The sequence below is a fragment of the Microplitis mediator genome, chromosome 10, assembly GCF_029852145.1.
Source record: "Microplitis mediator isolate UGA2020A chromosome 10, iyMicMedi2.1, whole genome shotgun sequence".
Lineage (NCBI taxonomy): Eukaryota > Metazoa > Arthropoda > Insecta > Hymenoptera > Braconidae > Microplitis > Microplitis mediator.
Genome location: NC_079978.1, coordinates 17024677 through 17271256, shown reverse-complemented (window position 1 = coordinate 17271256; position 246580 = coordinate 17024677). Strand labels below are relative to the sequence as shown.

Below are 246580 nucleotides of genomic sequence, written 5' to 3'. Positions count from 1 at the left end.
GAATTAAATAAATAAACAGTCATCCACTCCGCATTCACTCCGGATTTACTCCGCTAATTTTTTACAGTGTAAGTTTATTTTTATTAATGTCAATAAATAAAAATAATTTTCAATGACAATATATATTTTTCAGTTAAAAGGAAAATTTTTTAAGGGTAATTGTTTAGAAGTGGGGCTCACCTATGTTTAAATTAGCAAAAATCCAAAAATAGGCAAATTGCCAAAAGACCTGTTTCATTCTCTGGCATTTTTCGACGGATTGACGATATATTTGCTTAAATTGAGTATGAAATAAGCGTCAATATTCGAGTATTTGTAACAAAGCTATAAACATGATATAATTGATATCTTTTGCTATTTTTCAATGTTCCGTGCTATATTGCACTATTTGACATAATTTTCTTATTATTTTATATATTGATATTTAAGTCAACCACCAAACTTAAGGTATATGCCACAATGTTATCATATGTGTAGTTTCGTCCTAAGTACGTTAACGTACTCTTGCCTTAGACTACGTCTCATACTAGTACGCGCCGGCGTAAAACAGTGTTGTGGGCTTCAGCCAGACACTATACTAGCTAAGGGAGGCGGATACCGTCCAAACTACTTGCAGCAAAATGTTAGGTGAGCTGTTATACACCGTTAAAGTATTGAAATAACAGAAATATGTCAATTTTCACTATTACAAGAGTCCAAAAAATCTTTGTAGCTCTTAGTTATACCTTTCTATCGCCGCCGTCCTTCTTATGGTATTATATAAAATTATTTATATTTATTAGAAAAAGTTATTTTTGAAAATTACCATGATTTTATGTTATTTTTATCAATTTTGCAAACTTTAGCCACAAGGTTCGGATAGATATCTAGTGTTAGAGACATAAACACACACAGAAAATTTAATCCGCCGTGTAGCAGAACACGTAGAAAAAATTTAATTATAGATCTTTAAGGTGTAAGCACTTGGAACATTGAAAAATGTAGTGAGCCTAAATATAGACAATTGCCTTTTTAAGTAATGAGGAATTTTCGAGACAAAAATCATCCATAAACTTAATTTTTTAATCAACAATATTTTTTATTGAAAGTATTTTTTTCTCAATGTATACCTTTACAGTAAATTGTCAGTAAATATATTTTTGCGTCAATAGTTTCCTTGGTCGTTCCACACTTTAATATACTAACACTCTCTACATATATGTCATATATATGTACTACTCTGGAAATGGACCGCCAGAAATCCACCAGCATCAGAAGTCCAGCTGTAGCAGAAAATAACTGCAGGAAATATATATAAATATATATGTGTGTGTGTGTGTGTATAGCTACACATATACATTGGGGGTGACATACGAGGGTGTGCCTGACAATGACAGGTCACCGACGATGCTTCTGGTGGTCACTCTTATACACGTATCCTATCGCACCCTTGGTTCTCTTCATTCGTAACGCGTTCTCGAGCCCACCATTATCATATTTATTAACTGCCGTGCCCTGCTTATATCTACACCTATTCCGGCTGGCATTGCTGTATAATATAATACATGCTGGTGACAGCAGCACGTGGCACACTACCCATAACCCACGGCTTCGAGTACTTTAGATTTGTCGTCGTTTGATACGATTATCTTTTTTCCCACCTCTTTTTATATCTATATATACATTTACCACATTTATATATAAATATATATTTTTTCAATTTTTTTTTCCAACTGACCCATACTCTTCTCACGATTCTTCGCAAATTTTACTAAAAAAACATGAATGCTTTTATATTAATAGTTGTAGTGAACAATAAATATGAGAGATGTCATAATAAAATTTGAAAAGAAAAAAAATTTTTAATAAATCAATGGGTAGATTGTTTTAGAGTATTGTAGAGGACTAACTTCTCTCAGCATTTTCATCTTGAACGTCATCATTGTAAATTCATAGAGGGTGAGAAACAACTTAGACACGCACCCTTGCCTTACATCCATGAATACGCAAGACGAAATTATGGGGTTGTTCTGATGTTGAACGATCTAAGATGCTAGTCAGAAGGAGGTTCAGAATAGAAACCCATAGAGAATTTCTTCATGAGTAGTTTATACTTGTGCACGAATGCTAATGTTTGCGACCCTAAATGATGTATACAATAACATAACTTTTTGACTTCGTGTACGTTAATTTTAAAAAGCAGCATTTTTATTATGCTGTCGATCAAACTTGAAACAGGAAATTGAGTCACCAAAAAATTATTAAGCTACACTACAAAAAATATTATACCTTTAAAACTTATTGATAAATTGTAATGAATGTCAATTGTCTGAGTTAGGAATTATAGTAGAAAATAAAAAATTTTTAGAGGCTCAGAATAATAATTATAGTGCCCCGGGTCAAAAACAAAACTTGATTCAGGCTCGCTTCAGCTTATTTTCTTTTGAAGTTATCGATCCTCTGATAAGATCTCGACTTGAATTGAATTTTTGTCAACGATTAGAGCTTTTTTCATCTTAGTTTGAACTTATTCGTCTTTACTTTGAACACGACAGTCATTCATCTTACTTTTGATTTGCTGAACCAAATCAAAAGTAAGCTGTATTTTTTGACTTTTTCACCTTATAATTTAAATTGAATAAGTCTACACTAAGTAAATTTCGACTTGATTTTGACTTTTTCGACTTAAATCGTAACTAAGGAAACCAGTTAAGTCTAAACCAAGGCAAATGCTCAGTGTATTTCATACCCTCTTAAAATGAATCAGTGAAAAGTGCTGCAAATCAGTGAATATTCACTGATTTTCAGCACTTTTCACTGATTCATTGTAAGAGAGTATGTCCGTAAAAAAAAAGTCGAGTTTGTCTTATGGAAAACGGCTCTAAATCTCGACTTGGTAAACCAGATCTAAATCAAATTTTATTTTTGCCCCAAGTTAAAACAGGAAGTTGAGTCATCCCCGAAAAATTGTCATGCTGCACTAAAATAGTATATTGTGTGACAAGAGATGAAACAAGACGATTTCAGATTCGGATGAGGTTGGCTGCCCGAGCCGCAAGGGAAGGCTGACATTACCCGCAGTCTGAAATCGTGTTTTATCCTGAGTCACAAACTATATTTTTTATGATTACCTGCATCGGAACTTCAAGTTTCAGTGTCAGCAGCCAGTAAGAAACAAGTCAATTTCAAGCCGATGATGCGGAGAACTGTTAGAGAATGAGAAATATGTGATTTACAGTCACTTATTAAATAGTAAATAAGACAAAAATATTATTTTGACTAACTTTTTATTAATTTTATTTGGTTAATTAAAGCTGTCACTTAAAAAATGAAATGAGTAAGCCCTGATTAAACAACTGAATTCGATCGAATTAAACAGAATTAAATCTTTAATTCTATTTAATTCAGATAAATTCTGTTAATTCGGTACCTAACTTAAAAATTAATTCTGTCTAATTCGGCAGGAAAACCAGAATTTGTCCAAATTAAAACGAATTTAAATAATTCTATTCGGTTTAATTCTGATTAATTCGAAAAGAATTCTCCAATTTCTGGTTCTGAATCCGAATTAAACTGAATTAAAACGAATTTGAAATTTTTAAATCGGTTTTATTCTGTTTAATTCAAATTCAAATGTTCAATTCAGTTGAATTCTGTTTTGCAGAATTCGACAGAATATAACAGAACTAAAATTTTTAATTCGGTCGAATTCAGTTGTTTAATCAGAGAACTGAAGTGACAAGTAAACAAATGAAAGTAATAAGGCTGCAAATGAACATTAAATATAACTGACACCGGGCAGAAACAATTTTGTTTCTTCCCTGTGGAAAAAACACGATTGTTACTGCCCGCTATGTGAAGGTATTTTCGAATTACGAATTCGCTAGCAGTTGTTTGCAGCATCGGCTTGAAATTGGCTTGTTTCAACGGGCTATAGAAACACTCAAACTTCAAGTTTCGATGCTGGTATCATGAAAAAAATATTATAAACTTGAAAATTACTGATAAATTGTAATGAAAATTATTTGTCTACATTAGGAATTATAGTAGAGGACAAAAAAATTTTAAAGGCTCACAATAATAATTATAGTTCAGTATAATAATTTTTTGACGACTCAACTTTCTGTTCAAGTTTGGTCGACAACATATAATAAAAATTTGCTTTCTAAACATGAATTAGTGAAGATAAGTGATTATTCACTAATTCACAGTGCAAATCGAACCACTAATTCCAAAAAGTGGTTCGATTGTCACTCTAAATTTGTGGATATTCACTTCTGTCACTAATTCGTGTGTACATTTTTTGTCCCCATTTTTTCCGTGTGTTAAAAATATAAATATAACACCGGCACACAAAAAAAATTAAGTAGAATGTGCATTTGACCGGACCTACCTACGGGTACGTATTTTGGTCCGCTGAATCCGAATTCGAGGTCAGTTTGACCCCTACACCCTCGAAATTTCGAAAAAACTTCAAAAAACCGTAAAAATGATGAAAATTGGCAGTTTTAATGATAAAAAAATGTTTTGGAACTAAACTAAGCGTGATTTTCATGTATTTCGATCCGCTGAATATGAATCGAAACTTTATTGAGACCACGAGCCATTTAAAAATTTTTTTTTCATTAAAACTGCCGATTTTCATAATTTTTACGGTTTTTTGAAGTTTTCTCGAAATTTCGCGGGTGTAGGGGTCAAACTGACCTCGAATTCGGATTCAGCGGACCAAAATACGTACCCGTAGGTAGGTCCGGTCAAATGCACATTCTACTTAATTTTTTTTGTGTGCCGGTGTACACTGTTAGAAGTATTTATTTGATCCAAATAAATATTTGTTAATAGTTAATAAATGATTTATTAAATGAGATTTATTTGGGCCAAATAAGCCATTTCTTAATAGTTAATAAATGGCTTATTTGAATAGAAAGAAATGACACGTGATGTTAATTAAGTAAGGTTATGACAGATATTTTATAGGACTGTTTAATTTTATTTTTTTAAAGAAAATAATACACACAATTAATGTTAATTGAAGATAAAAATTATTATACAAAAGATATAAAAAAAATGAAATTTTATAATAAATTTTTACTAACAATCACACTCATTCCATTCAAAGTTATAACCTGAACTTCATGTGTCATTTCTTTCTATTCAAATAAGCCATTTATTAACTATTAAGAAATGGCTTATTTGGCTCAAATAAATCTCATTTAATAAATCATTTATTAACTATTAATAAATCTTATTTGGCTCAAATAAATACTTCTAACAGTGTAATTTTTAATTGTCATTACATATGTAAAATGTATATCGTATTCGAGATCTATACATATTAGTATATATGTAAGGCAGAAACACAAAATTGCCAGGAAAATGAAACAAGATGCGAGTACAAGCCTCTTCTAAGCATCAAAAGCATTCCAATTGGGATAATAGAACGAGATATTGACACTTGACTATTCGCGCAGTAATTGCAATGTGGCACCCCTTGGTACAAATCAACAGAATATATGTATATATCCATGCTACGGGAATATTCATTGCTCACGTTGTAAGAAGAGAGTTTCCATGCACCTGTTTGTGTCCTTACCCTTGTTGCAGCTATTTTAACGTCACCCCACGTAACCATGACGACCTACGTCGCTCCATACCTGCATCTTAACGTATAGCGATTACGTTAAGAAATCTTACGCCGTTTTATAATGTAATTTAAGCCCTATTAGAATTTTAAATTCATCATAAAATATCAGGTTTTAATAATAACGTCAAATATATTTATTTACTGTCTATATAGAATTTATTATTTTTACAAGCTATAAATTATTTGTTCTACTGAATGGAAACGTTGCTTTTATGAGATTAAAAAATCGTAAGCGCAGGCTCAGATTCATTCGATTTATACTTTAGCGCGGAAGTCGTACCAACGTGTGAGTCTCGATGGTGGCATCATTGCACGCTTTTACTCTGTAATTTACGAACAACGGGACCCCAATTTTTTATGTGTTTATATATGTAAACATGTGTGTGTGTGTGCGTGTGTGCGTGTATGTGCACATAGTATACATGTATTATATAGAGAGAGAAAGAGAATGAGAGAGAGAAAGATCGGAAGTCAATGGTGGGAAGCGAACTCCGCCTATTCTTGCTCCTGGTACAAACAAGACCGCGCCCAAACTGCTCCACCTTTGTGACTCCCCGCTTTTGCTGACTTTACTCCTTCCACGAGATCCGCTGCCCGTTGATGCGCGAACGCGTCGGTAACCCTGTTAAGTAAATTGCTTCGAGGGTGGCATCCAGGCAGGCAGACATAGACAGAGTTGCGTACTTGCTTGCTCTAACTGCCACAAGCCAACTTAAATATTTCTGGCTATCGTGTCATCATCAAATTGTCGGTCCGCTGACCGGAATCTATTGAATTTTAATCAATAGCAAATAATAAAATACCAGTCAATATAAAATATAATATACTTATCATCAATTGTAAATACAGTAACTATTATTTTATTGAAACAGAGTTTTGGATGAAATATTTATTTGTGAAAATTGTTATGAAATATTATCAATATTCCTGGGTCAAAAATATAACTTGATTTTGACTTGCTTTTGACTTAATCAACTTGATTTTGGCTACATTTTTTTTTTTTAACATCAATATGACTTTTTTAACTTAAAAATATAAGTAAAATTGAAGTCACATTGACATGGATTTGACAAATTTAAGTCCACTGAGTCAAATCCAAGACAATGTGACTAAGGGAGGAAGCTGGTCTGAGATACAAAAAAAGAGGATATTTTTGTGATTTTTTTTTCATAGTACCTTCTTTATTAAAATTCTTAAAATGTGTGACTTTATTAAGCATCATTCCAAAAATATTCTGCTAGATTTTCATTAAAAAATATTGAAAAATGTGCCAGTGGTAAGAAGAACCGAGTCACCTTTAAAAAAAGTCTTCGTGGGGTATAGGCAGGATAACTCATGACTGCCGCATCTGAAATCACAAAACGATAAAGAATTCTTTAATCCATACACAGTCCGCGTCACTTGGATTCTTGGATAGCCTCAACTATTTTTTTTAATATCTGATTCTCAATCAAAATTTTTTCTTCCTTCCGTTAATCATAAAAGTAATAGTTACATCCATCAGGTCCATCCAACTAAAATTTTATTTCATCTGAAAAATTACTTGTAGCCATTTATTTATCCAACTCATATGGTCTTTTTGATTCAAAGCCGATTTTTTCTTCAATTTCATTATCTTTATAGATGCTTTGACCGTCTTATTACTCTTGTTACAGTTGAAATAGATGCTGCTGGTCCAACTTCTGCCGCTATTTGTCTCACAGTCTTAATGGAATTAGATGCCACGCGAATTATCATTCAACGTTCCCTTGGCATTGTCGCGAATTTCGTTCGACTATAATTTTTTCCGTAGTTTTCATTGTTTTTCACGAAATTATTAATAACTTTAGCACTTCTATTTACTCTTCTAGCGATTTCATGATGAGATAAATTTTGATTAAGTAAAAAATTAATTTTATTAATTTCTTCAATACTTAACATTTTATTGCACCCCATTTTGTACAGTAACCAATTTCGGTGTTTTGAATCGATTTTAATTTATTCACCACGCTGTAAAATTGCAACATAATAATACGAAAATGAAACGTATTAGTTTCTATGCGCAATAAATTTGACTGAGGCTATCCATGTGACGAATTGCCGACCAGTGGCATGTCCCCCTCACGATATCCTCACTTTGTTTATCGAACACTAACAACATATCTTGTTCTGTCTTAAATAAGTAACATAAAATATACAGATAATTTTTTATCTCAGCAAGTAAAGAATCAGTTACTGAAAAAAAATAGGTGAAGCTATCCAAGTGATGCGGACTGTGAGTTTATCTTAGATTTGAACGAAGGATTTTTTTTTTCAATCACTAATTATTTTTTAATTAAGCAAAAGTAACAATTTTTGGTAAAAATCAGAGTTTTTTGATTGCACCTTTACCAAAAATTCAAAAATTAATATTTTGTTTATTCCTTCGTTCAAATCCAAGATAAACTTATGTACTAAAGAAATCTTTTTAGTTTTTTGATTTCAGGTGAGGCAGTCATGAGTTATTTTGCCTACGGCATATGGAGACTTTTTTTTTGAGGTGACTCGGCTCTCCCCACTACCACTGGCTTATTTTTCAATATTTTTTTTTGAAAATTTTGCAGAATATTTTTAGAATGATGCTTAATAATGTCGCAAATTTTGAGAATTTTAATAAAGAAGATACTCTAAAAAAAACATCACAAAAATATCTTCTTTTTTTTGTATCTCAGACCCTTTTCCCCTTAATTTGACTTAGTCGGCGTAAATCGATACTAAGTAAGACAATTCAGTCAAAAGCTACTCGAAACCAAATCTGTGTTTATACTTCAAAATATATTTTTCATTCATTAAAAAAAGAATCTAAATTTGTCTTTCCTTATTTTCGTTTTTCAAAATTATTCCAAAATCGTTATTTTTTGACCCAGGTTATTATGAAGATTTAATTTAATAATTATAATATATAAGTCATGTCATTAAAATATATAATATATATTGATTTATTAGCATTGTTCTGAAACAATGACGTTAAATAACAATAGCTTGAACCAATTGATATCAAGTACTTAACTGAATGTTGAGGAACGACGGTTATAAATTTAAAAAAATTTAATAAAACCTTCGCACAGTAGTTCATACATCCATATATATTATATATATGTCTCTATAACGGTGGGACCGCCAAGTACTTGTAAATCCATTGACGCGTACTCGATGGCACATTGTTTAATACTTACGTGGAAGGTGTAGAGGTCTAAAATATTCGTGCCCAGGGCTTTTGTACAATCCATGCTACTTGACGTAGATAAAGCGCAAAAGCAAATCTTTAACGTACTCTGCATGTAGTTCTGTATGACGGTATGGTACAAAGTATAGTACATATATGTGGCTGTTATACTGTAGAGTATACTAACACGGTCATTCAACATGTCAAGATCGGCTTAAGCCACACTTGAGATTCTTAAATCCCAATTGGTTCCCACACACGGTGTTGCCACCAAGGGTGCGCGAATTTAAAATTTTGTGTATTACCAGAGCACGAGAGAAATCCCTTGTTTCGGTATTCAGAGTTTGCTATTTTTTCCAGACGAGAGTATCGATATTTCCGCGAGACTGGACAGTAGAGTAAAGAGAGTCAAGAAGTCGACGTCAACTCAATAGGGGGCACCAGACTGTGCATGGGGGGCCGTGTGTTCTTCAACTCTCGACATGAACACCCATGAGACCCTCTGGGTTTGTAAGGTGAAAGGACATTATCGACAAGCGGGTGATCTGCGCGGGAAAAATCCCGGGGGGTCGCTCTCTTCACCTTATTCTTGTGACAATGCTACTAGTTCCTATGTGCTACACATATATTCATATAGATCTTTCTTTTATTTTATTTTACCACATCGAATCCGAAAGGAATCATTTGTACTTGTTCATTTCAGCAAAGATCAAAATGTTAAATTTTCATTATTACTTTTTTTATGTCAGGTCTGTTAGTCTAATACTTGAAAGCTGAGATTTCAATCCAATCAAGTGAAAAGATGATCAAGGAGAATAAGAGACAACTACTAACGCTACTCTCTTGAAAATCAGCTGAACAAGAGTTTGTAAATTAGAGAACAATTAACACTAACTTAAATTACACTTTGGTATCTATTCTATTTACTATCAATTTTTATTTTATTTTGTTATCTTTTAAAAATTAACTTGTATATTTATTGCAACCACCGTAAAAAATTATGGTGTTAAAATGGAATCAATTTTAACATCCGTGGATTTTTTTTTTTACTCATACTTAATCACGTTCTGTAGAACAGGGTGGGGTAAGTTGATCAGCCCGGACTGTATGGCTGATTTAAAATTGTAAGTAGAAAAAATATCCCAACGGTTTGTTATCTTCATTATTTTACTTGGAATTGAAAAAAGTTTACTGTGAGGTGAAATGGGCCACGATTGTATTAAAAAAGTTTTTTACTAAAAATTCTAAAACTGGCAGCACTATCCAGGATGATCAACTCACCCCATTCTTTTCTACAAACCGTAACTGAGGATTACAACAAAAAATTTTTTTGCCTCAAAATTAATATTTCATTTTACCCCAAGTTCCCCTGATTAGTAAATTGTCTTTGTTCAGTAGATCGGAGTAATATTAAATTTCCAAGATACTATCTGTCTGTAAACTGAAATATTCTAATTATTGAATTTATTTTAAATCAATATTAACACTAAACGGAGAGAAAAAAATGAGAATTGTTCCAATTTTTGTTGGGAAAAATTCCTTTGTTTGCATTGTAAATTTTACTATGTCAACATGTGAATTGAAACTATGTCACATAGTGAATTTTGCTTTGTTACATCCCGGGTCAAAAAAAAATCTTAAATTTGACTTGATTTAACTTAATTTTCTTTGAAGTCGTCGATATGCCGACAACTGTATTCCACATTTTAACTTTTTTTGACTTAATATTGACTTAATCATGACTTTTTTTAACTTTTTTGACTTAGATTAGACTTTTTTTGACTTAAATTGTTTAGTTTCCTTTAATTTAACTTTTTTTGGCTTAAATTATTTCATTGACTTAAATTTGACTTATTTTGTCTTAAAAAAACAACTTGTTATCGATTCGAAATCTAGTTCTATATTTGACTTAATTTTAACTTAAAAATTAAGTCAAATCGAATGTGGTTTTTATACTTATTTATTAATTAAACTAATCTAAAATTAAAACTCAATTTTAATTATAGCAAATTTTTTTAAAATTATTTCTGATTAAATTAAAATTACTATAAAAAAAATTTTTATTGCAATTATTTTTTATTATTCTGTTCCTGAAGAATTTGTATAAGCTCTTGTTTACAATATCATTCATTTTCATATTGATTAACCAATTCTGCAATAAACGTTTTATTACCTGTATTAATATAAAAACATACCGATAGTAAATTTTCGACAGGAATCGCAAATACATTTTCAGTTACAATGAATTCATATAAGTGTGATAGTTGGAGAAGTCTGACAGGCTCTTTGAAAGGTTTTGTTTGCAGAAGAGTTATTATTGCAAAATGATGGCCAAGACACTTACAATTACTAATTTTTTGACAATCGCATATTTTATCAATAATTTTTATAAAAGAATGAAGAAGACCAAAACGTTTTTCATTCAAGTATTTAAATGCTACATAAGAAGAATTATTTTTTAATGTTTCTTTATAATTTTCGATATAAACAATATACCATTTAATAATAATCGAAAATATTCTAAACCATAAACACCTCGAATAATTATTACTATCATTAATTATATGTTACTAATTGTAAGTATTTTTTAAAATTGCGTTGTAACTGTCTAATTTTGTTTTATTCTGACTTTAATGTAACTTTTTTTAACTTAAATCTAAGTAAAATGTATTAAAATCGACGCAATTCTGACTTGAATGTGACTTTTTTTAACTTAAATCTAAGTAAAATGTATTTAAATCGACGCAATTCTGACTTGAATGTGACTTTTTTTGTCTTAAATCTAAAAGAAATAGAGTCAAACTGAACCAGTTTTGACTTAAACGTGACTTAATTTGTCTTAAATCGATCCTAACTAAGCCAGAAAAAGTCAAATCTAAGTCAAGTGTTATGGAAATTTTACACTGACTAAAAAAATTAACGTAGGTGAAATTTGAAGGATTTTGACTTAAATTTTAAGTCATAATTAAGATTTTTTTTCGACCCGGGATACGAATTATTCCTATATTGACAATGTAAATTTTCTTATGTCAACATTGGAAAAATATCTATGTTATATAGGAACAATTCTATCGTTAACATCGGAATTTTCCCTATATTAACATGGGAAAAATTCCCATTACTCCGGTAACATGGGAAAAATTCCTATACTGTTATAGTAAAAATACCCGCGTCAATAAAGGAATTTCAGCAATGTTAACAGAGGAAGTTTTCCATGTCGACATGGAAATTTTTCCAATGGTAATATAGAAGATATTCCTATACTATGTGGGTAAAATTTCTATAAAAAATGGTTATATTCTCATATTTCCCTAGTAAAATTTTCCATGTTGATAAGAAAAATTTGGTATGTCAACAAGGGAATTTCTCCTAAAATTGGAAAAATTCCCATGTTTTTCTCTCCGTGTAGAAGAAATATTAACACCAACAACGGTGTTATTTTAACACCAAACACCGCCTGGATACTGATTTTTTGTCGCAAAAAATTCCACTCGCACCAAGAAAATTTTTACTTGCTCTAAAAAATTTTTTGCATCATGAATTGAAAACGAAAATTTTCTTGGGGTGACAAAAAATTGTTGGGGCAAGAAAAAATTTCTAGTCCTATAAAAATTTTTGTTTTCATTTCATGATGCAAAATTTTTCTTACCCTAAGAAATTATTTTTTTGTGTGCAGTAATTCAAAGAATTCAAAAAATAAAAATAAATTAGAGTTTTGTCACACACTAACATATATTGTACTTATATATATATATATATATATATATATATATATAATACTAAAGATGAAACTCTCGTTTACTTTTTAGCCCGAAAGAAATTTTCCAAGCCTAGTTGAGATGTATTTAAATTCATAAGCAGTCGTTTGATCTCTCTGATGTAGATGACGATACTCTGCAGTCTAAGTACAGACTTTATACGGCAATACCTACTTATCAAATTGCGAAGAGACGAATTGTATAAAAAACGATGAAGGTAATAAGAGAAAAATGAGAATATCCACATTATTATTATTTTATTTTTTTTACATTGAAAGCATAAAATAAAGTAAAAAAAAAAAAATAAGATATAAAGTATATACATTTATTGATGCATGGCTACTTGGCATTTGAATTTTACTCTTGTGTTTCCCTGTATAAGTATTATTTTCGCGGATTTTATTTTTACAGACATATATATATAAATTGCAGTATCTGTGTACATATGTAGTTAAAAATAAATAAGGGAAGGAAAATGTAAAATATATGAAAAGTAGTCACGACGGTGATGAGCGAGTAGGAGTAGGAAAAACTCAAGAGCAGAAAATGACAAGGTATGACGTGACTCTACACCTGGACCTTCATCGCCAAGGGCATCATACAAGAGTACTCTTGTATCCACTTGACAATTCAACCATCCAAAAGAGTGCCTACATTCTCTTCTTGCAAAAGTAGTATATATATATATATATATAAATGTATATGTATAATAATTTTTGCTTATTCTTTTTCGTTCCTCTTATTTTACGTACGAAAACGCACGTGCGTGCCTTTTTTCCTAATAATACTTTACTTATTCTTGGTGATTGTTGATGTGTATTATATATATGTACACATATATACACACTATTTAATAATTTTTTACCGTACAGAGCACGCAGAGGGCAAGCAGCAGAATTCAACCCCTGTACGGATACGAACCACTCGAATATTCATTGCGACGAGGATTCGTGCGTATAACTGGCATGGTCGAGTCGGTATACCGTTTGTCATCGTCAACGTCTCGTTCACGAGAGGAGTCATCGATTTTATGAGAGAGGAAATCCGAGGCTCGTTGACGACTACAAGAGCATTGTTCACTGGTGTTTGAGTGTGCACTGATTTTTTTTTTTATTTTCATTTTTTTTTTTTTTTTTTTTTATTTATTTTTTTTCCGTTGTACCATATTATATTAGAGTACTTAGTTGAAGTTAGTTAAAATGACAAAGGTATACAGAGAATTTTATTGAATACTTGAAAATTTTATTTTATTAAAATTTAATAAATTAGCGATTTAATAAAATCCTTTGTTTTTTAATAACGGAGATTTAATATTATGAATTTTGAATTTTATTTTTATTTAGTTTGAAATTCGAAATTTTTTAATGTTGAAAATAATTCATCGTATTAATTTATTCATAATCGTATCATTTAATCAGCTTTGAGAGATGATAAAAAAGGTTTGTTATGGAATTGAAAAATTATTTGTGATTACACAAATATCATATTTTGCAATATAAGGGAGGGAGGGACAAAAGGGGGTACTTAAGAAAATACCAAGTTTTCGAGGACTCAAATACGCTAAATCTTTTTTTTTTTAATGATGTTCAAAGTTAATAGAAGAAATTTTCAGTTACCGTTGAAAAATAAAATTTTTCATTTTTGCGGGCAAAGTGGGATACCCCCTAAAAAAGGTAAAAAAAAAAATTTCTGGATTTTAAACGAATTTGGTTAAGTTGAATTTTTTTTTTAAGTAATTTACATAAAAAAAATTATATTTTACATGTTTATTGGATACAACAGAAGAAACAAAATTTTTAATAGTTTTTATCATCAAACAAACGTCATTAATATTTTTCAACTGACAATTGATTTTTGAAAAAGTTTACCAAAAAAAATTCAAAGTAACGCTTAATTATATTTACAGAAGTAATTTTGGAATGTTTAAAAACCATTTAAAATATAAAATTTTTTTTATCAAATTTTGGGGGTACCCCGTTTTGCCTACCCTACCCCCTTTTGCCCCCCCCCCTTCCCCTATATAATTGGTTTGCCAATTTTAGTACAATTATTCTCATCACCATTTAATATCATATCAGAATCGGCATAGTTTTCAAATTTAAACGTGTTTTAAATCGAACTTTTCATGGACAGCATGTAAACAATTCGATCCAATACGATTTATTCCCGCAACAAAATGATCAGCTGAAATAATTTATTCAAATCTTTTAATAAAGCTATATCGAAAGTAAAGTTCCTCAAAAATTATTATAGAACCAAGCAATCTAGAAACGCTTAGAAAATGAGGTGATTTTGAATCAGAGCGTATGTATATCAAAGACTTGATCAATCGACTTGAGACACTTTCATAGTTTCTTTGTATACAAAAATATAACAATTAGTCATAATCATTGAAAGACACTTCCTGGTCATTATTAAAGTAGTACTATCGATACTACAAGCGTCAAGTGTCCCTATCAGGCCCAAATTACGCTGACTTTACGGTAGATTACGGTAAACCCACTGTAAATTACGGTAATCCATCGTAAAATACCAGGTCACCGTAAATTACGGTGGATTTACCGTAATTCGCGGTGATTTTACCGTAATTTATGGTAATCCACGGTAAATTAAGGTCCCTCGGTAATCCACCCGACTTTTTACGGTAGGTTTACCGCAAACTACGGTCAATTTACGGTAAAAATGCCGTAGTTTACGGTAAACCCACCGTAATTTACCCATTCACAGTAAATTACCGCAGCTTAACGTAAATTGTGTTAAAATTACGATAAATCCGCCTGAATTTTACGGTATTTTACCCATTTTAGGTAAATTTACGGTAAAAAATACCGTAAATTTACGGTAGATCTCGTCTGCTAGGGATGTGCTCTGTGTAATTTGACTTTCGTAGCATTTATATTTGGCAACGCCGCATAAAAGCAAATGAGATACACGGAAAAAAAATTATTTTGATTTTAGAAGCATCTAAAGTATCATTATGCGGGTTCCGAGAAGAGAGCGATCTGAATAGTAATAGTGGCAATCTGGATTATTATTAAATTTTGTTGAAAGTTATTATCAAGTTATAGTAAAATTTCTAAATCCGAGAAAAAATATTTATTCATAATCATATATATTCATATATAATTATATCTAATTATATACGGAGTTGTATATGATTATATTGATTATATATGGCGTCATATAATCATATATAATTCTATATATAAACATGCTCTAAGAATAAATAATCTCTTCTCATTATTTATAAGTATATATAATTATACATAACCACGTTGGAGAGAAATAATCGTTTTTGTTATTATATATAATTACTAGGGTGTGTCAAAAAAAAATGTTTTTTTTTTTTTTAAGGTCTCATAGTCTCAGAAGCTTCTTTGGGACCTAAAAAAAATTCTCCTAAAAAATCAGCTCGATATCTCGAAAATTGGGCTGGCGGTTTACAAGTTCATTTTCCCATTTAAAATACATGTAAAAATTTTTTTTTTTAGTTTTTCGAGGAAAAATCAAAGAAAAAAATTTTTTTTCCAATTTTGAATTTCTCACCTTTATAGGAAATTGAATTCCTTACAAAAATGTCTTAAATAGTCATGTTCGTAACTACAATATAAAAAAAGTTACAAGCCCCCAAAGTTAAAAAAAAAAATAATTTTTCTTTTATGTATAATTATTATTTTTACTTTCTTGTTATTAATTGGTGATATTTTTTTCTTCTAATTTTAATTTTCAATCTTCTATATAACATCTTCAATAAAATTTTCAAATTTAAAACGTTTTAGTAACTCACTTAACCGCTACAGAACATTATTATAATAAAAAAATCTATTTTATCGAGTGATTGACACCAATACACAAAAAAAGTTAATCGTCACAGTTTTAAATTATTTTTTAAATATTTCTTGCATAAAAATAGCTATATATAGAAGATTGAAAATTAAAATTAGAAGAAAAAAATACCACCAATCAATAACAAAAAAGTAAAAACAATAATTATACCTAAAAAAAAAAACTTTTTTTTGAACTTTGGGAGCTTGTAACTTTTTTGATATTGTAGTTACGAGCATGACAATTGAGGACATTTTTGTAGGGAATTTAATTTTCTATAAGAGTGTAAAATTCAAAATTGGAATAAAAATTTTTTTCTTTGATTTTTCCTCGAAAAACTAAAAAAAAAAATTTTTTACATGTATTTTAAATGGGAAAATGAACTTGTAAACCGCCAGCTCAATTTTCGAGATATCGAGCTGATTTTTTAGGAGAATTTTTTTTTTGTCCCAAAGAAACTTTTGAGACTATGAGACCTTAAAAAAAAAAAAATCATTTTATTTTGACACACCCTAATAATTACATATGACTATATATAATTATATATAAACATTTATAATTATGGTAATTATATATGATTATATATAACTATATATAATCATGTTTATAGGAAATAATTCTTTTGTAGTACATCATATATGTTGTTACTTGAACTCTTATTTCTATCTCATGATAACATGAGGTAAAAATGCGGGAAACAAAAATTGCTATAGGATAAGTATGTAGGCGCTGGAGACACCACTGCATTTGCTATAGTAAAATAGTATAAAGTGTTAGTCCCACAAGAAAACTCGGTATTGTTGTGGGAATCATACCAGGTTTCTTGCAGTAAAAAAACGTTTACTTACTATAAGAATACTGGATCGATAATACTTTGGATTCCGGGAGGAAAAATACTTTTGTCGCACTCAAATTTACTTGCCGTATGCAGATTATCGTATAACCCACAAAAATTTCGCGGTAACAGTTGAATGAGCAAAAAGCTACTTGGGGAACAAAACAGCGAGCACTAAAATAGTACTCATATCGCATTAATAATAAAAAAATGTATGTTCAATTCGTGCGGTGTTGCCGATTACCCACTCGAGCAAATGAGCGCACTCACTTCGTTCGCGCGCTCAACTTTGCTCTTGTGGGCAATCGACAACTTACCGCACTAGTTGTACAATATACTATTTTTTCAGTGTATGTAAAAAATCACCATATTTTCTAATCATTTATAGTTTGCTAGTCATCTATTAATTCTTGCTTAAGTTTTTTCTTTTGTATTATAAATTTATGATTGAATGAGTAAAATCTAAGCATTGGAACCATATAATGACTAAATTAAAAAAAAGTGTCTTACCTAACAAATCAAATGAACATGTCTTTTCAAAATTTATTTCAAGAGGAAATTCTTCAGGGAAATTTTTATAATCACCCAAATAAATCCAGCCTGCATCAATTATTTTACACCATCTTCTGTACAATAGAGATATTTTTTGTAACTCTTCTTCTTCTAAATGCTTGTAATTACCACTTTTCAACGAGGGGTATTGTAGTTTAATTAATTGATTCTTCCATGGTTTTATTTCCTTCATTGAACATTTGATATTCCACTTTGTCATATTATCAATGATAGCTCTCCAATTACTATTTACGAGACGTAGCGTCTGGTAATCTTTTCGTTCAAGATTAGAAAATATTTTTCTTTTTATTTCAGTCGGCAACTCACTAAAGATCATTGTTAATTTTACTGTATGCACTATTATTGAGAATCGAAACAAAAGAATTAAAAATTAATTCGGTTTAATTATGAAGAACTGGAATTATTTTCGTTAATTTTTTTTTTTTTAAGCAGAGCTTCTTTACACGTGTTTATTTTTTTTGGTTCCTTTTTGGTTTTCGTCCCGATAGGGCCACGTGCCACTTACTAATGTCTCTACACGTGTTAAGGATGAGGACCTAACACAGAAAAAGAGGACCTCAGTGACCTCAAGTACCTCCACCTGTTAATTTATTAGTGAACTTGAAAAACATAAATAGGCGCGCATTTAACTTCCATTTGAAATTTACATATAAATATATATATATTAGGGTACTTCATTTCGGAGCAATATTTTTTTTTAAGCGCATGTGGAAAAAAACCGTAGTTCAACACAAAAAAAAAATTTTCGTGCAAAAAAAAAATATATGTCGATTACAGACCTAGCTCATTGAAAAATCTGATTTTCCCATTTAAATAACACGGGAAAATTTTTTTTTTTTGCTTTAAGTATTTTTAAACTCGTTAACAAATCAATAGATCAAAGAGACTAATACATATTTCTGAAGAAAATTGAACGCTCTACAAAAAAGGTCTCTTATCATTTTTTGATAAATCCATCGGTTCAAAAGTAGAGCTCGAAGCAAAGTTGGAGATCTTTTTACTTTTCCGGTGAAACTATCAGACTTATCACAAAATTTTATAAGGTCTTTTTTGTTAACAACTTTATTCTCTACAAATTATTATCAGTAAAGTTTTTTTAAATTCCGCATTGTTTTCTAGTTATTTTCATTTTAATTTCAGGCTCTTAAATAAGTGGTTCTGATCGATTTCAAGAGCTCGACATTTTGTTTCATTTGGATTCATATAAAAAAAAACTTTATTCCTTTACACTTTTTAGGTGTCCCATTTTGTCACGAGTTCTTTACTTTGTTTCTAATTCTCTAATAAACTATCAATCACAAAAAAACTTTCGACAAATAATTTTTTTTCTTTACCAAATTTCAGGGTCGGGCAGTTTAACCCCTGGTGGGCCGTCTTGCCCAGCCTTCTTTATATAAATTACTATTGCTATTACAAAAAAAAAAAATTAGCTATAACATAGTTATCATCTCTTAATAAATATAAATAGAATATCTGTACAAATGCATCGCGAAATAGTTCGCGGGTAGAAATTCAAAGTAAATTTTTACTAAAAAAAATTTTTATTATCCATTACAATGCCGACAAATACCCAATCTCGTCGTCAATAAGTCGTTAGATCATATCTATCATTACAACACGCGGTCACAGAGAGTACGTAAGCCTCTACTTATACTTGGAAACCCTTAAAGGGTTGTAAGAAAGAGCTTTGGTACGTGCGGTCATGAACGAGGGTGGCTATTCATTCAGGGTTAACTCTGGATTATCATCAACTTAAATTCTCCCCGAGGATTTACCTGATGCAGATTCAATTCTCCATCATAACTGACTTCCTTTCTCTTGTATTTAATTTAATTTTGATTTATTTACTTATTTTTTTTCTACATTATCGTAGAAAACCTTGAAAATTGTATAGTTCAAATCAAGGGGAAGCTGTTTAATTCAGCTAGTGTAGAAAATATATATATATGTATATATGAAACGCAACGCGAACGGATATATACTTGGTCTTTAGTGGGATGTTGAGGGTTTATTGTGTCCTGTCGACACAGGAACGCGAGAATAAAGAGGTTTGATGGAGGGAGTGAAGGACCAGAGTGCAAGTAGACCACATCTACACTGACGAAGGGTAGATCCCAGCGCGGATAGTACTTTATTTCATCAGTGAAAGGGGCAAAACTTTTAGATAGCGTAGAACGCGGCACTCACTCGTCGACCAAGCCCATGGTCTTTGTGTGTTACATGCCTGATGTTTCTTCAACCGCAAGACGAGACATTCATTCCAATGCTTTTCACTTTTTTATATATATATCTTATACATATGTGTAATGCTAATCGTTTTATAATTCACAACATAATAAATCCATTATGCCTTTTAAAATGAAAAAAAATTTTACCAAAGATAATAAACGCCATTTAATTTTAAATAATTTACACATCGGTTTATATCAATACTTATCAAATTGCATATATATACACGGAGAAAAAAATGTAGTAAATTTTACTAAACTTAGATAGTAATCTTGAAACGCTTATGATTTATATGAAAAATTCATAAAAGATAAGTATAATTTACAACTCGTTTATGTTAACGTATTATATTTTAACTCGTTAAAATCTACTATATTGCACATTAATTTTTAGTTATATTTAGTAAATTTTACTATCCCGTTTAGTAAGTTTTACTATATTAGAATGGAAATAAATAAAATTAAATTTTGAATAGCTTTTAACTGTTTATTATTATTGCTATCATTTTGATTATTATTGTTGTTTATTTCATCTGTATTGATGTTGGTGTCGATTTTTGTTTTTTAAAAAATCACTTGTTTTAACCGAGATTCGAACCCTGATCTCCCGCGCCCGAGTCCTTTCCTATGTCTGACGGCCCAATGTCCCCTTCGACGAAAGTTTCAGGACTTTTAATACATATTTGTATATGCTATCCCCACCAACTTTTAATTTTATCAATACATAGTAGAATTTACTATACAGACAGTAAAAAAATATAATCGTGTTAGCAAAAAATACATTACGTATAATACTTTTTAATATTTTTTATGTAATAATTGCCAACCAGTAAATTTTACTAAATTTTTTATAATAATTAAAATACAGAATGTATTTATTCATATCTGTTATTAAATTTTACTATAGTATTGTAATTTTTACTATTTTTTTTTCTCCGTGTATATGTGTATTGATGAACGTAAGTCCACGCTATCCTGACGTTAAGATTACAGGTGTTAAAATTTTTCGCGGTGTTGAGCGATGTTAAAAAAAAATAGTTTTATTTTCGAAGTATCAGAAATCTAATTATATTTCAAATACAAAAAAAAATTAATGGAGAGATTTACCAGTTTATGGAGAACCCAAAAAATTTTTGTCCACAATGACATGTTTATGTTTAGTTTATAGTTTAGTTTAGTTTATTTATTTACGATCATGGAGCTGCTGGTCCTTGTGATTACATATCAATATACCTGTTATTTTGTTATTTTTATTGAGAACAATTACAATGAACTCAACAGAATACAATATAATTTCCGAGCTATGAAATTTTCAGACGCTTACTCACTCATTCTAACAAATACAATAGTTTAATCTCTTAAGGCTTTACTGATTATCTAGATTCATTAAGTACAAATAGCATTTACTTCGAAATTCATCTCAAGTTACTGATGTCGTCACTTCGAGTGGAAGCTAGTTCCAAAAATTGCAACCCGTAATCAAAAATAACTTCTGGTAAGCTGTTGTGCGAGCAAATGGAACTAGAAGAGTATCCATCTTGGTGCAATCACGAGATGCAAATTTGGGCCTAAGGACTAACTGATGCCCAAGAAGGCCTAAAATTCACACGCGACAAGCTGTAGCCTACGACTATGAGGTGTTCATCCTAGCTGATGTTGATCCCGCGATATATGCTCATCTCTCTTAATTCGCAATACGAAACGTACGCATCAGTTATTTAATGAAACCAATAATGATTGCTCGAGGTCCACTGTTAAGTTTGTGATCGCACAGTTGCAATAGTCGTATATAGGCTAGACTGTGTCAAAATAAGTTTTTATGTTTTTTTTTCGATTAAAAGTATCTTAAAAGTTTCTTCAATTTAAAAAAAAAAATTTTCCTAAAGTTTAAGCTCAATATCTCAAAAATTGAGCTGGCGCAAAGGGGGGTCTCCTTTCTCATTTAAATAACATTGTAAAAATTTTTTGTTTTTAATTTTTAAAATAACTACAAGAAGGAAATATTTTTTTCATTTTTGCTTTTGACTATCTTATAGGAAATTTAATTCTCTACAAAATTGGCTATGTCCATTTTTTTCCCAAACTCAACAGAAACGAAGTTACAGAAGGCCGAATAGGAGGAAAAAAATAATTAATGAATTAATAACAAAAAAAAAAAATTATTAGTTTAACTTATCAATTAATTAACTCAATATGCTTCATTATTCATCAAAAATTTTTGAATTCAACATTATTACGAATTAATAACAAAACAAAATTTACAATAAAACAGAAATTAATTATAATTATAATTAATTTCTATTTTATTTATAATTAATTTCTGTTTTATTATAAATTTTGTTTTGTTATTAATTTGTAATAATATTGAATTCAAAAATTTTTGATGAATAATGAAGCATATTGAGTTAATTAATTGATAAGTTAAACTATTAATTTTTTTTTTTTGTTATTAATTCATTAATTATTTTTTTCCTCCTATTCGGCCCTCTGTAACTTCGTTTCTGTTGAGTTTAAAAAAAAAATGGACATGGACAATTTTGTAGAGAATTAAATTTTCTATAAGATAGTCTAAAGCAAAATTGATAAAAAAATTTTCTGTGTACACAGAAAAAAAAGTTATCTTGAGTCAAGAAAATATTTTGGAATATAAACGTTTTCGGAAACCAAGTCAAGATTTTCTTGAGCCGAGAGAATTTGTCTTGGTTAAAAAAAATTTGTCTTGGTCGGAGAAGATTTCTACTTTATCTGAGAAAATTTAGGTTTCCAAAAAAATTTTCTTGAATCAAGAATATTTACCGTCAGTCGAGAAATTTTTTTTTTCTGTGTAGTTATTTTAAAAATTAAAAATAAAAAATTTTTACAATGTTATTTAAATGGGAAAGGAGACTCCCCTTTGCGCCAGCACAATTTTTGAGATATTGAGCTCAAACTTTAGGAGAATTTTTTTTTTTATATTGAAGAAACTTTTAAGATACGTTTAATCGACAAAAAAAATAAAAACTTATTTTGACACAGTCTAATATAGGCATTACTAGTCCAATTACCAGCCTACGTTTTAATGGTGTTTTTAGATTGGAATCATTTAAACAAATCCTATAAAGAGCATAAGCAGCACGTTTTTAACACTGGCGATATGTGAGTACCATGAGAGTGAATAATTTAATAACTGTTTTATTTAACATTCTTTTATTCAAACTTATATATAAAACGAATATTATAAAAAACAATACAATATTATTTGTTTATTTTTTCAATATTTAAAAATTTGCAACATTAGAATTACTGCCCTAAGTCAGAGTTTGGTTATTGTATCAAGTCTTTTAATTGCTTCCATTATTAAAATTAATTATTTATTTATACACTGAGATATTGACTGCATAATTACACAATTAATTTACACTTCATTATTTTTTCAACTGCTCATAATATTTATAAACATAATTTTCATTCTTCTAATAGATTATTTACTGTATAAAATAAAATACTAGCGTACACGGATATTGGTTCAAGCAATACTTACGCATCAGTTGTAGGTGGCGCGATTTCTAAATTTATCTCGATATCGCTAGCGAGGGCCTAGTTTGCAATCTAGGTGGCCCTCGATTATTTATACAGGGATATTTTAAACTGCAGTAATTTTCACATTTACTTTTAAGTAAATTTAAAATTTACCCTAAAGTATCATAATGTTTATAAATATTATATTGTTTACACTTTAGGAGAAAATCCAAGTACAGTAAAAAATTAAATTACTGCGCAATAGGGGATATGCCTTGCAGACTAATGCGGGCTATCGGAAGTATCGTCTCGAATCCTTTTGGTACAACGACAAAAAAAAAGTAAAGCGGATAAAGACGATGAATCATGCGGGCTCAATCATTGTTGCAAACTGAAAATGTATACATGTATAGTACAGTATACGCAATAATATATGATATAAAGTTATACTGCAAAATAAGTTAATAATTTATAAAAATATGAAAAATTAGAGCTTTTGTTTTTAACTTATGCTTACTATTGCGAATAGCCGTCATATCAACGTTGAATATAAGAATAGAATTCAGAGTTCAGGGTGACGATGGAGAGACACGAGAGAGGAAAAAAAAAGAAAAGAAGAGAGAACAAGAGCGTTGCTCGCTATTGTTTTCTCGAGTGGCACTCGCTGGTTCAATGTACGTTCGCTAGCTGCTGCTACTGCTCGGCTGTACCACCAGATGTGCGCTACCAACTCCCCGCAGACTGTGTGCTACTATATGCCTGCTGTGGTTTTTCGTCCACTTGCCCTGTTTTTTAATTTTTTTTTCCCAACTTTTTACGGTTTTTTATTTTTTCAACTTTTTTATCTTCTTTTGTCAAAATTAAAATTTTTAGTATATCGCTGGTACTTTTATTTTATTTGTAAAAAAAATCACATGCTGAAAAATAAAAAATATGATGGATTCATACTTTTTGTTACTAAGATAAAGGTCTATAGTTTTACTTAGTAACAAGATTTGTGTAAAATTAAATGAAATCTGTCCAATAATTATAAATGTTTTAATCGATACCATAAATTAATTTTGAAAATCTTAAAAATTTTCTGTCCGCGGTGTGATGTGAAGGATTTGGTGTTAGAATTTTTAACACTGCTAGTGTGAAAGTTTAACGACGCGAGATGTAAAATTTTAGACCGTAACGTTCGCACCACCAATGGTGTGGATGTACACAGAAAAAAATAATTTCTTGACGTGTAACGTTTCTACTTATTTGATTGTATTATTAATTCTAAGCTCTTAATTTTACTATTTAAACCCTATTGTGAATTAACTCGCCGGTTGCTGGGATACACAAGATAAGATGGTAGGGTTATACGTAACTACCAATGTCTAATAAACAACTTTGATCAGGAGACGGGTTTAGATACAAATATATATATGGTAATAATATTTAGTTGAGATGACTTAAAATCTAGAATACAATATAATAACAGTTGTATAATTGGTCTCCAGTGTAGTTTACTCTATGCTGCTTTGTATATCGTACTTATTTTTCTTGTATCTGCTGACTAATATTCTCACTGTACTGCTGCTTCAACTGCTAACTGCTAACTGCTATGGCGAATATACTCTGTATGTTGTATTCCAGTGAACTGATGCTTCTGTTGACACTGCCAATATACCCCGTATATTGTACGCCGGTGAACTAGGGTTCCTGCTGTGGCCAATATATCGCATATATATTATCCAGTAGACTACATACTGCTGCTCCTGCTGAGGTCTCTTCTGCTTCTGCTACAGCTGACAGTATACCTTGTATACTATGTACTGCTGCTCTTCTGCTCTGCGACTTCGGCTACCACTACCAGTGTACGCCTATAGCCAATAGACTATATACTGCTGCTCCTGTTGAGGTCTCTTCTGCTTCTGCTACAGCTGACAGTATACCTCGTATACTATGTACTGCTGCTCTTCTGCTCTGCGACTTCGGCTACCACTACCAGTGTACGCCTATAGCCAATAGACTATATACTGCTGCTCCTGTTGAGGTCTCTTCTGCTTCTGCTACAGCTGACAGTATACCTTGTATACTATGTACTGCTGCTCTTCTGCTCTGCGACTTCGGCTACCACTACCAGTGTACGCCTATAGCCAATAGACTATATACTGCTGCTCCTGTTGAGGTCTCTTCTGCTTCTGCTACAGCTGACAGTATACCTTGTATACTATGTACTGCTGCTCTTCTGCTCTGCGACTTCGGCTACCACTACCAGTGTACGCCTATAGTCAATAGACTATATACTGCTGAGGTCAGCTCTGCTTCTGCTACAGTTGACAGTATACCTCGTATACTATGTACTGCTACTCCTCTGCTCTGCGACTTCGGCTACCGCTACCAGTATACCTCTATACTGTATACCGCTGATCCGGCTGCTGTCATAACTGGAATTACTTACAGTTTCAATGCTTTCAAAGAGGCCAGTTTCTGAGTACTTTCCCCGGAAGTACTTGTTACTCTACTACAAGATATTCTCTTGTGGTGTGAGCTGATCTGATTGTTCCCCTGTACTTGAGTTGGGCTTAACCATTCTAGGTGACCCGTCTTCAAGCGACAAATGAACAGCGCCCTTTTCCGCCTAGCGGCGGCGTTACGTACTTCTGCTTCTTTTCCGCGTGTTTGCACGCTTATCCCCACTCTCTTTTTTTTCTTCTTCCACGAACTTCGCTTCCACAAATTTTATTATTCTTTTTATATATAAATTTTTTTTTTTTAACTTTTAACTTTCGTGACTTCATCACAGTCCTAAGAATGTTTTTGTTTTCAATTCATAATGAAAAATTTTTCCTGTCCCGAGAAATTTTTTTCTCTGGCGCTCGTGCGTGTGCACCTACGACTCGTGTTAAAAACATTGTGCTTCCCGGATAAAGACTCACCTAACCTACTCGCTATGCAATGTACTATTATAGTTCATGTTATCTGAAATAAATTAATGTAAATAATTTACTATTATTAGATATATTTCAAATAAATATACAATTTAAATGTTACAATATTTAGATAAAAATTCACTCTTAATTTTAAATTCATCGACTTTCGTCTTGATACAAAAAAATAAAACACTTTAATGTTTACGAAATAGTTTATTCAATTTTGACGGATTACAGTAACAAAAAAGCTTAATTAACTATATATATATTAGGATAGACTTTATTTGAAGATGATTTTAAATATTGATGCCTATGGGATTTAAATCTTTGAAATAAATAAAAGCAACGATTATTACACTACAAAAATGAATGCCATCCTATGCAATGATCAGTAGAAATATATTGAACTTAAAAATTAACAAGCGCGTCACTGCATTTTACTGGCCTCGGAAAAACAATTAAAAAAGCTGTATTTACTATTTAATGACTATAATTCTCCATAAATTAGGCCGTTAAAAATCTGTTAAAATTGAACGGAGCATAGCTCTAATTATATATTGGCTATAAATACTGGTATCCATTATAAAAATCTAAAATTATCGCGTTCACTTTTCCGAGCTTTTAATAGGCTCATTCCGAATCGAATATACAGATGGAACATCCAAATGTTCATAAATACACGGAGAAATTATTCTCGTTTGAATTGCTATGATAGCATAGTAAAGCCGGATATCGGCCACCTGACGGAAATTTAAATAAACACATGCAAAAATTATTATGACCATAGAAAGACTTCCAATGGTTGAATTACATATTACTGTAACCTCTGTACATTTTACTATGGTCAGAGTCATTTTTCCACGTGTTTCCCTGATTAACGGAAATGATTTACTCAATGATGAATGTATATCTAACTAAAAAAAAATGCTCGATTGTGGTGCAGCACCACAATCGAGCATTTTTTTCCAGCACTGTACTGAGTCGGGTGCAGAACAGTCACCAGTCGGGTTCCAATCTTTCCGTGTAGAAGAACCACAATTTTTTTCCGTGAACAAGAATAATTTCTCCGTGTATAGAAATATTCTACAGTGTACGCTTGCGTACACAATGATGCTATAGTCATCCCGACGAAAGCTTGGGATTTTTTCCCCACCACGGTTTCTTCCCCCGCCCTTTAAATGTTAGTTTTGGTGGCTTTGCTCATGCGCACATTCAAATGGCGCATGCGCCCATTCTAATATCATGGTGGTAGGGGAAAGAACTGGTGGGAAAAAAATCCCAAGTTTTCATCGGGACGACTATAATTATGAACAAAAATTAAAAATGCGTGTTCTCAAAATTGAAATGATAAAAGTAGTAACTTTTCACAATTAATTAGTAAAAAGTACACCAATAATTCAAATAGTGGTTCACTTTTCACTAGCAATGAGTGATTATTTACTGCCAAATAGTAATTTTTACTAATTTGTATCAAAGTAAATTTGCTTGGTTTCAAATTTTTTTCAAGAAGACATCAGAAATTTTCATTTATAATTTTTTGAAAAATTCAAGCTCTTCATATAAAATAAAGAGCAGAACCTAATATGTTACACTCTGTTGTAAGATATGTCCAAATATTTTTTACTTCTTCAAAAAACTTGACTAAGATTTATTTAATTGTGTAAATTAACAAGGATGGTATCGTTCGTCCACTTAAGAATGAAAGAACGAAAAGAATTATTCGGTCTTTCAAATATCATTGTGCATAAATAAAAAACATTATCAATGTTTGCAGGTTAGAACTAACCTATGACTCAAGACAAGAACCCAAAGATTCGGCAGATAAATTTTTTATTTATTTCAAATCATTTAAATTCACAAGAGCTCCAGAATTTAAAACCAATCTAAATAAGGACTACACATAGAAAAATTATATAACAAATTTGACTCTACAATTACAAGTAAATTGAGGCCAGGACGAATAATTTCTCTGGTGTTCCTAAATATTGTTTGGTTATAAAGTAAAAATTACTCAATTTTAAGTAATTTTTAGTTTTATTTCGGCCCAAGTTTACTCTGAATTGTAGGGTTTATTTTTTCAATATATATATACATATATATATTTTTTTTTGAAATTTGATTGAAGTGAATAATCTTCACATTTACAATAATCATTTACAATACAATTGATGAGAGTTTTATTATAAATTTTCACACGGAAAAAACAGAACTTAAAATTTATTTTTAACTACTAGTGGAAAGAAAACTAAAAACACTGAGAAAATTAATTTGCAGTTGCATGTAAAAACTACTTGATTCAAGTAAACATGTTATTGCTATTGTGGCAATTACAAATTTTCTTAATTCATACACAGAAAAAAATGGGCTTAAGATATTTACAAATTTTTATTATGCAGTCGACGAAATTTGAAACAGGAAGTTGCGTCAAAAAATTATTTTACGCCACTTCCTGTTACGTTTCGACGACAGCACAATAAAAATTCGTCCATTTTTAGTCTCCATTTTTCTCCGGGTAAAATTGTCTATAAAATGAATAATTTATTTAAATTTTCAAATAATTTTTCTCAGCGCACTAATGGAATATAATTTTTACCGTTGCCAAAAGTAAATATTATCGTACCCCATTATGTGTTTCTAGTTTTACTTTACAAATTTTTCCTATTTTTTATTAAATTTTTTCTTCCGCGGCCCAAACACACGAAATAAAAAATTCTATGATTACAATTAATTGATTATATTTACTATTATGCGTACTTAATATTTAGTTGTCGATTTAAAAATTACACATCGACTTGAATTTAAAACTTATTCGAAAGACAAATATATATGTTCTTAAATTTAAATGATAGTTATATTTTAATTACGAGACAGGTGCATAAAAAATTTTTAATTGCTGGCTATTCCATAGGCCAGCACTTTGTTGTCGAATTTAATTATTCCTTAATATATATTATATACCCCACCCATTAATTGCATTTAATTGCACTCATGATTTTTTATCGGTTACGTCTGTTTCCGCCCCCACCGTATTGGTTGTACTGTTTATTTCTGTCTTGATTGTAATTTGATGAATAGTTACCAGACCCTTGATGATGATTTAAATTGTTTCTGTAAGAATTTTGATGGTGCATATATTGTTGCTGATTTGATTGCTGGTAACGAGGTTGATATTGAGCATTCGGCATTCCGTAACCGGTAGACCAAGGCCCGGTGTTGTTGCGTGGCTGATAATTTTGACGATGACCAGAATTATTCCCTAAATTGTTACCGGAATAACTCGAATAACCACTTTGACCTGACGATGTTTGATAACCACTTGAGTAACCTGTAAAATAAATCAACAAAATGTTGTATTAATAATTAATATCAAACAAATTTATTGATGATAATGATATACAATGAAAATAACAATAATAATAATGATTTACGTAAGCATGAATTACATAGGAATCAAAAATTTTTGTATTGAAAAAATTTTACGGGGTTATTTTTGAATTTTAAATCAATTTACTGTTCACTTGATAAATTTTATTCAGTTGTATTCCTGTACTAAGTACAAATTTTTAAGTCATTCTTTGATTATATTAAAAATTCATGTCGAAAACGATTGACAAAAAAAAAAGTGGTAACGTTGCAATTGTAGTATTCAGAAAACTGCAATGGATTTCATGTTAATAAAAATAATATAATTGTGACTCAATTAGTATTTTACACACCAAGGGAAGAAAATAGGGCATTCCAACCCACGTTTTTAATTGCCTATTTGATCTGAAGGCGAGGGTTGAAAACTCGCGGATTGGGACATCCTGTCTTTATCCGTGGTGTGTATACGATTTTTTACCAAGCCTGCACCCGAAAGTGTAAATGTTTGCTTTTGTTTATGGGAAGAATAGCGCATGCGCTAATTTTTATTATTCATTTTCTCATTAAAGAAAAAAACGGCGGCCGACCTAATGGACTTTGAATGAATAAAATTGCCAAAGTTCAAAGCGTAAAAGTTCAAATTTCCGAAGTTTGTTGGGTATGGAACCATAAAAAACGACTTTCTTCCCTCTAAACAGGGCATGAATTTAAACTTTCGGCGCACACGGAGAAAAATTTATCGTGACCAGCACGATACAGTATACTGACTGTCGCGATACTCGTTTAGCTATTTGGAGGTTAGTGCGAGTATTGTTACGTATACTGCTGACAGCAATACGGATCGTGGATGGGACTAGAATGGATTGCAACGGTAGCTCTACAGATCGCTCCCTTCACGATACGCAAATCACTATCTAGTAGATCGTGCCAATCACAATATTTTTTTCTCCGTGCATGTATGGTGAAAAACCAAGTTCAGACCAATGCGATTTAGCGGGCAGAAACTGGCTATTTTCTTCCCTAGGGAAGAAACTCGTCAAAACTCCTAGTACCAATGCAGATACACGGTAAGAAATATTTTGGCGTGAACTGATTTTTATAGGTTATAAAATTGTGTGCTTAGATGATTCAGCCATTGTGGGAATAGTAACATTGGCAATAGTTGTCGCGGACGCCGCAATGTCAGTATGGCCGTCAGGCCTATGCTGCGCTGCCGTATCCACAATGCTTCTGGCCGATAAACCTAGTCTAACGACATCTATATAGTTTTGGTGGTAATGCGATAGTATACATTAATTGACATGCCAGAAATTATGGCGGGAAAAACTAGTAACATTGTGCCATGCTGTTTCGCCGTGCCTGCTATGCATACGTGTGAGCAATACAATAGCTCCAGTTCTATACAGTACAGTAAATAACGCCATACTTCTGGGACTTGTTGCAATACTGTCTTGGAATATTTCACATACTATCTTAGTATCTGTCTTGAGACCATACCAGCATGGTGTTGAACGCCATGCATTTCTTACCGTGCAATATTAAAAATAGTGCGTGGCACGGGATAGAACACGATTTCAGATTTCGGGTGATGTCAGCTCTCGCCTTCAACTCGGGTAGTCAACAGCCCTCGTCTGAAATCGTCTTGCTTCATCCCTTGCTGCGCAAGATAATATTAATATCTCCAAACAATATATATATTATATTTAATGAGTATGAACAGTGAAAATTTTCTGTGTGTCACACCAGATATTGAAAAAATACTGAATTTACTTCTCATATAAATTTAATGCTAAAATTCACTGTAATTCGTAATGGGTTGAAAAACAACCAAATTTGTGGTGGACCATTTCCAATTCACACACGTTGTTAATTTTCAACCAATATTTTTAACAATGTACTATTTTGTTTTATTTTCGTTAATATTTACAAAATATTCGCAAGGTACACTAGTCTAAGTACAGCGTACGTGCTTGATTGAAAGATCGGTGAGTTAGAGTATTAAAGAGAAGTTTTTGAGCATATATATCAAGTAATAGTAGGAGTCGAATTGTCGAATCTTACACAGTACAGCAGGAACAATACGATATTAGTATAGAGTTGAATAGAAAGAAGTGTGGCGGCACGTGTCTCCTTCATATGCGTATGGCGCATTGGGGGCACATATTTGTCAGCATCATGAAACGTCATAACACCGCGTGTTACGCGTTGGATGCTAATAACGAATTTGTCAAATGGCTAGGGCAACACGCGTCTCTTTTTTTCAATTTCTATCGTTAAATTTACATCAATTTATTGTGTACTAACTATTTAAAAAAACGTCTGACAAAATACTTTACAAGCCAAATTAATTTTAATAGAAAACAAACCCCGTGTCTGAATGCCAATCAATCAAAAAAGAAGTAATTTAACTAATTATCAATAAAAAATAGATAATGGTAAATATGAATTTTCTATTGATATATTTGAAAGCAATAAATATATACGTATGTAAAAAAAAAAGTACTGAAGGGTTAGAAGCAGAAGTAGCATCAGCACCCGTCGGTACCGGTGACGCATACTAATCGCATAGCTCAGCTCAATCGAGCTCGTAATAGGAGGCGATAAACACAGCAGCAATATTATCGAAGGGGAAACCTAAACGTTTACTATCTTTCTCTTGCTCTCTGACTCGCGGCTACAATAACATCCCCCGTGGATTCCACGGAGAAACACACGGGGGACCGGGTAATCCGTTCTGGATGGAGAAATAAGGGAGGTAGGGAGCTCCGATGGTTTACGTGTCGGATCATCCCTCGTTATTGTTGCGTTTATGATAATAACGTTCACGAGCAACTCGTGTACACCAACCCATCGACCTTTTTGCTTGTGGACCATCCGCAAATTTTCCTGGCCCGTCGGATGTTTGGTATACAGTAATAATTCATGATTATTATCATTTATTCACATTTGTTTCACTTGTATATAAACTCTATATTAAAAATAGATCAATTTTTTTTGTTTATCTATCTCTTCTTTTTTTCTTTATTGCCGTTTATTAAAATCTACACACTGTTTGGTGAAAATTTTTATTTGGAATGAAGTGAAAAATATGGCCGTCAGACACGTGACGACAATCAATTCTAATTATTTTTAAACGCAATCAATGACAGCAAATCAGGCCTTAGTTTTTTAACTTCCCGCTAGGAAAATTGAAAATTTTCAAAAAAGGAAATGATTGGTTTCGGTCCGACTTTCGAATATCGAGTTTTCATCAGATCTTGCACTGAGAGAAAAAACTGGTTTTCTGAACTATGAAAAACATAGTTCAATGAAGCCTCCACTATTACCCTCAGTTCAGATAACTAATATATACCCACACGGAAAAATTATATATCCGTGTGGGTAGTTGTAAAATGTACGAAGATTTCATACACGGAAAGAAAATTATGGCAGAGGTTCCCATAATTTTGTGAAATTTTTTCCTATACCATCATAGGAACTACGACCATAAATTATGGGAGCGGTTCCTATAATTATAGGAATGTTTCCCATAATTATAGGAATAGTTCCTATAATTATGGGAATGATACCCATAACACTATAGGAATGATTCCTATAATTATAGGAATGGTTCCTATAATTTATAGGAATACTTTCTATCTATAATATTATAGGAACCATTCCCATAATATTATGGGAATGGTTCCTATAATAGTATGGGAACTATTCCCATAATATTATGGGAATAGTTCGTATACCATTATGGGAATCATTCCCATAATATTATGGGAATAGTTCCCATACTATTATAGGAACCATTCCTATAATATTATGGGAATGGTTCCCATATTATCATGAAAAAATTATTTTAAAGAAGTGTGGTAATCACTTCTACAATACACAGAAATATTATTAAACATAAAAACAAAAATTCAAACATTGAAAAAAAAAATCGTATTTGGCAAAAAAACATTAAAATTTTTAACAAGAATTTTTTGTCAGCACAAAACATTCAAGAAAATTCAAATTTTGGGAAATTTCTACACTATTGTGCAAAAAAAAAAATTTTATGATATTATAGGGATGGTTCCCATAACATTATGGGAATAGTTCCCATAATATTATAGGAATAGTTCCTATACCAATATGGGAACCATTCCCATAATGGTATGGGAACTATTCTCATACTATTATGGGAATGGTTCCCATAATATATGGAAACCATCCCTATAGTAGTATAGGTACTATTCCCATATTATTATGGGAACCATTCCCATAATGCATAGCAAAACTTCCCATAATTTTCTTTCCGTGTAGTTGTTTTAACTGTGTTATAGTTCAATGAACAATGACAATAGCGAACGTAACTAAGTCAAAAATGGTATTCTTATTACAAAAAAATAATGAAGAAAAATCCTTAATTATATTCGTCGACGACTTAAATGATGCTAAATTAATGAAATTATAGTCGTAAAATTGCTAAAACATTTGTGATTCTGCTGAAGTATAAGTTCTGAGAAATAATATTAAATAGTTACCACAACAAAACAAATGCTTAATTAAAACTACTACTTTCAAATAGTTTCGGGCATTATGATATAGTTCAAGAAACTAGAAATATTAGTTAAGATGACTATTTTTTTATTCCCATCCCTTACTAGTTACCACAACCATGCATTTTTCTCTCAGTGTGACGTTTTGAAATCCTAGGAAGCTATTCTGACTATTTCCGTATGGAGCGCGCGTGTGTGTGTAAGTGTATATTAATTTTTGTCGTACAATATTTTTGGGACGAATCAACCGATTTGAACCTACTTCGCAGAAATCAAAAGGGCTCACGAAGACTTAGATCTGATTAGATTTTGAAGTCGACCGGTGGAGTAGTTTACGAGCTATACAGAAAAAATCCATACGAAAAAAATATGTATCCGGATATATATTTTTTTCGAATAGGAATTAAAATTAAAAAATTGTATTTTTGAGGTTTTTTTAGTATAACTTGTGAACCACTTGCCCGATTTGCCTCAAACTGTAATCAGTCCTAAGTCTTGATGAGCCCTTTCGATTGCCACCAATCGAACACTACAAAAAATTTGCGGATTAAATACGGAGTGGATGATTCGTTATTTCTTTAATCCCCTCAGAGTGAAATTCACTCCGAAAGGGGGTTTATTTTAACAATAATACTCCGAATCGGAGAAGATGTGGATTAAAATAAAATCCGAAATCACTCCGTTGAAAAAAAATTTCCTATTTACTCCGTATGCGAAGTGATTTTTCAAAAACTCCAGAACCCTAGATTCTTCTAAATAACTTTTTCAGCTTCAAACTGATAATGAATAACAATAAAAAAAAAATAAAGCTCATATGTATTTATAGACAAAATTCTGATATTAAAGTAGTAATGACTGAACAATTAAAACGTGACTTTTTATTGTGAAATAGTATTGTACGTTTAAATTGACGAATTGGCGTATGAGATAGTTTGAGTGTGACATGACGAGTTGAGAATTGATTTCGGGTTTTGTCGATGCACATATACACAAATACATGTATTGTATAGACAAGTATGTAAATTTTATACATAAATACTCTGAACAGTTTATACATATATACTGGGGTATGTGTACATATATATATATATATATATATATATATATATATATATATATATATATATATATATATATATATATATATATATATATATATATATATATATATATTGTAACCGTGCAGCAGCGATTTTAAGACGTGAGAGTGAGGCTCTCTCGCTTCTATTTGTTCTCTCTCTCTCTCTCGTATAATTTTCTCGTTTGCGAGTTCAGCTGAGTCTTGGCGGTAGCCTTAGCGCAGCAAGTAATCGCAAATTAGTCCCTGCGCATAATTAGGTGGGGTCAACGCAGGTTGGTGGCCCAGAGAACTGACCCAAGGCGATTGATCAAAAAGACGACACTTAAGTTCGAGAGCTGTAACTGATCGGTCTTATCCACTTTACACTCTCTAAATTTGTCTACTATATATATTTCTTTTCCGACCATTATTGTATATAAGATATAGTGAGTTTAAGTTAACTCGAGTTCGGTTAGCGAAGACGCACCGACGCACAATTCTTTCTGCTCAAGTAATTAATTATTAGAACTTGTCTTTGATATATTAAAATAAATTTATTCAACTTATTAGAAGTGATACGAAACCTTCCGCTTGAGTCTTTCATAATTTATTTGAATTAAAATTTAACTTGAAAATTGAGATACGTGGTGTTGCTTTGATGCAGCAAATTAATATTATACCTAAAGTTCGTCTATCTGATCAATTAAATAAAACCAAGTGTATAAAGTGAGTGATGTGGTTTTCTTCGTGTGCAACAACCTGCCAACGCGGATCCCAGGAGCCAGAGGAAACCTATTGGACACCAACATCACCAGGACCAAGCAGAGAAGAATCATCAACCAGCATCTTCAGTAAGCAGACCAAGATTTTGATAAGTTCTCAACAAATTACAAGTATATCAAAATATAGATTTTCATTTTTTCTCTCTCTCTTCAACGTGATTAATTATTCCTCATTTATTCTCACTCGTTACCAATAAATTCCCGCGCGTTTCGAGTCGACGAATTCCTTTGAATTATTTGTAAATATATATAATATTACATTAGCTTTAAGTCAAAGGGGAAACTGTATATAAATTGGGATCGTGGTTAAATAAAGTATAAGTTTGATTGTTATTTCTTGATTAAATTTAATTATCACCAGTGTCACGTAGAATAAGAATTTTCTTTCAGCCGCGTGTCCGGTCAGGACGAGTACCTGCTTCCTGAGAGCATTTCCCGTCTTTTGGAACCAGAATTTTAGAATAAAATAAGTCTAATTAATAGTAGTAAATTTAAGTAAAATCAGTAATTTCGGGAAATTTAATTGACTGTGGTTCTTGGCTATCTGGACACGCAGTAGCCAGGGCCCACCGTTATAATGGCGCCCAACTCGTGTTCCTCGTCCTGAAATTTTGAGACCTGGTGATAGTCATAAAATACCAAATTTAAAAATTATAAAAATTACAAAGAAATTTTGAAATTTTTTTTTATATACTCCTATTAACCGTTGAAGAGAGAAATTTTTTGCAACCAGAAAGTGTGCTAATTGCATTGGTTGCCCAAAACTTTATAAAATATTATTAAAATTAAGATAAATAATTGAGATAAAAATTTTAAATTTAACGCGTACGAAAAAAATCGATAAATTTCAGTAGCGCCGGGTAGACAAAGCGAAACTCACCGGCTTACGCATTAGTCGCACGCGTCATTAGTAGACAAACAGTAAACACCGGAAAAGAAAATAAAATAAAATAAAATAAAATAAAGCTATTCTTTTGTAAAATAATAAAGAAAATAAAATTTCTTTGGTAACAGTGTCAGTCCAAATAAAATCGTAAGAATAAATAAAATTTTGCTGAAAATATTATTCAAAATAAAATCTTAAATAAATAAATTAGTACTTATTTAGCTTATACTGGTTTAGAATAAACCATCTTTCGAATAACCGGTAATTTGAATTTATTTGGTAGATGAGTCACCACACATAAATTACTTGATCATAATAAATTAAATCTGTAATTACCGGTCAATAACATTCGTTAAGATATTTGTTTGCGGAAATTTACTCTAAAAGAATAATTAAATTTAGTATAAAATAAATAATTAAAATAAAAACAATACTGTCACTGTAGTATTGATAATAATTATTCAAGTAATCGGATAAACGTTCTCCGGAAGTTAATTCCGGTAAAATAATAATTTTTTTTTTGAGAACAAACAAAATAAGACTGGTCATTTAATGATTAAAATATTAGTCATCGGTTAAAATAAAATAAAATTTTAATCCGGAAATAAAGATTATCCGAGTATATATTTATATTTTATAATTGTGCTTCGGCAATATTTGTTTAAAATTTAAGTTTATTTGAGCTCGTAAGCTGATCACAGCTATCGATTAGATAGGAAATTAAAATAAAATTTGTTTTGAATAATGAGTAACATGCGACCATTGACGCGCCAAAACTCAAAATAGCTGAGTAGGCAGGATAGCAGGGAAATAATATCCGACGGGGTTGGTTCGTCGAACCAGGGCGACCAATCCAGGGTGGTACACTCACCACCTTCGACAACGAGTACGATAACGTCGAGTACTTTGGACTTTGGTCAAATGACCAACTAAATAATTTAGATGACAATAATAATTTACGAGCGTCTGTGGATGGGATAATTATTGAAAAACCCCCACCGGTACATTTACATCAGATTCAGCCCAATGCGGGATCCGTTTCTTATCCTGGCACCGTTCCAGTTCCCGCACAGACTGAACAAGGAGCAACTCTAGCTGCTCTAGCTCAAACATCGAGTTGTACCCAGAATTTAGCACTTTCTGTTAATCCTCAACGAGAATACTTTGCAAGTGCCTGTACCATCTAATACACAAACTGTTCGCACCATAACTCACAGTTTTGGCGACGGGGAGTGTAGTACAGGACACTTGATGCAAGACACCAGGGCTACGACATTTTCAGCCCTCTCGTTTAATGAACGACCTGGTACCAGGGGAACCAATAATGTCCACAGTAATAATTTAAATAATAATTTAAATATGAACACAAATAGAAGTTCAGATAATTATCCTATCGGAATAAATAATAATTCTAATTCAAATATGGACACTAATGTTAATTTAAATAATTATCCGATTGGAAATAATAATAATAATATAAATAATAATAACAATAATCCTAATGTAAATAGAAATAAATCATGGGCAATCTAATTTTATAAATATTAACAGAGCAAACTCGAATTTTACTCCGAGTAATAATCGCGGTAATCAGTTTTTTAATAATAATCGTTCAATTCTTAATCTTCATGTTGAAAGTAATGTAAATAGTAATTATAATAACAACCACTCTAATTGCGTCGAAGTTCAATCGACCAATGCTGGCGATGCCAGTCAAACTCAGTCGTCAAATAAACTAATCTCGCCCTCCTATTCCTCGAGGAGAAAGGGCGCGAAATCTAGAAGATCTAAAAAACAACTAATATGGGGAAATCGGAGCCCCAGTAGTTTAATTCACACGTGAACTGGTTAAACAAACCAAATAAATTTAAAACAAATCCTGCTAACATTTTAAATAGAAAGTCTGAACCAGACGGCGTCTTAGTGAGTACTGTCGGTTCGGTCGAAAATTCATATTATGAAAATGTCGTAAATAAAACTTTGGGACCTGACGGCGTCTTAGAATTGAGTACTGTCGGCCCGATGAAAGAAATTTATAATAAAAATTCAGTAAATGTAAATTCAACGAGACCTGACGGCGTCTTAGAATTGAGTACTGTCGGTCCGGTGAATGAAGTTCATGATAAAAATTTGGTAAATAAAAATTTAATAAGATCAGACGGCGGCTTGGTGCGTACTGTCGATCCTATTGAAAAGTTTAATTTCGAAAATTTAATAAATTTGAATTCGGAATCAGACGGCGGCTTGGTGCGTACTGTCGATCCGATTATTCAATTGAATTCAGAAAATGTAGTAAACTTTAATCCGGAATCAGACGGCGGCTTGGTGCGTACTGTCGATTCGATTGAAAAGTTTAATTCAGAAAATTTTATAAATTTTAATCCGGAGTCAGACGGCGGCTTGGTGCGTACTGTCGACCCGATTGAAAAGCTTAATTTTGAAAATTTAATAAACTTAAATCCGGAGTCAGACGGCGGCTTGGTGCGTACTGTCGACCCGATTGAACAGTTTAATTTAGAAGATTTAATAAATTTAAATTCGGAATCAGATGGCGGCTTGGTGCGTACTATCGATCCGAGTAAACAAAATAATTCATAGGATTTGATAAATTTAAATTTGAAACCTGACGGCGGCTCGGTGCGTACTGTCGGTTCTTTAGAAGAATTTGTTGATGAGAATTTAATTGGTAAAGGTTTAATTATAAGACCTGACGGCGGCTTAGAGCGTACTGTCGGTCTGGTTGTTCTAAAACTAGTGGTGAACAAATCGGTGAAATTATATTAAAAAAATCAAAGTTTGAATTTTACTGGCTCCGATATAGTTAATGATAAATAAATTTGAGACTGAGGTCGATTTAAGCGACCTACGCGGTTCTGTTACGGTTGAAAATAATTTTGAAGATTCAATTAGTATTGAGTATGTAAATAAAATTTGTGTTGAAAATAATTTTGAAGATTCAATTAGTATTGAGTATGTAAATAAAATTTGTGTTAAAAATAATTTTGAAGATTTAATTAGTATTGATTATGTAAATAAAATTTGTGGTGTTAATAATTTAAAAATTTTGGATATCGAAGAAGATCCTTTCATACGATTTTGTAATATATACGATAACGTTAACGGTTTATCGGTTTTAAATAACTTGTCTGTCTTAAATGAAGATTGCCCTATTTTAAATAATTTATTTGTTTTAAATACTGACGAAATTAACCGATGGGAAGGCTTGAAGGAAGAAGCACAGCCCACGGCTAATTTACTAGAGTCTAATAATATAGTTAAAGATATTTGTGAAAATTTTGATCGGAATAATTTTAATGAAATCCCCCTAAATATTTTGGAAATTCTCGAAGCTAGTGATTTTACTGAGTCAATTGGTTCTGATGGATCCGAGGAACCAGGTTCTGTAAATGTTCCTGGGATGCCATATGTATGTGGATTGGAGCCACTTGTAAATAAAGAAGATAAATTTGAATACTATAAACCAGACTATTTGAAAGAGTGTATAGATGATCAAGACGCTTGGAAATTGGTTTTAACCGAAAATGAGATCCCCGATATTTTAAAAGCAAACCATGATGTGCCAGATGCGGGACATTTGGGTCGCGATAAAATGTACCATCGGATACGTACACGTTATTATTGGCCTGGTATGTATCGCGATGTAGGCGAGTACGTAGATAATTGTGAGACATGTAAAAAGTCAAATATAAACAGACCTCGTCTCAAGCGCCGATGCGCACGCGACAACCAATTGAACCCTGGGCCATTGTTGCAGCTGATGTGACTGGCCCATTTCCGCGATCTAAAACCGGCTATCAATATGTGTTAATAGTACAAGACCTATATACGCGATTTATTGAGGTCTTTAGACTTCGTAAGCAGACTGGATTAAATGTCAAGAAAAGTTTTTGTCGCGTTTTTTCACGCTGGGGATACCCTCTATTTTTAATCACCGATAATGGGAAAGAATTCATAAATCATGAAATTAAAGATTATTTAAAGGAAACGGGAATAAAATCTGTACCTACAGCAATCGCGCACCCGCAAAGTAACCCGGTTGAAAGAATTAACCGTACTCTGAAACCAATGATACGGGCATTTATTTCGAAAGATCAGACGTCGTGGGATGAGCACTTAGGTGAATTTCAGCTCGCCTATAATAGTAGTTACCATGCTTCATTACATATGTCACCATATTACTTGGTTCATGGTAAAGAACCACGGCTGTCGGGTAAAATAACCGAACTAGAAATAGATGACTTAGATTCAGATGATAATTCATGGCGCGATCGAGTAAATCGTCTTGATCAGCTACGACATAAAATAGAAGAGATAATGAAAGTAGAAAGTGAGAAACAAGTCGTATATCATGATAAGGGACTTAAAGAGTCACCTAAATTACAAGTGGGTGATCCGGTATATTACCCAAACAGAAAATTGAGTAAGAAAATCGATAAATATTCGTCTAGTTTGGCTAACAAATTCTTGGGGCCAGCCATTGTCAATAAAGTCATCAGCCCTTTAGTTGTCAAGTTAAAATCAGAAACTGGGAAAATTTTGGGCAATCATTATGTACCCGATTTAAAATTGCCCAGACGCAGTCAGAGGCTGATGGAGACCGTTTAATTTGTTGCCAAGAGAAGAGAGTGATCACCGAATCAATGGAAAATTTACTTAATCTTTTTCAGCTTCCGAGCCCCAATCTCAAGTCTGGCGACGGGGAGTGTAACCGTGCAGCAGCGATTTTAAGACGTGAGAGTGAGGCTCTCTCGCTTCTATTTGTTCTCTCTCTCTCTCTCGTATAATTTTCTCGTTTGCGAGTTCAGCTGAGTCTTGGCGGTAGCCTTAGCGCAGCAAGTAATCGCAAATTAGTCCCTGCGCATAATTAGGTGGGGTCAACGCAGGTTGGTGGCCCAGAGAACTGACCCAAGGCGATTGATCAAAAAGACGACACTTAAGTTCGAGAGCTGTAACTGATCGGTCTTATCCTCTTTACACTCTCTAAATTTGTCTACTATATATATTTCTTTTCCGACCATTATTGTATATAAGATATAGTGAGTTTAAGTTAACTCGAGTTCGGTTAGCGAAGACGCACCGACGCACAATTCTTTCTGCTCAAGTAATTAATTATTAGAACTTGTCTTTGATATATTAAAATAAATTTATTCAACTTATTAGAAGTGATACGAAACCTTCCGCTTGAGTCTTTCATAATTTATTTGAATTAAAATTTAACTTGAAAATTGAGATACGTGGTGTTGCTTTGATGCAGCAAATTAATATTATACCTAAAGTTCGTCTATCTGATCAATTAAATAAAACCAAGTGTATAAAGTGAGTGATGTGGTTTTCTTCGTGTGCAACAACCTGCCAACGCGGATCCCAGGAGCCAGAGGAAACCTATTGGACACCAACATCACCAGGACCAAGCAGAGAAGAATCATCAACCAGCATCTTCAGTAAGCAGACCAAGATTTTGATAAGTTCTCAACAAATTACAAGTATATCAAAATATAGATTTTCATTTTTTCTCTCTCTCTTCAACGTGATTAATTATTCCTCATTTATTCTCACTCGTTACCAATAAATTCCCGCGCGTTTCGAGTCGACGAATTCCTTTGAATTATTTGTAAATATATATAATATTACATTAGCTTTAAGTCAAAGGGGAAACTGTATATAAATTGGGATCGTGGTTAAATAAAGTATAAGTTTGATTGTTATTTCTTGATTAAATTTAATTATCACCAGTGTCACGTAGAATAAGAATTTTCTTTCAGCCGCGTGTCCGGTCAGGACGAGTACCTGCTTCCTGAGAGCATTTCCCGTCTTTTGGAACCAGAATTTTAGAATAAAATAAGTCTAATTAATAGTAGTAAATTTAAGTAAAATCAGTAATTTCGGGAAATTTAATTGACTGTGGTTCTTGGCTATCTGGACACGCAGTAGCCAGGGCCCACCGTTATAATATATATATATATATATATGTACACATATAGTGCGCCTACCCACTATGGACAGTGGATTGGATTGGATCGCCGCGTCAGCAATACAAACACTCGAAGCTCGATGTGGGTCGGCGTCTGCCTCTCGGTCCTCTCTTGCTCTTGTTTCCAACTGAAATTACATTTTACCGTGCGCATTTACCCTGCCACAGACCGTTTCAATATCGTTTTTTTTTCCTATTTTTTTTCTTTTTTAACCTCTTTTATTTCTCTCTACTTCCACTACATCCACTATTAATACCGACCAACTTTTTTATTATTCATTCATTATGCTTTCACATAAAAAAAAATATGTATTTTCATACTTTTCTTAAGTTTTTATTTTTCTACATATATTATAAATATGTATGTTGGTGTAATGGCTGGTTGATGTACCAAGATTTACATTTATGACGGAATGACGGCATGATGAATTATTAGATGAATTTAAAACCTATTAAAAAATATCTTGAGAAAACTATTCTTACTTAGAAGAAACGTTTATTTAACTTTGCTTTTACTCACACGATATCTACAATATTTACTTATGCATAAGCAAACACGTGTATTAAGGCGAGAGGTACCGGTTAAGTGACGGGAAGAAGCAGGTCTGAATCAAGTGGTTGAAAAAAAAAATATAAATTTCAATAATAAGCTTATGCGAATACTGATTCAACGTATCACAAAGAAAAAACTACTGACGACTACTGAATTTTTCCATAAGTATCTTATGTTACTTGTGTATTAAAACAACACCTTAATAAGCTAATAAAAATAATTATACAAATTAACCATCAAACTAGTACGATTATTATTTGAAATGTACACTATAAAAAATCGGGAGTGAATTCGGATTTCATTTAAATCCGAATTCACTCCGTCGCTCGAAGTTTTTGCGAAAAATCACTCCGCATACGGAATAAATAGGGAGTTAGTGTTTTCGTCGAAGTGATTTGGATTTTATTTAAACTCACACTCACTTCGATTCGGAGTTTTAATATTAAAATAAATTCTTCGGAGTAAATTTCACTCTGAGGGGATTAAATAAATAAATAGTCATCCACTCGGCGTTCACTCCGGATTTAATCCGTATTCACTCCGCAAATTTTTTACAGTGTAACAAATATATGATACTGTACACGGTAAAAAAAATTCTGCGGATGTCACTATGCCAGTATGGGCGCGAACGCCATACTGTATGGAATCGAAGATTTTTATAAATTGTAAAATTGTATGCATGGATGATTCGACCATTGCGGGAACAGTAACATTGGCAATAGATGTCGCGGACGCCGCAATGTCAGTATGGCCGTCAGGCCCACGCTGCATTGCCGTATCCACATTACTTCTGGCCGATAAACCTAGTCTAACGACATCTATATAGTTTTTGTGGTAATACAATAGTATACATTGATTGACACGCCAGAAATTATGGCGGGAAAAGCTAGTAGCATTCTGCCCTTGGCATTGTAGTAAGGGTCTCAGGGCCATGCTGTCTCGCCGTGCCTGCTATGCACACGTATGAGCAATACAATAGCTCCAGTACTATGCAGTATAGTAAATAACGCCATACACGGAAAGAAATTTTTCGCGGATACCACTATGCTGTATGGTCGATTCCACCATACTGTATGGTAGGAAGGATTTTTTCATTCGTTTAAAAATTGTATGTATAGATGATTTGACCATACGGGAATGGTAACATTCACAATAATCATGGCGTATGAGTCCATGCCAGTATGGGCGTCAGGCCCATACTACTTGGTGGTATCCACAATGCTTCTGGCAGATAACCCTATTCAATATTGTAAAATTACGTATGCTTATATTGTAGTAGTACCAAAGTTTATTGAAGTCAAAACATAGGTTATGTTTGGTTATAGTTTTAAATATATTATCCCTAAATATTAAAAGAGTAAACCCAATATTTATAAGTAGAGAAATACATAAGAACATAATATTAATGATAAATCTATGTCATTATTAATATTAATTATTTTCAGTATAAATTATATGTTTTTTTTTATTCTTGATTGAAATCAATTTATACCAATTAAAAATTCTCGATGGGATTCAGTGGAAATTAAAATATGATAAAAATGTTCTGAAATATATTGATTGCTTTAAATAATAAAAATATATCTTTTAAAAAAATTAATTTTTAAATTATGAGGCATTATTTTTTGTAAAATTTAAAAGATGAATAAGAAAATAAGTATTAATTTCTTTTTCAAATTAATTTGATTATGATTTCTTTTTTCATTTGATTAATGTACAGCATTATTGACATTAATAAAGATTATATAAAAAAATTAGCAACTACATTTACGCAGTATTGATGGTAATCCGATAGTGTATTGACTACTCCACAAAGATCTATTGTGACGCAGCCTAGTGGCATTGCCGTTCCTTCAATGTAGTATGGGACTCAAGCCCATACTGATATTGTCTATCCCGCTATACAGACATGTAAACTACGCAAAGATTTTTGTACTATACAGTATAGTAGATAACGCCATACTTATGGTACTGGCTGCAATACTATAATAATAGTATGGCGATAAACACCATACATTTCTTTCCGTGTACTTCTGGGACTCGTTACAATACTGTCTTGGGATATTTCACATGCTATTTTAGTATCTGTCTCGAGACCATACCAGCATGGTGTCGAACGCCATACATTTCTTACCGTGTGGATACCAAATTGTACAGTTTCTAATGTATTTCTAGTTGAATGAAACTTTATTATGAATGAAATGCTATCAAGGATTGAAAAAAGTCTTAGATGAAACTGTCAAAATTACTAGATCTCAGAAATAGTGTAATTTTTACAGTTTCGAAGTAGAGGGACTTTGCCGATGTTTAAAACTGTAATTTGTCCGTGTATTTTTCGACCAACCGAGAGTACGATCATGACGTTAAAATTAATTAGCTTATTCTACAGCGAATTTCCTACAAAAATCGACATTGATATTATACGAATAAAAGTCGAAAAATTGATTGAAACATAAAAACCTCTTTTAAAATTAAGTTTTTTCGTTTATGTTTTAAATTTGAATTATTAAAAAAATATGATAGCACTAAAAAATCTATTGCTGCCCAGAAAAATGCGTGGGGGTGTTGCTAGTCGTTAAATAAAATATAAAGATAATGTATAAAAACCAAAAAGTTATACCGCGAAATAAAAGCATCAACAAATAAAAAAAAAAATATGAAGCATATTTTCCTCTCTAATATGAGTTAACAAGTGTCGCATGGTGTCTTGAGTATATCTCTATTTACTTTTCTCCACAAACTCATTATCCTTTGACCAGTATTCATTTTAACTCTCAAAGTTACACGAGCGTCATCATCCAAAGAAGTAAAGATAACTTAACTCAAGAAATTCTTGATGTAACCAGGTTGGTAATGTATATAAAGATCCTCGAAAATGCAGCTCTTCACTCTTTAGTGTCACATAACTTGAAAAGTTGAGACGATGTAGAATGAGACATTTACATCGTCGTTGGTTTAACCCAGTGATTTACTCGAGAGGAAAATATATACCTTGTACAGTCAGCGAGTCGTAAGGGTGTTCAGCAAACCATAATCTAAAAGAGAGCTTGAAAAGCTTCATCATTTCTACCTCATACTCCGTTTTATAGACTTTTCTTGTTTATTTATTTAAATAAATTCATTACTATTATTATTATTGTCTCGTAATTACGTTGAGTATAATTATTATTTCTTTTTTAGTTTCGAAATTAAAATACATCGGAATTATTTTTATTACGAAATTATAAACGTTTGAGCGTAACTAATGTTGGAGTGTATTTAATGACTACAGGATTACGAGCAAAAGCTTATACTGGCTATTAGATACTTCAAAGACAGAAATAGGGATGCTAGTGATATCAGAGGAGTAAATAGTTGTCATAGTTCTGAACAATAAAGATATATGGGGTAGAAGTACCGTTTTTTGCGACTACAGGGCCAGTTTTGACCACTTAGAAATTTTAAATAAAATAATTTGTAAAATACGCAATGACATAATTTTTTAAAGGTATTCGATAATTTTATCACAATATTACAATGGAATTTTTTTTGTACTTTTTAATTAATTAAAATAAAGTACACGGTAAAAAATACATGGCGTTCAACACCATAATGGTATGGTCTCAAGACAGATACTAAAATAGTATGTGAAATATTCCAAGACAGTATTGTAACGAGTCCCAGAAGTATGGCGTTATTTACTACTGTATGATACTGGAGCTATTGTATTGCTCTCACGTATGCATAGCAGGCACGGCGAAACAGCATGGCCCTGAGACCCATACTACAATGCCTAGGGCACAATGCTACTAGTTCTTCCCGCCATAATTTCTGGCGTGTCAATCAATGTATACTATCGTATTACCACCAAAACTATATAGATGTCGTTAGACTAGGTTTATCTGCCAGAAGCAATGTGGATACGGCAATGCAGTATGGGCCTGACGGCCATACTGACATTGCGGCGTCCGCGATAACTACTGCCAATGTTACTATTCCCGCAATGGTTGAATCATCTATGCATACAATTTTATAACCTATAAAAATCTTCGATACCATACAGTATGGCGTTCACGCCCATACTGGCATAGTGATACCCGCAAAATATTTCTTATCGTGTATTAAATGTTCAAACATGGAACGGTGAAGACAAATGGTACTTCTACCCTACACAGTTTGAAATTTTGTGTTAAATTCCACACAAATCGTGTATTGCAAACGGTCTACACAAATTTTTGTGTTAATTCAACACATTGCGTTTATGTTGATCTTTAACATAAATTTTTTGTTGATTAATTAAACACAAAATCTGTTATTTTGACAGAAAATTTGTGTACATTTAACAGACTTTTCGTGTTAAAATTAACTAATAAATATAAGGACATAACTTAACCAAGTCATGTATACTGATCTAACCTTAGTGCAACTTATATTAATTTAGCAAACAATTAGTTCGATTTTCTGTGATTTTTCTAAAAAACGGAGCCAAGAATTATCCTCCCGTAAAATGAAAAAAAAAAATCATTGGACCTGATAATAGAAATATGAAAAATATCTATGATTATATGTAATTGTAAATTATAATTCAAGTTTCCTTGCAGACAATGCTGCTACAATGCTTTGCTTGGTTACAGTAACGAAGAAACGCGCGGGAGTGTTTAGCTAAAAAACACAAATTTTGTGTTAATTTCCTAATAACACAAGAAATGTCTTACATTCCAGATTATCTAATCATTTAACATAAAAAATCTGTTAAAGTAAAATAACACAAACAGTTTGTGTTGAATTAACAGATTTCTCTGTTAAAAATCAACACAAAAAATAAAACCAAAAAATTTTTAAATACAAATACACAAAATTTTGAACTGTGTATTTATATGTGGCAGAGATGATCACAATAAAAATTTCAAAGAATAAACGAAAAATATTTCAGATGAACGTGTACAAAAATACAAAGTCTTTTGTAGAAAGCTGAAGAGAAAGAACGTCCTATGAAAATAGAAAAAAAAATTTTAGGGGGTCAGTTATATGTGAAATAATATAATATACTTAACTCCGTATACGAAAATTTATGATGCTGTCCCTAAATGTTGAGACAGAATTATAAGTAAAAAATAATCGGGTATACATTTGAATTTACCGCAATTTTTTTCGATAGTTAAATTTGGCGGGTAAATTTAAAAAAGATTAAAAGAATATAAAAGCACTATATAACACAATGGATGGTAAAAGGATTTAAAGGGCGTGAAAGAGTCATGCGATTGCGCGATAATAAAATGCAAAGGATATTCGCTTAGTCGCTTGGTATCTCTCGTATACCAACATCCGCGAAAGGATAATATAAACGAAAGAAGAGAGAAAACGGCGCCACGGTATTCGCAACTACGTCGTTGTCGACCAATAAATTTATCGAGCGGGTGTTGGCATGGAGACTGCCGGACAGAGCTCGGTTGGGTGGCTCTGGAGGGCGATGAGAGGGTACTCGAGGATCCTCTAGGAGGCCGTCATGGGCCAAGTAGAGGGAGAATTGCTGCTATCTAGAGGGAGCGAATGTTGAACTGAATGAAGAGGTGAGAAAGGGAGAGAGAGAGAGAGAGAAAGAGAGAAGTAAGCAAAGGACAAGGCTAAGTGCGGAAGGAAGAAATCTAGAAGGGGAAGAGTATCGATTTCTTGTGGTGATCCAATCAACGATAGCGCCTTCCGCCAATATACCTTACCAAGCATTACTGACAAACTTCTAATCAGCAAAAATTGCATTCATTTTGTTATTATACTTATGATTTTACTTTTTTTTTTTTTTTTTTATTTTATGACTGAGAAATTTTTAAATATATTTGTTTTATCTTCTGTACCGTATGGAAATAACATATATGGTCAAAATATATGTAACAATATGTGATTAATATCAGAAAGTATAGGTGGCGAATTTAACTATATTTTCTGATATATTTATTTTTATATTAAAAGATATAATATTCATCATACCCGTGTAAAAAAAATTGTTAAGAAAAGGTCAAAAAAGTGTTGACTATTCTAAACTTCAAAACGTGACACAACTACGAACTTTTTTTGAACGCTTTTTAAACTTTTAAAAATTCAAGAGAAATATCAATAAATATCCTCACATTATTAAGATATGCTGAAACGAAAAACGTTCAGAAATAGTTCAAAATCAGTTTTTTCTGAACGTATTTTGCACTGAAAAATGTTAATTCGCAGTATCATGTCAAATGTTTTTTTCTGTGTGTTTTCAGAAGTTTGAAAATTGTTTAAAATAAGTTCGTCATTGTGTCAAGTTTTGAAGTTTAGAATAGTCAACACTTTTTTGACCTTTTTTCAACAATTTTTTTTTACACGGGTATACGAGTCCGTATATGTTTAGCATATATAAAATATATATGTCAATCATATACAAAAAATATATTTTTATCATATATGAAAATATATATTCTTGTCATATACGAAAACTATATTTTTATCATACATAAAAATATATATTTCTATCATATACGAAAAATATATTCTGATCATATATAAAAAGATATATTTATATTGTGTATGGAAAAAAAAAGTTTCTTATTCGTATGACCAACTCCAATTAAATTAGATCTAAATTTTAATATACTCTTTAAATTGCAGTTAAAATTTTCAAAATTAGTTTATTTTATGCGAATATATATACCCATATACATATATGTACACCGAATAAAATATATGCTTAAATATGACAAAGAAAATATATGGTGCCATATATAATATCAATTATATGCTACCATATATTTCATTTCATATAAAAATTTTATATTTTTTGAATATAAAAGGAAATATATCAATACAACATATTTTAAGGTAAATGTAAATGTATATATAGCTTAATATAAAAAACATATAAATTACATCTATGGAATACATATATTTACTACTGTATATAATTTTATATTAAATCGGCCAAAATCTCTATATGATTTTTTATAATATACAATATAACATATCATATATTTTTTTGTGGCAAACATTTATGATTTTATATATTTTAACCATATATTGTTTTTTCATACGGGTATAATGTCTTAATAAATGGTTTATTTTTTCACAATAAACTAATTACTAGTAACGAAAAGATAAATTAGAAACAAAAAATTTGTATAATTTGTCTCTGATCAACACATTAAATTTAAGTGAACTGTAAAAAATCCGAAGTGATCTGGGTTTTATTTCAGTTCGCATTTACTCCGATTCAGAGTTTTAGTATTAAAATAAACTTCCCTTCGGAGTAAATTTCATTCTGAGGGGACTAAATAAACAAAGTCTTCCGCTTCGCATTCACTCCGGATTAAATCCGCGTTTACTCCGGAAATATTTTACAGTGTATGGTTATTATACTAAAAAATAATTATTGATCTTTTTTACTGTATAAATAATTAAAAGTATAATTAATCAATGTTTTTTGTTATCCATTGATAGGTATTCGTTATAATGAATTTAATATAATTATTGGAGTTATTAATATATGATTAGTAGCAACGTTATTAAATTATAATATCATTTTATTTAATTGCATTTTAATTGATAGCGGTACTATAAAATACATAATGAAGTGCTGTTTAAAGTTACACGGAGGTCACTGAGGTACATTATGTTCCTAGCAAACTAGTAATTTTCATGAACTAATTTTTACTTAAGCCAATTAAATAACTACTAGCATATTTTTACTTAAAATAAGTGTACGGTTATGCTATGATATAATTAATTTAAAAATTAATCAATAGATATTTCAAAAATGATTTTATACATTAGAAAAAATAATTTCTTGCTCTGGATTTGATTCTAAAAGACTTTCAAATAAATAATCAAGTCAAATTTTTAATGACAAATATGATTTAGCTAAAGTTTAAATAGTTTTTTATGAATATCCGGTATGAATGTTACACGGAAAAAAATGCTCAAAATTTTAATAGTTTGTAGTTTATTTTTGACTGGAATACTAATATCAAACCAGGATCATTATATATATTTAAAAATGGCTATTATTTATGTTAAAATTTGATACACATAGAAGAGCAAAATTTTTAATTTCGTATATTAAAATTAATATGAAAAAGAATCGATAAATTGGTATCTACAGTTATTACTATTCGAATAAACATAGAAAAATTTCAAAAATGAGGAACCGAAAAATTAGTAAACGTACATATTAATATATAAAGATCTAATATACTAATTTTTAATTTGATTATTTACCACTTATTCGATATATGTATATTAGGGTGGCGCAAAAAAACCGACTATTTTTTTTTCTCCATCTCGCATGAAAATTTGTTGGTTTACGATGTTTTAAGAAGCCTCTCCACAAATCAGCTCGATAAAAAATTTTTAAGAGGTCGCTCACGAATTTTGAAAATATCGAAAATGATCGAAATTCGGATTTTTATTCAAAAATTTTTTTTTTTCTCGTGGCAACAATAGTTTAAATTTGTAAAATCATGACTACGATGAAAATTTCAGCCCAAAATTTAAATATTTAAACGGCGCTCAAGAATTTCGAATATTAACTGATAATATGTAACGAATAGTGTGAATTAGTTTTTATAACTCAATTATTGTCATTTCATTTAAATATAAATTTTGCATAACCAAAAATATACAGAACAGTCTTAAACAATGAAATTCGGTCAGTTTTGAATGAGCGAAAAAACCTACAAATTGGATTAAAAAATAAAAAAGTATGTAAATAACTTATTATTTCTATTTCTCGGGTTATATTTTCATTCATTGTCATGCAAATTGATGATGAAAAAATCGAGAAGCTTTATTATTAATATTTAAGGGTCGCTCAAAAACGTCCAAGAGACTGCGCTCGGAAACATTCAAAATTCTTGAGCGCCGTTTAAATATTTAAATTTTGGGCTGAAATTTTCATCGTAGTCATGATTTTACAAATATAAACTATTGTTGCCACGAGAAAAAAAAAAATTTTTGAATAAAAATCCGAATTTCGATCATTTTCGATATTTTCAAAATTCGTGAGCGACCTCTTAAAAATTTTTTATCGAGCTGATTTGTGGAGAGGCTTCTTAAAACATCGTAAACCAACAAATTTTCATGCGAAATGGAAAAAAAAATAGTCGGTTTTTTTGCGCCACCCTAATGTATATAATAAATTAATTTATGATAACGAATAAATAACGTTTTATATTAATTATTAGTCAATGGGATAGAATTTATAAAATAAGAGTTAAAAATTTTCGGTATTTTTATGAGCAAAAAATCAGTATCTAGTATACTAATTTTTCATTTTATTATTTACCACTTATTCGATTTATGTATATTGTAAATTAATTTATAATGATGAATAAATGATATTTTAAGCTAATAATTGATCAGTGGTATCGAATTTATAAAATAAAAGTTAGTAACTTTTGCAATTTTCGGCTGGAAAAATCAGTATCTAAGATACCAATTCTTAATTTGACCAATCATTACTTTTTAATAGATTATGCCATAAATTAATTAACTTTCACTAATAAGTCACGTATTATACCTGAAAGTAATAATATTTACTTACTTTCTGAAATAATTGATAGTAGTTTTTAGGAATCTACAAAAATTAGTAAACTACTTTGCATTAAGTACATAATAGTATTAATTATTGATAACAGATTCCACTTTTTACTATTATTTATTAATTTTTAATATTCTGTTTTTGTCCGTGTATAGTAAATTGAATGGCTGTACGCAAAAAAACCCTTGAAAAATTTCAACTTAGCCCTACGAGTCCAAAAATATTTATTTGGCCATTTCCAAATATACGATATCTTTGGCTCCAATAAATCTTATTTTCAGTGTACGGAATAAAATAAAACCAAATTTTTCAGTGCAGATATTTAAGACAAAACAGTTAAAATAAAAAAATTATTAACAATAGAGTATTTAAATAAAAAATACTATTCTGTATTTGATAATACTATATTAATCCGTCGTTAAGACTTGACTAGACTACAGAAATTTTTCTCTCTTTCGTTTTCTCGACTAGCAACCCTCTTCGAAGAGCAAAGCTTGATAATATAAACCGTGTACTGGGCTACTGGGCATTACATGTAGTTAGAAGACTCGCTGAAGCGCAGACTAACTCAATGCTAATCCCTTCGATATTGTTCCAAAACAATGCTACAACAATCCCTAATTCGTTCCGGTTTTACGAATATCTTTTCAAGCGGATCTAATGTCAAGTCAATGTTTTTATAACGTCTTTTTTTTTTCTTTAATAAATAATAATTGAAAGATAATCGCCAAATATTTTATTGCTAAAAAAGTGCATAGAAAAAAATTTAACTTGAATCAAGAATTTTTTTTTTCAAAATTGAATTCTTGCTTCAAGTTCTTCTGATTTATTGATTCGAAAAAATTTTAACTCGCATCAAAAACGATGAAATTCTTCATTCAAGTATTTTCATCTTAGCAGAAGAAAACATCACTTTCAATCAAGAATTACAATGTTTTCAACGAAATTATTACATTCTTCTATCAAGAGCGTGAGGTTCTTGACCCAAGAATATCATCATTCTCTTACTTTCAAACACGAGTGGCTCGATTCAAGACGGCAATTTATTACACTAAAGATGTACTTGAGAATAAAAATCCTGACATCGGATGGGATCGAACTCGCGGCCTTTATGTTAGAAAACTTGTTGACTGTCCACTAGGCTAACATACGTTCAAGATATGAGGAAACAAAGTTTTAACTATAAATACTATGAATCGGTGTAGAAGTATCTCTATTCTTCATGATTTGAACAGTGAGATGAGGGTATTTAGGAACCAAGAGACTGATATTCTTGGGCCGAGTCCTTACCCCTCTTACTTTGAGTCGGTAATAGAATTGAAACAAGACTTTGAGGTTCTCTAAGCAAAAATATTTTTTTATTAGTTTAGAGAAAATTATACTTGGATCAAGAATTTAAATTTATCAATCAAAGAATTTTTATTTTGAATCAAGAATATTAACTTTTACAAAAAAATATTTTTGAACCAAGAAAATTCTTCTTGGCTCAAGTTTATTTTTTTTTCTGTGTGTAAATACGCAGAAAAAAATCGACTGAAAGTAAATATTCTTGATTCAAGAAAATTTTTTTGAAAACCTAAATTTTTTCAGGTAAAGTAGAAATCTTCGACTGACGAATTCTCTGGGCTCAAAAAAATCTTGACTTGATTCCCAAAATATTTTCTTGACTCAAGATTTTAAACTTTTTTTTCTGAGTATATTTATGATTGCAATAAAATATTAAGTTTTAATAAATAAATAAATGAAAAATAGTGAAATTATATTTACGTTGACGATGTAGCTTTGATATATAAAATTTGAAGTGAACTAGAGATTCATACATGGAAAAATGCAAAAGTGGAAAGTATAACGATGAAGGATTGTGGCGTTGTAGGACTCTCTAGTAAAGAGTTCTCTCGAACCTACTTCGGTTCTCTTTTAAGTCTTTTCCACTACTCATTTATCAAATAAATCAACATGGCTACTTACACACCTACCATGTAAAAGATTGAATAGATAATCTCTACTTGAAAAGTAATAAGTGATTACATTATTTATTAGGTTTATCTTCACTCATCACATTTTCAATTCATAAATAAAAAATTTAAATAACATGTATATAGTAATTAACACTTAGTTCAATATCAATATTTTATTTTATTTAGAATTCAAATTTACTTAAAATGCCTCAGAATAAATGAAAAAAAAATATTTAATTAAGAGTCTAATTGAGAGTTTTCGATGCAGAAAAAAATATGAAAAATTTGAAGAATTTATTTTTAAAAAAATTAATATTTATAAAAATTTATATTATAATACATAAATTTTTCATGAAAGAACTCCGTCAGTAATTCCATCAAATAAAATGACTTTTAAAAGTGCACTTACTATTCCTTTGTTCTGACCCCTTCAAATATATTTCAAGAGTACGTTTTTTGATAAAAAAAAAAATTCATACCTTTATTTTATCGTCAGTAATATTTCTTTCGAAATTAAAATACCATTTTAAAATTATTAAATATTTAAAATAATAAAATAAATATTTATTAAAATTATTTTCTGATTACAACTTAGAAGTCTTTCCAATAAAAATATGAAATTAAATCAATATACTTTTTCAATTAAAAATGAAAATATGCACTGTAAAAAATCGGAGGTAAATTCGGACCCGTATGAAAAAACAATATATGGTTAAAAAATATAAAACCATATGTGTTTGCAACAAAAAATATATGACATATTATACACTAATGCAAAAAATTAAAGGAGCAGAAAAATTTTATAAATTTTTCAGTGATTTTTGGAAGGCTGTAACTTGGTGAAAAAAAATTGTATCGAAAATTTAAAAAAAGCATTTTATAGCTTGAAATCTCTAGTTTAGGTGTATTTTTTTCAAAATTTTTTAAAAGCTCCGATTATTGCGCAAACATGAGAAATACCGCGAGCCAAAAAATTTCAAAATTTTTTTTTTTTTTCCGAAGAGCCCACGGACCGCGGAAAAATTCTTTCAACTAAACGAATGCATACATCGTTTAGCAAATTTATTCAGCTTCAATTTGGTTTTTTTTTTAACCTCGTAGGACGATTTATCGCAGAGATATCAGCCTTCAAACAGAAAATGATCCTTTTGGCTTTGATCTTCGATATTTCAGGTACCAATGATCGCACAGAAAGTTAAAGGGCGGCGTTGAAAACTTGAATAAATTCTCTACAAGATCCTGTCATCGTTTTTTAAAAAAAAAAATTTTTTTTATTTTTAACATCCATTAGAAGAAAGTACAAAAAAATGACTTTTTTTGGTTTTTTAGTAAATCAACCGCTACTCTGCAAATATCGATAAAAAAAATAATGTTGCCAGGGACTTTTTTAGCTTAATGTACCCCCAAGACCCGTGTAAATTTTTAAATTGATCTATCAAACCGTTTCTTGGGAATCATCGATCAAAGTTTAGCTAAACAATTAAAGGAGCAAGTTTTGTCAAAAAAAAATTTAGAACACGAAAAACAAGTTTCAATTTTTTTTTTTTCTTCGATTTTTTTTGACATTTTTTGGAAATTTTTTATTTTTTTTGTCATTTCCTTGCTTTTGCTGAGTTACCAACGCAAAAATTTGAAAAAAGTCGAAAAAAAAAATTTTTTTCATTTTGATTATGATTACACAATTAAAGGAACAAAACTTGCTCCTTTAATTGTTTAGCTAAACTTTGATCGATGATTCCCAAGAAACGGTTTGATAGATCAATTTAAAAATTTACACGGGTCTTGGGGGTACATTAAGCTAAAAAAGTCCCTGGCAACATTATTTTTTTTATCGATATTTGCAGAGTAGCGGTTGATTTACTAAAAAACCAAAAAAAGTCATTTTTTTGTACTTTCTTCTAATGGATGTTAAAAATAAAAAAAATTTTTTTTTTTAAAAAACGATGACAGGATCTTGTAGAGAATTTATTCAAGTTTTCAACGCCGCCCTTTAACTTTCTGTGCGATCATTGGTACCTGAAATATCGAAGATCAAAGCCAAAAGGATCATTTTCTGTTTGAAGGCTGATATCTCTGCGATAAATCGTCCTACGAGGTTAAAAAAAAAACCAAATTGAAGCTGAATAAATTTGCTAAACGATGTATGCATTCGTTTAGTTGAAAGAATTTTTCCGCGGTCCGTGGGCTCTTCGGAAAAAAAAAAAAAATTTTGAAATTTTTTGGCTCGCGGTATTTCTCATGTTTGCGCAATAATCGGAGCTTTTAAAAAATTTTGAAAAAAATACACCTAAACTAGAGATTTCAAGCTATAAAATGCTTTTTTTAAATTTTCGATACGATTTTTTTTCACCAAGTTACAGCCTTCCAAAAATCACTGAAAAATTTATAAAATTTTTCTGCTCCTTTATTTTTTTGCATTAGTGTATTATATATAATAAAAAATCATATAGAGATTTTGGCCGATTTAATATAAAATTATATACAGTAGTAAATATATGTATTCCATAGATGTAACATATGTTTTTTATATTAAGCTATATATACATTTACATTTACCTTAAAATATATTGTATTGCTATATTTCCTTTTATATTCAAAAAATATAAAATTTTTATATGAAATGAAATATATGGTAGCATATAATTTATATTATGTATTATGTATACCATATATTTTCTTTGTTATATTTAAGCATATATTTTATTCGGTGTATGTATATGTATATGGGTATATATTCGCATCAAATTAACTAATTTTGAAAATTTTAACTGCAATTTAAAGAGTATATTAAAATTTAGATCTAATTTAATTGGAGTTGGTCATACGAATAAGAAACTTTTTTTTTACATACACAATATAAATATATGTTTTTATATATGATCAGAATATATTTTTCATATATGATAGAAATATATATTTTTATGTATGATAAAAATATAGTTTGCCTATATGACAAGAATATATATTTTCATATATGATAAAAATATATTTTTTGTATATGATTGACATATATATTTTATATGTGCTAAACATACATGGACTCGTATGTGATAAATATTATATATTTTAATATAAAAAAAAATATATCAGAAAATATAGTTAAATTGACCACATATATTTTCTGATATTTATCATATATTTTGACCATATATGTTATTTTCAGACGGGGAGTAATTACGGATACTTAGAAAAAATCACTTTGAATACGGAGTAATGCGGAGTGTGTTTTTTTAGCGGAGTGATTTCGGAGTGGTCTGGATTTTATTTGAATCCACATTCACTCCGATTCAGAGTTTTAGTATTAAAATAAACTCCCCTTTGTAGTGAATTTCACTCCGAGGAGATTAAACAAATAAACAGTCATCTGGTCCGCATTCACTACGGATTTATTCCGCGTTCACTTTGAAAATTTTGTAATTACCATAAACAAATAAGATTTAATTTCCCATAAAATAAACAAAAGTTACAAATAATAAATAAAAAAAAATGAATAAATAAAAAAGAATAAGCTCCCTGCATATTTTGCAAAGTGCACGAAACGACGTCCTTAGCTGATCTCATCTCGCTTTCGTTGTTGAGTCTCAGTGACTAATGGCACACGAAAGCAAAGAGCGCGATACGAAGAAGAAAAGCGTCGTCAAGATTTGTGCTACGTCCGCGGCGCCTCAAGGGTTTTTTACCGTGCAATCGTGTACGTTCGTTCTTCGTACTAAGTACGTATAGAAGACCAACGCGCGTAGGTGTAAGAATCCCTTTTTGCGTGTTAGTGCCGCCAAGAGCCCTTGCTTTGACTCCAAACTCTGAGTCTGACTGAATGCCTCTCTATTTTTTGAGTACGTGCTTCTAAGTGCATCCTGATTTTTTCGAAGTTCTTTCATTATGCGCTTACTGTTCCTTTTTTTTTATTTCAATTCATCTTTATATTTTTTATCTTTGTTCTAATATATATACATATTCTTCGATCAAATTTTTCAATTCTCAACTTGAATTATTTTTTCCACTAATGAATTATTTATCAATATAAATATATAAGAAGAAGAGACCGAGACACGACGGGTCACTGAGGATACCATCGCCCATCCAAAATTTGATTTGCCAAAAAATTACTTTATAATTTAGAGTTCGTAAGAAAAATAAAACATTCGGAATAAAAGAGACCGTAAAAAATTTGAACACAGAAAAAAATGGAGACAAAAAATGCACGAATTTTTATTATGCTGTCGAGGAAACTTTGAAACAGGAAGTTGTCGTCAAAAGATTATTATGCTGCACTATAATTATTATTGTGAGCTTCGAAAAATTTTTTATTCTCTACTATAGTTCCTAATTTGGAGAAATAATTTTTATTAAAATTTATCATTAAGTTTGAAGTGCATGATAATTTTTTGGCGACCCAACTTCCTGTTTCAAGTTTCGTCGACAGCATAATAAAGATTCGTAAATTTCTTAAGCCCATTTTTCTCCGTGAAGAAATAAAATTTTATAAAAATATTTTTTGAAATTATTGCAAGTTGTTACATTTGTTCAAAATACAGTCCGCGTCACTTGGATAGCCTCACCTATTTTTTTTTCAATAACTGATTCTTTACTTGCTGATTTATAAAATTATCTGTATATTTTATATGACTTATTTAAGACAGAACAAGATATGTTGTGTTCGAGAAACAAAGTGAGGATATCATGGGGGGGACATGCCACTGGTCGGCAGTTCGTCACATGGATAGACTCAGTCAAATTTATTGCGCAAAGGAACTAATACGTTACATTTTCGTATTATTATGTTGCAATTTTATAGCCTGGTAAATAAATTAAAATCGATTCAAAATACCAAAATTGGTTACTGTATAAAATGAGGCGCAATAAAATGTTAAGTATTGAAGAAATTAATAAAATTAATTTTTTACTTAATCAAAATTTTTTCTCATCATGAAATCGCTAGAAGAGTGAATAGAAGTGCTAAAGTTATTAATAATTTCGTGAAAAACAATGAAAACTACGGAAAAAATTATAAAGGTCGAACGAAATTCGCGACAACGCCAAGGAAACGTCGAATGATAATTCGCGCGGCATCTAATTCCATTAAGACTGTGAGGCAAATAGTGGGAGAAGTTGGAACAGCAGCATCTATTTCAACTGTAACAAGAGTGATAAGACGGGCAAAGCATCTACAGAGAATGAAATTGAATAAGAAGTCGGCTTTGAATCAAAAACACACATCAGCAAGACTTTAATTGGCAAAAGAACATATGAGTTGGATAGATAAATGGCTTCAAGTAATTTTTTCAGATGGAATAAAATTTAATTTAGATGGGTCTGATGGATGTAATTATCACTTTTATGATTTGCGGAAGGAATAAAAAATTTCAATTAAGAATCAGATATTGAAAAAAATAGGTGAGGCTATCCAAGTGACGCGGACTGTACATAAAAATAACTTGTATTCGATATTTAATGATGCTTAGGTGGGTCATCGTATCCCGGTCTACTTGGTATTATAAAAAATATATATTCTATTATTATAAAAAAAAAACATTCAGTAAAAATTAGAGAAAAAAAAAAGCATGGATAAACATAACGTTGAGAAAAGAAAAGAAAAAATACACCAAGAACCCCCAGGATACCAATGAGGAGTATCCTAGAATAGTCGAGAATACTTCAGTCGCATCACCCTCTTTCGTAGCCGTCTCTTCTTCTGTACCTTGTCAACTTCCCACACTCTTTACTTCTGATCTTTATACTTCTCTTTCGTGATTACTCGTTTTTTGTTGTCAACATCCTTTTTTTCTGTTTACTCGCAAAAAATTTTTTAGGATCTTAACAACCAAAAATAACACATTTACTTCGTGTCAGACATTAAAGTCAAGAGATTGAGAATTTTAATAATCAATAAATAGATGGAATTTTTTTTTTATGGTTGGTATATTTATTTTTTATTTGTTTGTACGGTGAAATGGGAAAAATATCCACAGGAATGTTTGGGTATCGTTTATCAGACGAAGAACGTGGTACTGAATTCTCCTTTAGATTTTTTGCCTAAACTCAATTGATGAAATTTGATAGGATCTTGTGGTTGAAGATGAGTCAACAAGGTAGGATTCCACCTCTCTGGCTACTTAAAATGGTCTGTAGGCGAGAGATCCGTATAACTTCTAACGCCTGAAAGCGTCAAAGGATCGAGAAATTTGATATTTTTTTCTACCTTTTTTTATTCATTCACATTTTATAAATTTTCTATTATAATTCCGTACTGTAGGAAAAATTAAATTAAATAGATAATTTTAATATTAGAATATATATGGGGCATTCCACGCCAAATCGGACGGTTTCAAAAATAGATTTTTCCGATATTCTTAATTTTTTGGTATTTTTTTGAACCCCTCAAAAGAGGCTTCCTGGTAAATTTTGAGATTTTTTTGATCAATGGTTCAAAAAATATCGAGTTTTAAAAAAAAAACCGCTCTTTTTATGGTTTATTGATCATAACTTTCGTAATAATGGTCAAAATTCAATGTTTTTTTTTTTCAAAATTTTCGTTTTTAGATGGCCTTTACAGCAAAAAATACAAAACAAACATACGAAATGTTTTTAATCGAGATTTATGAGTTTTAAGTTTTCAACCGTGTTTTTAAAAAAAGATGTATCCTTCGATTTTCTTGAAAATTTTCTATCTTAAACTTCTATCCATTCTGCAACTTTTAAGCCCGGTCCGGTAGTGGGCCTTCCATAATTACTATTTTTTTCGATTTTTGAAAATTGGAAAAATTTTTTTTTCGCTATAAATTATTATCAGTACCGATTTTTGACTCTGTAGACTTGTTTTCTTGCATATTATAAATTGATTTCGATATTTTTTTGTTCGGAGTAGGGACTTAAAAGCAGTAAGTAAAAGTTAATGCTATTTATAAACAGTTATAATAAATGTTTTTATTTATTAAGAAGCAACTATTTCGAAGCAAAAGAAACATTAGATTTGCTATACAATACAGCTAAGCCCATTACAGGAGCTCAAAAATTCCATATAATTATTCGAAAAAGCGACGGAGCTATATTCACAAAGGAGTACTCCAGTTCATAGAACAATCGTTAATGTAAAATTTTCGAAAGAACACGGAAATAATTAAAAACGTTTGTAATACAGCTTCGTCACTTGTTAGAGTTATCGATTTGCCGGCGATTTTCCGAAAAGATCTCAACTTTTTCGACTTACATTAAATTTTTGTCAACTTTTAGAGCTTTTTTCATCTTAGTTACAACTTATTCGTATTTTTTGGCCCGGGGAAAAATAAATTTGTTTATTCACATTACGATAAAAAATCATTTTTGAAATTTTCCTATTCTCTTAAAACGAATCAGTGAAAAGGACTTCAATCAGTGAATGTTTACTGCATAAGTAGTCCCAAGTATATCACTGATTGAATTAGTGATATACTTGGGACTGATTTGCAGTGAATATTCACTGATTTGTGGTATTTTTCACTGATTCATTTTAAGAGAATATCGGAGTATTAAATTTAAATATTATTTATGTACGATCGCTATTCAGTGTTGTTATTGGAAGACAACATAGATATTATTTTATATGAGAATATTCAATCCATAGTTGTGGATTGAATATTCAGGCGGGATTCCTGATATTCAGGCGGGATTACGAGTACACAACCGTTTTATTTATTAAAAAGTCATTCTAATTTAAAAGGTTCAAATTAATTGAATTTTTGAAAATTATTTCGTTGATTACGAATAAGAGTTTTTATTAATTTAGAGACATTGATTATCGCTAATTGACGATTTTTTGAGATCGATTAAATGAATTGTTGAACCAATATCACAAGCATGCTAATGAAAAATTTTGCACGAACAGTTTTAAATCTCTACGAGAACCAGCGACTTTTAAGTGACTCAAACATTAGAGAAATCGGTTCAATTTTTTTATTCATTCATTTTTAAGGCAATCAAGAAAAATTTCCTTTAAAAAAAAAAAACTTAATTGACGTAGAAAGATTATGTGTTTGGATGCAAGATGGCGACGATAGTCAACGAACTTTTTTAGAAACTTTAATATTTTATCGTCTTTAAGGAAAATTTATCATATTCGTCAATAGATAGGGTGATTAGTCAGTGAATGATGATTTTTAGATTTGAAATAAAAGATTCGAATTTTTTAGAAAAATTATTCAATTAATATTTGATTAACAACTTGTACAACTATAGTTGTAATTCTATAAATAACTCCAGTATGAAAAGATCAAAAAGTCTGAGTTTAAAAAATATTATAATCCGCATTATGAAGGAATATATTAAAAAAAAATTTTGAAATTATTTATAATTTTTCCCGCAATTTCTTCTGTGATAAAAATTATCAATAAAAATAATTTTGAAACTCATTAGAAATTCAGTTAAAGTTTTTTTCTCTAAATTTTTTATTCCTTTTTAGTTTTTTTTTATTTTATCTTTTTATATTGTGATCAAAAACACGCATGAACGATTCGACATCGAACAAGCGAGAATAAGCGAGGTCTCTAGTGAAAATCCGATTGGATGGATCATCCGGAGACGCACAGTAGCACAATAGCCGCGAGAAGAGTCCTCTCTACAATCAGGTTCCCTCACTCGACGTGGAAATGAGGTGGAAAACCGCACCCCGCCGCGTTTTACCCATCAACCAACTTATTTGTTCAGGATTCTTCAATCTGTCGGATTTATGCTTTATGTGGTTTTGATATTACCATTACGACCCAACGACCTATAAGGTCCATCCGATTGTGGTCACTTACGCACCAACGCATATTATCCTACTTTGTCAATGGGGTAGTTTTTATTAAAAAGAAAAAAAACTCTATACCCGTTCGTACATATATATATATATATATATATATATATATATATATATATATATATATATAGTGGAGGGAGGGGCGAAACGGGGTAGGGGGAAAATTGGGTACCCCCGAAATTTTATAAACAAATTTTGCTTTTTAAATATTCCAAAATCACTTTTGTAAATATAATTGAACATTATTTTGATTTTCTTTCTTATCAATTTACAAAAAAAAACTTCCAGTGTCAAATTACTTCGGATGTACTTCAAAAATGAACTGAAAAATATTTACAATTTAATTAACTTTTAATAATTTTTTAATCTATTACTTTAATAAAAAATATATCATGTTTTTTTTTTTAAATACCTTCTTTGGAATGAAAATTAACTCAAATCTCTTACTTTGAAGTTAATAATTAATAGTGATTAACAAATTAAAAATTAACGATTTAAAGTAGTGCACAGTAAAAAACATTGTGTTAAAATCAACACAATCTGTGTGTTAGAAACGGTCCACACAATTTTTGTGTTATTTTTCAACACAGACTATTTGTGTTGAATTTTAACACAAAATTTGTGTTAAAATTTCAACACTTTTTTTGTGTTGATGTTAAAGTAACACTTAATAAATGTTGATAATATCGATTTTTATACTAAGTAACACTTTTAAAGTGTTGAAGAGTAAATCGATTAAAAATTTTAAAGTAACACAAAGAATTGTGTTGATTTGACACAAAATAATCAACACAAAAATTTTAACACGGACCGTTTTTAACACAGATACACAATATTTTTTACTGTGTAGTTAAACTGTTTCAAAAATCGAAAGTGTCAGTCGGAAAATGTTCAAATCTGGAATGTAAGACATTTCTTGTGTTATTCGAAAATTAACACAAAATTTGTATTGTTTGACTAAACGTTCCCGCGCAATTCTTCATTACTATAATCAAGCAAAGCATTGTAGCAGCATTGTCTGCAGGGAAATTTGGATTATAATTTAATTACAATTAAATATTTACATTTTACAATTAAATTTAGATAACTTTCATATCTTTTTGACCCGGTTCAATTGTTCGCTAAATTGACATAAGTTCTACAAAGGGTGGATCAGTATACTTTAGTTGGTTAGGTTATGCGCTTATGTTTATTAGTTGATTTTAACACGAAAAATGTTTTAAATTTACACAAATGTTCTGTTAAATGTACACAAATTTTCTGTCAAAAGAACAGATTTTATGTGTTCAATTTTATTTAACATAAAATTTGTGTTAAAAATCAACACAAACGCAATATGTTGAATTAACAGAAAAATTTGTGTAGACCGTTTGCAACACACGATTTGTGTTGAATTTAACACAAAATTTCTAACTGTGTACTATTTTACAAACAATTTTCTTAAATTTTTTGTTATTTGTTTGATTTACTTCTGATTTAAAAAACAAGATAGTGAAAATAAAAATATATCACAGGTGTATGTAAGCTACTGAATCACCAAACAAAACATAAAAGACTGTACCTCACTTAAAAATACCTTTTGCATTACGGAAATACGGTTCATTTACCGGCATCAAGATCTTTTCGTCCAACTTCATTGGTCTTTACGGCATTCCGCGCCATTGCAACGTTTTATACTTTAAATGGAACATTACATCAAAGAAAAATAATTGTAAATAAAGTATAACAATGAAAAAAAAATTTTTTTTTGTTACTTGTATAAATTCTTTTGTATACTGACTACTAAACCTGTAATTTCAATAATCAAATTACTGTTGGTATGCAGCAATTTGCTAAAAATTTACGCGCTATTATCATTGACTATTAAATGCAACTGAAGAGTAGTAAAAAATTTCAAATATGAAATAACTTTTAAAATATTTTTATGGTAAATATTTATAATGAAATAATTTGATTAATCAAAAATATATATAAGATAATATATACATATAACAGAGGGTTTTCTAGAGACAAATGTAGAAAGAGGAAGCGGGACATTTAAAGTACAATACAGCTCAATATCGTGGTTAAATTAGCCGCGACACTGGTGGTGACGCCCGTCACCCTTGGAGATAGTCGCGTGTGGTTGATATGACAGAAGGGCGTGTGATTTTTACGTGATTAACTTGCAATGGAATTGCATAAATTCATAACAAGCCTATTGTGATTACAATAGAAATCATTTTTTTTGTAATTCATCAATTGCTGCTATTGTTTGTGAGTTGAGTGTAAATCTTTTGTGCGAAATTACGGATGTTTATTATTTGTATATCCGTGTAATATATATTTATGTATTTTAATCCATATTAGTTAGGATTTAATTTATGAAATATTAAATCATAATTTAATTCCATTAACCGTCGACGGTTATACACTTCTGATGCGAACAATGATCACAAGGAAAAAGTAACTTTTTGCATAAAAACAGCTATGACTTTATTAACTTTTAATATTTTCAACTAAATCTTGTGTCAAATTATTGAGAAGTAAATTTACTGTGGCATAGAATCGATAAAAAAGTTGAAAATTAAAGAGATTCGATACCGATTTTCGAGATAATACCAAAATTCTGAAATTTTTTTTATCGAAAGAGTTATAAAAAAAAATGATCACTGTTGAAATTTCAAATCGATTCACTACATCGTTTTCGAGAAATAAATTTTCAAAATTCGTTCTTATACACGGGCGTAAATGGGAATCATTTTTCTAAGTGTTATAGTTTCTACTACAATAATACCATCATTATTAAACATTTCTGAACACATTAATATTTTTTTCAAGTTTAATCATGGGTTTGTTATTAAATTATTAATTAAATAAGAGCGAATTTTAATTAATGACGTCACATGTGTCGTGAAGTTAAGAAACGATGGCAACAGCGTAAAATGACACAACCGCGGGAAATTTGAATAACTAATAAGCTTGTAGCACCAATATCATTTTGACTGTGTTTAACCTATAATACGTCTAGCGTGTAAGCTTCTTTTTTCCGTTTTTTTTCCTTTTTCTGATAGTTTTAAACGTTTATTATAAACAGCTTCTGATACTAATTTACCTTTCCAATATTTCCTCTTTTTAATATTACTTTCTTCCGTAATTAATAAAAACAAAAATCAGCTGACATTCTTTTCTGTTTACTCACTAATACACACTAACGCATAGTACTCGTGTGAGACCTGAGCTCCAGCTAGTAATAAACATTGTGATCAACAATAGTACACAGAAAAATTACTAAACACTAGCGCGCTATTGCCGTATTTCTGCGTTTATTTTTTAATCACTTGTTTCATTAAAAAAAAATCGGTCTATAAGTTGACCCTGCGGGCCAGCCCCAAAACTTCCCGCTGTTTTCGAGCTCGTTGAGCTCGAAAACACTATTGTGAATACATTTACGAGCTCGCAAATACTTTTTTATGCCATTGTTTTGTAAAAAACCATTTTTTAGCATTTCTTTCTCCCACGATATCTCGCGAACGAATTAACCGATTTTGATGGTTGAGGCGGCAATCGACGCGTTTTGTCAAATTCTAAAGCTGATCAAATTTTTTATTCGATTTATTGAGTCGTTTTTGTGATATTTCAGGAAAAATAAAAAAATTTTTTTTTTTTAATTCTTTCGACAACGGTTTCTCTTGAACGAATGAACCGATTTTGATGGTTGAGGTGGCATTCGACGCGGCTTATAAAGCTCTAGAGCCCAGTCCATTTTGGAATCAATCTATCGAGCACATTAAAAGTTATCAAAAAAAAACATTTTTGAAAAAACTTTATTTTTGGAATATCTCTGAACGAGCCCTACCGATCAAGCTCAATTTTCTCTCGGCTTCAAGATATTGTCAATCCGCGTCGAATGACACCTTAAAGTTCAAAATCGGTTCACCCGTTCAAAAGATACAGGTATTTACATACATACATACACTCGGACATCATCGTGAAATTAGTCAGAATAGCTCCCTCGGACCTCAAAACGTCGACATCTGATGGAAATTCGATTTTCGTAAATCGGACCGAAACCAATAACTTCCCGATTTTTTGAAAATTTACAATTTTCTTAGCGGGAAGTTAAAAATTTTGTTATGATTCAATGGAATTATAATGAAAATATATTGTATTAATTCCTAAAAGTAAGTCAATTCATAACATATTCTATTAATGAAATTTTGGTGCATAGGAGTTGTAATCTTGTAAAAATACAATAGAAAATCCATGAGATCCCCCTAGAAAGATAATCGGTATCGAACCTCCTTAAAGAATAACATATTTATTTTAGTAAATCAAGTGAAGAATTTATCTTTTGAAATTTTCAAAAAAAGGATTTCTTGGTGCAAAAAATTTTTTCTGGCCCTAAGAAATTTTTTGCATCAGGAATTGGAAACGAAAACTTTCTTGAAGAGAGAACAAAAACTACTGAGCCAAGAAAAAAATTTTTGGGGCGAGAAAAAATTTATTGCGATTAGTTTTTTGCAAATATCTTTGTAAATATTGAGTTATCTGAAAAATTGCAAAATACCTTTTCTGTTGCCCTTTAAATTCTCTACAAAAAAGGTATCTTATACTTTTTTGATAAACTGATTAGCTATTGAGATAATTCAAGTTTAAAATTTCCTGGGTTTTCTGAATCCCATCTAACTGCTAAGGGTTAACATTAATAAATATAAAACATAACTCTTTACAAATTTAACAATAATTTTGAGTGATCAAAAGTTTATAACTATATACCCAATGTAATTTTACTTTTTTACATATTATTAGTATGGATTACTATAAATACTGTGTAATCTATATTTCCATTTTAAAAATTAAAAAAAGTAAGAAACACACGAAACAATAGAAGTATTAAACATGACACTTTTCTTTTTATTATTATACGTGATAGTGAAAAAAAAAAAAATAATAAAAAAATAAAAAAGAAAAGTGTAGTGAAGTGGAAACAGTGAAGTGAAGTACGCAAAGGCTTGGCACACGAGAAAGAGGGAACCGCCCTTGCAACTCGTACTCTCTACTCAGTGAAGTACCAAACTGGCAGACAGTCTCACTAATTACGCTGTGCCTCATTAGTGAGAAAGTCCCTGGTAGCTTGGGGGGTACGCGAACACGTACGACCTCCCTTTGGCCTCGTTGAGAAATTGATTTTCACTTCTCTTATAAGGAGTGAAACAAAATCAAGGAGATACGAAGCTTCTGTGAAATGTGAAGGAGGTCCCTTAGTCAGCGCTCACTTTTTATAATCCACACGTAGCAAACAAAAAAAGATTAATTATTAGTCTATTATTAAACTTATCTTATGTACATATCATCAAAGGTTTTAAAAGAAGGAATGATTTTATAAGAAAATAATAATTTATAATATTTTAAGTTATTTATGATACATTACACCCTGGTTATAAGTTACTCTCTTAAAATAAATCAGTGAAAAGTGCTGCAAATCAGTGAATATTCACTGCGGATCAGTCTCAAGTATATCGTTGATTGAATTAGTGATATACTTGGGACTACTTATGCAGTGAATATTTACTGATTGGAGTACTTTTCACTGATTCATTTTAAGAGACTACGTTCCCTCTATTTTTTTTCGCTCATCTCAAAATGGTACCCTCACTCCACTCCGAATTACACAGGTATGGTTCAAACTCTGTAGTAAATGAAAGACATCATTGAACAATTTTATAGCAGTCGAAATTAAAGCTTATTCAATAAGCTAGAAGATAAGTACATAAGTACATCATTCTCTTAATTTGAATCAGTGAGAAATCCATTGGTTCATTCAGTGAGTAACAAAGTCACTGGTAAACCAGTGGGTATTGGGTTCACTGATTCAATCCAGTGCGAAATTTAAGTACCTTAAGTGTCCGTTATCAGCAGCGACCTATGATTAGTTATACCAAGTTATACATAACCTGATGTTTGTTTGTCAATGACAATTTAATTAATTAACAAATTTCAAGCCAAATTGTGACCCTATTATTGCATTTTATATTTTACATAAATTATATTGTTTTTAATTTAAGCTATTCTCGGAGACTTGATAATTTTATATAATTTAATCGACCATGATATTTTTAAAATTTCGAAGAAAGCTCGAAGTGTACTTTCCTTCCACATTACTTTGAATAATTTTGATAGAGTTGATGTAATGGAATTTGAATCATGCCTTATATGTATAAGTTGGGTTACGATGAAAATTATATCAGCTCACTGTTAAATCAGTGACTACGTCTGCCATTAAAATTCACTGGTTTACCTGTGAAGTTCACTGAGTAACCAGTGGGATTAAATGGCCGCCAAGACCACTGGTCGAATCAGTGAGTTTTACTAGTAAACCAGTAAAGTTTCACTGGTTCGCCAGTGAAATTCACTGATTCGAATTAAGAGTAGATTTTACATACGAATATTGATTCAAAAGTTATCCAGAGTTAAAATCCCATCAGATTTTTTACCGGCATTTTTAAAATTTTTCAAACGAAAAAATGATCAAATCCGCAAGATTAATAACGGAAACTGAAGCTTGTTAAATAAACTTTAAGATGAACTTAACATAAATAGTATACTCGTTCCTGTCCAAAAGTTATTGCATGAAAACCCAGTCAATGATTTTATAAAAAATCGAGAAATTTTCAAATACCCATATGTTAAAAGTACAGTCGAAAATAAATTTACGAAAAAAATTAATTTATGCAAATATATAAATTTTTCTACATAAAAATTTATCATAAAATTAAAAAAAATTGTAAGGCTAATTATTCGTTAAGCGATAGTCAATCAAACAGAATAAATACGTTGAATTCAAATTCTTTTTTACTAATTAGTTTCTTATTTGATTTGAATTTGAATTACTCGAATAGTTGGAACTATTTGATTCTAAATTTGAATCGAATAATTCGATTTGATTCGTATTCAATAATTCAAATATTTGCACACCCCTAAACAGCTTCAATATATTTTATGGTTTTAAATATACAAAATATGATAATTATATAATAAAACTACATATTAAAAGACAAAAAAGATGCAAAATTTCGAGACAAATTCCGACTAAATATTAATCTGCTGTAATTATTTTAATATTTTAATTTAATAATCCGAAAGAATCAGTCAAAAAATGAAAATTCGAATCATTTGAATTAAAAATTTTGCCATCACTAAAATTGGCACAAGAATCATTCAAATTATCAAGATATTCGTCATTTTCTTCAACATATTTTAACACAAATAGAACTGAATGCCCCTCAATTCGGCACAAGGAATAGCCGTCTTGTCCATGTACCCATTACAAAAAAGCAATTTATTAAATTTAGCTCATGGATAAGACTTCTCGATCTAGTTAACAATTACTAGTGACATAGAATTCTTTGGAGGTTCATTGAAACAATTCAAGAAGTCTACTTAAGTACTAATTAATGTTATTATTTTTATCTTTCTCTTCATCGATCCTGCTCATCAAATAAACGAACTAAATTTTGTATCATACTGTAAATTGCGGAAATGCGTGTTAAATAAAATAAAATATAAAAAAATTCTTCTTTCTTATAGGAGATATTTTTCTCCTATGGCCCCTAACAGTAACTTATAACCAGGTTCTGCTGTATTATATATAAAAAAATACATTATTGTTTTAGTCAAAAAAAAAAATGGTTTTTAAATTTAATATGGCTGTAATTCAGTAGTTCAGTAGCATTGAGAATAAAAGGTAAAATCTAAACCGGTGGCTTGTCTTGTGGCATACAGTCCCGAGTCCCGAGCTAGCGTTACCTCGAGTGTTTGCAGTCCACTCGAAGCTCGACCTGAACGAGCCCAGAGAATTGGGACCTGCTGTAGTCGGTACCTACCAGCTAACCACCATACCATCACCACCGTATTGCTACACCAATAAAGAAAATGGAAAGAGAGTTAAGAACGAAGCATAATTTGTCTAACGAGGGTCTCCACCTGTCATGTGAATGAACACAGAGAGATGGATGGATAGACAGATTGCTAGATGGTCTCTTCTATATATTTTATTTTATTCATTTATTCTTTCATTTCATCTTTTAATCATTTTAATTTTATAAACTTTACCGTCACAAGTTTACTTTTTATTTTTTACCTTTGTAATAATTTTTTTTTTATTAAATAAATGCGCGTAATTTTATGTTTAAGTAAATACTTAATTCTGGGAGCTTTTAAAAAGTTATTGAAAGAGTTCGAATGTTTGATCCTTTGCGAACTGGAAATAAAATATGGAACTTATAAAAATATTTCAAGTTTTTTTTCTTTCAGATTTTTAAAGTTTTATTTTAATTGAATTATAAATTTAAATAACAAAAAATTAAACAACTAAAAGTATGAAAACTATATCGTAGTTAGAAGTAATTATTTAAAAATATTAAATAAAATTTAATTGTTAAAAAAAAAGTAAAAATTTTATTTGCAATTAAAAAAAGTAAAATAAGTTTTTATATAATTGATTGTTTTTTTATAACTTTGAAATTTCGTAACGGCGTGAGATTGCAAGAGATCACAATGGATCAGAGTTTGAAGTGATCGTCGATGAATACGAGGGGTGTAAAAGGCACATTGCCAGCTATAACTCGAACAGGGAATACTCGCTAATTGGATAATTACGGCGTGCACTGGGTTTGTTTTATAATTGGGCAAAACGTAGAACCAGCGCAGAGCCGTTTGATCGACGTGTTAAACAACGAAACGCTTCGAGTCACGCTCTACGTGACAAACTACCCTCACAGCTAATCCAACAGCAAACCTACAGTCCGATAACCACCTCCACCCCTGATTCATAAAACCCCTCCCCTTCTTTCCCGCCATTTGTTATATTCTCTGGATTTTTTATGTTACTATCCGTCAATTTTGTCGTATAAAAATAAACTAATTGTTTACTGTTTTATTTACCTAAAGTATTTTTATAAGACTAAAATTATATACTTTATACATGGAAAAAACACTTCTGTAAAAATGACAGAAAATTCTGTAAAATTTGCAGACGTTTCTCTGTAAATTGACTTATGTAATTTGTACAGAACAAAAAATTTTATTTTTATATTGTGAGTTCTGTAAACCTAAATCTGTAACTTTTACATTTTGAGGCTGTAATAATTACATAGTGAAGTTGCAGAATTAACAGAAGTATTTATGTAAAAAATGCAAAGCGACTTATGTAAATGTAATATCTAAGGAAGGTGTAATTAATGTAGGGCAATTTTTTATCAAAAAATGTCTGCTATTATCGAAGCTACACTGAGAGAAAAAACTGGTTTTCTGAACTATGAAAAACATAGTTCAATGAAGCCTTCACTTCAGATAACTATTATATAATCATAAAAAAAGTAGTCTCCTGATCGATTTTAAGAGCTTGACATTAAAATAAAAATAACTAGAAAACAATGCGGAATTCGAAAAAACTTTATTGGAAATAACTTCTAGGGAATAAAATTGTCTACAAAAAAGGTCCTATGATATTTTGTAATAGCTCTGATAGTTTCGCCGGAAAAGTAAAAAGATCTCAAAATTCAATATGAATTTGACTTCAACCTTAAATAACTTTTGAACAAATAGATTTATCAAAAAATGATAAGAAACTTTTTTTGTAGAGCATTCAATTACCTACAAAAATATATCTGCCAATTATTCCTATGACGCATCGTTAGCTACTTATAAAAATCAGAAGACGTAAAAAAAATTTTACAGGAGTTTTTTTTTATCTAAATGAAACTTTTGAACCTGTTTCCGAGAAAAAAAAAAATTTGTTATTTTTTGGATCACCCTACCCGTGTAAAAAAAATTCGTTCCAAAAAGATTCCAAAAAAGTTCCGCATATGGAACTTCTAAACATGAGACAGATTAGAACTTCGAATGGAACTTTTTTGGAACGTTAGTAATTTTGATGGTAAAAAAAAGTTGTTATGAGCGAATTTAGAGTAAAAAAAGAATGTTCTTGGAACTTTTTTGGAATTTTTTATGGACGTTTTGTTTTAGTTCTATAAAAAATACAAAAGTAGTGATTTTTGAACTATTTTGGCATGCTTCTGGAACGTCTTTATTCTACAAAAGATGCAAAAGAAGTGATTCTGGAAAGTTTTTGAACGCTTTTTTTAGTCCTTAAAAAGTCAAAAGTGGTAATTCTGGAACTTTTTTGGAATGTTTTTGGAACATCTACTTTAGTTCTATAATAAGTTGTAAAGTAACGATTTTTGAACCATTTTTGAATGTTTTTGGAACGTCATTTTTAGCTTTCGAAAAAGTCCAAAAATGGTGATTATGGAACTTTTTTTGAAATGTCCATTTGAAATTCCAAAAGTTTCTAAGAACGTTCTTTTTTTACTCTAAATTCACTCATAAAAACTTTTTATTTACCATCAAAATGACTAACGTTCCAAAAAAGTTCCATTCGAAGTTCTAATCTGTCTCATGTTTAGAAGTTCCACATGCAGAACTTTTTTGGAATCTTTTTGGAACAAATTTTTTTTACACGGGTAATATATATGGGATATTTGTTATTGGTTATTTTTTGCTGTTAATTTTATTTCATATTTTCCAAGAATTAACTGTTTTTATTATCCATGTGATGTTATCTGTTTCTTAATTTGAAATTTTAGTTTATCATTCATTTTATACCTACTGTTTCGATAATGTATAATTGTCGAATCGCGTAATAGATAAATAAATAAATGAATAAAATTACAAAACTATTCTGTAAAGATAACATCATACTTATGTAGATTTTACACAAACTATTAGTAAATATTACATAAAGTAATAATGTATAATCTACAGAAAAAATATGTAATTTTTACATAACTTTATCTGCTAGAGTTACATTTTGTTATTTGTAAAAATAAAATTTATGAATTTGTAAAAATAACATATTTTATTTGTAAATTTTACAGATTTTTTTCTATAATTTTTACAGAAGTATTTTTTCCGTTTATGTTATATAAAAAATGAAATCTTTATGCGCATTTTAATTATACTTTAGTTAACGTCGAGCTGGGAATAAAGGAGAGTAAATACAAACAGTGAAGAACGATTGACTGAGTGACTGACTGGTAAATTCATGGGGTTATAAAGGTCTCTTTCTCATCCCATCATTAACGCACCCTCGCAAATATGTATGCGCAAATACTAGGCCAACCTTTCAAACTTTTATCTTATAATTTAAGTGCCATTATTAATCAATAATTCAAATTATTTATTTTAACGATAAAATAAAAATGATATTTTATATTAAATTTAATCCTCTGGCTCTCAATAAATAAATATTTTTATTCAAATTTATGAACAAAGGATTAAAATATTGTTTTATAAAATAAAATTTATTATTTAGTATAATAACACACAGGAAAAATAAATTTTTTTTTAAGTAGACGTCCCGTGGGATACTAAAATTATTTAATGTCAGATTTAAATGTTTATCCCGCCATTTTCTGTCAGATTTCATTCTTTAATTTTTGTTATGATACAAGTTTAGTGCGATATATATTTTCATTTGGCCTAATTCTTTTTTTTTTGTTCATAATTGCAAAGTCCTAAAAAATTCACATCCTAAAATTTTTTATAACTGCTGTCTATTTTCAATCGCAGAATTTTATTTACAAATACCGTAAAAAAAGTGAAAGATTTGAAAACTATTGAGAGTGAATTTGGAGTGAATACGGATTTTATTTAAATTTGAATTCAGTCCATCACTCAAAATTATGGAGTTAAAAAAAACGGCCCGCGTATGGAGTAAATGAAGATTTTGAAATTCCCGCTATAAAAATTGAAAATTTTCAAAAAAAGGAAGTTATTGGTTTCGATCCGATTTTAAAAAATCGAGTTTGCATCAGATCTTCGGAGTTCCTAGGAAATTATTCTGATCATTTTCAGATGAACGCGCGCATGTGTGTGTAAGCTTTTGTTGCCCGACGATATCTTTGGAACGAATCGACTAATTCGAACGAACTTGCAGGCAATCAAAAGAGATCACCAAGACTTTGAACTGAATAGATTTCCAAGTCGATCGGTCAAGTAGTTTACAAGTTATACGAAAAATAAAAATTAAAAAAATATTTTTTTGAAGTTTTTGTTACATAACTCGTAAATCACTTGACTGATTTGTTTCTAAGTTCGATCAAACCTAAGCCTCAACAAGTTCTTTCGATTGCCGCAAGGAAATGCAAATCGGTCAGTTTGTTTCAAAGATATCGTCGGACATGAATTACTTTTTTTCAGCGAAATGTATATTTTTTTTAGTCAAACCGCTTTTTGAGCTCGAAGTTTTCGGGTTGGCTTACAGAGTCAGCCATTTTTCAGATTTTTTATTTTCAGCAGAGTGATTTTGGAATGGTATAGACTTCATTTCATTCCCCATTCACTTCGATCTAGAGTTTTAATTTCAAAAAATTCTCCTTCAGAATAAATTTTACTCCAAAGAGATTAAATAAATAAAAATTGTCCGCTCTTTATTTATTTCGCATTGAATTCGCGTTTACTCCTCAGTATCAAGTCTCAAAATAATAAAACATTTTGATGTCAATAGTTTTCGAATATCATTGAAAAAAAAAAATGATACTCTCCCTGATTAAACAACTGAATTCGACCGAATTAAAAATTTTAATTCTGTCATATTCTGTCGAATTCTGCAAAACAGAATTCAACTGAATTGAAAATTTGAATTTGAATTAAACAGAATAAAACCAATTTAAAAATTTCAAATTCGTTTTAATTCAGTTTAATTCGGATTCAGAACCAGAAATTGGAGAATTATTTTCGAATTAATCAGATTTAAACCGAATAGAATTATTTAAATTCGTTTTAATTTGGACTAATTATGGTTTTCCTGCCGAATTAGACAAAATCAATTTTTAAGTTAGGTACCGAATCAACAGAATTTAACTGAATTAAATAGAATTAAAAATTTCATTCTGTTTCATTCGATCGAATTCAGTTTTTTAATCAGGGCTTGTAATATATTTAGAATTAAAAAAAAAACTTGATACTTTGAACTGATCATCTAACAAAAATTTCTGATACCATGAAAAGACCAAAATTCAAGTCGATATGTTTCCAACGACACCAACTTCAATCACAACTTGTGTTGTGACTGTCGGCTGACCATTTTATAAATGACGGATCGTTATAATTGTTGTGACATCTACCGACTTTTTTGTCAAGTTCTTACTACATTTATATTCAAATCACTTATATATCATATGCGCCCAAACCTCAAGTCATCTATAAATTCCCAAGCGGCACATAAGAAAATTGTTGAATTTAAATTAACAATTGGTTAACTTAAATTCATGACAACAAATTGTCGTTTTAAATTTAACATACAGTCAACAATTTTTTTTTGTGCCGCTTGGGTTACTGTACTCATTCTTTCTTTGTGTGTATTACGTAAAAAATAATTAATAAAGATGTTTCATTGCAATACTAATTTTTTAGTCATAAACATTCAATTGTCTGATTTAATCAGCTAAATCTGTTAAATTTATTTATAAGAAATGAATTTTTCTTTTTCAAAAGCTATTATAAAATTCTTTTCTGATTCAAATAAATGAAATTATTTAAAAATATTTAAAAACTTACCACGAGGCTGATTGTAGGAATTCTGTGGAGCAGGAACCGCTGAGTATTGTCCTTGATTCCTGTTAACATGATGTCCAAGCATCCGATGTCCTGGATCGCCCAGCAAAGCTTTCTGAGTTGGTGCTGAGAAACCGGTTCTTGGTACCCATGGATTTTTACCGTCGCGATTATGCATTTGCTCAAAATCTTGAGGTTTCAACACACGAGGAGGTTCCTTTACACCTTTTAGACGTTTAGCTGGGAAAATATGATGGCTGCTAAACATGGGGTCACGGAATCTTACGCTGAAATTAAATAAATGCATCAGTATTCAATCGATAAAACATTTACCTGATAGCAAAACTTTCTGGTTAAAAAGTTGGGGTCAAGTTGATGACAACTTCAGTCTTTTTAACTGTTGACTGCAAATTGTTACCAACTTTCCCACAAATTTAGCAACAATCTACTGCCGCAACCTGTCGCCTTCTGAGAAAATTGAAGGAAACTTTCCATCAACTAATGGAATGCCAATTTCTCAGCAAATTGACGTCTAGTTGTTGTCAACTTGTGGAAATGCCAATTTTTTCAGTCAACTTGGTGACAAATTGCTGCAGTAAATTGTCGCTAGCTCGGCTATCAGGGTAAATAATTAAAATGTTACATTAGTGATAAAAAATATTACCAATAAACTTGATTATTTCGAACTGGTAAGCCGTTGACAGGTGAAGGTAAAGTACCACCTTCATTCACACAATCTTCGGCTAGTAAAACAGTACCTCGCATCCCATCAATTGATATTTCAGTCTCTGTATTAAAGTCTACTTTATTTTTATACAGTCCTTTTATTAAATCATATCCAGAATTACCGGGTCCAATATACAATCTATCGTCACCTTTCACGTTACGTTTTTCTGAAAATAACAATAAGAAAAAAAATAATTTAATATATTAATATCAGTAATTTATCATCTTCATAAATTAAAACGGATAGTAAATAAAAAGGCCTTAAAAAAATCTATCACGCACTTTTTGAGAGCATTGTTAACTACGGAATAATTGCCTAGGGTGGCTGTTATAAAAATGTCTTTAATACATTGGGTAGATTACAAAACTAACTAACTAACATATTTTCAGAAGAGTGTGATCATGTATTAAGAATTAAGGATTAGTTTATAATTGAATCGATTTGCTACCACTACAGTAACTGTAACCAGCTGCCTAGGCATATATAAATCGAAATGGTAAAACTAAGACCAGGATTATTCATATACCGGTCAACAAAAGTATTGCATGCAAAAATTCATACCTACCCTAATAGCACTGTTTGCTTAACAAAAGTTTACTTCACAAAAGTTTCCTTGAATTTTTATGATCCTGAAGTTAGCAGGCAATTTAAAATTTTTGAATTTTATTTTTCGGTAAATTGATTGCGAAAAAAAATAACTCAAAATATGCAAATGTAGAAAATTAAAAAATCTATAAGTGCAATTTTTTTTAATGTTTTTTTTTTATAATTTATCGCTTTGAAAAAAAATTCAATAATTATTTGACGGCAGCTAACTTCAGAATCATGAATTTTTCATCAAATCTCCGTCAACCTCGGACTTTTCCGTTTTTTACGACAATTTGTATGCAACTTGCTCTACAATTTCACGTAAATTTACTACCCGAATTAGAATGCAAATTCACTTCAAAAGTTGACTAAAAAAGAGTTGTCAATTTTCAGAAAAATTTCATGTCAATTTATTGTTAATTTGACTTGAAAAATTGTAAACTATTTTTTTTTACCCTCAAATTGTAGACATTTTTATGTATAAATTTGCTTACTTTCTGAAACGGTAAAAAAGAACATTACCGGCTTTTTTTTATCGTAAAAAGTCACCTCTAAATTGAAGAAAAATTAACCGCAAATTTTTCTTTTTAACTTTTGCTGTGAAATTTTCGGCAAACTCGAGCAGCAGATTTCAGGTTATTTCAACATCAAATTACTGTCAATTTCAAGCTAAAGTGGCTATCAGGGTAGTGGCACTAAGTACTTTAATTTATTACCTAAGTCACCTAAAGCACTACCATTTAATAAAAAAAAATAAAAACTGGATTGTAACTGCTGAACAAATTTAACTCATATATCTGTATGTTTTATATTTTTTTCTTTTTGAATCGGAAGGACGCATGTTTGAGCCCAGCAATCATCGGGATTTTTTCATCAATAAAAAATATGTTTACTTTTTCTAATTAATGCTCTCAATACAATAGATAACATTCCCGATCGAATTAAAATTCTCTTATTTTTTTTTTCGCAATTTAATATTTTTTTAAAAACAAATACTAATAAGACAATCCTGATAAGGATTTGATGAGGATATCCTGGTAAGGACCTGATAAGGCAATCCTGATAAAGACCTCATGGGTCTTAAGCGTTACATCCATATCAGTTCCTTGTCAGGATATCCTGATCTGGACCTTATTTGAAATAAGGTTAACCTGATAAGGACCTCGTCAGGTCCTTATGAAAAATTCTAGTCGGGTACATGCTTAAGGAGGTTCATCGGTAGCAGTAGTTCGCAACTTTTAGAACGATTTCTCTCGTGTAAAACATTTTAAGTATAATAAGAAGTGGTTGAGATACAGTACACTTTTGTGCATCCTCTTATATGCGCAGAAGTATAAAAATGATCCCATTGCGTCTTTTCTCAGACTTGGCTACGTTGCATTCTAACTTAGAATATTTTTCCCCTTGAGCATGTGTTGTAGAAATTGTTTTGAATAATTTCGAGGTTATACATAGTTGGAGATAACAAATAATAAATAATAAATAATAATGACTTCGCGACTAAAGAATGGAAGATTTATTAAAAAACGAGTTGCTGAGAAAATAAATAATGCTTTAGCAGATATGTCTGATGCTAAAAAATTAAAAATTGTTTTTATAAATATTTAAATCTGTTGGGCTTCTACTGTGTTTTAAACTTCCCGCGCACTGCAACGTTGCCAAGTCACTATTTCTCATTTGTCAGGTTATGGGAGAAAGCTTGAAAATCATTAAAAGTAACAAACTTTAAAAATTAATTACAAAAAAATGAATACCGCTCGTTTATGTTTTTATTGAAAAAAATCACTTGTTATAAATTGAATTAATAATTTTCAACTTTTAAAAAAATGTTGTAAAAAAAGTATGATTGTTATTTAATAAAATTCTCACTCTAACTACGGTAAACATAGGGAATGCATGTTAAATGTACGATTTTTAATTGTTAATATTTCGAAATTTAGTACAGCAAGGACTATTTAAAAAATTCCTACGTATACAGGACACTTCAAAGTATTTGTATTTAAAAATTGAAAGACATTGTAAAAAAAGTGATTATCCGATGAACCTCCTTAAGTATTAGTGTATATTTGTATGTAATATATATTTTATATCCTGGTAAATAAATAAGTATATACTTACTTTCAGCTTCAGTTAGACAGTCATAATAAGGTTCCAATGCTTTAAACAATCTCACTTCATCAACAAATGGCAACAAGGCAACACCCTGCCAAGCAAATTTTTTACCATTAAGATCTATTTTGAAATCTTCTGGATAAAAATCAATTATCGGTGACTTAGGATCACTCATCAATGACGCCCAAGGTTTTGGAACATGACTACTACTAGCTGCTGGAAATACACCCATCAGTTGTTCCAATGGACGGAATGGCACCGTCCCTTTTTCAAACTCTGTCGAAAGACCATTGATATTTACAAAATCACTTGCAAATGGAGCGTAGTGATAAGGAAAATACCATTTCCATGATGCGCATCCTTGATAATAGTAACGTAAGACCCAACATAAACCCCGAACGTAATGAAGAGCTACGTTATTTCTGAACTCAAGATTTTCCGCCTTAACATCAAACTTAGATTCATAGTAACGATCTTTGAACCCGTCTTCCCACAGTCTCACTTCATCATTGGCTTGATAATCTTCTTCTTCTTCATCAGAGTCTTCGCGTTTACGTTTGGTTCCAAAGTTTTTCTGATTTTCCGGTACCATCATTGCTTGCAATCCGGTTGCTGCATTGACTGTACCAAGTGCGCGTTCAGTAGAACTCGTGTTATAATTGCGGCCTTGCATGCGCATTTGATAGGCTTCATGTCTAGCATTCTGTACAGGTTTGACATCCTGACCCAGCAAAGTCGGAGCGAATTGACCGGTCGGTATCCAGCTGGGTTTAAAATTACTGATAGCTTCTAGTCGTCTTTTCTTAGATTTTTCACGCTGTTTAAAAGCTATTTCATTAGCTTGTCGTTTTTTAAAAATTTCGTCCTCCGCTTCGCCCAAATCTGATAAAATCAACTGGACTCTGTCCAAATTAACGTCACCGCTGTCGGTTAAAAATCCACCTGTTTTGTAAACTGTCTTCTTATACAAATTTACAAGTCGATCTATTGCGCCTTCTCTTATTTCAAGCGAGGGTAAGTGCGGTAGGAAATCATTTCCTACAAAGAAACACATGAATACCCAGTCATCAATAGCGCGTTCGAAGTCATATTTAAACGGTAAATTTGGCATTTGTAATTCGCGTTCTAAATATTCACGCAAAACATTTAATCGCACGAAGATAAATGCGCATTCGGATCCAAATGCCATCACTTCTTTGGCTTGATCTGGTTCTGCTCCAGTGCAATCTTTCATTTCGTGGCCCAATTGCCCACAGATGTCACATGGTCGTGGCTTATTGGGTTTGAATTCTTCTCTAATAATCGTAAAATTAGGCTCGTGAGTTGCCAGTCCTAACATTATTAAATCTGCGTCAGCTCCACATAATACGTGTTGAGTATTAGGGTCGTGATCAGGTTGCGCCCTTTGTCGTCTGATAAAATCCATTATTTTGTGCTCTCCTTCTCCGGGTACGTTGGCATCACTCAGGATAACTTTTACGCCTCTCCATCCCGGATCGTTATTTAATCTTTCATGTATGTAGTAGTGTAAGCAAGCTGATAAACGGGCCATAAATGGAGTACCCTGGAAATAATTGTGTAAATATTATTTCATTGTCAATAAGAAACAACGAGCAACCTGCAGTCACTACGTGACTGTCCGAATATCATTACTAAATTTATAAAATACGCAGAAAAAAAAGATTTCTTGCTGCAGAAAATTTTAATTTGCACCAAGAAATTTTATGCATTATCAATTAAATACAAAAATTGTCTTGGGGCGAGGAAGATTTTTTTGGTCAAGAAATAATTCCTTGCACCGAGTAATTTTTTCTAGTTCTAAATAAATTTTTGTTTTCAATTCACAATGCAAAAAATTTATTGGGGTAAGTCAAAATTTTCTTTAGGTGAGTAAAGATTTTTTGTGTCAATGAATCCTTTTTTTTTCTATGCGCACTTTTTTGGCTTTGAAAAGCTTCCTAAAACCAAAAGGGAGCATAAAAATCTGTCATTTTGGAATAAGTAACGCGATATAAATAATATAGCTATATATTCAGTGACATTCAGTCATATTTAGTGACAGAATAATTAAAATATTAATTTATTCAAAGAAAATAAATACGATCGTCTTTTTTTCCCGCGTAATTTAAATGTAATTCGAATGAAATAGATAAATCTATTTATCTCAATACTTGGGAATTAAAAAAAGTTTAAACTATGAAAAGGCACAAATTCAAGTCAAGGCCTATCTAATGATACCAATTTCAATAACACAAACTAATTCTATCATATAGATATGGCGGGAACAAAACTTTTCTTATTCTCTTAATAATATAGACGAGCAACCTGCAGTCACTATGTAGTTGCCCGAGAATTACTACAAAATTAATTGAATATAATTTGAATTTAAATGTTTATTAAAATCTATACTCTAGAATCTTTTGTTTATTTCTGTTGTCATTAAATTTTAATGAGAACGATCTTATCATTGACTAACAAACTGATTGATTCCAATGATCGTAAAATCATGTGATTAAAAAATCTACGCGTAAAATTTTTTGTCATTAGTCATCTAATATATTTTTTTTTTGGCTTAAATCAAATTAAATCTGTTTGTTTTTTATAAATATAGGAGACATGGCATAGACCAAATTTTTTTAACTTTCTTTCAATTATATATGTATAATGATTTCATATATTCAGTCATATTTAGTGACAGAATAATATGGCACGCCGTTTTACTATTTATTGCCATAAAATTTTTCATCTAAATAAAAAATAATTCTATTTTTAAAATTTGAAGAAATATTTTAAATTATATTTTTTTTTATGTGGGGACATAATAAAATTTATATATTATTATGTCCCGACATAAAATTAAATCAAAATGCATAGTAGGAGATACAAAATATTCTAAGTTATCATTATGTTCAGAGATAAATTTAATTATTTATTATTATGTCGGGACATAATAATATATAAATTTTATTATGTCCCCACATAAAAAAAAAACATTGTATTATAATTATGTGTAGACTAAATATCTATTCGGTTCACCAAACTTTTCGACAATAGAAATATTTAAAATTATGCTAGTACATAATAATAAATCGAACATTAAAATTTCTTTCCCTACATAAACGAAATGGTTTAATTTTATTATGCGTTAATATAAAAAAAAATTAATGAAAAAACTTTATGTCACAGCTCATAATTTTAATTGAGAATAATATTATGTACAGTCATAATTTAAATTTAAAAATTTTTATTATGTACTAACATAATTTTTATTGTCACGGACGAATTTTTATTATCTTCCAACATAATTTTAATTCCAACTAAAAATTTTCCAATGGCATAAAAATAACTAAGCTAATAAAAATTATTGTGCTACATAATAATAATTAGATATGTAAATATTACAGTAGCATATAAATATAATTATTACATTTTTATTATGTACATAATTTTAAATCTAGCATTTTCATTATGTACATAATTTTAATTCTAGAATTTTCATTATGTACATAATTTTAATTCTAGAATTTTCATTATGTACATAATTTTAATTCTACCATTTTCATTATGTACATAATTTTAATTCAAGAATTTTCATTATGTACATAATTTCAATTCTACCATTTTCATTATGTACATAATTTTAATTCTACCATTTTCATTATGTACATAATTTTAATTTTAGAATTTTCATTATGTACATAATTTTAATTCTAGAATTTTCATTATGTACATAATGAAAATTCTACCATTTTTATTATGGACATAATTTTAATTCTAGAATTTTAATTATGTACATAATGAAAATTCTACCATTTTTATTATGTTCATCATATTAATAGTCTTAGTTTTCATGATGCATACCCGTAAAAAAACTGATATACATGTCCATGTATAGCGCATATATAGGCATGTAGGAAGTATCTATGGAGCATATATGTTCTGTACATGGTAACTCACAGCATATAGACATGCATGGTCCATGTATGCTTCTTTTATGGCAATGTATACCCATACAGGAAGCCCCAGAGTTGAATGACGGGGCCATGCCTGGGACATTATTGGGAAGCCCATCTTGGCAAACCTATACTGTCCCATGCCCGGGCCATAACTGGGTAATTAGTCTTGGCCATTCCAATGATTACCCAGGCTTGGGCCAAGACTGAATAACCTAGCTTTGGCCAAGCCTAGAGTCACCCTAACTTGGGCCAAGTTTGCGTAACCTAACCTCGGCCGTTGGATGGTAACCCTAACATGGGCCAAGTTTGCGTAACCTAACCTCGGCCGTTGGATGGTAACCCTAACATAGGCCAAGACTGGATAACCTAGCCTTGGCCAAGCCTAGAGTCACCCTAACTTGGGCCAAGTTTGTGAAACCTAACCATGGCCGTTGAATGGTAACCCTAACATGGACCAAGACTGAATGACCTAGCCTTGGCCGTTGAGTGGTAAACCTAACACGGGCTTCGACTGAACAACCCATTTTTTATGAAAAGTCATTTTATAATATTTTCTTACATCCAGGTAATTTGTGTTGATTAGATTTGCCAGGAGAAAAGAAATTTATATAATTAAATAAAAATTAAAATTATATGTAAATTATTATGCATATCGGCCGAGAAAAAAAAAACTCACGTTCGTTCAGTACTCGAATCACGGACCTTGTGAAGGCCAGCCCACTACACCCCATGCAGGAGCTGCCAGAGTTGAACGAAGGGGCCCTCCTTGGCTCAGCACTGGGGAACCTAGCTTTGGCACGTCTATATTGGCCCATTCTTGGGTCCAATCATTACCCGAGCTTAGGTCAAGACTAGGTTCCCCTGCCTTGATCATTCAATGGCAAGCCAGATTTGGGCCAAGGTAGGATTATCCAAGTTCGGCTATACCTATAGTTTCCCCATCCTTGGGCCAGAATTGGTTAACCCACGTTTTTTATTAATTATTCAATTAACTCATTATTATGGTTTTTTAAATTAATAATTATTTATTTTTGAATTGAAATAAGTTTTAATCAATAAATATTATAATATTGCGATTAAAATTATTTACAACTAATAATTGAAATATTTTTTAGTTCGTTGTTATTTGCAATCAACAACCGTAATTTTATAAGTTTAGTTATAAAAATTAATTTAAGTAAGAAATAACTCATGAATTTTTATAAAAAATGTTATTTTTAATATTGGTGGTAGAGCAAGACAATTCAACTGGGTTCTTGATAAATAATCAATTAAATTTAATAAATTTTATTTTTAAAAATTATGTAATTATAATAAAAATAATACGAAATTATTATTTTTTTCTTAATCGAAAATATTTATTTAATAGCTCTTTATATTTCATAAAACCAAGTGGTTGTAGTAAAATGAACAAGTACAACATATAAAAGTTTCAGTTCAACATTAGTAGGTTCGTCCAGTAGCTACCGTTCAAACCTAGCGATCAGAAGGACGGCAGTTCGCGCCCAGAGCCCAGCAGAATTTTCACCGAGTTTTTTCACGTCATTTACCTCACTTAAATAGTTTAAACGTTAATGATCACAAACTCTATTAGGATAATAATAATAAAATTTTTTTTAAATTAAATTTATTTGTTTTGTCGATGCATGGGCCAAGTCTGGCAAGCAAGCATGGGCCAGGTCTGGTAAACAAGTATGGCTCAGATCTGGCCACCACGCATGGGCCAGCTTTGGCAATGATGCCTGGGCCAATGGTAACAACCAAGCCTGGCACCCTGTTATCATCCCAGACTTTTACCAAAGCTGGGCCCAAGCGGGTTTACAAGCATGGGCCAGAGATTGACAGCATTGCGCCAAGCGTGGCCCATATCTGGCCCCGTCGTATTTTCCTCTATGGGTAGACTTGTTAAAAAATTTTTCGTTGTCGATGGACTATTTATGCCGATATGTGGCTATATGTCGAACATATCCCTGGTTGGAAGGAACCATTGGCCAAAGCTTGGACCAAGCCTTGGTCCGTCGTCAGTCAATGCTCCTCGACTTAGAGCAAGGCTTGGGTCAAGCCTTGGCTGATCATTGGGCGAGCCATGGTTCAAGCCTTGGATGGTAGCCATGTTCCAAGCCTTGATAAACTAAAATATCAAGCCTCGGCCGAGTCTTGGAAAACGAAAAATTGAGCCTTGGCCAAGGCTTGGGAAACAAAAAATCAAGCCTCGGCCAAACCTCGGGGAGCAAAAATCTAAGGCTCACCCAATGCTCGATCTAAAATATCATTATTCAAATTATTAAATATAATTAAAAAAAAGTTTGATCAGACTTTTATCGACATTACATTGGAGTGTGATTAACTAATCACTGAATTACCGGGAAATAACGAATAAAATTATTTGGGGGCTACCGGGGTTCAAACTGAGATCCTTCTGGTTACTAGGCCAGGATGCTATCCACTGTGCTAAATCTGATGTTCAGATAATCCTGATTTTTTTGCTTATTAATTATTCAAATACAAATTAATTCAGAAATATTAGATCGTAAAGATGAGGTGAAATGTAGTTTTATTTAATGAAGTTAAAATTGTCTGATGAGTAATGACATATATTTATTAATTTGTAATTTTACACTGTAAAAAATCCGGAGTGAATCCGGAGTGAATTCGGAGTGAAATTAAATCCAAATTCACTCCGCATTCACTCCGCCACTCGGAGTTCTGGAGTTTTGAAAAAAATCACTCCGCATGCGGAGTGAATTGGGAGTTTTTTTTTAGCAGAGTAATCTCGGAGTGACGCGGATTTTATTTCACTCCCAATTCACTCCGGTCCGGAGTTTTAATACTTAAATAAATTTATATTAATTTATATTAAACTGCTAAACAATGTGTGTGTGTGTGTGTGTGTGTGTGTGTGTGTGTGTGTGTGTGTGTGTGTGTGTGTGTGTGTGCAAATGTGGGCTTGTGTGTACAATTATGTGCGTGTGAGTGTTTGAATGTGTGCGGGTGTGCAAATGTGTGCGTGCGTGTGTGTGCGAGTGCGCGTGTGTGCCTAAATATGTATGTGCGTATGTGTGCCTAAATATGTATGTGCGTATGTGTGTGCATATCAGCTGATCAATAATGTAATACGCGAATTTTTACTTCGATTTTATTGAGGGGAGTTATATTTTATTAATAACATTTTTAAAACTCCCCTCCGGAGTGAATTTCACTCCGAGGGGAGTGAATAATTAAAAATTCATTCACTCCGCATTCACTCCGGATTTTATCCGCATTCACTCCGCGAATTTTTTACAGTGTACGATTTGATATAAATGAATGAATTAAGAGTAAGATCAAGTAGCTCCACTATATTGTTTATTGAACTTTAACATTTATGTTAACTAAAGTTTTGTACATAGCAATAACAAATTAAATGAAAATTATTGTATATCAAATAATTTTCCTTTTTAGAAAATTTCAACTCTTGATATTAATCGTATACTCGGTGGACCGTTTTGCCCTGGTCTTCTCTATATACATATATATAGATACATGTAAAGTTGATAATTTTAATATTAAATAAAAATTTAAGCTAGGCTGAGGCATTGGCCAATGGTCAGCGGCCACCCGCATGGAAAAGCTATATATTGTTAACAGTATAAAAAACAATATATGGTGAATATGTGATAAATATATAGCGGCAAAAATATCTATATTGAAAAATATATGTTTTTTACATATATTGGATTATATATTTATCATAATATATTTACTTGTATATAATGTTTTGTATTTTTCTATATATATTATCTCATATAATGCTCAATATATTCTTATCATATATGGATAGTATATATACAATTTATAATATAATATAATAAACTTGATATATATATCCATATATTTTGGCTCATATAATTAGTGGTATATGGTCTCTATATAATTGATTATATATGAAAGAATTTATATGATTAAATATATGGTTCGCGGTATATTGGAATTATATTTTTCCAGTATATTGAAACTTATATTTTTCGCAATATATTGAAAATTTTATTTTTTCAATTTCTACACAATTCCACAAAAAAAGTCAAATTTATTATTTTTTCTCCTTCTTTTTATTGACCTTATATTTACTGGCAATAACCTAAGAAAAGTAAAAAAAGTGCCATATATTTTACGATATATTGGAAACCATATATTTTGCAATATATTGGAAAACATATATAAAAAATATAAAAAATACTATATATTAATAAATATACTACTTTCAATATAATATATCAATATAAAAAAGATATATTGAAATATATATGTAAAACATACATAAAAAGTCATATATTGATGAATATATTGATAATATATTCTAGCAATATATTTTTTTTCAATATATTATCATATATTAATACGGCAAAAATATAAATATTATTTAATATATTGTACAATATATCACATTATAATATTCATATATTCTATCATATATGTTTTCACATATAAAGTTTTTTCATGCGGGCAAGGCTCGATTTAACAAAAATCAAACCATAGGGCCTAGGCTTGAACGTTTTCGAGATCCTGGAACTCGAAAACAGCGGAAAGTTTTAGGGCTGGCCTGCAGGGCCAACCGTTGCCTAGATTTTTTTTTCAGATTTTTTGAAATTGCTCAGGAATGATTTGATGAATTGATCCTAAAATCTAATCAGGTGTAGAACTTAATGATACACGTCGATTTCTGCTAGAAACATCTCAAGCTAATATTAAGTTATCGCTTTTGGTTCAACAGTTCTATAAGGATAAAGTAAAAAATGCTATTTTTAAGTAACTCAACAAAAATTTCAAACATCCACATCTTCTAAACTATCCGATCGATTTTGCTCATCTTCGAACTTGATCAAGGTAATTTCTCAATTCCCTTATTGGGCAGTCCTAATAGGAAAATCCCCAAGAGATCCTACAAGGGTACCCCTGTTAAAAAAATCTGTCTATCGGTTGACCCTGCGGGCCAGCCCAGAAACTTCCCGCTGTTTTCGAGCTCCTTGAGCTCGAAAACTTTGTCGTGAATACATTTTCGAGCTCTTCGAGCTCGAAAATACTTTTGTATGCCGTTCTTTTCGAAAAAAATAGTTCCTTACCATTTTTTCTCCAACGATATCTCTCAAACAAATGAACCGATTGTGACGGTTGATGTCGCAATCGACCCGTTTTATTAAGTTCTGAAGCTGATCAAATTTTGAATTCGATTTATCGAGTCGATTTTGAGATATTTCAAAAAAAATAAAAAAAATTTTTTTTTTAATTCTTTCGACAACGGTTTCTCTTGAACGAATGAACCGATTTTGATGGTTGAGGTGGCATTCGACGCGGCTTATAAAGCTCTAGAGCCCAGACGATTTTAGGATCAATCCCTCAAGCACATTAAACGTTATAAAAAAAAAACATTTTTAAAAAAGTTTTATTTTTGGAATGTCTCTGAACGAGCCCTACCGATCAAGCTCAATTTCTTACAGCTTTAAGATATTGACAAGCCGCGTCGAATGCCACCTCAACCATCATAATCGGTTCATTCGTTCAAGAGAAACCGTTGTCGAAAGAATGAAAAAAAAAAATTTTTTTTATTTTTTCTGAAATATCTCAAAAACGACTCGATAAATCGAATTCAAAATTTAATCAGCTTTAGAAATTGATAAAACGCGTCGATTGCCACCTCAACCGTCTCAATCGGTTTATGAGTTTGAGAGATATCGTTGGAGAAAAAATGGTGAAAAACGTTTTTTTTCGAAAACAACAGCATACAAACGTATTTTCGAGCTCGAAGAGCTCGAAAATGTATTCACAATAATGTTTTCGAGGTTCTTGAGCTCGAAAACAGTGGGAAGTTTTGGGGCTGGCCCGCAGGGTCAACTGACAGACCGATTTTTTTTTCCCGGGACGATACAAACGTCTATTAAAATGTTATGAAATTATATAAATTTCTACAGTAATTTTGAAAAATCATACTAGTTTTAATACAATAATGTATAATTACTAGGATGCTCTGTTTGAAACGGACATTTTTTTTTTCGTTCTCCATTAAAAATCTTGTTCTATCCCGGCTAGAATTTCTTCCTGATTTGCCTGAAGTACCATAAGGACCTTATCAGGTTAATGTAAGGTTTGCCTTATTAGGGCAAACCTGACAAGTTCCTTGTCAGGACCTCATCAGGATATCCCTATTCAAAAAAAAAGTTACTTGCCATCGGGTCAACCTGACAAGTTCCTGATCAGGGCCTCATCAGGATATTCCTATTCAAAAAAAAGTTATTTGCCATCGGGTCAACCTGACGAGTTCCTGATCAGGACCTCGTCAGGATATCCTTATTCAAAAAAAAGTTATCTCATCCCTTTAAATATTCCATTTACAGGCTAAAAATTAAACAAAGTACAAAAGAATATTATATAAAAATCATGTCAATCATTGCAGCACAGATTTTTTACTTCTTCATCAGTTATTCTTTGACATCATAATGAATATTATATTTACACTTTCAAAATCACATGTGTATGCCAGCGCAGTGGATAGCATCGAGGACTTTGAATCGGAAGGACGCAGGTTTGAGCCTAGCAGTCATTGGGATTTTTTCATCAATAAAAAATATGTTTACTTCCTCTAATTAATGCTCTCAATACGATAGATAACATTCTCGATCGAATTAAAATTCTCTTATTTTTTTTTTGCAATTTAATATTTTTTTAAAAATAATTACTAATAAGGTAATCCTGATAAGGATTGGATGAGGATATCCTGGTAAGGTCTTGATAAGGCAATCCCGATCAGGACCTCATGGGTCTTAAGCGTTACATCCATATCAGGATCCTCGTCAGGATATCCTGATCGGGACCTTATTTAAAATAAGGTTAACCCGATAAGGACCTCGTCAGGCCCATATGAAAAATTCTAGTCGGGTATATATCAAAACATAAAATTACAAATTAATAAATAAAAAAAATAATAAATAAAAAATATACGTCTATCTAGTATTTCTAGATGAAATTATATTTAAATAATTAACAAACAAAAAACTCTTGATTATCTGAACATCAGATTTAGCACAGTGGATAGCGTCCCGGCCTAGTAACCAGAAGGATCTCAGTTCGAACCCCGGTAGCCCCCGAATAATTTTATTCGTTATTTCCCATTAATTCAGTAATTAGTTAATTACACTCCAATGTAATGTCGACAAAAGTGCGATCAAACTTTTTTTTTAATTATATTCATTAATTTAAATGATAATATTTTAGATAGAGCATTGGATGAGCCTTAGATTTTTTACTCCCCGAGGTTTGGCCGAGGCTTGATTTTTTGTTTCCCAAGCCTTGGCCGAGGATTGAAATTTTGTTTCTCAAGGCTTGGAACATGGACATCATTCAAGGTTTGGACCTGTAACGGGGTAAATTGGGTAATTCTATTGACCAAAATCGTGATTTGTCACTGATGGCCACCTACCTTATCTGCTACCCCAATTGAGCATTCGATTAAGTTTTTCGACTTGTCGATGGGCGCGCTAATTGAAAATACTCTCACACTAGGCCCAATCATAATTAAGTAAGGGAGGAGCTTTCCGATCATTGCCGAAAATAATCGAGCGAAATTAATAAAACTACAAGACAACAAGGGCCTGACGAGGTCCTTATCGGGTTAACCTTATTTTAAATAAGGTCCCGATCAGGATATCCTGACGAGGATCCTGATATGGATGTAACGCTTAAGACCCATGAGGTCCTTATCGGGATTGCCTTATCAGGACCTTACCAGGATATCCTCATCAAATCCTTATCAGGATTACCTTATTAGTAATTATTTTTAAAAAAATATTAAATTGCAAAAAAAAAATAAGAGAATTTTAATTTGATCGAGAATGTTATCTATCGTATTGAGAGCATTAATTAGAGGAAGTAAACATGTTTTTTATTGATGAAAAAATCCCGATGACTGCTGGGCTCGAACCTGCGTCCTTCCGATTCAAAGTCCTCGATGCTATCCACTGCGCTGACATACACATGTGATCTTGAAAGTGTAAATATAATATTTATTATGATGTCAAAGAAAAACTGATGAAGAAGTAAAAAATCTGTGCTGAAATGATTGAGGTGATTTTTATATAATATTCTTTTGTACTTTGTATAATTTTTAGCCTGTAAATGGAATATTTAAAGGGATGGGATAACTTTTTTTTGAATAAGGATATCCTGACGAGGTCCTGATCAGGAACTCGTCAGGTGGATCTGATGGCAAATAACTATTTTTTGAATAAGGATATCCTGATGAGGTCCTGATCAGGAACTCGTCGAGTTGACCCGATGGCAAATAACTTTTTTTTGAACAGGGATATCCTGATGAGGTCCTGATCAGGAACTCGTCGGGTTGACCCGATGGCAAATAACTTTTTTTTGAATAGGGATATCCTGATGAGGGCCTGATCAGGAACTCGTTGGGTTGACCCGATGGCAAATAACTTTTTTTTGAATAGGGATATCCTGATGAGGTCCTGATCAGGAACTCGTCGGGTTGACCCGATGGCAAATAACCTTTTTTTGAATAGGGATATCCTGATGAGGTCCTGACAAGGAACTTGTCAGGTTTGCCCTAATAAGGCAAACCTTATATTAACCTGATAAGGTCCTTATGGTACTTCAGGCAAATCAGGAAGAAATTCTAGTCGGGTCACTAATAATAGGATAAATTAATTATAATTAAGTTAAATAAAATTAAATAAAATCAAATAAACAAAATATAAACGTTTAATGTGTCGTAAAGTAAAACGTGTTCAAGTTTTGAGTATTGGATATAGAGTCAGTGAATAAATTGTTAAGCGGTAAAATAAAATAAATCCTAAAACCGGCTTAACAAAATTGTTGGTAAAAGAAAGGTTAACGTCTATAAGAAATTAGTTGTGGTTAATTGATAGTGATTTTAAAGTGTAGTAATTAATTATATGGAAATTAATTTAAATCAGAAAATAGGTATAATGGAATTTTATGTTCTAAAGTGTGTGAGTGTGGATAGTGTACTTAGGAAATTTATGGATGCGTAAATAAGGTTATATCACGTAGAGGGTCCAGGGGACCGCGTAAATTTGTTGCAAAGAAGTTATATCGCGTAGAGGGTCCAGGGGACCGCGCGGGAAAATGTTAGCCACGTAGAGGGTCTTGTCGACCGCGTGGAAAATAGAGTTAAGTCGAGTGTGTGTATTATAGTCCAGGGGACTCAGTGTGAGTGTGTGTGTGATATAGTCAAAGGTAGTTGACATTAGGTAATAAAGTTTATAAGATTTAAAAAGGTAATAAGGTTTATAAAATAAAGGTTTAAATAAATATTGTCAAGGTTGAATAAATAAAGGTTAAAATTGTTAATTGTGAAATAAATTAATTAATTGTAAATTATCCTTCCTCTTCCTTCTCTTACAAATCAATTTTACACCGACCCTGATGATCTAAGATCCGGCTCTGGGAGGCCATTATTACTTCCAGTGGCGCCCTTTGTAAGGACGACCAGAGTAGCAGCTTAGCCCTGTTATAGACCAGTGCTCACCCAAAGGTTCAGCAAAGGCTTGACTAAGGCTTGCGCCAAGGCTCGGAACTCTGGCATGACGACCGGCCAATGCCTGGTCCGAGCCTTGTCCAATGGTCCCTTCCTACCAGGGTAGCCAGATATACCTATGTATAGTTCTATACAAACCATACAAGACCATACATGTTCTATAAATAGCTATGTAAGCCCCCCTATGATTAGTTTTTCACGCTACATATACTCAAATACACGCTCACGCTCGTACACATACAGATACTGACCCATATACACAGCTTTTATTGTGAATATAATTTTAAATCGGAATTTTCATTATGTACATAATTTTAATTCTCGCATTTACATTATGTACATAATTTTAATTCTACCATTTTCATTATGTACATAATTTTAATTCCGACTTTCCATTATGTACATAATTTTAATTCTTGCATTTTTATTATGTACATAATTTTAATTCTCGAATTTTTATTATGTACATAATTTTAATTCCGAATTTTTATTATGTACATAATTTTAATTCCAAATTTTTATTATGTACATAATTTTCATTCTACCATTTTCATTATGTACATAACTTTAACTCTACCATTTTCATTATGTACATAATTTTAATTCCGCATTTCCATTATGTACATAATTTTAATTCTCGCATTTTCATTATGTACATAATTTTAATTCTGAATTTTTATGATGTACATAATTTTAATTCTCGCATTTCCATTATGTACATAATTTTAATTCTCGCATTTTCATTATGTACATAATTTTAATTCTGAATTTCCATAATGTACATAATTTTAATTCAGAATGCCTGAATATCTAAAAAATTAATATATTATTAGCTCTCATAACTCAAAATCTTCCAATTATTTTTATAGGATAGTATAGTTTAAATTCAACATATTTTTAGTATGAAGATCATAATTTTAATAGAACTCATTACAATTATGTCAGTACATAATAATATATCATGATTAAAATTATCTAAACACATAATGATAATGTAATTCATTTTTATTATGTGGCACCATAATTTTAAATAATCAAAAATATTTATGTCAGAACATAATTATAAATAACCAGATTATTATTATGTCAGGAGATAATAATTATTTTTAATAAAAATTATGCATGATAATAAAATTAATGTGTCGCATTTCAATTATGCCTCGATTAAAATTATTTCAATTTTTTTATGACAATTTATTTTTTCTCTAATTTATTTGTTAACATTAAATAGTAAAACGGCGTGCCATAGAATAATAAATATATTAATTTATTAAAAGAAAATAAATCCGTATTTTTTCCCGCGTAATTTAAATATTATTTGAATGATGTAGATTAGTTGATTTATCTCGATAGCAATAAAAAAGTGTAAAAACTATGAAAAGGCACAAATTCAAGTCAAGATTTATCTAATGATACAAAATTTAATAGCATTAAATTATTTTATTATATGGAATAGACTGATTCAAAAAAATCGACTAATTTTTTTTTTCTTCATTATATCGAAAATATTGTTGGAAATGACGAAAAAAAAATACTGTAAAAGTTAGAGCTCATAATATTAATATAAACAACTGCAGCATCGCGATTTTCTATTTCCCGTTTAAATAACATGGGACAATTTACTTTTTAAGCTTTGGAATTTTGTAGCTCTCGGTGGGACCAATACTTTTGAATGTTCAAGACATATTCTTATGGGAAATTTGATGCTCTACAAAAAAGGTCTCGTATAATTTTTCGATATTTTCATTTCTTCAAAAGTAATTCGAAGTTAAAATTAGATTGACGATAAATTTTTACATTTTTTTAATTTTTTGACGCAACCATCAACTTTATCCGAAAAATTTAGAGGACATATTTTGTAGAGCATTTTATTTCCTACAACTTATCTCAGAGAAAATTTTCGATATTTCAGTTAAGTCGTATGTTATTTGCAATTAACTGAAACTTTTCTTAAATCATCTAAATTTTGTTGCTTAAAATTAATTACATTAAATTTTCAGTTAATTGCGAATAACTTACGACTTATGAGAAATATCGAAAATTTTCTCTGAGATAAGTTGTAGGAAATAAAATGCTCTTCAACAAATGTCCTCTAAAATTTTCGGATAAAGTTGATGGTTGCGTCAAAAAATTTAAAAAATGTGAAAATTTATCGTCAATCTAACTTTAACTTCGAATTACTTTTGAAGAAATAAAAATATCGAAAAATTATAAGAGACTTTCTTTGTAGAGCGTCAAATATCCCATAAGAATATGTCTTGAACATTCAAAAGTATTGGTCCCACCGTGAGCTACTAAATTCCAAAGCTTAAAAAATAAATTTTCCCATGTTATTTAAACGGGAAATAGAAAATTTCGATGCGGCAGTTGTTAATATTAATATTAAGAGCTCAAACTTTCACAGTATTTTTTTTTTTGTCAATTCCAATAATATTTTCGATATAATGAAGAAAAAAAAAATTAGTCGATTTTTTTGAATCAGTCTAATATAGATACGTCGGGAACAAAATTTTCCTTATTTTCTTAATAATATAGATTATAAAATTTGATGTTAATATTCATAGTTCAGCTCCTAATTGATAACAACTGTAATTTTTTTTCGAATTTATATTTTGGCGAAATTGTTCTTTTTTCAATTAATGCTTTAATTTTTTTTAAGTTAATTAATAAAATTTAAATACGATTATGACGGAAGTCATTGAATATTTTTGAAAATTGGGAAGGGGGGGGGGGCTGCTATCTGAGAATATCTTTCACCTTCAATGGCCACACGGAGTAAAAAAGACCCTAGAAAATTTCAAACTACAAATTTCTAATAATAATTCTTATAATTTTAAACTCAAAATATCTCTATAGCTATCATGTTTTTTAAAAAACTACAAGATACATTTTTTGTAAGGAATTTAAAGGGCTACAAAAAAGGTTTCTTGCAATTTTTCAAATAATTCAATATTCACAGAAATATTTTTGAAAAACCAATCATACTTTTCTTCTAACTTTTAAATTTGCCACGAAAAATTTTTTATTTCTAAACTAATAAATTATCTTATTGTTTTACCAATTTCCAGTATCCAAGCAAGATCTCATATAAAATCGCATTGTCATTCCGACTCGTTGTAATTTTTATCTCTTAATTTATAATGATAATCAACTGATGTATCGATATATTAGACTGTACCAAATAAAATTGATATTTTTTTCGATCACATACGAAAATTACTTTGAATGTAACATAAAAAAAAATTGAGTACCAAGCTGGGTTTCAGCTCAATTAAAAAACGCGCGCTCGCTTAAATAAAATTTCCCATTTGAAGAACGGGAAAATATTTTTTTTTAGCCGAAATTTTATAACTCGTTAATGAATTAATAAATTTTAACGACCGTAACATATTTTTGTAGAGAGTTAAATGCTCTAGAAAAAAGGTCTCTTATAATTTTTCGATAAATCTAACTGTTCAGAAGTTATTTAAATTTAAATTCAAATTTACGGTAAATTTCACGTTTTTTTACTTTTCCAGCAAAACTTTTAGTTTTATTGCAAAATTTCACAGGACCCTGGAAACTTCACTGACTTTTTTTTGCAGATTATTATTTTTGCAATCAAAATATGCATTCAATAATTTTTAAATCTTACAGTTCAAAAATTACAAGTTTTACAAATTAATCATTTCAGAAAAAAGCTGAAATTTTCGTAAAAAAGTAACTTTTGAACGGTTAAATTTATCAAAAAATTATAAGAGACCCTTTTTGTCTAGCGTTCGATTCTCTACAAAAATATGTTATGTTCATCCCAATTTACTTATCTATTAACGAGTTATAAAATTTTAAAGTTAAAAAAGAAATTTCCCATGTTATTTAAATGGGAAATTTTATTTACGCGAGCGCGCGTTTTTTAATTGAGTAAGAGCCCAACTTGGTACCCAATTGTTTTTTATATGACATTCAATGTAATTTTCGTATGATTGAACGCAGATTAAATCCGGAGTGAATGCGGAGCGGACTACTGTGGATTTATTTGATCTCCTCAAAGTAAATTTTACTCCAAAGTGGAGTTTATTTTAATATTTAAACTCCAGTTCGCTGTGAAATCAACTCCTAGTGAAAGTTTATTTTAATATTAAAACACCGAATCGAAGTGGATGCAAATTTTAAAAAAATCTAGATCACTCCGAATTCACTACCGATTTTAATTGTACCTTAATAGCGATTTTATCCGAAAGTTGGTAGCACGACTTATAGTTCGCGGATAAAATATCCAAATACAAATTATCCGATAGACAAAACATCTCCGGACTGAATATTCAAGAGACAAAAAATTCGTGACAAAATATCCTGTCGATAAATCTTATTCAGAAAAATATATTTTAAGTGAACAAATAATTAATGGTTTTCGATAAACGGGTACCGTACCATTCCAAGCATATGTGTTGACCTATTTTAATATCACACACTCAAATTTTATGTGAAAATATATTAAACATTCCTGATAAAAGGGTACCGTACTATTTATATTATAAAATATTTTATCTATTGAGTATTTATTCTGGGGATATTTTGTCTATCGAATAATAAGTGGCGGTATCCGAAAATTGATAACAACTTGAAAATTAAATTTACCCGAGATCTGCTGCCGGAATTTCATGACAAATTTACAGCAAAAGTTGAAAAGAAAAATTTTCCATTAATTTTTCGAAAATTTCTACAGTATTTTACTTTTATATTGTAGTCAAAAAACAGATTTATAAAAGTTTACGAATACTTTGCTATCAAATTGAATGGCAATTTGGAATTTAATTTGCTTGAAATTTACTTCCGGAATTTTACGTTAAATTTAAAAGTTAACTTTCGCTAAGCAATCCTGGCTACTAGGGTATATACTGTAAGTTGTAGAATATAAAATATAAATAAATAAAAAAATAACATACAGGTGTAATACAGTTGCTGTCAAAATGATCTTCTTTAGGTTTTTCTGGCGGCAAATACGCGCCTTTTAAAGCCAACTCCGAGCGAATTCGATCCATTTCAATTATTTTTTCATTCGTTTCCTTCGATGCACGAAACCTCCTAGATCTCTGCTGGTTCATTTTAGCTCTTGGCGCCACACCATCAATGGCCATGTACAAGAGTTTTCTTGGTCTCACGATACGGAACAGCCGATCGATGCACTCAAAAATCGCCTCCATCATTTCATCCTCATTTTTAGGAGCTGGTTTGTCCTCAGGATGAGTGCAGGGATGAATGATTCCATTCATATCCAGATACAAATTATCAAATTCAACTCCATTCGGATTTGGCTCCGTTGTATTTATCGGTACTTGAACACCATCCGCATTTATCGGCTATCAAAAATTATATATTTATTGTTAACACAAAAATATGATAAACTGTAAAAATATAACCTATAACCTATTTTTAAAAATATAAATATTACCTTTTGTTCGATGCATTCTATAATTACTGATGGATATTTACGGCTTAACCAACGAAAGAATGCTGGTACTCCCATTTTAACACTTTTATTTAATTATATTTAAATATAATACATAAATTATATTTTATATTTTATATATAAAGTTTTGTAAATAAATGCGATGATGTGTAAACTTGCACAGAAGATGCTTGTGTATTTTTAATAATTTGCATTGGAAACCATAGTCGACGCCATATGTAAAGTGTTTCCATGAAGACAATAGTGGACACGACCAAGTAGGAAAAGTAGAAAATATTTCAGTCGATAGGTTACCGATCAAATAAAAAACCAACTGGTTTTTGAAATTCGCCTGAAGTGACACCTGGTAGCGTAAAGAAAAAACTCACGTAAAATAAATTTGAAATTTATTTAAAAAAAAATTATTTGTATTTTTAAATAGAAATAATTGACGAGTGTCAGTGTAAAGACAAGCGGGAATTTTTAAAATTTTTAAATAAATAAATAAAATATGAATAGAATACAAACTTTTAAAATACGATCTTGAAGTCAGCAGACAATTAACAATTTTCGGTTCTTTTTTTTTTTAACAAATCGAATACAAAAAAAAAAAAACATGCGCTTCTAGCAAATTAAAAAAACTATAGGTGCAATTTTTTAAATATTCTTTAACTTCCCGCTATGAAAATTGAAAATTTTTAAAAAGAAGGAAAAATATTAGTTTCGGTCCGATTTTCGAAAATCGAGTTTTTACACTCGTAGAGGAAATGAGAATTTTTTAAAAATTTTCTCGGAGGGTGGGTTTTTATAATATAAATAAAAAAATCTAAAAAAAAAAAAAAATTACATCATATTAAAGGAAATTTTATGTAGAATAAAGTGAAATGAGGCAGACCGGGATGTTTTGAGTTGACCCTGATTAAAAAAGACGATTTGAAATGATTCAAAACAATTTGAAATGATTTAAAACAATTTGAATCGACTGATATATGGATATACACTTAGCATGGATTAAATGATTTTTCTTAATAAGGGGGGGGGGTCGAACCCAAGCTCTCAACACTCCGATTTCTTCTTTAAAGTACATAAAGTTCCCGACCTGGAACTCTATGACTTAGATGAACCTTCTACCACCACCGTAGAACGGTATAAAATGACGAATTAGAATTTTTGAAAACACAAAATTTCTAGCCCTATGTTAAGGTTTTAAAAAACGCTAAAGACTCTCCATTTTAGGTTTCTAGTATTTGTCTGTGAATTAAATTGAATTGAAAATCGGTTACCGTTACCCCTTAAGATAGGAAGAATTACCACTTTTTTTTTCAGCGTGTATATTAGTGACAACATAAGAAATTTTTAAGTATGGGTGAATAAAAATTAGGGGTATGTGAATCTTGTTCGAACACGGAAAAAAAAGCAGTTGAAAAATTAAAGCAAAAATCTTTAAACATTAAAGCTTAAACTGCCCTAGTAGCAATTTGGTAAAAGACTTGGGCCAGCATGGATCAAGATACTTTAGAAAGATTTTAGATCAAGAATTGTACAATAATTGGTCCAGATTCTTGACCAAGATTATTGGTCAAGACTTGAGCCAGACTGTGCCCAGAATTTGTCAAGAATTTGACCAGAAATCTGGGGCCATCTATTGCTAAACTTTGGAACTATCTCATAGAGTAGAGGTTCTCATTCTACATTAGTTTTATTTACAATACTGTAGTCGAGAAGTGAGTTCTCTGTAGAAAATGAATCTAGTTTTTTTTAAAATACGAGTGACAGCTTATTGAATTCTTCATTAAATTTGACAAGAAATTTTTTTTACAAATAAAAATAGCAATTTTTATAAGTCAAAATCAAATAGAAAAAACGAGAGACTCTGATTATTAGCAATAACTCAAAAATTAATAGAGGAATCGTAAAATTAAAAAAACTATTTTTTAAGAAGAAGCAATTTTCTATAAAATTGTCACAACTTCCGGAATTATATTCCCATTATTCATAATTTTAATTATTCATCTTAATCTATTAAAAAACTTCCGAAATTTTTTAAGTGCTAGAAAATTCTGGTAATCAATTTTTCTAGGCATTACTACAAACTCAATGCGTAATTGTTAAAAAATAATATTTTTAAACTTGTTCACTAGACATTCAAGTGAAAAGGAGGGAAATAGGTGCGCACTCGTCGTCTTGTGCGTTTTTCGCGCAAGTCTATGTCAAGACTCTGGGCCAATAATCTGGTCAAATTCTGGTCACAGACTAGCCCAAGTCTGCCGCCAGTCTGAATAAAGAATCTTGATCAAGTGCCTTGGTCGAGAATTGTCCAATTCTTTACAAAGTGCTTCTCCAATTGGAGATACTTAAGTATCTTGCCAAAGAATCTTGCCCAATTCCATTGCTACTAGGGTGTAATTTTAGAAATTTCTTAAAGTAATAAAATTACTACAGTTTTAAGCAGGAAATTTTACAGTTTAAATCGACAATATCGAGTTTGAAACTGTAATATTTGTTATTTCTGTAAAATTTACTGATAAAAAATGTAATTTTTACAGTTTCAGACTCGGAGCGCTTTACTACTATACGAAACTGTAATTTTTCAACTGCTCTTTTTTCCGTTAATCGAATCGAATCAAATAGTTAGATTAGAATAGTTCGAAAGGCTCGAATAGTTCGAAAGATTCGAATAGTTCGAAATTTTTCCGAATCTTCGATAAATAATATTATCGCATCTGAGAAGTTTAGTATTTATGGCTTTATTAAATTGAAAAACTATTATATTATTATATTTGTACCTGAAAATAGTCCATATGATCATAAATTCAATGAACGTGAAATTTAAAAAAGTTCGAATCTTTCGAACTATTCGAATCCTTCGAACCATTCGAATTATTCGAATATTTCAAACTATTCGAACATTTCGAATCTTCGAGGCGAATTTCGAATCGAACAATTCGATTCGCCTCGAATAATACGAAGTTTCGAGTATTCGCACACCCCTAATAAAAATATAGATTGGAGATCTCATGCGATATATTAAAGGCTTTTTGTTACAGATATTCGCTAAAAATAGGAATGTAATGGAATAATTAAAAACTACAAAAATTTAAAAACAATGTTTCATTTTATAATTATTATTATTTTTACATAATTGTGATAAGTAATAAATGACAATACTAATTTACTATTTTACTTATATTGTTAATAATTCATTTTTAAAAATGATCATAATCGTTAATATTGTTTGTATTTAAAAAAATTAAAAATTTAGATTACAGGTTAATAATTTTACCTGTGCCGTATTGGTCAATAACATAATAATTTGATTATTATATTTAGTTATTTGGAGTGCATTATTCAATATTTTGGTCTTTATTACTTTTTTTTCAAGATCATCGAAATTTAAATCTTGCAAATCCTGTAGTTTTTTTAATTTGAAAATTATTAGTTCAGCTGAAAATATAACAAATATGAAATTTAGAAATTATATAAAATTATAATATAAGTAAGAAATGAATGAGCTAAAATAGACCACTTGAATAGATAAATTGGTCTAATAATTTGCAAGAAAAAAAAGCAGACAACTGATTCCAAAAATATTATTATATACATAAAACTATTGTGGGTCTATTATTTCTCATACTTCTGGTCAAATTCATGCTAGTAAAAATTTATAATCAAATTATCTTATCATATCATAGTATTGAGACTATATTAATAAATAATTACCTTTTGTTGTACCTACAAAAAGATAATTCAAATATAAGGTCATGGATAAAATTCCCTCATCATTCGATACAATGGTTTCTGGTATAGTATAGTGTTTAGTTGTTGCAATATGTTTATTACGTTCGTCGAAATGTGATATTTGAACGATAAATTCTTTTGCTCTGAAGAAACGCACTGCAAAATAGTTACAAGGTGTATATTTAATTAGACTGATTCAAAGCAATCAACTATTTTTTTTTTTTTTTTTCAAGGACATACTCTCAAAAGTTTCAGTATACTGAAATCCTATACACGGAAAGAAAATTATGGGAAGTTTTGCTATGCATTATGGGAATAGTTCACATAATGGTATAGGAATTGTACCCATACTATGATAGGGGTGCTTCCTATATATTATGGGATTCATCCCTATAATAGTATGGGTAAAATTCCTATAACATTATGGGAACCATTTCAATAATATTATGGGAACTATTCCCATATCATTATTGGAACCATTCCCATAATGGTATGGGAATCATTCCCATACTATTATGGGAACTATTCCCATAATGGTATGGGAACTATTCCTATAATATTATGGGAACTATTCCTACAATGTTATGGGGATCATTCCCATAATATCATAAAAATTTTTTTTTGCAAAATAGTGTAGAAATTTCCATCATGATATGGAGAGATTCAAATAATGTGTCTTCGACGCTACATTTATTGAAAAAAAAATGTTTTTGTCAAATGTAAATTTTTTTTTCAATGTTTCAATTTTTGTTTTTATATTTAATAATATTTCTGTGTATTATAGAAGTGATTTCCACACTTTTCTTTAAATTAATTTTTTTATGATAGTAGGGGAACTATTCCCATAATATTATAGGAATGGTTCCTATAATGGTATGGGAACTATATTCCCATAATATTATGAGAATAGTTCCCATAATGGTATAGAAATAGTTCCTATAATGTTATGGGAATGGTCCCTATAATTTCTGGGAATGGTTTCTATAATTTATAGGAATAGTTCCCATATATTATGGGAATGATTCCCATAATATTATAGAAAGTATTCCTATAAATTATAGGAACCATTCCTATAATTAGAGGAACCATTCCCATAACGTTATGGGTATCATTCCCATAATTATAGGAACTATTCCTATAATTATGGGAAACATTCCTATAATTATAGGAACTGCTCCCATAATTTATGGTCGTAATTCCTATGTTGGTATAGGAAAAAATTTCACAAAATTATGGGAACAGTTTCCATAATTTTCTTTCCGCGTAGGAAAAAAAAAACTTCTTTTATCCTACTGAAACTTTTGAGAGTATGTCCTTGAAAAAAAAAAAATAGTTGATTTTATTGAATCGGTCTAAGAGATATATAATATACACAATTAAGTTACATACTCTTGTTGGCACCTATTACGACATTCATACATGGAATGGTAACTTCATAATCCTGATTCGCTTCCCGCCTATACGAAAAACGTGCAGTATGGGTTCGATCATGAGCATTAATTTTCACTGGTAAGCTTTGCGATTGTGGAATTTTAACAATTGTTGTTAGTAACATAGGTTGTTTTGGTATTGAAAATTTATAAACTACCATTATCTGCAAAACAAAAATAAAATAAAAGTAATTGAATTTATAAACAAATTCACAATTTATTTTTTAATTAAAATATACTAAATATATTTATCATGGTAAATCATGGTGGATGCATCCTAGCGGATCCGATTACGGTAAGTTACTGTATTTTACCGCAAAATACCGTTATTTGCCGCACTGTAAAATACTGTATTTTTCGGTAATTTACGAAGATTCTTCTTAATATCGTAAATTACCGTAATTAGTATATAATGCGGATCCGCTGGGGCAGTATCTATTATCAATTATTATCATTCCAACGCGAGTTTATCAACAGAATGGAAGTTCAGTTTCTTAAATTTGTTAGAATTTTTTTCTCAAATTTAAAAAAAAAATAGACACAAAGTGTAATGGACAGATCCTGCACGGAAAGAATTTCGGTATGAATATTGCCATATTGTTTATTCCAAAAATTACTCTAAATTGGGTAATCTTGGGCCATTACGACTTTTTACTTTCGAATTACGAAATTTTACTCTTTCAATGAGTAAAAATCAATCAGATTAATTTTTACTCACAATTACGAGTAAAAATTACACCCAGCGGCTGTCTAAATAAATTCTCTCTAATTTAATTTTAACTCGTAGATTATGATAAAAATTTGATGATTCAATTTATAAAATTTTTATTGAATTACAATAAAAATTACAATTAATAGGCTGAAATTTTCATAAAAATCTAAAAATCATCTAATTGCTTTAGAATATGACTTGAAATAAATATTTTGAAAAATAAAAAAAAAAAAATTACTCTTATTGTGTTGAAAAATAAAAGATACAAATTTTTTTTTAATTTTAAAATAAATATTAAGTTATAGAGAGATACAGAGATCGTCTTTTTTTCCAAGCCTACGTTTGTGTGCGTACCATGTAAGTTGTCGCGATCAAAATAAAAGGCATTTAATTGAAGCCGATATTAACCGAAGATTAACGGAAACTACTGAAATATTACTCTGCAGTTTAGAGTAAAAATTACTTCCACAGATAAGAAAATTTATTTGAGTTATAAGCAGTTTTTCATCAAAAAGTTAATGGGTTTAAAAGAATGTTATATTGGGGAGTAAAAATTAATCGCATGGAGTAAAAATTAATAGATTAAGATGAGATATTCACAATAATCGATTAAATATAAGACTTTTAGAAAACTATTCAGTAGAAGAGTAAAAAATGGTCTAGCAACGTTAATATTTAAACAAAAAATATTAAATTTAAAACAAAAAATACCAATTTTTTGCAACGCCCCAGGATTACTCGAAATTACAGAGTAATTTTTATCAAAAAATTCTTTCCGTGTAGTGATATTAATATTTCAACGGAAAATATTAGAAATTAAAAAAAAAAATCTGGGCGTCGGTTGACCCTGCGGGCCAGCCCCAAAACTTCCCGCTGTTTTCGAGCTCAAGGAGCTTGAAAACATCACTGTGAATATATTTTCGAGCTCGAAAATGCTATTACGTGGAATCATTTTTTTATGAGCTTTTCAAGCTCTAACAAGCTACGTTTTATGCTAGAGTTTTAAAAGTTAAGAATCGAAAATCATTAATGAAGAAGCGGCTTTTAAATTTTTATTATCGATTATGTTAGGCAGAAATCAATGTCAGTGATCGAAATCAAGATTTGAACGAGTTTTGACTTAGGTCAGAGCAATAATATATGGAATATCCGAGAAAAACATTGAAGACTGGATTTTTTCAATTTTTTGCTGACAATATGTATAAAACTAAGGAACAACTTATATGACATTATCTGATGATCGGAAGAGACTATATTGAGAAAGAGTTGGTATGATTTCAGACACGTTTTAGCACATTATATTTTGATTTATCCGGAAAAAATAACATAAAATGTTATTTCTTTTAACTTTTCAGCGCCGATATCTTTTGAACTAATCAACCGATTTTGACGTTTGAGGTGGCATTCGGCGCGTTTTATTGAGTTCTAGAGCTGATTAGATTTTGAAATTGATCGGATGAGTCACTTCAAAGAAAATAGAAAAAACCGTTTTTTATCATTTCTTTCGCCAACGATATCTCTCGAACAAATTAACCGATTGAGATGGTTGAGGTGGCATTCGACGCGGCTTATAAAGTTCTAGCGCTGATTAGATTTTTAAGTCGATCGTACAAGGCATTTCTGAGAAATCACTAAAACACTAAAAACAACAATTTTTTTTTTTTCATAATTCGCCAATATTTTCGAGTCTACTTGATCAAATGATCTGAAATTTTCAGGAAAGTGGAGGGCCAACAAGCTCTTGGGATTGCCACCTCAACCATCCAAATCGATTCATTAGTTAAAAAGTTACAAAGAGTTTACACACACACACACACACACACACACACACACACACACACACACACACACACACATACATACATACATACATACACTCGGGCATCATTCTGAAAATAGTCAGAATAGCTTCCTAGGACCTCAAAACGTCGACATCTGATGAAAACTCAACTTTCGAAAATCGGGGTGAAAACAATAACTTCCCAATTTTTCGAAAATCGTCGATTTTCTTAGCGGGAAGTTAAAAAATGTCAATTTTTCGGAATAGCCCAGAGTTACTCGAAATTACAAAGTAATTTTCTTAAGAAAATTCTTTCTGTGTGAAAGTTAATTTCAAGGAAAACAATTTACATCATAATTATAACTATACATACTTTTGTCTCCTCTGCATGAAAGTCAACAAATTGAGTCCAATCAAATAACTCATAACGAATTATTAATATTTCTGTTGTAGTTATTTCATTTCCAACGTAATCTAATTTGATGACGTTCATTTTTTTACTTGACGTATTTATAATGTAAAAATATTCATCAGTTCCTCGTCTTATTATAAAACATAAAACAATAAAAATTCAGAATTAAATAAATTAAATAATAAATTTGATCAGTATCGTTTAATAAATTTATAACTCTATAAGCTTTCATATTTATTACCGTAAATTTAATGATTTTAGTGAATCTTGAAAAAAAATAGGTGTTGGAATTTTGGTTTTTTCCTCAACGTCCCAAAATAAAAGTCGATTGCGAAAATATACAACATAAATTAGTTTTCCCGTACCTACAAAATTTTATTAAATTAAATTTCGATAAATTTATCAAAAAACACAAAATAAAACTTTATATTTATGAGTAATTAAATGGTAAATAAATTTTATTGATTCACCGGTTATCCAAAGTTTCACTTCAATGAATTTCAATGAAGTTGTATCTTGAATCTCACGATCATCGAATACAATATTACGATCAAGATATTCGTTAAAATAAAATGCATGTGATAAGTGGATGCCTTCATCAATCTTATATAACCAGTTTAAACCAATACGAGTTAGTCCCACAGCAATATAACCAGCTAAAACAATTTATTTGAAAATCTTTTAATAAAGCTATACGGCAAATAAAGCTCAGCAATAGTATATTGTGTGACAAGGGATGAAACAAGACGATTCCAGACTAGGGTGAAGTTGGCTGCTCGAGCCGTAGACGAGGGCTGACATCAACCGCAGTCTGAAATCCCGTTTCATCCTTAGTCAAATGATTATCTGCATCGGAACTTCAAGATTTAGTGTCAGCAGCCAGTAAGAAACGTGTCAATTTCAAGCCAGTAATGCGGAAAACTGTCAGCGAATGAGAAATATCTGATTTACAGTCACTTATTAAATAGTAAGTAAGACAAAAATATTATTTTCACTCATTTTTTAGTAATTTTATTTGGTTAATTGAAACTGTCACTTAAAAAATGAAATGACTAATCGGAAGTGACAAGCAAAAAAATGGGAATAATGAGGCTGCACATTAAATATAACTAACACCGGGCAGAAACAATTGTGTTTCTTCCCAAGGAATGAAACACGGATGTTTCTGCCCGCTATAAGCATGCAGGTATTTGTGCCACGAAAAAAATTTTTTATGACTATACAAGATATGATAACTTACGGTAACGGAATTCTGCCTTAATATAAGGATAACGAAGCATTTGTTGGGATTACAATGTTTTTGTAATGCTAGCAAATTCTTCGTTGGGCCAAGCAATGTTTTGTAACTGAAACAAAACTGTTGTGTTCCAATAAAAAACTGATTTGTTGAAGTAACAGAATGAATTTGTAGCATTAACAAAAATTTTTGTAATCATAAGCTAAGATTACTTACGGTAGCAAATGCCGGCTTTAAAATACGACGATATTCTTATAATAAAAATCGTGTGTTCTCATAAAAAATCAACTTCTTAATAACAACACAAATTCATTTGATACTATAACAAATTGATTTATTACCGTAAGCTAATCATGTTTGTCATTATAACAAAATCTTTCGCTATTCCGTCTTTTGTTATCAGGACGAAATTCGTTTTTTCCGTGTGAATTAAGAATTTGCTAGCAATTATTTACAATTGGCTTGAAATTAACTTGTTTCGACTAGCTGTAGAGACACTGAAACTTCAAGTTTTGTCGCTGGTATCATGAAAAAATTTTTGCATGACTAAGCAATCTAGAAACGACTAAAAATTACGGGAGTTTTCGCTTACATTATAAGTAAAAATTACTGAATCATAATAGTATATTACACCAATGTAGTTGCCTACCCGAGCCGAAGGCGAGGGTGGCAAACACACGGATTGGTACGTCCTACCTTCCTCCGTGGTGTGTGTACGATTTTTCACCCCACCTGCACATAAAAGTTTAAATTTCGCTCTCTGTTTGTAAGAAGAATGGCGTATGCGCTAATTTTTATCATTTGTTTTCTCATAGAAGAAAAGAACGATTTTCTTCCCTATAAACAGGGCGAGAATTTAAACTTTCAGTGGAGGTATGGTGAAAAAAAATTATCATTATAAGTAAAAATTACAAGGATTAGATAATTTTTACTTGCGCGGTATATAAAAAATCACTATATTTTCTAATCATTTATAGTTTGCTAGTCATCTATTAATTCTTACTTAAGTTTTTTTTTGTATTATAAATTTATGATCGAATGAGTAACAGCTGAGCATTAAAACCGTAATGATTAGATTAAAAAAACGTATCTTACCTAACAAATCAAAAGAACATTTTATGTCATCAAAATTTATATCACGAGAAAGTTCTGCAGGAAAATTCGTAAAACCATCCAAATAAATTCGGCCTGCATCAATTGTTTTACGCCATTTGCTGTACAATATAAATATATTGCACGACTCATGATGCGAAGCATCTGAGATGTGCTTTACGATCGAAAAATTTTTTTCAACTCTTTTTCTTTTAAGTGCTTGTAATTACCACTTTTTAACGAGGGATATCGTAGTTTAATTAATTGATTCTTCCATGGTTTTATTTCGTTCGTTGAACATTTGTCCCTCCACTTTGTCATATCACTAATGATAGCTCTCCAATTACTATTTACGTCACGTAGCGTCTGACGATCCTTTCGATCAAGATTAGAAAATATTTTTCTTTTCATTTCATTTGGCAACTCACTAAAGCTCATTGTTAATTTTACTGTATGTACTATTATTGAGAATAAAAAACAAAAAGTTTTAAATTTAATCAATTTAAATATGACGAACGTGAATTATTTTCGTTGATATTTTTTTTTTTTGTTACTTAGATCAATGACTTGATCAAACGACAATTTTTTAATTAATGGATATGAGACATTTTCGATTTCTATATATAGAAGAATATCTAAATGAATCATAAAAATCGAGAAATATTTCCTCGTCATTGATTTTATCACCGATGCAAGTCGAGGTATTTCTAATTTATACTCGTATCTTCTATGCATGATGTATAGTATTTTTGACAAATTTTTTAGTAAACCGTTTAGCAGCTACTTCAACTCGCATTTTAATTTGTAAAATATCATTATAATAAGGACTAGATCTTGTGTTTTTTATGGTCATCTGGTTTTGATGTCAATTCTTCGTCAGAATCGTTGAAATTATCAGAACCATTGTTGCCTTGGTCAGAATTTTTTCTTTGGTGGTTTTGTACTTTCAACAGCTGGTTCATCGCTTCGAAGAACTCTTCATTTTTCCTTGGATATATTATAATGATAAATACATATTCAAACGTCTTCTTTAAAGTTTGATAGTCACTGCAATGGACTAAGACAGCCATCAACTCCAAACAGAAACTGATTAACGACTTGTCAACTTTTTTTTTCTGCAAAGCTCTAGAAACCATCTTCATTACATGAGGATAACAAAATTAAAGTGGTATGATGCAGTCATCTAATGGTTTTTTGCATAGAATTGAGTCATAGGTCAGTTTTAAATACTCTCGAACAGACAAATTATTTCAGTCAGCCATTACTGCATTTATTCAGCCCAGCACCAATCAGTGACGACTGCTTTAAACGGTGGCCACTTTACTTTATTTGAGCAGCATAAAGCTTTAAAATGAGCTAGAAATTTGCCAATATTTTCAGCAGTTTGATTATTTGTAACCATTTCTAGTACTGGGTATATTCGATGTTTAATATTCACAACCCCTGCGTGGTAATTTATTCTTTTTGACCCTTTAAACGGCTTTGTACGACCGATCCGGTGGAATCGAAATAAAGGATTAAATCGGTATGTTGTTTTAACATTTCTATTTGGTCGAAGATCCCCAAATAAATAACAAACGGTGTTGTAAACTGCTGAATATATGGGTGGTTGAAATTTGTTTCAGATAGTCGTAAAGTTATGTCTGCACAATCATCTCGATGACGAGTATTCTCACAGATAATCTCAGAGCGAGATTTCTGGAGAACTTCTAGAGAATGAGTGAACTAAAAATTTTTATCAGTTCGAGCAAGATCGACATCCATGTCAACTGATTCTTAATGAATAGTGTCAGGTTTTGCAAATCTCAAACGTTTTTTTATGGCTTGACGACGGGTTTTACTAAGTGTAAAAGCAAACCCTTGTGGAAAAATTTCTCTGTAGGAACTGAAAATAATTATTTATAAGTCTGAATAACAGTTCTTAAATTTTTACTTTTTCTTAAAAAGTTTGAAAAAGTCTTATAAACTCGGAATAACTTTTAATTTGACGTATAAAGTCAGAGTAATTCCAAGATTTCGGACTCTTTCAGAAGAGTTATTCTGAGTTAATAGAACTCTCAGTAGAAAATTTGTGCAGCTGTCAAAAGAGTCATTTAGAGTTTTTTAGAAAAATAATTAATTTCCTTAACACGTATTTTTTTTGTACTTTGACAAAAATTGTTCAAGAAAACATTAATGTCAGAGTAATACAAGATACCCCTGTATTACTATCAAAAATGGATTATCATCTCTGCTAACATTCAGCGAGTAACGCATTCCTTGAATGCTTCAAGATCTGAATTTATAACTTCTGAAATAAGTATCTTACCAGGGACACAATTTTTATAAAAAACTCTAGATACATATTTTTGAATATATAAACTTTGATTTAATAAAAAAATTTAAAGAATTTATAAAAAGAAAATAAATTTCCTGACATTTTTAAATTTTGAGTTTTCTACTATACTTTGTAGTATGAAATGAATGAATAATAATTGGTTTTTCAATATATTAGATATTAACAAGATAATTGTTTCTGTTAGAAAACTTGAGCGGATAACCGATCCCGTGAATGCTTCAAGCTGGCGAATATAACAACTCTGGAATAAGTATCTCACCAGGGACACCACAAATGGTGGGCGCGATCTAGTGGCGAACACCGAACTACTTCCGCTGCTGCTGCCTAGCACACCATAACTTTTAAATCAATAATCATTAAGTTCAAATATATATTTATTAACCTCGAACAGATACTTAGTTCTCAAAAAATAAATTTGATGTTTTCATATGATATATGAATGGTCAGAGAAACTTAAACGGAAAGTACACTTAAATTGAAAAAATATTATTCGCAGATAGATTCGAGTCGAAAAAAAAATATAATTGATTAAAACCGGAAGTTATCTTGTGCATTCTAGACCACACTAATGAAATTTCTGATAGAGTGAGAATGTGATGCATTGGACTTTGGATTTTTGTATTCCAGACTCTCATAAAAAAACTAGATTCTCTTTTTTATTCTTTTAATGTTCGTTATTTGTCGTACAATCGTTCGTTTCGAAACGGAGAAAATTGTTGGCTCAAAACCTACCAATTTTTTATTATGCTGTGGACCAAACTTGAAACAGGAAGGGAAGCATCCAAAAAATTATTATGTTCATACGAAAAATTATTATGCCACATCACAGTTATTATAATGTATAAAAGTAATTGTTACTAAATCATATCGATAAGTTTTTCGCGTCTAGTAAGTATTACAGCATATTAATTTTTCGTATGAGCATAATAATTTTTTGGATGCTTCCCTTCCTGTTTTAAGTTTGATCCACAGCATAATAAAAATTGGTAGGTTTCGAGCCAACATTTTTCTCCATGGATATTTATCCGTCGATATCGAGTTGGACAAATAATCGGCAATGAATAAGTTGTCTAATGTATTAAAAATACCATACTTATTCGAATAAACTTAGATTTATACCTCCATGGATAGAAAATATGTAATTAGTAGTAATTCAATTTTTGAAATTTATTAATTTAATAAGTATCAGGTCGGTCTCTGATTATTTAATATTTGAAAACTGGCAAAGCCATCTGACTAGCAGGCAGAGACGTAAGACAGAAAAAAAAATATTTAAAATAACGTGATAAATGACAGTAAAATAAATTGTATTCATCAACAGAGAAATCAGCTAACACAAGTCGTCAACCAGGCAGCTAAGCCATCGGCCCTGTGAGTTTCGCTTTGGCATTCATTATCAGAGGGTCGATGTTCCGGGATTTTGTATGCCGCAGAACTCGGGTTGACCGGCGAAAGCTGATCCTCGAGTATCAGTTCTACGGTCACTTGAAAGGTAATTGAAAATGATTAAACACTTGAAATAGAGTCTTGGAGACATCGAATGAAATAATGAAATTTATTTTCTAGACGTCATCGTTCAAGAAAAAAGGCTGGCACCGGAAGACATTAAGAAGAGGACAGGAGCGTGGCTGTCAGGGTGAAGACGAGAAGAACAAAGGAGCACTGGATTATTTCGCAATGATGAAAATAATATAAACTTTTCAACTCTGGAGAGTTATTCTTACTTCAACGGTAATTAGTAAATATTGTAGTAACTACACTGAGAAAAAAATTTTCTCCTGATAACTAAATTTTAGTTATGACAAGAAAATGATTTGATTGCCCATTGCCAATCATATATTCGGTTGAATCTAATGAATACAATGAAATGTATAAGTGATCATTATAGAGAATGAGTTATTGATAATAATTGAATATTATTTTGAAATGACAGAATATTTATTCAATAGTTCAATGCACAATTAGAAAAATAATTTATTTCTTAATTATTTATTATTTCTTAAATAATTTATTATTTAAACATGTTAGATAATAAATCATCTGAGTGGAATCTAAAAAAGTAATTAAAAACATTTTGCACGCCTCGGACGCGATAGCGGGAGAGGTTGTGCTCTATAATCGACTTGTCGTGAAAACGGGATTTTCCTACCTTTAATCATTTCTGCTAATTTCATAATTCGCCTCTGTGGAAAAAAAAGTACACCAATGTCTAAAGCAATTTCTAAAGAATAATTTGGATTTAATTAAAAATTTCATTAAGCTACACTATAATAAGAAAAAAAATTATTTAACATGAGACTAGTTGGACGTCAATTGGGATGTCCGTGTGTGAGCAAGATATCTCTCGAAAAACTCAATTAACTAGTCCAATTTTTTTTTCAATAGCTTCAGATTTTAGTAGAATAGAAGCCTTTTGAATATTACTACTGTAGTCCTTCTCGTTCATTTATTATCAATTAAAAACTGAAAACTGATTATGTTTACTAATGCTTAATCCGCCATTTTTCCCCCACAAATATAAGTAGGCATGATTATCATGAAACTTTGCTGATATTATAAGGCTCCACTTTACCATCAGATAAATTTTTTTTTTTTTCTTATATCGTGTGACAAGTCGACTTGCCAACTGTTATCTAATTAACTAAATTTAAAAAAAAAAAATAAGGAAAGTCTAGATGTTTATTAAAAAATTTTGTAATAAAGAAAAAACATTAATAATTAATTTTATTATAATATGAGCGTTCGAGGCGTGCACTTTTGGATTTTCCAAATTTTTTCTAATTTTATATGTGTGCAATTATTTTTTTTTCTAATTAAATTCTAGAAAAATACATTTGAGAATTTTTAATTGTCCGCTAACTTCAGGATCATATATTTTTTTTTAATTTTTTATTCGAAGATAATTTTTATTTTTTAAAATTAGAAAGTGATATTTTGAATTAAATTTTTGATTTTTATTCTGCATTCATTAAAAAATTTTATAAAAATTTAATTTGGAAAAATGAACTAAGTGTAAGTGTAGTAGACATCCGACAATTTTTTAATTACATCTAAAAAAATTATATAATTAAAGTAATGAAATTTTTAAAAAAATCATCTACTGAATTTCGAATTGTCTAAATATGAATTTTTTTTTTTATTTTGTAAACATTTTAATTTATTATTCCAAAGTTTTAAAAATTGTCAGATGTTCGCTAACTTTACTGTCATAAAAATTAATTATTACTCTTAAAATAAAATTACTTATATAAAATAATTAATTATATTAAAATCAAAACAAAAAGAGGATTTCGTTTTATTAATGTTTTATTTTTCAAAAGACATGATTAAGTCTATGGTGCATTATCATTAACTTTAATTACATTAATATTTAATTTTTTACAAAAAATATATTAAACTTATTAAATAAAAAGTAAATTTTTAAAATATAATTTACTATTTCACTATTTACTATTTACATGAAATACTTAATATTTAATTTATGAAAATAATAAAACCTACAATAATATTTTACTATAAAAAATAACTGGATGATAAATAATTATGTACAAAAAATTAAAAACTTATTAAAACTACAAAAACTTACGTCTTTTAGCAGAACACAAAATACTGCCCATGTAGTAATTATTTTGACGCTTACGGCTGTGGTCCAGATCCGCTACAGTTGAGGGTACAAGTTGGCAGATACTTCCAATGGAATTATCCTGAACTTCTACATCAGGAGGTGAAGAAGTCGATGACCCATCTGACTCAGATTTTTTCTTCATCAGTCTATCACGATACTCGTGATAGCTGATTTTTCGTCGAATCCTTGGCTTCTCGACTTCAGGGTTACCGGAAACATTTTCTGGATCCGATGAACTGGGGGTCGTCGCTATCCGATTCACTGCACTCACTTTGACCGATGGATTTTTAAATAATCCCATCACCCAGTTTTTTATTCTGGGTGATATTTTATCTAAAACCGCTTTGAACTCCCTGTCCATCTTAATCAGCAAATCGAACGTCACTGTAGTATCGAGTAGCCAAAACCAAAGATTCCCGTCTATGACTTGAGGAATCTTCCACTGCGACGATTGGATGGTGAAATAAATACAGAATGACGCCACAACTGCCGGTTTATATTTCAGGCACATTGATGTCATCTGTAATGTATAATTAGCCATCTGCAGAAAAATCTTGCATAATTCCTTGCAAGCTTTTATTTCCCCACAGAATTTCTTGATGTAATGATGAGGGTGACTAACCCCCATCTTAAATCCAAGTGTTGCCAGAAGAAGTTGCTCATTTGAAGTTAGTGCCTTGACCTTCTCCTGGTTCTCGGCAAAAGTAGTGTCCAGTTGGTGAACTTCGTATTTGTTTAGGCAGACATGAAGAGCGCTGATGACCGCCTGCGATTTTTGTGGCTCTTCTTCCACCTTTGCCGCCAGAAAAATCGCCGCCGTGGCAATTTCATACCGGTGAAACTTGGCTAATGAATGGTGAATAAAGAATCTGTGCATGTACACAATGGCAGTATGTACACAGACTTCTGACAATTTTAGCCGCTTGCCCAAATCAGTTATTAGGTAAGCGGCTTGTTGTTTATGATCTAGCTCTTGCTCCGCGCTGATGCCATCCTTGGAACTTGGAGAGTTCTTCAACTCTTCATTGTTGAAATACCACTTTTAAGCCATTTTTGTTCACGATTTTTCACTGTCAATTTAACTTCACTGGAAACTTTCTTACTTTACACTGGAACAGCTTATGCACTTTGAAATAACACAATTTTGTTTTTTCCGTAACTTTTAAAATATTCTCAGACGAACTGTTGGGTATGGAGTTCGAGAATAAAGTGAGGAAATATTGACAAGACACTGAAATTTAAGGGATTTTATAACAAAAGAAATTGTCACGACAATGGGTATGGGGGCAATTAAAAAGTAATAGTTTGGGGCTGAAGAAATGTACCTGAGGTAATTAGGAAAAGGTAATTAGACTTATGACTCAAAATATTATGGTCATTAAGGTCTGCATATTCACGTGTGAACGTAATTACTATTCCTGTGAAAGACCAAATGGCAAATAATTAAGTTTATCATTAAATATTTATGCCGGAGTCTCAAATAATGGATTTAAAATTTTCTGAAAATTAAAGTATACGGGAATAAATTACCTGTGTACATTAAGAGGCGACAAATAACATAATGACGGTCATCAGTAAATAGTATCATTCTGAATAATAATTCTTTCATTTACAATTCAAACGTAAATAATTATAAAATAAATATTAAAATTTATTGTCTATACAGGAAAAATTAATTGCACGCCTCGAACGCGAAGCGGCGAGGTTGTGCTTTATAACGGACCTGTCAAGGTCACTTGACTTTTCCTCATTAAACTGTATATATTATTTTTATGTCACACTCACACGTTATAAAAAGCCCATCAACCTAAAGAGGAAACACTAATTAATAAGACTGATACTTTCATTAAGTTGTCCGATACGTATTATAATAAAAAAAAGTTCAATAAAAAATATGTATCGTGGACGTCAGTTAGTCTGTAGTCCAAAAAAAGTCTGTGGCACGGATATTCCGTGACAGCTTGACAAAATGACTATTTTTTTCTCACTGTCTTCAGAATTATGCAAAGAAGGTTCTTTTCGAAAATCACTACTGTAGACCCTCTCGTTTTTTTTTAAATAAATCATTTCTGTTAAAACCGGCACTATTCCATGTAAACAAACACACACTGCAGCCATTTTTTTATTTCATCGGGAATTTTTTTTTTCATCATCGAACTTTGCTGATATCATAAGGTTCTACTTTACCATCAAATACTTTTTTTTTTTTTATTTTTTTATTACCAACTGTCATAGAATTAACTAAATTAAAAAGCAAACGACGAATTTCTTTCTAGATATTTATTAAAAAATTTTGTAATTAAAAAGAAAATTAATCATTTATATCTTTCATTGTAACATGAGCGTTCGAGGTGTGCACTTTTGGATTTTCCAAATTTTTTAAAAGTCTTATATTTTTTTTTTTTTATCAAATTTATAAAATTTTTTTGACAATTCCACTCATGTGTTTAAACACTCATACTATTTTTAAATTTTTTTAAATTTAAAAATCATAATTAATCAACAGTTAAAAAAAAATAACATGAATATTTTTTTTAAATTTTAATAAATATAAAAAACTCCAAATAACACTTTTCACAGCTGCACAAATTTTCTACAGGAAGTTTTAATACACAAAAAAAATTCCTCTTCGGCAATTAAATTTGTTTTGTTAAATTCTGTTAAACTAAAATTGATTTGGGACAACTAAATTTTATTACGTTGACATGATCTCCCTGATTAAAAAAAATGATTAAAAAGTATTTAAAATGATTTGTTTTTTAATCATTTCAAATACTTTTTAATCCTTCAAATCGTTTCTAATCCTGTCTCTTATGGACATTTAACGTGTGAAATCCCCTGATTAAAAAAAATGATTAAAAAGTATTTAAAATGATTTGTTTTTTAATCATTTTAAATACTTTTTAATCCTTCAAATCATTTCTAATCCTGTCTCTTATGGACATTTAACGTGTGAAATCATTTTTAATCATTTTTTTTAATCAGGGCTATTTTCTCATTTTTAATAAATGATTTAATAGACTCTATTTGGTTGACATTAATAATTCTCTCTCTAAGATAATAATATGTACTAGTCAATTCGGTCTATTGATTTGTTCACGAGTTAAAAACACTCAAAGTTAAAAAAAAAATTTCCCGTGTTATTTAAATGGGAAATCGAATTTTTTCACGAGCTAAGCCGCTATTGGACTTAAACCCTTTAGCCCAGCGGCATAATTTTTTATTTTCTATATACTACCAGATTTTCTGGTATATCAGTAAAAATAAAATATAGCCTTAAAATGACACACCCTAATATATATATATATTTATTCTAAATGGATATATTTTTTTGTGTCTAACCCAGGTAGAAAAGAACAACTGGGCAAGGTTTGGACCAAGCCTTGGCCAAGCGTCACTAGGATTATGCAAGGCTTGGCACGTGCCTTGGCTGAGCATTGGGCCAAGGATTGGTCCAAGCCTTGGATGATAGCCATGTCCCCAGCCTTGGGAAACAAAATATCAAGCCTCGGCCGAGTCTTGGGAAACGAAAAATTGAGCCTTGGCCAAGGCTTGGGAAACAAAAAATCAAGCCTCGGCCAAACCTCGGGAAGCAAAAAATCTAAGGCTCACCCAATGCTCGATCTAAAATGTTATTATTTAAATTAATAAATATAATTAAAAAAAAGTTTGATCACACTTTTATCAACATTACATTGAATTGTAATTAACTAATTACTAAATTAATGGGAAATAACGAATAAAATTATTTGAGGGCTACCGGGGTTCGAACTGAGATCCTTCTGATTACTAGGCCGGGACGCTATCCACTGTGCTAAATCTGATGTCCAAATAATCATGATTTTTTTGCTTGTTAATTATTTAAATACAATTTAATTTAAAAATATTAAATCGTAAACATGGGGTGAAATGTAGTTTTATTTAATGAACTTAAAATTGTCTGATGAGTAATGACATATTTATATCAATTTGTAATTTTATGATTTGATATAAATGAATAATTTAATGCAAAATAATCTGTAATCTAAAAAATCAAAAAACACGTTTTTTGGGTTCACAATAATGACAAATAAAAAATATCGAATTGTTATTTTTTATTAAATAACAATTAGTAATTCAGCTAATCGAGGGGAAACGATTTATTACACCTAAAAAAATTTTTTTTGAGTATTATAAAACCAAAAATAATTGTCAAGAGAAAGAAATATATTCTTAATGTTGAAAACAATTTAATAAAAAAAAAAATTATCATTTTTTGGAGAGGGGCCTCTCTGCCCCACAAAAAAAAATTTTTTTTTGCCTTCGTATCCACTAATGATGTGAAATGTAATTTTTCTTTATGTATATTACATATAAAAAATTTGAATTTAATGAAATTTCATCAACTTTCAGAATTTTTTTTTTCAACTTTTTTAAAGGATACCCCATTTTGACCGCCAAAAATAAAAATTTCATGTTAACTAAAGTTTTGTGCATAGCAATAACTAATTAAATGAAAATTATTGTATATCAAATAATTTTACTTTTTAAAAAATATCAACTCTTGATATTAATCGTATACTCGGTAGACCGTTATGCCCTGGTCTTCTCTGTATACATATATATAGATACATGCAAAGTTGATAATTTTAATATTAAATAAAAATTTAACCCAGGCTGAGGCATTGGCCAATGGTCAGCTGCCAAGGCTCGGCTTGACAAAAATTAAACTATCGGACCTAGCCTCGGCCGATCCTCGGGCCAATGGTCAGCGGCCGAGCCTCGATTTAACAAAAATTAAACTATCGGGCCTGGCCCTGGCCGAGGCTCGGGCCAATGGTCAGCGGCCAAGGCTCGATTTAACAAAAATTTAACTATCGGGCCTGGCCCTGGCCGAGGCTCGGGCCAATTGTCACTACCCAAGGCTCGGCTTAATTTAATGAAACCATTGGACCAAGCCTCGGCCTAGACTGGGGCCAATGGTTAGCTGCCAAGACTTGGCTTAACGTAATCAAACCATTGGGCCAAGCCCTGGCCGAGGCTTGGGCCAATGGTCAGCTGCCGAAGCTTGGCAAGTGACAACAGGGCCAAGGCTCGGCCTATCGTTGGCTCAGCCTTGGCGATTCCTACCTGGGTCCTTTAAAAGTTATTCGAGTTTAAAATTCAACATGTAATTAATTTAACCTTTTTTTCTTAATTTTTCTTAAATATTTCATGATTATTATTGAAAAAAAAAATTTGTCTTAAAATGTGAAATTATCAAGTTTAACGTCGTTGACAAAGTAGATCTTTATTGTTCTACTATGAGGAATAAATGACTTTTCAATTTAAAAAATCTGAAATTAATTCTCTCTTTGAAGTTTAAAAAAAATTTGAATTGTGTGTACATAATTTTTCGGAGAAACGACCAACTGTGGTTAGTAGAAAATGTTGTGCACTTTTTTACCGGTTGGTCATTTTTCCGAAAAATTATGTACACACAATTCAAATTTTTTTTTGTCAATAATAATTATGAAGTATATAAGAAAAATTAAGAAAAAAAGGTTAAAACATGTTGAACTTTAAACACGAATAACTTTTAAAAGAGTAGACTTAGAGAAAAAACATAAGAGACAATTTATTTAGAGCGTTCAATTTCCTTTAAAAATATGTATCTCTCACCCCGACATGTTAATTCCAAATTGAGTTGTAAAATTCCAAATTAAAAAAATTTTTTTTTCTATGTTATTTAAACGTAAAATAGAAATTTACGATGAGCGACCTTTCAAAATTGATATTAAGAGCTCCCGTTTTCACAGGCTTCTTTTTTCATGACTAAGAAGATATTTCACTACGGGTTTTGAAAAAAAAAAAATAGTCGATTTTTTTGAACCGGGCTTATATATATATATATATATATATATATATATATATATATATATATATATATTTGTTCGAGATTAATAAATATATATTTAATCCTAATGATTATTGATATAAAAAGTTATGACGCTAGGCAGCAGCAGCGGAAGTAGTTCAGTGCTCACCACTAGATCGCGCCCACCTTTTGTAGTGTCCCTGGTAAGATACTTATTTCAGAAGTTATAAATTCTGATCTTGAAGCATTCATAGAACGCGTTACTCGCTGAATGTTAGCAGAGAGAAGATAATCCATTTTTGGTAGTAATATAGGCGTATCCTGTATTACACTATGACATTAATGTTTTCTTGAACAATTTTTGTCAAAGTACAAAAAAAAGTATGTGTTAAGGAAATCAATTATTTTTCTAAAAAACTCTAAATGACTCTTTTGACAGCTGTACAAATTTTCGACTGAGAGTTCTATTAACTCAGAATAACTCTTCTGAAAGAGTCCGAAATCTTGGAATTACTCTGACTTTATACGTCAAATTAAAAGTTATTCCGAGTTTATAAGACTTTTTCAAACTTTTTAAGAAAAAGTAAAAATTTAAGAACTGTTATTCAGACTTATATATAATTATTTTCAGTTCCTACAGATAAACTTTTCCACAAGGGGAGGCTTTTGTATGATTTGGGAGATCGTTGGTGGAATAAATAAAAAGATGTGTTTTTAAATTATAAGTGTGCCCATTGAATTTAAACCTCACATTACAATTAGGTTGTTTAAATGAAGCATAATCTCTAAACCGATTATACTTATCAATCTTGATGCCATTAAATTTAATATCAGCATACAATTGATTCTGCATTCTTGAGGTAATTTATCTCGAAGAAAATTGGGGAGCAACTCCGATGATATGTGACAATCCCTTATAAGTTCTGATGAACAAACTTTCATTTTATGTATCAGTTCATAATGGAATATTTCTTTTCAGAACTTTTCAATGCATCATTATCTGCCCAAGATGCTACAGAAGACACTAAAGTTGTCGAGAGCATCTTCGTTATCTCCTCAAGCTCATCAGTATCCTTGGGAGTTTTTATTGAAATAGTAGCAGACAATTTTTTATTTAACAGTTTTCTAAATGTATCAACAAAACCGTTTCGATTTTTTTCCCAATAAAAAAATAATTTAGTTCTCAAAGTTTCATTGGCTTTCTTCTTTCTTAACCCTAAATGGCTACAGAGCTTAAGAAAAAGAATCTTGTCTTGGGTTGGATTTTCGACAACTTCATCAACACTAGTTATAAATGTTAATAATGCGTCTATCGTTTTTTGTTGATTGAACTTCATCATTCCACACTGAACGCCACCACAAAGATGGCGTCTCCAGTAGTGCCACATTCAAATTTAAATAATTCTATGATTAGATGTTTATGTCGTGTGTATGTATGTAAGCTTTTAGCGTTTAAAACACGAATTAAGTTGTTAAAGTAAACAAATGGTATTTAAAAGTCGTAAATAATAAATTAAAATATTATTTATTGCTTTCATTATCAAAAACAATTGATAAAATAATAGAAAACATGTTCTGTTTGATAAAAATAAAGGTAATAATAATTTATTTTTAAACAACTTTCGTGATTTAATGGTTTTTAATGAGTGTGAATGTAGCAGACAAGAGACAATCGAAAAGTTCAACAAACGATATTTCTGCGAAAAAACGATTTAAAAAATTTTAAAACGCGGGAATGTATTCGTTTTCAAATTATCTTTACACGCATTTTATTCTTTTTTTCTTACTATTTTTTTTGGAGCTATAATTTTTAAAATAAAACTTTAATGAACATTTTCAGAAATATACACTTATCCAAAAAATTAAAGGAACAAAAAAATTTTATAAATTTTTTAGTGATTTTTGGAAGGCTGTATTTTCGTGAAAAATGATCGTATCGAAAAAACAAAAAAAGCAAATTGAAGCTTGAAATCTCAAGTTTAAAGATCTTCCAGCAAAATATTTTTTCGAGCCACGGTTTTTGCGGAATCATAAGAAAAAGGTCGAGACAAATTTTTTCTAAATTTTTTGGTTTTGTTTTTAAGGTCTACGGGGCCGGGAAAAATTTTTTCAAAAAAACAAATTCATGGCTCGCTTAGGAAATTTATTCAGCTACAATTTTCTTTTTTTTGTTTCTCTGTACGTCAATTTGCTGCTGAGATATCAGCCTTCAAATGAAAAAGGATCCCTTTGTCTTTGATTATTGATATCTCAGCAAATAATGGCCGCACAGTAATTTAAAGGGCAGTTTAAGAAACTTGAATAAGTTCCCTACAAGCTTCATTTTCGATTTTTTCAAAAAAAAATTTTTTTTCATCCTTGACATCCATTTGAAAAACCCTTAAAATGACCATTTTCTGGTTTTTTAGTCGACTCATCGCTACTCTGCAAATATTGATAAAAAAAAAAAAATGTTGCCAGGTAATTTTACAGCTTAATGTACCCTCAAAAACCCTGGAAATTTTCAGATTGATCCATTGAACCGTTTGTCCGGGCCGATTGTTCAAAGTTTTACAAAACAATTAAAGGAACAAGTTTTGTTCCGTAATTTGTGTAATCATTACCAAAATGAAAAAATCAATTTTTTTCGGATTTTCTTTCATTTTTGCGTTAGTTATTCAGTAAATATAAGGTAAAGAGAAAAAAAAAATTTTTTCCCGAAAAACGAGATAAAACAAAAATTTTTTTACCTTCTTTTTTACGTTTTATTCAGTTTTTTTTTTTTTTTTTTTTTCGTTTTTCGGGAAAAAATTTTGAGAATAATTTGTTTGGGGATATTTTGTCCGGGGATATTTTGTCGTGAGGATATTTTGTCTGGGGATATTTTGTCGGAGATATTTTGTCGGGGATATTTTGTCTGGGGATCAAAACTCGCGCGACCAAGATTACGACTGTTAACGAACTAATTTTGTATACTGATGCTTCATTGTTATATGAATTATTATTCATTTTTAAATAAAATGTTCTAAATATATTATGATAAAATATTATTGAGAAATATATATTTTCTAATGAGTGTGAATGTAGCAAACATTTGACAGTTTATAAATTTTTGAATAAATAATTTAAATGTAAGTCGAATAAAATTTAAAAAATTGCGCGTCCTGATTGTTCAATTATGTAAATATATATTTTTTAATTTTTATTCTACTTACATTTAATTTATTTATTTAAGAATTTATAAACTGCCAATTGTTATAGCTACATTCACACTTACAATTTCTGATTCAATTCTAATTTTTTTTATTTACTTCTTCTAGAATACTCTTGATGTCATTTATTTTCCAATAGCAAAAACTATGAAGTTCAATGTAACTAAAACTTATTCTGCAATTTTATTATATGTAAAACGAATTGATGATATTGATGATAATCCAGCACAAAATGAATCTCTCTTCTCGGATCTTTGCAATCATTTTGAATTGAAAATAAAAAACACGATAAAAAGATTTCGTACAGATTTATATTTTGCTTGGAAAAACGATCTCAATAGTTTGAGAACAAAAATTATTAAACAATTGAAATCAACCCAAGATAACTCAGTGAAAGCTTCTGAGGATTCTCAGCCGAATGCTCCATTATCAAGCACTGAACAAGATCTAACTGATGCTAGTGATGTCAATAATGATACGGGAGAATTGATTCGGCAGTTAAGCCGTCAGTTCAGTAACTCATCGATATCTTCTGAAGAAACAAAAGATAAAACTACTAGTGATGATGGTCAACTAAAATAAAAAATAATTACAATTATATTGGCACATTAGTTGTTCCTTCCACTAAAGTTGTGCACGATGAATCGATAATTTCCGATCTAGTTCATCAACATTTACGCGATTCATTACCAAAGAAATTTGATATCAATTGTTTCATTATTTTTGCTGGCTTCAAGTCATGTAAAGATAACCATTTTCGTGATTACGCATTTTGTGCCCAACCTAATTGTCAAATCAAATTTAAATTCCACGGAAATATGATCGGTCTTAGGACTAAAATTAAAATTTTCTCAACTTTGAATACACCAAATCATAATCTCAAATTAGCTTACCAACTACGTGGTACTCAACGGCAAAACATCAAACAGCATTGCAGATATGTAAAACCTAGAGCAGCTCGTAACTCGATGATAAAAAAAATGGACAAATCACTCGCTAAAACTGACGGCAATTACCAATTTACACCTTCCAAAGATACTGTTCGGAAAATAAGATCGTTAGAGCTTGGCAAAAATGACTGTGACCCCAATGATATTGTTGACATCATTCTAAGATTGGATCAAACGAATAATAATCATCCGTACATTAGAAAATATATTCAGCCATTTACCATCTATCTCGCACTGAGAGAAAAAAAAATTTTTTTCAAGTATTTTTTTTACTTATTTCTGTGAATACTTAAAACAAGAAATTTTTCCTAAATTGAAGTATAATATTTCTTATTTTTAGCAACTATTGCTTCGATCTAGTAATATATTACTAGATACATGAGTTACTTGTAACAAGCAATTATTTCTTGAATTAAGTTGACATATTTCTATATTCAAAAAAGCAATTACGTAAGCCAAGAAAAATCTTTCTTTGACCAAGCAATTTTTTTCCAAGTTCGAGAATATTTTTTCTCAAGTCAAGAAACTTTATTCTTGGCTAAAGACATTTTTCGTATTGAGTCAAATAAAAAAGTTCTTGAACTAAAACAAAAAAAATTTCAAACTTAGTAAAAAATTTCTCATCTTAAGTGATTTTTTTTTTCAATTTGAGAATATTTTTTTCTCAAGTCAAGAATCTTTATTCTTGGCTAAAGACATTTTTTGTATTAAGTCAACAAAAAAAGTTCTTGAACTAAAACAAAAAAAAAATTTTAAACTAAGTAATAAAATTTCTCAGCCCAAGTGATTTTTTTTCCAGTTCGAGAATATTTTTTTCTCAACATAAGGAATTTTTTATCATGGTGTGACGAGTCACAATATTTTCATATTAAAAAAAAAAAATTATTGAAAGAAAAAAAAATAAACGCAAAAAAATATAATGCGTGTAAAAAAAAAATAAATAAAAATAAATAAATTTAAATGAATAAAGAGATAGAGAAAAAATAAGGCGAGTGGAAATAAAACAAAATGTGCAGACGCAGAGTGCGAAAGAAAAAATTAGTACCAGGAGTCACCGCTAGGCGCAGAAGAGCGCTGCAACATTTTCCTAGTTGGACAGTTAGAATAGAAGTAATAAGTTCCGTTCAAAGGAGTAAATAAGTCACTCTGTCAACTACTCGCAACAAGACAATATCCTAGTAGAAGAGTACAAGTACCCTTCAGATAAATACTTGTGAGTAGATTTTTGGAATGCTTTTCAGTCATAACTATAACAGCGCAGGGGAATCCGAAGAAGCATCCATACGGATTAAATTTTAATACTAAATATAAATAGTTATTTATTGAATTGATCATTTTATATACTAAATAAGAAGATTTAATTATTAAACTTAAGTATTTTAATTACTAAATATAAATTTTTATTTACTGAACTTAAGTCGTTCAAATACTGAATGAAAATTTTTAATTATTATACTTTAGTGTTTTAAGTAGTAAATGAAAACTTATAATTATTAAATTAACGTATTTTAAATGCTAAATTAAAATATTTCAATATTGATCACGAGTATTTTAACTACTAATCTTTAATTTTTAATTATTGAACTTGAGTATTTAAACTACTAGATGTGACTTTTTATTATTTAATTGGAGTATCTTAATTACTAAATTAAATTTTTTTCATCATTTATTTCAAGAATTTTAAATATTAAATTTTAATTTTTTATTATTTAACATTAGTATTTTTTTATTAAACCTAAGTTTTTAGTATTAATAGATTTCACAAGTATTTTTACTAGAATTAAGAAATTATTTACTTGGCACTATTTAAGTATCTAAAATACTTGAATCAAGTATTTTTACTTGAAAATATGCACTTTTTTCTCTCAGTGCGGGATTGATCAATAAATAGAATTACTAAAAACGCAAAAAATTTGGTGTTTTATTTTGATGCAACTGGATCAGTCATCAGAAAGCCATATCCAAGTTCTAAACGGATTTATTATTAGGCTGGAGTCGTTAATATTAACAAAAAAATTTATCCTGTTTTAGAGATGGTCACAAACAATCATACATCTGCTTCCATTGCTGAATGTTTGCAATATTTTAAATATTTATGGATAGAAAACAAAGTTGATTGGCCATGTTTTGAAGCGTTAATTTCTGATTGGTCATGGGGAAATATTAATGCTTTAATTCACAGTTGGAACGATTGTACGGTCCAAGAATATTCAAATACTACTTACGCCGTCATTTGTTTAGATACTCCATTAACGACAAAAATTATTCCAGTATTCGTATGTTATTCTCATCATCTCATGAAAATGATTTCACGATATCCGAAAAAACAAAGTTGAAAAACAGACAGCTAAATTATTTTTAGAGGCCATTGCTACTTTAGCGTACTGTAACAATGTAAAAATTTTTGATCAGTTAGTCGAGTCAATATTCATTATATTATTATATCCGCTGAAAAACTTGGAGGTGATAAATGCAATGAAATTTCTTTCAAACGAAAAATACTTGAGTGAGGAGACTGACTTTGATGCTACCGATGAAAATGAAGAGCCTCTGATTTTTGATGATAATCCTATACTTACAGCTTACGAATCATCGCACTACTACCAGCGTTACCTACGTCGCAAAGAAAAAGTTGAAGCTGATGCTGAACAGAGTAAAATATGTTTATCATCGAAAAACAAATTTTACTCTAAAATTTTAGCTCTGTATTTTTTACAACATTTGCTGTCATTTTTTTTTTTTTGGACAACTTTTTTAACAATAAATCAAAATCACTACACAAATATGACAGTTGAAAACCATTTTAAACAGGTCAAGATGGAAGATGTGGAAAATTTAAAAGTTGGACGTTATATTGATATTAGAGAATCATCACTGCAAACTTTTTATGATAAAATAGGATTTGAAGAACCAAAGGTGTACGTTAAAACAGCTAAAAAAAGATCAAAACCCATCAGTGAACCAGACAATTTAAAATCCGAAGAAGTTTGGAAACCTCGATATCAAGAGACCGAGACCAAACGGCCGAAAACTACGTATCAAAATACAACAAATTTAAAAACTGCATTGAACGATACTCGGCGATCACATTCGAATATAAATTCAAATAATCGGACCATCGAAAACGAACATTATTATTTTGCTCCCAACGCGCCTCGAGCTTACTTTGTATCTATAGCAAGAGCTTTTGACGACAACGACAAAGTCTTATGTTTATTCGGTGAAGATTTTTGTACGTTATATAATAATAACTGGTTATCAAATGGAATCATAGATTATTGTTCAAATTTATCGATTTCTCAGTCATCTTTCCGTCAGTATATTGGATATACGTCGTGGGAGTTGAGTGGTTATATTTTACGTCATAAATGTTCCGACGTTGGGTTAAATTTTTTCGAAAATTTATTTCAATTATGGAACAATAAATCAACTATTTTTCTTCCGCTCAATATCAACAACTCACACTGGATTTTGATTTATATTGATGTAAAAAATAAGCATTTTTACTGTATGGATCCATTAACAAAAGATTGCGTTGGAAGAGAAAATCTTCTTGAAAACTTTGTTTTTGCTTACCGGAGAGTTTTTCCAGACTCAGAAAACGAATGCTGGACAATGATGAAGAATAAATATCCTGTGCAGTCAGACAGCTTTAATTGTGGAATATTTGTTCTTCATTTTATAAGAGAGATTTTGAATGGTAATTTACATATTATTGATAAATTTATTCCGATGCTGTTAAGAGGACAATTAAAGAATGATATAATTAGAGAATCATTAGATGTTTATGACCAGTGCCTTCGATGTGGACAAGGCGAAATTGAACGAAACCCTGGCTGGATCATGTGTGAAATGTGTGAAAAACACTCACACTACATTTGTTTAGATTATTTTAACAAAACATATAAACAAATGCAGAAAGATTCATTTAAATACATCTGTGATTTATGTAGAGAGTGGACCAACAGCAGTTTATAAATTGAGATTCAAATTTTAATCGTAATTTAAATATGTATATATGTATATAATTATTAATTTATTAATTGAATCAGAATTGTAACCGTCCAGCAAGCGTAAGACGTGAGAGTGTGGGTCTCTCGCTTCAATTATCTTCTCTCCCTCTCTCTCTTCTTGCTCTGAGAGTCAAGTGCAGTAGTCTAGTCTCTGCGTTAGAATTTGGGGGATGATTTCGCGCAGCATGGGACCGCAAATTAGTCCCTGCGCATAATTAGGTGGGGTCAACGCAGCTTGGTAGCCCAGAGAACTGACCCGAGACGGACACTTGAGTTCGGTCAGCGAAAACGCACCGACGCATAATTATTTCTGCTCAAGTATTTATTAGAACTTGTCTTTAGATATATTAAACTAAATTTATTTAACTTATTAGAAGTGATACGAAAACCTTTCGCTTGAGTCTTTTATAATTTATTTGAATTAAGAGTTAACTTGTTAATTGAGATACGTGGTGTTGCTTTGATACATTAAATTGAATATTACACCTAAAGTTCGTTTATCTGATCAATTAAATAAAACCAAAGTGTATAAAGTGAGTGGTGTGGTTTTTCTTCGTGTGCGACAACCCTGTGGAAAAGATCTTATAAAATCTCATAAAAAAAATTGGTTATGAGAAAACGATCAGTATTTGTCCGCGAAAAATCTCAAAAATTCTGACACAAGTATTGTTTCATAGATGGTGCATCAAAAAAAATTTTTTCTTAAAATTCTCATATAAATTATCAGAATCTATAAGAAACAGAAGCTGTAATATTGTGATTATAAGTATTTATAAGTTTTAGAAAAATGTAAAGTTTACAATTGAGTAGATTTTGGAAACGAATAAGATTGTATGAGACGATTTCTGAAGTAATCATACAAGATTAGATACTGATTAATCAATGTGAGTACAGTAATTTTCCATATAGTAACGAAAAAATTTATGAGATTGATTAAATTATAGTTTCTTTAGTATTGATTAAGGTTTATATGCTAAATTATTGAATTTTTTAGCATGAATTCAAAAAGTTTTTATTATGTATACTCAAGAATATTTGTATGAGTATTTACGCGGAAAATCCTCAGCATTCTATTCACGAAAAATCTATGAAATTGAGTCAGTTCATTTATTAATCAAAAATTACTCAAGTAAACATTAATATTAAATATTAAAGTCATGATGTATTATGGGATATACCATAGTATAACCCAATCAGGTACTTGTTGATCTGTCAAATGACAGAGGGGTACTCGAATAAAATCGTATTGAAATTCGGAATATAACACTTCTGAAATAAATGTCTTACCAGGGACACTACAAATCGTAGGCGCGATCTCGTGGCGAGCACCGAACTACTCCCACTGCTGCTGTCTAGCACCGGTGACTTTCCCCTTCTCCATATCGATCTTTTCTCCCGAGAAATTTTTTCTCTTGGCTTAAGCAACTTTTGTTATTTTGGTCGGAGAATACAAAAATACTTGCGTGAAAAGAATAGCACTTGTTCCGAGAAATCTTATTCTATTTAACCAAAAAAATGCAATATCGCTACAAAAAAATAATGTATCTTGCACCAAAAAAAAAAAAAAAAATGGGGCAAGATACATTACTGGGTTTGTAAAAAATCACATAAAAACTTATATTTTCACTCATCTCCGAACAGTTAAAATATTTAAAGTACAAGAAATAGTGATAATATTAGTATTTTTGGTGTAAATTCTTATAAAAATAAAATGAAGTTAAGCAATTATTTTTGAATGAATCTGATAAAATTAATATTTTATGTGAATGGAAATTATTTATAAAATCTCATAACCCTGGTTAAAAAAGAGAATTAAAAAGGATTAAGCCATGTAACGTGGCCATTTGAGAGAGGATTAAGAGTATTAAAAAGGATTAGAAATATTGAAAAATTAATTCTTTTTAATTCTTTTTTTTAACCAGGGAAGTACTCCATAATATTTTATAAGTAATAGCCTTCTAAAACTTACAGAAACTCATAAATCACATAGCTTTTAAATTAAAATTAAATCTTTTAAGTTTTTACAAGTTAATTCGATTATAGATTTTCTTTACTAATTCTCATAAAATTTTTATGAGAAAAAGGTCTGCATTTGTCCACGTGATTCCTGATTCAAATGTATATAATAAATTTATTTATAAGAACGAATAAATAACATTTTATATGAATTATTAGTCAATGGGATAGAATTTATAAAATAAGAGTTAAAAATTTTCGGTATTTTTATGAGCAAAAAATCAGTATCTAGTATACTAATTTTTCATATTATTATTTACCACTTATTCGAATTATGTATATTATAAATTAATTTATAATAATGACTAAATGATATTTTAAGCTAATAATTGATCAGTGATATTGAATTTATAAAATAAAAGTTAGTAACTTTTGCAATTTTCGGCTGGAAAAATCAGTATCTAAGATAGCAATTCTTAATTTGACCAATCATTACTTTCTAATAGATGTATGCCATAAATTAATTAACTTTCACTAATAAGTCACGTATTATACCTAAAAGTGATAATATTTACTTACTTTTTGAAATAATTGATAGCAGTTTTTAGGAATCTACAAAAATTAGTAAACTACTTTGCATTAAGTACATAATAGTACTAATTATTGATAACAGATTCCACTTTTTACTATTATTTATTAATTTTTAATATTCTGTTTTTTCCGTGTATGGTAACGATTACTACTATACTATTGTAGTAATGATTACTATAATATATATGGGTGCCGTTCCTATAATCAACATTTCAAAAAATCCGGTTACCATGCGTTATGGGAACTATTCCCATAATATACTGTAATTGTTACCACCAATTTCTCTCCGTGCAGTGGGTATTTATTCCATATAAAACTTAGTGAATTAACATAAGATAATCGTAGCTATGATAGAATCAATCAAAAAAATTTAATATTTTTTTACTTTTTCACAAAATTTCTGTTAGTCCCTGATTAAAAATATTGATTGAAAAGAATAGAGAAGCGGTCATTCCATGCAAACTGTATATATATATTAGACTGATTCAAAAAAATCGACTAATTTTTTTTTTCTTCATTATATCGAAAACATTGTTGGAAATGACGAAAAAAAAATACTGTAAAAGTTTGAGCTCTTAATATTAATATTAACAACTGCCGCATCGCAATTTTCTATTTCCCGTTTAAATAACATGGGAAAATTTATTTTTTAAGGTTTGGAATTTCGTAGCTCACGATGGGACCAATACTTTTGAATGTTCAAGACATATTCTTATGGGAAATTTGACGCTCTACAAAAAAGGTCTCTTATAATTTTTCGATATTTTTATTTCTTCAAAAGTAATTCGAAGTTAAAGTTAGATTGACGATAAATTTTTACATTTTTTAAATTTTTTGACGCAACCATCAACTTTATCCGAAAATTTTAGAGGACATTTTTTGTAGAGCATTTAATTTCCTACAACTTATCTCAGAGACAATTTTCGATGTTTCTCATAAGTCGTATGTTATTTGCAATTAACTGAAAATTTTCTTAAACAATCTAAATTTTGTTGCTTAAAATTAATTACATTAAATTTTCAGTTAATTGCGAATAACTTACGACTTATGAGAAATATCGAAAATTTTCTCCGAGATAAGTTGTAGGAAATAAAATGCTCTACAAAATATGTCCTCTAAATTTTTCGGATAAAGTTGATGGCTGCGTCAAAAAATTAAAAAAATGTAAAAATTTATCGTCAATCTAATTTTAACTTCGAATTACTTTTGAAGAAATGAAAATATCGAAAAATTATACGAGACCTTTTTTGTAGAGCATCAAATTTCCCATAAGAATATGTCTTGAACATTCAAAAGTATTGGTCCCACCGTGAGCTACGAAATTTCACACCTTAAAAAATAAATTTTCCCATGTTATTTAAACGGGAAATAGAAAATTGCGATGCGGCAGTTGTTAATATTAATATTAAGGGCTCAAACTTTCACAGTATTTTTTTTCGTCATTTCCAACAATATTTTCGATATAATGAAGAAAAAAAAAATTAGTCGATTTTTTTGAATCAGTCTAATCTATATATACAAACAAAAAAATTGAAATCAATTGAAATTATTGAAAAGAGTTCGAATTTCATCACTTTTAATTCTTTTCAATCAATATTTTTAAACAGGGGTATGAAGTGATTCTCGATAGAATTCCATTTTTTAAATAAATTATGACTGAAGTTAGATTCATACTTAAAAAAAAAAGAAATGAACGGTGATACTATCAAATGAAATTCTATTCGACACCTTCATTTTTTTTATGTTTTGTTTATTTGTAACTAAGTACTTACGTCTACCATTAAATATTGCAACGAGACATCGTAATAAATTTGCGTGTTTTACTCATCCGTATTGTGATTTTATTATTTTACTCTTTTTTATTTTCTTTATTGTAAAATATCAGTTTTATTAAATCTTGTTATATACTTGACTCGTTATTTGTTAATATTTTATTTTTTAATTTTTTTTTGTCATGGCTAAAAACATCTCGACAGAGACAAAATTAGCGTTGACTGAAAAATTCAATGAATGCAAAACTTTTGATGGTTTTACATTTATATCAAAAGGGCGATATCGCTTACTTAACAATCAAGCGGTCAAGTAAGTCATTAATTTTGTGTAATTTTTTATCTTTTTCTTTACTTTAATTTAAAAATTTTCGAAAAGCGCGGATGGAATTCAGAGTACATTCGTTTCTTTATTTATTCATTTTTTATATATTAGGGATATCGAATGTATTCGTCGACGCCGACCTCACGCGAATCAAGACAATTGTCGTGTGGCAGCGACAATTGATCTTGATGGGAATTTCGTAAAAAATGGCCAAGAGCATAATCACCAGCCTGATGATGCGAAAAGAGCCATAAAAAAACCGCAGAAGTTCCACGAAAATCTTGTGGCAGTGGCTGAGATCCCGGAGAAAAGAGATCTAGAAGAAGCATTCGATGACACTGAAGAGGTAGATATAAGTTTCATACATTGTTAATATATGTGTGTAGTGACACGTAGTCGCTACATGTACATCTATGTATGTTAGGGTGTGTCATTTTAAGGCTATATTTTTTTTTTTACTGCTATACCAGAAAATCTAGTAGTATATAGAAAATAAAAAATTATGCCGCTGGGCGAAAGGGTTTAAGTCCAATAGCGGCTTAGCTCATCAAAAAATTCGATTTCCCATTTAAATAACACGGGAAATTTTTTTTTTTAACTTTGAGTATTTGTAACTCGTGAACAAATCAATAGATCGAATTGACTAATACATATTTTTGTAGGAAATTGAACGCTCTACAAAAAAGGTCTCTTATCATTTTTCGATCAATCCACCTGTTCTAAAGTTATTAGAGCTCGAAGTCAAGTTATAGTAAATTTCCAGATCTTTTTAGTTTTCCGGCAAAACTATCAGACTTATCACAAAATATCATGAGATCTTTTTTGTAGACAATTTTATTTCCTACAAATTTTTGTCAGTAAAATTTTTTTAAATTCCGCATTGTTTTCTAGTTATTTTCATTTCAATGTCGAGCTCTTGAAATCGATCAGAACACTACTTTTTTAAGAGCTTGAACTTAAAATTAAAATAACTAGAAAACAATGCGAAATTTGGAATAATTTTACTGATAATAATTTGTAGGAAATAAAATTGTCTACAAAAAAGATCTCATGATATTTTGTGATAAGTCTGATAGTTTTGCCGGAAAACTAAAAAGATCTGGAAATTTACTATAACTTGACTTCGAGCTCTGATAACTTTAGAACAGGTGGATTGATCGAAAAATGATAAGAGACCTTTTTTGTAGAGCGTTCAATTTCCTACAAAAATATGTATTAGTCAATTCGATCTATTGATTTGTTCACGAGTTAAAAATACTCAAAGTTAAAAAAAAAAATTTCCCGTGTTATTTAAATGGGAAATCGAATTTTTTGATGAGCTAAGCCGCTATTGGACTTAAACCCTTTCGCCCAGCGGCATAATTTTTTATTTTCTATATACTACTAGATTTTCTGGTATAGCAGTAAAAAAAAAATATAGCCTTAAAATGGCACACCCTAATGTATGTATGTATGTATGTATGTATGTAACAAGAAAATATTTCGAGAGACAAACGTTTTCGGAAAACAAGTCAAGATTCTCTTGAGCAAAGAAAATTCGTCTTGGTCAGAGAAAATTTCAACTTCATCCTCAAAAAATGAGGTTTTCATAAGCCCAGAAAACCATCAGAGTTTCAGCTCAGAAATTGAAATGAAACTTTTGACATCTCGATGAGGTCTAATACACATAAAAAATTTAAATTGAACTTTATTAGCTCTCACATACATGAAATAACATATTAATTTGACGTAAAATTAAAGCTGCCATTTTACATAAAGTTATTTTACGTGTGGGAGAGAGCAAAAACATGGATTGAATTTTTTATGTACACTAGACATCAAATGTTTCATTTCAATTTTTAAATCAAAATAGTGCTCATCTAAATTGTTCTCATCGAAATCAATTTTTGATCTCACGTGTACGTGAAATATCTGCTTTAGTTTGACTGTTGGTTGAGCTCGACTGGCTTTTTGGGTAAAAATTTCTTGAGTCAAGAATAGGGCAGAATTAACGTTTTTGACCCATTTACGGCCAGTTTTGGCCACTTAGAAATCTTAATTACAAAATTTGTAAAATACGCAATGACATAATTAATTTTTCAAATGTGTAGGATACTTTTATCACAATATTACACTGGAATTTCTTTTTTTAAACTTTTTCATTAATTAAAATAAAGTATTGAATGTCCAAAAATGGAGCAGTGGCCATAATGGTCCTTTACCCTATTTACCTTTAGTCGAAAATTTTTTTTCTGTTTACTACTACTACTACTAATATTGTTTACACATACAATACGATATAATTTTACATGTAGTTGTATGATGAGTGAAAGTTTCAGGTTCGATTCCGACACGGGGTATTTTATTTTGTTTAATTTATTTAATTATACACTTATCCAAAAAATTAAAGGAACAAGAAAATTTTATAAATTTTTTGGTGATTTTTGGAAGGCTGTATTTTCGTGAAAAATGATCGTGTCGAAAAAATTAATAAAGCAAATTGAAGCTTGAAATCTCTAGTTTGAAGATCTTCCAGCAAAAAATTTTTTTTAGCCACGGTTTTTTCGGAATCATAAGAAAAAGGTCGAGACAAAATTTTTCTAAATTTTTTGGTTTCGTTTTTTAGGTCTACGGGGCCGGGAAAAATTTTTTCAAAAAAACGAATTCATGGCTCGTTTAGGAAATTTATTCAGCTACAATTTGCTTTTTTTTGTTTCTCTGTACGAAAATTTGCTGCTGAGATATCAGCCTTCAAATGAAAAAGGATCCTTTTGTCTTTGATTACTGATATCTCAGCGAGTAATGGTCACACAGTAATTTAAAGGGCAGTTTAATAAACTTAAATAAATTCCCTACAAGCTCCATTTTCGATTTTTTCAAAAAAAAATTTTTTTTCATCCTTGATATCCATTTGAAAAACCCACAAAAAATGGCCATTTTCTGGTTTTTTAGTAACTCATCGCTACTTTGCAAATATTGATAAAAAAAATTATGTTTCCAGGTAATTTTACAGCTTAAGGGGGGGGGGGGGTAGGGCTTTAAAGGCGAAAAAAAAGCATATTTTTATGATTTTTTCTCAGCGAAATGAGTAATATAATTTCATTTAACTTAATGACATATTGTTGTACAACTTATGAACTATATCAGAAAAAATTTTCATTGGAAAATATTGAAAAATAAGCCGGTGACGTTGAATCTCCCGAGGCACCTTCAAAAAAAGTTGTTTTGCGGTGAACATCATAGCTCCATACAGGATCATCTGAAAAAAAAAAATTGATATACATTTTAAAGGTGATGTATTTCTCGTGGTAATGACAAAGCGTTTTTTTTTTTTTTTTTTTTTTTTTTTTTTTCTCAATTTTTTACAGCACTTGGAAGTGAAAAACGCGATTTTAGCTCAAAAAATCGACTTTAATTTGTTATTAAAAAATAGAAAAAAATGAAAAAAAAAAAAACGCTTCGTGATTACCTGTTGATTTGTGAGAAGAAGTAATGTTCAAATTTTCAAAGCGATCGGTTCAGTACATTTTGAGTGATGATGTTAACGGACTTTCAAAATAACGTTCTCGGGAAAATCGATTTAAAGGTTTTTTTACGTGAAAATTCGAAATAAACCATCAATAAAAGAATATGAATTTTTATACTTACATAGAGTCATCAATGCCAGCTCCATACAATGAAACACTGTCATTCAGTATATCCAATGCATCTTTTTGCTCTTGTCTACGTTGAATTCTACCCTCTTTTGTTGCACTGAAAAAAAGATTTATTCGAGCCAACTAAGATTTATTTGAGCCAAAGATATCGTATATTTGGATATGGCCAAATAAATATTTAATTGTGAGAAAGATATAATATATTTGAGTAGTTTAATTTCGTGAAATAAGTGATTTATTTGTGGTAAAGAAATCATCCAATTGCTACAAACAAATAAGGGCTTCAAATATATGTATAGTACCGCCAAATTTTAGATTATTTGTCACAAATTTAATATCTTTACCACAAATATATCAATTACTTACCACAAATAAATTATATATTTCCGTCAAATTATAAAATTATTTGAATCAACTGTCATATTTTGTTGTACCAAATATATTTATTTGTCATTAAAAAATATTAAAAAAAAAGCCACAAATAAATTGATTTATTTGGGACAAATATTTCTTTTTTTCAGTGTGTAAGCGCAGCTTCTTCGTTCGCTCGGGTTATTCGTAGTTCATCAGTTAGGCGCGCCCACTGGTGAGCACTTGGGCCTGTAGAGATGCCCATTTCATCCAAAAAGGCCAAAAGAGCAAAAGATCCTTCATTGAAAACGGATGCTGCTACATTTGCTGCAATTTCAACAACGATTGCAGTATCGCTTACTGATTTGGGAGAGATTCTCCAAATGAGTTGATTGAGACTCTCGGTGTTATTTTGCGTGAAACCTCCAAGACACCGCTGCAATAGTGCGTCTTTGCTCAAATCTTCATAGATTGGCTTTATGGCTGTTGTAACATCTATAGGAAGAGCATTGTAGCTGTGTTTGAACGAATCCAGAGTATTTGCAGCTGCCGATTTTTGCCATTCACACCAAGAGTCCTCACCTCTCGGGCATTTGTCGTGCTGTGGTTTCTCGTCTGTCGAGCAGTAGTGATAGTATGTCGCCCAAATCGCATTTTTCATTTTCGTTACACAATCGTGGTTGCGTTGAATGGCCAGTCCATAATATACGGTCAATTTGTCTATCATTTTTGCAGTGAGTTTACCGTTTCCAGATAGACTTTTCCTCTTTATTTTTTTGCCTTTTTTAGTTTCACTATCGACCACAGTTGTTTTTACTAGTTCGCGTAAACGTGTACCCATTCTTTTCTGCACGTGTCCTATGCACTCTTTCTTATTTATTGTGAAATCTTCACCATACGGTTTTGAATTTACCACACCACTGTAGGTTTTTGAGTCACCATCTCCTATATAATTTTTAAACATCACTCCATAATATTCTGCGGACCGTTTGAACATCTGTATGATAGCGTTTACTTCCATGTTACCTGATGGACCATCATGATTTGCTTTACAGTCTCCGCTGTTGACGTGTTCTTCGTGCCATTCTTCAAATTCGGCAGTACCTAACTTATTTTCCCAAGTTTTACATTGGTGGCAATAAGAACTCTTGACAAATATATCAATAACCTTTCCCGTGTAGTAACCGATCAAAGAAGAGACACCGAATAGCGAAGTGAACCCACGCTTCTTCCACGTTCCGTCACCTGATATAGTTAATTCGTTAGAATCTTCTACGTTATTCGCTTCGTATGTTTTCTCTTTTTCTTCTTTTACAGCAGCAGCAAGAAATCTTTTCGTAACATCATTTACAGTCGTATGTATCTTCTGTATATGTGTGTTATAACATGATCTTGATAAGAAAGATTCCGCTAAATCCATCAAACCGCAAAACTTATTGCATCCAGCTAAGCCTAGGCCTAACAGACGCATCACGAAAGCAAAACGATGATTCACTTCATAATATGATTGCTTTGACTCTGTTTTCACTCTTTCACTAGTCGGAATATACCGAGGCGCTTTGCATTTTTCACATGACACTTTGATGGTGAAAGCTATACCTTCGGATTTGCATGTGCGAAACTTTATTTTTCCATTACATTCAACGCACTTCACTAATGTACTTAGCGTTGAGAATACTAACAAGAAGTCTATAATCCTGTAATGTTTCTCCAAATCTTGCTCTACATGTTGAGAAGTACTGAGTTTTATTTTTTTATGTGACGCGCTGGACGCTTCAACACTATCATTTTCACGTTTTGAGATAGATCTTCTTCTCGGTCGACCCACAATAGTGCCACTTTCCTGGCGATCTTTCCGAGATACTTTCTTTGGCATTTTGCAAATAAATAAACTACCAAACAACACTAATCGAGTGAAAGTACAACTGTAAACGAACGAACAGGAACGAAAATTTAATAATAATTTCGAGAAAATTTTAGCTCTGTGAGAGTACACAACCGTTCAGCACAAAGTTTGCCAGTAAACTAGTATATACTCGATGTAACTGAAAATATATAATATGTACAAGGTCAGTGTACATCCTATGAAAGACACACAGACGTAAAAAAGGATTTGGGGAAACAAAAGAAATTGCAGCTGCTTTCTACTAGGGATCTCGAGCGGCTACCGAGCAGGTATAAAAATCAGGCATCACGGCCGGTCGTTTGAAACGTTGTAACTCCGTTAGTTTTACTCGGATTGATTTGAAATTTGTACACAATATTCTTGACATATTGTTCATTCAGAAAAAAAATTTTAAAAAAAATTTTAAAACCCTACCCCCCCCCCTTAATGTACCCCAAAAAACCTTGGAAATTTTCAGATTGATCCATTGAACCATTTGTCCGGTCCGATTGCTCAAAGTTTTACAAAACAATTAAAGGAACAAGTTTTGTTCGTTAATTTAAGTAATTGTTATCGAAATGAAAAAATCAATTTTTTTTTTATTTTCTTTCATTTTTGCGTTAGTTATTCAGTAAATGTAAGGTAAAGAAAAAAAAAAAATTTTTTTCCGAAAAACGAAAAAAAAAAAATAACCCCCCGAATAAAACGTAAAAAAATTCTTGTTTAGTCTCGTTTTTTGGAAAATTTTTTTTTTTCTCTTTACCTTACATTTACTGAATAACTAACGCAAAAATGAAAGAAAATCCAAAAAAAATTGATTCTTTCATTTCGATAACAATTACTTAAATTAACGAACAAAACTTGTTCCTTTAATTGTTTTGTAAAACTTTGAGCAATCGGACCGGACAAACGGTTCAATGGATCAATCTGAAAATTTCCAGGGTTTTTTGGGGTACATTAAGCTGTAACATTACCTGGCAACATTATTTTTTTTATTGATATTTGCAGAGTAGCGATGAGTTGACTAAAAAACCAGAAAATGGCCATTTTTTGTGGCTTTTTCAAATGGATATCAAGGATGAAAAAAAATTTTTTTTTTTTAAAATCAAAAATGGAGCTTGTAGGGAATTTATTCAAGTTTATTAAACTGCCCTTTGAATTACTGTGTGACCATTACTTGCTGAGATATCAGTAATCAAAGACAAAAGGATCCTTTTTCATTTGAAGACTGATATCTCAGCAGCAAATTGTCGTATAGAGAAACAAAAAAAAGCAAATTGTAGCTGAATAAATTTCCTAAACGAGCCATGAATTTGTTTTTTTGAAAAAATTTTTCCGGGCCCCGTAGACCTAAAAAACAAAACCAAAAAATTTAGAAAAATTTTGTCTCGACCTTTTTCTTATGATTCCGCAAAAATCGTGGCTCGAAAAAATATTTTGCTGAAAGATCTTTAAACTAGAGATTTCAAGCCTCAATTTGCTTTTTTTGTTTTTTCGATACGATTATTTTTCACGAAAATACAGCCTTCCAAAAATCACCAAAAAATTTATAAAATTTTCTTGTTCCTTTAATTTTTTGGATAAGTGTATATTGATTTTTTATTAAAAATGAATTTATTTATTTGATGTATTGCAATCCCTTTATGTGTATAATCGTTTATCATTGATAACAATGAATACAACGTTCATTCAATTTATATAGACAATAAGAAAGTCTATTTTTCGAACGGTTGTGGTAGAGATAAGTTGGTGAAGTGTCGAGACCTAAGGAATCTATGGATATCTGCCCGTTACATGTGCTTTCACTTGCTGTCATGTGCCTCCATGTGCCTCATCTGCCCTCATCCTCCGTGATGATTAAAGTATGAAAATACAAAATTCATACTTTAAGTGAATAAATTTTCTAAAAATATTAATTTATAAAGCCGTAAGATGGACGGTGGAGTCTTAGGTCCACCCAGATGACGGTAAATAATCATAGATTTGGGTTACTCGAAGATCCCTGGTTCGAATCCAGGCTACGACTTTTTTTTTCAAACGAATTTAATAATTTTTAAAAACTCTGGGTTTAAATTATAAATTCAATAAGAACTTTTTTTTTAATTACAATTTAAAGGCCGTCTTATATTTTTAAAATTTTAAAACCAACTACCAGTGATGTAAAGTTGATGTACCAACTTGCAGCTGTTGTCTACACAAATGAAATTACACATATGACTGCCGATTTTTGCAATATGTGTACCAAAAAAATTAAATCTACATGTGTAGATGAATTAAAAATTTTTAATTTATAATTAAATACTTATTTTATAACTGGAGTAATTGCTGGTTCTGAACAAACATTCAAAATGCAATTTTTCAGTACATCAATTACTAAAAAAAAATCTTATTACGTATATTCCAAATTAATAAGGAAATTTTTACAGAAAAGAATTAATAATACAGTATTTAGATGATAAAATATTTAATATTCTTGTAAATCACATCTTTGTACCCAAGATCAACTTGTAAACAATGAAAAATACATGGATGGAAATAGATACCAGCTAAAATCATCTAATAAAAATTTTACCCTATGGATTTAAATTGAGTTCAATATCAGCGACGTTCATTACAAAAATAAAAATAACTTTCAATACTGATACTGATAAGAAAAATATCAATTCTCTCAAGTGCTAATCAATTGATGACAATCTTTTCACCTCGCAAATTTAAAAATTACTATTTGATGAAAAAACTATGAAAACTTCTGTCAATTATCAATAAATAATTTGAAAATAAAATGATAGTGAAATTAGCCGACGCCTAATAATTTTTGTATTTTTTTTCAAACGATGATTAAAAAAAAAAATATTTCGAAAAATTGCACCTATAGTTTTTAGGGTGGTCGTTAAAAATTAAATTTACTCAGGTACCCCATAAAAAGCTTCTTTTTAGTGAAAAAATTCGTGGGGAATTTGATTTCTTCTTTTTAAGAAAAAAGAACACGTGCCGCAGAAACAAAGTTCATTTTTCGATACAATCGCGGTTTTTTTTAAATATCTCATGAAATATGCAGATTAAAGGAAAAAATCATAGGAACAATTTTGTAGGAAATTAAATTCTTGACAAAAAAGGCAATGTTCATTTTTTTTATAAAATGTGTATTTATGAAGATATTTTGAAAAAACTTTATTTAGGACTTATGAATTGAGCGTTTTAAGGATTACAAATTTTGAAAATAACATTTTTCTAAGTATATCTTCCTCGATCCTGACGCCCCGTATAGGGGTCAATTTTGCCGGCATTGGCAGCTAGCAGCTGTTTGCTAAACCATAAAAATAATTAATTGCTACTGCTTTAATGTAGATGGCTTTAAAAAATTAAAAATTATAAAATAAGTTTTTTTGCTTCTTAAAAGGTCTATTAGTATACTTATAAAAAATTATTCAAATAGTAAACAAAATGATGCCTCGGGACTGAGGATATAGAAACTATAACAAGTATTAATGATTGATATGTTACGAGTTACGAAGTATATATTTAAGAAAAAACGTTATTTTTAACATTCGTTATCCTTAAAATGCTCAATTAATAAGATCTAGAAAAGTTTTTTTAAAATATCTTCATGAATACGCATTTTATAAAAAAAATGAGTATGACCTTTTTTGTCAAGAATTTAATTTCCTACAAAATTGTTCCTATAATTTTTTCCTTTAATCTGCATATTTAATGAGATATTTAAAAAAAACTGCGGTTGTATCGAAAAATGAACTTTGATCCTGCGGCACGTGTTCTTTTTACTCAAAAAGAAAAAACCAAATTTCCCACGTATATTTTTACTAAAAAGAAACTTTTTATGGAGCGCCTGAGAAAATTCAATTTTTAACAACCACCCTAATAGTTTTTTTAATTTTCCACATGTGCATATTTTTAGTTTTTTTTACAGAATTATGATCAACAATTTTCAGATTTTTCTGTCAACAAATCAATTGGAAAAAAAAAAACTAAAAAAATGCAATATGTAGAAAATTTTAAAAACTACAGGTGCAATTTTTTCAAATATTTTTTTTTTTATAATTCATCGTTCTGAAAAATAATCAAAAAATTATTAAACGGCGGCTATTTTCAGTATCATTTAAAATTATTTAAATAAATGTGATGAGCAAATAAATATAAATAATATAACACAGATGACTATCAATGACGTCACAGTACACTCAAGTCACATCCTTTTTTTCTATTAGCAACATGCGCTTCAGCAATTTTCAAAAATTCTGGCCGTTTAAGAAGATTATAAGACTGCGCAAACATTTGCATAGCTATTCGCTGTACGTATTTAACTCCGCTACTAAATAAATTATGACCTAATTCTAGAGGTGTACCAAAGTCACACTCATCTGCTGCTATCGTCGCAAGTCTTACAACTTCTTCGAGTTTACTCATCAGTGATTGTCTTATTTCATCGCAGTCGGCTTTTTCAATCTGTTGTAATAATTTTAGTAGATGACCTTTCAATAAAAAAAAAAAAAGAGTTAGTATATATATATTTTATTGAGATTCATATAAATATTGATGAGCAAGATGAGTAAAACTTACTGTCAGTTAATGCTAATTGTCTGTATCCTAGTTGTGTTTTTTTATTGTAAGGGACAACAATACCGGCACCGTGAAATGTTTTTGTCACAACATCACGATTGCGTTTTTGCAGATCAGCTGAACTTTTATCTAAACTTATATCATGTTTTTTAGCGTAAGTTTTTAATGATTGTTGAATACGGGAAATTTTAGCTTTATCAAAAGGACCAGCCACTTTTAAACGTTCTTCTACATGTGACCTAAAATATAATAAATATTTTTATAAATTAAAAACAAAATATAACAGCGCATGTTATCAGGTGGATTTTTATAAAATCTAGCGATTGTATTTGTCCTCATGGTCGATTTTTCAGGGAATTTTCATAATCTATCATAAATAGTTGAGTAGGTTCCAAAAATACCACTCGTTAAAAAATGTAGGGGAGGGAGGGGCAAAAGGGGGTACTTAAGGAAATACCAAGTTTTCGAGGACTCAAATACGCTAAATCTTTTTTTTTTTAATGATATTCAAAATAAATAGAAGAAATTTTCAGTTACCGTTGAAAAAAAAAATTTTTAATTTCTGCGGGCAAAGTGGGGTACCCCCGAAAAAAGGTAAAAAAAAAAAATTTCTGGATTTTAAACAAATTTGATTAAGTTGAATTTTTTTTTAAGTAATTTACATGAAGAAAAATTATATTTTACATGTTTATTGGATACAAAAAAAGAAAAAAAATTTTTAATAGTTTTTATCATAAAACAAACGTCATTAATATTTTTCAACTGACAATTGATTTTTGAAAAAGTTTATCAAAAAAAATTCAAAGTAACGCTTAATTATATTTACAGAAGTGATTTTGGAATGTTTAAAAACCATTTAAAATATAAAATTTTTTTTTATCAAATTTTGGGGGTACCCTGTTTTGCCTACCCTACCCCCTTTTGCCCGCCCTTCCCCTATATAAGGTAAAAGACCTGGTACCCGATCACTCCATGTATTTGTATGACTATATTTAGTAAATATACATATGCAAATACATGAGTGATCAGGTACTAGTTCCCTGATCGGATACTGGGTCTCTTACCGTATGATATACAGTCCGCGTCACTTGGATAGCCTCACCTATTTTTTTTTCAATAACTGATTCTTTACTAGCTGACTTTTAAAATTATCTGTATATTTTATGTTACTTGTTTAAGACAGAACAAGATATGTTGTTAGTGTTCGAGAAACAAAGCGAGGATATCATGAGGGGGACATGCCACTGGTCGGTAGTTCGTCACATGGATAGCCTCAATCAAATTTATTGCGCAAAGGAACTAATATGTTTCATTTTCGTATTATTATGTTGCAATTTTATAGCATGGTGAATAAATTAAAATCGATTCAAAACACCGAAATTGTTTACTGTATAAAATAGGGCGCAAAAAATGATAAGTATTGAAGAAATTAATAAAATTAATTTTTTACTTAATCAAAATTTATCTCATCATGAAATCGCTAGTAGAGTGAATAGAAGTGCGAAAGTTATTAATAATTTCGTGAAAAACAATGAAAATTACGGAAAAAATTATAAAGGTCGAACGAAATTCGCGACAACGCCAAGGGAACGTTGAATGATAATTCGCGCGGCATCTAATTCCATTAAGATTGTGAGGCAAATAGCGGGAGAAGTTGGAACAGCAGCATCTATTTCAACTGTAACAAGAGTGATAAGATGGACAAAGCATCTAAAGAGACTGAAATTGAAGAAAAAATCGGCTTTGAATCAAAAACACATCAGCACGACTTTTATTTGTAAAAGAACATACGAGTTGGATAGATAAATGACTACAAGTTATTTTTTCAGATGAAATAAAATATATTTAGATGGGTCTGATGGATGTAACTATTATTTTTATGATTTGCGGAAGGAATAAAAAATTTTGATTAAGAATCAGATATTGAAAAAAATAGGTGAGGCTATCCAAGTGACGCGGACTGTATATATTTGTATATTCCTATTTTTTGTGTGCTTTGTTAATCATTTGTAAATGACTTTTAGTCAAAAAATTTATCATTTTTAGTTTTGAAACTGATCAAAAGTGGTCACAGTTAGAACACAATTATTCTTTAGAAATTGACATTTAAACGCAAATATCTAAAGAGAATTGCTGAATTTCGAAAACTTGGTAAGAGATAATTTATTGGGAATAAAATGGACTACAAAAAGTCGTATGACATTTTGTGATAAAACTGATATTTTCGTCAGGAACGTTGAGTAATACGGAAATTTACCATGGATTTAAATTTGACGAATAACTTTTGAAAGAGTAAATCTATCGAAAAATTATAAGATACTTTTTTTGTAGAGCTTTTAATTTCCAACAAAAATATGTATTGATCTTTTCGGTACGATAATTAGCTGATGAGTTATAAAATTCCAAATATTAAAATAAAAAATTTCCGTGTTATGTGGATGAAAATCGAAGATGGGCTAAATCGGTTTATTAGTTTAGAAGTTATGGCTGTTTGAAATTTTCACGATTTTTCGAAAAAATCAGTTCTTCACTGTTAGAGTTCATATGACTTTAATACTAAAACTCCTAGACAATCTCTGTAAAAATAATTTTATGACTTGTCTAATAAGCTTTAATTATTGTCCTTAAGCTTTATGTCTGACTATTTCTCCCAATAATTTAATAGCCTTGAAAATTTGAATAAAATCAAGAAAATTATTAAATATGGTTCTAATGACTGGGAGTTTTACTGCTTTTATGAAAATTCAAAATTCTTAGAACGCCTTTAAAAAATCTAATTTCCATTCTAGCTGCCAAATGGCCTTTTTTTTTTAATAATAATAATTATACTTACAAGACTGCACCAAATATATTTGGCGCAACAGATATTATTTTATGATCCTTATTAGCTGAATTTTTAGCAACAAAAGCTGGATTTATTTTACAATCATCACGCCAATATCCATAATGTAGTCCATCCTTATCGTTTCCTTTTAAAACAGTCTTTTAAAAATAATAAAAAACATTAAAAAGTTATAAATTTATACTAAAGATTAAAAATTACCTGGAACTCTGGTGTATCATAAAAGTATCTCCAATGTCTCAAGTACTTTTCCTTATCATCGTCAGAGTATTTTATTATTTTACCAGCCAACACATCATAAGGACCAACGAGCTTTAAATCAACACTTTTTAAAGATGAAACAGGATCATCTTTAAATAATGAACAACAGAATTCATAAAATTTATAAAAATCATCTGGCATTTCTACGAGAAATAATTCTGAAATAATTTTCTTTTTAGCAGCTAGACTAGTCTCTGTTGTTTCCACGGAATTATCATTCGGTGTATTTATTTTATCATCATTATCTTTCGATGTTGACTCTTCAGAATTTTCTGTAATTAAATCAGCATCATCAGAATTATTCGAATTACAGGTAATTGGTTTTTCTGCAGAAGCCTCCTTCATTATTCTTTCAATATCCTCTTCATCACACTCAAAATCATCATCATCATCGTTATCATCATCAGTTGAAATAGACGGACTTGGTGATATGTCTCGTTTATCTACAACTTGTTGACATTCATCATCTTTTTTATTTTTTAATTTTCTTGATGACTCAGAATCATCATTCTCACAATCATCATTTAGTTTACGTTTTTTACCTTTTTTTGTGGTGGTTTTACCGCGCGTACTCTGAAAAAATTAACATTAATTAATAATATTAATAATTATTATTATTTTAATTATCATTCTGAAGTTAATAATGAGTGTGAATGTAGCAGACAATTGGAAATTATCATTTTGAAATAAATAAATAAAATATAAATCGAATAAAAATAAAAAAATGCACAATTGTAGAATTTAAAAATCAGTACGTGCATTTTTTTCTTTTCTTCAATTTACGTTTTTTTCATTTATTTTTAATTCATTAATTTTCTCATGTCTGCTACATTTTCACTTATGAAGTTAACAGACAATTAGCAATTTTCGGATTTTTTTTTTCCACAAGTCAATTATGAAAAAAAAAAAAAACTGAAAATATCCTCATGTAGAAAATTTAAAAAACTATGGGTGCAATTTTTCAAAATATTTTTTGTTTTATAATTTATCGTTTAAAAAAAAATTCAAAAATTTTTAGAGGTCAGCTTACTTTAGTAATTTATAAGTGAACAGACGATTAGCAATTTCCGGATTTTTTTTTCCACAAGTCAATTATGAAAAAAAAAAAAAACTAAAAATATGCACATGTAGAAAATTTAAAAAACTATAGGTGCAATTTTTTTAAATATTTTTTTTCTTATAATTTATCGTTTAAAAAAAAATTCAAAAACTTTTAGAGGTCAGCTTACTTAAGTACGAGTGTGAATGTAGCAGACGTCAAACAAATTTAAAGTTATAAATGAATGGAGTAAACAATTTAAAAAATAATATTTATAAAAAATACACTTGTTAATTTCAAAATTTTTTAAGTGCGCGTTTTTTTTTAATTTTGTTTTATTAATTATTTACTCTATTTATTAATAATTGTAAATTTGGCTGATGTCTGCTACATTCACACTCATACTTAGCAATTTTCTGATTTTTTTTTTTCCACAAGTCAATTTAAAAAAAAAAAACTAAAATTATGCACTTATAGAAAATTTAAAAATCTACTAGTGCAATTTTTTAAAATATTTTTTTTCTTATAATTTATCGTCATAAAAAAATCTAAAAATTATTACACACCGATTAACGTCAGTATCATTTTTAATATGATACTAAAAGTAGCAGACATTAAAAAAATGTATTTCTTTTAAGCAAAGAAATAAAATACTTATAGGAAAAACTTTAAAAAATCTTATTGTGCAAATAATAAAAATTTATGAGTGTAAATGTAACTGAAGAGAATTTTTGAAATTTTTGAATAAATAACAAAAATGTAAGTAGAATAAAAAATGAGTATGAATGTAGCAGGCATCAGACAAATTTAAAATTATAAATAAACAGGGTAAAAAATTAATAAAATAAAATTTTTAAAAAATGCACATGTACAAAATTTTAAAATTAGTAAGTGCATTTTTTATAAATATTATTTTTTTAATCATTTACTCTATTTATTTACAATTATAAATTTGTCTGATGTTTGCTACATTCACACTCATGAATAAAAATTATAAAATGCGTATTTAGAAAAATGAAAAATCCGCGCGCACGTTTCTTTCAAATTCCATTATTTTAATTCATTTATCTGTTTATTTCCCTGATTAAAAATACTCATTGAAAAGGAGTGAAAATTGTTTCAATTCTTTTCAATCCCACGGAGGTTTTGGAAAGTATTGAATGGAATTGAAATTTCGATTCAATCTTTCATCATTTCAATACCTTCCAATATGGAATTATTTTGGTATTACGAAGGATTCAGAAAGATTCAAAAATTTCAATTCATTTGAATTTTTTTCAATCCTACACTCGATCCGAAATATGGAACTATTTTGGTATTGAGAAGGATTCAAAAAGATTCAAAAATTTCAATTCATTTGAGTTCTTTTCAATCCCATACGTGACTCTAAAATTCGAAACTTTTTTGGTATTGAAAAGTATTCAGAAAGATTCGAAATATCAATTCATTTGAATCTTTTCCAATTCCTTGGAAGTTTAGAAATTTTTATATTATTTTGGGATTGAAAAGTATTAATTTTATGTCCAAATGAAAACCTGTGGGTATAGAAAGTATTCAAGAGGATTCAATTCTCATCTTTTTCAATACTTTTCAATGACTATTTTTAATCAGGGTTATCCAATTCAGGTGACTCCAGACATGCTCGATTTTTTTTCCAGCAGAGTAAATTGTACTCAGAATTTTTTTTTGCGGTTTTAGAACTTTTCAGCTAGAAATTACAGTGGTTCCGATACTCGATGGCTGTGGAATTGATGTGATACGAGAACCTAGGGCTTCTCTACACAATTATTATATATTTTCATAGCGATGAACGTCACTCACAACCTTCTATTCAATTTTTACTATTTTTTTTATTATGTATATCTACATATATTGGCGTTCAATTGACCGATCGCAACTTCAGTTACATGTTTATTTAAAATTCATAAAATATCTCACGTCTACTACATTCACACTCATAAAAATTTTATTTTACATGAGTGTGAATGTAGCAGACATCAGACGAATTTACAATTATAAATAAATAGAGTAAATAATTAATGAAATAAAATTTAAAAAAAATTCACTTATTAATTTCAAAATTTTCTAAACGCGCATATTTTTAAAATTTAATTTTATTAATTACACCGGCACACAAAAAAAAATAAGTTCTCTGTACTTTTGACGGGACTGATTTATTCCCATGTATTTTGACCCGCTGAATCCGAATCCGAGGTCCGTTTAACCCGTAAACCCTCAGATTTTTAGAAAACTTTAAAAAACCTCAAAAATACACAAAAATCGACCGTTTTTTAAATTTATAAATTTTTTTAACCCTAACTAAGCATGATTTTTATGTATTTCGGTCCTCCACATACTAACCTGAAGTTTATTTAAAACATTAGCCATTTAAAGTCTGAGTAAATTCCAAAAAACCCCAAAAAATTGCAAAAAAGCAAAAAAATTCTTAGTATTGTGATGAAAAAAATTTTATAGGGCTAAATAAATAATTATTTTCATGCATGTTTATCTGTCACATATAATTCTCGAACATCCATGGCTCAGACATCTCTAAAATTTTAAATAAATGGCAAAAATTCCCAAAAAATCGAAAAAAATAAAATTTGCTATAACAAAAATCAATTTTTAAATCGAAATAAATAAAAGAAATCATACTGTTCGATCTGTGATATATATATAAAAAATATTTTGGCCTAAAACATAAAAAAATTTTAATATGCTTCAAAAAATCTTTATAGAAACGTTATTTCAATATTAATTCGTTCTCCGCTTATATCTAACCCCTAAAATTTGCAATTTTTTGGGGTTTTTTGGAATTTACTCAGACTTTAAATGGCTAATGTTTTAAATAAACTTCAGGTTAGTATGTGGAGGACCGAAATACATAAAAATCATGCTTAGTTAGGGTTAAAAAAATGTATAAATTTAAAAAACGGTCGATTTATGTGTATTTTTGAGGTTTTTTAAAGTTTTCTAAAAATCTGAGGGTGTACGGGTTAAACGGACCTCGGATTCGGATTCAGCGGGTCAAAATACATGGGAATAAATCGGTCCCGTCAAAAGTACAGAGAACTTATTTTTTTTTTGTGTGCCGGTGTTATTTACTCTATTTATTAATAATTTTAAATTTGTCTGATGTCTGCTGCATTCACACTCATTATTTTACTTACAACTAATTTACTCATAAAATTTAAAAAATTGCCTGACGTTTGATACTTTCAGTATCAATTTTTCATTGACAAAATTAATTTTAAAAAAAATAATTAATGTATAAAAATAAATTATCTCACTTGTTGAGTTGCCGGTGGATGTTTATATTTTTCATGATGTTCCGGATTTTTCTGATAACATTTCACACCATACTGACAAGCGACACGTGGGTCATCATAAAATGCTTTGAATAAATCTCTTGAGTCCATTATTTATTAATTTAATTTATTATTCAATAAAACCGAACCTAAAAAATAAAAATATGAATTTATCAATAAAAAAATAAAACTTATGTTCTTATTAAAATATATTTTAAAAAAATGTATACTTACTCGTATTTATCAAAAAATAAATTCAAAAAACAATTAAACACGTAATTTATTACGACAACAATTCATTAAAAATCAAACGCAGTTTGTTTTCCTTCCCATTGTTACCACAATTTAAAAATAGAACTTTTTATCTTTGCTTGGTACGACTGAATTGTATGAGTGAGTTTTGAATAAAAGGAATTTCGTTTATTTCTAAGAATTTGTTGTTTTCTTTCGATAATTCAATTGTTCATAACAAACTATTTTTTAATTAACATTCAAAATGTTTGCGAAAAAAGTATTGACGTTTTTTTTTTATGTGATATAATTTATTTAATGAATTATATATATTTAATTAATGCGGAATGTTAATTTACAGGTTATCAATCTCACGTGCCAACAACTAAACCGGGTAATGCCAAAATCTATGTCTAATGCTGCAGAACCATCAAGATTAGAAAAAAGTATGTTTTTTTTATGCTTAATTAAGTGATTTATTTACTTATTAATTATTTTTTTGGCTTGACAAATTATTTTATTAAAAATACAGTAGGATTTAAATCGTTAGAATATATGATGCTAAAAGTAACCGACAACTTGAATTTTAATGTTTATAAATATGAAGTTAATTGTCAATGAGCGTCAATTTTGATGACAACTGTCAATTTTTTTAATTTTTAAATAAATGAAATGTAAGAAGAAAAAATTTAAAAAATGCGTATCTGAATATTTGAAAAAATCAGTACGCGCATTTTTTTAAATTTCATTATTTATTTAAAATTTATAAATTGTCTTATATTTGCAATCACACTCATTAATTGTCATCATAAAATTTTTAAAAAATTCCACAAGAGAAAGTTTTTAAATTCTCCGCATGCATTTTTTGAAATTTTTAACTGTCAATATTTATTTTGTTTATTAAAAATAAATAAAATTTTTTAATGTCAGTTTTAAGATGAGTGCGAATGTAGCAGATGAGGTATTTTATAAATTTTGAATAAATAAATAAATAAATTTACATAACGGAATTTAAAAAAATGCGCGCGTGGATTCTTTATTGAGTTAAATACGCATTTTTAAATTTATACTCTGCTTACACTTTATTTATTTGTTGAAAAATTCCCACTTGTCAGTTACATTCACACTTATCATTTAGGGCCAGTTTTTTAAACCGGGTTTATTTTAATAATATATAGATATACCAACAGTAATAATTTAAATCTGGATTAAAAATAAGCCCGCTTTGAAAAACTGGCCCTTAGAATATAAAGTTTATTTATGTTACCTAATTTAGCCGACGTCTAATATTTAAAAAAATTGCACCTATAGCTTTTTTAATTTTCCACAAATGCATATTTTTTATTTTTTTTTTTATAAATTTTATCAGCCTGAAGGTAGCAGACAATTACAAATTTTTGAATTTTTTTTCAACAAATAAATTACAAAAAAAAAAAAAACTAAAAATATGCACATGTAGAAAATTTAATAAACTATGAGTGCAATTTTTTAAAATATTTTTTTTTAAAGTTAATCGTTTTTAAAAAAATTCAAAAACTGTCAGGTCTGCTCACTTCAGTATCATAAAATTAAAAATAATTATAGGGAAGGGGCCTATTTTCTGACACTTTAAGAGTGACAGCTGAAATTATTCTATGATAACTAATATAAAATTCGATTTAAATATATAGTCTTTTATATAATAAACAAGTTTAGAATTTTTAAATGTCATAAGCGCAAAATGATTCGGAGCTAATTAATAATTTAAATTAATGTTTTAAAAAGTGAAGTCTCTGACACTGATATTTAAAAACGATTTATTATTTGTTAGACTATATGATGTTGAGTTTAAATTTAGATAAACTAAAATTACTAATTGAAAAAGAAATATGCTGCACTATAATTGAAGCGTTTATTTGAGAAACCCCATAAGTCATGTTTTTTACGAAATTGGGCTTTTTGAATTTGTGGGTTCTTCGGATGTTCCTCCATAGAAATCAATCAAAATCTGCATCAAATCAGCGTTTAAAAAAAAAATAAACGGGGTGACAGCAATTTCATTTAATTGAGAAACCCCATAAGTCAATGACTCAAATAAACATATGCAGTTTTAGTTTTACAGAAACAATTTTTTTTTTTTTTTTATTTAAAATTCGCGTTTTTTTGGGAATTTAATTTCAAATGTTGTTTTATTGTTGACTATTTTATGACTAATTAAAATGTTTAAATTAATTAAAATTTTTTGTAATTTCTTTTTTAACATTAACTTTAAATAATTTTTTTAAGTAGTTTCAGTTAAAAAATTAAATTTTTCTTGTTGGAATCTTTTTCAGAGACTCTAACATTATTGTATTCAATTATTTATTTATTATTTTAATGTCAAGTTTTTCTAAAAAAATGTTTTTTGTGTTTCCTGAAAAATTTTGTTTTCTTGACTTATGGGGTTTCTCAAATAAACGATTCAATTATTATTGCGAGCCTCGAAAAATTTTTATTCTCTGCTGAAATTCCTAATTTAGACAAATAATTTTCAATACAATTTATCAATAAGTTTAAAGTATATAAAGTTTTTTGTAGTGTAGCACAATAATTTTTTGGCAACTCAACTTCCTGTTTAAAGTTTCGTCGACAGCATAATAAAAATTCATAGATTTCTCAAGCCCGTTTTTTCCGCGCAGTAGAATCTCAAAAGTCTGTAAAGTTGTTAATTAGTTTATAAAAAAAGAGATTTCGAAGTAAATTAGCCGGTAGTAAAGCCTTCATAAGTTGAGAAATTAATATTATTCTTTACGTTGGTGTTAAAATCCTTGATATTAATAACGTAGGCCACAAATTTAATCAATTTGGTCTGTAGCCTCGAGTCTGACGTGTTGATATTGTTGGAAAGTGTACCAAATTATAAATATAATTATGTGTTGCCACTTGCACAGAATATTTATTAAATTTAAATTTTTTATATTTTATTATGAAACAGAAGTATTCAAATGATGAAATTCATTTATTAATTTTTTTTCTTTTGCATCACAATTATGACGGGGATTTTTGTTACTTAATTAATCTAACTGAGCTATTATGATTGTCACATAATTTAAATCTTAATAATGATAAATTACCGTAACTTTTCAGCATTAAATCAAGTTTGTTTACTTGGTAGAGTTGGAGGTGAGCCACAAAAACGAGGAACTGAAGAGCATCCAGTTGTAGTATTTTCATTAGCTACACATACAAACTATAAATATGAAGGAGGTTTGCATAAATCTGTCTATTGAAATTATTTTTATTTTTACACATATTTATATATGTTATACATTTATGATGATGGAGTGAAAAACAAAAAAAAGTTTTATTTCTCATTACCGTTACGGTAGAAACCTCCTCGGCAACAGTCTGTAGAAATAACTGATGGAATTTATACAGTTCCGGGTCGGCCGCTAGGTGGCAAAAGTGGGCAATTTTTTTTCCTAGTCCAATACTTGTCATATCGATGTTAAAAGCCATCGAAAGAGGGAAAATAATTAAGATCATACTTCACAGGATCATTTCTGTAGTATATCTTCACATCCTCTCTACTCTATAGTTGAGTCGATACAGCCATGATGATGAGGAATAATCCTCTTCCCTGAGCGTGAGGAAGACTGAGTTTTAGCTCTTGGCCGAAACTCAGTCATCGATGATCGTTCACCCTTCGAACTTCGGTTCGAAGGGCTTGGGAAGTGGATATTCTGAGTGGTTATTTAATTAAAAATTAATTTTCTGAGTCCGACATTTAGTTACGACACTAAAATTTTAATAAGGTAAAGTACCCAGTACTTGAACACTTCTAAAAATGGGACCAGTAGTTGAACAGACTTTTAGAATTGTTGTTATACAAAATCCGTATACATATTATTTATTTATTTATTAACGCCACTCGGCAATTATACAAAAAATTCACACAAGTGCGTGTTCATAGAACATAAGTATATAATATAATTTCATCAAGTATAATCTCATAAACTAACTAATACATTGCACAGATTTCCATCATAATCTATACAAAATCGAATATATAAATTATAGCAGAAAAATAAACATAACAGAAATATACCAGAAAAGGAATCTGTTATTTGAAATAACAACATTAAATTAAATTTAATTAAATTAGATTAGAAATTCAGCAGAAGAAATGGTAAATCTCATAACTATAAAATTGATATAAGGTTCATTTTCACTATCATTACGCTATGCACCATAGATAAGATCACTTCAGGATTACGCTCCTTGCACACTTTTTAATGTGTGCATGTACTTTGTCGATACATCGAAAATATCAATTTGTGGAGCAAACTCATTTACTGCTTTCGAGATACGATAGATAGGGGCTTTCGTCGCGTAGTTAGTTCCAGCAATTATGAGTAATATGCGCATGTTATAATTATTCAATGATACAGTAACTGATTTCTGTAAGTTTTTTCAATTATAACTCAAAAAAATTATATATTTTTTAACTTTAAAGTTGACATGTCAAGAATAGCCGATAGATGCCATTTTTTTCATGAAAAAGATACTGTACCGTAAGCCGAACAATCAGTAAAAAAAAACAGTATATCATCATTTTAAGTAAAAAAAATTATACCACCCAATGAAATAGTCTTTTCTAAATACTATATATTTTTTGCAAAGACGTAAACTAAAATTTTTATATTAAATTTTAGCGTCTAACTATACCTCCCAATGTTCAGAGCGTTACCCAAAACTTGAACAAGTTGACGATACATGTTCAATTATTGGGTCCATGTTATTTTTATGGCAGCAGTAGGTGAACAGCGTGAAATTTGTTCTAGTGCAATAACAAATAATTTAATTTAATTATTTATTTTTTAAAAAAGATATACGAAAATAAAGTATGAGTGATTCATCAACAACTAGTGTAATAATTTTAAGTGATTTCGTGTGAAAACGTATCTATTTTATCAAAATTAATTTTTATTATTTTCTAACCAAAAAAAGTTCACAACATATAGGTAAGATGAAAATTGCGAATAACATTTGTTTGTTAATAAAAAATAATCCGTTATAATTTGTAAAATTTACAATAAAGTGAGTTAAATCCATAAAATTTCACGACTTAACAACTTTACAAAAAAACTTCAAGAATTAAATAAGAAACTATTTAGATCTAAAAGTTTAAATTCTTATTCTGTCCTTTTAATAAAAAAATTATATTTATAATCAATAAAAAAAAGTATTTATGATTTTAAATTCAGGTAACAGTTCATTTTTTGTGTTATTTTTAGTTCATAATAATTAATTAATTAGTAATAAAAAATTAAATACAAATATTTCTCATTTTTAAATGATCATATTAAGTATTCACAGTATAATTTTTAATATTATTCAATAATATATTATAATTCTTTTGATATTTCAATAAAACGTTAAAAAATTTTGGTGTGCCTATTGCCATATATTTTATTAGTTCAACTACTGCTCCCGGTGTGTTCAACTACTGCGGCTTGTCAGAGTTGCTTGTTCACCCTGATTAAAAACTCCGATTGAAACCAATTAATTCCGATTGAAAGTCTATCGGATTTCAATCGGAACCAATCGGATCCAATCGGAAATCAGCGGTTTCAATCGGAGTTTTTAATCAGGGCAACTACTACTCCTTTCATAGTCTATCTTAAAAAACGTTGTCAAAATATAAATATTCAATTATCTGCGTTATTTTGCCCTTCAATCAATTCAAAATTGTTTATATTTTCATAAAAATCATTCATTTGAACTAATAATTACAACTCTATTTATTAAAAGTAGGGTCAAAGACGTTTTACTTTGAAACCTGTTCAACTACTGGGTACTTTACCTTATACAAAAATTTTACAGTTTAAATCTGTAATTTAGAAGTTATTCATGTACTTCAGCTAGTTTAAAGTACTTTTAATTTATTTAATTAATTATTTTAGAGCAGAATAAATTAACCAAAGAAATAAAAAATCATTTTTTTTTCTTCAAGTTATTTTTCGTAATTTGAAATATTACGATCAATCCGCAGTCACTACGTGACTAGCCAAATAACTCTACTAAATTTATAAAATACGCAGAAAAAAGATTATTTGCCGAAGAAATTTAAATTTGCACCAAGAAATTTTATGCATTCTGAATAAATACAAAAATTGTCTTGGGGCGAGAAAAGATTTTTTTAGTCATTAATAATTCCTTGCGCCAAGTAATTTTTTCTAGTTCTAAATAAATTTTTGTTTTTTTGTTTTCAATTTCAATATCTTGGAGTCCCATTGATTTTTAAAATTAAAAATCGACACCATTAATCGGACAAATTTGAAATAATTGATCATAAATTTGTATTATATTCTCATATTTAAGTTGAAGACAAGATAATTAATAAATAATACTTTTTTTTTCTTCAATTAACAGAAATATTCAAGTGATTTATAAGCAGAAATTGATTTAAAATTTTTGAAATTAGTAGAACATTTCGAGATATTGAGATTTAAAAAAAAAATTTAGTCTTCATTTCACCCTAACATATGGGGCAATTCCATACCAAATCGGACAGTGAAAAATTTTAATATTTCATTTCTTAATCTTTTTGATATTTTGTAGTACCCATCAAAATTTTGAGATTTTTTATATGACCCGTTTGAAAATCGCTCTATTTTTGGTTTTTTTGCTCATAAGTTCTTTGGTAATGGTCCAAATCGAAAATTTTATTTTCCTATTGATTTTCAGAAAAAGTACGAACGAGTTTTTCAAAATATTTCTCTGTATTTTTCAAGTTTTAAACTTTAAATCTTCTCTTTCGAAATTCATGTATTTTTTGATTTTTTTGAAAATTTTTTATAACAAACTATAATTTATTCCACAACTTTTAAGTCAGATCTTATAGTAAAAATTCATGACTATTATTTTTTTTCGAATTTTGAAAATTTGAAAAATTTAGTTTTTTCTATTAATCAAAACGAATGTCAATTTTTGTCACTATTTATTATTTTTCTATTTTTTTAAAGTGGTGTTTAAAATTAATAATTAGTCGTTAATTAAAAAAATAATAAATAGTAACGATCAGACTGGACTTAAAAGTTATGGAACAGATTGTAGTTTGTTATAAAAAATTTTCAAAAAAATCAGAATATACATGAATTTAAAAAAAAAAGATTTAAAGTTTAAAATTTTAAAATCACGTTGAAAAATGTATTGAAAAACTTGTTCGCATTTTTTTTTTTAAATGCACATGAAAAAATAAAAATTTTAATAAAAACAAATTTTCTATTCGGACCATTACCAAAAAAGTTATGAGCAAAAAATCAATTTTCGAATGAGTCATCGAAAAAATCTTAAAATTTATCAGCACGAGTTTTTTGATGAGTACTGAAAAGTATCAAAAGATTAAAATTTTTCAAAATCTCCGATTTAACACTGAAAGCCTCATACATATAACTAAATTTTGAAATACTTTATAGGTGATTATGTACAACGTACAGATTGGCACAGAATATGTGTATTCAAACCGTACTTGCGTGACAACGTCTACTCAAATTTAAAAAAAGGGCAGCGTATTTTGGTAAACGGAAGATTAAGTTACGGCGAAATAAAAGACGACAACGGGAATCCCAGACCTACAACTGCTGTCATTGCCGACGAAGTCATATTCTTCCAAACGCATAAACAAAACGAATAATCACATACGTCAACAAAAGAACAAATCATCTTGTATTAATAGTTACTATTACTTTCTTCATTAATCGTTTTTTTTTATTTTGTTCGATGAAATACCTCCTAATATAATTGTATTTTATAATTATTTGTATAAAGTTTGAAAGCTGATAATAAAGGATGAAAATAAATATCAATAATAAGTAAATGATTTAATATTTATGTTTAAATTCAAATTTATGGTAAATTTCTTTACTTTTCCAACAAAACTGTCAGTCTTATGGCAAAATGTCATAAGATATTTTTTGTAGATCATTATTTTTGCAATCAAAATATGTCATTTAATAATTTTTAAATCTCATAGTTAAAAAATTACAGGTTTTAAAAATAAATGATTTCGAAAAAAATTGAAATTTTCGTAAAAAAGTAAATTTTGAACGGTTAAATTTATCAGAAAATTATAAGAGATCTTTTTTGTAGAGCGTTCGATTCTCTACAAAAATATATTATGATCCTCCCAATTAATTGATCCATTAACGAGTTATAAAATTTCAGTAAAAAAAAAATTTTTTCCGTTATTCGAATGGGAAATTTTATTTACGCGAGCGCGCGTTTTTAAAATGAGCTGAGCCCATCTTGGTACCCAAATTTTTTTTTAAATTTACTGTAATTTTCGTATGGGCCCAAAACAATCAATTTCCCTATCGATTTTTTTATTTTGTTTCATGAAATACCTCCTAATATAATTGTATTTTATAATTATTTGTAGGGACAAGATTTTTGCCTTATTTTTGAAATGAGTAGTTCAAATTTTTGATATTACATCGAAAATATTGGTCTTAGTAAAAAAGTTTTCGAACAAAAGTTGTAGGAAATTTAATTTTTTAAAAGAAATGTCTCTTATAATTTTCTTATACGATCAATATTTTCACCGTAATTCGAAAATTAAGATTCATAATGAATGATTCAAAATTTGATTAATTACGAAAATCTTAATTTTGAAATTACGGCTTTCATATTAGTCCTAAGAAAAAATTATAAGAGACATTTTTTTTCGAAAATTAAATTTCTTACAACTTTTGTTTGAAAACTTTTTTCATAAGACCAATATTTTCCACTAATTATTAATTATTTTCAAATTAATCCAAAAATCCTAGCCCTAATTATTAAGAAGCATGAATTTGATTAATTAAAAGATTAATTAAGACAATGTTAAAATCAAAATTCCCCAAGAGTAATCGTTAATAGGATAAAAAAAATGAAATTATAATCTTGTCTCTTTTAGTGTCAATACCCGTGTAAAAAAAATTCATTCCGAAAAGATTCAAAAAAAGTTCCGCATGTGGAACTTCTGAATATTTTGAAATTACGACTTTCTTATTAGTCCTAAGAAAAAATTATGGGAGATATTTTTTTTAGAAAATTAAATTTCCTACAACTTTTGTTTAAGGGGGATAGCCACTGTGAGGATCGAAAAAATAGGTGATTTTCGGGAATTTTTTTGACTGGAATAATAAAGGAATTTGGGGATCGGGTTTTTTTTGTTTTCTAAAGTATACATTGAAGATAATTCTCCTAAATTTTCATTAAAAAATATCATGTTGTTACAAAGTTATAAGCATTTTTGTAGAGCAACAAAAAAATTTCCCCCACCACGGTGTCATCTCTAACTCAAAAACGGATTATCAGAAACAAAAAAACCAAACGGCGTTGTAATCTGTGTGCATGTGGTTATCGTTGCACATAGGGGATTTTGAAAATTTAGATTTGAAAAAAAATGGCGACATATTAAAAATTTTTTCGTTATTTTTTCTCATTTTTTTGGATTCAAACAGCCCTAAAAAATCTTAAGAATCAAAATTTTCAAAATCCCCTACGTGCAACTTTAGCTACTGAATAGACGAATACGGCAAAAAAAAAAGTTGCGAATCGGTTCATATTTATGCAAATTACAGATGCCACCAGTTCAAAAAAAAGTAGTTTCGAGAAAAACGCGTTTAAAGTTTTTAGTCGATGCAACGGTCAGTTGACGCGCTGTCACAAAAATGACTATAACTTGAAAAATATTCGGAATTTTCATATAAAACTTTAGATACATATTTTTGAACATATACACTTTGATTTAATAAAAAAAAAAATTTTTTTGAAATTTCAAAGTGGCTATCCCCCTTAAAAACTTTTTTAATACGACCAATATTTTCTCCGTAATATAAAAAACTTCATACCACTAATTATTAATTATTTTTAAATTAACGCAAAAATCCTGGCCCTAATTATTTGAATAAAGTTTGAAAGCTGACAATAAAGGATGAAAATAAATATTAATAATAAGTAAATGATTTAATATTTACATCGTTTGGAGTAAATCCATAACAATTACAATAAAATGAAATTTAAATCTATAATTTTACAGTTGATATATTTTGTCTTTACACATTAATTCTGTCTTACAATATATAATTATGTATAAATGTTTTTTATTTATTTACTTATTTTATTTTTTCACAATGTTTACGATCGATTAAAATTATTTATTAATTTTTCTTTCATCGTCACAACAATTATTCTACTTTATCATTTATTTATCTAACGGCATTTTTTTATAAACTTTAAACTGTTATGGCCGTTAATGTATAAATTATATACATTTGTTTATATATAAATGAGAAACAAAAAATTAAACATATACATATAGATTTTTTTCTTATTCTTTAATAATATTATGCTCTTATAGATCTTATTTCTTTTTCAATCATTCATTTTATCAATCAAATGAATGATTGATATTTTTTTTTACCTTTTTTTTACCTTAGAGATCACAGTATACAAGAAACCAGATATAAATTTATTATTTAAATTCCACATTTGTTTTATTTTTATTTTTAATTATCACCTTTAGGGTTTTGTGGAAAAATACACGAGTGTGAATTAAGAAGACAGACAAATTTAAAATTATAAATAAATGGTTAGTTATTCAAAAAATGCACTTATTAATTGTTTAATTTTTTAAGTGCGCATTTTTAAAAATTTAATTTTATTAATTATTTACTCTATTTATTTATAATTTGAAATTTTTCTGAGTCTTCTACATTCACACTCATAAAAATCCATTCCTACATTTTTTTGTCTACAGATCACCAGTTTATTTTTTAAAAATTAAATTTATAGAACAGGGTGGCCACGAACCGGGAAATATCATGGAAATGTCAGGGAATTTTGAAAAGTATCCGGGAATTAAATTGTAACAGTCCAAAATTTAAAAAATTTCAAATTATACACTAGTTATAAAAATTAAGGGATATTAAAAAATTTCAAATTTTAAAGTGATTTTTAACAGATTGTAACTCGAAGAAAAATGGTCATACGACAAAAACAAAAAAGGCAAATTATAGCTTCAAGTGTCTAGTTTTCTGATCTGGTCTTTGAAATTTTTTATTATGTGCGGTTCCGGAGTAATCCTAAGAAAACTATCGAAAAATAAATTTACCAAATTTTCGCTCGTCTTAAAAACGGTCTTCGAGTTTCAATAAATTTTTTTCGATAATTATGATTGATTTTTGATTGCTCCGGAATTGTGCATAGTAAAAAAATTTAAAGACCCAGATCAGAAAACTAGACACTTGAAGCAGCAGTTTGACTTTTTGTTTTTATTGTACGACCATTTTCCTTCGAGTTACAAATTGTTGAAAATTACTAAAAAATTTGAAATTTTTTAATATCCCTTAATTTTTGTAACCAGTGTATTTTTAATTTATTTAAATCATAAAATTTCTTATTGAATATTTTAACTTATACATTTTTAACATCGAATAATCAAAAGTAGGCAACATTAATTTATTTTATTGCCATTTTTTCTGGTTTCTCTTATGATTTAATTATCAAATTTAATTATTAAAAATGAAAATATAATAAAAACTTTGAATATCTAAATGATACGAATAAAATTTCTAAATCAGGGAAAAATGTGAAAAACTTTACTAGAAAACCGGGAAATATCAGGGAATTTTGAAATCATTTCTTTGTGGCCACCCTGTAGAATAAAGCGCGAAGTAAAATAATGGCGATTTAATTTTCTATTTGTGACGAAATTTTCAAAAAAAATTTTATTTTTTAATTCAAAGCCACTAATTAAATTTTTTTAAATAACATACAAATTTTGAATAAAAATTTTTTTATTAAAAAATATATATCTATATATATTTCATTTGTTATATTTTGTTATCCATTTATATTTAATATATATTCATATATGAATTTTTAAATGTAAGTCTGGCCCCGAATTTTAATAAAAAAATTTAAACGTCAATAAATTTTTCTCCCTTAAATTATTTTTATATTTACGTCCTTCCATTGCTTACTTATATTTATTATATTTAAAATTCTAAGCATTTATTTATTTACATTTACAATATAAATCTTATATACTAAATTATAAGTCTATACTTTATAAAATTGCAACCTGCCAAATATATATTTGCACGCGATTAAAAAAAAATGTTTTTTTCTTCTCACAAATTAATTATTTACTTTTATTATCGTGAGATGTAGTGCAGTAAACTGGCGAGCTCTTAAAAATACACATAAAAAAAAATATGTGTACGTTATAATATATATGTTGATACGATAATAAACTTGAAAGTACACAAAAACATAATAATTTGTCATATAATAGTAAGGTAACATTCTTGGCACAGATATATCCCTGTTAGCGCGGATAAATTTTTATTTTTCATACTTTGTATTCCTCTATTTTTTATTTTTATTCTTTTATGTTCGCGTATAAATTCACCGAACAATTGTTTTTAAATTAACTCTAAGTATAATCCAATTTACTTATTTTTTATATATATTTGTAATCACTCATACCATTATTTCCTTTATATTTAATAGATACTTAATTAAGTATATTATTATTTTTATAACTTATAATATTTTATAGTTATATTTATTTATTTAAATTTATGTTATCACTTTTTTTTTTACAAGTGAAAACAACGAGGATGACTGGGCTTTGAGCGGGACGATGTAAAAATAGTCACTGATTAATGAAACTTTCAATTTAACCGAGAAAAAATTCATATATTATATATATCAGACTGTATCCAATAAAATTGATTTTTTTTTTGGGTTCCATACAAAAATTTTGTTGCATGTAACAGAAAAAAATTGGGCTCAGACTCGATTAAAAAGCGCGCGCTAGAATTTAAAAAACGGGAGAATATTTTTTTTTTAATTGAAATTTTATAACTCGTTAATGGATAAGTAAATTGGGATGAACATGACATATTTTTGTAGAGAATTAAATGCTCTACAAAAAAGGTTTCTTATAATTTTTTGATAAATTTAACCGTTCAAAAGTTATTCAAGTTTGAATTCAAATTTATGATAAATTTCTGGTTTTTTTACTTTTCCAGCAAAACTTTCAGTTTTAACGCAAAATGTCACAGAACTTTTTTGCAGATCATTTTTTTTGCAATCAAAATATGTCATTAAATAATTTTTAAATCTCAGTTGTAATTACAGATTTTAAAAATAAATAATTTCGGAAAAAACTGAAATTTTCGTAAAAAAATTTTGAACGGTTAAATTTATCAGAAAATTATAAGAGACCTTTTGTCTAAAGCATTAAATTCTCTACCAAAATATGTTACGGTCCCCAATTAATTGATCCATTAACGAGTTATAAAATTTCAGTAAAAAAAATTTCCCGTTATTTAAAAAGAAAATTTTATTTACGTGAGCGCGCGTTTTTTAAATTGGAGCCCAACTTGATACCAATTTTTTTGTTACATTCAAATTTTCATATGGGTCCAAAAAAAATTTTTCTCAGCACAGTCATACATATATATATTTTTTAAATAAAAATCACATAATATATGATAATATCTGCTTACACATGACCAGATCTATTAAAATGATACTAAATATAGCAATAAATAGCTTCATATCTATACAAATATATGTATATATTTATATTAAAAACATATATGATTAATATAAATTCACATCTAAACAGGTATAATCATATATGAGTAGATATTATCATATCTGACCATGTATAAGGCTATTTATTGGCACATTTGATATCACATAAGGTCATATATGAACATATATAATCATAAATGAATACTTATTATCATATATGATTAAGAATGGATATCATCATATTCATAATACTTATTGCCACATATTTTGCACTTATCTAATACATATATAAAACGGTTATATACTCAGATATGAATTTCCAATATAAATATCATATATTTTTTGTCCATAAATCGAAACTATATCAGATATTCTCATATATTTTTAAAAACCGATACTTTTGAAGCTTTTTATTGCTATATATTAAATCATATGTAATCATATATATTTTTGCATATAGACAAACATTTATCACTACATGTTTAACATGAGCAACTCGATATGCTTATATTTATTTATAATAAAATTGTATGAACAAATATTTATAATTATATATGACTATAATATATAAGATATAAACATATATATATATAATTAATATACATATATTTACAAGGGAAAAAAATTTTAATTTTTCTCGATTAATTTGTCAATTTCAAAAATTGATATTTTTTTTTTTTATTAAATAAAATGAGAGAGATAAAATATCACGGCTGGACTCTAATTACTGGTAATCCAACTGGAATCTCATATGGTAATTTGGAAGATAAACTTTTTTATACTCAACCAGTTAATTTACCGGCATTGGAGGACGTTTATAGTTTAGTTTTTTTTTATCTTCTTTTTTACTGTACATAGTAAATGTTTGTAATCGTAATAATTGAACATGAAACATTCGATTGTCGGATTTAATGAATCAGTCTTGATTAATTAGATTCACTTGGGCACAGCGACGAATCATAACTAGTGAACTTTAATAAAATAAAAGCTTACTTTTATATATATGTTTTTTTTTTTTATACTAAACAGTCGCGACACATAAACTCAATGCATGTCCCTGTTAAGTCTCGCGTCACTTCCTGTCTTCCGGTTCTTGATTAGTTTTAGCGAGATTGTACGCGTGACTACGATACTTGGCAGGTGGATCGTGGAGAGGAAGAGGCTGCTCGAAAGAAGGCTGATTCATGCTTGACATTGAGAGGTCAGTCGGCATATCTACTTCCTGTTCTATTCCGTTTACGGACACAGGACTTTCTTCATCTGGTTCGGATTTTATTCGCATTTGCTGGCGTAATAACGATATATTTTTTATATTTTTTAGTTCTGTGGGATTGCGAAGAAATCTGTAACAGAAATAATAAAAATTTATATACATAAATTTATATTGTATCTATAAGGTGATTTGTTTTGCACGAAATATTTTTTACCCCCACAGCAAAATATTGATGAATCAAGAATAAAATTTTCTAAATTTTTAGCCTTTAATTTTACTTCCAAAAACTTTTATTTTTATTTTCAAGTTTTTTCGATGATACTGAAGTTGGCAGGCAATTAACAATTTCCATATTTTTTTTTCAACAAATCAATTACAAAAAAATAAAAACTAAAAAAATGCACATGTAGAAAATTGAAAAAACTATAAGTGCAATTTATTTAAATATTTTTTTTTAACAATTTATCGTTTAAAAAAAAATCAAAAAATTATTCGACATCGGCTAACTTTAGAATCATTGAAGTTGGCTGACGACGAATAATTTTTGAATTTTTTTAAAAACGAGAAATTGTAAAAAAAAAAATATTTTAAAAAATTGCACTTATAGTTTTTTAAATTCTCTACATTCGCATTTTTTTAGTTTATTTTTTTTTATAATTAATTTGTTGAAAAAAAAAATCCGATAATTTTTAATTGTCTGGTAACTGGATCATTTAAAATGTACAAGGTATCGAACTATTTTTTTTAAATTCTCTGTAGCTCTGTAGGCAATTTCATACTCTTCAAAAGTTCTTTTAGTAATTTTACTGTGACTCTAATTGTTTTTTTTTATATTGGTTCTAAAATCATTTTTTCAATGATAATTTGGGTTTTTCATTGATATAGACTAAGTAACAAAATTTACAGTAAAAATGTAAATAAAAATTTTTTAGGAAATTTAATTCTCTACAAAAAAGGTTCTCTTGGTTAAGCGGCTCAAGTTCATCGTTCGCGAGATATAGGGATTTTATTAATTTTGTAACTAAAATTTTTTTTTTAAATTCGACTAAATTCTTTTTAATTTTAATTTTAAATCAGTAAATATTTTTCTATTTTTAATTCAACCTATTAACGAAAATTAGAAGAATTAGATTTGATAAGCATCGGAAAATTTTTAACAAAATTAATAAAATCCCTATATCTCGTGAACGAAGAACTTGAGCCACTTAACCAACAGGACCTTTTTTGTAGAGAATTAAATATCCTAAAAAATTTTTATTTACATTTTTATTGTAAATTTTTTTACTCAGTCTATATCAACGAAAAACCCAAATTATCATTGAAAAAATTATTTTCAGAACCAATATAAAAAAAACAATTAGAGTCACAGTAAAAGTACTAAGGGAAGAGTACAAAATTGACTACCAAATACCGCAAACGGCGACCCGATAACTTGAAATGCTGAGCTACAGATAATTTAAAAAAAATAGACAATTAGAAATTATCGGATTTTTTTTTCAACAAATTAATTACAAAAAAAAATAAACTAAATAAATGCACATATAGAAAATTTAACCAACTATAAGTGCAATTTTTTCAAAATTTTTCTTTTACAATTTCGCGTTTTTAAAAAAATTCAAAAATTATTAAAGGTCAAACTTCAGTGTCATCGTTTTAAATAAAAAAAACTAAAATCAAAATAAAAGTTTTTAGAAGTAAAATTAAGGGCTAAAATTTAGATAATTTTTTCCTGATACTTCAATATTTTTCTGTACGAGTAAAAAAAACAAATATTCGTTAAAAATGAATCCCCCGAATATGTATTGCTATCAACTGGTTTATTATACTCACTGATAACAGTGACGTTCGCCTTGAACTTTCCTCAGTATATTAACACGATAATAATAACGAAGTGCTCTACTCATTTTATCATAATTCATAGACAAATGATTTTTTTGTATTCCCCAAAGTCTCGCCAGACCTGGCGGGTCGACTATTTTGAAAACTCCCGTTTCCTGGCTTTTCCACGCAATATAATGCGTATATCTCTGGGACGGATCATTTAATAGCTGTTGTAAAAAGTCCCAAAGAAGTCTCCCATCTAGATAAAGAAAAAAAAAATAAATAAATAAATAAGAAAATTCAAGCAGCAAAAACAGAGTGGCCACAAAGAAATGATTTCAAAATTCCCTGATATTTCCCGGTTTTTCAGTAAAGTTTTTTACATTTTTCCCTGATTTAGAAATTTTATTCGTATCATTTAGATATTCAAAGTTTTTATTATATTTTCATTTTTAATAATTAAATTTGATAATTGAATCATAAAAGAAACCAAAAAAAAGGCAATAAAATAAATTAATATTGCCTACTTTTGATTATTCGATGTTAAAAATGTATAAGTTAAAATATTTAATAAGAAATTTTATGATTTAAATAAATTCAAAATACACTGGTTACAAAAATTGTGGGATATTAAAAAAATTTCAAATTTTTTAGTAATTTTCAACAATTTGTAACTCGAAGGAAAATGGTCGTACGATAAAAACAAAAAGTCAAACTGCTGCTTCAAGTGTCTAGTTTTCTGATCTGGGTCTTTAAATTTTTTTACTATGCACAATTCCGGAGCAATCAAAAATCAATCATAATTATCGAAAAAAATTTATTGAAGCTCGAAGACCGTTTTTAAGACGAGCAAAAATTTGGTAAATTTATTTTTCGATAGTTTTCTTAGGATTACTCCGGAACCGCACATAATAAAAAAATTTAAAGACCAGATCAAAAAACTAGACACTTGAAGCTACAATTTACCTTTTTTGTTTTTGTCGTATGACCATTTTCCTTCGAGTTACAATCTGTTGAAAATCACTTCAAAATTTGAAATTTTTTCAATTTCCCTTAATTTTTATAACTAGTTTATAATTTAAAATTTTTAAAATTTTGAACTGTTACAATTTAATTCCCGGATACTTTTCAAAATTCCCTGATAATTCCCGGTTTTTTCGGTTCGTGGCCACCCTGAAAAAGAGTTTATTAATAAAATATATCAACATACTCGTATTGGGTTCAGGTGAATCGCTGGGAAAAAATTCTCTAGCAGTAGAAGCAGGTCGGAATCCTCCAGGCGTAAGTGGCATTAATTGAGATGGCAATGTGGGACTGGGCTGGTCCTTGACGCAAACTTCACTGAGTCTCTGAGCCGTGAGAGCGGTTGGTGTTGCTGGTGGACTACTGCTACTCTGATGATTATCCTCATCTGAATCACTTTTATACACTTGAGTTTGATTACTCTCAGCATGACCGGGGGATCCCGCTTGACTATCAACTGATGGCGCCGGTGAGAGTGTTACTGAATTAGCAGACATAAGTGAGGCAAGGTTCGCTGCATAAGGATTTTCAGCCCACGTTGGCGTTGGCGGATGTGAGTGAGGACTCAAAGGATATGCCGAATGTCTCGTAGGCGTTACAGGACTACTTGGAAGACATCGTTGTAATTGATTGAAATCTCGAGCCAGCATACCGAGGACATTGTGAAGAACATCTCCAGCACCAGGACATCTTTCGCCCAAGTCTGATTTTGTTAACAGACATAGAGCTTTTCCATTCATTTGAAACATGTCCATGTCAAATTGAGGCAGATCGAATTCACGTTCTGACCATCGGAGAAATGTCGCGACATCATCTCGCGACCATACTCGAGGATCTGAAGCTATAAATAATTATAATCATTATTCAACGTTATAAATTTTGGTAATTAATTTATATATATTAGGGTGTTTAAAAAAAAATTTTTTTTCGGAGACAGGTTCAAAAGTTGAATTTAGATATAAAATTACGCCTGAAAATTGGAGTTTCCATAAGAATGACATGGAAAAAAATTTCCTTTACGTCTTCTGATTTTTATAACAAGCTAACAATGCGTCGTAGGAAAAATCTGCAGACGTGTTTTGGTAGGTAATTGAATGCTCTACAAAAAAAGTCTCTTAGCATTTTTTGAAAAATTTATCTGTTCAAAAGTTATTAAAATTGGAAGTCAAATTTATAGTAAATTTTGAGATTCTTTTACGTTTCCGGCGAAACTATCAGACTTATCACAAAATGTCATAAGATCTTTTTTGTAGACAATTTTATTTTCTATAAATTACCTTTGATAAAGTTTTTTTAAATTCCGCATTGTTTTTTAATTATTTTCATTTTAATGCCAAGCTCTTGAAAAGAGTAGTATTTTGATCAATTTGAAGAGCTTGACATTAAAATGCAAATAACTAGAAAAGAATGCAGAATTTCGAAAAATTTTATCAGAGACAATTTGTAAGGAATAAAATTGTCTACAAAAAAGGTCCTATGACATTTCATGATAAGTTTGATAGTTTCACCGCAAAAGTAAAAAGATCTCAAAATTTACTACAAATTTGACTTCCAGCTCCAATAAATTTTGAACAGATAAATTTATCAAAAAACGAAAAGAGACTTTTTTTGTAGAGCATTCAATTCCCTACACAATTTATCTGCAAAATTTTCCTACGATGCATCGTTAGCTTGTTATAAAAATCAGAAGTTGCAAAGAAAATTTTTTCCATGTAATTCTTATGGAAAATAGAAAAACGCGAAACCATACTAAAGCTAGCCGACGAATTATAAAAAAAAAAGTATTTGAAAAAATTGCACTGATAGTTTTTTTAATTTTCTACACGTGCATTTTTTTATTTATTTTTTTTTTTTATATCATATCGTTGAAAAAAAAATTCTAATTGTCTGCAAGCTTCAGGATCATAAGTGCGATGCGAAACCTCTAAAATATTGAGAGCTTTAATTTTCACCGACGTATTTTTATATCCAAATTCAAATTTTGAACTTGTTTCCAATAAAATTTTTTTTTTAAACACCCTCATATATATTTAATTAAACAATAAAATAACTCACCTAAACTCGAAGGCAAATGAGTTTTAAAGTCCAAGAGAGGACTTTGAGGTGGATGAGAGGGAAAACTCATGGGCGGATATCGCCACAATAAATCCGTGGGACTGAAAGGTAAAGATATCCCTGGTGGGAGACGGGAATCCATTCCCGTCATGCCGCCAGCAGCTGAGACCGGCGGTAGTTGCGGCAACTGAATCGTCGGCAATAGTTTCATAACACGACGTTCACACTATCACCTGGCTGCAACACAAGAAAAAAAAAAATTAATAATAATAATAATAAATACCATTAATATTAAATAATTATGTTGCTTAATATTTTAAATTGTAGCTTTGATTAAATTGGATCCTATTATTCAAATTAAAACTAATTATTGTAGGAATTAATTTTACTATTTCACATTTAATTATCAAAGATTATTTGTACTTATAGTTACATGTTATCGTAAACTAAAAGAATGTCGCGTGAGAGTATTGTATCGTAAAACGCGAAGGTCTTGACGATAAGTTTATAAGAAACAGTGACTACTGACGGTAGCAGCAGGAAGACCAGTATCCGTTCTTGTCCCGGATTTGCATACCGCATTTCCATCGACGTCGAAGGTGCTTCCGTTGTAAAAACAGCTTCAACTAATACTATATATACATATACATATACATATACTTATTAATAATAATAAAAAAAAAAATTAACAATAATAGACATTTTTAATTGCATCGACCTCGGAGTTTAAAACTCTGACAAGATTAATCTTAGTTATTTTTTAAAAGAGGCTCATAACGAATGAAGTCATCTCGTCAATTGGCTTTCTTGTACTTGTACTGACCAATATTAACCCCACTTAAATTGTTATTACAATTCGCTCATTAAAAGCTTTAGCAATTGTGTAAAATTTATTATTATTATTTATAAAAATTAAAAAAAAAAAAAAACTAAGTAGTACACGCATGAGTTGAATATTTACGTGTAACTATACATCAACATTTAAGTATCGCTATTGGAAGGCTATGACGTGGAAGATGGCAATTTCCTGGTGCGAGAGAGCAACGCGAGACAACGGCACATCGACCTTCGCGTGCCGGGAGTCCGCCTTCTCTTCATGCCCTCTTCTTCTCTTTTCTCCTCCACCGCCACCACATCAACATCGTCGTCGTCGTCGCGGCACCGTCATCGCCTCACCTTTTATCTCGCTGTCTCTCCTTTTAGAACTCATTTCCTATGAGTCTCTCCCTCTCTCCCTCCCAAGACATTTATATATATATGTATATATATACTCTGGCTTTCTTTAACTGACTTCCCTTCTCTTTGTCCTGTACCTTCACATTACCTCAAGCCCTGTACACTACTTATACCCGCTCACTGCTACTTTGATTCTTACGCAAGAAAAAGTAACAGACCAGATTCTCCTAGTGTGGAGTGTAGTGTAGCGGGTTCTGTTCTTCGTGTGCCAGAACTCGCACAGCTTTTTTTTTTTTACCTTTTTTGTTACATAGAATGTTAACACTCATGGCTTATGTCAGTCAATACTTACTATGAGAAGTTATCATAATTATCAAATAGACATGACATTTTACTATGTATGGATTTTTTTTTTATTTTATTATTCAATTTTAATCAGTTACATCAACAATTTATATATTTATATATATAGATGTACAGAAAAAAAAATTTCTTGAAGCAAAAAAATTTTTATTTGCCACAAGAAATTTTTTGAATTGAGTTGAAGACATAATTTTGAATTTGCCAGACAATCAACAGTTTTCGGATTTTTTTTTCGACAAATCGATTACAAAAAATCAAAACTAAAAAAATGCACATGTAGAGAATTTCAAAAACTATCAGTGCAATTTTTTTAAATAATTTTTTTTTACAATTTATTGTTTAAAAAAAAAATCTAAAAGTTTTTAGACGTCGGTTAACTCCAGAATCATGAGATAACAGACAATTAATAATTTTCGAATTTTTTTTCCAATAGTTCAATTTAAAAAAAGTAAAAAATAAAAAAATGCACATGTAGAGAATTTAAAAAACTATAAGTGCAATTTTTTTTAATATTTTTTTTTTACAATTTATTGTTTAAAAAAAAAATCTAAAAGTTATTAGACGTCGGTTAACTCCAAAATCATAAGATAGCAGACAATAATTTTCAAATTTTTTTTCCAATAATGTAATTTAAAAAAAAAATCAAAAAATTCACATGTAGGGAATTTAAAAAACTATAAGTGCAATTTTTTCAAATATTTTTTTTTTTACAATTTATTGTTTAAAAAAAAAAATCAAAAAATTATTAGACATCGGTTAACTCCAAAATCATAAGATAGCAGACAATAATTTTCAAATTTTTTTTCCAATAATTTAATTTAAAAAAAGTAAAAAATAAAAAAATGCACATGTAGAGAATTTAAAAAACTATAAGTGCAATTTTTTCAAATATTTTTTTTTTACAATTTATTGTTTTAAAAAAAAATCTAAAAGTTATTAGACATCGGTTGACTCCAAAATCATAAGATAGCAGACAATAATTTTCAAATTTTTTTTCCACTAATTTAATTTTTAAAAAAAATAAAAATAAAAAAATGCACATGTAGAGAATTTTAAAAACCATAAGTGCAATTTTTTGAAATATTTTTTTTTTAAATCCGAAAATTATTAGACGTTGGCTAATTTCAGTATCACATTAAAAACAAAGAATTTTTTTAAACAAGAAAAAAAACGCGCCAAAAATTTTTTTTTCAGTCTGAAGAAAATTTCTGTCTCCAATTTAAAGTGCAAAATATATCTCGCGCCAAAAAATCCTTTTTTCTGTATATATTTAAAAAAAAAAGAAAGACATGTGATTTTAAAGCTTTTATATAAATCTTAGTTTATTTTTTTCGTTTTTTTTTTTTTGCAAGTACACATGAAAACCAGTTGATGAATAATTACAGCTCAAGAGTGACCATGTGTACATACAAAAAAAAAAAAAAATTTCTGGGCGACACAAAGAAACAGAGGCACTTATGTAGTGTGTAGGATCGAGGGGAATACGAGGTCGACATACGGGATCGCCTTAATCGACTTGTCGGAAGTCGATACAGCGAAAGGTCCCACGTTTGAAGCGCGACCTCGTGGTTGAACGAGCTGCGCTGGTATATACATATAGTAATACTCGGTGTTGTTAGTTCTTACGTTAACTGGTCCAGCAAACAGCAAAGTAAAGCTGTGTATTAACAAGTATGTAATGTATAAAGTCAGGGCAAGTGGGGCCAAGCCACGCCGGGTCATCTCACACTACTCTATAAGCAATCTTATAAATATGAATATATATGTATACCTATGTACATTAAATAAGTAACAGAATAACAAATATATATTACCAGAAAATAGCATAAAAAATAAGCAGGCGCGGCTTTAAATTCTGTTAACTTTACTCAGTTCATGTCAGAAGTTCGTAACATGCTTTATTCATACAGCAACGCGATAGCTTTACATAATGCATATCGGGCAACCAACGGCAATCGGTTATAGGTCTCGCTTTCTCGCGAGAACGCGTAAGAATGGCGCAATCCGGAAGCTAATAAGTATACAAGTTTAAAAGTTTATTGAGAACCACTGGAACCGATTCCGCGATACCGGGCCCGCTTTTGCTGCTGCTGTTACTGCTGTCTTGTCTCTACTCTTTGCTACAGAGAGCACGATCTCGTAAGAAGTTACGCTCCTGGGTAGAGTAGTGACCTCTTCTCTTCCTACTCCTTTTCTTTTTTATTCTCTCACTCTGTCCCTGTCTTCTTCATTTATGCCTAAGGGGATCTACACGGCTTAAATGGCTTTAATAATGTCACTTGTGCAATTGTCGCCGCGAAAAATAATAATCATTTTTTTTTTTTTTAAATTATCATTACGTTATGTTATTTATTGTCTCTTCCTCGTTTTATTAAAACCTTTACTCCACTACTTAAATCATGTCTAAACATATTTCATTTCAAAAGTTATTATTGTCTGCTATTGTGTCTTATTTCAAGTTAATTATTAATTTATTTAATTATTGTGGGTAATAAATATAAGGAAGTTATGCTGTAGCAAAACTACCGATTTCATGTTCAAATACTGGCGCCACGTGTTGGCATCCGTAAGAGGTGTTGATAATAATGAGTAGAAATAATGTATGATATCGGATGAAGATATATTACATATATACTGTATATAATAATGATAATAATAAAAATAAGCGCGTGGAGTTTTTATTTTGTTTGGTTGTAAAGTAGAGGAAGAGAAGTTGACGCAAGTCGAACCCGGAAGGTCCTTGACGCTTTGACAACTTGAGATTCAAGTCAAGAGATTTATCACAACATGCGGATATAAAACTAAGTAATCCGTTGCTCATATTCTCCGTCATGTCAATTGAGCATTTATTCTTTGTCGCAATAATTCCGCGATATTTAATCTTTTTTTTCCTCATATATACATATGCGTTGCACCCTTCCGGGTTCGTCTGGGTCATAAAAAATTCAATTTCAAAAAAGTTTACTTAGATGGCACTACTGTACCACGTTTTTCACAAGTGCACATTTTGGAAGAAATATTTAAATATTTTTTACACAGAAAAAAGTTATCTTGAGTTAATATTTTCGGGAACTAAGTCAAGATTTTCTTGAGCCAAGAAAATTTTTCTTGTTCAGAGGAATCTTTTACACTGAAAAAAAAATTTGACTAAAAGTAAATATTCTTGATTTAAGAATTTTTTTGATCAGGATGAATTTTCTTGGTTCAAGAAAATCATGACTTGGTTCCTGAGAACTTTTGTCTTCCAAAATATTTTCTTGAGTTAAAAATATTTACCTGAAATCAAGAATTTTTTTTAAAACTTCAATTTTCTTGAATAAAGTAGAAATCTTTTTTGACCAAGAGGAATTTTTTCGGCTCAAAAAAATCTTGACTTGGTTCCTAAGAAAGTTTGTCTTCCAAAATATTTTTTTGAGTCAAGAATATGTATCTTGAATCAAGAAATTTTTTTTGAAAACTTCAATTTTCTTGAATAAAGTAGAAATTTTCTTTAACCAAGACGAATTTTCTCGGCTCAAGAAAATCTTGACTTGATTCCTGAGAACGTTTGTCTTTAAAAATATTTTTTTGAATCAAGAATATTTACCTTAAATCAAGAATTTTTTTTGAAAACTTCAATTTTCTTGAATAAAGTAAAAATTTTCTTTGACCAAGACGAATTTTCTCGGCTCAAAAAATCTTGACTTGGTTCCTGAGAACGTTTGTTTTTAAAATATTTTTTTTAGTCAAGAATATTTATTTTGAATCAAGAATTTTTTTGAAAACTTCAATTTTCTTGAATAAAGTAAAAATTTTCTTTGATCAAGACGAACTTTCTCGGCTCAAAAAATCTTGACTTGGTTCCTGAGAACGTTTGTCTTCCAAAATATTTTCTTGAATCAAGAATATTTACCTTCAGTCAAGAATTTATTTTTTTCTGTGCGTACACACACTACATATAAATGTATATATATATATATATTTTAACTGTTATCAATAAAAATCTTTTAAATCTGAAAATTTTACAAACGTTTTAAAGAAATTACCAAATCACAGATCAGGAAAGCGGAAATAAATCTGGCATCCAGTGGACCAGTGGATTAGAATGGCCCGGGTTCGTCTCTTATTTATATTTCTGGTTTTCTCTGTACCAGCCACCGCACTTGGTCGCATTAAAAGAGAAAATTACTTCTCACGGTGGCGTTATCGTGTTAGATTAAGAAATATTTAAACAGGTGATGATATAACCTTTTACTTTTCAGTATAACGAAATCATTATCTCTAATAAACTTATAGTTAACAATATTATAGATCCACTAAATTTTTTCCTTAACAAATTAAAAGTAAAATAATAATTGCACCCGTAATTTTACTACGTTTAATTTTAATTGTTAGTTAATAGACAAAAAGTTTATCTTATCAGTAAGTTTTAGGTACGTTGAGGTCAACAGGAATTTAGTATTATCATGGCAATTAGTGTTTTATGTCCAATTCTAGTTATAACTAGAGTTTAAAGTCAAAATTGTTATGCTCGTAAATTACCCGTGTGTAATAATAGTGATATGATAAAATAAAATTATTATTACATACGAGGGCAGAGTTACTCGGCAACTTCCGATTAATACTCGGGTAAAATCGTCATGTGTTATGTGTTGAGTAGACTAACATAAGCAATGAGACATGACGAGATGGTACGCGACATCGTCGACGCAAACGTGTGATGCATAGGGAGACAAACATGACACAAGACAACAGGGAACAAGAGCTTTCAAAAGAGTCTCATACCCATACCCATATTAAAACCCATACTAACACACATGTTTCATACTCCATACTCATATTTATATATATATTTACACACATGTGTTCTACGGTAGTTACGCATGCGCGTTATTACCCGCGTAAGCATAATCATTGGTTGCTGGTTATGCATCACGTAAACAATACACTAGTCTAATATGTAATTAGACTATAACTAGACTCAACTAGTTTTTTAATTAATTTTTTTTTAATCTTTCAATTTATAAAAACATATCATGGGTTAATAAATTTTTAAGTATTAAATGATTAGCAAAAGTAATGACAATAAAGTTAGCAGATATTTAATGATACTGAAGTTAACCGACGTCTAATAATTTTTGGATTTTATTTAAGACAGTAAATTATAAAAAAAAAAAATTTTGAAAAAATTGCACCTGTATTTTTTTTAATTTTCTACATGTGCATATTTTTAATTTTTTTTCTTTTTTAAATTAAATCATCGAAAACAAAATTTAAAAATTTTTAATTGTCTGCTAACTTCAGGATCATGATACTGAAATTAACCGACGTCTAATAATTTTTGGATTTTATTTAAGACAGTAAATTATAAAAAAAAAAATTTTGAAAAAATTGCCCCTGTAGTTTTTAAAATTTTCTACATGTGCATATTTTTAGTTTTTTTTTTTGTAATTTATTTGTTGAAAAAAAAAATCTGAAAATTTTAAATTGTCTGCTAACTTCAGGATCATGATATTTAACAATGATTTGATTTTTTTTAACAAAACAATAAATATTTAAAAAAATATTTTGAAAAATTGCACGTATAGTTTATCAAGTTCTCTACATGTGCATTTTTTTAAAAATATTTTTTTTTCATTATTTATCTGTCAAAAAAATTTATTTTAATTTCAAATGTCTGCTAACTTTACTGTAATGCAAAAGTATTTATATAAAGGAAAATTTTGATGAAAATAAAAAGAGAAATAGTTAATTAAAATGAAAGGGAACTTATATATATATATGAATATATATATATTTTTTTTTCACTTCGAAAGTTTACACTTGATAGTCTGTAAGAAAAAGCCTTATAGAAGTCGAGAGGCGCCAGTATGATGATGTTCGGGGTCGCCGACCGATACAGGGTCGCACACAAGGAACCAAGAATTTGCGGACACACATACCAACATTTGCTTATTCCTACGAAAATGTATGACGCACAGGGAAAATTACATATGTCGTATTCAGAGAACATCTTCGATTTAAAGTTATCAGTCGTGTGTCGTGTAATAATAATTCTTGTAATACAAACTACTGAGAAATATATATATTTTTTATTGCGTTTAAATGATATAAGTTAATACATATATGTTCGTTGATATTTTATAAATTACAACTTTCAAGTACGAGGACGTACGATAAAATTTTAATTTCGTTTAAACTTCATATAGTTTATAATTTAATGATATCTTATCGCCTGCCCCAAGTGTTTTCGTAAAACTTGGTAGACAGTGATGCGATATATGTATATATATATATATACTTTTATAAAATTTTTAAAACAATATTTTCACTACAAAGAAAATTATTTAAAATGTGTTACACATTAAGCCGGAATGTAAAGTGTGTACACAGATATAACTTGTGTTTCTTTAACGTACGTGACTGTTATTACAACCGGAAGTTTATTAATTTATTGATTATATATCTGTTTTATTATTTAGTTACTCATATGTACATTTTGTTCTTTACTCAATCAACAAATTTTTTATCAATTCATGATATGTATAAAAGAAAATTATTATTTCCGAGAACAGATTTACATGTCAGTAATTATTTTTAACGTCACACTAGTAAGCTGCAAAACAAATCTTTTTTTAAAAAAATTATTCTCGATTAAATGATTGATGATCATCAATAAAATATTTTTTTACTTGATAATTTATTGTTACTACAAAAAATTTATTTGCTGTGAAAAAGTTCATACCCGTATGAAAATAAAATATATGATAAATATCAGAAAATATATGTGGCCAATTTAACTATATTTTCTGATATATTTTTTTTTATATTAAAAAATATAATATTCATCATATACGAGTCCGTATATGTTTAGCATATATAAAATATATATGTCAATCATAAACAAAAAATATATTTTTATCATATATGAAAATATATATTCTTGTCATATACGAAAACTATATTTTTATCATACATAAAAATATATATTTATATTGTGTATGGAAAAGAAAAGTTTCTTATTCGTATGACCAACTCCAATAAAATTAGATCTAAATTTTAATATACTCTTTAAATTGCAGTTAAAATTTTCAAAATTAGGTAATTTGATGCGAATATATATACCCACATACACATACATACACCGAATAAAATATATGCTTAAATATAACAACGAAAAATATATGGTGCTACATATAATATAATTTATATGCTAATATATATTTTATTTCATATAAAAATTTTATATTTTTTGAATATAAAAGGAAATATATCAATACAATATATTATAAGGTAAATGTAAATGTATATATAGCTTAATATAAAAAACATATATGAATACATATATTTACTACTGTATATAATTTTATATTTAATCGGCCAAAATCTCTATATGATTTTTTATTATATACAATATAATATATCATATATTTTTTTGTTGCAAACATATATGATTTTATATATTTTTACCATATATTGTTTTTTCATACGAGATGTTAATAATAATTAAAAAAAAAAGTTTCATATTCATTATATATGAAGTAAAAAATTTTGTAATCATCTACAGTTGATTATTTCAATTATTTTTTTATTAAATCAATAAATTAGGAAAAAAAAGTTATTAAAATTTTTTTAGGTAGTGAATTTACTCCAATTTACTTTATATATTTTTAATTACACTATTTACTTGGTAGATAAATACGTACGTAAAAAAAACAATCAATTAAAATTAAATAATTTTATCAATACCTCAATTTTTCAAATTATATTTTAATTGGCGTAATAGATAAATCATTCAATTTAATATAATATAATGTGATATATATATTGATATACGCAGAGCTTCTTAAAAAAATTACCCATAAAATTTTGTACTGTGAGAACATCTAGTCAACTAAATTTTTATGATAGTAAAGTTAGCAGACATTTGAAATTAAAACAAATTTTTTTTAACAGATAAATAATGAAAAAAAAATATTTCTAAAAAAATGCACATGTCGGAAATTTCATAAACTATACGTGCAATTTTTCAAAATATTTTTTTAAATATTTATTTTTTTGTTAAAATAAATTAAAAACTATTAAATGTCTGCTAACTTTATTGTCATAAATTTTTACACAGAAAAAATAATTTCTTGCTCCAAAAAATTTTTTGCGGTGACAAAAAATTCTTGTGCCAAAAAATTTTTCTACTAAGAAAATTTTTGTCATGTAGCAGACATCAGACAAATTTAAAATTATAAATAAACATGGTAAAAAATTAATAAAATAAAATTTTTAAAAAATGCGCATGTAGAAAATTTTGAAATTTACTCTATTTATCTAAAATTATAAAGTTGTCTGATGTCTGCTACATTCACACTCATCTAATTTATAATTCAAAATTTTTCTTTTGCCGCGAAATATTTTTTTCTGTGTATGTTGTCAGTAAAAATGGCACTTAGTATACATGCTATCGAGTACAATGTGCCTGGGAAAAATTTTAGATATGTACCAAATGTCCTCAGCATCAACCTTTCAGTGATTTTTACTAATAAATTATCTGGCAGTATTTTTATTATAAACATAATAAAAATAAAAGCTAAAGAAAAATACTCAGTAGAGTAATGTAAGCAACCTGTTACACTGGGTTTAATGTATAGGGATGACTGAGAATCACTGAGGCCCCCACAAAGAGAGCAGCGAGGCCGTTGGTGCACGTGCAAGCGAGTAACATCAACCGGAAGTCGATAAAAAGCCCAGTTCACCCTCGTCACTCAGCACCAGCTTCTCGTCATGGGAACGGACCTCTTCAGCAAGCGGTCCAGATCTTAAAACCTGCCTGAAGAGGATGCCTTCCTTTCTCCCCCGTCTTATGTCCATCCAACCATCCATCTATCCGTCCAAGAGTCGGGTTGCTCCACCTCCTAACGATTCACATGCTTTGCCTTCGAACCCTCTTTTGCCCTCCGACTCAAAAGTCTTCTTAATTTCACCCTCGGCGTGTAAAAACACAACACACACGCAGTATTGTACCATAGATTCTTCAGTCCCTTCTATGGCTTTAGTCTCATCTCAACAAATTCCTTATTTTTTCCTCACTTGATAGATCCGTTATGTTCCCTAAGCCAAGTGTTCTTTAACGGCACTAACGTTTTCCTTTGACTAACTGAACGTTAATACCTACACTTGATATCTGATTCTTAGAACACCATACAAAAAAATATGTCTAATCATTTTTTACTATTTTTTTTTTTTTTTACCAGACATCTATACGGTAATTTTTTTTTAAATTTATTTATTAGTTTAATTTACTTTAAATAAAAAAAAATTTTTTTTCATTACTGAAGTTAATTGACGTCTAATAATTTTTGAATTTTTTTTTAAACAATAACTTAATAAAAAAAAAAAATTTGAAAAAATTACACTTATAGTTTTTTAAATTTTCTACATGTGCATTTATTTAGTTTTTTTTTTTTTGTAATTAATTTGTCAAAAAAAAAAATCCGAAAAATTTTAATTGCCTGCTAACTAATGATTCTAAAGTTAACTGACGTCTAATAATTTTTGAATTTTTTTAAAAACGATGGAATATAAAAAAAAAATATTTGGAAAAATTGCACCTATAGTTTTTTAAATTTTCTACATGTGAATTTTTTTAGTTTTTTTTTTTTTTTTTAATTAATTTGTGGAAAAAAAAATCCGAAAATTTTTGTCTGCTAATTTCAGGATTAAAAAAAATTAAAATTGATATACAATAAAAGTATCTGAGTACTTGAACCATTAAAATGACAATAACAAGATAATTGAAATTAATTTAAAAATTAAAAAATATAAATTTCTAGTTCGGAACAGAAACTTTTTATTGATGAGTAACAATCATATAAAAAAAAAAAGTTTACGGACAAGTATTGAAGATTATAGTTGACGTAGGAATTTTCGGTGGCTATATTTTTTCATAATAAAATATATAATGTAATATAATATAATATACGTATTGTCGTGTCATCTCACTTTTATGCCCCGCCTTTTACTTCACGCTCTACTCAACCTATATTCCAACCATTGTCAGAACTTCCGAAGAACCTAAAGATCCAAGACATTCTCTATCCTGTTTACATCAATCATATATATATATACATATATATAATCTAATAAAATATAATTTTAACAATAATATAAAATTTTTTTTTTTTTATTATTTTCAAACAATAAAACACTATATATTTCTATTGTTAATATAAATGTATCACTTTTTTCTTTAAAAAGATCAGTTTGATATTTGAAAAGACGTGATTTATTATCCAGGTATATAATACAGAGCTATATCAAGTAATAAGTTACGACTTAGTAAAAGACTACGTGATGTAATATGATGGAATCGTTCCGACTTTCTTATTTCCAGTTTCTCACTTTTTTAAAACTTCTTCCTTTTTCTTAGTGTTTTTTTTTTTTTAATTTCCTGTTTCGTAAGGCGCGATTACATAACGATTCATCGATTCGACTGCGGCAGCCGCGCCGGCTCAAGTCTCTTGCGCTTAGTTAATTCTTACGCAATACTGCCGATTACTATACGTGCAAGACCTGTTAATGATGATAATCACTGGTATGCAAGAGACTCTAGACAACAACTGACAAGTATTTCGTTTTCACACCGAGTCTCTTCTCTATTTCGTTATCATTTTTCTTCTTCTTTATTATTAAAAGCTGTCTTACTATATAAGACATATACTTTAGTAACCTCATAATACATAGAAAAAAAATCAGAAAGTACAAGAAAGTAAATATTCTTGATTCAAGAAATTTTTTTGAAAAGTTCAAATCTTTGGATGGAGTAGAAATTTTCTCTGATTAAGAAAAATTTTCTTTAATCAAGACTTCTTGGGTCAAGAAAAACGACTTGGTTACCGAAAACGTCTGTCAAAAAAATATTTTCTCGACTCAAGATAAATTATTTTGAAAAGTTCAATTTTCTTGGATGAAGTAGAAATTTTCTCTGATCAAGAAGAATTTTCTTTAATCAAGACAAGTTTTCTTGGGTCAAGAAAATCTTGACTTGGTTACCGAAAACGTCTGTCAAAAAAATATTTTCTCGACTCAAGATAAATTATTTTGAAAAGTTCAATTTTCTTGGATGAAGTAGAAATTTTCTCTGATCAAGAAGAATTTTCTTGGGTCAAGAAAATCTTGACTTGGTTGCCGAAAACGTCTGTCAAAAAAATATTTTTTTAACTCAAGATACATTTTTTTTCTGTACTCAAAAAAAGGATTTCTTGATGCAAAAAATTTTTACTCCCAAAAAAGTTTTTTAATTATAAATTGAAAACAAAAATTTTCTGAAGACGAAAAAAAATTTCTTGGTTTCAAAAATTTTTTGTTGCTCTAAGAAAATTTGTTCTCGCTCCAAGAAATTATTGTTTTCAATTTATAGTACGAAAAATTTCTGGATGCAAGTAAAAATTTTCTGCATGAAGAAATTTTTTTTCTGTGTAGATGTTAATTATTCAAAAAATTTTTTTAATTATTTGATAACTTAATGAATAAAAAAAACTTTTCTTCAAGGAAAATTTTAAAAAACCGGAAACACCATCCAAGTGGTGGTCTACGACAGTGTGCTTCCTTCGGACCAATGACGAACTGGATTAGAGTTTCCGGGAAGTGACTTCACGGTTGTGGAGGCTCACCTTCATAATTGTATTCCTCTTTCCTTTCTTTGCGCATTAAAGATTTCACTGAGAGTGCAAGAATAAAATGAAAATAACAATAAAAAAAAATAGATTAAAAAAAGGAAAATGAATGGAAATTTTTTTTTTAATTTGTCAAATAATTTGTATGATAAAAATATTTTGAATTATTTAAGTGAGATAAAGATTACTTCGGTATCAATAATAATTTATAATTTATTTTTCATTTAATGCAATTATCATATAAATATATAAATACATAATTATTTAGATATGAAATGGAGATGAGCAATAGATTAAATCAAATTTATCAATAAACTGATAATCAAAATATCAGCACGAAAATATAAATTGATATCAGAAATATTTTTCTTTACAAATTACTAAAAGAAAATCAGCTAAATAAAATAATTTAAGGGGGGAAGTTGGTCTGAGATGTAAAAAATAATATTTTTGTGATTTTTTTTTTCAGAGTATTTTCGTTATTATTATTCTCAAAATTTGTGACACTATTAAGCATCATTTCAAGAATATTCTATGAAATTTTCATAAAAAAATATTGAAAAATGTACCAGTGGTAGTGGGGAGAGACGAGTCACCTAAAAAAAAGTCTCCATGCCGTAGGCAGGATAACTCATGATTGCCTCATCAGAAATCAAAAAAACAAAAAGATTTCTTTAGTACATAAGTTTATCTTGAATTTGAATGAAGGAATAAACAAAATATTCATTTTTGAATTTTTGGTAAAGGTGCAATCAAAAAACTCTGATTTATGCCAAAAATTCTTCCTTTTGTTTAATTACAAAATAAGTAGTTATTGAAAAAAAAAAAAAAATCCTCCGTTCCAATCCGAGATAAACTTATGTGCTAAAGAAATCTTTTTGGTTTTTTGACTTCGGATGAAGCAGTCATGAGTTATCTTGCCTACGGCATGGAGACTTTTTTTTTGGAAGTGACTCGTCTCTCCCCACTACCACTGTCTCATTTATCACTATTTTTTTTTGAAAATTTCACAGAATATTTTTGAAATGATACTTAATAATGTCACAAATTTTTTTGTCACGAAGAATTTTTTTTTTTCAATTATTACTTATTTTTTAATTAAACAAAAGGAGCAATTTTTGGTAAAAATCAGAGTTTTTTGATTGCGCCTTTACCAAAAATTCAAAAATGAATATTTTGTTTATTCCCTTGTTCAAATCCAAGATAAACTTATGTACTGAAGAAATTTTTTTGGTTTTTTGATTTCAGGTGAGGCGGTCATGAGTTATCCTGCCTACGACATGGAGACTTTTTTTTTAAGTGACTCGTCTCTCCCCACTACTACTGGTTGATTTTTCACTATTTTTTTATGAAAATTTCACAGAATATTTTTGAAATGTTGCTTAATAATGTCACAAATTTTGAGAATTTTAATTAAGAAAATACTCTGAAAAAAAAAATCACAAAAATATTCTTTTTTACATCTCAGACCAGCTTCCCTCTTTAGTTGTCTAATATTATTTAATATTTATAACATCTTGTTCTATATACATTAAGACTAATTAGGAAGGTAAGTAAATAATTATTGATCGTTAAGGTTCGTCGGGTCGTTAACAGATCAGTAGATTAGCGCGCGTATAAATAAACACCAGTCATAAATTAAAAGGAAACGAGACGAGGAAAAATGTATTATATATTTAAGAGGAAAATATTTAAAAAAATTAATATTAATTTTAAAAATATCCCAACAACTATTTATAGGATGAAAGGAAGTCTACCTGCATTTACCTGGGGTTCACTACCTGCTCTAACCGACATCTCAAAAACTTGCTCATCTGTGCATTGAGTCTAGTGGGTGGTTGCTACTAGAAAGAGGTTCGACATAAGAGTACACATACAATGGCTTCATCGGGTAGGCTGAGAATTTTTTTTCATCTTTTTTTTCAAAACAAGAAATGAAGAATTTATTGTATAAATGTGACTGAGCGTGAGAAAAAATTTTAAATTTATCTTATCGAGATAACAAAGCGACTATTCATGACTATTTTTTTTAATATTAGATTATTTTTTTAATTTTAAATTAAATGATTTTTATAATTGTCCAGATGTTTCTATCATATGTATATATATATATATATACATATGTAACGCTATGCTGGATTCAACAACGAACTTAACGATGCGTTGGTCTCTCGCCCAAGTTTTACTAACGTGACTAAAATATTAAATATCTAATAAAAAAAATTGTTGGAGAAGATGTTGGCTTATCCGCTTCAACATTTGAATTATCGTTTTTTTAAGTGCAGCAAAAAATTTAAATAGTTCTACAGGATATTAATAGAGAATCGGTAAAAAAATATTTAAGGATCAATAAGTAAATAAATTTTCTATTCTCGAAATAGATAAATATTATGCTATTTTGGTTATTCTCTTGAGACTTTAAGCGGATTGAGAAAGGATAGTATGGTATATAGGTGTAAATTGCTGTCTGGTACCGGTTGTATAAATATGCCAGACGGAAGTGAAGTACAATAATAGAATCTAAACGTAGATCTGACCGGACAAGAGATGAGGAAGCAAAATACCAAGAAGACTACATCACTACAGAATAATAAAATAAAATAATTACTTTTTATCGTTTTCTGTATTTAATTATACGTGTAATTTTTTTAAATTTAATCATTTATTTTAATTAAAATGCTGTTAAATTTATTGACGCAAGTTAAAATTAAATTTATTAACATTAATGTAATTTATGGATTTTTAATATGAGGAAATTGAAAACAAATTAAAGTTTCGATGTAATTTTTAAGTGTGAATAAGTAATAATGAAGTAAACGCACCAATTATTGACACCCTGACTTATTTTAAGACATATTTAATTACCTACTATATTAATAATAATCATATATATTTATAAACGATCTTTATAATTAAAAAATTGAAAAAAATTATTTTTAATGAAAAATACCAAATATTTATTAATAAAAAAAATTTAATTTATTCGTGTCTATCAAAATAGCTTGTGAGCGAAAATTTTCTTAACTATTCCGGTTAGAAAAGCAGTCTTTTGAAACGATGATTTTTAATTATTTTTCATCTAATCACATCAACTTTTCTTCTTATAAAGAAGTAAAATATGAAAAATTAACAATATGATATATTTACAGTAAATTTTATGATTTTTGGTTTTAAAATAGTGGGTGTCAATAATTAGTACGCAATATTGAAGTTGTATCTCATATTGACAGGTTAGTAGACAGCAACGTAATGTTTTTTTTTAAACATAAGTCTGTTACAAATCTTAACAACAATTCCCGCGAACCCACGCTGTCATATATTTACTATTGAATTGTTATAAAAAAAGTGATTAATTGACTTCATTTTCGTTTGGTTAAAAAATATTTTGAATAGTTTCGTGATTAAAATACGTCCAATTAATTGAATAATAATTAATAAATTAGAAATTATTTTGAGACTTTATTTCTTACATTCAGTTCTACAGATTAATGACGCATGCGCATGGGTGTCAATAATTGGAGCAGCAGCATGTCAATAATTGGTGTCTTCTGGTTATTCATTTCATTACTTGAAATTAATTAGTAAATCTAATTTACTATTATTAGGGACAAGATTTTTGCCTTATTTTTGAAATGAATAATTCAAATTTTTTATATAACGGGGAAAATATCGGTCTTATTAAAAAATTTTTCGAACAAAAGTTGTAGGAAATTTAATTTTATTAAAAAAATGTCTCTTATGATTTTCTTATACGATCAATATTTTCACCGTAATTCGAAAATAAAGATTCATAATGAATGATTCAAAATTTTGTTAATTATGAAAATCTTAATTTTGAAATTACAGCTTTCATATTAGCACTAAGAAAAAATTATAAGAGACATTTTTTTTCGAAAATTAAATTTCCTACAACTTTTGTTTGAAAACTTTTTTCATAAGACCAATATTTTTCACTAATTATTAATTATTTTCAAATCAATTCAAAAATCCTAGCCCTAATTATTATCAAGGAGCATGAATTTGATTAATTAAAAGATTAATTAAGACAATGTTTAAATCAAAATTCCATAAGAGTAACCGTTAATAGAGTAAAAAAAATGAAATTATAATCTTGTCTCTTTTAGTGTCAATACCCGTGTAAAAAAAATTCGTTCCAAAAAGATTCAAAAAAAATTCTGCATGTGGAACTTGTAAACATTTTGAAATTACGGCTTTCTTATTAGTCCTAAAAAAAAATTATAAGAGACATTTTTTTTCGAAAATTCAATTTCCTACAACTTTTGTTTAAAAACTTTTTTAATAAGACCAATATTTTCCACTAATTATTAATTATTTTTAAATTAATCCAAAAATCCTAGCCCTGATTATTATCAGCATGAATTTGATTAATTAAGACAATGTTAAAATTAAAATTCCATAATATTAATCGTTAATAGGGTAAAAAAAAATGAAATTATAATCTTGTATCTTATAGTGTCAATAATTGGTGCCTTTACTGTAATAATAATTATATACAAGAAACAGAAACAGTTCGATGCAACGAATAAGAATTCTATATATTATTAGAACATATATATATTATTTTTTACCAAATATATTTTGTTAATATTTTTTTTCTCGCTTTCACGATTCACCGACTGGTCGTCTCAAAGTGCATTCTCCGAGAAAGCGACGAGGGGCCGGATGCCATCCATCCATGTGATGTTAGATTCTCCTTTTGCTCAGGTTTTCGTCTCTACTCTCAAACTCAAAAGATGAAATGAGATGAGAAGAGAATAAAAGAGAGCGGAGAAAGAGAAGAGAATGGGGGAGGGGTAAGAGATGAGGGTCCAGGAACTGGGCAAGAGTCGACTGGGCGTTCTGGTCTCTCAATACCACTTTGCCTTTATGTACATCTATACCACCTTTAAAAACCAACAAAATAAAAAGACAAGAAAAGAAACGTATTCGTGACGCAGATCCAAGGTCCAAACTTCCGGTCCGGATACTGGACCGGTTATCTTCTCTCTTTTCCTCCTCTATACAACAAACTTTGCTAAGTCATCAACGTACTCACAATGTTAACCTCTCTCACTACACACTATACACATTTGTATATACATAGAAATATTAAATGTATATAAGTAGATGAGAACTAATATTCATACCGGATGAAACACCGTTAGTTATCTCACTAATTATTTTATTATCAATCCATAAAACTATACGATACAGAACGTCTCATTTATTATTTATTACTCCTTATATATAATTGTATCCTTACAAACATATATTTTAATCTACACATGCTAATAAAATTTATATTTAAAATCTTAATATTTATTTGGACTTAAAAAATGATAAAAAAAACAAGTACACGGAAAGAAAATTATGGCAGCGGTTCCCATAATTTTGTGAAATTTTTTCCTATACCATCATAGGAATTACGACCATAAATTATGGGAGCGGTTCCTATAATTATAGGAATGTTTCCCATAATTATAGGAATAGTTTCTATAATGATGGGAATGATACCCATAACACTATAGGAATGATTCCTATAATTATAGGAATGGTTCCTATAATTTATAGGAATACTTTCTATAATATTATGGGAATCATTCCCATAAATTATAGGAACCATTCCCATAATAGTATGGGAACTATTCCCATAATATTATAGAAATGATTCCCATAATGCAATGAGAATGGTTCGTATACCATTATGGGAATCACTCCCATAATATTATGGGAATAGTTCCCATACTATTATAGGAACCATTCCTATAAATTATGGGAATGGTTCCCATATTATCAAGAAAAAATGAATTTAAAGAAGTGTGGTAATCACTTCTACAATACACAGAAATATTATTAAACATAAAAACAAAAATTCAAACATTGAAAAAAAAAATCGTATTAGGCAAAAAAACATTAAAATTTTTAACAAGAATTTTTTGTCAGCACAAAACATTCAAGAAAATTCAAATTTTGGGAAATTTCTACACTATTGTGCAAAAAAAAAATTTTATGATATTATAGGGATAGTTCCCATAATGATATGGGAATGGTTCCCATAATATTATGGGAACAATTCCCATAATGTATGGGAACGATTCCCATAATGGTATGGGAACGATCCCCATATCATTATGGGAACGATTCCCATAATATTATGGGAACAATTCCCATAATGTATGGGAACGATTCCCATAATGGTATGGGAACGATCCCCATATCATTATGGGAACAATTCCCATAATGTATGGGAACGATCCCCATATCATTATGGGAACAATTCCCATAATGTATGAGAACGATTCCCATAATGGTATGGGAACGATCCCCATATCATTATGGGAACGATTCCCACATCATTATGGGAACCATTCCCATATCATTATGGGAACCATTCCCATAATGGTATGGGAACTATTCTCATACTATTATGGGAATGGTTCCCATAATATATGGGAACCATCCCTATAGTAGTATAGGTACTATTCCCATACCATTAAGGGAACCATTTCCATAATGCATAGCAAAACTTCCCATAATTTTCTTTCCGTGTAATAGATCATAGCAACAAGACATTTGTTCTTTTATCTTGATCTTAATGAGCAACGTTCCCCCAACACGATCCAACTCTCAGATCCTAGGAATCTTCGGTATCTTTTATATACATCTGTATATTATACTTGTAGACTTGTAGAGAAATGTACTTTTTACCCGAGTCGCTTCCTCATCGCCCTTGCTTCCGGGTTCCGGGTTCTTCCGGCAGTCTAGTCAGAGTTACGTCTCAAAAGCCCTTTTCAACCCCATTTTCTATCTTTTTCTTTTTTCATCTCTTTTTAATTCGCTTCTATCTTTCTCTACACTACATTGACTTCACTTCAACCCTCTATACAATCCGCCTTTTCCCTTTCAACCCCTAGTCTCCCCCCCTTCTTCGACATTATCTCGTTGGTATAAGTAACCCCTGACAAGGCATCACCAGGAGAGGGTGGACGAATGGAAATTCACGATGAACGCTTGCTACACTCCAATGAGATCGATAATAACAACCAGAATTGTACCACCAGCTATTTTATGCATCGAGTTTATTTAATCTTTTAGTAAAGCTATTATTGGATAACATGACTGTCGTTATGATGCTCTCTATATGTTTCATAACCAATATATTTATTATTATTTTTATACTCCAATTAATGTTTTTAAATATAAGCTTCTACAGTTTATGTAACTCGGGTACTCGAAATTAATTTTTTATAAAATCTTTGAATTTACATTTTCGTTCTGTTATTAGGATCATAAGTAATTGGTTTTGAAGAATGACATTACTATTGATAAATTTATTTTTGTTTCACAGAAGGTACCTATTTTGTAGAGCTATCAAATAAAAGGGAGAAGTACGATCGATAAAACGAGATGTAGACGAGTGTGGTGTTTGTTGCAGTAAAACGACAGAAGGATGAGAGTTAAATGGCAAAAAAAAAAAATTCAAGCTGTGCCTGCTGTTATACTTTTATCCTGGACTTATGTCAGATGTATTGAAAAAATATATTGCAACTCTATAAATAAATTTGGGATTTTAAAAGTGAATATTTGTAACAATATTTTGTTACTGTAAAATATTTATGATCCTGAAGTCAGCAGATAATTAAAAATTTTCGGATTTTTTTTTCAACAAATCGATTACAAAAAAATAAAAATATGGACTTGGAAAAAATTTCAAAATCTACAGGTGCAATTTTTTCAAATTATTATTTTTCTATAATTTACCGTCTTAAATAAAATCAAAAAATTATTAGACGTCTGCTAATTTCAGTATCATAAAAATTTACGGAGTGAACGCAGATTAAATCGGAGTTATTTCAAAATTGAAACTACGGTTCGGAGTAAAATTCATTTCTAAGAGGAGTTTCGAATATCGAAATTCTGAATCGGAGTGAATGCGAGTTAATAAAAGTATTGTTTGTTATATAATGAACAATGCAGGTGGCAAAATAGTTTTGAGCGGTAGTGTAAATATCAATAGTTAGACACAAATTTACAGAGATAAAACAATCAAAGATACAGTTCGCAATAAATAAATAAAATGATAGTTCTGCAATTCTGTATCTAAAAAATGATAGGTCTTTTTTTGAACGCGCATCGCGGAAAAATTACTGAATATTTTGACATGAAAGTTACACCACAAAATTCTGCGTATTTCAAAGAAGGATCAATTGTTCTTTTTTTTTTTCAAATAAAATACATGAATCTGCCATTTTTTTTGACATGATATCCCGGGTCAAAAATAAAACTTGATTCAGGCTCGCTTCACCTCATTTTCTTTTGAAGTTATCGATTTGCCAACGATTTTTCGATAAGATCTCGACTTTTTCGACTTAAATTAAATTTTTATCAACTTTTTGAACTTTTTTCATCTTAGTTACAACTTATTTCAACTTATTCGTATTTTTTGATCTTAGTTTAAACTTATTTGTCTTTACTTCGAGCACGATAGACATTCATCTTACTTTTGCCTTAATATATAAAAATTATTTCACCTTAGTTTTGACTTTTTCGCCTTATAATTTAAGTCGAATAAGCCTAAGCCAAGTCAATTTCGACTTGATTTCAACTTTTTCGTCTTAAATCGTGACTAAGTAAGCCAGTTAAGTCTAAACCAAGGCGAAAACTTAATAATATTTCATACCTCCGTAAAAAAAAGTCGAGTTTGTCTTGTGAAAAACGGCTCCAAATTTCGACTTGGTAAAAAAAGTCTTCATCAAGTTTAATTTTTGACCCGGGAACTTTATTTTATTTTCTAATTAATATTTTAAAAAGTACTAAAAATACTAATAATAATAATCATCATCAAATTAAATTCCTGTTTGAAAGTACAAAAAAATTTATTTTAAATGTCTGATAGTAATTTTAATGTTGACAAATTGTATTGTTATGCAGACAATATTTTTGATAAAAAATTTTTTTATATATATATATATGTAATTTATATTAGTAATACATTTTTACTGCCCGCGAAGCGAGCGGAATTAGCTAGTAAATAAATAAAAATTAAAACTGTTGTTAAAAAAAATTCAAAATTCAAAAGTAAACAAAAATTTCAAAATAATGTATAAGGTACAAACTTACTAAAATTTTTTTCTCTTTCTACACCACATGTCTGTAAGTAAACTATAAAATATAAATAATTTTTAAAATCATTTAAAAATTTAAAAATAATGTAATAATTTAACAGTTGGTCTGAAGATGTTGGCACAGAGTAGCAGATTAAATATTACCTAATAATTAATAAAACTAATAGTGTAAAGGATTGGATTGCCGTTTAATTAAAAAAAAATAAATAGTGATGTGTATTTTTTAAAATTAATAATTTAAGTTAAATCGCAGCTTGAAAAGTTTATCCATTACGATTGTAAACGGAAGGAGAGATAAGACAATAGATAAGGAAGATGAGTAATAATTGTATATCTAAAAATAACTATATGCGAGACTTGTTGTTTGGATTGTCGAGTTCTTCCGGCATTGCAACTTATTATACAGGAAAAAAAATGCGAAATGTCTTTTGTAATACAGCCCCGAGAGATGGCAGCTCAAGTCAACAAAGAAATTTTATTTTTATATTTTTTTAAAAATCTAATGCTATTAAATTATTCGGTTTTAATTTGAATTTAAACTTTGAGATAAAAGTATGACCAAAAATTGGTTTATTTCTTTGAGGAATTTAATTATTTAAAAATTTAATGAAACAAAACTCTAGACATTCACGGATTATATTTTGAAAGTAATAACGATCGATAGCAAATGCTTTAAATTTATACCATTTAAAATTTAAGTGTCACGTCTGTATATTAAATTTTAAATTTATATTGATTTATATATTCCGTCTTTCTTATTTATTATACAGAGATTTAAAAATTTATCAACTTCAGTCTAGCCCGCCATATTTTTAAATAAAATAGAAATAATAGAAATTTTTATTAATTTTTAATTGAAAAAAAAAAAAAAAAAAAAAAAAAACAAAGTAAATAAAAATTAAAAAAAATTTAATATTTAATAAAAAATTTTTATGACATCACTGTCAAAGTTTAAATACCTCGTGGACTGTAATAATTAATATCTATTAAAAAAATAGTTTAAGTATAAAAAAATTTTTATACGGGTTTTCATATTTAATTAATTAATTAATTTATTTATTATTTAACAGTAAAATTTACCGCCGAAAAAAACTATTATTATAAATTAAAATTTCATTAAATTATTAATAATATTATTTAATTGATGTTGTAAGATAAAATATATATAAGAAATAATATAATAACTATAAGTTATGGAGAACAATGACTGTAAGCATTTCCGTTTCAGCTTAATAGCTTACGTCACGGTTTTTATTTCCTGACAATCGATTATAAAAAGATTGATGATTCGTACGACTGCACCACAATCTCAATGATCAGATGTGATATACTGAGATCTATACAATTTAAATGTATATATGTACATATATATATCATACAATAAACTTGCTTATCATACACGATTCATGAACGTGTTTCGTGTCCACACATAAACTTAAAGGGTAAAATATAGAAACAGAAAGTCACAGCTGTACATATAATAAATTATATGTAACATCTGACTTTAATGAGTTAAATCCTCGTGACATATTTTCTTTTAATTCAAATACTATTGTTTTTATTCTATTACTAAAAATATAAATATTATATTTTTAAAATGATACTGAAATTAGCCAAATTATAAAAAAAAAAATATTTTGAAAAATATTGTAGTATTTTAAATTTTCTACATGTGCATATTTTTAGTTTTTTTTTTTATTCAAATTTAATTGCTCCAAAAAACTCCAAAAATTTTTAATTGTCTGCCAATTTTTAAAACATGATACGGAAGTTAGCTGACATTTAATTTTGAATTTCGTTTAAAAAACGACAAATAAAAGAAAAAAAATTGCAGTTATAATTTTTCAAATTTCCTACATGTGCATATTTTTAGTTTTTTTTTTTATTCAAATTTAATTGCTCCAAAAAAATCCAAAAATTTTGAACTGTCTGCCAATTTTTAAAACATGATACGGAAGTTAGCCGACATTTAATTTTGAATTTCGTTTAAAAAACGATAAATAAAAACAAAAAATTGCACTTATAATTTTTCAAATTTCCCACATGTGTATATTTTTACTTTTTTTTTTGTGAGTTTACCAGATGAGACAATTTGTAAAAATTAAAATAATGAAATTTAAAAAACGCGCGTAATTATTTTTAAATTTAAATACGAATTTTTGAATTTTTATTTTATTTGTTTATTCAAAAATTTTAAAAATTTCAAATTGTCGCTACATTCAGTTTTTTTTTGTAATTGACTTTTTGAAAAAATGTTTGAATATTTAAATATTTGAAAATTGTTAATTAGAGAGTAATTTTAGGGTGACGTAAAACTCGAGGATAAATTAATAAATAAGTTTAAAAAAAATGAAAATTACCTTGATTCTCAACTGGTGTGAATAAAATCCGAGAATGAGTGTCACTGGCCGCTGTCTCGCCGTTGCGATAGACCGTGCACTTTACCACTGTTCATTGGTCAATCTGGACGACGAATAAAAAACAACACGTTATTCCTTGAGGAATAATAATATATAAGATTGATAACTCGCGGAAGCACACTTGACCAAAACGTTCTACTCAATTATTTATCTCTCTTTTAATTTAAAATAATTAATCCATCAACTAATTATTCAAATTCAAATATTATCATCACGTTGTAATCATAATCAGTGTAATGATAAAAACACAAGTAAAAAATAATAAATTTAAAAATTATATATCACAAATATGCTGAGATATAAGTTTTTGTTTAATTAAAAAGACAAAAACTCTTTGACACTTAATTATTAATATTTAATTATAATAAAATCACTAATTTAAATATCCTCGTGGTATCACTTTAGTCTCAGTAATTTTTAAATTATTGTAACTGTCAATCATAATGTTTTTTTAATAATTATTATTATTTAAAATAGCTCGTAATTATTTTTACACTGAATAGTGGAGTTTAAATTTAAAATTGCGGACGGTACGAAAAGAGAACCGTCACTTGTTGAGGTTGACGAGCGACTGAACTGAGAATCATCCAAACGTCCAATCGTCGCGCCACTCTACAAGCGGCTTTAGGAAGTGTCGGATGGCGGAAGGTTGTCCTTTCTTCCCCACCTTCCTTATTCCACGACGACGATGGATATAATACCAGTACATATATGTATATATCACAGTGTGGAGTAATCTACGACATTTAAACACCAGTATGACAGAGAAAGAATAAAAAGAGGAAGGAAGAAAGCTCTCCTTCACAGCTCACACCAGTAAATACCGTCTTAACACTCTACAATACTACATATATATGTATATATATACATATTTATACTAGTAGTTTTAAATAAAAAAATGTTTCTAATAGGAATCAAACTCTAAAATCGCTGGATGATTTTGGTTGTGTAGATGACGTATTGGGCAAAATGTCGTGATCCGAACGGAAATACTCGAAGCTGGAGCACGAATCAACCCGAGGATACCCGAGTATCAGTAAAAGAAACAGCAGCAGCAACAAGAAGCAATGAACAACATCAACAACGCAGGCTGGTACACCAGAAGCACCAGTTGAACAACCATACAACTATACAACAACAGCATCAACCAGACAGACCGTGATGGTAGGAGATTATAAGGGGGAATTATCGTCGACTGGGTGAAGTGAAGACTTCCTTGTAGCTTCCTCATACTACTACATATACTCTATCACTGTATATTAAATATATATGATAGTACAGTCGACGACAATCACAATCACACGCTGAGTCTTCATCTTTCTTCTCACTCTTCTTCTCACAAGTATTATTGCTGTATACATATATATATATATATATGAAATACCATCTCTTTCTTACCACTACTGCTCATAGTTATCTCAGACTTTTGTCTCATTTATTTCTTCTTGGCTGTCACGTGCGGCATTTATAATATTCTCATCGGCGATCTGTCTTACGGAAATTGTAGCAATCTTGACGATGCGGGCAACGCTATCGTTCCACGCTCGTTTGACCTTTTAAATTTGCGTGGCGCAATTGATTCAAATGTAAAGCCATCTTTTTTTAATATTTTTTTTATTTACAGAATTGAATGTGATTGGGACATGGACGTTTATTTTTATTTTTTTATTTAAATAACTACCTCGTCTCATCAGACACATCACTTTCAAAATTGCTTGGGTCACAAAATGACAATTACTTTGTTAAATGATGAACATGATTTAAATATATATTTTAACTATTATCGTTTAATAATCGAGATTTATTATATATATTTTAATATTCATTTAAAATAATAGTTACAATTTAATAAGGTATAATACCCAGTACTTGAACATCTCTGAAAATATGACCATTTTGAACAAGTTTATATTTAAAAACTTTAGCGTAAAATATAAAAAATTTTTGTATTGAAATACCCGTGTAAAAAAAATTCGTTCCAAAAAGATTTCAGAAGAGTTCCGCATGTGGAACTTCTAAACATGAGACAGATTAGAACTTTTTTGGAACGTTAGTAATTTTGATGGTAAAAAAAAAGTTTTTATGAACGAATTTAGAGTCAAAAAAGGACGTTCTTGGAAAGTTTTTGGAATTTTATATGGACATTTCAAAAAAGTTCCATAATCACCACTTTTGACATTTTTCGGAAGCTAAAAAAGACGTTCCAAAAACATTCAAAAATGGTCCAAAAATCGTTACTTTACAACCTGTTATAGAACTAAAATAGACGTTCCAAAAACATTCCAAAAAGTTCCAGAATCACCACTTTTGACTTTCTATGGACTAAAAAAGGCATTCCAAAATCACTACTTTTGCATCTTTTGTAGACCAAAGACGTTTCAAAAACATGCCAAAATAGTTCAAAAATCACTACTTTTGAATTTTTTATAGAACTAAAAAAAACGTTCATAAAATTCCAAAAACTTTCAAAAACGACCTTTTTTGACTCTAAATTTGCTCATAAAAACTTTTTTTTTTTCCATCAAAATTACTAACGTTCCAAAAAAGTTCCATTTGAAGTTCTAATCTGTCTCATGTTTAGTTCCACATGTGAAACTTTTTTGGAATCTTTTTTGAACGAATTTTTTTTACACGGGTACTGTTTTGAAATTTAGGAAGTAATTTCAATGAATATTTTTTCATTTCATACACAGAAAAAAAGAATTTCTTGGCGCAAGAAATATTTTGTATTATGAATCGAAGACAAAAATTTTTCTTGGCTCAAGAATTTTTTTCTCGCTTAAAAATTTTTTTCTTGTTCCGAGAAAATTTTTTCTTATCCCAAGAAAAGTTTTGTTTTCACTTTATAATACAAAAAATTTCTTGGGTCAAGTAAAAATTTTCTTAGAACAAGAAAAAATTTTTTGCGCCAAGAAATCCTTTTTTTCTGTGTACCGAAATAATTATAATTTCATTGAATTTAATACTACCATACGATGAATGACCGATTAATGCTTCTTTTCTCATAAAAATGATTCAAAGTGATTGAATAAATAACCGGCAAAAAATACGTTACATAAATACTTTTAGTAAAAAAATTCTACCGGTACATAAAATGGACTTTTTTAAACATAATACGTTTTTTTACGCGGTCCAAAAATTATTTTTTAATATTTAATTTCATCGTCTAAGATCACGTAAAATATTCAATTATAGGTCCTATATTTTTTGACATCCCTTATTAAGAAAAATGATTTAATCTATGCTAAGTGTATATTTATATATTAGTCGATTCGAATTATTTTAAATCATTTCAAATTGTTTTGAATCATTTCAAATAATTTTTCTTAATCAGGGATGTAGCAGTAGTTGAACAGATTACTATAATGTGGTTTAATTGATTTTGAAAAATAAAAACAATCAATTAATTATTTTAGTAACTTTTTTTTATTGATAAATGTTATAAAGTTATTTGAAGTGAAAAGTTGTATATTTTATAAAAATAAACTATTTACAAAATTCTAATCTAATCTAATCATTCATGCAATAGGTACTCTCTAAAAACGAATTAGTGAAAAATCACATGACAATCACTATTTGGCTGTGAAAAGTATACCACTATTTGAATTAGTGACATACTTTTCACTAGTAAACAGTGAATAGTCACTTTTTGCACTATTTAAAATTTAAGAGAGTACCTGATTAAACAAAATGATTCACTCAACGATGAATGTATATCTATATAGTAGTAAAGTTGAATCATTTTGAATCGTTTTTTCTAATCAGGGGAAACATAAATATTTTAAATGAGAACCAATTTTGAGGACATCTAATAATTTTAGTGTTTTATATTCAATAAATAAAGTGAAATAGAAAAATAAACTGACAAATTGCAAGTAATAAATATTTTCAAATCTATAAGCCCATATTGTTTAATAAATTTATTTGTTAATATTCATTGTATTTATCAAAATAAATAAATAAATTATTCATTTTCTATTAATTAGAGTATTATACATTCTTAATAACATTATATACTATAGTCATTATCAAATTACATATAATTAAAAAAGTTTGATGAGTTTTTATTGATTTTCGAATTGTAATCTGTATCTTATACTTGTATCTTACCCTAGCAGATCTGAATTACGGTCAATTATGGCATCTTACGGTAAAATACGGTATTTTACGGCTATTTACCGCATTTAAGGCAATACTACGGTATTCTACAATAAAAGTGCGGTATTCTACAGCAACATTGCGGTCTTTTACCGTAACATACAGTAATTCACGGTATTAAGAAAAATTACCGCATAGTACGGTAATTTACGGTTATTTACCGCATTCAAGGCAAATTTGTGGCAATACTGCGGTATTCTACAATAAAAGTGCAGTATTCTACGGCTACACTGCGGCCTTTTAGCGTAACATATAGTAATTTATGGTATTCAGGAAAATTTCCGAATAGTTCGGTATTTTATCGTAAAGTACGGTAATTTGCGGCAATTTATCATAAAATTTGTGGCAATACTGCGGTATTCTACGGTAAAAGTCCGGTGTTTCACCGTAAAATACAGTAATTTACGGTATTCCGGAAAATTACCGCATAGTCCGGCATTTAACCGTAAACTACCGTATTTTGCGGCAAATTACCGCATTTTTCGGTAAATTTGCCGTAAATTCCGGTATTTATCGGTAAAACACGGTAATTTACCGTAATTCGGATCTACCAGAGTATACTGCATCTTATACTTGTTCAAGTATTGGTCTCATAGTGTTCAACTCCTGTGGCCTGTCTAAATACAGTAGGACCTCATTATAAAACTATTAGTTTCTCTCTCAAACTATCGCAATACCCGATTTACATAAAAAAGACAGAATAATAGTCTTATAACGAGGTCCGGCTGTTGATAGATCAAGTACTACTGCTTCCTTAGTAAATTTTAAAAACCTTGCAAAAATATGAAAATTTTATAATTTATTAACTTTTTTTCTTTTAATAGATTGAAAAATGTCCCTATTTTTATAAATAACACTTGTTTTGTCGATAATTTTTATTTGCCAAAATCATGGTTAAATGGATTTCACTTTAAAAACTGTTCAAGTTCTGGTTACTTTACCTTATTTTTTTTTTGTAAAACTTGTTATGATTTATTGAATTTTTAAAAGTTGCGGTAAATTTATATAATTTAGTGATGGTGAAATCTTACACCTGCAGTAATATATTTACAATATATATTGTGGGCGTTACATTCACTTTTATTTTATTGCAGAAAACATTAAACTCAAAATTAAATCATTCATTTTCAAATATTACGTTTAATTTTTTATTCTTTAATAACAATAATAATAATAATAAAAATAAAATCTTTTCATTGGAGCAGAGTATTATTATGTATTATTGTTATTATTATTATTATTGTATCAGAGTATAAATCGCTATTGAAAAAATTTAATCCACAATGTAAACATTTAATACTTAAAATATTTCATTTTAGTGTGGAGACCTTTTCCTTTCCCTCATGTTATTCTTCTGGATCCGCATTGCATTCTTTCTTCCACATACCACACGGCATAAGTATATCTACTAAAGATCGGATCACAGGTCGTAAGGTTTATCTTGTCGGTGTCTTTATTTTTTTTTCCTTTTCATCCCACATCCCCGCTTCTGGACAAAAAGCATTTCTCTCTCTCGATATAGTAATTCCTTTTTGGAATGAAATGAAATTTCCTCGTAGGAATCAAAAGAAGAACTTTTTGGTGTGTAGTCGCGGGTCTACTTTGGATAAATGTATAGTGGGACTGGAGGGTGATGATGTAGATGAGGGAGAAGAGGGGGTAAGTTTAAAGCAGGACAGGTAGTCTGAGACGCCCACAAACCTGTTTTACCTGTTATATCTCTTAGCTGGCTTATGAGTTCCAGCTCGATGGGTTGCAGTGGTGGTGATGGTGGTCGTCCGTAACGTCTCCGATGATCAAGGTGCAGGAAAGGATGTGGTGAGGCTGCTGATCCTGCTATAGGTGACGAGGAATCTTTGATTTTTTTTCCCAGGCAACTCAAATGTTACTCCCCATTGTACTAAATAATTATCTTGTCATTTTTTTTTTCTAACCATCAGTATTGTATACTTCTGTTTCAATAATTATTATCAACTTTAATTATTGACATTAAAAAAAAAAACTTCGAAAATGTCATTGCATGTAATTTTTACCTGTAAGCTGATAATTATTGACAATAGCATAAACAAAAGTATTTCATTTGGAGAAACTAATTCTTGTTTTACTTTAAATTCTTCAGGAAAAAAAGGTTACGATGTTTAAAGAATATAATAGAGTATATATATATTAGACTGGGCCAAAAAAATCGACTATTTTTTTTTTTAACGATACTGTGTAAATATTATTTGGGATGACAAAAAAAAATTATTGTGAAAATTTGAGCCCTTAATTTTGATATTAAGAGGTGTATCATCGCAATTTTCTATTTTTTTTAAATGAGCGGGTTTTTGTCTCATAACTCTCAAACCATCGAGATAAACGAAATCGACTCAGATACATTTTTTGAAGGAAATTTGATGCTCTACAAAAAAGGTCTGATTGAAATTTTTCGTCAGATGAACCGTTTCCTTATAATCATGCTTTGAACATTGGTATGATTTTTAAATTTGATTGTTCAACTTTGGAATTTTGTAATTCATGTAAAAATAAGTTTCCGGAAAAAGACAATGAATATTCTTGAAGAAAATTGAATGCTCTACAAAAAAAGTCTCTTAACAATTTTCGCTAAATTCACTCCTTCAAAAGTTATTCAAGGTTGAAGTTATGTAAAACGACTTCAATAATCTTGAATAACTTTTGAAGGAGTGAATTTAGCGAAAATTGTTAAGGGACTTTTTTTGTAGAGCATTCAATTTTCTTCAAGAATATTCATTGTCTTTTTCCGGAAACTTATTTTTACATGAATTACAAAATTCCAAAGTTGAACAATCAAATTTAAAAATCATACCAATGTTCAAAGCATGATTATAAGGAAACGGTTCATCTGACGAAAAATTTCAATCAGACCTTTTTTGTAGAGCATCAAATTTCCTTCAAAAAATGTATCTGAGTCGATTTCGTTTATCTTGATGGTTTGAGAGTTATGAGACAAAAACCCGCTCATTTAAAAAAAATAGAAAATTGCGATGATACACCTCTTAATATCAAAATTAAGGGCTCAAATTTTCACAATAATTTTTTTTTGTCATCCCAAATAATATTTACACAGTATCGTTAAAAAAAAAAAATAGTCGATTTTTTTGGCCCAGTCTAATATATATATATATATATATATATATATATATATATATATATATATATATATATATATATATATAGTAAAGCTCAACTATACAAAAGAAAGTGAAGGAGGTGCGGCATTAGGGAGTGGACGAAGTGAAGAACTTTGAGTGGATCATCCCGGATGCACCTTCGGTGTCTCTTGATATAACCCGTAGACCATCAGACTACTATACCATCACAGAGAGTACAGTAGTAGTAAGTTACGCGTCACATTCCTAAAGAACAGCGCAACCTGTCCTGGTTCTCTCTTTACTTCGGTCGAGAGACCTGATGCGAGAGGGTCTTCATTCTCCTCGGCCTCACCGCATCGGAATGGCGTAACGGGCGATTTATACATGCCGCAACGTGCAATCCGATGTTGTAACCCGATGCAGGTCTTAGATCCTCGCGCCCTTTCTCTTTACATTTTTTATTTATATATTTTTTCACGATTCACATGACGCTAAAACTTATTCACCTTTCGTGGCTTAAGTGCATCAATGTCTCTACTAACATACTAACTTTTGCTTAACACTTTATTTATCAGAAAATATAATTTTTAATTTTTAAATATACACGGAAAGAAAATTATGGGAAGTTTTGCTATGCATTATGGGAATGGTTCCCATAATGGTATGGGAATAGTACCTATACTACTATAGGGATGGTTCCCATATATATTATGGGAACCATCCTCATAATAGTATGAGAATAGTTCCCATACCATTATGGGAATGGTTCCTATATTGGTATAGGAACTATTCCTATAATATTATGGGAACTATTCCCATAATGTTATGGGAACCATCCCTATAATATCATAAAATTTTTTTTTTTGCACAATAGTGTAGAAATTTCCCAAAATTTAAATTTTCTTGAATGTTTTGTGCTGACAAAAAATTCTTGTTAAAAATTTTAATGTTTTTTTTGCCAAATACGATTTTTTTTTCAATGTTTGAATTTTTGTTTTTATGTTTAATAATATTTCTGTGTATTGTAGAAGTGATTACCAGACTTCTTTAAATTAATTTTTCATGATAATATGGGAACCATTCCCATAATTTATAGGAATGGTTCCTATAATAGTATGGGAACTATTCCCATAATATTATGGGAGTGATTCCCATAATGGTATACGAACCATTCCAATTGCATTATGGAAATAATTCCCATAATATTATGGGAATAGTTCCCATACTATTATAGGAACCATTCCCATAAATTATGGGAATGGTTCCTATAATTTATGGGAATGGTTCCTATAAATTATAGGAACCATTCCCATAAATTATAGGAATGATTCTCATGATATTATAGAAAGTATTCCTATAAATTGTAGGAACTATTCCTATAATTATAGGAACCATTCCTATAGTGTTATGGGTATCATTCCCATAATTATAGGAACTATTCCTATAATTATGAGAAACATTCCTATAATTATAAGAACCGCTCCCATAATTTATGGTCGTAATTCCTATGATGGTATAGGAAAAAATTTCACAAAATTATGGGAACCGCTGCCATAATTTTCTTTCTGTGTATGGAATTAATTATCAACAATATGAGAATTAAATAAACAAGTTTATATAAGATGATGTACAACAAAAGTTTGTTTGACCCAGATAGAGGGTTGTTTAATTTCCTCAGTAACTTCCGATAACCGTTTGATGCTTCCGTCATATCAGGGTCGAAGTCAGTGACGATGTTACCAGAGTCGTTAGAGACGGTTCGTATTCGCGATGCTATTGAGTTCCGGTTCCGTTTCCATAAAATCTTTTTACCAGTGCATGTATACATTTATTTATATAATACTACCCCTTTTCCGTTTTCTCGCTACTGTTCTTCCTTGACTTCCGTTCACTTCGACTTCCTTACCATCCACTGGGAGTTTTCCGTTTCCTCAGTCGTTTATTATTATTTTATTTTTTTTTTTTCCTCTGTATGTTTAATTTTTTATCGTAACGAATACGGCTGAAAAAAATATCAAGATTAATGTTACTGTTTTTTTTTATTTGCACTGAATTTTATGTATACTTTGTTTTTGTTGTTAGACACAGCAATCACGTAAAGAGTTTTTGTTTTGTATGGTCAAGGCGAAGAATCATACTTAGGATATGAAAACGAAAGAACAAGCGGAATTGAGGTTCATGTAACTTCCTTTCCTTTTTGATATGCTTCGGTGACTCCCTTCCTCTCCCACAGATTGTATGACAGGGTGTCCCAATGAAATACCCGTACTCACATCAATTGCGATATAAGATTATTTAAGGTTAAACTATTAAGAAAAGGTGTCGTTTCTTATATTATGTTGTATGTATACATGTATGTTTTTATACACTCCAGTTAGAAAGATACTATCGTTTTAAATATAATTTAAATAGATACAAAAAGTTACGTCTTTATTATTTATTGTATTTAAATTAAATGTGAAAGTATTATGAAACTACATAATTGCTTAATTAAAAAAAAATGCTGTTTACTGATAAATTATGATTGTATGTAAAACAAATAAATTAATGGTGTTATTGAAAGTGCGAAAACCCATCAACTTAATATGAAAAGTTCAGGACACTGAGAAAAAATTTATCTTCGGACAATTAAATTGGTTTTGTTAAATTTTGTTAAACTAAAATTTATATGGGACAGCTAAATTTTATTACGTCAACATAATCTATTTCCTCATTTTTCACAAATGATTTAATATACCCTATTTACACGGAAAAAAATGATGCTCAAAATTTTAATAGTTTGTAGTTTAGTTTTGACTTAAAATTAGTATATTTGTATACTAATATCAAACCAGGATCATTATAGATATTAAAAAATGGCTATTATTTATATTAAAATTTGATGTACATACACGGAAAAAAATTAATCGTGCATGCAACATGATGCAGTCATGTTGCATTCACATGATGAAATCATGTTGCATTCACATGATTTGTCATGTTGCATTCACATGATAGTCATGTTGCGGTAACATGAGAAAATCATGTTGAATTCACATGATTTGTCATGTTTCGGCTACATGATAATTATGTTGCGGTAACATGAGAAAATCATGTGGCATTCACATGATTTGTCATGTTGCATTCACATGATAATCATGTTGCGGTAACATGAGAAAAATCATGTTGCATTCACATGATTTGTCATGTTGCATTCACATGATAATCATGTTGCGGTAACATGAGATAATCATGTGAATGCAACATGATCTTCTCATGTTACCGCAACATGATTATCATGTGAATGCAACATGATTATCATGTGAATGCAACATGACAAATCATGTGAATGCAACATGATTTTTCTCATGTTACCGCAACATGATTATCATGTGAATGCAACATGACAAATCATGTGAATGCAACATGATTTTCTCATGTTCCCGCAACATGATTATCATGTGAATGCAACATGACAAATCATGTGAATGCCACATGATTTTCTCATGTTACCGCAACATGACTATCATGTGAATGCAACATGACAAATCATGTGAATGCAACATGATTTCATCATGTGAATGCAACATGACTGCATCATGTTGCATTCACGATTAATTTTTTTCCGTGTAGAAGAGCAAAATTTGTAATTTCATATATTAAAATTAATATGAAAAAGAATCGATAAATTGGTATCTACAGTTATTACTATTCAAATAAACATAGAAAAATTTTAAAAATGAGGAACCGAAAAATTAGTAAACGTACATATTAATATATAAAGATTTAGTATACTAATTTTTCATTTTATTATGTACCACTTATTCGATATATGTATATAATAAATTTATTTATGATAACGAATAAATAACATTTTATATTAATTATTAGTCAATGGGATAGAATTTATAAAATAAGAGTTAAAAGTTTTCGGTATTTTTATGAGCAAAAAATCAGTATCTAGTATACGAATTTTTCATTTTATTATTTACCACTTATTCGATTTATGTATATTGTAAATTAAATTATAATGATGAATAAATGATATTTTAAGCTAATAATTGATCAGTGATATCGAATTTATAAAATAAAAGTTAGTAACTTTTGCAATTTTTCGGCTGGAAAAATCAGTATCTAAGATAGCAATTCTTAATTTGACCAATCATTACTTTTTAATAGATGTATGCCACAAATTAATTAACTTTCACTAATAAGTCACGTATTATACCTAAAAGTAATAATATTTACTTACTTTTTGAAATAATTGATAGTAGTTTTTAGGAATCTACAAAAATTAGTAAACTAGTTATCATTAAGTACATAATAGTACTAATTACTGATAACAGATTCCACTTTTTACTATTATTTATTAATTTTTACTATTCTGTTTTTTCCATGTAGTTGACATGAATAATTCTCTCCCTAAGATAATAAAATCATTTGGTAAAGTTAAGAAAATATTTATTCAATAGACAACTAAATTATTTTGTAGTGCCAACAAACTCAAATAAATATTAAAGCAAAATATTATAATCATAACTCTAATAAATATTACTTAGACACAAAGAAATATATTCATTTAGAATAAATATATATATTTGTTCGAGGTTTATAAATATATATTTAAACCTAATGATTATTGATTTAAAAAGTTATGGTGCTAGGTAGCAGCAGCGGGAGTAGTTCGGTGCTCGCCACTAGATCGCGCCTACCTCTTGTAGTGTCCCTGGCAAGAAACTTATTTCAGAATTATTATATTCTCAGCTTAAAGCATTCAAAAGACCGGTTATCCGCTGAAAATTAGCAGAGCGATGAAAACCCTTTTTTGATAGTAATTGCAATGGGTAATCGAATCATTTTGTTGTCATAACTAAAATTTAGTTGTCAGAAGAAAATTTTTTCTCAGTGTAATAACTTGCAAATGTATTAAGGATTGTGAGCTTTGATTGATGTTTATTACTGGTATACGAACAAGACACTGAAAATACTTACACCAATAACTTGAAATGCATAAATTGGAATATGTCCTTCGAATAATATATATAATTCGACTTTTCTCTTAGTTATCAGTATCGACCAACAAAATTAAAGTAAATAATTTATTTCCAGTGTGTTTTAATAATTATAGAAAGAAAAAAGATAATCTTAATTGAACATGTGAAAAGTTTTTCAATATAAATATTTTCTGAAATATAAAAAAATTTTGTTTGAAATTATTGTTCAAAAGCTTTTATTATTTCTTAAATTTCCTACGGAATTTAATCAAATTTTACGACCGCTATCTTCCACATCAAAAGTCGTACCGAATGAATGGTACGTAGGTGCAAATATATGCGATCTTTGTTGCTATGTCGTACTTAATTTTATTGAAATAAACAAGAATCCTGTCATCACGTGTAATGATTTCCGCTCTCAGTTTCATCTTTGATAAAGAATGCATTGGTCTTGGCAGAATTCGACACATTAACTTTGTGCTTCCAACGTCTTTCCATAAATAAATCTTGCAATTGAACGCAGGATTTCCTCTCAGGAAGATTTCATTAGACTAATTTCACAATGATGTCCGATTGTATGTATGTACGTATGTAAATATTCTGTAACTTTTGAACGGATTAACCGATTTTAATCTCCAAGGTGGCATTCGACGCGGCTTTTTAATTCTTACAAACTGTGAAAAAGTGAGAATGATCGGTAGGGTGGGTTTGAAGATATTTCAAAAATAAAATTTTTTCAAAATAGTTTTTTTTGGATAACTTGTAATGTGCTCGATGGATTGATTCCAAAATCTAATCAGCTCTAAAACTTTATAAGCTGCGACGAATGCCACCTCAACCATCAAAATCGGTTCATTCGTTCAAGAGAAACCGAAAACGAAGGAATTCAATAAAAAATTTTTTATTTGTTTGTTTGAAATTCCTCAAAAACGACTTGATAAATCAATTTCAAAATTTGGTCAGCTTTAGAACTCGATAAAACGCGTCGGTTGCCACCTCAACCGTCTCAATTAGTTGATTCGTTAGAAAGATATCGTTGATAAAAGAAACAGTAAAAAACGTTTTTTTCGGAAACAACGGCCTACAAAAGTATTTTTGAGCTCGAAAATGTATTCACAGCAATATTTTCGAGCTCAAGGAGCTCGAAAACAGCGGAAAGTTTTGGGGCTGGCCCGCAGGGTCAACCGATAGACCGATTTTTTTTATTACATTCATTTCTTTTAAGAGATTATTTTTTCGTCACAGTAAAAAAGGATTGATGATTCGAAAATTTTTTGGTTTTTAAAATTTTCTTTTGCCTGAACGAAGACATTCAATAATTTTAATGTTGGTAAAGTACACTGTAAAAATTAGGAGTGAATTCAGAGTAATTTCGAATTTTACTTGAATCCGAATTCACTCATCGGAGTTTTGAAAAAAAATCACTCTGAATGCGGAGTAATGAAGGAGTTTGTCTTTTCATCGGAGTGATTTAGATTTTATTTAAATCCGCATTCTCTCCGATTCGGAGTTTTAATATTAAAATATATTCCTCTTCGGAGTAAATTTCACGAGGGGATTAAATAAATAGACAGTCATCCACTTTGTATTCACTCCGGATTTAATCCACGTTCACTACAAAAATTGTTTAGTGTGTCAATTTCAATTCACTGTAAAAAATTAGAAGTGAATTTGGAGTGATTACGGATTTTATTTAAATCAAAATTCACTCCGTCAATCGGAGTTCCGGAGTTAAAAAAATCACTCTGCATACGAAGTAAATACGGAGTTTTTTTCTGCAGTGGAGTGATTTCGGAGTGATCTGGATTTTATTTAAATCTGCATTCACTCCAATTCAGGATTTTAATATTAAAATAAATTTTTTTTAGGAGTGAATTTTACTCCGAACCAGAGTTTCAATATTATAATAAATTCCCTTTCTTACTTCCCCTTTTTACAGTGTATTTTATTTAATTTTATCAAAAATCTCTTCTCCGATTTCGGGCCCAATGACAATGCGGAGTGCGGACTGTAATTAAGAGTCTGAAAAAACGAAATTTGTTAATGTTGAGCTCACTTATGACCGACTTCAAACAAGAAGATTCAATTTTTAATAAAAAAAAAAAAAAATTTGCACCAAATTTTTAGACTGATCTTAAAAAAAAAAGAAATCAAAGTTCAATTTATTTAATAAATTATGATTCGTACTATGGCTATTATATTTATGAATAAAATAAGTTCTCAATCATTTAAATCGGACCATTGATTTTCGAGAGCTTATCATCAAACCACAAGATCGATGAGAAAATAAATTCTTTGGTTAGCGGCAAAAAAATATTCTCTTAATTTACAATATAAACATCTGTAATTTTTTTTATAGTCATATTTATATAATTTATATTCATTGAATTTTCAGATATTAAAATCTCTTAACAATTAAAACTTTCGGGTTTTTTAAATCAACGACATTTATTTGAACTCTCGCGGCCCCGAAGACTTATAAATATATATAAGAATTTTAAATACAATAATACTTTTTTAAAAAATATATTAATTATGGATGATACTGTCAATCAACTCTAGAAATTACTAATATTATACATTTTGTACTTCAATACCTAAATAATTGAAGAAGCTTATCATGTTTAATGAAACCATTGTGTTTTATATTCAAATTCTTGACATACTAAAAGTTAAAATATCAACAATATCTAATTCATATAAATGTACATTATTAAATCCGTTCAACTTTACCTCATAAAATAATAAAATACCAAAAGGTTATAAGTATAAAATTATTTTAAATAGAAAAATTTAATCAACGGTTTTCACATCCCACCATTTATAAATTTTTAATCAATTTTATTTTAGATTATTTTCAATCGATCTGTCTGCCCGGTGAATTTATAATTCAAAACTTGAAAAACAGTTGACCCCGTAGGCCAACCTCACAAAATTTATTGTTAACTTATGTTATAAACAAATAGATTTTTTTAAACTCCAGTACCGATGAGAAAAGTCGACACAAAGACGATACCGATCGACAGCATTTTTTATAAATTTTTATCGTATCGATTTGTTTATAACATTAGTTAGCAAAAAAAAAATCTCTGGACGTTACGATTGAAATTCGATTCAAAAAAAATGCTGTCGATCGGTGGTATCGACCTTTTTTCAAACCAAACCGGACTTTGAAAAAAGCCATTTGTTTATAACTTTAGTTAACAATAAAAAAAGTTTTTGGGACGATACGACAGAAATTCGATTCAGAAAAATGCTTACGATTGGTGGTATCGACATTTTGTCAATTTTTTTTTTATTTTCTTTGATTGTTAATGTAAAAGACTTAAGAGAAAAATTTGTTGGGAGAAGATATATATGGAAAAGGAGAAAGTCACCGGTGCTAGGCAGCAGCGGAAGTAGTTCAGTGCTCGCCACTAGATCGCACTCAACCTCTTGTGCTGTCCCTGGTTAAATATATATTTTAGAGTTTTTATATTCTATACTTGAAAACAATTTCAGCATTGATACTCCTCTGTTATTTGACAGAGTGACAAGTGACTGGTTTGATAGTAATTTAGTATATGCTTAATTACATTATGACATTAACGTTCCGTTGAATAATTTTTCTCACTTTACAAGAATAAAAAATACTTTCCAGCTAACAAAAAATAATTTTTGAATCAAAACAAAATTCAAAGACAATATATAAAAAAAGTATGAATGACTGTTTAATTCCTAAAATCTATGTTTTCTAAATGAATATTATTCATTATTCTAAATTTACATTTGTGTATTTTACCCTCCACCGACAAAATGTTTGGCCAAATCATGTAATTAAATAAAGGGAGTTAGTAAAATTAGATAAAAAACAGCGGCACCTATTAGTTTCCTGCAACTCAGTTTTGGGCTTTCTGGCCGAATTCGTTGCAGTACTTATGGCAAAACCCACGTAAAGGGCCGTGCTTGCTGGTCTGGCACCCATTATAGGGCACTTGACCACTTTCGCCTTCAAAAACTTAAGGAGCTTGAAAGCATTAGCGCAATTTATGCAATTTTTATTTATGAGCATATTTGAATGAAATAAATGGTTTTATTCAGTCAAACCCTGATTAAAAAAGAGAATCAAAAAACATTAAACAGAATTAGTTTTTCAATATTTTTTGTCCTTTTTTATACTGCCAATTCTATCTTAAATGGCCCCGTTACATGGCTCAATCCTTTTTAATTCTCTTTTTTAACCAGGGAATAAATCTATTTATTTGGCTCAAATAAATTGTTCTCTCAGTGCGTTAATAGGTACAATATCGATAGTTCTCTGATCAGAGAAAAGTGAATAAAAACAGTGATTTTTCTTGTATTTTTTCAATACCATTACTTAAACTAACGAAACGATTGCAATAAAATCTGTAATGATCGAAAGAGACTATAAAATGATAGACTCGATTCAATTGTGGGTACATTTGATAAATTATATAGTGAGTTATCCTGAGAAAATGAGAACAATTGTTATTTTTTAAATATTCCATCATCAATATCTTTTGAACTAATAGAGACCGCGATTTTGACGTTTGAGAAGTCATTCGACGCAGTTTTTTAGTCTCTTCATCCGATCAAAAGTTATAGAATATTTACATACGTACACAGAAATAAAGGATTTCTTGACGCAAAAAATTTTACTCGCTTCAAGAAATTTTTTTAATTATAAATTGAAGCCGAAAATTTTTTGGAACGAGAAAAAAATTCTTGGGCTGAGAAATTTTTCAATTTCTCTTCAATTCGTAATCCAAAATATTTCTTGCGCTAAGAAATCATTTTTTTTCTGTGTGCATACATGTAAACGGCTGCAGATTTGATCATGCATGCTCATACATGAAGTCATATACACGAAAAAAACAAATTTCGTCCTGATAACAAAAGACGGGATAACGAAAGATTTTGTTATAATGACAAACATGATTAGCTTACGGTAACAAATTAATTTGTTATAGTAACAAATGAATTTGTGTCGTAATTAAGAAGTCGATTTGTTATGAGAACACATGATAATTATTATAATAATATCGTCGTATTTTAAAGCCGACATTTGCTACCGTAAGTAATCTTAGCTTATGATTACAAAAATTTTTGTTAATGCTACAAATTCATTCTGTTACTTTAACAAATAAGTTTTTTTATTGGAACAAAACAGTTTTGTTACAGTTACAAGCCATTCCTTGGCCCAACAAAGAATTTGCTAGCATTACAAAAAAATTGTAGTCCCAACGAATGCTTCGTTATCCGTATATTAAGGCAGAATTTTGTTACCGTAAGTTATCTTATCTTGTGGTCACAAAAAATTTTTTTCCGTGTATGAGCTCATATATAATCATACATGAACAGATATGATCATGTCTGAACATTTTTCCCCTATTCGAGTGCAGATATGACCATACATGATCATACATGATCTCATATATAATCATTCATGAAGGGGTGTGATCATGCATGATCATACATGACCCCAAGCATAATCATATCTACGATCATATAGGATCATACATGAACAGACATGATCATATCTAAGCTCATATATGATCATACATGAACAGATATGCCCTGGTGGAAATTTTTCGGAAATTTTCTCTGAAAAACTCAGCTCTAAAGTTCTAAAAACTTTTTCAGAGTTTTTTTTTAGAAAAAAGTCCGAAAAATTTCCACCAGGGTGATCATATCTAAGCATTTTTTTCCGGGCATACACTAGGACATCATCTCTAAATTAGTTAAGAATCAGGATCGCTTACTAGGATCTCAAAATGCCAAGATCTGTTGAAAACTCGTTTTTCGAACATCGGACTGAAACCAATAACTTCCTTTCTTTTCAAAATTTTTAATTTTCTCAGCGGGAATTTCAAAAAATAATTTCACTTAATAATACTGTTATCAAAATAAGTCAGTCATACTTAAAAAAAATACTTTTCAAATAAAAAGGAATCATTTACGTAAATGTTATTGATAAAATCTAATTATATAAGCATTAGAGCTATATTATATATTCATTTATATATAGAATTTGCGATAAATACTATTATTTATATATAATTAAAAGCTAAACTGTTGAGAAATATGATTTGGTAATCAAATCAAATACTTTTTATACTCCATTATTTATATTTAAATATAAATTCATGTCTATTTTTTTTTTTTTTTACAAATTTTATTATCAAATAATTTACCCTTAATTTATATCGCATCTTTAATATCAAATAAAATTTAACTATGATCTTTAACGATTTTATCTTATGTTGCATATATATATTTAATAGATTCAAACGAGTTTATATGTATATATATACCAAGTTGATCGATATTCCATATTATAAATAAAATGCAATTTGTGAGCTAATAAAATTTTTTTTATTTCCGTCATAAAGCTGCAATCGTTGCAATCATAATTATAAAAAAAATATATACATATATATATATGTACAGCGATTGTAGCAAACCTAGTGGTGATTACATGAAGTTATAAAATAAAACACCGACTCCCTGTTGGTATTTTCCTTCACTATAAAAATGTGACCGAGTTTACAGCTGATATTTTTCTTACTCGAAAAAACCAAAAAATAAATAAATAATTTGTGATTAATTATTTATGTTTTATTGCTTAAATATTTCAAGTTTGTGACTGAAATTTATAAAATAATTAGTTTTTTTTTTTGTAATAAATAAGTTAATAAAATGTATAATAAATTATTTGACAAGCCATTTAATTATGCCAACGACATCACCTGTTGTTCGTTTAGAATGCAAACAATCAATAGTGATTACATTTTTTATTAATCATTTTTTTTTATTAACGATTAATAAAAATGATATTTAAATACTATGATTTTATTAAGAGTTTATAATTCTGAGGTAATTAATCATTAATTTATTTATTATATTTGTTATACTGAAATTATCTGACGTCTAATAATTTTTGGATTTTTTTAAAACCATAAATTAAAAAAAAAGTGTCAAAGTTGCTGACAATTATGACAGTAAAGTTGGCGGACGTCTGACAATTTTTTAAATTTTGAAATATGAAATTAAAATTTTTATAAAATACAACCAAAAAAAATTCATGTTTAGAAAATTCAAAATTCAATGAATGCATTTTTTTTAAATTTGGTTATTTTAATTATTCAATTTTTTATGAAACGGAAGTTGGCCGACATCTGATAATTTATGGATTTTTTTTAAACAATAAATCATCAAAAAAAATATTTGAAAAAATTGCACCTATAGTTTTTTAAATTTTTACATGTGCATATTTTTTTTTTTTTTTTTTTTTTTTATAATTCTCCAGTGAAAAAAAATTCGAAAATTTCCAATTGTCTGTTAACTTCTGGATCATAATTTTTTTATGTGTCATTAAAAAATTGTATGTCTGCTACACTTACACTCATCTGACAACAATTTTTGAAATTTTTAAATAAATAATTAATATGTCAGTAGAATAAAAATTAAAAAATGCGAACTTTAATAATTGAAAAATAAGTACACGTATTTTTTTAAATTCATTATTTTGATTAATTTATCATAATACTGACATCTCATAATTTTTTGGCTTTTTTCAAAGCGATAAGTGAAAAAATATACATTTTGAAAAATTGCACCTAGAGATTTTTTAATTTTCTACATGTGCATTTTAAAAATTTTTTTTTTTATAATTAATTTGTTGAAAAAAAAATCCAAATTGTCTGTTAACTTCAAGATCATTAACTTATTTAAAATTTATAAAATTCTTTCATGTCTGCTACACTCACATTCATAAAAAAAAAATATTTCAGAAAATGAATTGTTTATTTGAGAAACCCCATAAGTCATGTTTTTTACGAAATTTGGTTTTTTGCATTTGTGGGTTCTTTGGATGTCCCTCTATAGAAATCAATCAAAATATGCATCAAATCAGCGTTTAAAAAAAAATTATGTAGTTTTAGTTTTACAGAAATCATTTTTTTTTTTTTTTAATTCAAAATTCGCGCTTTTTTGGGAAATTAATTTCAAATGTTGTTTTATTGTTGACTGTTATATGACTAATTAAAATGTTTAAATTTATTATAATTTTTTGTCATTTCTGAGTTTCAGAGTTCAAATAAATATTTAATACTTGATTTTATCAGTGCAATAAATGATTTGAGTGGAAACATTTAAAAAAACAATAATTTTATAACTTTTTTTTCCGTTTGGTTGAGAAACCCCATAAGTCAATCAACTTTAAATAATTTTTTTAAGTAGTTTCAGTTGAAAAATTAAATTTTTTTTGTTGGAATCTTTTTCAGAGACGCTAACATTTTTGTATTCAATTATTTATTTATTATTTTAATGTCAAGTTTTTCCAAAAAAATGTTTTTTGTGTTTCCTGATAAATTTTGGTTTCTTGACCTATGGGGTATCTTAAATAAACGATTCAAATTGCACCTATAGTTTTTTTAATTTTCTACATGTGCATTTTTTATGATACTGAAGTTAGTCGACGTCCAATAATTTTCGAATTTTTTTTAAACAATAAATTAATAAAAAAAAAATATTTGAAAAAATTGCACCTAAAGTTTAGTAAATTTTCTTTTTTATTTAAATTAATTTTTATTTTTTTTTTAAATTAAGTCGTTCAAACAAAAATTCGAAAATTTTTAACTGTCTGCTAACTACAGGATCATGCATTTAAAAAATTTTTTTTTTTTATAATTAAGTAGTTGTAAAAAAAAATCCAAAAATTGTCTGTTAACTTCAAGATCATTTATAGAAAATTTATAAAATTGTTTCACATCTGCTACATTCACATAAAAAAAAATATTTTTAAAAATTGCACCCATAGTTTTTTTAATTTTCTACATGTGCATTTTTTTTTTTTTAATTAAATTCGAAAAAAAATTCAAAAACTATCTGCTAACTTTAGGATCATTCATATTTACCCTGATTACTAGACAATTCAAAACGTTTGAATTTTTTCCCACTACTGGATTACAAAAAAAAAAAAAAAAAAAAAAATGCACACATAGAAAATTAAAAAAACTACAAGTGCAATTTTTTCAAATATTTTTTTTCTATAATTTATCGTTCAAAAAAAAAATCCAAAAGTTATCCGACAAGAAATTCAGTATCTTTACATTTACTTACTTTTACATAAAAATTATAATATAAATTTTTTTTTTCAGGCATTATTATGGTGAAATATTAAACTTACAAATATATACATCAAAAAAATATATATATATATATATAATAATAAAAATGGAGCAGGTAATACCAATGAGTTGGTTAAATAAAATTCTATTGACTGTAAGTTTGGGATGTGTAATATTTTGTTTGATAATCGAACAATGGTTCACTTTGACATCATTATCTATTTATATTTCATTGACATGGTGCATAATTGTGATAATAATATCAACTTGGTTGAGTTGTTATCTTTTAAAAATAACATTGAAAGCAGTTTCGCCAATTAACATCCACCCAGTTGATAAAATAATTAAAAAAATTATCAACATTGAACCAGAAACAAACAACAACAAGGTACCATCTCCTAATGACCCATCTCGTAACAATAAAAATGAATGTGGACAAATAAATGACGAAAATAATAAAATATCTGATAAAACAGAAGACATAAATAAAATAATAAATGAAATCAATGAAAAATTTATTGATACCTGGTACGGAATTATCAGTAATGACAAAACATTCAACGATGAATCAAAAAAAATTCTCAAGACACTTTTTGAAAAAATTTACAGTAAAATTTTACTAATAAATAAAATAAAATTGTCGCATAAATTTGCTGATATATTGTTACTGCATTTGAAAGAATATCGACGTGCGTTGCGTCGAGTTGAAAAGGGTAAAGCTAAAGATATTGAAGAAGCTTACAGATGTATACATCCAGGTTCCCGTAGTAATTCAACACTAGAACATACACTGCATCGTATTGTAAAAATTATCATACGCGAATTTATCCAGTGGGAAGTAACGAATTCTTTACCATGTAAATTATTATTATCAATACTTGCCAAAAAATTATCTGTTATTTTACATCAAGTATCTGTACCTCAGTGGATTTTTATTAGAATAATTAAATATTTAAAATTTACTGATAATAAAACATCATCTAGAGATACCGATAGCGGTATAGTATCTCATGGTTTAAGTACAGGAATAACTTCAGCGACAGCTGCGGTAATAAAAAGACAGTTGCCAAATCCAGTATTAAATGATAATCCAATAATTGAAATAACTTCACCTAAAATAGTGACCTCGTGTAAAAAAAATGACAGAATATCTCTGTGTCTTGATGGACTGTCGACAATTGGACACAAGGGATTGTGGAATGATTTGAATGATGTACAAATAGATTACGATAATAATGATAAATATGACGACGAAGACAATGACGATCATATATCACCGGTGTATGAAGAGCCTACAGATTTCGCGACGACAATCGCACGTTTGAGAAATTTACTCCAACAAAAATCAACAGTCAGCACTCCGTTGCCTGTTGAAGAAAAATCTTTTACGTATGACGGCAATCAGTTTGTTAATTTAGCGATACCTTGGACTGAATTTCATACATCAACTGACGGCTCGCAGCAGTTGTTGTACTGCATACAATTTGATGACGTTGAACAACACGGTGAAGATTTGTTTGAAACAACGATCGCGACTGTGAGAAGACAGTACGCGGATTTCGTACAATTGCACAAGAGTTTAGAAGAATTATCAAATTATTCCTCAATTATATCAGACATTCGTTTGCCAGATGGAGGTCGTGTGGAAATGGAAAATTATTTGAAAACACTCTGCTGTAAATTGTCGCCTGACATTCCAACGCAGCTAAGACACTTTTTAAGACCAAATAGTGGAGGCAGTAAAAAAGCGGATGCTGTTGCTCCGAGATTCGATAGATTTTTAGCCAAAACAGTTACCGGAGTATTCAATACTTTAAGAACAGTAGTACCGGGTTTTGAAATGGATCAAGAAGATGACAGTGTTCCGATGCCGACACTCATGCCTTTGTCAGACATTCCATGGAGGTTTGTTGAAGACATTAAATCGAAAAAAATTACTGATGAATTGGAGATGCTGTTGGCTGATAGAGTAGATTATTGTTCTGTTGACACTGCGTACGAAGCCGTTGAGTCTATTGAGGCTGATGGTGAATCTGAACTCTTATCGCATTGGCTAAAAATAGTTAACACTCCGTATGACGAAGAACTTGAAGAGTTAGACAGTAAATTAACTCTGTCTTGTATAGGCATTGATTTGATATGTGAAATTTTAGCTGGCATTGATAGTAACAATACACTGAGACAGGAAACTGTTGTAAGATGGACGAAATTATTTTTTGGTAACATCACAGAGTCATTAATTAGTCAGTATGTTTTTAAATTTTATAATCATTTGAATTTGATGTCAGTATTTTCGAATGAACAGGATGATAATTACAGTGAAGAGATTGAAGTTGTGGAAGATAAATTATTTGGGATACTGACAGCTAAAATATCAAGTGAATTGAAATTTATTTTTGGGGAAAATGATGTAAAAAAAATAATTAAATTTTTATTGCAGTCATTTGAATGTAAAAAAGTAAATCTTGATTTGTTGCTGCAAATTGTTGATATTTTAGCATCAGAATTGTTGGCTGCGTCTAAAATTAATGATGATAATTTGCTATCATAAAATAATTGTTAAAGTTTTATTTTATTTTTTTACAAACTTCAGGAGGGAAGCGGGACTGAGATACAAAAAAAAAAAAGAGGATATTTTTGTAATTTTTTTTTCAGAGTACGTTCGTTATTAAAATTCTTAAAATTTGTGACATTATTAAGCATCATTTCAAGAATATTCTGTGAAATTTTCATAAAAAAATATTGAAAAATGAGCCAGTGGTAGTGGGGAGAGACGAGTCATCTTAAAAAAAGTCTCCATGCAGTCGGCAGGATAACTTATGGCTGCTTCATCTGAAATCAAAAAACCAAAAAGATTTTTTTAGTGCATAAGTTTATCTTGGATTTGAACAAAGGATTTTTTTTTTCAATAACTACTTATTTTTTAATTAAACAATAGGAAAAATTTTTGGCAAAAGTCAAAGTTTTTTGATTGCACTTTTACCAAAAATTCAAAAATGAATATTTTGTTTATTCCTTCATTCAAATCCAAGATAAACTTATGTACTGAAGAAATCTTTACAGGATAAAATTTCTAAAATTATTTTTATCAGTCCAATTCCTGATGGCCATATTATCACTTCAAAAGTTTGACGTTCAGTGATTTTGATTAACTTCACAGTAAGTTTACGTCAAGTTCTTGCAATTGACGATGATATCAAATTTGGGCTGGGAATTTCCCATGATTTCATACATGTATGTGTAACACATTCTATTTATTTATGATATACACATAAAATGTGAAAAAAAACCTGACTACGATTCCAGTCGTAAGTGTAGAAATCATTATAACGAGCAACCTGCAGTCAACACGTGACTGCCAAAATATTACTAGCATTTATAAAATACGCAGAAAAAAAGGATTTCTTGCCGCAACAAAATTTTAATTTGCACCAAGAAATTTTATGCATTATCAATAAAATACAAAAATTGTCTAGGGGCGAGAAAAGATTTTTTTGGTCAAGAAATAATTCCTTGCACCAAGTAATTTTTTCTAGTTCTAAATAAATTTTTGTTTTCAATTCACAATGCAAAAAATTTATTGGGGTAAGTAAAAATTTTCTTTAGGCGCGTAAAGATTTTTTGTGTCAATGAATCCTTTTTTTTTCTATGCGCACTTTTTTGACTTTGAGAAGCTTCCTAAGACCAAAAAGGAGTAGAAAAATCTGTCATTTTGGAATAAGTAACGCGATATATATATCATATAGCTATATATTAAGTGACATTCAGTCATATTTAGTGACAGAATAATTAAAGTATTAATTTATTTAAAGAAAATAAATACGATCGTCTTTTTTCCCGCGTAATTTAAATGGAATTCGAATGATATAGATAAATCTATTTATCTCAATTCTTGGCAATTAAAAAGAGTTTTAACTATGAAAAGGCACAAATTCAAGTCAAGACCTATCTAATGATACCAATTTCAATAACATTAACTAATTCTATCATATAGATATGGCGGGAACAAAATTTTCCTTATTCTCTTAATAATAGAGATAATATCTCGTTTATAGAGATCATGTTCAACAGATTTTGTCCTGGAGAAATTTTGTCGTGTGGAGATATTATGGTGGAACCCTACCACTGGCACATTTTTCAATATTTTTTTATGAAAATCTCACAGAATATTCTTGGAATGTTGTTTAATAATGCCGCAAATTTTGAGAATTTTAATAACGAACGTGGCCTGAAAAACAAAATCACAAAAATATCCTCTTTTTTTTTTGTATCTCAGACCCGCTTTCCCCTAATGAGAAAAAAAAAACGAATTATATCAGTATGGAATAACGATGTCTACGTACCTGATTGCACTGTTAAGAGAAAATGGAATTATCGCTATTACTCTAATTACCGTATCTATAATTAAGTGATTATTACCTTGTACTGTTTTATTTTAAATCCAAAAATTTATTTCCATTTTCTCTATAGTCATTTACTGTATTTATTTAAAAAAAAAAAAAAAAATACTTACGTTACCATTTAAGATTTTTTCACAAACTTTTTTTTAGTATTTTAGTTTAAAAAATTTTACTTATATCTATGTAAGAAATTTACTCTATTGAAACAACTTTTATACAAAAGAAATGTTATTTATATTTTTTTGTTTTTACACAGGTCTCATACTGTTCATTACAATATATTAGATATTAATTTAATTAACAATATCGAGAAAAGAAAATACAGGAAAATATGAGACAAAAAAAATTATTTTATTAATTGTAATATTTTTATTTTTTGCACAAAATTTTTGTCATCATCTCTAGTCCTTGGAATTGTTATCGGTTTGAGTTTTTTGTTTTTCGAGTTGTGCCCTTTACAAAAAAAAAAAAAATTATTAATTACAATTTAAATAAAAAAAAAAAAAAGAGATTGATGAATTTCTAAGTCATGATTGCAAATATTTTTAAGTTCTTTAAATTATTTTTATATAAAGTATTAATTATCTCAACAATTAAAACTGACATTTGTATTTTTTACATAAAATTATTTTAAATTTACATACATAAAAAAAAACTTACGCACTGTGCCATTAATTATTTGTACAACAAATGAATAAAGAAAACATTTAAATAAATAATAAATATAATTATAATCTTTAAAAATTAATTAACTATCACTAGGATCTAATTTTTTTTTTTAATTGAATTGATTTTAAAAATAATTAACAATTTTTGAAACTGTCGGTACTAAGAAGTGCCGGAATGATAAGTGAAATAAAGGGATAATTATTATTGCGATCAAGATGTAATACCTGAAAAAATATATATCCAAATTAAAAATAATTTTATTAATTTATCACTTTTCCAAAAATTATTTTCACTCCTTGGTAAATTTAAAATAAAACAGTGAGTTTAAATTCAATTAACGGCACATACACGCATATTAATATCATTATTAGTAAAAAAAAAAAATCTGGATTAATAAAAGTCATATTTGCAATAAAAACTTTAAAAAGCCAACTTCTGCAATCCATTAAAAATGGACATTAAGAGGAACCACTAGTGTGACCGCCTGAAAAAAAAGATTTTTGGGAATTTTTTTAAAGAAAACTATTGGATGGAATGTGTTGATGTTTTAATGATATATTTGTAGATATACCCGTGTATAAAAAATTGTTGAAAAAGTGTTGACTTCTAAACTTCAAAACGTGACACAACGACGAACTTTTTTTGAACGTTTTTTAAGCTTTTGAAAATTCAAGGGAAAAATCAATAAATGTTCTAATATTATTACGATATACTAAAACGAAAAATGTTCAGAAATAGTTCGAAATCTGTTTTTTCTGAATGTATTTTGCACTGAAAAATGTTAATTTGTAGTATGAGTCAATTGTTTTTTCCTGTGCATTTTTAGAAGTTTGAAAATCGTTTAAAAAAAGTTCGTCATTGTGTTGTTTTGAAGTTTAGAATAGTCAACACTTTTTTAACCTTTTTTCAAAAATTTTTTTTACATGATACTGAAGTTAGCAGACGTCTAATAATTTTTGGTTTTTTTTTTAAGCGAGAAATTATAAAAAAAATAAAATTTGAAAAAATTGCACCTGTAGTTTTTAAAATTTTCTACATGTGCACATTTTTAGTTTTTTTATTTTCTTCAAATTTAATTGTTAAAAAAAAATCGAAATATTTTTAATCGTCTGCTAACTTCAGGATCATTTTTTTTACACGGTTATAATGAATATATGATAAAATTTTTGGACCAAAAAGTTCAAAATTTAGCGAGTTATTCACAATCTCCCGCTCCAAAAAAAAGTTCCCACTGCAGTGATAGCGACCACAGTCCATGGAATCAAAAAAACCAAAAAGTTTTTTAAACTAGAAGGTATTTTCTGTATCATGACCCTCGGACTAAGAAAAAAATTGAAATGTAACAAAATGGCGGAGTTTTAAAAAAAAATTCAAATTTCGCGAGAAAATTTGATGATTTTTAGTCTGCCAAAATTACATTTTTGATTCGATCGGAAAACTGGAGGTTCATGGTACGTAGAAACGTATAAAAGAAGCTGCAATTCGAATCAAATCGATTTGTCTTCGAGTTATAACTGGAGAAATTTTGAAAAAAGTATTTTTGATCCGATAAGCGGCTGCTCTTCTGATGAATGCAACTCAAAAAAACTATTCGAGATATGCACTAGAAATTTTAGTATAGTATTTTTGAAGGTATGAACTATCGAAATATGCAAAAAAAAATTGACTTTTTCAAAATTTCACACTAGTGGTCTCCCTTAAATTCAAATATAAAAAATAAGTATATGTTTACCTCAATTGATGATTGAAATCATCTTCAATGTCATCATCATCCCAGTTGTCTTCCCATACACTAATATCTTCATTATCTTCATCTTTTGCAGTCCAATCTAAATAAAAATAAATAAAAATTACAGTACAATAATTAAAAAAAACATGATACTGAAGTTTAATAATTTTTAGATTTTTTTAAAAACGACAAATTGTAAAAAAAGAAAATATTTACAAAAATGCACTTGTACTATTTTTAATTTTCAATACGTGCATTTTTTTGTAATTGACTCGTTGAAAAAAAAATCCAAAAATTGCTAATTGTCTGTTAACTTATGAGTGAATATAGAAGACAATTATTAATTTTTTTAATTTTATAATAAACGAATAAATTGTAAGTAAAATAAAAATTTAAAAAATGCATATTTAGATAAATGCAAAATCCGTACGCGCATTTTTTTAAATTTCATTATTTTAATTTACCAATTTATTTATTTCAAATTTATAAACTGTCTCATGTCTGCTACATTCACACTCATGTTACTTTCAGGATCTTAAAAAAAAATGAGTGTGAATTTAGCAGACATCAGATAAATGTAAAATAATTAATATATAGAGTAAATAATTAATAAAACTTAATTTTAAAAAATTGCGAATTTGGAAAATTTTGAAATTAATAAGTGCATTTTTTTACAATTCAATTTTATTAATTATTTACTCTATTTATTTATAATTTTGAATTTGTCTGATGTCTGCTACATTCACATTCATAAAAAAAAACATGATACTGATGGCACCCAAAAATTTAAAAAAAATTTTAAAAACAAGACTTCATATTAATAGAAAAAAATTGAATTATTTAATCCAAAATACTTTAAAATTTTTTTATGATCATATTTTCAAATCAATTTTTTCAATAATAAATTTTGTTATTTTGAGTATGACGAAAAAAAAAGTGAATCAGCAAAATTGTAAAAGAAATGAAATATATGCTAAAATATACCTTCAGCAGGGAATTCCTCGAATTCATCATCCTCCTCAAGCAATCCTAAGTCGACCTTAGTTTTATCTGCTTTGTTGTCAGTCATTTTTTTAAATTTTATAAAATAATTTTCAAATTATATGACAGCAAATCTTGTAGGAATTGTAAATCCTTTGATCTGATTTTCTGATTCTGTTTCAGTAAAAATTGTAGGTTAGAATATACAAAGAGCGTAAAGGCTTTTACGCAATGGAAAATCTACAGTACAGTCGAATTTCGAATTCCATTAACTTGGAAGTTCTCCTTAATATTGACCCCCACTACGAGCTACGCACTCCCACTTGATGCTGTGCATTTGTATGCATTTGTTTATATTTATAATTTATATGATTTATATGCATAATTTATGTGACGTAAAAGCGCATGTGTGTAGTTTACTTTTTAAAGGAAAACTGTCATGAGTGTGAATGTACCAGACATTAGACAAATTTGAAATTGTAAATAAATAGAGTAAACAATTTAAAAAATATTATTTTGAAAAAATGCACTTATTAATTTTTAAATTTTTTAAATGCGCGTTTTTTTTTAATTTCATTTTATTAATTATTTACTCTATTTATTTATAATTTTAAATTTGTTTGATGTCTGCTACATCACACTCATAAACTGTCAAGTGTTTTCAATTTTTTTAAATTTTCACTACGAAACAAAACATCTCTGATTAAAAATATTCATTGAAAAGGTTTGAAAATTATTTAAATTCTTTTCAATCCCACGGAGGTTTTGGAAAGTATTGAATAGAATTGAAATTTCGATCATTTCAATACCTTCCAATATAGAATTATTTTGGTATTGAGAAGGATTCAGAAAGATTCAAAAATTTCAATTCATTTGAATTCTTTTCAATCTTATAAGACTATAGTTCTTTCTAACCGGCTTAATTGTCGATATTTGTTCTATGCTTATGATTTAGTGATTTATCTTCCTTGTTATCCATCGCAAATAAATGAGTTTGTAGATTTTTTGAATAATGAAATTAATATGATTGTAGAATGGTGCAATTTAAACTGCTTAAAGTTAAATGCGTTGAAAACGAAAGCTGCAATATTTGGGAGTAGAGTAAAGGTTAATTGTGATGATTGTAAATATGCAAATAGCATTGTTGTTAAAGATTGTGTTATTCAATATGAAAAAAACTGTAAAATATTTAGGCATCATGATTGACAATACTATTTTATGGGAAAGTCAGGTTGCAAGTCAGTGTTGTCGTGCGATGAGAACTTTAGCGCAATTAAAAATTAATAATGAAATTTTTAGTGAACAGCTGAGAATAAAACTTGTTACTACTCTGATCTTTCCAATATTTGATTACTGCAGTGCAGCATATACTAATATTTCAAATAAACTACAACTCAGATTGCAACGGAAAGTAAATTGTTGTGTTAGATATATTTTCAGAATATCAAAATTTGAACATGTTACACCCTACTATATTAAGCTAGGGTGGTTGAACTTGAAATCAAGAAGAGATTACTTTCTAGCTTGTCTTTTTTATAAGGAAATTCGATTAAATTATCGGCAATTATTTAGAAGTAATTTAGAGTTTTTACCTGTTGCGTTGCGAAGAGGAGATGTAAGAGATGATTATTTACGATTACCTAGATTTAATTGTAGTATGTATGAAAATTGTTTTCTTGTTCATGGTACACGTGTCTGGAATTCCTTACCAGCTAATATTACTACGTTAAATAATTTTGAAGAATTCCGTAATGCCTGTTTTAATTACTATATGGAAAGTGTAAATCAGTAAATCATAAGATTAATTAGTTAATTAGTTACTATTATTTTATATTGTTACTTATATTATTAAAAAGTGCTGTATTCTATGTATAAAATTTGTTCAATTTTGTAATATTGATGGTCTTGAGGGAGTCTCGAGTCCAAGATCAAATAAATTTATTTATCTATCTATCTATCTATAGTTCGACGCTCGCCACGAGATCGCGCCCAGCCGCTGTGAAGTGTTCCTGGCAAGATACATATCTCAGAAATGTTAAATTCATTTGACAAAGTGACAATTACATTATTGGATTGTACTATAGTTTATCCTCTATTTCATCAAGACATTAATATGTATTATTAATAGTTCAATAAATAATTTATCTTTGAAAATAAACTTGAACTTTCAAAAAACAATTAATTCTAATTAAAACTTTATAGCAACATAACAGCAATTATTCCTGTTTTCTTTTTACCGTGTTCGATCTCGTCAAAGATAATGCAGGTGACGATTCAGCGATTGAATTATCAGATCTGTCGTTGTTGACAACCGCTGAACTTGGGCTTGGTTAAAACGATAGTGTCGAAGCTTTTTGTAGTGGAGTCGAGGGAGGGTTTCCACTCGAAGATATATATTATTTCTTCTATTGTGCACTTCGCTTGAATTCTTCGCCCATTCGAGATAATTCCACGACTTTAACAGCTCTTCTCTGATGTGTTGAGACTTTGCACCTGGTAGACTTGACCACTCATGTCTTGCCCTACAAGCCCCAACACCGTAAACCGTTCATTAGTAACGGTGATTATTCCACCGAGCTGAATCAGTTGTCCTGGTATATATGTACACTGCAGTGTGCACCAGTAGATGCAGTAGCTGAAATATTTTGACGATTCAAGACTCTGCTTTGAATTTTGGTCAAGACCATGTTGCTTGTTGAGCCTCTTGGTACTGGTCCTTGACTATACCAACTGGCGGATTATGATCCATAGAAGTTGTTGATTCTAAAACATTTGTTGAATCATTTTTAAGGTAAAAGTCCCTATTATGAGACATATTTCAGAATAGGTTGAAGACCTGCGCTACCATTAAGACTAGTTGAGGATAAAATATAATGTTAATTGCATCAAGCAATAATTTCATGATTAATCAATCAGTATTTATGTTTTGTAATAAATTTTATAACTAAAATGAGGATTTTTAAAGGGAACCTTATGACCCAATTTATGAGACGTCTCTTAAAATCGATCAGAATAATATTTTTTTTATGAGCATGACATTAAAATGAAAATAACTAGAAAACAATGCGGAATTCGAAAAAACTTTATTTGGTATAACTTCTAGGGAATAAAATTGTCTACAAAAAAGGTTCGATAATATTTTGTAATAGGTCTGATAGTTTCGCCGGAAAAGTAAGAAAAACTCAAAATTTAATATGAATTCGACTTCAACCTCAAATAACTTTTGAAAAAATAGAATTCCGCAAAAAATGATAAGAATCTTTTTTTGTAGAGCATTCAATTTCCTACAAAAATATGTCTGTCAATTATTCCTATGACGCATCGTTAGCTCCTTATAAAAATCAGAAGACATAAAAAAAAATTTTTCCCATGTTATTCTTATGGGAAATAGAAAAGTGCAATGCGGACAATGTTAATATTAATATTAAGAGCTCTCATTTTCACAGGCGTCTTTTTTTATCTAAACGAAACTTTTGAACCTGTTTGGAAGAAAAAAAAAAAATTTGTTTGTTTTTTGAATCACCCTAATGCGCACATAGAAAATTCAAACAACCATAGCTGCAATTATTTGAAATTCTCTTTTTTTTTAATTTATCGTTTTGAAAAAAATCCAAAAAATTATTAGACCCGACCAAATTCAGATCATAAATTTTATACGATCAGTGAATGTAGCAGACGAGACATTTTTTAAATTTTAAATAAATAAATAAAAATAGTGAAGTTTAAAAAAATGCGCGTAGTGATTATTCATTTATCTAAACACGAATTTTTGTATTTTTATTTATTTATTCAAAAAGTTTAAAAATTCCCACTTGTCAGTGATATTTATATATATTTATATTTTTTTTTTTTGACAAGTAACGACATCTATGACGATTATCACGACCTACGGATAAAATAAAAAGCATTTTTTTGTATAATATTTGTGACGTTATACAACACACGTATACTATACAAACATGGATTTTATATCATATATACATATATATTTTTGTGATGATCAGTACAAAGCATACAAAGTAATGTTGTGACTTGTATGACGATAAAATGAACCAAAATAAATTATTTTTTTTAAATTTACATAAAATAAGTGGATTTTTTAAGTAACTTTTTACAATAACTAACTAACAAACATATTTTAATTATTTACATCCTAAAAAAAATTTCTAATCATTTAATTTACATCGAATATTAAAATTCGATATATGAGTTTATCAAGTTCAATATAAACAATCAGGTATATCTTTTTTCTTTGTTTTTAATTTTAATTTTACTTTTTTATTAAATTTTAAATTAAAAATATTTTGTGCTGCAGACAATTAATTTTGATTTATTTAAATAAATAATTATTAATAATAAAAAATAATATTTTTTTAGGTGTATGGAATTTATAAATTTTAAACTACACAGTGGATATGCATTCATTACGTACACCAAGAAAATTTCCTGTTTTTGTATTTCCGCAGAGTATTACCTTCTATTTAGATGATCAATCGACACATAAACAAGTCCTGACACTTTATAATCCTTATGAATTTCCAGTCAAATTCAAAGGTAATTTTTAAAATTTATTTATTATTATGAGTATAAATGTAGCAGACATCAGACAAATTTAAAATTATTAATAAATAGAGTAAATAATTAATAAAATAAAATTTTTAAAAATGCGCATTTAAAAAATTTGAAAATTAATAAGTGCATTTTTTTATGTACATTATTGTTTTAAGGAAGATAGCCACTGTGAGGATTGAAAAAATAGGTGATTTTCGGGAATTTTTTTGACTGGAATAATAAAGGAATTTGGGGATCGTTTTTTTTGTTTTCTAAAGTATACATTGAAGATAATTCTCCTAAATTTTCATTAAAAAATATCATGTTGTTACAAAGTTATAAGCATTTTTGTGGAGCACCAAAAAAATTTCCCCCACCACGGTGTCATCTCTAACTGAAAAACGGATTATCAGAAACAAAAAAACCAAACGGCGTTGTAATCTGTATGCATGTGGTTATCGTTGCACATAAGGGATTTTGAAAATTTGGATTTGAAAAAAAATGGCGACATATTAAAAATTTTTTCGTTATTTTTTCTCATTTTTTTGGATTCAAACAGCCCTAAAAAATCTTAAAAATCAAAATTTTCAAAATCCCCTAAGTGCAACTTTAGCTACTGAATAGACGAATACGGCAAAAAAAATAAGTTGCGAATCGGTTGATATTTATGCAAATTACAGATGCCACCAGTTCAAAAAAAGTAGTTTCGAGAAAAACGCGTTTAAAGTTTTTAGTCGATGCAACGGTCAGTTGATGCACTGTCACAAAAATGAATATAACTTAAAAAATATTCGGAATTTTTATATAAAACTCTAGATACATATTTTTGAACATAAAAACTATGATTTAATGAAAAAAAAAAAAAAATTTTTTTTTTGAAATTTCACAGTGGCTATCCCCCTTAATTATTTACTCCATTCATTTATAATTTTAAATTTATCTGACGTCTGCTAAATTCAAACTCATTTATTATTTATTATTTTATTTGCAATTTTTCTATGAAACGGAAGTTGGCCGACATCTGATAATTTATGGATTTTTTTTTAAACTATAAATCATTAAAAAAAAAAATATTCAAATAAATTGCACCCATAGTTTTTTATATTTTCTACATGTGCATATTTTTAGTTTTTTTTTTTTTTTGTAATTCTCTGGTAAAAAAAAAATCCGAAAGTTTCCGGTTGTCTGTTAACTTCTGGATCATAATTTTTCATATTATTTTTAAAATATTTTGACTTGTTTAGTTTTAAGTACTTCTCCAAACAAATACAAAGTTGTTGATCCTGAGGGAACAATAAAATCAAGATGCTGTGTGGACATTGTTGTAAGACATACTGCTCTCCTGGTTGCTAATTGCAATGTAGTAGATAAATTTAGAATTCAAATGCAAGAACACCCGACAAAACAAGTAATTAATTTATAATATATATTTTTTTAATGAGTGTGAATGTAACTGACAAGTGAGAATTAAAAACATTTTTAAATAAATATTTAGTATTTAGATCAATGAAAAATCAGTACGTGGAATTTTTAAAAGTTTCATTATTTCAATTTATTTAAAATTTATAAATTGTCTCATGTCTGCTACATTCACACTCATATTTTTTTGAACCACTTCTAGTAAAGAAAAATTTATATTCTTATAAATTATATTTAATTTTTAGTCATAATCTATATTATTAAGAGAATAAGGAAAATTTTGTTCCCGCCATATCTATATGATAGAATTAGTTAATGTTATTGAAATTGGTATCATTAGATAGGTCTTGACTTGAATTTGTGCCTTTTCATACTTTAAACTCTTTTTAATTCCCAAGTATTGAGATAAATAGATTTATCTATATCATTCGAATTACATTTAAATTACGCGGGAAAAAAGACGATCGTATTTATTTTCTTTAAACAAATTAATACTTTAATTATTCTGTCACTAAATATGACTGAATGTCACTGAATATATAGCTATATTATTTATATCGCGTTACTTATTCCAAAATGACAGATTTTTATACTCCCTTTTGATTTTAGAAAGCTTCTCAATGCCAAAAAAGTGCGCATAGAAAAAAAAGGATTCATTGACACAAAAAATCTTTACTCGCCTAAAGAAAATTTTTACTTACCCCAATAAATTTTTTGCATTATGAATTGAAAACAAAAATTTATTTAGAACTAGAAAAAATTACTTGGTGCAAGGAATTATTTCTTGACCAAAAAAATCTTTTCTCACCCCAAGACAATTTTTGTATTTAATTGATAATGCATAAAATTTCTTGGTGCAAATTAAAATTTTTTGCGGCAAGAAATCCTTTTTTTCTGCGTATTTTATAAATTTAATAGTAATATTGAGGCAGTAGTGACTGCAGGTTGATCGTCTTTATTATTAGAAAATAAGGAAAATTTTGTTTTAGTCAAATCTCTATGATAGAATTAGTTAATGATATTAAATTTGGTATCTTGAGTTGAATTTGTGCCTTTTCATAGTTTAAACTCTTTTTTATTGCCAAGTATTGAGATAAATAGATTTATCTATATAATTCGAGTTACATTTAAATTACGCGGGAAAAAAGACGATCGTATTTATTTTCTTTAGATAAATTAATGTTTTAATTATTGTCACTGAACATGACTGAATATATATAATTATTAGTTTAGAAAATTTAGCCCATGTCATGTTTCCTATGATAATAAAAATAAAATAAATTTAATTTGGTATCAGTGGAAAAACCTTGACTTTAATTTGTAGTTTTTTATAGTTTTATGTTTTCATTTAATAGTTAGTTCAAAGTCTTAAGTTTTATATCTAATTATGTATATATATATATATATAGTTTTACACCGGGGAAATTTAGATTGAGAAGATTATTCTGAGCATAAAGTTCCTGAATAATATTTCTTAATTTCGAATATTGTGGGACTTTTTAAATAGTCAAAGTGGCCAATCAGAAACGAGCTTTAGAAATAGAAAAAATATAAAAGAATAAATAATAAATTTGGCAGCGCTATGCGTAGCTAAGTTGTTTTATATAGAATTGTTATTATTAAATTCTTCAAAAATAAAAAACTAAGTGAATTATAATAGGATTTCAATTATTTTATAAAAATAATAAATTTATATTGATATCTCGTGTTAAAAGGTCATAGGAAAAAGAGATGTTGAAGCAAAATTATTACCAGGGGCCTGTGATACAGGAAGAGGAACTCCGGATCCTGATATGTTCCAACAGTTACCTCTCAATGAAAATAGGCAGCAAAGGAATTATTCTTTAGCTTCTCAATCACGGACAATAGAAAGTATGTTTTTTTTTTTTTTTTAATTTTTAATGAGCTTTTTATGAGGCAAAAGACCTAGTACCCGATCACTCTATGTATCAGTATATCTGTACTTAGTATTTAGTAAATATAGATGTACAAATACGTGAGTCGTCGGGTACTAGTTCCCTGATCAGGTAATGGGTCTCTTCCTTAATCAATTTTATATTTTTAAAATACTTTATTATTTTTTTTTTTTTAGGGGGAACAAATTATATAGCACTTGTTGCTGGAATTATTTGTATAATTGGACTACTTTTGCCTACTCAAGGTGAACAAAGTTTGAGCATACCTGAGTATCTTCATTTGTCAATTAATTTCAAACTTATATTATCTTTTGTGTTAGGTAACTATTTTTTTAAAAATATTTATATATTTTTTAAGGGCATTCTCCGAAAGTGTCCCCACTTTTTTTAAATATTCAATGATTTTTAATTGTAATGACCGAATTAAAATTTTGATAATCAATTAAAAAAAAGTTAAAAAATTAACTGAAAAAGAAGCAACGCAGTTACAATTTCGCCAAGACAGATTTAAAAAATAGTATATTACATACCTAGGCCAGTAAAATAAGAAAAGTCTCAGATCACATGTAATTGTTGGCCGAGGCGAAGCCGAGGCTGACAAACATGTGGTCTGAGGCTTTCTTTTTTACTGGCCAAGGTGCGTATACTATTTTTCTGCTCGACGAAGCCGGAAAGTTGCAACTTCGTTCAGGGCAGCGGCCCGAAAGTTGCCACTTTCCGGCCGGAGGGCAGAAAAAATTATTCAGTCAATTTCAATTACATTGTGGCCACATTTCTGGAAAATCTAAAAATCTCAGGGAATTGTAAATATACTGGAAAAGTCAGGAAATTTCGTCACAAAGCTGGAAAAATTTTTTACTTTCTTTATTTTTGACTGAAAAATTCCGATAATTTTTTTTTTGTCGATGCGATTTTAATATCATTTTGAAAAAAAATTTTAGAATTTGATTTCAATAGCGAAAAAATAAAGCGGTTGGAATTAAAAATTGTTAGTAGAAACCAATCGTCGGCATCTTCAAGTCATTAACATGCATATTGATGTTAAAAAATCAAAAACATTAAAAGTATACATAAGTATTTAAGTATTGAGCTTCACTATATTTATTATTCGCGTACTTGATTAATCTTTTATTAATTTTCTATGAAATATTTTTATTCATGAAATTTATTCTAGTGAAAATGAAAAGTTTATTCATATTTTATTATAGAGTCAGTTATATAAAAACAGATTTAAATTAGAAAATAACAAATTATTCATTTAACAAATAAAAAAAACCTATGAACATTGACGAAGAATAAAATAAAGTTTCATTTAACGACAATTATTGATTATTTATCGAACTGACTCATACCATTTTATTTTGAATTATAAAAATATTTCTGGTCAGGGAATTTTTCGATTATTTGACTGTAATACCTGGAAAATTCAGGGAATTTCAGTTTCAAAAATTTGTGGTCACCACTAATTAGGAGCTCAACAAAACTTGGAAAATAAATTTCAGTAAAAATCTTCATGTCAACATTTGAATTTTGAATGTCCCATGTGAAAAAAATTTGTTCCAAAAAGATTCCAAAAAATTTCCGCATATGGAACTTCTAAACATTAGACAGATTAGAACTTCGAATGGAACGTTAGTCATTTTGATGGTAAAAAAAGTTTTTATGAGCGAATTTAGAGTCAAAAAACGACGTTCGTGGAACTTTTTTGGAATTTTTTATGGACGTTTTTTTTGTTCTATAAAAAATTCAAAAGTAGTGATTTTTGAACTATTTTGGCATGTTTCTGGAACGTCTTTATTCTAAAAAAGATGCAAAAGTAATGATTTTGGAAAGTTTTTGGAACCCTTTTTTTAGTCCATAAAAGTCAAAAGTGGTGATTCTGGAACTTTTTTTGAATGTTTTTGGAACGTCTATTTTAGTTCTATAAAAAAAAGTCAAAAGTGGTGATTCTGAAACTTTTTTGGAATGACCATAAAAAATTCCAAAAAATTTTCAAGAACGTCCTTTTTTTACTCTAAATTTGCTCATAAAAACTTTTTTTTTTTACCATCAAAATTACTAACGTTCCAAAAAAGTTCCATTCGAAGTTCTAATCTGTCTCATGTTTAGAACTTCCACATGCGGAACTTTTTTGCAATTTTTTTTTACACGGGGTCAAATTTTTGAAGCTCAAATTTATTTACTTAATTTCGTTTAATTCCCAATTGATAAAAACTATCAGTAATTTTTTAAAAATTCTACATCTCGGCAAAATTGTAACTGCGTTGTCTTTTTTTCAATTAATGCTTTAATTTTTTTAATTAATTAATAAAATTTTAATACTGTTATGACAGCTCAAGTTCATTGAATATTTTTAAAAAGTGAGGGGGGCACTGACTGAGAATGTCCTTAATTTATAAATATCTACTACTAAATATTTTTTTTAATTTTTTTACAGGATTGGTTACAATCATAATTTTAAGATTGTAACCATTAATAAACATCTGACGGAAAAATTAATAACTCATGAGATAAATTTAAACGTAATTATTGATAAAAACGCACAATTTACGTAAGAATTGTTTTAAAGTGATATTACGTATTATCTTTCTTTTTTTTTCATTACACAACATTTTTTTCTTTCAATACTAGTCTGTAAAAATATATAGATAGAATTTCGTGCCGTTTCCTTTCACTTATTTGAATATATAATAACTATATATAATATTTTTTTATTTATTACATAAAAAATCACGCTTATTAATTTAATAATGAATCGTGGTATTCTATATTTACTTATTTTGTAAATATATTTAAATAATTAATTCTGATATAAATATATATCTGTAAAGAAATGACTTTTTCTTCTCTGTAATTTAATGTCTTTAATGAAATTGTAACAAAAGAAATGATAATTTATGAAATATTAACTTTAGTGTCGTGCAATTAATAAATAAAATTGCAGATTACACTTAAAATTACATTAATTACGATAAAATAAAAAATATTTATTTATAAAATACATGTTTTTTTTATATTTTATTTTTTATTTTTATCTGAAATAAAAAGATTTTTTAAAATTTTACAAAATCAATATATACTGTTTCCATTTTTTTTTTTTTATATAAAGGTCATAACAAATTTTTTTTTCAAATTTTTTGTGCTCAACAGTAATACGCTGTGCGCTATAGAATATCTGCGTATTTATTTCTTGACATCACAATGTTTTTATTTTTAATTTTAATTTTTTACGAAAACTTGAAATCTAAAAAAATAATAAATATGAATAAGAATGACGAGTTCAATAAATTTTGGCGATTAATTTTGACATTAATTTATTAATAAGTTTATAAAATAGAAAAAAAAATACTTAATACATTTCGAAGTTAAATTTTTATGATCATGTCCTATTATCAGTCGTTGAACAAAACTTTTAAAAAGTTTGTTTAACTGTCCCATCACTTTGGCTTTTAATAATTGCGTGTTTAAGTCTTTCATTATGCGGTTTATAATCCATTAATGTATCAGAAGGTAACTGTAGTACACGTCGAAGAGTTTCTTTAATACGACCGGTCGTTGCTGTATCCGACGAGGTTTTATTCCATACACATACTTTGTCTTCCTGTAAACAACAAAACCAATTTTTTATTTTGAATTACAATTGAAACCTTATCCGTGTAAAAAAAATTCGTTGTAAAAAAAAGTTCGATTTTGGAACTTCTAAACTTGAGACGCACTAGGACACGAGTGGAACTTTTTTTGAACTTTTAGTAGATTTCAGAGAACTCTGTATTTTGCGTTTGTCCTCATGGTAGAATTTTCAAAGAATTGCCATAATCTATCATAATTTATCTAGTATATTTCAAAAATACTATTAGTTAAAAAGTTTATATGTATATTAGGGTGCGTCATTTTGGAGCAACATTTTTTTTTTAAGGGGTTACCGAATTTCAATTCAATTTAATTTACGGACAAACATTAGAAACCTAAAATAGAGAGTTTTTAGCGTCTTTTAAAGCCTTAACAAAGAGCTAGAAATTTCGTATTTTCAAAAATTCTAATTCGTCTCCGAGAAAAATTGTTTTAAAATTCTCATTTACTCTACGAGTGCAACAAAGACAGTCCCGTTTATTTTTCTGAATGTGAGAAAGAGGTCCGGTACCGTATCCCCTTAAGTGCATGTGGAAAAAATCATAGTCCAACACACAAAAAAAATTTTTGCGCATGAAAAAATATTCTATGTCGATTACAGACCCAGCTCAGTGAAAAATTCGATTTCCCATTTAAATAACACGGGAAAATTTTTTTTTTAACTGAATATTTTTAACTCGTGAACAAATCAATAGATCGAATAGACTCATACATATTTTTAGAAAATTAAACGCTCTACAAAAGAGGTCTCTTTTGATTTTTTGATAAATCCATCGGTTCAAAAGTAGAGCTCGAAGTAAAATTGGAGATCTTTTTACTTTTCCAGCGAAACTATCAGACTGATCACAAAATGTTATAGGGTCTTTTTTGTTGACAATTTTATTCTCTACAAATTATTATCAGTAAAGTTTTTTAGAATTCCCCATTGTTTTCTAGTTATTTACATTTTAATTCAAGCTCTTAAAAAAGTAGTGTTCTGATCGATTTCAAGAGCTCGTCATAAAAAGTTTTTGAACTTTTAAGTTTAGAAATTCCACATATCAAACTTTTTCGGAAACTTTTTGAAACGAATTTTTTACACGGGCAAATAAATAAATCATTTATTTATGATACTGAATTTAGCCAACGTTCAATAATTTTTGGAATTTTTTCTAAACGATAAATTATAAAAAAAAAATATTTTAAATAATTGCACCCATCCGTGGAAAAAAAAATTTCATTCATAATGAATTTAGATCTGAATTTCATGACGGAACTTAGATCGTAACACAAATATGACTTTTATCATGAATTTACTTCAACTTTTCGTTTGTTAAATCCGTATCAATTCTGAAATAAATTTACTGCGTATTTGAATTTATCGTGGAATGACTTCGATAGAAACTTCACCGAATTTTAACTATTAAACCTTTTGTCAAATTTCTCGATTAAGAAATTACTAAAAAATTTTTTCCATCAAGTAAATCAGTTTCGATTTTAAAATTAATTGAGTCCGTGTTTAAAACGGACGGAAGGATATTGCGAGAACTTGTCTGAATTTTTACTATACTAAGCGTTAAGTCAAATTTTGAAATTAAAAAACATTCAATAAATTCTTTCTGTCTAACAGGTCAGTATCGATTGGAAAAAGAATTTATCGCTTGGATAAATTAGACTGAGCCATAATTTTGTTGTGATTAAAGTTGTTGAGGCAAATTTATGATGAAAGTCATATTTGTGTCACGATCTGAGTTTCGTGATGAATTCTACATCTTAATTCATTATGAATAAATTTTTTTTTACTCGGGTTGTTTTTAATTTTCTACATGTGCGGATATTTAGATTTTTTTTTATAATTATTTACTTATAAAAATTCAAAGTGTTAATTGTCTGCTAATTTCAGGATCATATTTATTTTCTATTCACCTGAAATCTTACAGATACAACAGCTCCACATATTTCTTCACCGACCATAAACTGTTCTCCCAACATCGCTAGGATAAGATTCTCCCAGCAACGATCTACTGAACCTTTTCTCAATGTGACTGCCCATCTTCCACCTTGTCTATTAGCTAAATCCTTAACAAAAAAAAACCATTAATGAGATCTCATAAGTAAATTATTCTTTATTAATAAATACCAAGTCATTTTTTTTACATACTTCCCACATAGGTTTTATTCCATTTTTGAATAGATGAAAATCCGACGAAGGTATGAGTTCCGATGGTCTTGATAAATGACTGTAGAGTGACCAAAATTGTTCGACACTACCAAATCGTCCAATGAATTTTAAATTTTCAGCATAACGTCTATCACTTTGTTTGCCAACAGATCTTCTACTATACCATAATGTATAACCATATTGTAAACGGTTTTCGTTTGGACCTATTTCTATGGGAGGCTAAAAAATATATGAATATAAATTATAAATTTTTAGTTTCAATAAAAAACTATGAGTATATTTTAAAATCTAAAGAACTAAATAAAATTAAAAAATTTAAGCTGATGCTAAATAAAATTATCGCGATACTAAAATTAGCTGACGTCTACTAATTTTTGGAATTTTAAAATACGATGAATTGTTAAAAAAAACATATGGAAAAAATTGCACTAATGATTTTTTAAATTTTCTACGTGCATATTTTTAATTTTTTTTTTTTCTTTTAATTTATTTGGTGCAAAAATTGTTGATTGTCTGGTGACTTCATGATACTGAAGTTAGCAGACGTCAAATAATTTTTAGATTTTTTCAAAAACTATAAATTATTCAAAAAAAATTCGACATAAAATTTTTTCAATTTTCTACACGTGCATATTTATAGTTTTTTTTAAATTTATTTGGTGCAAAAATTGTTGATTGTCTGGTGACTTCATGATATTGAAGTTAGCAGACGTCAAATAATTTTTAGATTTTTTTGAAAACTATAAAATATCCTAAAAAATTCCACTTAAAATTTTGACACATTCACACTCATAAGTAGCAAACGTCAAATAATTTTTGGATTTTTTTAAAAACTATAAATTATTTTTAAAAAAATATTCAAAAAAATTCCACTTGGAATTTTTCAATTTTCTACAAGTGCATATTTTTAGTATTTCATTTTTTTTTGTAATTTACTTGGTAAAAAAAAATGCAATAATTGTTGATTGTCTGTTAATTTTATGATACTGAAGTTAGCAGACGTCAAAAAACTTTTGGATTTTTTTAAAAACTATAAATTATTTTTAAAAAAATATTTAAAAAAATTCCAATTAGAATTTTTTCAATTTTCTAGGTGTGCATATTTTTAGTTTTTCATTATTTTTGTAATTGACTTGTCGAAACAAATCAATCCAAAAATGGTTGATTGTTAACTTTATGATACTGAAATTAGCAGAGATCAAATAATTTTTGGATTTTTTTATAAACGATAAATTATTTAAAAAATTCCACAGAGAATTTTTTAAATTTTCTACGTGTGTATATTTTTAGTTTTTCATTTCTTTTTGTAATTTACTTGGTAAAAAAGAATGCAAAAATTGTTGATTGTCTGGTGACTTTCGGATCATAACTTCAGGACTATAAAAAAATGGTACTTATAATTTTTTAAATTATCTCCATATGCCTATTTTTAATTTTTTTTTTTCTAATTGACGTTTAAAAAAAAATCCAAAAATTATTAATTGCCCGTCAACGTCAGGATAATTAAACAAAATAAAAATATTACCAGTCTGAATTTGAGAGCTTGGTTAGTAGAGTCTTCATCTCCACTTTCATCACTTACTTTACCACTGTAATAAAATAATTTTATTTAAATAAATAACAATAAAACTTTTTTAATAATCAATAACCAATTTTATCATTGTACTTAATAATTTAATTACTGCAAGCATGTGATGTTTAAATAAAATTTTTTATTGTTTAAAATATTCAACACTTGCATGGGAATTTAAATAAAAACATGACAATGTGTAACAAAGAAGTGATAAAATAAAAGATAACTCACGTGTCGTATTTTTCAGACATGTTGAATAATTTATAAATATTATATATATATACTTGTACAGATATATGAGCAATATTATTAAAAAATTATAAACAATGTCTTTTAACAGGTACTAATTAATATAAAAGCTTTTTGGCTTTGTGATAAATATATATTTAACTTGCTATCTCTCTCCTTATTTTTTACAACGTAGTGAGTAGTATGTACACGCTGATATACTTATGCTTGATACACGTTTTTTTATTTTAGATATTAATGTTTTCTATGAAAAACTAAAGGTCAGTTCCAGTCACTTCCACGCAAGATTCAACTTTAGAAAAATTCACATCAGTGTGAATGTAGCAGACGTCAGAAAAATTTAAAATTATTAATAAATAGAGTAAATAATTTAAAAAATGATGATCATAAAAAATACACTTGAATTTTTAAATTTTTTAAATGCGCATTTATTTTAAATTTTAGTTTATTTATTATGTACTCTATTTATTTATAATTTTAAATTTGTCTGTCTGCTACATTCACACTCGTAAATTCACAATTCGCTGGACAATAGTTTTGTTTATTTTACTTGACGATAGGGGGCGTTTATTTCAAATTACTATTCATTTTATAGAAAATTTTGTTTATTTTTCTCACATGGTATTTAAGAAATTGTATTTACCGATTATTATTTCGATTGTGATTCAAAAATACGCGCGCTTGTTGTGACCGGCGGAATGTCGCCTAACTGACGTTTTGTAAAGAATATATGAATATTTAAAATGTATGTAAATTTGAATGTGAATGTGACTGACAAGTGGGAGTTTTTTTAAATTTTTGAATAAATAAATAAAATGTAAGTAGAATAAAAATAAAAAAATTCGTATTTACTCGAATGAAAAATCAGTGTGGGCATTTTTTTAAAATTTCATCATTTAAATTTTAGGATTTTTTTTCAACAAATCAATTACCAAAAAACAAAAACTAAAAATATGCACATGTAGAAAATTTAAAAAACTACAGGTGCAATTTTTTCAAATATTTTTTTTTTTAAATAAATAATTAAAACATTTATAGAAAAAACACTTAAAAAATGCACATAAAAAATTTTTTTAAATCTTTTAGTGCATATTTAAAAAATTTTATTTATTTTATACGTGACTTATTTATGAAAATTACAAAATTGTCTGATGTCTGCTACTTTCAGTATCATAATTCGAACATGAGTGCACCAGTGTAAGAACAATTCGTTCCAAAAATATTTAAAAAAAGTTTAAATATGGAACTTCTGAACTTGATACAGATTAGAACTTTTTTTTTTGAACTTTTGTAATTTTGATAATAAAAATAAAACTTTACTGAGGACTTTATATGAGCGAATTTTAAGTAAAAATATAAAGTTTTCAAACATATTTCTGAGAACGTATTTTTACATGAGTGTGAATAAGTGACAACTGGTAATTTTTTAATTTAAGAGAGTACGCGCTTTTGATTTTTTAATTTTAATTAATTAATTAATTTAAAATTTATGAATTGTCTTACATTTGCAACATTCACACTTATAATTTGAACATGATTACCCTATTAAAAAAAATCCATATGGGATATCATGGGAATCCATAGGAGTTAATATAAGAGTGTATGAATTTATATAAGAATCCATGTAGGAAACCATAAGTATCTGAATTCCCATGCAGAAAACTCACATAGGCAACAGTGGGTACCTGGATTCCCATACAAGAACTTGAAATAGGAACCCTGTTTAGAAAATTTCATAGAATCCAATAGTTTCTCATAAATTCCCATAGAGATTTTATAAAAATGAATGAGTTCTATGGGAAGCGGATTTTTTAAGCAGGCCCTGGTGGAAATTTTTCGGATTTTTCTCTGAAAAACTCTGAAAAACTCTTTAGAATTTTAGAACTGAGTTTTTCAGAGAAAATTCAGAAAAATTTCCTCCAGGGGCGAACTTGGATATATGGATTTCTTCGTGGGAAATTCATATAGGAATCTGGGCTTCTATATATACGTATAGGAATAAAAGATATTATTAATATTCCTATAGGAAACCATGTGGGAATTCATCTGAAAACGCCATAAGGAAACCCCCATAGAAATCTAGGCTGGATTCCCATATAGATGTTTTGATACTGCACACAATTTTTAAAGATCACTAGATATTTTTTAAAATTTTTGTTTTTAGACTTTAGAGAATATTATTCCTTTAACGCCATTAAAAAATACGTCAAGTTATATAACGTCATTGTGTGTAATAATAAATCCATACTTTGTAATCTGTCCATATTGAAAAGATTTAAATATCAGTATTACATCATGAAAATTTTTATTTTAATTGACATGCTACGATTGGATAGATAAGAAAATTTTTAATTAAAAATTAAAATACACTTATCAGAGTATTCATAGTAAAAATTACGAATACGAATTGATAATAGAGTAGAGAAAACGATTAAAAATAAATAAAATGACTAAAATATTGTTGATAATGAAAATTATTAATTTTTTGAAATACAAAAATATGCATCCAAGTAGGATATTTTTACAACTTATTGTTTTCTATTTTCATTATTTTGACGGTTCCTCACATGAAAGTGACGTTGCAGTCCGTTCATTATTTCATTCCGTTGGAACATAACTTCGTTGTAACAAAATTTCGAAAAAACAATTGGACATTCGTAGTCCACATATTCAATACATTTTGTGTTCCTTCCATCAGGTACAAATTTGAATGAAGATTTTGAATTAACTAAAAAAAAATATTATTTTTAAAAATTCACTTAAATAATTTAATTTAAATGATACTGAATTTAGCAGACAATTAAAAATTTTTGGATTTTTTTTAGGACAGTTAAATTTGAAGAAAAAAAAAACTAAAAATATGCACATATAGAAAATTTAAACTACAAGTTCAATTTTTTTAAATATTTTTTCTTTATAATCTATCGTTTTTTAAAAAAGCCAAAATTATTAGACGGCGGCTAAATTCAGTATCATTTTAAATTTAAATATAATAAATAATTACCACAGTCATAATTCGTAAAAAAACATGTCCGGTGTTCAGAATTAATTAGAAAACCATTACCATCAGGTTTTATGGAATAATGTCCTTGAGCTGTGTTACGAATTGATGGAAACTGACTTAAATGTTCTTTGTAATGAACAGAATACTTCCAATGATCAAGATTTCCAGTTTCATCAATAATATTAAAGTTTTCTCTAAATAAATGATTATTTGAATTTTTAAAAATACAATTGCATTCAAATAAATTCAAAAAAACGGAGTATTAATTCATACTTACATAGTAGGATTTAACTTCTTCACATTACTGAAATCTGCCACATACTCCCACACATCTACCGGGTTGGTATTTTCAATAGTAACCTCAACAACTACGTGATGAACTTTTTTAAAAATAAAAAATATGTAGAAAAAAACTATTGCCAAAATATAAATGAGCGTACGAAATTTCCACGTCAATGGATTTAGGCCCATTTTTATATATTTAATATCAACAACGAAAAATATATACTTTTATATTTATATATTTATATAAATATATATAAAAAACTTTTTTTTTTATTCAAATGTCAAAATTCAAAATTAACTTGCCGGTAATTTTTTTAAAGTTTTAAATTTGAAATTTGTAAATGCTTTGAATTAATCGTTCACTTAAATTTTTTCTCGTAAAAAAGTGATTTATAAATCAGTAAACTAAATAAATTATTGTATTGTCTGCCCGATACAGTGTCTGAGTATTATTTGACAAAGTCATTCAATATTCGAAGACATATGTTGATCCGACTGCTTCCTCTGCGTCTGTTATCTTTAGTTTTATTTTTATCTCAAATTTAAATTGTCGCTACACATATATATTGCTGTAACAGTCTTGTATATATATATATATGTAGATAGTATTTTTGACTTGAATTCTTGAATAAATATAAATTGCAAATTATATTTTTTGTAAAATATTTTTTAAATTATTTACTCGACATTCTAATGCTAAAAATTATTTTTTACTTGGATTTGAATATTAGACTGTCAGAAAAAAAATTTTTTTTTTTTTTTTTAAATATTTCTGCAAAGTTACTCTAATAAAAAAAAAAGTACTTAAATTTTAGCTCTGTATCTCAAAAATTGAGCTGGCGCACGGGGCTGAGGTCCCTTTTGCCCTTTAAAATACATTGTCAAAAAATTTTTTTCGAATTTTGAATTCTATTATCTTGTAGGAAATTAAATTCTCTACAAAAAAGGTCTCTTGTGTCGTACGCTTAAAGTTGATAGAAAAAAAGTTATCGAGGTTGAAACTTAAGGGAAAAAATCGAGTTTTTAGGATGAAAAAATTTTTTGTTTTTAATCCGTTAATTATCAGGATTTTTTTTTTTTTTATTTTGCAATTGCAGTTTCGATAGAAAATTTAATTATCTATAAAAATGGTCTTGTGAGTCGTTTTAATAGAGCTCATAGAAAAAAAGTTACAGAGCTCTAAACCCATACGGAAAAAATATATATCCGGATATATCCGGGCAAATTTGGAATATGTTACATATATGTTGCATATATGTAACATATTCCAGATTTGCCCGGATATATATTT

At 29.1% G+C, this 246580-nt stretch overlaps 11 protein-coding genes, 1 long non-coding RNA gene and 1 other non-coding gene across 20 annotated transcripts; 5 read left to right on the top strand and 8 right to left on the bottom strand.

The window, feature by feature from the left end:
• Positions 1-26574: 26574 nt before the first annotated feature.
• On the bottom strand, positions 26575-100058 carry LOC130675681 (5'-3' exoribonuclease 2 homolog). The gene is made up of 6 exons (XM_057481502.1): positions 99828-100058; positions 99322-99735; positions 80903-82460; positions 78134-78362; positions 77473-77756; positions 26575-29755 (listed from the first exon to the last, which is right to left on the bottom strand). The coding sequence occupies exons 1-6, from the start codon at positions 99900-99902 to the stop codon at positions 29427-29429; spliced, it is 2889 nt and encodes a 962-aa protein (XP_057337485.1). The 5' UTR covers positions 99903-100058; the 3' UTR covers positions 26575-29426.
• Positions 100059-103026: 2968 nt separating this feature from the next.
• On the bottom strand, positions 103027-118404 carry LOC130676153 (uncharacterized). Of its 4 annotated transcripts, none has more exons than XM_057482181.1 (8): positions 109350-109666; positions 109137-109242; positions 108367-108552; positions 108138-108261; positions 107858-108026; positions 104952-105156; positions 103545-103718; positions 103027-103268 (listed from the first exon to the last, which is right to left on the bottom strand). In XM_057482181.1, the coding sequence occupies exons 2-8, from the start codon at positions 109174-109176 to the stop codon at positions 103075-103077; spliced, it is 1092 nt and encodes a 363-aa protein (XP_057338164.1). In that variant the 5' UTR covers positions 109177-109242; positions 109350-109666; the 3' UTR covers positions 103027-103074. The 4 variants fall into 4 exon arrangements, with proteins under 4 accessions (XP_057338164.1, XP_057338163.1, XP_057338162.1 ...); XM_057482180.1 differs by having other exon boundaries at positions 109137-109253; positions 109350-109665; XM_057482179.1 differs by lacking the exons at positions 109137-109242; positions 109350-109666 and adding an exon at positions 117719-118404.
• A 16135-nt stretch (positions 118405-134539) lies between these two features.
• On the top strand, positions 134540-160779 carry LOC130675862 (uncharacterized). Its single transcript, XM_057481747.1, has 5 exons — positions 134540-134807; positions 134931-135165; positions 153311-153395; positions 156055-156174; positions 160389-160779. Exons 1-5 carry the CDS (start codon positions 134680-134682, stop codon positions 160604-160606), a joined length of 786 nt encoding a protein of 261 aa, XP_057337730.1. The 5' UTR covers positions 134540-134679; the 3' UTR covers positions 160607-160779.
• Positions 137859-140913, bottom strand: LOC130675860 (uncharacterized). Its single transcript, XM_057481743.1, has 2 exons — positions 138447-140913; positions 137859-138057 (listed from the first exon to the last, which is right to left on the bottom strand). Exon 1 carries the CDS (start codon positions 140679-140681, stop codon positions 138972-138974), a length of 1710 nt encoding a protein of 569 aa, XP_057337726.1. The 5' UTR covers positions 140682-140913; the 3' UTR covers positions 137859-138057; positions 138447-138971.
• On the bottom strand, positions 143138-153281 carry LOC130675861 (histone PARylation factor 1). 3 transcript variants are annotated; one of them, XM_057481745.1, is made up of 7 exons: positions 152953-153281; positions 152701-152867; positions 148914-148944; positions 148312-148820; positions 148102-148250; positions 145269-145507; positions 143138-145180 (listed from the first exon to the last, which is right to left on the bottom strand). In XM_057481745.1, the coding sequence occupies exons 2-7, from the start codon at positions 152827-152829 to the stop codon at positions 144879-144881; spliced, it is 1359 nt and encodes a 452-aa protein (XP_057337728.1). In that variant the 5' UTR covers positions 152830-152867; positions 152953-153281; the 3' UTR covers positions 143138-144878. The 3 variants fall into 3 exon arrangements, with proteins under 3 accessions (XP_057337728.1, XP_057337729.1, XP_057337727.1); XM_057481746.1 differs by having other exon boundaries at positions 148312-148814; XM_057481744.1 differs by having other exon boundaries at positions 148312-148944; positions 152953-153271.
• Positions 156446-156659, top strand: LOC130676805 (small nucleolar RNA U3). Its single transcript, XR_008991489.1, has one exon. It is a non-coding gene; the product is annotated as a small nucleolar RNA U3 (small nucleolar RNA).
• A 2121-nt stretch (positions 160780-162900) lies between the features above and the next one.
• Positions 162901-197869, bottom strand: LOC130675603 (ets DNA-binding protein pokkuri). Of its 2 annotated transcripts, none has more exons than XM_057481381.1 (5): positions 197288-197869; positions 172619-172855; positions 170751-171404; positions 169550-169799; positions 162901-167849 (listed from the first exon to the last, which is right to left on the bottom strand). In XM_057481381.1, exons 2-5 carry the CDS (start codon positions 172827-172829, stop codon positions 167579-167581), a joined length of 1386 nt encoding a protein of 461 aa, XP_057337364.1. In that variant the 5' UTR covers positions 172830-172855; positions 197288-197869; the 3' UTR covers positions 162901-167578. The 2 variants fall into 2 exon arrangements, with proteins under 2 accessions (XP_057337364.1, XP_057337365.1); XM_057481382.1 differs by having other exon boundaries at positions 170751-171398.
• A 5183-nt stretch (positions 197870-203052) lies between these two features.
• LOC130675824 (uncharacterized) lies at positions 203053-203324 on the top strand. The gene is made up of 2 exons (XR_008991339.1): positions 203053-203164; positions 203250-203324. It is a non-coding gene; the product is annotated as an uncharacterized LOC130675824 (long non-coding RNA).
• Positions 203325-216056: 12732 nt separating this feature from the next.
• LOC130675850 (uncharacterized) lies at positions 216057-223420 on the top strand. Its single transcript, XM_057481735.1, has 2 exons — positions 216057-216467; positions 218753-223420. The coding sequence occupies exon 2, from the start codon at positions 218829-218831 to the stop codon at positions 221271-221273; it is 2445 nt and encodes an 814-aa protein (XP_057337718.1). The 5' UTR covers positions 216057-216467; positions 218753-218828; the 3' UTR covers positions 221274-223420.
• LOC130675851 (26S proteasome complex subunit SEM1) lies at positions 223333-226728 on the bottom strand. The gene is made up of 3 exons (XM_057481736.1): positions 226505-226728; positions 225524-225620; positions 223333-223575 (listed from the first exon to the last, which is right to left on the bottom strand). The coding sequence occupies exons 1-3, from the start codon at positions 226587-226589 to the stop codon at positions 223524-223526; spliced, it is 234 nt and encodes a 77-aa protein (XP_057337719.1). The 5' UTR covers positions 226590-226728; the 3' UTR covers positions 223333-223523.
• A 3772-nt stretch (positions 226729-230500) lies between these two features.
• LOC130675915 (motile sperm domain-containing protein 1-like) lies at positions 230501-237160 on the top strand. The gene is made up of 6 exons (XM_057481816.1): positions 230501-230738; positions 230879-231055; positions 232297-232460; positions 234187-234343; positions 234564-234707; positions 236825-237160. Exons 2-6 carry the CDS (start codon positions 230917-230919, stop codon positions 236854-236856), a joined length of 636 nt encoding a protein of 211 aa, XP_057337799.1. The 5' UTR covers positions 230501-230738; positions 230879-230916; the 3' UTR covers positions 236857-237160.
• A 286-nt stretch (positions 237161-237446) lies between these two features.
• On the bottom strand, positions 237447-242291 carry LOC130675914 (eukaryotic translation initiation factor 4E type 2). Of its 2 annotated transcripts, none has more exons than XM_057481815.1 (6): positions 241983-242291; positions 241704-241767; positions 240158-240397; positions 239923-240075; positions 237737-237988; positions 237447-237631 (listed from the first exon to the last, which is right to left on the bottom strand). In XM_057481815.1, the coding sequence occupies exons 1-5, from the start codon at positions 242000-242002 to the stop codon at positions 237800-237802; spliced, it is 666 nt and encodes a 221-aa protein (XP_057337798.1). In that variant the 5' UTR covers positions 242003-242291; the 3' UTR covers positions 237447-237631; positions 237737-237799. The 2 variants fall into 2 exon arrangements, with proteins under 2 accessions (XP_057337798.1, XP_057337797.1); XM_057481814.1 differs by having other exon boundaries at positions 237744-237988; positions 241983-242290.
• Positions 242292-244333: 2042 nt separating this feature from the next.
• Positions 244334-245803, bottom strand: LOC130675584 (uncharacterized). Its single transcript, XM_057481356.1, has 3 exons — positions 245282-245803; positions 245005-245198; positions 244334-244728 (listed from the first exon to the last, which is right to left on the bottom strand). Exons 1-3 carry the CDS (start codon positions 245473-245475, stop codon positions 244529-244531), a joined length of 588 nt encoding a protein of 195 aa, XP_057337339.1. The 5' UTR covers positions 245476-245803; the 3' UTR covers positions 244334-244528.
• Positions 245804-246580: the final 777 nt, after the last annotated feature.

Coding starts and splice junctions, on each gene's coding strand:
- LOC130675681 (XM_057481502.1), bottom strand. CDS start 99,902: ATGGGAGTACCAGCATTCTTTCGTTGGTTAAGCCGTAAATATCCATCA. Junction 99,736..99,827: donor TAGAATGCATCGAACAAAAG/GTAATATTTATA, acceptor AATTTTTGATAG/CCGATAAATGCGGATGGTGT. Junction 78,363..80,902: donor CTGTCTAACTGAAGCTGAAA/GTAAGTATATAC, acceptor TGTTATTTTCAG/AAAAACGTAACGTGAAAGGT.
- LOC130675603 (XM_057481381.1), bottom strand. CDS start 172,829: ATGAAACTATTGCCGACGATTCAGTTGCCGCAACTACCGCCGGTCTCA. Junction 171,405..172,618: donor TCATTTGCCTTCGAGTTTAG/GTGAGTTATTTT, acceptor AATTATTTATAG/CTTCAGATCCTCGAGTATGG. Junction 167,850..169,549: donor GGCGAACGTCACTGTTATCA/GTGAGTATAATA, acceptor TTTCTGTTACAG/ATTTCTTCGCAATCCCACAG.
- LOC130675850 (XM_057481735.1), top strand. CDS start 218,829: ATGGAGCAGGTAATACCAATGAGTTGGTTAAATAAAATTCTATTGACT.
- LOC130675915 (XM_057481816.1), top strand. CDS start 230,917: ATGCATTCATTACGTACACCAAGAAAATTTCCTGTTTTTGTATTTCCG. Junction 232,461..234,186: donor AAGAACACCCGACAAAACAA/GTAATTAATTTA, acceptor TCGTGTTAAAAG/GTCATAGGAAAAAGAGATGT. Junction 234,344..234,563: donor TCAATCACGGACAATAGAAA/GTATGTTTTTTT, acceptor TTTTTTTTTTAG/GGGGAACAAATTATATAGCA.
- LOC130675860 (XM_057481743.1), bottom strand. CDS start 140,681: ATGCCAAAGAAAGTATCTCGGAAAGATCGCCAGGAAAGTGGCACTATT.
- LOC130675584 (XM_057481356.1), bottom strand. CDS start 245,475: ATGGGCCTAAATCCATTGACGTGGAAATTTCGTACGCTCATTTATATT. Junction 245,199..245,281: donor AAGAAGTTAAATCCTACTAT/GTAAGTATGAAT, acceptor TCATTTATTTAG/AGAAAACTTTAATATTATTG. Junction 244,729..245,004: donor TTTTACGAATTATGACTGTG/GTAATTATTTAT, acceptor ATTTTTTTTTAG/TTAATTCAAAATCTTCATTC.
- LOC130675851 (XM_057481736.1), bottom strand. CDS start 226,589: ATGACTGACAACAAAGCAGATAAAACTAAGGTCGACTTAGGATTGCTT. Junction 225,621..226,504: donor CGAGGAATTCCCTGCTGAAG/GTATATTTTAGC, acceptor ATTTTTATTTAG/ATTGGACTGCAAAAGATGAA. Junction 223,576..225,523: donor GATTTCAATCATCAATTGAG/GTAAACATATAC, acceptor TTTTTTGTAAAG/GGCACAACTCGAAAAACAAA.
- LOC130675914 (XM_057481815.1), bottom strand. CDS start 242,002: ATGTCTGAAAAATACGACAC. Junction 240,076..240,157: donor GAATAAAACCTATGTGGGAA/GTATGTAAAAAA, acceptor TTTTTTGTTAAG/GATTTAGCTAATAGACAAGG. Junction 237,989..239,922: donor TTGTATCTGTAAGATTTCAG/GTGAATAGAAAA, acceptor TGTTGTTTACAG/GAAGACAAAGTATGTGTATG.
- LOC130675861 (XM_057481744.1), bottom strand. CDS start 152,829: ATGGACTCAAGAGATTTATTCAAAGCATTTTATGATGACCCACGTGTC. Junction 148,945..152,700: donor ATCCACCGGCAACTCAACAA/GTGAGATAATTT, acceptor TAATTTTTTCAG/AGTACGCGCGGTAAAACCAC. Junction 148,251..148,311: donor ATGATACACCAGAGTTCCAG/GTAATTTTTAAT, acceptor TATTTTTAAAAG/ACTGTTTTAAAAGGAAACGA.
- LOC130676153 (XM_057482179.1), bottom strand. CDS start 117,797: ATGAAAGAATTATTATTCAGAATGATACTATTTACTGATGACCGTCAT. Junction 108,262..108,366: donor AGTGAAACTTTGGATAACCG/GTGAATCAATAA, acceptor AAAATTTTGTAG/GTACGGGAAAACTAATTTAT. Junction 108,027..108,137: donor CTAAAATCATTAAATTTACG/GTAATAAATATG, acceptor TTTTATAATAAG/ACGAGGAACTGATGAATATT.
- LOC130675862 (XM_057481747.1), top strand. CDS start 134,680: ATGGCTAAAAACATCTCGACAGAGACAAAATTAGCGTTGACTGAAAAA. Junction 134,808..134,930: donor CTTAACAATCAAGCGGTCAA/GTAAGTCATTAA, acceptor TTTATATATTAG/GGATATCGAATGTATTCGTC. Junction 153,396..156,054: donor ACCATCAAGATTAGAAAAAA/GTATGTTTTTTT, acceptor GTAACTTTTCAG/CATTAAATCAAGTTTGTTTA.